This window comes from Pristis pectinata, chromosome 31, assembly GCF_009764475.1.
Source record: "Pristis pectinata isolate sPriPec2 chromosome 31, sPriPec2.1.pri, whole genome shotgun sequence".
NCBI classification, from domain to species: Eukaryota; Metazoa; Chordata; class Chondrichthyes; order Rhinopristiformes; family Pristidae; genus Pristis; species Pristis pectinata.
This window is the reverse complement of record NC_067435.1, coordinates 2,799,529-3,027,289: the sequence shown is the minus strand read 5'-3', so window position 1 is coordinate 3,027,289 and position 227,761 is coordinate 2,799,529. Positions and strand designations below refer to the sequence as shown.

General features: G+C 44.6%; 1 protein-coding gene across 7 annotated transcripts; it reads right to left on the bottom strand.

Annotated features, from left to right (window-relative positions):
- Positions 1–4,137: 4,137 nt before the first annotated feature.
- Positions 4,138–210,738, bottom strand: elavl3 (ELAV like neuron-specific RNA binding protein 3). 7 transcript variants are annotated; one of them, XM_052041814.1, is made up of 8 exons: positions 127,549–127,886; positions 80,504–80,588; positions 74,933–75,176; positions 53,254–53,357; positions 38,891–39,044; positions 36,662–36,887; positions 31,765–31,803; positions 4,138–13,553 (listed from the first exon to the last, which is right to left on the bottom strand). In XM_052041814.1, the coding sequence occupies exons 2-8, from the start codon at positions 80,522–80,524 to the stop codon at positions 13,205–13,207; spliced, it is 1,137 nt and encodes a 378-aa protein (XP_051897774.1). In that variant the 5' UTR covers positions 80,525–80,588; positions 127,549–127,886; the 3' UTR covers positions 4,138–13,204. The 7 variants fall into 7 exon arrangements, with proteins under 7 accessions (XP_051897774.1, XP_051897776.1, XP_051897780.1 ...); XM_052041816.1 differs by having other exon boundaries at positions 74,933–75,173; XM_052041820.1 differs by lacking the exons at positions 80,504–80,588; positions 127,549–127,886 and adding an exon at positions 210,717–210,738 and having other exon boundaries at positions 74,933–75,173.
- Between the last annotated feature and the right edge of the window lie 17,023 nt (positions 210,739–227,761).

Below are 227,761 nucleotides of genomic sequence, written 5' to 3'. Positions count from 1 at the left end.
CAGCATAATCAAAGACCCCAACCACCCGGGACATTCTCCTCTCCTCTCCCATCGGGTAGAAGATACAGGAGCTTGAGGTCATATACCACCAGGCTCAAGGACAGCTTCTATCCTGCTGTTATGACTATTGAACAGTTCCCTTATATGATGAGATGGACTCTTGACCTCACAATCTACCTTGTTATGTCGTTGCACCTTATTGTCTACCTGCACTGCACTTTCTCTGTAGCTGTGACACTTTTCTCTGTACTCTGTTTTTTTTTACCCTGTACTACCTCAATGCACTGTGTAATGAATTAATCTGTATGAATGGTGTGCAAGACAAGTTTTTCACTGTACCTTGGTACAGGTGGCAATAATAAACCAACACCAATACCCTCTTCATCAAGAACTTTCTCTTCATCTCTGTCCTAAATGGCCACCCTTTATTGTGATACCCTGACCCCTTTTTCTAGTCCACTTGTTATTGTTTTCCCCTTGTACTACCTCGATGCACTGATGTGGTGAAATGATCTGTATGGATGGTATACAAAACAAAGTTTTTCACTGTACCTCGGTACACGTGACAATAACAATAAACCAACCAAACCAATGAACTAAGCCAGGTGGAACACTCTCCGTCTCTACCCAGTCGAACAAGTTTCAATGAGATCTTCTCTCACTCTTTTAAACTCCAGGCAGGAGCCCAGTCATCTCAATCTTTCCTCATATGGCAAACCTGACATTCCTAGAATCAGTGTTTATTACAATCACTCAGTGCAAGTTTGGCATGTCCCCTTTGACCCTCACCAATTTTTATCAATGCACCACAGAAAGCATCCAATCCAGATGTATCATGGCTTGGTACGGCAACTGCTCTGCCTGAGACCACAAGAAACTGCAGAGAGTTGTGGACACAGCTCAGCACATCACAGAAACCAGCCTCCCCTCTGTGAACTCTGCACTCCCCGCTGCCTCAGTAAAGCAGCCAGCATAATCAAAGACCCCACCCACCCCGAACATTCTCTCTTCTCCCCTCTCCCATCAAGCAGAAGATACAAAAGCCTCAAAGCACGTACCACCAGGCTCAAGGACAGCTTCTATCCCTCTGTTATAAGACTATTGAATGGTTCCCTTGTACGATACGATTGAATCTTGACCTCACAATCTACCTCGTTATGGCCTTGCACCTTATTGTCTGCCTGCACTGCACTTTCTCTGTAACTAACACGTTGTTCTGCATTCTGTTATTGTTTCCCTCAATGCACTGATGTGATGAAATGATCTGTATGGATGGCATGCAAAACAAGGTTTTTGCTGCACTTCAGTACATGTGACAATAATAACCCAATTTATCAATTTGTGAGTGCTATCACTTCACCACTGACTGTAGAACACAAGCGGTAAGTAGTAGGTGACGGAGGTGATTAAAACAACTGAGTGAAGGGTCAAAGATTTAGAAAACAATGTAATGAGGTCGGACAATTTATGTTTGAAACTTTCCACAGTGGCACAGCGGTCAGTTCTTCACAGCTCCGGTGTGTTAGATTTACCATGCATTCTGCTGATGAATTATAATAATAGACACTTGAAGAGCTCTCTCTCTCTGTGTTTGACAAGATTCAATGTTGCGATGCTGATATGAGTTTAGGGGTTGTTGGTGTGATTTTTAAATAAACCTCACTATAACTATGATGCATGCGGTATGAATTCTTGGTGAGGTAATCACTTTGAGTGGATTTTTAAATTAAAATCACATACCTTAAAAAAATGAAGGGTCTAAAATATTTGAATCTGCCGCAAGTTCCCAGTTGCAGTTTCCAACCTGTCGGACAGCGAGTAGATGAGGCTGGCTTCAGGTGGGATTTTTTGAAAATTTAAGATTGGTCCCAGGTTCCCTGCTACTTTCAGGGTTCTCACACACTTTATTCCACTCCCTCAGTCAAACAGGGCTCTGAAACCAGGGTAGAGAGCGAAGCCTCACATCGGTAGTGACAGTCAACAACTTCACAACAAAGGAAGAACTGATAATTCTCTATTACCTTTCATAACCTTGATGTTCCAAAACAGTCTGTAGCCATTAAAAAAGCTTTGAAAATCAGTCAGTAGAATGTCGTAGAAGTTTACAGCAGAGATTGAGGTCATTCAGCCCAACTTTCCTGGTCATTGAAGAGGATTTTCCCAAACTAATCCCACTTTGCCTGTCTCAAATCCTAGTCTTGTGGATTACAGAACAGCCAGTCTGCATCAGGTACCTGTTAAACGTCAGGGTTTCTGCTTCTCTGGTAACCTTTCACCAAGAATCACTCTACCGCTGTTTTAAAAAGACTTCTGCTTCCACCAGCCTTTGTGGAAGAGAGTTCCAAAGACCCACTATCCTCTGAGAGAAAACATCTCAGAGTTCAAGAGCTGTGAGGTAATGTTACAGCTCTATAAAACTCTGGTTAGACCACACTTGGAGTATTGTGTTCAGTTCTGGTCGCCCCACTATAGGAAGGATGTGGAAACTTTAGAGAGGGTGCAGAGGAGATTTACCAGGATGCTGCCTGGATTGGAGAGCATGTCTTATGAGGATAGGTTGAGCGAGCTAGAGCTTTTCTCTTAGGAGAGAAGGAGGATGAGAGATGACTTGTTAGAAGTGTACAAGATGATAAGAGGCATAGATCGAGTGGACAGTCAGAGACGTTTTCCCAGGGCGACAATGGCTAACACGAGGGGGTATAATTTTAAGGTGATTGGAGGAAGATATCAGGGGGATGTCACAGGTAAGTTTTTTTACACAGAGAGTGGTGGGTGCGTGGAACGCACTGCCGGCAGAGGTTGTAGGGGCAGATACATTAGGGACATTTAAGAAACTCTTAGATAGACACATGAATGATAGAGAAATGGAGGGCTATGTGGGAGGGAAGGGTTAGATAGATCTCAGAGCAGGATAAAATGTCGGCACAACATTGTGGGCCGGAGGGCCTGTACTGTGCTATAGTGTTCTATGTTCATCTCTGTCTTTATTTTTAAAGGGTGACTTTAAAGGTACCTTAAAGGGGTTCCAGATCCCCCCACCACTACTTGGGTGGAAACATTTCTCATCAACTCAGGTCTAGTATTTCCACCAGCTGCCTTAGCTCTAAGACCCCAGTTATCAGACTGTCTGCTGAAGGAAACATGGCATCTGTTCCACCCTGTGTAACCCTCTTGTTACACCTTCAAATGTTCCCTCAACCCTCACTGTTGTACAGAAATGGCTGTAAGAGAGGTGTACAAAATCATGAGGGGCAGAGAAACGGTAAATGCACTCAGTCTTTTCCCCAGGAGGTAGGAACTAAAAACTAGAGGGGACACAAAAGACTGCAGATGCTGGAATCTGGAGCAACACACAAAGTGCTGGAGGAAGTCAGCAGGTCAGGCAGCATCTGTGGAGGGAAATGGACAGTTGACATTTCGGGTCGAGACCCTCCATCTGGACTGAATACTAGAGGGCATAGGCTTCAGGTGAGAGGGGAAGGATTTAAAAGGGAGCTGAGGGGCAACTTCTTCACCCAGAGGGTGGTGGGTATATGGAACGAGCTGCCAGAGAAAGTGGTTGAGGCAGGTACATTAGCAACATTTAAAAAACATTTGGATAAGTACGTGCACAGGAGAAGTTCAGAGGGATATGGGCCAAACATGGACAAATGAGAGCCTGTTATTGTTTTCCCTGCACTGTTGTAATGAATTGATCTGTATGAATGTTGTGCAAGACAAGTTTTTCACTGTACCTCGGTACGTGTGACAATAATAAACCAATTTACCTTAGGTGGGCCTCTTGGCCGGCATGGATGAGTTGGGCCGAAGGGCCTGTTTCCATGCTGTATGATTCTGACTCTATGACATTTAAAAGACAATCTGATAATTACATGGATAGGAAAGGTTAGCGGGATATGGGCCAGACGCAGGCAAATGGATCTAGCTTAGACTGGCACCTTGGCCGGCATGGACAAGTTGGGCTTAAGGGCCTGTTTCCTCCTGTATAACTCTGAGACTATGAGATGACAGAATGGTGCAGAACTGTGAGGAAGTATATTTTTCCAACAGCGTCTCTTCAAAGTATAAAAGAGCATTAAAGCTCACTGACGACCCAGGGACCGGTTGAAAGACACAACGACAGCATGAACTCTGCAATAAGATTCTGAAGTTTATTGTCTGGCATGAAAAGTACAAATAATCAAACAGTTCAATGAAAAATGTTTACAGCTTTCACATTTGTATTCCCAGTAATAAATACTCTAAACTAGCAAGTTTGTTCCAACAAGAAATCAGCCATAATTTACCATCGAAATAAATATTAAGTTAAAGGATCGTGGGAACTTTTACCCTCTCCCCCAACTAAATACACCAAAGAGAAAAAAGATCTGTGCCTCCCCGCTAATGCCTTGTACACTCAGGCCACCAAGTTCAGGGATACATTCTGCTCACTATTTCCGTGAACCCTGAACTTCCCTCCCTTTCCCCCCGACCCCAACTTTATAATCCAGTCAACTGGACTTCTCTCATACGGAAAACATCCACGACTACCTCCGAGACTTGTTATTTTTTTACAGTTTCCCTTTGGTTGTCACCATTCACTCAATGCGCCATTAGAGGATTGGCATAGAGGTCAAATAAAAGTAAAGAAATACCAAGCGATAACATGTTAAAATCCATCGACACTACTATTAGGATAAGACTGAAAATGTTTAACAAGACAAAAGTAATAGCAAAGTTATAACAACTATCACACAAAGTAACTTCCTAATACTCAATATTTTTTGTTCCGTATGAATCACGACATAATCAGTGCACCTAAGGAGAGCCATCCTCAAACTTTAAGTTTGTTCCCTTAAGAATAAATTAAGCTAAACCACTTATTGGTAAAATTAAAGTCGTTTTTTGTTTAAAACTTGCAAATATAAAGGAAACATAAATATACACAGAACGACTTTTACAATGCGATAATATATATTCAACCTCTGAATAAGTTAAGCTACAAGAAGCTATTAATTGCCAAAATATTAACTAGGTCATGGTGCTTTTTTTTACATTTTTTTGTTCTGCAATGTAAGCTACCACAGATTCGTACAATACACTTAACACGGTTTTAAAACAATAGAAAATCTTTTTTTTTAACCTTTTTTTAATCTTAAAAACTATTCTAACAAAATGAGACCCATGTTTTACACATAGAGTTCCAGACACAAAGAAACGTCTGACGTTAAAGAGAGAAAAATAATAGCAAAAAAGTGAGAATGCAAACTAACTGGCAAGTTTGGTAAATAGTCAAGTCTTGGGGGAGAGGAGGGGGAAATCTTAAAAAAGCCCCACCCCCACACACAAAGTCAACATGGGTCAAAGCAAAATTGAAAATCAAAAGCTTTTATTTTAAAGGTAACAGAGCCTTTAGTGCTTTGCTCAGTTTTGAAAAAGATAAGGTAGGGCTTGCGTCAGTAGCTTTCTGAAAACCTTTCCTTAGGAACACACAAAGGGTCAACTAGCACCTACCGTCCCCAAAAAAGGAAGAATAACGTATCTTAAAGAGGTGGTAAAGATAAATAAATATACTGAGGCCCTCAAACGAATGATCAAACTATTTGGATTAAAGAGAATAGTGTCAAAAATAAAAAGCTTGACGTCATCCTTTTATTTTGTCCTTTACGTACAACTTCAGTACCTGGGACCAATTTTTAATCGGGCTCCTTCCCAAAGACCCCCATTTGCTCCCTTTCTGATCCATCGGCAGGTTGCTGAGTGCTTAACATTCAGCAAAGGCAGCTGACGGAGGGTGGCGTGGTGTTCGGTCTTCATAAGCCGCGTTAGTGGTCAGAGGATGCAAAGGCGCAATGTTGAGACCGGGTCTGGTTGAGTCACTGAGACCAGGTCCTCACTGCAGAGACAGCCTGTCTTAGTTGGTCTTCCTTGATTTTAAGAAAAACTCTTTAGGACCACCGACAGCTGATGCTGCTCTCCACCAAAGGGGACTGTGTTGGTGCCAACCAACACTAGATAGTTGTCCACATATTGTACAGATATCTGCTTGACTTTACTAACTGAAGAGATAAGATTTAACTGAAGTCTGACACTTCTCTACAACGGTGTAAATGAACAATAAATTTTGAGGGGGGGGTGAACTTTGTATTATATAAATTGCCATAAACTGTCTTTGGGGCCAGACATCCAAATTGGATAAGAAATACATGTATTTAAATAGCATCTTACTGGGTCTATCAAAAACAACTCAAACCCTTCGTATATAATGAATGACTTTGCAAATGCTGAGAGGGAGAACACCCATGCATGCTTCAGAAGAAGTGTTGAATTCTTTTCCTTTAAAAATAAACTTACACCAACAAAAGGAACAAAATCAGAAAAGGACCTTGTGAACATGACAATTTGCCCATCTTGTTCAAATAAAACAGGTTTCCAAGACCGGCAAAGCCAGGAAGTTGAAAGTCAATTGACTTTTATTTTTTTGGCAATCTTCTCTTTAAAAATGTCGATCTAGTACAGCAACTAAACAGGAAGGCCTCAACGAAATCTTGTCAGCTGTTATGATGTCACTGTGTGGAACCTGTACTGTTGAGAGAGTGCTCCCCATCAAACTATATGCTCTCAGTATCACTGAGTACAAACTTAGTATCAACAATTCTTGCTCGAAAACAATGTGTTTTATGCTCCCTTTTTTGTCTTAAAAAGTTATCAGTCTAGAGCACATGTGACAAAACTGTCCTCCCCTCCCACTAAAAGAACATAGCCTGTCAAAATATTCTCTTTTTTTTCGATCAAGGTTCTGTAAAAATTTTCAATGAGGTCTTTTTCTTTTTTATAAAAATAGATTTTTTTAAACCCATTCACATCAAAGAGATCACCTCTTTGGCAAGATTTATTATAATATGAAAAGTCATCAAATGTTTTGCCAATGTTGTTTTGTTAGAACCCTCCCATCCCACATGGTAATAAGGACTTTTTACAATAATCTATCTATCACAATAGGAAGAGCTCGGAAGGGGGAGACAAACGATTAGAAGTCTGCATCATATTCTTTCAACAGGTCTTCAGGATTTTTAGATACATTGTAAAGGGAATCACTTATGAATTTTATCTTTAAAAAAGCCTATACATTAATACCTTTCATTTCTCTTTTGTCAGTCCTTCCACACTCAAAGGATTGTTAGAGACATTTATGTTGTTCTGAACACAGTAGACCCTCTCTGGAACTATCTGCAAGGCATCCTTCTGTATATAAAGGTTCAATGGACATGATTTATCTCCACCTGTGATGTAATGAGATGCTTGATCCTGATAACACTTCAGAATACATTTGTATCTTGATCTCTACAACTCTCTCTGTATTCTGGATTTGATTTATTTAACTAAATGGTGAAATACATGGTTGAAAGGTGATTTAATGCCAATTGCTACTGAGGGCATTGAGAAATCATTGTTAAGTGGGAGGGGGAGACAATTTGTTTGCTTTTCAAAACAACTCCCAAATATGTTTAGATGGGGAGGGTGGGATCATGTCAATCTGTAGTTGCTTGGAAAACCAATTTTGTCTCCAACTGAAAAGGAAAGTACATAGAGTTGAATCGATAAATGTTTAAAGAAAAATTCTCTACTATCGCTGGCATGCCTGAGCTTCTATTTTGGTGTCTGGATATATTTTGGTAGCAATTTGTACAGCATTCTTCCCTATATGGCACCATTAATAGAAAGAGTCAGATGCACGCAGCCCTCTAGATACACAGCATTGAACCCAGGGTATTGCAGGGATCACTTTACAAAGTGGTTCCTCCCAGGTACCTTCTGGCCAGCTACTTAATGAGAGGCAACGAAAGACCTCAGACAGTGTAAAAGTGTGTGATTGTGGAGCAATTGTGTGCAATGCATACCCTTTCCAATCTTTGATAACCTTCCCACATCTAAACTAACAAGGCTTTCTGATAATGCTTTTCCAACAGCTACCTAACCTCTCAGGCACGTAAATAGCCATACAAGTTTGGTTCTTTTTGCTGTACTGTTTCATGATCAGGTTGCTAACCATTAGAAGTAAATGCTGTAGTGGTAAAATGAACCTCTCATACACTTAGACTAGTTTATTACAGTCTCTTCAATAGTCATGCACAGTAGTAAAACAAGTGTGTTATAGTGAGAGGTGTTGACTTAAATGGCCTTTGTATCAACTAGGGAGGTCTAAGCAGTTCATGTCATGTGTTGAGCAGATTATACCATGATGAGAAACCATTTGTTAGTGGCGTGCATTATATGGTGCCTACTAATAATGGAATTATAAACTGTACATTCCTGATGGTGATGGTATATCACTAACAGATGTATAGAAGAATCTTTGACAAAGGTTACTGAGGTTGTGTATTAGAGCAAGAGAACAGAGTGAGTTATTTGGTTTCCCTATTAGAGGGATCCACAAACTACCTACGAACTAATGGAGGTGAAGACATATCAGAGAATGTTGTAGTGAAAGGCTATTATACAATAATAACAATGGTAAAGTCTGCCATAGGTACGTGTCAGACCAGAATTACCAACGAAAATGAAGCTTCACATAAACTGCAAAATTCATAGCTGGGGAACCCGATATAAATTCAGCTTCCAAGGAGATGACTGCTGTATAAATGCTCTACGTGGAAACACAGCTTCTGCACTTGACTCAAGTGTGGACCTCGTAGCGTCTTTGAAGCAACACCAGAGTGATATCAGCATCTACTCTCACCCCCTGTCTCTTGCAAAAAGGCCATCCCAGTCCCAGCAGATCCCAAAGCCAAAGGTCAGTGCTTGGCTGAATGGTAGAGCAGTAATAAGTCACTTCAGTCATTATGTAGTTTCAGTTGGAAAGGCATCGATTCCAACAAGAAAAGTTCCCAGTGGTTGGGGCATAATATGCCTCAATCCAGGACAAATAAAAATCTCTGAATCACCATGATGAATTAGTGCATCAACAGAGAAACTAAGGTATCTGTTACATGAAAGTTATATACACGTGCAAGGTACATCTCCACACAAGATGTATTCAACCAAAAATTCCCATTCCCACATTGCAATCCTGCCTGCAGATTCATCCCTTAAATACAAAACATTCCCAAGTTGGCAACAAAACTGCCGATTGTCACACATTTCTGCACCCACTCATATTTCCCTGCCTCCTCAAACATCAAAAAATGGCTATCTTGGACTGCTGGGGGGGGAAGAAGGAGATGCCACTCAATTTAATCCCCATGGGTCACTCTATTTTAAATGTACTGTAACCTTAACAATCTTCTACTTACAAAGGGGGTGGGGGGTGGGGAAGTGCAGGGATAGAATCGACACTTTAAGCTCTGTCTGGCGATAGTAGGTGAAGGATAAATGCGATGTGTGAAAGTAGCAGATGATTCCAAAGGGTGTTTTTGGTGGCATCCTTTGCTGCTGGGTGTGTTGTCCCCATTATGGCTGGGAGAATGCTGAATGCTTAAAGAAATTCTGATAACTCTTGTCTTTGAAATGATGAGCTAAGATGTCCTTACACCTCACTGAAAAAAAAGAGGAATATTTGTACCATTGCAGTCTTAAATCATTTTAATTTGCATCATGTGATGAAGGCATGAAGACTACAATGTCAGATGGCAGCATGCCAAGAAATGTGTGAAAGACAAGTTAAAAAGCTGGGGCTTATATTCTAGTTTCTTATAACAGTGCATCACTTGTGGCTTTGCTCATGGTTGTAGAGATCGATATTCTGGGCAAAGGTTACCAACCCATTATATGACCCATACAATATCGTCCTATTGCTTTGAACAGAATGGTGTTGATCAATGAAGGAAGAGGACACTCCACCTGATTTCCAGGCAGGTAGCACAGGTATAACTGGACAGGAGGTAGACTGTGAGGCATTTGTAGAAGGATTACTTTTCTCTGGAAACCCCAGTGACTAGAGGCAAGACTTTCCCCACAGTGCCATTACCTGATGCAGTGGGAGCAGTAATGTAAGAGTGAGCTTTGTTCAGGGTCCTGTACCTGTGATAGTTAATGGCCAGTGCCACAGTGAGGATGAATGTGTGTGCATCTTATAGACATATGTGTATGTACATGTACATGAATATGTGTGTAGAAAGGAAGGTATCAGATTAGCCATGATGTTGAGATTATCTTGCACCTATGTAGTCTACCTGTCATTAACACTGACCTGTGGAGTGGGTGTACATGAGTGAGTGAGCAGTAACAGTGTCTGTCTCATTGATGTTTGTCATTGTTTGCTACAATATTCTTAGGTTGGAAGTTTCTGACTATATGGATGATGTTTAAGCTGTGGGTGTGATTGTTGCACACAGATGTACGCAGTGTAAATAAAACTCTAACCTTTGTACTCTCTTTTGTTGATCAGCTGATACTGAACAGAATAGACGGGGGTTCTGTGGTCGCTCTGCTACAAGGTGGGACTGATCCTTAACCAAGGGCTACAAAATGCACATCGTGAAGTGTGGTCAATGTCTGACCATCCGTGAGTGGGCAGCTCTGATAGTCTCAGCAACACTGGGTACGTGAGCGGGGTCGTAGTGTTGGCTCACAGCTCTTAACCATGTCACCTTGAAGAAGCAGTCCCGCACTCTTTGAACAAAGGGGACTAAGGTGTGAATTTTAACCTTATGCTGGCAACCTGATCAGTGTTCTATCTGAGGGAGAAGTCTCCTACAGGTAACACACAAGGGAAGTCTTTTGCCAGCATTAACGCTATGACTTTTATCACAAAATGATATTTTCTCCTTAAAGCCACAAAAAATGAACATCTCACTGTACGTGGTGTAATGCCTGACAGTTATGGATAGGGCTGTTAGTTGAATCAGTCTTTTAAGTGTCTTAAGTCCTTGGGTCTGAATCTCAATGATGAACACTTGAGCCATTACAACTTCTGGGTGAGTATAATGAGATGGTGTCTTGAAATGAGGAGAGGGGACTGTAGAATGCTGAGGCGTGAAGGTGTTGGGAGTGAGAGGTCACTACAGGGGTGAACATTGCCACGATTTTACGATGTCTTCTGCCTGTTCAGCTTTAAGACCAGGGCTGAACCATCCCACAGAAATGAGCTCCGTAGTTGCCCATGTTCGATATTGCCATTTTGTTCTGTTTGGTTTTGGTTCCTGTGACAAGGTGTTAGGTACATGATGAGGACCTGACTGCAAGTCTGCTCCAACCTTCCTCAGAGTCAATCCCAAACCGGTGAAGTTTTACTAGGAACTGGGAAGTGTGATGAGCAGCATGGAGATGTAAGCTGGAGCTGTGAGATGAGGATGAGCTGTGTCGACACGGAATGGTAAGCAGTCACCCTGTGATGAGGGATGTGAACAGTCCTCCCCACCTCAGCCTTCAAGAGGCACACAATAAACAATGGAATGGCAAGGGGAAGTTGAGAAGTGCAAAGTTTTCCCGCTAAGGCATCCACAGGTTAAGCATTCTCTCCTTATTATACTTCATGAAGCTAGTCGTGTAAACAGCTCATTTTTAAATATGAAAGAATCACATGCTTCAATTTTACTTTATAAATATAGGGGTATCAAAGCACAATTTTACATCATCTGTCCTCCTGAAAGTTCAGGAATCTGTCTGACAGGATGACTCAGCGCCATGAGTTACATGTTAAAGAAGATTGCTTCATGACTGACAAGTTGCAAATGTCCCTTTAAGAACAAATGCTCTGGCATTGCTCCATCCTTGCCTAGTGGAGCTGGTCAGTAATCTACATTCTCTGCTTAAAACAGGTAACCAGAGAGAGCAAGTTTACCCCAACAAAGCAGCCTCTGAATTAATTTGCCTGTATAAAAGATTCCCACACGCAGACACTACACCTGGTACTAACTAGTCAGCCAAAGGTGTCCCAGGGGACACAGACCATGCAACTGGCTACACAACTACTCTGCTTACGTACAAGTTTTTTTGGTGAACGCCATAAACATTGTTTCAGTGTCTTCACGGTTTCTCACAGAGGAGGTCACATAACAGTTAGTAAGAAGCTATAAAAGCATCCCACAAGTATTTTTTAAAACAGGGGCACTGTCACTTTAAGATGAGATTACTCATAGCATTTCATTAAAGGGGAACCTATTTAGAAAATAAATAGTTTAACTCACAGACACAATCCATTACTAAGTGTTCTGAAACCATGCTACTATGCTGCAGGTAAGTCCACTTTGCACTTTTGCAGTCTCTGTTAGACAGGCAATTAAAACCCTTTCTTGCAGTGTGCTTAGAGTCAACACTGGAATAAGCCTCAGTAGGGTCGAGATTCTTTTTTTTTAAGCATCGTTACAAAATACTAATTCTACCAGTAAGATCACAGTACAATAGTTTACACCCAAACTACTCCTTAATCATGATTCCAAACTGTGGCCTATTTTTTGGGTGGGAGACTGGAATTGAAATGGACTTTCTGTGCGAGAACTGCAGGAGGGATGCAAAGTTACGAACTGGATGTGCCTCTCACGGTACAGAACACTTGGCAGAGACCCGTGAGCAAATTAGTAAAGACTTTTTGAAAATTAATTTACAGTAATGCACTTTAGTGTTTGACAGAGCCAAGTCCAATGTTTTAGCTGCTTGGTATTGCACATTTTCTTTTTTTTTTGTTCTTGGTTAATGAAACCGTGGAAGGGACAAGGAAAAAGAGAAAAAAAGGTAAATTAATTACGAGCTGCAATTCATAAATATTCCCCTTTAAAAGATTTTTTTCTCTATGTCAATTGCAACCACACGACACTTCTGAAAACAGGTCTTAGTGAAAATGTTCTAAGTTTCCCAGCTTTCTGTTCTGCCTTTCATTAGAAGAGATAATTACCTTCAAAGAAGGCAGTTCTAAGTACTATTATTAATATTAGGCTGGGTTAAAACCCCCTGCGTAGTATTGTTTTATATGTATTATATTCATATAATAATAGCTATGAAAAAGTATTCAAAGTTGTTTATGAAATAGCTTCCTGGTTATTTGTTGTAAGATGTCCTGTATCAATATAATGCTAACACTGGCTCTTGAAAAAAGTCTGTTTTTGTTTCACTGTAAGCCCAGGTATATTAATGGATATTTTTTTGTTTTTTTTTTGTTTTGTTCTGTTGCTGTGTGTGTTTGGTGACGTATCGATTATTTTGCTTTACTTTTTTTTGTGTTGCGGAGGGGCGCTTCTGTGTTTTGAATTTTGTTTCTCTCTCTCTCTCGCGCGCACGGGAGGCGGCTTCACGACTTGTGTGTCTTGCTCGTCTTGAAGGACACCTGCAGGACCCGGTCGCCGAGGCGGTAGCCGTTCAGGCTGGCGATGGCCATGGCCGCCTCGTCGTAGTTGGTCATGGTGACGAAGCCGAAGCCTTTGCACTTGTTGGTGTTGAAGTCACGGATGACCTTGACATTGGTGACTGCCCCGAAGGGCCCGAACAGCTGCCAGAGGACGCTCTCGTCCGCTTCGGGGGACAGGTTGTACACGAAGATGCACCAGCCAGTGCCCGTGGGGCCCGAGAGGTTGACTCCAGCCAGGCTCGTCATCCCCTCTATTGTGATTGGAGAGAACCTGGTGGACAGAGAGAGAGGGCTGCTTGGGTGTGAATCAGATTTTTAACTACTTCAGACACAAAAATAGAGATCTCAGTATCATCAGCAGACACATTTCCAAGGTTAATCTGGCTAAAGACCTCCTGTGGCATTGCCCAGGGTCACTTCAAACTGTACCCTCTCTACGTTGTGCCTCCTTAAGCCCCATCTGGTGGTCGGTGTGCACAGCTGCAGGAGCGACAGTGCGTGCCCGTTCGAGGAACTCCCACTCAACTTCTTCTCCTGTCTATAAGCCATGGTGACATTTCTCCCAAACACTTTGACTCTAGTATCTACCAGAAACCTTGCTTGCACATCAGCTGCTTAACTGCCTATGCAGTGTTGACATAGCAAGGTCCAAACGCTTAGGAAAGGACGTAGAAGCTTCAGGTCTCACTTTAGAGAAGATAACATGCTGATGTCTGCTGATGAACATGTGAATTGTTTCTTCCGAGAAAAGATACAGGAGCTTGAAAACCTGGATGACCAGACTCAAGGACAGCTTCTTCCCCACTGCTGTCAGACTCCTGAACCATCACCTCTCTCGCATCCCCTTCCCAGTGGTGCTGCCACCTTCTCAGACCTTCCGAGAAGGTGGCAGCACCTTTTCCCTTACTATCACGTCAGCATTTCTTTTTGCACTACCTCAGTCCGCACGACGATACTCTGCACCATTCTGCTGTTTTGCGCGCATTGCTGGATTTATTGCTGTATTCATTACTACGACATAAGCTGTTTACTCTGTGAGGTTCTGTGAGCGAGGAATTCCGTGGTGTATATGACAATAAGCTACTCTGAAGCTGAGCCGATAGAACAGGTTGTGACATTACACAGAAGTCTCACCCATCAGCCCCACGCCCTGCGTTTGTGCCTCACGCTCCCCCTCTTCAGCTTATCTCACCAACATTCCTTCCTGCCTCATGGTCATCGCTTCTGCTTAAATACCTCTTTGCTATTTACTTTGTGATAACACCCTCCATTCTCAGAGCTCTCTGGACAAAGACATACCTCCTGGATTTTTCAGTGGATTTATTAGTGACTATTTTATACTAATTGGTGCTAAATTAACTTGGAGGGTTGGCATCAGGTCAACCTTGTCCAATTCTACAGACGTTGTTGCAGGACCACATTGGTCAATGGACATGCGGATGGCCTTGACCATCAAGGCACTGAGCAATAACAAAGAGGTGCAGAACACCATGTGCCTGGAGTATTGTGGACAGTTTTAGTTGCCCCCTTATAGGAAAAACATGATTAAACTGGAAAGAGTGCAGAGAAGATTTGAGGATGCTGCCAGGACTCGAGGGACTGAGTTATCAGGAGAGGTTAGCTGGGGTAGGTCTCTATTCCTTGGAATGTAGGAGGTTGAGGGGTGACCTTATAGAGGTGGATAAAATCATGAGGGGCATGAATAGGGTGAACGCACACAGCGTTTTTCCCAGGGAAGGGGAACCAAAAAACTAGAGGGCGTAGGTTTAAGGTGAGAGGGGAAAGACTTAAAAGGGACCTGAGGAGCAACATCTTCACGCAGAGGATGGTCGGTATATGGAACGAGCTGCCAGAGGAAGTGGTTGAGGCAGGTACAATAACAACGTTTAAAAAACATTTGGATAAGTACATGAATATGGGCCAAACGTGGGCAAGTAGGACTAGCTTAGTGGTCACCATGGTCGGCATAGACAAGTTGGGCCGAAGGGCCTGTTTCCATGCTGTATGACTCTATGACACTATAGCTCTATGTGTCTTCCAGCAATTGGATCAGAGTGGGAGTGGATCTGAGTGACCAACTGAATGAACAAAATACATGTTATGGACCGATCACGTATAAAGTCAAAGTTGGCAAAATGTCACAGATTAAGACCATAAATTTCTCTAGATGTACGGTGGAGAGCATTCTGATTATTGCATCACCGCCTGGTATGGAGGCTCCAATGCACAGGATCACAAGAGGCTGCAGAGGGTTGTAGACTCAGCCAGCTCCATCACGGGCACAACCCTCCCCACCATCAGGGACATCTTCAAGAGGTGGTGCCTCAAGAAGGCAGCATCCATCACTAAGGACCCTCACCATCCGGGACATGCCCTCTTCTCATTACTACCATCAGGGAGGAGGTACAGGAGCCTGAAGACCCACACGCAACGATTCAGGAACAGCTTCTTCCCCTCCACCATCAAATTTCTGGATGGTCCATGAACCCATGAACACTGCCTCGTTATTCCTTTTTTTTGCACTATTTATTTATTTTTGTAATTTATAGTAATTTTATGCCTTTGCACTGTACTGCTGCTGCAAAACAACAAATTTCACGTCATCTAGGTCAGTGTTAATAAACCTGATTCTGATTCGGAACTCTGCTGCTCCTCAGAGCTAGGTGTGACCCAAGCAACGCACCCTGCCATTGACTTTTTTTGACCTCTGCAACAATCCAGCTAACCACAGGTTGCCCCACAGTAAAGCCCCACCAGCAGTTTCCCAGGGCAGCTGAAATGGACAATCAGTGGGGGGGGGGGGGGGGGTCTGATCACATATTAACCAGCTCCAACTTGCGGCAAGGTATGTGGAGTACTGAGGGGGAGACACTTCATGGCAACCTTTTCCCCAGAAAGGCGATCTCTCAGTGTAACAATGGGCAGAAACTTGGGAATGGATTTGTATTGAATCATGTTCATCATTTCGGATGGAGTGTTTAGGCAGGATGGACAGAGAGAAGTTGTTCCTGTTACCAGATGCCCAAGGCCAAGCCGTGTCCAAATTTTAACAATTGGGCGAGATGCAGAAGGAAGTGAGGATGAAGTTTTTTAGGCAGAGTAGGGTTATGATCTGGAACTCACTCACTTACAGGGGCGGTGAAAATGGAGTCAGTCAGGGCCTACGGAAAGGGAGAAAAGATTGTGCAGAAAAGATTTACCAGGATATCGTCTGGACTTGGGGGCCTGAGTTACAAGGAGAAGTTGCGTAGACCGGACTTTATTCTCTGGAACGTCGGAGATTGAGGGGTGACCTGACACAGGTATACAAGACCATGAGGGGCATAGACAGGGTGAAAGCACAAATTTTTTTACCCAGGGAGGGGGTGCTAAAAAACAAGAGGGCATAGGTTGAAGATCAGAGGTGAGAGATTTAAAAGGGACATCAGGGGCAGCTTCTTCACACAAAGGGTGGTGCGTATTTGGAACGAGCTGCCAGAAATAGTGGTTGAGGCGGGCACATTAGCAATGTTTAAAAGCCATCGTGATAAGTACATGGATAGGAGAGGTTTAGAGGTCTATGGGCCAAACATGGGCAGATGGGACTAGCTCACTGGGCAACACAGCATGGATGAGTTGGGCCAAAGGGCCTGTTCCTGTGCTGTATGGCTCTATGGGAATCAGATGGGCATTTGTGAGAGAATAATTTATCAGGCTTCAGAGACAGAGGAGATCGCTCCACTGGTAACTGGCAGAGACCTGATGGATCCAACAGTTTTTGTCCAATTCAGGACAACTGCACGGCTCTCTGCGTTCTCTGCCAGCAGTGACTGGATTGGCAGCAGGCCTGTGCCTTCTGCAGAAGATTGCAGGTTCATGGCCTGTTTCAGAGACTTGAGTTCAAAGTCCAGTTTGACCTTTCAGTGCCACGTTGAGGGAGTGCTGCTCTGTTGGATGTGCCATCCTGCAAGCAAGGCGTTAAACCACGGTACTTGCTTTCTGAGGTTGGCATAAAATATTCCATTTTACAACACTGAAGAGAGTCATCCAGCAATATCTATCTCTCAATCAATACCACTGAAGCCATCATTTCATGACTATTTATGAGATCTTTCTGTGTGAAAATTGGTCGCCTCACCTCACACATAACCAGTGACTTCGTTTTAAAAGTGAACTTTTGTCTTTGTTTTTAGAGATTTTGCCAAAATCTAAGCCTGTCGCTCTCTCACTCGTTCTCTCTCTTTCTCCCCTCTCTGTTCCATCTTTCTCTCTCTCTCCTCTCTTTTCTTACTCTCACTCGCTCTCTCTCTCTCTTTCTCTTTCCCTCTATCTCTCTCTCTCTCACACACACAGAAATTAGACTATTGCTCTGCTGACTTAAGTTCAAAATCCAACCTAAATCTGGAATTAGAGAGCTGGTCTCAAAAATTCATCAATGCCTCCAAGGAAAGGAAATTTACCATCTTTTAGGTGATTCTTAACTGCCCCCTGAAAAGGTCTGTCCAGCCATGGTCCAAGGGGCAGTTAATGCCCACCTTGCCAGTAACATCTGCACTCCAAACATCAGCTTAAAAAGAACAATCTAATGCACGGCTCCCTGTAACTCTGTTAGTTTCTGAAGAGATACTGAGATGTCACAGGATGAGATTCTGTGGGAGAGTTTATAAAAGAGTTTGGAAAAAAAAGCTGCATAACTGATTTTATGCTGCGGTCGAGAGGGTTGATAGCTTCAAGTTCCTTGGAGTGAACATCACCAATAGCCTGTTCTGGTCCAACCACGTAGATGCCAAGTCCAAGAAAGCTCACCCGAGTCTCTATTTCCTCAGGAGGCTAAAGAAATTTGGCATGTCCCCTTTGACCCTCACCAATTTTTATAGATACACCATAGAAAGCATCCTATCTGGATGCATCACGGCTTGGTACGGCAACTGCTTTGCCCGAGACCACAAGAAACTGCAGGGAGTTGTGGACACAGCTCAGCACATCACGGAAACCAGCCTCCCCTCCATGGACTCTGTCTACACTTCTCGCTGCCTCGGTAAAGCAACCAACATAATCAAAGATCCCACCCACCCCGGACATTCTCTCTTCTCCCCCCTCCCATTGGGCAGAAGATACAAAAGCCTGAACACATGTACCACCAGGCTCAAGGACAGCTTCTATCCCGCTGTTATAAGACTATTGAACGGTTCTCTCGTACGATAAGATGAACTCTTGACCTCACAATCTACCTCGTCATGGCCTTGCACCTTATTGTCTGCCTGCACTGCACTTTCTCTGTAACTGTAACACTTTACTCTGCATTCAGTTATTGTTTTCCCTTGTACTGCCTCAATGCACTGTGTAATGATCTGTATGGCCGGTACGCTAAATAAGTTTTCCACTGTACCTGGGTACATGTGAAAATAATAAATCAATTTACCAATTTAGTGTTTTAAAGGTGCTGCCATTCATGGAGAGCACATGTGCCTTTGCAAACACTTCCCTGTTAACTTCTTGCAACATGTGCCCTCTTCAAACCAAGGCTGCTCCCTGCCCACACTGTTCTTCAGAAGCCTGTGCAAGTACCTCTATCCTTTTACAAGATTAGTTCACCCCTCACATCATTGTGGCATGTACTCATTCCTTGCCAGCACTCCCCAGTAGCTGGAAGATTACTGGATGCAGTGTTCCTTGGCTATGTAAGGTACACACGTGTAAGAATGTGGTTTGATTCTTCCTGAGGTCAGAGCTGTGAGAAAAGGTGTTTACTTTTCCCAAAGCAAGTAGCACTACATGGGGAGCCCACTGGTGTTGTTCTGGAACTAACATTGATGAAGATTCATGTTTTTTAGACCTCTGAATTAGAGTTAGGAAGCTGAAACTCTTGTTTATACAACTCTGGTGAGGCTGCATCTGGAGTATTGCATTCAATTCTGGTTGCCCGTTATGGGAAGGATAAGGAAGCTGAGGAACGGGTGCAAAAGAGGTTCACCAGGATTGTGTCTGTAATAGAGGATATGAGCTATAAGAGTTTGGACAAACTTAGGTTGTTTTCTCTGGAGCAGCAGAGGCTGAGGGGAGACCTGATGGAGGTTTACAAAATTATGAGGGGCACAGGTAGGGTAGACAGCTGGGATCTTTTTCCCAGAGCTGAAATGTCTAGTACTAGAGGGCTTGCATTTAAGGTGAGAGGGGGTAAGTTCAAAGGAGATGTGTGGGGCAAGTTTTTTTACACAGAGAGTGGTGGGTGCCTGGAATGTGCTGCCAGGGGTGGTGGTGGAGGCAGATATGATAGTGGCTTTTAAAAGGTTCTTAGATAGGTAAATGAGTGTGCAGAGGATGAAGGGATATAGACTATATGGACATGGTGCAGGCAGAAGGAATTAGCTGTCATTGGCTTAATTAGTTCAGCACAACATCGTGGGCCGAAGGGCCTGTTCCTGTGCTGTACTGTTCTATGCTCTATGTTCTAAGATTAGTAACACCACTTTAACACTGGAAGAATGGTACAGAGGAATTTCTAAGTCAAGCACACTGAAAATAATTCATTTGTGTCGACCCTTTGGAGCCTTTTAAGGCACCACAATTATACAAATCTTTCAAATTACATGAGATTATATACAAATAACAGTATATAACCTGCAATCTTCTTAAATTATTAATATTAAAAATAAATATTTGCAAAATAGATAATTTTGCCAATTCAACTAGATTTTCTTTGAACCATTTCTTGTAGACATTTAAATAGACATTGACATAGAAATAGATATTTAAAAAATTAATCTTGCTTTTAGATGTGAAATGTCCATGGAACAGTTCTAATATTCGATGAAAAATTAGTTTAAGTCCTAAATAATGCAATGATCAAAATTTTACTTCATCCACTGACCCCAGTCTCACCCCTCCCCTTCTCCTCTTTACACTGGCTACCTCTCTCCACTCTCAGTCCTGATGCAGGGTTTCAACCCAAAACGTCGACAATTCCTTTCCCCCCACAGATGCTGCTCGACCCGCTGAGTTCCTCCAGCAGATTGCTTGTTGCTCCAGATTCCTGCATCTGTGGTCTCTTGTGTCTCCAGGTAAATCTCCCTTCCAGGTCTGAATGCAGACTTCATAACAGCAGAAATACTGAGCACTTCATTGTGTGTGAATGAATTAAGACTTTCACACTCCAGCCGAAACAGGGTTAAAAGGTAACTATTGCATTTGAGGAAGATGGAGTCCAATTCACACATATCCATTGGTCACTTTGTAGAACAATCACTTCCCTGACTGCGATCAGTTCATCAGGGATACTCTCTGTGTTCTCTGGGTTCAGAGTTAATCACTGTATAATACACAGAGCCTCCTATCGGGATGTGTAGGAAGTGCACCTCTACATTATTTAGTGATTTGGACATGGATTAGAGGAACGAGATCAAAGTTCCCGACAGCAACAATCCCAACCAAACTTAACTCTTGAGAATTGTCTCCAGCGAAAATTCTGAGAGTCAAAGCCAAAGTTCTTTTTTGTCATATGCATGAGTACATGTATGTACAGATGCAATGAAAAACTTACTTGCACGCTGGGTTAATTTAGTGGTTTAGAAGATGTCACTTGCAGTTCCAAGCACAGGAGGTGCATAGGAGATAGTGTGATAAAAGAAAAGCAAGAAGAAATATAAGCCCAAAATATTGAGGTTTGTAAATTTGGACTTGGGTACAGTGAGGGTTAACACATCATTCAAGAATGTCATGTCACAGTGAAGCCATGCTCAGACCAGACCTCATGGAACAGAAAGAGTTAAATGTTGGTTTGGCCTCAAAGAGGTTTTCAAGAGGTGAAAGAATGAAGGATTTTTTCCAGAGACACCAGAGATTGCAGATGCTGGAATCTGGAACAAAAAACAAACTGCCAGAGGACAAGAGGGCATGGCTTTAAGGCTCAGTACAAGAGGGCATGGCTTTAAGGTAATGGGTGGGAAGTTCAAGGGAGATATCAGAGGGAGGTTTTTCATCCAGAGTGTGGTTGGTGCATGGAATGCGCTGCCTGGGGCGGTGGTGGGGGCAGGTACATTGGTCAAATTCAAGAGATTGTTAGATAAGCATATGGAGGGATTTAAAATGGGGGATATGTGGGAGGAAGGGGTTAGATAGTCTTAGGCGCAGGCATGCTTTAAGGGTTGGCACAACATTGTGGGCCAAAGGGCCTGTATTGTGCTGTACTGTTTTATGAACTCAGTGGGTCAGGCAGCATCCGTGGAGGGAAATGGACAGTTGACGTTTCAGGTTGAGACCCTTCATCTGGACCGAGAGATTTGTTTCCATTTGTTGGTACTCTATTAATTAGAGGGTAGAATAACTGTTATTGGAATAGATTATTGGGATTATATTCTTATTCTTAAATCCTTGTTACTTCAGTTGAAGAAAACTGGGGTAGAATAGGGCCAAATATCTTCCTTTTGCCCTGGGTGGCCCTATGATCCATGTGAGAGATGTCATGTTCCTCAGCATTCCCGAAAATATGTACATGATGCAATATTCACTGTGGTACCTGCTCTTCCATTGGCCCAGATTATGCTGGGCAATTCCAACATTTTCTGCGTAACTAAAGGGCAACTTTGGGATTTTTGTGTGGAAGGTGGAAATTGTGAAGATGCAATCAGCAACTCTCCACGTTTGTTTAAAGTTCTTCAACGCTGGACCTGAGAAGTAGCAGGAATTCCCGACAATCCAATGGGAATCCAGCCTAACACCCACCAGCAACACTGGAGCTGCTGTGGAGTGAAGACCCCACCCATTCCCAGGGGAAGTAGTTAATTCAGAAACTGTTAAATTCTTTGGTTGGCTTTGTTGGTTTAGGATTTTAATCTTTTTTGTAAACTTTAACATTTTAGAGTCAGAAGTGAGAGCAGGGCCACAGAAATCTACTGTGCACCAAACAAAATCGGTTTACTCAGAAAACAGAAACTGCAGCAACTTGCAGCTGGATAAAATCAGGATGATTTCCCCAGACCCGACACTTTGTGCGGAGGATGGTTACATACAAATCACCTGCAGAAAATCATTTCCGGTCACTCACGGTTCTGTGGGTAACCAGGACGGGGACATGTCCCCAAGGACTCTTCCTTGTGATGTATTGATGTTGTACCCTGCTGACGGGAAATGCCGCAGACAATTGTTGCACAGCAAGATCCCACAAACAGGAATGACCTGGTCATCTGATTTTAGTTTAATTATAACTAATTGTAGGTCAAAGTATTACCCAGGTGGGGAGAACCTATGTCACCATCAACATCCATCTGAAGGAAAAGGTAGGATTTTTGTTTCACAACTAATCTACAAGGCCACCATCCCTCCCTCCACTCCAGAGGGTCAGGCAAGGTTACACAAGGCTCTGCAGAAACTGCAGAGAGTTGTGGACACAGCTCAGCACATCACAGAAACCAGCCTCCCTTCCATGGACTCTTGTCTACACTTCTCGCTGCCTCGGGAAAACAGCCAACATAATCAAAGACCCCACCCACCCCGGACATTCTCTCTTCTCCCCCCTCCCATTGGGCAGAAGGTACAAAAGCCTGAAAGCACGTACCACCAGGCTCATGGACAGCTTCTATCTCACTGTTAAAGACTATTGAACAGACCTCTTGTACGAGAAGACGGGACTCTTGACCTCACAATCTACCTCGTTATGACCTTGCACCTTATTGTCTGCCTGCAATGCACTTTTGCTGTAACTGTAACACTTTATTCTGCATTCTGTTATTGTTTTCCCTTGTACGACCTCAATGCACGGTTGTAATGAAACGATCTGTATGGAGGGCATGCAAAACAAAGTTTGTCATTGTACCTCAGTACATGTGACTATAATAAACCAATTACCAATTACCTCCAGGGCACAACATTTATTATTTTGTTTTTTCACGGTATGTGGCCGACACTGGCAACATTAACGTTTATAGTCCATCCCTAGTTGCCCCGAACCGTAAAGGCAGACAATAATGTAGTGGATCTGGAGTCACAGAGCAGACCAGGTGAGGATGGCTGGATTCCTTCTCTAAGGACGTAGTGAACCAGATTTTTGTTTGATCAATGACTCAGTAGTTTCACGGTTGCCATTACTGAGACTAGCTTTAACCCTAGGTTTATTTAGTAACTTTAATTCCCCAGTTGCCGTGGTGGGATTTGAACTCAAACCTCTGGATCAACAGTCCAAATGTACTTCTGTTGTGGCACTTAAACCTGCAACTCATAACTCAGTGCTACCCACTGTTAGTGCTGGGTTGGAATAAGAATGTGGGTTGATGTGAAAATGTCGCTCATAAAGAGATAGGACAGAGACTTCCTGCACAGCAAGGTGCTGTGAAGAATTAATGATTGATGAGGAGAACTGGTCTGTCCCAAATGGTACAAAAACATTGTTCTCCACAAGGAATAGCATCTTGTCCAACCATACATTTCATCAAATAATTCACAAGGGCATGTTTTTAAGGCCATTACACAACTTGGGTAACAGGTGAGATTGAGGTAATGTCCCACTTTTATTCTTCTGGTTTATGTTCCTGAAACTGCTAATTGTGGCCCAGAGATGTTGATCACATTTCTAGGTTAACTGAACTTTATCAATATCCTGCTTTCTGGTTATCAGGAAGAGGTGAAGGTCACCAAGTTGTTTCTGGGTCCACCATTTGCACAATGAAGCACAGAGGTCTTGACTTTCAAATTCTCATCTTTGTTTTCAGATCCTTCTCATGGTCTCATCCCTCCCTGCCTCACCTTCTTCAGTCCTTTGAGATGGTTGTGCTTCTCCCATGACTGAGAGCTGGCTAAAGATTTCATACACTAAAAGCTTCATACGCTAAGGATGAACTCTTGGTCTCCAATCTACCTTGTTGTAGCCCTTGCACCTTACTGTCTGCCTGCACTGCACCTTCTCTGTAACTGTAGCACTTTATTCTGCATTCTGCTTTTCTTTCTACTACCTCAATGTACGGCATGATCTGTCTGGATGGCATGCAAACAAAAGCTTTTCATTGTATCTTGGTACACGTGACAATAATAAACTAGCTACCATTACCAATAGATCCTAAGATTTGGAATTCCCTCTCAAAACCTCTCCTCACCTCTCTACCTTTAGGGCACTTGTTAAATCGAGTTCTTTGACCTTCCTCTTTATTTGGCTCGGTGTCACTTGTTCCAAAGTTCCTTGGGAATATTTACAATGTTAAAGATGCCATTTTACTGGGCTGGATATTACACAATCCAGTCTGTGAATCACTTCAAACAGAATACATTCCAGTCCATGCATTACTCTGCATGTAACCTACTTTATCATGTGTGTTATTTGTGATCTGTGTCTTATCCTGTGAGTCACACCCTCAGCCAATATGTTATCTCATTGGTATTACACCCTGCCTGTATGTAATCTGTATGTAACTTGTATCTAACATTACCTGCATGTAACCTATTGTACCATGGGTGTTAAATCATGTTACACCCGAGACAGTGTGCTATCCTGTAGGCAAGACATTGTGTTCTATCTTGTGTGTAACACACTGCAGCCTGTGTTTACCCTGCATGTAACACACAGTTATCTGAAGTTAACACAGAAATCTGTGTTTTCCCATGTAGACCACACAACAGCCAGAGCCCTATGACGAATGCTCTGGGGTCATATTGAAAAGATGCAGTGATCTGTCTGTCAGCATATTAAAGAGAAACGTATTTCTCCTTCTGACAGTGAGATGTTCAGGCATCACAAGAAGTGATGAATGTGTTCATCAACTGGGATAGAATCGTCTCCTGGTTCCTCTTTCCATTTAAGAAGACAATAAATTGGATAGATTAGTGGAGAAAGAAATCAATAACAATTTGAATCTTTCTTTTTGAAAAAAACAACTTCCTTCTGTACAATAGCCCAAGCTCCCTAGGAATTGTTTCCCTAGTTTCTGCCCATCCAATTTATTGTGTGTAGTTCTGGTCACCCCATTCCAGGAGGGATGTGGAGGCTCTGGAATGGGTGCAGAAGAGGTTTACCAGGATGCTGCCTGGATTAGAGGGCACGTGCTATAATGAGAGGTTGGACAAACCTGAGCTGTTTGCTCTGGAGTGGCGGAGGCTGAGGGGACACCTGATAGAGTTGTATAAAATTGTGGGAGGCATAGATAGAGTAGACAGCCAGAATTTTTTTCCCAGGGTAGAAATGTCAAATACTAGAGGACATGCATTTAAGGTGAGTGGGGGAAAGTTTAAAGGAGATGTGCTGGGCAAGATTTTTACACAGAGAGTGGTGGGTGCCTGGAATGTGCTGCCAGAGATGGTGGTGGAGGCAGATACGATAGAAGTGTTTAAGAGGCTTTTAGACAGATACAGGAATACGCAGGGAATAGAGGGATATGGATCATGTGCAGGCAGAAGGGATTTAGTTTAATTCGGCATCGTGTTCGGCACAGACATCATGGGCCAAAGGCCCTGTTACTGTGTTGTACTGTTCTATGTTCTATGTTCTATCAATGAAGTTCTTTTGGACTGTAATAAATTTTGTGATATAGGAAACACAGTAGCTAATCTGTACACAGAAAGCTCCCACAAAACAGCAATGTGATAATGACCAGCCAGTCTGATTTATTAAATGTTGATTGAGGGATGCATATTGGACAATACTTGAATGGATAATTCACCCACCCTCTCTGCTGGAAAAACTGCCGAGAGATCTTTTAAGACAACCTGACAGAACAGCCAGAACCTTGGTGTAATATCTCAGCTGAAAGATGACACCTCCGTCCAACAGTGCGGCACTCCCTCGGCGCTGCACTGGAATGTCAACACAGAGCATTCAGCTCAATACTTTCACAATAAAGTCCCCTGAAGTTTGAATGTCACTCCATGATCTGAGCTGAGTTAGATTCTACTTTGGCTCCTGTTTCTGCTTTTAATATCCCATAATTAAAAATACAAATTGCTCTAAATGTACATTTGGTCTGTTGCTGTTTGTTGACAGTGTGTTCAGAGACCTCCAGACTGACTGGGAATTAGGATGGTCTCCCTGTAAGATATCCTGTGGTTTGTTTTGTTTTATATATTGCTTTGAAAACTGAGTAATGAATGAAGACAAATGAATGAGTTTTTAATCATGAAATTTCCCTTAGTGGGGGCAATGAACTCCAGGGACCGACGATAAAAAAATCTTTCCATTTCATCTGTGTCTAAAATCTCCATCACAGATGGTGTTCTGATATAGGCTGTACAAGGGCACATGGTGTCCAAGAAGGGTCACCGGGACACATTTCAATGTATTGTAAAGATAAAGTTTACAGCTCCCAATGAATTACTGGAATCAAAATGTTATACATTTCTGATTACCCCCTGACGTTTGGCCAAAGATAAAACATAGAACAGTCCAGCACTGGACAGGCCATTCGGCCCACAATGTTGTGCCGATCTTGATGCCAATTTATACTAAATGTCCTCCTCCTGTGTATCATCCACATCCCTCCATTCCCTTCATATTCATGTGTCTATCTGAAAGCCTCTTAAACTCCACCGAACTGTCTGCTTCCACTGCTACCCCTGGTAACCCATTCCAGGCACCTAACACTCTCTGCGTAAAATACTTGCCCCTCACATCGCCTTTAAACTTCCCCCATCTAACCTTAAAAGCACGTCCTCTGGTGTTTGACATTTCTACCCTGTGGAAAATATTCTGTCTACCCTATCTATGTCTCTCATAATTTAAAAAACCTCCATCAGGTCTCCCCTCAGCCTCTGATGCTCGAGGGAGAACAACCCAAGTTTGTCCAACCTGCCCTTATAGCTCGTACCCTCTGATCCAGGCAGTGTTCTCTATAGTTGTTGCAGTGGTGCATTCACTCTTGTTTTCCACTGTTCTGTTTGATAAGGCATGCAGAGGGGCTCTGATTTCATCTAGCACTCCCATAGCCTGCTGAAAATGTGCCGAAAGGAATCTTCATCAGAACTTCTTTTACTCAAGTTGCCAGAGAATGAAAATGGATTCAAATTATTAATCACAGTCTCCCGTGATGAGTAGATGGAGAGTTTCTCTTGGCCTTTGATTCTGTCATTGATATTTAGGAGCTAGCCAAATCCTGGACATCAAAAGCAATGGAAGGGAGATCTCTCAGAGAACCAGTGGATTAGCCTCGTCCATTGCTGCAGTTTCAGGGAGGTTCAGTATATTATGTTATGGAGGAGCTTTGGCTTAGCTGGTCTCCCTTGACTATAGAGGTGATCTAAGTGAGGTTTTTAAGAGGATAACAGGATTTGATAGCCCTGTATGAGGAGAAACTCTCTCTTCAGGGCTGGGAAGTCCAGAACAAGAAGACATGACAAAATTATAGATAGGGCTTTTTGAAATGATATCAGGAACCGTTTCTTAACACAAATGGAGTTAGAAGTCGGGAATTCTCTCTCCCCCAAACAATTCACGCTGGGTCACTACTGGACATTTCTCACAATTAGGTTTGAGTTAGAGTAGTGCTTTAAGGGTGGTGGGATCGAATGGAGATCAGTCATGGTCATTGTGAATGGGGCTGTATGACCTTCTCTTCTCCAATATAAAACCACCTCTAAAAAATCACCGCACCACACAGTTGTCAGCTTCCCAACAATGTCTACAATGGCTAACCAGTTAACATAGAAAAGAATAAAATCTTCAGGTAAATCATAAACTAATCTGTTAAACTCAAAGTCACATTTTGACACATTTTTACACTGTTAAAAAACAACTTATTTCTCTTAAGTATGCAGCAACAACAACACAACTAAAATACCGAAACATGCATTAGGAGAAAACTCCAGCAATGGAACTGCAAACGATTAAATTAGAAGAATAAAGCCGTGTGATGCTGGGAATGAGGCATTTAAATAAAAGCAGGGGGTGTTAGAACAATCAGCAGCACAAACAAGCCACTGGGAATCTCAGGGAAGAGGAAAATAAATGTCATGCTACTGAGAGACGAGTCATTGAAAGAGAAATTAAAACATATCCCGTGCTGGGGAAAGAAAATGTTAGTTCAGAAATATAAATGAGGCACTGACTAGAATTTAACAGTAATCCAGTCATCCTTCTAATTACTATAGCACGCAAAGACTGCATTATCTCAGGTAGGCAACTAAAACACCCTGGTCCACAACTTTAAGAGCAGTTAGTGAGGGAACCTTTGGAATATTGTGTACGGTTTTGGTCGCCCTGTTATAGGAAAGATGTCATTAAGCTGGAAAGAGTGCAGAGAAGATTTATGAGGATGCTGCCAGGACTCGAAGGCCTGAGTTATAGGGAGAGGTTGGGCAGGCTAGGACTTTATTCATTGGAGTGCAGGAGACTGAGAGGTGACCTCATAGAGGTGTATAAAATCATGAGGAGTATAGCTAGGGTGAACATACGTGATCTTTTTCCCAGGGAAGGCTAACTTAAAACTAAAGGGCATAGGTTTAAGGTGAAAGATTTAAAAGAGACCTGAGGGGCAACTTCTTCGCCCAGAAAGTGGTGGGAATGACCTGCCAGAAAAAGTGGTTGAGGCAGGTTCGATAACAACATTCAAAAGACACTTGGATAAGTACATGGACAGGAGGGGATATGGACCAAACGCAGGCAAATGGGACTAGCTTGGTGGGCACCCTGGTCGGCATGAACTGGTTGGGCCGAAGGTCCTGTTTCTGTGCTGCATGACTCTATGACGCTAAGTGAAGATTGAGGGAAGATTGAGATGAGATCACATGAAGGCTTATGATGGGTCAGGTCGTTCAGTACCTGCAAGGTTTGAGTTGAAGAGAGTTGGTGGATGAACCAGAGGGGGGATGAGGAACCTGCCTTCCAACAGACCTATTTATGATGTGGAATGTGGTGGACAGATTCACTTTCTAAAGGGAGTTGGAGCCATAATTACTGGAAAGTGCAGGGGAATGGCACTAACATGAGTGTGTCTTTCCAAACAGTCTGCACAGGAATGGTGGGGAGGAGGCCTTCTCTCTGCCTGTTTCGGCGTTAATGCTGGGGTTTGGCTGGGACATCAGTAACTGGAGGGGGGCATAGGATGGGAGGGTGAAGATGGTGGCTATGTTTGACCCTCAGATAACAAGTTCCTAAAAGATTTTTCACCTGTAGCTATGGAAACAGATAGACCATAATATTCTTATTGCTAACAAAATGGTAAGAGGAAGACTCTAGAAGCGGTGAGCTCCAGTAAAGGAGCAAGCCTTGGCATAGATTTACTATCCTTCTGGTGAAGATGCTGCCACAGTGCTGTTGGGGAGGGAGTTCCAGGATTTAGATACGACGGCAATGATGGAATGGTGATATATTTCCGAGTCAGGATTGGATGAGACTTGGAGGGGAACCTGTACATGGTGGGATTCCCACTGCAGCCATGGTGTTGTGTTGGTGGAGAGAACAAATATTTAGGGAGGTGAATGGGGTGCCAATAACATGGGCTGCTTTGTCCTGGATGGTGCTGAGCTTTTTGAGAGTTATTGAAGCTGCACTCATCCACGCAACTGGCAAGTGTTCCATTGTGCTCCTGACTTGCTCTTGTCGATGGTGGAAAGGCTTTGGGGTGTTTGAAGGTGAGTCACTTGTCAAAAGGTACCCAGCTTCTGACCTTTACTTGCAGTCACAGTACTTACATAGCTGGTCCAGTTGAGTTTGTGGCCAATGGTGACTTAAGGATGCTGATGGTGGGGTCTCTGTGATGGCAAGGGGAGAAGGTTAGACTCACCTAGGACATGATCCTCAACTGGGACTTTTGTATTACAAATTTGACTGCACAAGTCATAGGGTGGTAAAGAAGGTATACGGCGTGCTTGCCATTATTATTTGAAGCATTGAGTTCAAGAGTCAGGAAGTTACGTTGCAGCTTTATAAAACTGCAACTGGAGTATTACATTCAGTTCTGGTTGCCCCATTATAGGGAGGATGTGGCGGCTTTGGAGAGGGTGCAGAAGAGGTTCACCAGGACAACTCCTGGATTAGAGGGCATGAGCTGTAAAGAGAAGTTGGACAAACTAAGATTATTTTCCCTGGAGCGGCTGAGGAGAGACCCGATAGAAGTTTATAAGATTATGAGAGGCATGGACAGAGTAGACAGCCGGTATCTTCTACCTAGGGTTAAAATGTCTAATACTAGAGGACATGCATTTAAGGTGAGAGGGGGAAAGTTCAAAGGAGATGTGTGGGGCAAGTTTTTTATACAGAGAGTGGCGGGTGCCTGGAATGTGCTGCCAGGGGTGGTGGTGGAAGCATATCCGATAGACGTGTTTAAGGGGCTCTTGGATAGGCACATGAATTTGTGGAGAATGGAGGGATATGGACCATATGCAGGCAGAAGGGATTAGGTGTGATTAGCTTAATTAGTTTGGCACAGCATCGTGGGCCAAAGGGCCTGTTCCTGTGCTGTACTGTTCTATGTTCTAAACTTTACTTGTGATTTATTGGCCCACGACAGAATGTTGGCTGGGTCTTGCTGCATGGACTGCTTCGTTTATTGAGGAGATCCAAATGGAATTAATGTTGTGCAATCTCCACAAATATCCCCATTCTGACCTTATGACGGAAGGAAAGTCATTGACGAAGCAGCTGAAGATGGTTGGGCCCAGGACACTGCGCTGAAGAACTCCTACAGTGATGGGACGGGATGACTGACCTCCAATAATTCCAACCATCTTTCTTTGTTTGAGGTATAGCTCTAACCACGGGACTGTCCTCCCCTTGATGTCCATTAAATTCAGTTTTACCAAGGCACCTTGCTGCCACACTCAGTCGAATGCTGATTCGATGTTCACACAGTCAGTCTCACCTAACCTCTGGAATTCGTCTCTTTGGTCCATGTTTGGACCAAGGTTCTGATGAGTTCTGGGGCTGAGTTGTTCAGTGAAACTCCAACTGGGCATCAGTGAGAACATATGTAAGTGCTGCTTGGTCATCATATCGATATTTCCTTCCATCATTTCCCTGATGTTTGACAATAAATAGGTTGGGTAGTAACCAGCTGGATTGGATTTGTCTTATTTGTGTGAACAGAGCACATCTGGGCAATTATCCACAGAGTTGTATCTCTGTTGGAACAGCTAGGCTAGAGGTGTAGCAGATTCAGGAATGCAGGTCTCTGGTACGACAACTTTCTTTTATCCTGTGACTGCACTCTTTTGGGAAATTTAGCAAGACTGACTTCACACAAACAAAAGAAAAATCCAGCAAGATGTAACACTCTGGAAAGCAACAAGGGACAATGATTTAAAAAAGATTTGTCCTCTGAGGAGAATTTCAAAAATCATCAGTGAATTGGACACTGAACTGGAGAGGAAGTGAGCAGAGATAAAGCAATGTAAAGCATAAAGCAAATCCATCCAGGTTCAGTTTGGTATGAGATGCTTAAATTAAACAACAATTAAATAGGGTGTGTGTTGCTGACCATTTACCTAAGAGCAGACAACAATTCTAAAGACCAATAGCATCAACATTTACAACCAGGTAAATTTAACTGGATTACTGGGGTGAATGTTAAATTCTAGATCTTTGCCAACTTGATGCCTTTTGGAACATTAATTACCTCTTTACGCCGTAGGCCATGTTAAGTAAATTGTCCAGCCTGTGAAGGAAGGGGAGACGGAAGGAAGGGCGCATGTTAGTACCTATGGAACAGTAGCGTTTTTATTTGAAGATACAGAGAAAGAGAGAGAGATAAAGACATAGAGACCAACAGCAGATACGTGGCATTAAGTATATCAACATACAATCAACACTTGCAATTAACCCTGAAATTAACATGACTGTTGAATTAAAAAGGCACACACTGTCCAAAGATGATTATACAGGTTTGACTCAACTACTGCATTTTGTCGTAGCAATTGTAAAGTCATAGAGTCATACAGCACGGAAACAGGCCCTTCAGCCCAACTGGTCCATGCCAACCAAGAGCCAAGCTAGTCCCATTTGCCTACATTTGGCCTATATTGTTCTAAACCTTGTCCCTATCCATGTAGCTGTCCAACTGTCTTTTATGTGTTGTTATTGTACCTGCCTCAACCACTTCCTCTGGAAGCTCATTCCAAAAATGTACCAATCTCTGCGTAAAAAAAGTTGATCCTCAGGTTCCTGTTACATCTCTCCCCTCTCAGCTTAAACCTGTGCCCTTTAGTTCTTGATTCTCCAACCCTGGGACAAAAGACTGTGCTTTCATCCTATTTTATTCACCTCTATAAATTATCTCTCAGTCTCCTACGCTCCAAGGAAAAAGTCCTAGCCTGTCCAATCTCTCTCTATAACTCAGGCCCTTGACTCCTGGCAACATCCTTGTAACCTTGGAACAGGTCTCAAAAGTTGCTTCCTTGATAATCTGCCAAATTATCTCTTGGCAAAAGCATGTCCAAATGTACACTTGAATCTGTCTTGAGATGAACTGACAATGGGGTTAACATTCTTTAGCTTCAGAATGAGATTGCAGTGAGAGTGTAAAATCTACACTCATATATATCCCACTGTATTCTAGGTCAAGAACTCAGTGTCTAAACCTTTGTTTAAAGTAATGTTGGCTGCAGGTGTGTCCAGGGAAGAAATACGATTGCTGTCCATTGAATTGTAGAATGTGACTGCACTGGAGAGGGTGCAGAGGAAATTTACAAGTATGTTGCTGGATCTGGAAAGTTGTAGCTCTGCAGAAAGATTACGTAGACTGGTGTTGTTTTCTCTGGAACGGAGGAGATTCATTGGGAGAGTAAAACAAAGTATGTAACAGTGCAGGGGGTCAAAGTAAGAAGATGGGAAGGGATCTAATTCCCTTAACAGAGGAGTCAAACACCATAGGGTTATAGATTTTGAGATAACTGGGAGAAGGATTAGAAGAGAGATGAGGATATAGGAATTCACCCTGAGGGTAGTGGGGATCTGGAACTCACTGGCTGAGAGTGTTAGAACACAGTTAAACAATGCTGGGATGTGTCTGTGAAAGGCTGTGGACCCAGTGTTGGGAGGTGGGATAGTTGGGGAGCTAACTATCCCACCTCCCCCACTGCTCCAGGTTCCAGAGCTCACTCTGCTACTGTGCTTTTGCCCAACCAGTCGTTGGAGAGATTGGCCTTTCCGTTTTAGACATTTTGAAGCCACAACAGGGAGCTTATGTTTCAACCAGGAGTTGAGGAGAAAAGGTTGCTGAACCCTTCTCTCTCATTCACCCAGTACTCAGTGAGATCAGATGATGAACTAGCAGATTTTGTCTGAGTAGGTAATTGTGAGCTATATATTTTGTTGAAGGTTAAGCTATTGCTACAGGTTAAAAAGACAATTGGAAGGGTTTGGAGGGCAATATCACCAATGTAATAAAACCTTGGAAGAGATTGAGAGGGCAATGAAGGTTCAGTCTAACAACAGTCAAGGCAGTAAACTGATTAACAGAGACTGGAAGAACTCTATCCCCATTCTTATTTCCTTGTCACTCAGCATGTTTTACTGGGGGCACAGCAAGAATATAGTGATCAAGGGAAAAGAATGCCATAGAAACATAAGTGTCATTTTGTGTGGAAGCATTCAACGGGAATTGTAGGTATGATGCCTCAATAAACCCCTGATCCGACCTTTCAATCTCTTCTGAGGAGTTGGCATGGATGCGAGGTGACAACAGTTCATTTCAAAGTATTTGCCAAGCGACCAATCTGTCTCTACTCTTGTGGAACATCATCATACTTGAACATTTTCTTTAGTAGTATTCAGAAAGGAAGTACTGTCCATCTGGCCTGAAGTTGCCATAAAGTTTCAGGGTAGGTAAGAAGATATATGATTTTCTTTTATTACGTGGAGCACAGAATATAAGAACTGAACGAGTATCCTCAAGCACTGTGAGGATATTGTGAGAACTGCAAATTGGTTTGTCTAGATTAATTTCTTTGGAACAAAGAAAGTTGAGGGGAGACTTAATTGACATGAGACATGGATTGGCTAAAGAAATTCTGCATGTCCTCATTGACCCTCACCAATCTGTGTAGACTAGGATTGGAACGTAGGAGATCATAGGCATAGGGAGACGAGGGGCATAGACAGGGTGAAAGCACATCGTCTTTTTCCCAGGGAGGGGGCGCTAAAAACAAGAAGACTTAGGTTTAAGATCAAAGGTGAGACATTTAAATGGGACATCAGGGGCAGCTTCTTCACACAAAGGGTGGTACGTATTTGGAATGAACTGCCAGAAGTAGTAGTTGAGGCGGACACATTAACGACATTTAAAAGCCATCTAGATAAGTCCATGGATAGGAGAGGTTTAGAGGGTTATGGGACAAACTCAGGTAGATGTAACTAGCTTACTGGACAACACAGTCGGCATGGACAAGTTGGGCCAAAGGGCCTGTTTCCATGCTGTATGATCCTATGACTATGATTTTTATCGATACCCCATAGAAAGCATCCTATACAGATGCATCACGGCTTGGTACGGCAACTGCTCTGCCCAAGACTTCAAGAAACTGCAGAGAATTGTGGACACAGCTCAGCACATATGGAAACCAGCCTCCCCTCCATAGACTCTGTCTACACTTCCCGCTGCCCCAGTAAAGCAGCCAACGTAATCAAAGACCCCACCCACCCCGGACATTCTCTCTTCTCCCCCCCTCCCATTGGGCAGAAGATACAAAAACCTGAAGGCACATACCACCAGGCTCAAGGACAGCTTTTGTCCTGCTGTTGTAAGACTATTGAACGGTCCCCTTGTACAATAAGATGGACTCTTGACCTCACAATCTACCTCGTCATGGCCTTTGCACCTTATTGTCTGCCTGCACTGCACTTTCTCTGTAACTGTAACACTTTATTCTGCATTCTGTTATTATTTTCCCTTGTACTACCTCAATGCACTGATGTGATGAAATGATCTGTATGGATGGCATGCAACATAAAGTTTTTCACTGGACCTCAGTACATGTGACAATAATAAACCAATTTACCAATTACCAATAGGGTGTTTAGGAATATCCTATTTTCCTCAGCTGAGTGATAAATAATAATGGAATTTGGATTTGAAGTAACTGATTGGATTAGAAAGGAGGCGGAGAGAATTTCTTTTTGCCCAGAGAATGGTTGTGTGTCTGAACTTCGCTGATTGACAGGATGCAGGAAGGAGAAACCTTTAGTACAGTTGAACGTACTTGGATATTCGCACAGCGGTGTCATCCACACGTCCATGGACAATGTCGGAACAGGCTGGGTGCTGCTTGTCAGCTAGAATGAACACGGTAGGTTGGAGACCACCCACTTTTTCCCAGGGAAGGGGAACCAAACACTAAAGGGCATGGGCTTAAGGTGAGAGGGGAGAGATTTAAAAGGGACCTGAGGGACAACTTCTTTACACAGAGGGTGGAGGGTATATGGAACGAGCTGATGGAGAAAGTAGTTGAGGCAGGTACAATAACAACATTTAAAGGATGTTTTGATAAGTGCATGGATAGGAGGGGTTTGGAGGGATATAGGCCAAACACAGGCAATGGGACTAGCTTAGATGCGCACCTTGGTCAGCATGGACGAGTTGGGCCGAAGGGCCTGTTGCCGTGCTGTATGACTCTATGACCCTATGACACTGTGCTGTGTAATTTTATGCGGCTGGTTACTGGAAGGAGCCTCTTTGCAATTCTTTACCCTGCTCCTTCATTTATACTGGGATGATCTGCGATTTTCTGTTCTGGTTTGTGTTGATCACAGTTCTTTGGAATCCGATGGACTATGTGCTTCTGTCAATGGGAATTCACCCTCCACCTGGCATGACTAACCTTGTGAATCTGATCTTCAGTTAGCATCAAAAAAGCACCGATTTATTGATCCTGGATTAAACATGGCAGCAGAGTTTTCAGTTGAGTGAATGTGAACCATTAGCACCCAGGGCAATTGGAATGAAGCAACTGGCAGGTACAAATATTGACCAAAATGTAAATGTAATTGTAATGAGTGCTACTGACAAGTCATGATCACTGGGAGTGATCCTAAACTGTTACTGTTTCAAAAGCCCCATTAATCTAACAAAATTCATGATGTTAGATTAGTTATCTCACTTTCCTTCCAAAGGATTGGAAATAAATCATCAAATATTTCATTAATAGATCCTAAGAGTTCAAAATAGCTAGGCTGGAATTAAGTATGGTTATCGATATGTTTTATTCCATCATGTGTTTTGAATCAAACCCATACAAAGCAGTACTCTTGGATTAAGATATTTCAGTCATGTGGTTAAATGCAGAATGTCAGACTCCGAAGCTGTGCACTATTTCAGCAGTCACGTTATATGTGAGGCAGCCCATTCACTGTGCTCAAGTGACACAGTGCATTGCGGGGGTTTGGGTCACTACCCAGGAGGTAGATTTTGGAAGGGTGGGGGGGGTGCGGTATGGGGGTCCCATAATGCACTGGGCCATCTCAGACATACCCAGCAATGACCAAGAGGCACTTCTCGTGACTGGTGATGACTGCCTTACCTGAATCTCTGTGCCTGGTGGTGCAGTGGACCAGGATATCGTCGGCTGCTTGACTGGTACAGTTGGGACAGCAGGGCCTGGCCAGTCTTTTGACTGGGGTTGTTTGCAAACTTCACTGTGATGGGCTCAGTTGCCCCTAGAGGTTTCTGCCCATTCAACCCCTTAATTGCTTCCTCTGCCTCTATCCTCTTGTCGAATCGTATGAAGCCAACTCCTCGGGAAACACCTATTGGAAGAAAGCAAAACAATACGGGGTTCGTATGAACAGAGAATGATCTACGTACACTTGGTGCAGTGTGAACCTATTCCTTTGTAACTTACCCCTTCCTTGACTGTCTCAGTTGGTACCTTATTCACCACTCAGTCAGAGGGTAGTGGGTTCAAGTTCCACTCTAGGAACATTATGGCACAGAGGAGGCCTTTCAGCCCATTGTGTCCGTACTGGCCAAGGAGAAGTTCTTGCTAATAATCTCAGTTCTTGGGTGTGGTTTTACAGGTTAAGGCTCTTGAAGTGCTCACCCAGCTACATTGTAAGCGTGGCTTGTCCCCACCACTCTTAAAGCGAAGAGTTCCAGGTCACCACGTCCTTTGGATATAAAGAATTTTCTTTAATACCCTTCGAATCCTCCAACCAATTACTTTCAATTCTTGAAACCACTATTAAGGGGAATGTGATTTGGGAACAAATTGAGTATAAAATCCAGGCTGATGGTTCTGAGAGAGTGCCAATATATGAGGGAGATGTGACAACCAGGCTCCGCCTGCCTCCTCTGGTGGACGCACATGGACAAAGGAATTGAGAGGCACTCTCCCCAGTAGTCGTGGCTAAAATGTAGCCAGCACCTGGGACACAAATACACAAATAGCCTCCTGCCATAGTTCCTCCATTACAACATGGACTATACTTCAAAAATAACATATTGCTGCAAAACACTTCAGCAAACCCTGAAGGAATGAAAATTATGTGTCTGTTCTTTCTTTCCCCACCCTAACAATGGCTCAGTTTCTCGGTCTTCTTTCTATCTCTTTTCTATCTCTTTCACTCTCTGTCTCTCTCTTTTTGTCTCTCACATTTTCTTCCTTCCCTCCTTCCCTCTTTCCTTCCCTCCTTCCTTCCTTCCCTCCTTCCTTCCTTCCCTCCTTCCTTCCCTCCTTCCTTCCCTCCTTCCCTCCTTCCCTCCTTCCTTCCCTCCTTCCTTCCCTCCTTCCTTCCCTCCTTCCCTCCTTCCTTCCTTCCTTCCTTCCTTCCTTCTCTCCTTCCTTCCTTCCTTCTCTCCTTCCTTCTCTCCTTCCTTCCTTCCTTCTCTCCTTCCTTCCTTCCTTCCCTCCTTCCTTCTCTCCTTCCTTCCTTCCCTCCTTCCTTCTCTCCTTCCTTCTCTCCTTCCTTCCTTCCTTCTCTCCTTCCTTCTCTCCTTCCTTCCTTCCTTCTCTCCTTCCTTCTCTCCTTCCTTCCCTCCTTCCTTCCTTCCTTCCCTCCTTCCTTCCTTCCTTCCTTTTTCTCTCTCCCTTCCTCTCCCCCAGCCCCATTTTTCTCTCTTTTCCCCCCCGTCTCTTCTTCTACCCCTCTCTCATTGGAATATTGTTACACTCTCCCTCTCGTTCTTCTCTCCCAGCTTCCAGTGTGACTGCCACTTGATTGTCACAATTAATTACAATTCTATTGCATCTTAAGGTTGATATTTCTGGTTGCCGGCTGTATCTTTTAACTTTGATTAGACCAAAAACTCCTCATACAGAGGTGAGGACAGTCAAAGTATAGAAAGAATAGGTAGTGAACATGTGCACATGTACCAGGACAGATAAGATGTCAAAAGTTGAATCCAATTAAATTTAATTTTCTTTAAATAAAGAGTGACCAACCCTAAAATAAATCTCAGTGCAGAGGAGGCAAAAACATAGAACAATATATCAACATAAAGGTATATAATAATGATGTGTAATAACTGCATAAAGAAAGATGCAGAAATAACGTTGGTAAACTAAATATTGCACTCTTCCAAAGCTTAATTGTGAAGTTTGACAGCATAATATTGTTAGTCTAAATACAACCAGTTGATCTACAGAGAGGGACAATTCTTTGAACTGTTCTCTAAAGGCACGACAGAATGTGTGTTTTATATCTGAGTAATTATCAATCGTGAATGGGAGCTCTGCATTGAGGATAAACGTTCATCAAGGTCTCTGTCCCCAGTCATGGCTTGACTCACGGAAACCAAACAGGTGTCTTACCTGTAACCTGATCGACAAGGATGCGTGAGGTGATGATTCTGCCATACTGGGAGAAGAGTTGTTCCATCTCCTTTTGGCTCATGGTTTTGGGGAGCCCACTGACGTACAGGTTGGCATCTCTGATGGAAGCAGAGCTGGGTCGAGCATAGGAAACCTGGAAGGAAGAGTTGGGTAGAAATAGTCACGCTCGATATGTGACCAATTCAGGTATGGCGTAATTGAGTCAAGAAAAATGATATCGTTACGGCACAGAAAGAGTCCATTTGGCCCATCAAAGCCATGTAGGGTTCTGGTAAAACCATCCCATCAACGCTATTTCCCCACAGTCCTGCAAGTTATTCTCCCTATCCAATTCCACCACCACAATGCCATCAGCTTTACAGACTGTCAAGCAGAGAATTCCAGGTGCTAACTACACTCGATTAGTGAACGATTTCTTCTCAAATCTTCCTTGTATCATTTGCCTAAAATTTAAAAGGGTGTACTCTGGTCCTTGAACTGTCCACCATTGGGACAGCTTCCCTCCATTGATCTTTCCCAAACCATTCATGATCCTGTCCACTTCTTACAAACTTTCTTTGCTCCCAGAACAACCCCAGCTTCTCTGCTCTAACCCTGGAGCCAAAATGTCTCAATGAAGGTAGAGGAGAGAAGGCAGTATTTTTCTCTCTGTTTTATTGATTTCAATGAGATGCTTTGCCCAGAATTGTGCTGATGACCAGAACTTATTACGCAGTGCGTGTGTTATCTTTTTATTCTCCCCACGTTCCCATCTGTCCACCACTCACTGCAAACTAGGAGCAATTTACAATGGCCAATTAATCTACTGACCTTCACAGTTTTGGAATGTGGATCCGGGGGAAACCCACGTGGTTACAGGGAGAACGTGCAAACTCCACACAGACTGCACTGGGATCAGGACCGAACCCAGGTCACCGGAACAGTGAGATAGCATCACTACCTGATGCATCATTGTGCTGCCCATAAATTTTACACAAAGCCTACTTGGCTCTGATGTATTTGAGTCTCCAAGCTCACAGTCAATGAACTGGCCCAGATTCTCATGCTGTTTTTCATGACTGTTTGTAGAATTAAATTTCATTAATCTGCACTCCCAAACTTTGTCTGTGTCACCATTTTGGGACCGGGATAGTTAGTGTTGAATTAAACTGTTGTGTTGGAAGAAGGACCACTTAAAGTCAGTTATCGTGAACTTCATTCTCAAATGAAGAGTTGCACTTGGCTCCTGTGTAGGTCCCTGAGGGGGCAGCAGCCAATTTTTGATTTCTGTGTGAAGTGAATGGTCATTGGGTGCAGAAGGACTGATGGCAGGGTACTCACCCAACATTTGAGAAGAATCTGGGCGAACACTAGAATCACCAAAGGCATCGAAGGCTACCAACCAAGAGCTGGTAAATATGATTAGTACAGATGGATACTTGATGTTCAGCGTTGATATGCTGGGTTTAAGGGCCTGTTGCTGTGTTGTTTGACTCTGTAACTATTTGCATCTTCCTTAATGCAAGGGGGGTTGTGTATATGACCTGGGATTTCTTGCTACAAATGTACAGGTCATTGGTGAGGCCACTGTGGTACTACATACAGTTCTGGCCTCCTAATTTAAGGGGTATATTCTTGCATTGGGGGTGGGGGGGACAATTCAGAGATGGTTCAGCAGGTTAATTCTTGGGACGAAACGGTTGTTTTTATGAGAAAAGGTTGAGCAGGTTGGACATGCTCTTTGTTGTCGGGAAAACCAAACTGGTGAGCGTCTAGATACATGCAGGATTCTGAGCAGGGCCATACCAGTGGGTGCTGAAAGAATGCTCCCCATTGTGGGGGGATCAGAAGCTAGCAGACAGAGTTTCAAGATATAGGATGATCCACCCAATTCAGAGATGAGGAGAAATTCCTTCCCTCAGGAGGGTTGAGTCCTTGGAGTCCTCTACCCCAGAGACAATTGAATATTCAAGGCCAAGGTAGACCTGTGATGTGTAGGGGAATCAGGAGTTCTGGGGAACTGGCAAGAAAGAGTTGAGGCCTAGGTGTGTTGTTGTTGGCTGGTGGAGCAGGAGAGTGGGGCTGGGCAGTCTAGAGTCATGACAGTCATAGAGCAATACAGCACTGATACAGGCCCTTCAGCCCAACCAGTCCATGCCGACCACGATGCCCACCCAGCTAGTCCCAATTTCCTGCTTCCCGCCCCTCCATGTACCTGTCCAAGTGCTTCTTAACTGATACCATTGTCCCTGCCTCAACCTCTTCCTCCGGCAGCTCGTTCCATATACCCACCACCATCTACATGAGAAAGTTGCCCCTCAGATCCCTTTTAAATCTTTCCCCTCTCATCCTAAAACTATGCCCTCTAGCTTTGGACTCCCCTACCCTGAGGAAAAGACTGCTACCATCCACCTGATCTATGCCTGTCATAATTTTAGAGGTATCTATAAGGTGGCCCCTCATTCTCCTACATTCCAAGGAATAAAACCCAACCTCTCCGTATAACTCAGGCCCTCGAGTCCTGGCAACATCTTTGTAAATCTTCTCTGTGCTCTTTCCAGTTTAACCACGTCTTTCCTATAACAGGGTGACCAGAACTGTACACAGTGCTCCAACTGCGGCCTCACCAACGACTTATAACAACTGCAACATAATGTCCCAACTCCTATACTCAATGCTCTGATTATACTCCTCCTCCTGCTCCTAGTTCTTGTGGTCTTATGGTTGGGACAGGGATTGGACAGTTGCCCCATTAATGCTCTCCCACCCTTTGAGACGACTGTGGCTGTTCTGCACCTCAATGGGGACCTCCATTAATAATTTTTATTTGAAAATGAATCCAATTAAATATCCACCCAAATGAAAGCTGCTGAGGGATAAGGGTTCCAGCAACCTTTCAGTTTTGAAAAGGTTCAACTAAATTGAAATGAAAGGCGACCACTCTGTTAATACATTTTGCAAAAGAAGGTTAGAATCTCTTTTTCAGCTGATGTTGCTGATCCTGTTAAAACAAGCCATTAATTGCCTGCTACATTGAACAGATTGTGTAGTGGAGCCTTACTGTAGTGACCTCTCCATAATCCGTCACATTTCACAACCCAAGCTGCCTCTCCCAGGAGAATTCCCAAGCTAATTTTGCCATGGTAATAATGAAGTCCTTCCATCTGTCACGCAAATTGGCTTTTAAAAAAGTCGCTCATCTAATCCAACACACACAAGGCAAGGAAAGGCCGGCATTATGAACTAAGACACTCATTACAGTGGCATCCCATGGGACAAGGTGCAAAACGTTTCATAAATTAACCCTGAGGGACCCTTGTCTCCATGGCAACTTCCGACACACACACGGCCTTCCTGTCAAAGATTCAGCCTCCCGGTCTTTTAAAAAAAATTAAATGAGGATGAAGCAGGATAATGTTGGAAACAAGTTTTCTTTGTTGGTGTGGGGAGGGAAGGGGAAGGGATCGGGTGCTCATTAAAGGCTAAAGGTCTCTCACAGGAGACTTCTGCTACCTTTGTGAGTTCTTGTGCAGTGCAGTGAGTGGAGTCGGCTGTGTGTGGTCACTCTGGTAACCAGTCCTCAGTCCCCGTGCCCTTTCAGCCAACTTTCAGGGGTCAGGAAATTCGGAGGTCTGTTACTGAAGTTGTATGGGTCTGGTTGACAGCCGTAGGTTCACAGTGTTACTGTGTGGCTCCAGTGCCAAATTAACATGATGAAGAGAAATCGTCCCTTTTCCTTCATCTCAATCTGTGTCGCCCAAAGCTGGTCTCTCAGCCAACTTGACTTAAACAACCTTCTCTAGACTACACTCCAACTACTAGCCAAACACTGGCAAGTGGGACTAGCTTAGATGGGAATCTTGGTCGGCATGGACCAGTTGGGCCGAAGGGCCTGTTTCCATGCTGTGTGACTCAATGAATCTCTACTCCTGTTCTAGAGTATCCAAAATGGGGATTCTGCTACTTCTGCTACTGACCCTTATGACAACAGGAGGCCATTTGGCCCATTGGTTCCATGCAAACTCCAAGCAGAGCAATCCCAATTATTCCATTCCCGCTCCTTATTTCCCTGTATCCCTGCAACTTGTTCTCTCCCACCCATGCCCATCAGCTCCACTTTGATCCTTTGGCCGTCTACCTACCCTAGGGGATCATTTACAGATGCCAGTTACACAACCTGCACGTCTTTGGGATGTGGGAAGGGAACTGGAGCACCCAGGGGAAACCTGTGTGGAGAACGTACAAACTCCACACAGACAGCGCCCAAGATCTGGATCGGACTGAGCTCTGGGGCAGCGGTTAACCAAATTTACTCAAAACGATGGTCTAGAACATTGAACAGTAGAGCACAGGAACAGGCACTATAGCCCACAGTGTTGTGCCAAACTAATTAAATGCCTAACTAAGCTAATCCCTTCTGCCTACACAATGTCCATATCCCTCCATTTCCTGCACATCCATGTGCCCATCTAAGAGCCTCTTAAATGCCTCTATCGTATCTGCCTCCACCACCACACCAGGCAGCACATTCCAGGCACCCACCACTCTCTGTCTGAAAAAACTTGCCCCACACATCTACCTTGAACTTTCCCCACTCACCTTAAACCCATGCCCTCTGGTCTGAAGGGTCATTTCAGCATTATCAACATTGTTGTGTGCCAGCAGTCACACACAGACTAGTGTGGGCAGGGATGGCAGATTTGCTTCCTTGAAGGACATTAGTTTGTGCAACAATCCCGTAATTTTGTGGTCATCATGACTAGTAACAGCTGCTTCTCTCAAAAAGAAACAAATCCAGATAATTAACTGGTGTCGCAGTGGGATTTGAACCTTGGGCTCCAAGACCAATAATTTAACTAGTGCACTGGCACCACTGTGGGGGCGTGAGGAAATGAAGTCACTCTCTGACTCCCAGTATTGGGGGATAGCACAGCTGGTAGAATCGCGGGCTCACAGCACCGGTCACCTGGGTTCAATCCTGACCTTCGGTGCCGTCTGTGTGGAGTTTGCCCAAGAATGATCCCAGGAATGAAAGGGTTAACATATGAGGAGCTTCTGATGTCACTGGGCCTGTACTCGATGGAGTTCAGAAGGATGAGGGGGGAATCTCATTGAAACCCACCGGATACAGAAAGGCCTGGATAGAGTGGCCGTGGAGAGGATGTCTCCATCAGTAGGAGAGTCTAGGATCTGAGGGAACAGCCCTTTAGAATTGAGATGAGGAGGAATTTCTTCAGTTAGAGGGTGATGAATCTGTGGAATTTGTTGCCACAGACGGCGGTGGAGGCCAAGTCATTGGGTGTGTTTAAGGCAGATGTTCTTGATTGGTAAGGGGGTTAAGGATTACAGGGAAAGGCAGGAGAATGGGATTGAGAAAAAAATCAGCCACGATCGAATGGCGGAGAAGACTCAATGGGCTGAATGGCCTAATTCTGCTCCTATAACTTATGGTCCTCCCTGTGACCACATGGGTTCCAGTTTCCTCCCACATCCCAAAGACATGAGGGGTAATGGGTTAACCGGTAACTGTATGCTCCCACTGTGCATGGGTGAGTGGTAGAATTGGTGGGCAGTTAATATGAGGAGATTAAACGAAAGTGGTCTAAGTGGGTGGTTAGTGGTCAGTACAGACTCGATGGGCCGAAGGGCCTGTTTCCACATCGTAGAAGAATAATGCTTTAATTTGAACTTTAAGCTGAGACCCTGTTAAGTGGACCCAGCATCTAATGAAAGAACAAAAGAGTCCCAGCTGGGCACCCCTCCACCGAGAGCTAAAGGCAGATAACCGAGCCATTTTATTCCATTTCTCTTTGTGGGAGCTTGCTGTGCACAGATTGGCTACTGAGATTTCCACGTTGCAACTGTGATTGCACTTGGAGAAGGATTTTGCAGGGCTAGTGGGTTTTTGGATTAGCCTGAAGTTGCCACATAAATTAATACCTCAGTGTTAAAATCAACAGAAGGGAATGGTTCTCCCCTTCCCTCCGACAGCAAGCCAGACAACAACGATATATTGTGTTTTGGACAATATCTCTCAGGTCAAGAGCACAGAATTGTCGACTCCCCTTTTGCACGTGATTGTAATTAAGTGGCAGCCAGAGGTATAGAACAGATTTGATGGGGGTCCCATCTGGTGTTCCAAGAAGCTAATTGCCAGGCTGACACAGTGCGGGGATGACGCCATCACTGGGGAATGAAGAAATGGGATTTGACACGCCTGGGGTGAATGAAATACATACCGGCCATTTAATGCTGCCTTCAACGTTGGGGGATTTGTGCCCCACTTTCTCACATATGGGCACGAACATATGTGAAATGGAGGACACTTAGCAGCTTTTGGGAACAATAGCTGAGTGCTGAAAAGGCCTTCTGTCCCAAATCCTGCCAGCTTTCGGTTAATTTGCCAAATCTGTCCTGATGCTTTACAGGGAAGTAATCCCACCTGAATCGAAGTAGAACCCTAAATATTGTTTAAAAGGTGATGAAGCTTTTTTTTAAACTAATAAAAGAGCTTCCATTTCTAAAGCACTCCATACATGACTCAGGAATACTCAGCAGACTACTTGGGCACAGCAACATCCCACAGACAATAATGAGATAGCTTTGAGTGATGTTGGTTGGCAGATGGACATATTTCCATCCAGTTCCCTTGAGATAAGTCACATGTATTTATTACCCTCTGTCTAAAGTCAAAGGTCTTGCATTTATATTTAACCAAAACTCTGGTTAGGCCGCATCTGGAGTATTGCATTCAATTCTGGTCGCTCCATTACAGGAAGGATGTGGAGGCTTTGGAGAAGGTGCAGAAGATGTTCACCAGGATGCTGCCTGGATTAGAGGGCATGAACTATAAGGAGAGGTTGGACAAACTTGGGTTGTTTTCTCTGGAGTGGCAGAGACTGAGGGGAGACCTGATAGAAATTTCTAAAATTATGAGGGGCATAGATAGACAGCAGGTATCTTTTCCCAGGGTCGAAATATCTAATACTAGAAGGCATGCATTTAAGGTGAGGGGGGGGGGGGGGTTAAATTCAAGGGAGATGTACAGGGCAGGTATTTTTATACAGAGATGTGGTGGGTGCCTGGAATGCGCTGCCAGGGGTGGTGGTGGAGGCAGATGTGATAGAGGCGTTTCAGAGGCTCTAAGATAGGCACATGGATGTGCAGAGAATAGAGGGAGATGGACATTGTGTACACAGAAGGGATTAGGTGTCATCAGCTTAATTAGTTTGGCACAATATTGTGGGCCAAAGGACCTGTTCCTATGCTGTACTGTTCTGTGTTCTATATAGAGCCTTTCAAAATATCTCGAAGAGCTTGGTAGCCAATGAAATAGTCCTCAAGTGGAGTAAACTACCTCAGTCCTGCATGGAGCATCAGTCTAGATTTTTGTGTTAGAGTGAGAATTGAATCCAAAATCAAATGACTCAGTGGCAAGTACTACCCACAGAGCCGTGCACATTTAAACCTATATCAGCCTGCAAGCTGTCCAAGATTTTCCCAAGTGTCTTGTTTCCGTGCACAAGTCTAATGAAACAAACCTTCCTTCAGAACTTGCTCATTCCAAGCACCAAGCCTGGTTCAACCAGCACCTCAAACCTTGCTGACTTACTGCAAGTTGGGCCCTGAATTTAAAATTCTCATTGAAATCCTTCTAACACTTTCCCACGCCTGTTTCTGTAACTTCCTGTAGTTCTATAATCCTCAAAAAACTCTGCCTTCCTTTATTTCTGGTCTCAGGTACATCTGTGATTTCCTTTGCCCCTCTGTCAGTGCCCACACATCCATCGGTCAGAGTGCTTAACACCGGAATTCCCTCCCTGAACTATTCTGCCTCTTCAAGTGATCTCTGAGGTATTGACTAAAACTCATCCCTTTTGACTGAGCTTTGGTTCACTTGCCTTCTGTGCCCACATAACATGATGTCAAATGTTCTTTGTCATGGAGTTATAGAGAGATACAGCATGGAAACAGGCCCTTCGGCCCACCAAGTCCATGCTGACAACCAACCACCCATTTACACCAACCCGTTTTATTCTCCCACATTCCCAAGAAATCCCCACGGATTCTACCACTCAGCTACACACTAGGAGGAATTTACAGTGACCAGTTAACCCTGTTGACTTACTTGTGAATTGCTTAGGAAAGATGGTATATAAACACAAGTTGTTGTTCGTGCAGCCCATTTGCCCTTGGAGGGGAGATTGCAGTGAAGCTTAATTATAGACATTAGTTTGTTTTAGGGGTATTCAGACACTGAGCAAGACCAAGTTGAGGTTCACCACCCATCCTCACCTCGCCTTCAGTTTTACGTTGTGACATTGTGTCTGTGCAGTCCAGAATTGAACTTGGGATCTTCCTTATCCAAGTTCCATGATTCCATGGTGGGTGCGGCCTCCTCCTGGCCACTGCCCACCATACCATCATGGTTATTGGCATTGTTCATCCCTTAGATCCTGAGGGGTCCTGACAGAGTAGAAATGGAGAGCGTTCTTCCTATTGTGGCAGGATCTAGGAATCAGGTTCACAGTTTAATAATAAGGGGTCACCTGTATCAGGCAGAAATGGAGTCACTGAGTCATAGAGTCACACAGCACAGAAACAGGCCCTTTGGCCCAACCTGTCAATGCTGATCAAATTGCCCAAACGAGCTCGTCTCATTTGCCCACATTTGGCCCATATCCCTCCAAACCTTTCCTGACCATCTACCTGCCTGAATGTCTTTTAAATGTCATAATTGTACCCAGCTCTACCACTTCCTCTGGCAGCTCGTTCCATATACTCACTACCCTGTGTGTGAAAAAGTTGCCCCTCAGGTCCCCTTTAAATCTTTCCCCTCTCACTTTAAACCCATGGCCTCTGGTATTGGACTCCCCTACCCTGGGGAAAAGATTGCGTCCATTCACCTTATCTATGCGACTCGTGATTTTATAAACCTCTATAAGGTCACCCCTCAGCCTCCTTCGCTCCAAGGAAAACAGTCCCAGCCTGTCCACTCTCTGCTTATAACTCAAGCCCTCCGGTCCTGGTAACATCCTCCTAAATCTCCATGGCACCCTTTCCAGTGTAATGACATTTTACCTCCCAGGAGATTGTGAGTCTTTGGAACTCTCTTCCTCAAACGATGATGGAAGCAGACTCTTTGAATATTTTTAAGGCAGGAGTGGATGGACTCTCAATATGTGAAAGGGTGAAGGTCACCAGAGGGAGGGGGGAATATAAAATTGAAGTTACAGTTAAATTGGCCGTGATTAATTAAATGGTGGCATAAGCTCGGGGGGTGGGGGGGGGGGAAGGGTCAAGTGATCAATTCTTCATCCTAATTAAAATGTCCCTATGTAATCGGCTTTGCTCTACACGTTTCTGATAATTAGGGTATAATGATTCATGGCACATACTGCTGTAATATCTTGTAGCCACCCCCACCACCCCCGACATTCTCTCTTCTCCCCACCTCCCATTGGGCAGAAGATACAAAAGCCTGAAAACACGTACCACCAGGCTCAAGGACAGCTTCTATCCCGCTGTTATAAAACTATTGAACGGTCCCCTAGTACAATAAGATGGACTCTTGACCTCTCAATCTATCTCCTTATGGCCTTGCACCTTACTGTCTGCCTGCACTGCACTTTCTCTGTAACTGTATCACTGCATTCTGTTATTGTTTTCCCTTGTACTACCTCAATGCACTGTTGCAATGAAATGATCTGTATGGATGGCATGCAAAACAAAGTTTTTCACTGTACCTCGTACATGTGACATTAGTAAACCAATTTACCATCTTGAACAACTTAGGCCAATTTCACTGGTTGGGGTTAACACTGTTTCCTCTTGTAGGATGTGAGTAAACTATTGAGTGCCTCAAATTTGTTCCACAGTTCAGCGGTCATGACTTCTTCTATCCACTCAGGTTTGTAACCCTCGACTTCCCCTACCCAACAAAAAATTATTAACCCCAGGATATATATTTTCAATTGAACACTCAGACTCATCACTACATTCCCACTAATCTTTGTGTGAAGGTGATGCTCCTGAGAACAGCCCTGTACGACCTTGGTCTAATCTTGAAGTTATGCTTCCTTAATTTGGCATACCCTGCAATGTGGAGCAGTTTTTTTTCCATTAGTGCTGGTGCTAAACACCTGCTTCAATCAGAAGGTCAATGGAGATGCTTCCAGTGTGGTACTGAGGGAACTCCACACTGTTGGCAGTGTCATGGACAAGGAGTTAACCTAAGGTTCTATCTGCTTACAAAGGTCAGTGCAAAGGATTCCAAAGCACTCTATATAAGGCCAGGGAGTTCTTCCAGTGTTTTGTTAGGGTTTGCAATGCACAAATTTGCTTGCCTTGTATAATTATTTGTTTTTTTAATGACCTGGCTGTCAGTATAAAAAGTCATCATTTATTCCCACCCTCCTCCCTTAAGTGTGCTTGAACAGGAGGCAGTAAAGAACTGATGAGTCTGGAGTCTAGACCAAGCAAGACAGCTCCCCTGAAGGATATTCATGAATAGGATGGGATATGATGACAATCCAGAAATATTCTGATCATCATTACAAACGACTCGTATTTTTTTCAACATCATTGCAAAAGGATGCCATCACTTAACAAATACTTTGGATCTGTTAAATGGGCTGATATCAATACAAACATTTAATTCTCTAAGAAACCTCTTCAAAATCTCACATAAATCTTACACATCCTTGGACAAAGCTGTTTGGACAATTGTTTGTGAAACTAAATGTAAGGTACTGTACTGTGCTGTACTAAACCCTATGGATTAACGGGTGCTGGTGGACTATTGGGAATGGGGAGCTTATCAGCTCAAGGAGTTAGCTTGAAGTCACAGCAGGTATGAATAAAAGGGAAAGCTGGACAGACACACAAAAGGGAGAGGAACAGAAGGATATGTCAATGGGTTCTGGTACAGGATGTGAGGGGCCCATTAATACTGACCAGAACGGTGAAGTACTCTACTCTAATGTCAATTCTCTGCAGCGGTGATGAAGTGGTTCATTGAATAAACATTTCTTATTTCAGTCTGGATGAAGGGTCTCAATCCAAAACGTCAACTGTCCATTTCCCTCCACAGATGCTGCCTGGCCTGTTGAGTTCCTCCAGCATCTTGTGTGTTGCTCCAGATTCCAGTACCTGCAGTCCCCTTTGTCTCAACTTTTCTTATTTGTACATTTTTTGGGATCCGGGCATCACTGACAAAAAAACAGCATTTACTGCCCATCCCGAGTTGTGTGGGGGTGAGCCTCCTCCTCGAAATGCTGCAATTCTTTCTGGTGAAGAAGCTTCCATGGTGGGAGTTTCAGGATTTGGACCCAGTGATAATGAAGTCACAGCAATATATCTCAGTCAGGACGGTGTGTGACCCGGGGAAACTGCAAGAGGTGGTGTTCCCTTGCATCTGAAGCTCATGTCCTTCTTGGTGGTGGAGGTTGTGGGCTGGGGAGGTGCTGTGGGAGTAGCCTGGAAGAGTAACTGCTGTGGATTTTGTAGACGGTGCACACTGCAGCCACTGTGCGCCGTGGTGGGCGGAATGAATGTCTAGGATGGTGGAGGGGGAACCGATCAAGTGGGCTGCTTTGTCCTGGATGATAAATTGGTGAATTGGTTTATTATTGTCACGTATACCGAGGTACAGTGGAAAACTGTTTTGCATGTCATCCAGACAGATCATTTCATTACGTCAGTGCATTGAGGTAGTACAAGGGAAAACAATAAGGGAACGCAGAATAAAGTGTCACAGCTACAGAGAAAGTGCGGTGCAGGCAGACAATAAGGTGCAAGAGCCATGATGAGGTAGATTGTGAGGTCAAGAGTCCATCTTATCATATTAGGGGACCGTTCAATCGTCTTATAACAGTGGGATAGAAGCTGCCCTTGAGCCTGGTGGTACGTGCTTTCAGGCTTTTGAATCTTCTGCCCAATGGGAGGGGGGAGAATAGAGAATGTCCGGGGTGGGTGGGGTCAATGATTATGCTGGCTGCTTTACTGAGGCAGCATTCAAGGATTCCTGAGGTTGTTGCAGCTGCAGTCATCCAGGCAAGCGGAGAGTGTTTATCATTCTCCTGACTTGTGCCTTGCAGATGGTGGAAAGGCCTTGGGGTGTCAGGAAGTGAGTTAGGATACCCTGCCTCTCAAGGCCACAGTAGTTATGGGCTGGTCCAGCTGAGGTTCCTACGTTACAGCAGCAACATTAAGCCATACACCTTCTGAGCCCTCTCCTCGATGCTGTACAGATGCAGAGTGTGGAAAAATATTGAGCCCAAATAAATAATTGTGCAGCAAATCCTGGAGCTCCTGGCACTGGAATAGAGTTGCTTTGACAGCTCACTGAATATCTGTAGCATTGCTTTAAATCCTCCCGAAATAGCACAACCCAGAATCTTCCATCTCCGTGTTATAAATAGAAGTCAGTGTGACTTATTCATCGGGTCTGTTGTCATAGCTTTTTATGTAATTCTGTTGTGAGTGCACACGCTCCGTGCCTTTGACACGAAAATTGTTGGCTCTTGCCTGCGTTTCTGTTCTGTGGCAACACACAAGATGCTGGAGGAACTCAGCGGGTCAGGCAGCATCTGTGAAGGTTAATGGACAGTCGACGCTTTGGGTCGAGACCCTTCATCTGGACTGGGTTTGACTGACACCCCATTCACCACACTACACAATCACTCCCTCTGCTACTGGGGCTCAGAGGCTGGTGTATGGACTACCTATAATGGACACTGCAGCAACTTGTCAAAGGTCCTTCAACAGAATCATGGCCTTTGATGACTAGAAGTGAAGCAGGAACATGGGAATGCCAACACCTCCTGCTTCCCTCCAACCCTCACACCACAGTAACTTGGACGTATACTGTTGTTGCCTCAACACACAGAGCACTGGAAGAACTCAGCGGGTCAGGCAGCATCTATGGAGGGAAATGGACAGTCGATGTTTCGGGTCAAGACCCTTCATTCAGTCCAGATGAAGGGCCCCAATCCAAAATGTTGACTGTCCAATTCCCTCCACAGATGCCACCTGACCTACTGAGTTCCTCCAGCACTTTGTGTGTTGCTCCAGATTCCAGTGTCTGCAGTCTCTGGTGTCTCTATTGTTGTTGCCTACCTGACGATACTTCACCACGGCCCCACAGAACTGCGAGCCCCTCCTCACTCTGTCTGACCCTGCCTATTGTTCCATCAGAACTATTCAACTTGAGGCTATTGCTGAGGGATTTTGGTGCTGATTTTAACTCTTGCCTCCTCCTGCCGCCCCTCCCTCACTGTCTCGGTACGATGAGAACTTGATAGTGCGTGTTGGAAGTTAAAACTGAGAGAGGAGGGGCTGACTTACCCTCTCCTCTGATTAGTATTCGGGGTGACACCTGGCTTCTAAAGCAGCGAGGATAGGAGTGGTATTAGGGTGAGTGAGGGGGAAATGGGATTTGAGGGGGGGCACACTAGGCGGAGCATTTGGAACTCCCAGAAAGCAGTGGATGCTCAGTCATTGAGGGTGTCCATGACTGAGTTTACTTGGGGTCCAAGACACTTGGAGGCAGGGCACCAAGGTGGAGCTGAGAAGATGTATTGATAATGGTGGAACAGGCTTAAAGTTCTGTATGGCTCCATCCTCCTGGCTGGATGGGCTGACTAGAGACATGGGGGGGGGAAGCAGGGTTTGGGAGGTGGGTGATGAGAATAAGGAGTTGGAGAGATGGGTGGGTGGGGAGGTGGGGATGAGGAGAGATTGGGGTGGCGTATGGAGAGGGGGATGATGGAGGAATGGGGAATGGGGAAATGGTACATGGGGACGATGGGGTTTGGGGTGGGAGTTGAGGAGAGGAGAGATTGAGGAGTTGAGCTGAGGTGAAATGTGAGACTGGGAGGTGGTGGGCCAGATTTTGGAGCTTGAGGGAGTGTGAGGTGGGGAGGTAGGCAATGGGAGGTGAGAAGATGGGTGATAAATAGGCAGGAGGTGCAATGGTGGGGCTTTGGGGGCAGGTGTGGGCTGGGGAGGGAGGGTGGGTTGGGGAAGGGGGAAAGGGGAGAGGAAGGAGGGATACTTAGAAATGGGTCAGACAGGAAGAGGAGAGGTACCAGGATGGGATGAGTCACAACTAAATAACTCCTTCTAACCCCCTGGCCCCCCATGGTGTGGTCTGGAGAGAGAGGAGAGCTGAACATAATGGAGGAATCACAGCAAAATACACGGAACCTTCACCAATTGTACCAGGCCATTCTGCCCATCAAACCCCAGCCAAGAACTTCCAGAGGAAGTTCTTCACCCCACCCTGTCTCTCTGCTCTTCTCCCTCTGTTTACTGCAGCGAGAACACAGATAGAAACAAATCAGCACCGGTTCTGTGTTTACCTTGATAGTTTTAGTCTGTAGCTTGAGTCCGTTTAAGGTGTTGATGGCTTTGTCTGCGTCATTTGGATCCACGTAGTTTACAAAACCGTATCCTAAGCTCTGACCTACAGAGAGAAGGAAGAAGATGCTTATATTCCAATAGGAAGAATAAAGAGAAAGATTTCATTGGTGCAGCAGGTATGACAACATCATAATTCGTCTGTATAAATAGAGGAGTTCCCAGTTCCTTCATAAAACCTTCTTTATGGGTAAGTCCAGCACTTACTGCCACCCCTAATTGCCACTGAGAAAATCTCAGGTAAAGGAAATTCGGCATGTCCCCATTGACCCTCACCAATTTTTACAGATGCTCTACAGAAAGCATCCTCTTGGGATACGTCACGGCTTGTTATGGCAACTGCTCTGCCCAAGGCCTCAAGAAACCGCAGAGAGCTTTGGACACAGCCCAGCACAATACGGAAACCAGCCTCCCCTCCATTGACTCTTGTCTACACTTGCTACTGCCGTGGGAATGCAGCCAACATAATCAAAGACTCCTCCCACCCCTGTCATTCTCTCTTCTCCCCCCTCCCATTAGGCAGAAGATACAAAAACTTGAGAACACATACAGTACCACCAGGCTCAAGGACAGCTTCTAACCCGCTGTTATAAGACTCCTGAATAGACCTCTTATACGATAAAGATGAACTCTTGATCTTCCAATCTACCTGGTCATGGCCCTTGCACTTTATTTATCTGCCTGCACTGCACTTTCTTTGTAACTGTGACAGTATATTCTGCATTCTACTTTCCTTCTGATATCACTATGTACTTTCTGATGGAATGATCTGTCTGGATGGCACACAAACAAAAGCTTTTCACTGTATCTTGGTACATGTGACAATAATAAGCCCATACCAGTACCAAATGGTGGTGAGCCACCTTCTTAAACTGCTGTAACTTGTGTGATGAAGCATTGCCAGGCAGGTAACAACAATACATGTCGAAGTCAGGATGGTAAGACAATAAGACTATTGAATGGTTCCCTAGTACAATAAGATGGACTCTTGACCTCACAATCTACCTCATCAAGGCCTTGCACCTTATTGTCTGCCTGCCCTGCACTGACACTATATTCCGCATTCTGTTATTGTTTTCCCTTGTACTACCTCAATGCACTCTTGTAATGAAATATTCTGTATGGATGGGAAAACAAAGTTTTTCCGTGTATCTCAGTCCATGTGGCAATAATAAACCAATTTACCAATGGTGTGAGCCTTGCAGGGAATGTAGAGGTGCAGGCATTCCCATGTTCCTGCTTCACTTGTCCTCCTAGTCAGCAGAGGACATATGGTTTGGGAGGTGCTTTGATGAGTTACTGCAGGGTTCATTATGGGTGGTCCATACACCAGCCCCCGAGCCCCAGTACTGGAGGGAGTGTGTACGTAGTGTGGTGAATGGTGTGTCAGTCGAGTGGCTGTTGCATTGTTTAGATCCACACTCACAAGCTGCTATTTTCATTGCTTACTGCCATTGGCAGGAGGTCAGCGAGTCCTATCGTGCAGCCCGGGACTCCTTGTCTCCGTCGCTAATTTGCATTAGCTCCTTTGTAAGCAGTGAAAATGGTGCTTTGTGAGTGTGTATCTAAACAACACAATGGCTGCTCGACTGATGTTGGTTTTCTCATGGATTAGAGTCACAAACACTCCAGGATTGTCCAGGCAAATGCTTGGAATAAAATAAGTAATCTCCAGAACACTGCTGTCAGAGAAAAAAACTTCAGGGGCAACTTGAAGGAGCATAGAATCAATAACTGGGATGGATGCGTTTAAAGTAATGAAGGTTTAGAAAGGAGCTGTAACACTTGGGGGATTGGAACTCTGACTGCAAGGGTGGTGGGGGCAGAAAGTGTCCCCACATAGCTGAACACTACATAGCTACTAACAGAGCTGGGGTAGCAAGATTAAACTACATAGCCTCATTTATTGGCTGCCATGGTCATGATGGGCTGATTGGCCTCTTCTATGCCATAAAGTTCAATGTTCCTATCGTAAATTAAAAGTTGTTTACCAATTACAGAAACGTTTGATGTGGTGTCAAAGATGTCGGCTGACGTCAGGTTATCCACTGGTTTGTGAAGAGTAAGGTGAATGCACACAGTCTTTTCCCAGGGTTGGGGAATCAAGAACTAGAGGGCGCAGGTTTAAGATGAGAGGAGAGGGATTTAATATGAACCTGAGGGGCAACCTTTTCACACAGAGGGTGGTTGGTATATGGAACGAGCTGCCAGAGGACGTGGTTGAGGCAGGTACATTAAGAATATTTAAAAGGCACTTGGACAGGTACATGGATAGGAAAGGTTTAGAGGGATATGGGCCAAACGTGGGCAAATTGGACCAGCTTAGATAGGCATCTTGGTTAGCATTTTCCATTTGGGCCAAAGGGCCTGTTTCTGTGCTGTATGACTCTAATTTACTTGAAGATTGGAAGGCGGGATTCTGTTAGGATGGACAGATTGGGTGGCCAATGGCTGGAATGTTGGAGGGAGGGAGCAGGATGGTAAAAGGTGGGAGGTCAAGTGAGGAAAGTGGCAATAATGAGTCCAAAACTGGGGATGTTGTCCAGATCATTCTCATTCCAGATCCTTCTCCATAACAGGAACAGGTAGAGTGAGAATCGGGCATAACTAAATCAATAATGGCGTTTCTAGGTCTGCTTCCAAGGTTGGGGAAAAAAATTAGACTTGGCCTACAGTTATGCAGGATAATAGAAAGTCACAAATCTCCTGAGTTTCTGGATGATGTATTTCAGAAGGAGAGCATGTCGTCGAACACTAGAAACAAAGAATTTCAAAATAAGTTTTTTTTCACCAGTATTCTGCCTCCAGTTGTATTTTAAAAAATATTGTGGAGGTTTTGTGATGCTATTTTTGCTCAGTTTTTTACAGAGTGCTGTGTTGCCGTGGCAATCTCACACAAATTGTTCTGCCATGTGCAGAGATTTAATCCAGTCGGCAGGTACAAATCATTTTCAGTCGGTCAAATTCACCCAGAAAATTGATGTTTTGGCTGCCTCTGCTAATGTCTCCAATTTACCCTGAATGTTTAAACATTTGTTTGATTCACTGAGTCAAATTATATACCCTTTGATCCTCAACATTTGTTTTCGATGCACCATAGAAAGCATGCTATCTGGATGCATCACGGCTTAGTGTGGCAACTGCTCTGCCCGAGACCATGAGAAACTGTAGAGAGTTGTGGACACAGCTCAGCACATCACGGAAACCAGCCTCCCCTCCATGGATTCTGTCTACACTTCTCACTGCCTCCATAAAGCAGCCGGCATAATCAAAGACCCCTCCCACCCCGGACATTCTCTCTTCTCCCCTCTCCCATCATTCAGAAGAAACAAAAGCACGTACCACCAGGCTCAAGGACAGCTTCTATCCTGCTGTTATAAGACTGTTGAATGGTCCCTAGTACGATAAAATGGACTCTTGACCTCACAATCTACCTTGTTATGATCTTGCACCTTATTGTCTGCCTGCACTGCACTTTCTCTGTAACTGTAACACTTTATTCTGCATTGTTATTGTTTTCCCTTGTACTACCTCAATGTACTGTTGTAATGAAATAATCTGCATACAAGACAAGTTTTTCACTGTACCTTGGTACATGTGACAATAATAAATCAATATACCAATTTACCGAGCATTGGTCAAGAGAATGTCTCCAGGTCCCCGATGCAAGCTTTGAACTACGTTGCTTGCTATTTTGTAGACTTTAAATTGAACACTTGGGAAGAAATTGCAATTCAGTAGCACCTTCCCTATCCTCACAAAGCCCCTCATGATTGAAGAATTACTTTTCATAGAGTCATAGAGCCCTACAGTGCAGAAACAGTCTCTTCAGCCAACCACGTCCATGCCAATCTATACTAATCCCATTTACCAGCACTTGGTCCATGGCCTTCTACACCCAGGCAATTCAAGTGCTTGTCCAGCAATGTTGTGAGAGTCTCTGCCTCCACCATTTACTCAGGCAGTGGGTTCCAGTTCGCAACCATTCTCTGGGTGAAAAATTTCTTTCTCAGATCCCCTCCGAACCTTTACTCCTCATCTTAAAACCTACACCTTCTGGTCAGGGGAAAGGTTTCTGACTATTTACCCTATCTCTGTCTCTCATAATTCTGTGTACCTCTATCGAATCTCCTGTCAGCCTCCTTTACTCCAAGGAGGTGTAGTCAGGGTAGTCACAGTGTGTGCCCAGCAAGGTTCTACAAGCTAGGAATAGCTAACAAATCCACGGACTATCGGTCAGGGACAACACAAGGATCAATGATCCTCTCGGCTACTGTAAAATGCCCTTTAATGTAAGTGGGTGCCAGGAGAATTAGGGGTAATTGATGGCATGTGAGAGAGGACAAGGCCCATGCTTGCACTGCCTGAGGCCTAGTTTCTAGTTGTAGACCACTACACAGTGCGGGGAAGCTGAGTCACTGAGGCCTCCAGGACTTTGGGAGCTGCGTGGCTGCAGAAGTTAAGTGTGACCGTGGGCATTGTGTGCGAGGTGAGCTTGAGCCAGGGTCCAGCACGACCTGGCCCAAGGTTTCACGTTGAAAACTGAGCCCAGAACGTACACCCTTCCACACTCAACACTGGGTACAGGCATTTCAGATACACAGCATCACTGGCATTTTGAGATCAGATATGCTACATTTATACCACATTTCTGCGGTAATTCCACACAATCATTCTGTATTTGCCCCCACTCCAGTCTCAGGTTCCATATTCCCACCTTCTTTCACCCTAGCTCCATCAGCCTTTGGCCCTTTGACTTCTCCACCCTGCCAACGGTGTTACCTTCCGCTCCAGCCTTCCCCTCTCTCACTCCATCCTGAAACTTGTTTTATCTCAGCTGTTCTCGGTTCCGATGAGGGAAACACTCACTATTTCTCTCTGCACTGATGCTGCCCGACCTGTTGAATATTTCCAGTGTATCACACTGACTCACTTGTACATCTCACCTTTTAAATTCTATTCCATAGAAGTTAATGTCACTTTTAGATCGATTTGGTCTTCTCTGCCTGAAGCCCAGCTTCTAGTGACCCTGATCAGAGAGTCACAAGGAGACAGAGCATGGAAACAGGCCATTCAGCCCATCGAGTCCATGCTGACCATCAAATACCCATGTACACTAATCATACAGTAATCCTATTTTCTATTCTCCCCACCTTCTTATCAACTCCTCCCAGATTCTACCACTCACCTACACACTAGGGAAAATTTACAAGTGGCCAGTTAACCCACCAACCTGCTCGTCTTTGGGATGTTCCCGCACGCCGCATAGAGAGTGCCCGAGGTCAGGATTGAACCCACACTGGAGGCAGTGGCTCTACTAACTGTGTTACTGTGCTGCCTCAAATCCTCCTGCTTCTTCACATCATCTCCACCAGCCAAGATGAAATGAGAAGGAAAGTATGATTATTTCTTTATTCAAGTGGATGATTCCAACTCAGAGGCAGTTGAAGCATTTCAGCTTTTGAAATGCATGGAAAAAACACAAGAAGTGGTACTGGCAAAACAAAGTAGCACAAACTATTAAACAATAAAAAAAGAGAGATGTTAGCTAGACTGGAAAAACTGGGGTTGTTCTCTGTGAAGGTGGTGAATCTCTGGAATCCTCTATCCTGGAGAGTAGTGGAGGAAGATCACAGGAGGTATTTAAAGATAAATAATTGAAAGATTGGAGAACTGGGAGCTACCAGGAACTGGCTGAGAAGAGCCAGTGCTTCATAGGCCTCAATTCCCCAATCTCAAGATTCCCAACTGACTTTCCAAACAGCCCTCCAAGTATTTCCGAGTACAAGGGTCTGTGGGGGTGGTGGAAACTGAATCACTCAGGGCCTTGGAGAGGGAATTGGATTGGCGCTGGAGAGAGAATAACTGGCAGGGCCACATGGAAAGAGTGGAGGAATGTGATTGTTCTCTGAGGAACCAGCACAGACTTGAAGGCCTAATAACTCTCTTATAGAGCAGTAGAGTCAGGCAGCATGGAAACAGGCCCTTTGGCCCACTCAGTCCATGCTGTCTGTCAGGTACCCATTTACACTAATCCCATTTTATTCCCCTGACATTCCCATCAACTCCCCCCGGATTTTACCACTTAACTACACACCAGAGGCAATTTACAGTGGCCAATTAACCCATCAACTTTCATGTCTTTGGGATTTGGGAGGAATCCGGAGCTCCCGGGGGGAAGTCCACACGGTTACAGGGAGAATGTGCAAACTCCACACAGACAGCACCAGAGGTCAGGATCGAACCTGGGTCGCTGGAGCTGTGAGACAGCAGCACTAACTGCTGCATCACCGCGCTGAATTGTGTGCCAAAACAAGTCCATGATTTCGGCTGAACAACCAGCTGCTTTGCTTTGGTACTTGAACTAGTTGTCTGAACATGAGTGTAGCAGGTAGACCCAGCATTTATTGCGCGCTTTAATCGCCCTTGAGAAGCCGCTTTCTCGAACCACTGCAGTCCTGCTGGTGAAGGCGCTCCCACAGCGCTGTTGGAGAGGGAGTTCCAGGTGACCCAGTGATAAAGAAACACTAATAAACTTCCAAGTCGGAAGAGATTTAGTTCAATGTATTAACCACGGGATTTCAAGGATGTGATTGCACTGGAGAGGGTGCAGAGGAGATTCACCAGGATGTTGCGTAGGTTTTAGAACTTTTAATTACAGGGAGGGATTGGATAGGCTGGGCTTGTTTTTCCTGGACCAAAGAAAGGTAGGGGTTGACTTGGTACATGTATGTAGATTATGGGAGACGTAGAAAAGATAGGTAGTTAAACTCTTTTTCCGATTGTTGGGGTATCAACATCAAGAGGGCAAAGGCTTAAAGTGAGAAGGAGGAGTTTCAAAAGGGGACTTGAGGGGTAAGGACTTTGCAGAGAGAGTGATTGAATTCTGGAAGGGGAGGTGGTGGAACTAGCTACAATTACCACGTTTGAGAGACACTTAGGCAGACACCAATAGGCAAGGCATAGAAGGACATGGTCCTAATGCAGGCAAATGGTAAGTTAAATTGGTAAATTGGTTAATTATTGTACATTTACTGAGGTACAGTGAAAAACCTTGTTTTGCATGCCATCTATACAGAGCATTTCATTACACAGTGCATTGAGGTGCATTGAGGGAAAACAATAACGGAACGCAGAATAAAGTGTCACAGCTACAGAGAAAGTGCAGTGCAGGCAGACAATAAGGTGCAAGGTCATAACGAGGTAGATTGTGAGGTCAAGAGTCCACTTTATAGTACTAGGGGACCGTTCAATAGTCTTATAATAGCGGGATAGAAGCTGTCCTTGAGCCTGATAGTACGTACTTTCAGGCTATGATCCTTATGCAGGCCAATGGGATGAGTGTAGATGGGAAAAAGGGTTGGCATGGACATGATGGGCTGAAGGGCCCATTTCTGTGCTTCTGTGCTGTACAACTCAATGACTTTATAACCCTAATGCAAACTACCATAACACTGGTGTGTCAATTGGACTGGATGGGAATATGCTTGAATGAAATTTGAGCCCACGATCATTTTAAAGACAGAAACAGGGATATAGTGTTCTCGTCTGAGTTTAGAGACAGCAATCTTTTAGAATTGGAAGTAAATTCTCTCTTGAATGAGGGATATTAGTCTCAAAACAAGGGGTAAGCCACTTAGGATTGAAAGGAGTTTCTTTACTCAAAGGGTGGAAAATCTTTGGAACTCTGTGGAGAGTCTGTCACCGAGCTCCTTCAGAATAAAGATTGATAGATTTCTGGATATTACAGGAATCAAGGAATATGGGGAAAGGCCAGGAAAATGGTGTTGAGGTGAATCAGCCATGACCTTGTTGAAGGGTGGATCAGGGTCAAGGGGCTTTACCTATCTATTAAATTCTTCGAGAAACAAAGGACTGCAGATGCTGCAATATCTAGATGAAAAACACAACAATGCTGGATTCTTATGTTAGAACATAGAACAAACAGTACAGCACTGGACAGGCCATTCGGCCCACAATGTTGTGCTGATCTTGATGCCAATTTACACTAAATGTCCTCCTCCTGTGTATCATCCACATCCCTCCATTCCCTTCATATTCATGTGTCTATCTAAAAGCCTCTTAAACTCCACCGAACTGCCTGTTTCCATCTTTACCCCTGGTAACCCACTCCAGGCACCTACCATTCTCTGTGTAAAAAACTTGCCCCTTACATCACTTTTAAACTTCCCTCCTTCTACCCTTAAAAGCGCGTCCTCTGGTGTTTGACATTTCTACCCTGGGGAAAAGATTCTGACTGTCTACCCTATCTATGCCTCTCATAATTTAAAAAACCTCTATCAGGTCTCTCCTCAGCCTTGGATGCCCCAGGGAGAACAACCCAAGTTTGTCCAACCTCCCTTTATAACTCACACCCTTTAATCCAGGCAGCATCCTGGTAAACTTCTTCTGCACCCTTTCCACAGTCTCCACTTCCTTCCTGTAAAGTTCTCTCCTCCACACCCAATACAGCAAAATAATCCTGAATAATTCTGCTCCTCACAAACAGTAGTAATTTTAAAATTCGTCAACCCTCTCTCCCCAATATATAATAGAACTTTGTAAAGGAAATGGAAATAATGTGCTCATTTGTAATAGACAGAAATATATATAAGAAATAATGTTTGCATATTTTATTCCAAAGTGATTTAATACTATTACATTAATTCTGAAATATAAATTACAAAAGTGTAGCGTAATAGAATGTGGGATATAATCTAGTGGGTAACAAAATGATTGAGACATCATTGACTGATGTTGTAATCTCTATATAATCACTTCCAGATAAACCAGCGTTGTTAACTTACTGTTATATTTCTCTGTTACTTAGTTATTCCTTGATTAGAAGCAGGACCAGAAATCTTTGGTTTTAACTAAGTTTTGGTTTTAAATGGGTACAAAAGAAACCAAACAAACATTTGTGAAGGGCCACTCTGAAAGATGTGATTGATTCATTTCACTAATTAAACTCTGTGCTGGCGGTGAGTGGCTACAGCTTAGAATGTACAGCATATCTTGCTTTTAGAACAAAGGTTTAGAAGGTTATGGGCCAAACTCGGCCTTTTCTCCTTGGAGCAACGGAGGATGAGAGGTGACCTGATAGAGGTGTGTAAGATGATAAGAGGCATTGATCGTGTGGATAGTCAACGGCTTTTTCCCAGGGCTGAAATGGTTGCCACATGAGGACACAGGTTTAAGGTGCTGTGGAGTAGGTACAGAGGAGATGTCAGGGGTAAGTTTTTTACTCAGAGAGTGGTGAGTGCGGGGAATGGGCTGCCGGCAACGGTGGTGGAGGTGGATACGACAGGGTCTTTTAAGAGACTTTTGGATAGGTACATGGAGCTTAGAAAAATAGAGGGCTATGGGTAAGCCTAGTAATTTCTAAGGTAGGGACATGTTTGGCACAACTTTGTGGGCTGAAGGGCCTGTATTGTGCCGTAGGTTTTCTATGTTTCTACGTTTCTAAATGCTGGCAAATGGGATTAGCTTGGATAGGCATCTTGGTTGGCATGGAGCAGTTGGGCTGAAGGACCTGTTTCTGCGCTGTATGGATCTGTGACTTCAAAAACTGCACATGGGTGACTGTTCGACCCCGCATGGCTGTGGAACGAACTGGTCAGTGGCCTGGTGGTGCAGAAGTCAGATGAGTGACAATACGGCAGAAATAAGGTGCAAAGCTAAAGGTGTGAGTGAGGAAGTATGCTGGATATTCATTCTCAGGGAATTTGATCCAAAGGCTGAGAGTGTCATCGGGTCCCCTGGCACAGAAACAGGCCCTTCAGCCCATCGTCCACACCGACTACCAACCACCTGTTTTCACTAATTCTACATGAATCCTATTTTATTCTCCCCACAACTCCACCCAGATTCTACCCCTCACCCACACACTGGAGGCAATTTACAGTGGCTGATTAACCCACCGACCCGCACGTCTTTGCAGATGTGGAAGGCAACCAGATCACCCGGGGGAAACCCACATGGTCACAGGGAGAACGTGTAAACTCCACACAGGCAGCACCGGAGGTCAGGATTGAACCCGGGTCGCTGGAACTATGAGGCAGCGGAGCTACCAGCTGCCCCACAGCACCACCCAACCAAGTAGCGAACACCCTCACAAGGACGCAAGAAAATCAGAGCAGGAGGAGTCCACCCGGCCCCTCAAGCCTGTCCCACCATTCAACATGATCATGGCCAATCTATGCTGGCCTCAACTCCTCTTCTGTACCAGTTCCACATAACCTTGCATCACGGCTTGGTACAGCAACTGCTCTGCCCAGGACCGCAAGAAACTGCAGAAAGTTGTGGACACAGCCCAGTGCATCACGGACACCAGCCTCCCCTCCATGGACTCTGTCTATACCTCTCGCTGCCTCGGTAAAGCAGCCAGCATAATCAAAGACCCCACCCACTGGGGTCATTCTCCCTTGTCTCCTCTCCCAACAGGCAGAAGATACAGGAGCCTGAGGGCACGTACCACTAGGCTCAAGGACAGCTTCTATCCCACAGTGATAAGACTATTGAACGGCTCTCTTATACGATGAGGTGGACTCTTGAGCTCACAATCTACCTTGCTGTGATCTTGCACCTTATTGTCTACCTGCACTGCACTTCCCTGTAGCTGTGACACTTTACTCTGTACTCTGTTATTGTTTTTACCTGTACTACCTCAATGCACTCTGTACTAACTCAATGTATCTGCACTGTGTAATGAATTGATCTGTATGAACGGTATGCAAGACAAGTTTTTCACTGTACCTTGGTACAAGTGAAAATAATAAACCAATACAAATACTTTCAATTCCTTGATCTTCCAAATAATTATCCATCTCCACCTTAAATCTATCTAATGATTCAGCCTCAACCACCCTCAGGGACAGAGAATTCCAGAGATCCTCTGCTCTCTGAGAGAAGAACAGTTCTGCAGCTGCAAAAAGCAAACTTTCATGGCATTTATACCCAGGGTATATATGCTGATGACAATAAACTTAAACTTGAAACCTGAAACAAATTTCTACACACCTCAGTTTTAAATGAACAGCCTCTTATTTTTCTATGTCCCCTTGTCTGTTACTCTCCCACCAGTGAAAGCCTCGGTAAATGGTGATTGCTTTGGATGCTAAATCCATTTGCTGAGAGGTTTCAATGTGGGCTTGCCTCCCCTCCTGTGTAAGTTTCAACAAAGCACCAGCATGAATAGTGAAATCTGCTAACCCCTCTAAAGAAACAAAGTGAAGGGCAATCTCTATCACCATGACTAACATGTGGCAGGTCCCTGCATGTGTCTTCGCCTAAGGTCAAGGGAATGAGGTTTCAGATCACGGAAGAGCTTCAATGTGTCGTTCACAAAATCAGTTCAAAGACAGATCCCATCAGCCTGTGACACGGTTGTTCAATTATGCGTATAGAAAATAAAAGTTGATTCATCATATATTGAACAGCCAAAATTAACTGATTTGCAGAACACTGATTAAAAATGCCCCCAAAGTGAACCAAGAATTTCACCCCACATTGCAAAGACGTACAGGTAGGTTAATTTGGGTTTAAAATGGGCGGCGCGGACTCGTTGGGCCGTAAGGGCCTGTAACCACACCGTAAATAAAATTTAATTTAAAAAAAGTTTTACAAAATCCTCTTCCTGATCTCCCGTGCTCCCTGCCATCGTTATTGAGCTCTCTACTATTACAGACTGTTCAGGTGACAGAAATTCGTCCTTACAGAATTCGCAAATCATGACCCAAACATCTGAGATTTGGAGAATAGTTCCCCTCATGGAATTTATGCGAAAAAATTGAATAAATAAGTACAACATTTATTTTTTCCAGCTGGCATTTCTTGACACGTGTAGATGACGCAGCTTCACAAAATGGAAAATCGCGATACGGGCTGTTTTCTAGGAACGGAAGTCCCCGTAAACACGGGGGTCGCCTGTATTCTACAGACTTATCGTGTTGTCACTCCAGTGTGTGTATTATTTCCTATTTCAGTCACTCGGATTTTCCATTATTCCCTCCTCCCCAGTCCTTCCTTCTATTGTCATTCCTAGATCTCCATGCAATTGTTTGTAAGTTTTTTACACAGAGAGTGGTGGGTGCATGGAATGCACTGCCGGCAGAGGTTGTGGAGGCAGATACATTAGGGACATTTAAGAGACTCTTAGATAGACACATGAATGATAGAAAAATGGAGGGCTATGTGGAAGGGAAGGGTTAAGTAGATCTTAGAGCAGGATAAAATGTCCGCACAACATTGTGGGCCGAAGGGCCTGTACTGTGCTGTAGTGTTCTATGTTCTATGTTCTAATTTGTTTCGAGCTCCACACAGAGCAGCAGTGCAGGTCAGGATCGAACCCGGGTCGCTGGAGATGTGAGGCAGCAGCTCTATCAGCTGCACCACCATTCAGCCCAATCAGACAGCTAATAGCCTCATAAGAGCACAGGAAAACTGGAGCAGGAGGAGGCCACTCAGCCCCTCAAGCCAGCCCTACCATTCAATGTGATCAGTGTGGACCTACGCCAACCTCAACTCCTCTTCTGTGCCAGTTCCCTGTAACGCTCAATTCCTCGATCTTCCAAATATTTATCTCTCTCCATCGAATGATCTGGCCTCCAGCACCCCCTGAGAGAATTCCAGAGATTCACCGCTCCCTGAGAGAAAGATTTTCTACACACCTCAGTTTTAAATGATCAGCCCCTTATTTGGGGTTTGTGTCATGTGTTTTGACAATCCTTAATAAAGCTGAGATTCTCCACTGTTCCTTGCCCAGGTACAACTGTGTACATTGCTGATAAATAGCTCACAGGCAGGACATTGGATTTAATATAGAAATTAACTTCTTCTTAATCTGTTCTATTTATTGAACACAACAGGGTTGACATTTCCATCTAAGTTTCACCAACAGTGCCAGCCAAGTCCCACAAAGTTTAAAAACGTAAAGGAAGTAGAATGGTTAACGGAGGTAACAGTAGGGGTCTTGGACAGGGAAACAATTGCGACTGTGTCACAAAGTAAATGAGTGTGAAATGCTCTGATACATTTCGAAGAGGCTTCATGCAGCTGTATAAGAAGTTGCGCACCACATTTGGTATGTTAGATCATCAATAATTAGATTATAAACAGCTATTTTCTTTAAAGAAATACTTCCCTATTGCAAATGACTTTTTAAAAAGTCTTTAGCCATTGTTATGATGATGTGGTGATGTGACTTAGAGAGAGCTGTATACATTTATATTCAATGTGGCAGGAACCTGCTCCTGATGATGTCTGGGCATGATATTAACGTCAGGTACGAGGTTACTCTACAGGTAAGACAGCTGGAATTGTGAAGATTAGAGTCATAGAGTAGTACAGCATGGAAACAGGTCTATTGGTCCAACTCACCCATGCTGACCAACGTACCTTCCTGAGCTAGTCCCACTTGTCTGCATTTGGCCCATATCCCTCTGAACCTTTTCTATCCATGCCCTTATCCAAATGTTTTCTAGATGCTGTAATTGTACCCTCTGGCAGCTTGTTCCACGCACCCACTGCACTCTGTGTGGAAAAATTGCCCCTCAGGTCCCCTTTAAATCTTTCCCCACTCACCTGAAACCTATGCCCTCTAGTTTTAGACCCCCCTACTCTGGGAGGAGGAGTCCATCTTGTCTGTGCCCCTCATGGTTTTATAAACCTCTATAAGGTCACCCCTCAGCCTCCTTCACTCCAGGGAAAACAAGCCCCAGCCTGTCCAATCTCTCCTTGTAACTTCAGCCCTCCAGTCCTGGCAAGATCCTTGTGGATCTTTTCTGCACACTCTCTGGCTTAATCACATCTTTCCTATAGTAGGGTGACCAGAACTGCACACAATACTTCAGGAGTGGCCTCACCAATATCTTGTACAACTGCAACAAGATGTGGCAACTCTTGTACTCAATGCCCCGTCCGATGAAGGCAAGTGTGCCGCACACTTTCCTCACCACCCTGTCTACCTGCGTCACCACTTTCAGGGGAATATGCACTTGTACCCCTCCGTCTCTCTGATCTACAACACTCGCCAGGGCCCTGTCATTCACTGTGCATGTCCTGCTATGGTTTAACTTCTCAAAATGCTTCACTTTGCACTTGAGTTAAATTCCATCTGCCGTTCCTGAGCTCGCTTTCCCAGTTGATCTTCATCCTGTTGTAACCTTAGATGACTTCTTTACGGACCACAACACCTCCAATTTTGGCGTCATCTGCAAACATACTAATCACACCACCTACAATCTCATCCAAAATGTTAATATATATATGACAAACAACAGGGAACCCAGCACCGATCCCTGCGGCACACCACTGGTCACAGGCCTCCAATCTGAAAAGTAACCTTCCACGACCACCCTCTGCCTCCTACCACCAAGCCAATTTTGTATCCAATTGGCTAGCTCACCCTGGACCCCATGTGATCTCATCTTCTGACCAGCCGACCATGTTGGACCTTGTCAAAGGCCTTGATTAAGTCCATGTCGACAACATCTTGTGATGAGACGAAGGAGTGAAGACCAACAGCATCTCAAAGCTGACTTACTTGATGCTGCTGGTTATTAGTTAAGTGACATTGTGTTGGAGGAAAGTACTCTGAACCCCTGATAGGTCAAGAATCTGGGAGAAGCGACAATAAGAAGAAATTTACCCAAACCTTCATGGCTTCCGAAGTATGAAACAACAACAAAATCTTGCATTTTTATATCACCTTGAAGGGAATAAAACATCCCAAGGTGATTCATGGAAGCAAAACCAAGCAAAACTTGACACAGATGGAGATATCACTGGGATCATCCGGGACCCAGACTTGTTCTCTGTAGGGTCTGGAGCACTGAAGGAGCCACTGTGCCCAAGAAACATCCCACACACTGGAGCAAGTCAAAGTGGTGACCCAGCCTCAGGTGTTGGATCCTTGGGCCCCATCCCCGGAATCTTTTCACTGTTCAGATCTGAGCATTGCCGGCATGGCTGGCATTTATTGCCCATCCCTAAGTGCCCTTGAGAAGGTGGTGGTGAACAATACTATCGCAGTCCTTCTGGTGAAGTGCTGTTTGGGATGGTGTTCCAGGAGTTAGACCCAGCAAGAATAAAATGGTATACTTCCAAATTAGGACGATGTGCACCTTAGAGGGGAACCTGCTAGGTTGCCATGAGACCCCTTGAATGGTGCCAGAGTGGTGAATGGTCTATTATTGGTCTAGATTCCAATCTTTCAGCTTTGTATGGTTTCATGAACCAGAAGGGATAAATGTCTCTCCAGTTAACGTCTCTCTCTTATCTCCCAGTGACTGGTTACAGGGCCTTTGTGGTAGAGGACTACACCCTATAACCCCTCCGAGAAACCTCATCAAACTGACACAACAAATGGTAGTTAATTACAAAAGCTGGCCTGTAAGGTCGTAGTGACATTAAGGTGGAGGAGTGGGAGTGATGGGTACAGACATAGAGCTGGGCAGATGGCCCTTGGAGGGTGAACCTTCTCCACCATTCAATAAGATCACAAATGATCCGATTTTGGATTCAGCTCCGTTCCTGCCTGTTCCTCATAACCCTCGACTCCACTGTGGACCAAAGCTGTTGCCACCATTCCTGTCTCGTCACCTGATACTTTTGGTTTAACAAAAGCCTACCAATTCAGAGATTTAAAAATTAACAACTGTCCCTGCATCCATTGCAACTTGTAGGAGGGAGGTTCCAAATTTCTACTATTGTCAGGGGGGAGAGGTGTTTTGAACCTCACTCTCAAAATCTGGCTCCGACTCTCAGTCCAATCTCTCTGGTACTAAGTAATTCCTCTCCATTAATGCGCTCAGATTGTTGCAACACATTGTGCAATCACAAAGAAGGCACGCCAGTGCCTCTACTTCATTAGGAGTTTGAGGAGATTTGGTACATCACCAAAGACTCTTACAAATTTCCATAGATGTGCGGTGGAGAGCATTTCGACTGGTTCCATTGCAGCCTGGTATGGAGCCTCCGATGTGCAAGATCACAAGAGGCTGCAGAGGGTTGTAGACTCAGCCAGTTCCATGATGGACACAACCCTCCCCACTATCGAGGACATCTTCAAGAGGCAATGCCTCAAGAAGATGTCATCTCTCATTAGGGACCCTCACCATCCAGGACATGCCCTCTTCTTGTTACTACCATTGGGGAGGTGGTACAGGAGCCTGAAGACCCACACTCAACGTTTCAGCAACAATTTCTTCCCTTCCGCCATCAGATTTCTGAATGATCCATGAACCCATGAACACTGCCTCATTATTCCTCTCTTGCACTATTTATTTAATTTTGTAATTTATAGTAATTTTATGTCTTTGCACTGCACTGCTGCCTCAAAACAACAAATGCCATGTCATCTAAGTCAGTGATAATAAACCTGATTCTGCTTCAGATTCAGTTCCATTTAATAATCACCCCAATTTTTTAAATTCCAGGATTATTACCCTTGTTTGTTTAATTTCTCATTGATTAACCTGTGGTACAAACATAGAACATAGAACAGTGCAGCACAGGAACAGGCTCTTCAGCCCACGATGTTGTGCTGAACTAATTAAGCTAATGACACCTCATCTCTTCTTCCTGCACATGGTCCATATCCCTCCATTGTCTGCATATCCATGTGCCCATCTAAGAGGCTCTTAAACACCTCTCTTGTATCTGCCTCCACCACCAGCCCTGGCCCCCACCACTCTCTGTGTAAAAAAACTTGCCCCGCACATCTCCTTTGAATTTCCACCCTCTCACTGGCACAGGTGTGATTCTGGGAAACCCACAAGTTTGGTCTCTCCTCCCTGGGGTGTGCTGCCCAGTGCTCCCTCACTGGTCTATCCAGGGCTTTGTTGAGCTGTGGTATAATTCCCACCTGTATGGGTTTCCACTGGATTCTCAGGTTTCTTCCCACATCCTAAAGATGCGTGGGTTGGTAGGTTAATGTAGGTTAATGTGATCATGGTGGGCATACAGGCTTTCTTGAGAGATACAAAGCAGATTGCATTTTAATGGGAAGTTGCAGAACCCTCGCCTTTTGGACGAGCAATTTCTTCAATTTAGGCACCTTGGGTGCTGTCTGCATGGAGTTTTCAGCTTCTCCCTGTGACCGTGTGGATTTCTTCCAGGTACTCTGGTTTTCTTCCACATCCCAAAGGCATGTGGTTGATTGTAGGTGAATTGGCCACTGTAAATTCCCCCTAGAGTGTGAGTGGTAGAATCTGGGGCAAATTGATGGGGATGTGGGGAAAATAAATCGGGATTAGCGTAGGATTAGTGTAAATGGGTGCTTGATGGTCAGCATGGACTCGGTGGGCCGAAGGGCCTGTTTCCATGCTGTGTGACTCTACAACTCAATTCCAATCTTCTGGATTTCATGGTCAGTACACTCATTAGGAACTTGATTATTTTCTGCACCCACCTCTCCTGTTTTAATGACCGTTGTTCAAGTGTCCAAATACTTTGGTGGATTGTCCCTTACTTCTCATCATTGAGAAGTTGAAAGGATATATCTGTAATAACTCCTTCCATCACTCCATATGTCATGATACAGCAGCCTGCAGTGCCAAGGGATCATCCATCATCATTTATATTGAGAGCCAGTAGCTGATTTTGGATCAGGCGTTTACTGAGGCCATTAAAAGCCCAGTTTTAAGTATACACCTGATGTGTTTGGTAACTGGTATTGAGTTTACAATTGTCACATGTACCGAGGTACAGTGAAAAACTTTGTTTTGCATGCGATCCATACAGATCATTTCAAAACATAAGTACATTGAGATAGTACAAAGGGAAAAGAATACCAGAATGCAGAATAAAGTGTTATAGTTACAGAGAAAGTGCAGTGCAGGTGAACAATAAGGTGCAAGGGCCATGACGAGGTAGATTGTGAGATCAAGAATTCATCTTTATCATACATTAGGTCTGTTCAAGTCTTGTAACAGCAGGATAGAAGCTCTCCTTGAGCTTGGTGGTACATATTCTCAAGGCCTTTAAGCTTGCCGATGAATCAACATCCACAATGAGATGTTCATGAGAAATTGTAACATGTTTCAATGTTTCTGTCTGAGTTTTGAGGCTTTGCAAATGTTGGTAATCTTTTTTTATACGTGGGAATACCCTGGGCCCAAAGTTAATGAGGAGAGCTTGAGAAAGGAAAGCCCTGGAATTTGACAGATAAGCAACTGGTCCTTCCTCACTGTTTTCTGAGCCACACAATGTTGGCAGAATCCATCTAGTCATAAGCAATGACAAGTAGAGAAAGTAGTCACCATGGCCAATGTGCTTCGAGGAATGGCAGATGACTCTGTGTGGGATAAGTCAAATACTCCATGCTGTGTTTCCAGTCAATATCTGCACGTGCACATGTTGGTACATAGCAGTGTACAGTTTCAAGCTATTCACTTTGACCACAAGACAGATAACTGTGAGGAGATCTTTTTAAAAATGGCATTTACCCCTGTTTTTTAATCTCAGTCAATTTAATCATCACACTTTTTGCTGCAAACTGTTCTTTTTTGAATTGTCTTTTATTCATAAAATATTGAATAAAATTTTGTGTGGAGATTTTTTTGAAAAGAAATATGGCTGAACTTTCTGTCTGCTGTAGAGAGTGATGAAATAGAACTTCCTGTCTATCACAGGAAGTGATGTAGGATTTTGGTAGTAGGATAGAAGATGGCTTCCTTCTACTATGTGCCAGGTATGTAGTTATGGAAACTAATTTCACAGAATTATGCTTCTTTTAAAAACTTCATCAGTTTACTTGCAGTTAAAGGAAAACAGCAAAGCATTTAATTTAAGTTATTAATGTTGCAAATAAATTAATTTGGCTTGGGGTGCATTTGGAATGCAGATTGAGTTGATGTTGTGGTTTATCCCCAAAAGAATGTAAGATAGTTCTTCTAAGCAATTAATGAAATTATGATGTAAAATGTACAAGTCCTAGGATTGTTGATGGAAGCTCTAAGAGTGAGTAGCGCCGACCATAGCTTAGTCTTGCCTCTGAGTCTGAAAGTTGTGGGTTCAAGATTAACCTCGGGTGCTTCAACAACTCTGGCGTTTCTATTTGCTCTCTCAGGTAGAGACAAAAGACTGGGCAAGTTAGGGTGGCAAAGTGTTGCAGCTGGTAGGGCTGCTGCCTCACAGTGCCAGTGACCTGGGTTCAATCCTGACCTCGAGTGCTGTCTGTGTGGAGTTTGCATGTTCTTGACTGTGTGGGTTTTTCTCCAGGTGCTCCGGTTTCCTCCCACATCCCAAAGACGTGTGGGTTGGTAGGCTGCTGTGAATTGCCCCTAGTGTGCAGGTGAGGGGTGGAATGTGGAGGGAGTTGATGAGAATGTGGGAGCATAAAAATGGGTTATAGTGTAAATGGTTGGTGCGGATACGATGGGCCGAAAGGTTTTTTCTGTGCTGGATTTATATTAGATTTACGATGATGATGCCAGGACTCGAGGGAGTAAGTTTACAGGGAGAGGTTGGGTAGGTTAGGACTTTATTCCTTGGAAATTGAGGGCTAACCTTATAGAGGTGTATAAAATCATGAGGGGTACAGATAGAATGAATACCCACAGTCTTTTTCCCAGGGAAGAGGAACTAAAAACTAGAGGATGAGAGGCGAAAGATTTAAAAGGGACCCGGAGAGCAACTTCCTCACTCAGGTATGTGGAATGAGCTGCCAGAGAAAGTGGTTGAGGCGGGTACAATAACAACATTTAAAAGACATTTGGACAGGTACATGGATAGGAAAGGTTTGGAAGGATATGGGACTGGCTTGATGGGTACCAAGGACAGCATGGATGGACAGAAGGGCCTGTTTCCATGCTGTATTACTCTACGATTGTATAAAACTCTCTGTCTCTACCCTCTTGTGCCCTAGCTAACATTATTTTCCCTCATCTAACATCACTAAAGCCGATTATTTGGTTGTAATCACAGTGGTGTGGTTGGGGCTTGCTGTGTGTAAATGGGATCCAGTGCTACAAAAGTACATCATTGGTGGTACGGTGATTTTTGGTGACTCAAAGATTTGAAGGTCGTTGAATGAATGTAAGACAGTCTGTTTGTGTTAGCTAATGTCGAGTTATGAATAATATGTGGGGCTAGGGTAAGTAGAGAAAGGACTAGGTTAATCCATTGCCAAGGGCAAAGCATTCAAAGTGAGTGAGGTAAAACCTTCAGCAGGGAAAGGCAGGAAGATTGGGACTGGTTGGGTTGTTCTACCAGGAGCCAAGCCAGATTTAGTATCACCAGAAGGAGGCTATTCAGCCCATTTGAGTCCATGCAAGGTCATCGTAGCTAATCCCACTTCCTGCCCTTTCCCCTTATCTCTATAATTTGTTTCCATTCAAACAATTATTAGGCTCCATTTTGAATTTTCATTTTCTACCTTGGCAGTGAATTCTAGACCCCTAAAAAGAAGCTCAATTTTGTTTTCTTTATCCAATAACCTTCATTCCATGTCCCCTGGCTCTTAACCCTTCAACCAATGGGAACAATTTTCTCAGTCTGCACAATCGATATCCCTCATGATTTAAAATACCCCTGTCAGATTCTCTCTCAACCTCCAGGCAGACCTACTCCAGTCTGTCTACATAACTAAAGTCCTTCATCCCTAGAATCATTCAAGTAAACGTTGCCAACATGTATTGTCCATCCCTAATATCCCTCAAACTGAGGAGGCAGATTAAGGGTCAACCTCAATGGAAGATCTGGAGTTACATACAAGTGAGGTGAGGCCAAGTGTGATCAAACGTAAAGGGACAGTATGCAGTTAATGGCAGGACCCTTTACAATGTTGGTATACAAAGGGATCTTGGGGTCCAAGTCCATAGTTTACTGAAAGTGGCCGCACGTATTGATGGGGTGGTAAAGAAGGCGTACTGCATGCTTGCTTTTATCAGTCCAGTCACTGAGTTCAAGAGTCAGGAAGTTATGTTGCAGCTTTATAAAACTCTGGTTAGGCCGCATCTGGAGTGTTGCATTCAGTTCTGGTCACCCCATTACAGGAAGGCTTTAGAGAGGGTGCAGAAGAGGTTCACCAGGATGCTGCCTGGATTAGAGGGCATGAGCTATAAAGAGAGGTTGGACAAACTAAGATTGTTTTCTCTAGAGTGGAGGAGGCTGAGGGGAGACCTGAAAGAGGTTTATAAAATTACGAGAGGCAGGGTTGAAATGTCTAATACCAGAGGGTATGCATTTAAGGTGAGAGGGGGTAAGTTCAAAGGAGATGTTTTTTTACACAGAGAGTGGTGGGTGTCTGGAATGTGCTGCCAGAGATGGTCGTGGAGGCAGATGTGATAGAGGTGTTTGAGAAGATCTTGGGCTAATGAATGTGCAGAGGATGGAGGGACATGGACCATGTGTAGGCATTTAGTTTAATTAGGCGTCATGCTCGACACAGACATTGTGGGCCGAAGGGCCTGTTCCTGTGCTGTACTGTTCCATGTTCTAAATCTCTCCTGCACCCTCTCAAAAGTTCTCACATGTTTCCATCCAAAGCTGGACACAATACTTCAGTTGTGGCCAAAACAATGTTTTATGAAGGTTCATCTCTTGTATTTAATGGATTAAATGGCCTCCTTCTGTGCCCCTAACAATTCCATGATTATACCACACCGTTCTTTGACCTACCTGTGATCTTATCACGAACGAGTTTGCATGATTCAATCTCCCCGATGCTACCGAACAGGCTCTTGAACTCTTCCTGTGTCATGTTCTGTGGTAGATAGTTGACGATGAGGTTAGTCTTGCTGTCGTCGGAAGGCCCAGCCATCATTGGTATGGAGCAGTTTGTGCTGTTGAGGGAAGGGCCATTGGATGTGTTGTTGCTTGTAGGACCATTTGCCACCTGAGTTTCCATAGTGCTAAGTATCTGCTAAAATAGAAAGACAAAGGCCATGAGTTGAAGCAAAAGCCATGAACGTGTTACTTAAAATCATCATCTTTTGAAAACAGCTGGGGGGCTTCCTTGTGAGTATGAAGTTGGAACAGATTTGGTGATTGAAATCAAGAGCGTATGTGGTTTGATGTGAGACTGAATTAACATTTGGGATGGGGTTAGGAGAATAACAGAAAAGGTCTCCCTCGCAGTAAAGGGACTGAGTATCTTCTGGCACTTTGATATCAATTGATCTGCTTCTTACCGAAGGGTTTGGGAGGCAATGGTATAACTGGGGCTGGGAATTAATGACCATAGCTACAAGGTGAGGGACAAGTCCTTTAAAGATGAGGTGTGTAGGAACTTTTTGTCAGAGAAGGTGGTGAATCTCTGGAGTTCTTTCCACCACAGAGTTGCAGAGGGTGGATCACCAGAAATACTTAAAGACGAGGCAGACAATATTTAGAAAGATCAGAGAATGAGGGGTTTGGGGAACTAGGACAGAAAGGGAGTTGATGCTTGGGGCAGATCAGTCATGGTCATAATGAATGATGAGACAGCATTGAAGGGCTGAGTGGCCTACTCCTGCTCCTATTGTCTTGTGCTCTTGTAACCTGTTTATTCCCAGTCTGTGTCACTTGCTGTTGAGGTGGTCAGAGGTGAGACGATCTGGTTGGTGCTCATGATGCAGCTCAGCTGGGAGCCTTGAGAATCAGTGATGAAGGTCCTTGTATGCATGTAGCAAGGACCTTTAAAATATGTCACAAAATACAATCACGTCCTTTCAGAATGCACTGATTGTTCTCTGAGCATCCACGGCAGACATTTTGCAGTTGAATATCACAACAACCAGCAATGAATAATCAATTATTATAGAGTCAGTGAGAGATACAGCAAGGTTATGGCGATTTGGCTCACTAAGCCTGCTCTGACCATCTGTACCCATTTATACTAACCTCTCCCTCAACCATTTTATTCTTCCCACATTCCCATCCCTCACCTACACACTGGGGGAAATTTACAGTGCTCAATTAACCTACCAACTCGCACGTCTTTGGGATGTGGGAGAGAACTGGAGCTCCCCAGGGGAAACGGTCACAGGGAGAACATGCAAACTCCACACAGACGACATCCAAGATCAGGATCGAACCGGGGTCTCTGGTGCTGTGAGGCAGTGGCTCTACTAGCTGCGCACCGTGCATTAACTTTTCATGGTGATGTTGATTGGGATAGTTTATTATTTCCTGGAGCTGGGAGAAAGTTTTAACATTTCTTCAGCACCTAGAGAATGGGTGTCACTGACAATGCAGCCTTCCCCCAGAACCTCACCGGACTGCCAGATGTCCTGTCCAGAGGTGGGAGAGTTGCCAACTAAGCCAAACTCGTATATCACAAGTAATGCTGCAACTGTACAGGGTACTGGTGAGGCTGCACCTGGAGTACAGAGGGAGGTTTTTCACCCAGAGACTGGTTGGGGCATGGAATGCACTGCCTGGGGTGCTGGTGGAGGCTGATACATTGGACAAGTTCAAGAGATTGTTAGATAAGCATATGGAGGAATTTAAGTTAGAGGGATATGTGGGAGGAAGGGGTTAGATAGTCATAGGTGTGGTTTGAAGGGCAGCACAACATGGTGGGCCAAAGGGCCTGTATTGTGCCGTATTGTTCTATGGTTCTATGGTACTGTGTGCAGTTCTGGTCCCCTTACTTGAGAAAAGATGTATGGGTTTTGGAGGCAGTGCAGAGGAAGTTCACCAGGTTGATTCTGGAGACGAGAGGGTTAGCCTACGAGGAGAGATTGAGTCGCCTGGAACTATACTCACTGGACTTCAGAAGAATGAGAGGGGAAACGTAAAAATGATGAAAGGGATAGATATAGAGGCAGGAAGGTTGTTTCCACTGGTAGGTGAGACTAGAACTAGGGGACATAGCCTCAAGGTTCAGGGGAATAGATTTAGGATGGAGATGAGGAGGAACTGCTTTTCCCAGAGAGTAGTGAATCTGTGGAATTCTCTGCCCAGGGAAGCAGTAGAGGCGACCTCATTAAATATATTTAAGACACAGTTAGATAGATATTTGTAAAGTAGGGGAATTGAGGGTTATGGGGAAAAGGCAGGCAGGTGGATCTGAGTCCACGGCCAGATCAGCCGTGATCTTATTGAATGGTGGAGCAGGCTCGATGGGCCAGATGGTCTACTCCTGGCTCATTCTTAATTCATTGCTCAGACTTGTATTTTGGTTAAGGAAGGGTATATAGACAGACACCTAAATGAATGTTGGTTCGTCCTTCTGACAGAAAAATGTGGATCTAACTAGTTGTAGGAACAAACCTGGGCTTGTTGAAGATGGACAACATATACCACGAAAGGTGGAGTTTCACCAGACCAGGGTAACGGTGATACAGAGGTTGCATTTACCATGGTCTATGAAACATACAGAGCTTTCTCGCCACATTAACAGAGTGTAGTCCCTAACAAAGATATTCTTTACTCAGGTACCTCAGCACAAGTAAAAATGAGCGGCCTGCCCTAATAACAGTTAACTCTGACCCACTGAAGCAGGATTTGGGTTTAAGTCTCGCCCATGGGGTTTGAAGATGTGGTCCAGGCTGATATTTCAGTGCAGTACCGAGGGGTGCTGAATTGTCAGAAATACCATAGTTCAGATAATAATTGGGCCTCAGGAGCCTGCTCAGTTATTTAACAAGGTATTGGCTGATCTCCTGCAACACCATTTTCTTGCCCATCCCCACATCCCTCTACAACTCCTTAACTATCCAGAAATCTATTGCCCTCAGCTTTGAATGCATTTAATGACTCTACAACCCTCCAGGATCAAGAAGACCAGAAGTTCACCGCCCTACACATTTCAGTCCTACCTCTTATTTTGTGGCTGTGACCCTGGGTTCTGGACACTTCAGCCAGGAGAAGGATCTTCCCTGCATCTACCCTTTAAAAATTGGACACCTTTCAATACGACCATCACTTGTTCTTATAAATCCTTGAGAATAAGAGTTCTAGACTACTCAATCTCTGCTCATTTAACAGACCTGCTATCCCAGGAACTAATCTGGTGAACCTTTGCTGCACTCCCTCCCAAGGAAATATATTCTTCTTTGAGGTATGTGGACCAAAACAATATACAATACTGGTCCCAGTCTTTTAACTGCCCCAGATACTTGCAGTACCCGAGGATCCTCACCAATTCTTACAGATGCACCAGAGAAAGCATCCTATCAGGATGCATCACAGCTTGGTATGGCGACTGCTCTGCCCAGGACCGCAAGAAATTGCAGAGAGTTGTGGACACAGCTCAGTTGATCACGCAAACCAACCTTCTCTCTGTTGGTTCAGTCTACAGTTCTCACTGCCTCGAGGAAAGCAGCCAACATAATCAAGGACCCCTCCCACCCCGTCATTCTCTCTTCTCCTCCCTTCCATCGGGCAGAAGGTACAAAAGCTTGAGAACACGTACCACCAGGCTCAAGGACAGCTTTTATCCCGTTGTTATAAGACCCTTGAATGGACCTTTTGTACAATAAAGATGAACTCTTGATTTCTCAATCTATCTTGTCGTGGCCCTTGCACCTTATTGTCTACCTGCATCGGACTTTCTCTGTAACTGTAACACTATATTCTGCATCCTGTTATCATTTTCCTTTTATGCTACCTCAATGTACTTGTGTGTGGATTGATCTGTCTGGATGGCATGCAAACCAAATCTTGTCACTGTATCTCGGTACCTGTGACCATAACAAACCAATTACAAATTACCAGTAACATATTGGTACTCCATGACTTTGTACTTGCTTTAAGATGTCCTGAATCGTGGCAACTTAATGCAACATGAAACAATGTTTGACATAAAAACGATGACCATCTGAGCCCAGCATGACTTGTTTATTGAGTGGCACCATTTTACATCGAAAGACCAGTGCCTGTGAGCAGTTGAGAGATGATCGGCTTGTTGAAGGCAGGAACAGGAAGAGTCTACCGTGATATGACATGCAGCATTTCTTTGGTGAAGTGTAACGTGTGTAAAATCTTGGGGTTTCAGAACTGTGAGAAATCAGAGCTAGTAGATTAGTACAGTGTACCCCAATGTGATGGCAGTTCGGGTCATGGAAATTTACCCTTACAAAACATTTGAAATATAGCAAAAAAAAGCCACAGATTTTATGACAGTAAAAGTAACTGAATGAACACAGAACGTGAAGGAAACAAGTTTTGACAAGGGTTTGCATTACAGGAAATCTTGATTGGGTCAGAATGCAACAGCTCCATAATGCGGGGTGTACTGTAGAGATGATTATTTGGGAGGTGAGATGAAGAGTTTGAAGTTTTACAACTACATAGAGGAACTGGTCAATGTAAAAATGTCAAAATCAATTATTGTTGGCCTTCTATTTTATTGTTTTACTATGAATAAATGCATTCTTATCAATTTACGTTGGTAGCAGTGTGTTCAGCAATCACAATCTGACTTTGGCTTCAGATTTTGAAGTTGCTATTTTCCATGTCAAGGTGTTAGTGACTGAATGAGTAGATTTTTACATGGAGTCGGGGATTATCTTCCACGAGTCCATCCGCTTTGTCCATGTAAACCATAGCACAGCGGCACTGGTTATTGCAACCATTCACCCAACTCTTGAGATGTTCGAGATGCAGCAGAATCTGCTTGTGTCTTTGGGAAGTGAGCTGAGGAAAAAGGAATGTCCCTGTAAACGCCATTCCCCAGATTAAGATAAATGATATCTGCGATACATTCTACACATGGAATAGGCACGTTTGGCTGCACGGTCTAAAGAAGATTGAGAGGAAATTTGACTGAAATGCTCCAAGTTATTGATGGTTTTGATAGTTTAAATTGTGAGATGGGTGGGGAACCAGAAGATATGGTTTTCACATAATTGGTGGAAAAACCAGAAGCTACAGGAGAATATATTTCTTGTACAATCGGTTGCAATGGTGTGGAATGTACAAGACTGTGGAAGTCAAATCCAATCATACTGTTGGTGCATCCCTGTTGGATTAATACACGAAAGGTGGCTCCAGGTGAAAGAAGGGGAGATTGACTAATTGGATAGTTTTTTTTCAAAAAGCTGGCACAGGAGTAGAGGGCCAAATGGCCTCTCTCTCTTTGCTGTAAGATTGAATGATTACATGAAAGTTGTCCTGCGGCTGATTAATCCACTAGTGAAGGGAACGACGTTGACCTGAGGTTGGTTCCAGCTGTCTAAAGTACTTAGCTTATCTTTCATTGCATTGTCATCAGACCTGATGGGCTCAGGGAGGTTATGAAATGTGTAGCTGAACCATACTTACCAGGAAAGTTCCAGGTTCCATTCCCGGTCTTTACCTGATCTCAGCCAAGGTGATGGGAAGGGAGGTACAATTGGCCCAAGCGCCCCTGGAATAGGGAGTGGATAATCAGCCAGGGTTCCTGCTGCTGTAACTGCCCAGTGACTCTGGTACATGGGAAGCACAGTGACACAGCCTGTCAAACTCCTGTCTCACAGCTCCAGTGACCCAGGTTCAATCGTGACCTCCGATACTGACTCTGTGGAGTTTGCACGTTCTCCACATGAGTTTCCCCCAGGTGCTCCAGTTTCCTCCCACATCCCAAAGACGTGTGGGCTGGTAGGTTAATTGGCAGCTGTAAATTGACCCTAGGGTGTAGCTGAATGGTGGAATCTAGGGTGGGAAGAATTGATGGGAAGGTGGGGAGAATAAAATGGGGTCAACGCAAATGGGTGCCTAATGGTTGGGAAGAACTTGGTGGCCTGTTTCTGTGCTGTGAGACTCTATATGCATAGAAGTTGAGGTGATTTGGGCCTGGCTGTGTTCCATGGCAATATGAACAGAATCACTCGCTAATATTGGGCAAAGCTATGGAAGGGTATTGTGTGTACCCTGGATCACACAGATGTCAGGTTGTTCTCCATACAGAGAACTGCCTTGGAGGACAAGTCTGGGTGGCAAGCCCATTGTTCACCTTGCCTGAGTGAAGAGATGATTTGGGGAGACCTTGAAGGAAAATACTCAAGGCCATAGCTTTAAGGTGAGAGGGGGAATGTTTAAAGGAGATGTATGGGGGAATTTTTTTTACACAGAGTGGTGGGTCCCTGGAACAGGCTGCCAGGGGTGGTGGTGGAAGCAGATAGAACAGTGGCATTTAAGAGGCTTTTAGATAGACACATGACTATGCAGGGAATGGAGGGATATGGTTCGTGTGCAGGCAGAAGAGAATTAGTTTAATTTGGCATCATGTTCGACGTAGACATTGTGGGCTGAAGGGCCTGTTGCTGTGCTGTACTGTTCAATGAGATTTATTCGAGATGTAGTATATGTGCGTATTAAGTAACATCATAATGTACAGAGTAAATGCAGTTATGGTCTGAGGTGTGTGAAAGAGCAGTATGTTTTGGGTCGCAGCCAATTGGATCCGGAATTATGGAAAATGACAATGTGTGCACCAGTTACAAACAATAGCAACACTGGACCAATCAGGAGCAGGGGAAGACAAGCGCTGACTCAACCAATCAGAGGCATGAGTGACCTTGAGCAAATAGGCATTAAAAAACAAAGAGGAGCTCGGTTTTGAGAACGCAGTTCCCCAGAGTCTTAGTTGGAAATTATTTCTTGATAAATCAGCAGCAAATTATTCGCCTTTTGGCGAAAAGGTATTGGTGCAGGCTGCCCGGGGAAACTGTAGCGAAAGACATCAATCTGAATAATACTCCCACACAAAATTAGAATAGCAGGGTGTAGTAAAGAAGCAGAATACCAGAGAGTGTTTTCAAGGCAGTAATCTAATCATGGGGTTCAGATGACGGTTATGAAAGGTTTCAGCTTTGCAAACAACCTTCCTTTATTTTCTGGTTTCTCAACAATGCTTCCTAAGAAGCCAGCTTTTTTTAAAATCAGTGACGGAAGTACATCTGGGACACCCAGGAGCTTTCCTCGTCATGGCAATGCTGTGTTCAAATGTCAGCCACAGCTTAGTGCCTCCGAGGCAGAAGCTTGTGGGTTCAGAGATTATGGTGGTTAACTTGGGAACCCTGTGCATTGGGTGAGGAGAGTTTCGATGTAGGGATGATGAAGGAGTGGCATTCATCTAGATCTAAGTCAGAATTTCATTAGAACAGGTACAGCACAAAAGGAGGCCATTTGGCCCACTCTATCTGTGTTGCCTCTCTCCATGGGCACCTCAGTAGTTCCATCCCTGGCCAATTCTCTGCAGCCTTGCAAATTCTTCTTATCTTTTTGGTGACATGTTAAACTGTGGCTGTGTGTGAACGGTTCCAAGGTGCTTTTGTTTTGGAAGAGCTGGGAACTTCTTCCCAGTGCCCTGGCCATTATTTCCCCTCAGTCAGCACCAGCCAAGCAGAGAGTCTGGTCAGTATCCCTTTGCTGTCTGTGGGAGCTTGCTGTGTGCAAATTACCTGCTGCAGTGAATACTCCTCAGAAGCTGAAAAATGCTTCAAGACATAGAAAGGCTGTGAATGGTACTATATAAGTGCAGCCACAGAATGTGACTGTGAAATAACAACATAAATTGTTTATTGCTGTGTCAGTGAAGCCCTGCAAAGTCATTGGAGTGCAGTTTTCGCACCTTGTGACAAGTTGTTTTGTGTTCCCAAAGGTAATAAGATCTCATTGAGAGCTCACTCACAGCCACCTGAAGGAGGTAGACACAGCTTTCACCCTAACGCCAGTGTTATCTAACCCTAACCCACTGTGATATTGAGGAGGATGATGAAGGAACGGTGCTCGTGTATGTCCAAGGCAGAATGGTATGCAGTTTCATAGAATGGTTACTGCACAGTCGGCCTACCCTGTCCCTGCTGCCTCTCTATCACTGGTTCCACCCCACCGCCAGCCAGGTCCCTAGTTTTGGAAATATTTCCTTACCTTGTATGGATCAAACTCCCTCTGAAAGGCCACAATGAAACCTATTTCCACTATGTCAAAAATCCAACCACACACTGTGTAAAACAAAATGTCCTGGTGTTGCCCTTCCCTTTTAGTTTATACCTGTCCCCTCTGTGGTCCTCAACCCCGCCATCGACAGGAACGGACTCCCACTCTCCACTCTGTCCTGACCCCTCGTCATTTTACGTACTTCTATCAAATCTCCCTTCTGCCTCGTTGCTCCCAGGAAAATGGATGTGGAGGAGAACTTGTCAGTGTTGTTGCAATGACACTTCTGGTTGTGTCCTTCAGCGGGGAACAGACCATGGCAGGTCACTCTTGCCTTGACTAACCACTGCCCCTCAAGCTCCCTTGCCTTCCTGTCTCACTAGAACTGTCTCCAGGGTGACAGCCCCGACTCCTGACATCCATCTCCTCTTGAGCACTGGGAGTCTATAATAATATTACAGCTTATCTTCATTTGTGAAAAGTCTAGTTCTTGTACCATTACCAGTAATCTGATTAGGAGCAAGAGTGAATGTAATCTATTAATTATTCATCCCAGAACATAAACTTCAAATGTTTTCTCCTCAAGGTACATCTTAGTGGAAGGTCTTTGAAAGGATGCAGTGCATTCATTTTTAAAGAATAATGCCACAAATAAACTCTGGGCATTAAATTAGCCTTGGAAAATTTATTCAGATACCAGGAATAAGGTGCCAACAAATCTGAGACAATTCCAATCAAAGGGGACAGACCATCAGGGAAAAATGTTTATCCAACTTTGGCATCAGGGAATGATGCAGGGTGAATCTTATTTTCCTCACACAATGGGTGATTAAAACCATGACTGAAGTGGGTGCTTGTACAATACAATGGCTCAGAGTCAAGGGATACAGAGCTGAGGCTTGGGATAGCATGAACTCAATGGGCCAAATGGCTTCCTTCAGTGGGACATCTCTCAGCCATTATTGAATGGTAACACATCATTCTTATCTCTATATTCTTCTCATAAGAATTTTTCTCCCCTTCAAAAAAAATTAGAAATAATTGTGTGTAGGATCAGAAACTGTAGATCCAGATCCAATGTACAATACAGATGTTTTCTGAGGCTACTTTAAAAAGAAAGCAAGGAGTCCAGGGAAGCAGCAAGGTTGAAGAAGTGGGAAAGCAGACCAGGGATATCACAAGCTACATGTGGAATCCTTTGCAAGCAGAACAGAGTGATCCACACACTGTTCTGTAAGTGTCATAGACCAGGCTAGAACATCATCTTCTCTCAACTACCTAATATAGATAAATTGCCTTGAACAGTTGCCTGAGGGTGAGCAAAGGTTAAAAAAAAACATTCATATTTTGTAGCATTGTAGAGAGTTCCAGTCTGGTCATTCAACCCACCAAATCTGTGTCAACCATCAAGCACCCATTTTTACACTAATCCTACGCTAATCTATCTTATTCTCCCCACATTTGTATCAATTTCCCCCAATTCTCCTGCCACCCTCCTACACACCAGGGGCAATTCACAGTGGCTAATTAACCTACAGACCTACACATTTTTGGGATGTTGGAGGAAACTAGGGCACTTGGAGGAGTCCCACACGGGTCACGGGGAGAATGTGCCAATTCCACACGGCAGAACCCGAGGTCAGGACTGAACCTTCTTTTGGCTGCACCACTCTGCTGCCTAGTAATTAATTACTTTTCATATAACCTAGGACAGTGTACTCCCACAACTCTTGTAGTCACTAATGGAATACAGGGAACATGGCAACCAATTCACGGCAGGCAACTTTGGTATTGGATTATTATTGTCACTTGTACCGAAAAACTTTGTCTTGCATACTGTTCGTACAGATCAATTCATCACATGGTGCATTGAGGTAGTACAGGGTAAAAACAACAACAGAATACAGAGTAAAGTGTCACAGCTATAGAGGAAGTGCAGTGCAGGTAGACAACAAAGTGCAAGGTCATAACGAGGTAGATTGTGAGGTCAAGAGTCCATACAGGTAATAAGGAGAGGAGGAATAGGACCAAAGGGGATATCATGAACCCAATGGACCAAATGGCTTCCTTCAGCATTATTTGCATATTAGGTAAGTTACAGTGGCGCTATTGGAGCAAGAAAGGAGTCAAAATATTGCTGATGTTGTTCAAGTAGGCAAGTGTTTTCTGGACAAACAAACTGACACAAGTTTATACAGGAGACACGAGACTACAGATGCTGGGATCTGGAGCAACACACGAGATGCCAGGGGAACTCAGCGGGTCAGGCAGCATCTGTGGAGGGAAATTGACAGTCAACGTTTCGGGTCGAGACCCTTCAGCTGGCTGTCCAGTCCAGATGAATGGTGTCGACCCAAAGTGTTGACTGTCCATTTCCCTCCACAGATGCTGCCTGACCCGCTGAGTTCCTTGAACATCTCGTGCGTTGCACAAGTTCATACGGCACCTCATGGAACCCTAAACTGCAATGAATGTTGTCACTGCTGGAAACAGAGCAGATCATTTCTGCACTGCAAGCTCCCAGAAATGGCAAGATGGAAATGATAAGATAGTGTCTCTGGTAACGAGTTAGGAATAAACATTGATCTGGAGGACAACTAACCCCTCCTCACTTCTTCAAACCAAATCTCCTAGGTCCCATATGAAGAGCAGACCCCAGTTTTATTTAGAGTTGTCTGTGCGGGTGGGAAGGGTGAGTGGAGGTGCTACTGAGAGTTTCTTGCAATTTTGACCTTGTGAAACAGAAATAGAATTATTTTATCCCCAAAATAATGCTGAGGTGATATAGCATGGGCCTGAAATGGTGGGGATTACTGTCTGCTTGGTTGATGCGTGTTAGATCCCTAACCACACAAGGAGATAGAATCTGTGCCAAATCTTGTACTGAAGCAAAGATAAATTGTGCTGCACAATAGCTCGTATGGTTATCGGTCTTGCCTGTTTCACTCTGATCAACATTCACAGATCATACCCGTTCTCTCTGTTCTGAACATTCTTTGCTGGGCCCATCACATATAATAAATATCATTTCAAAATCCGCAGAACAAACTTTATAGAACAAAACAATTTATCGGTGATTTTTTACATTTAGATTTGATATTTGTTCCTTGTTTACCCTTTCTTGTATAGAATAATAGATTTTGTGCTGTCTCTAAACTGCAGCAGATATTTGCAGCTATTCCTGTTGAGTTCGATTGCTGCTCGCCGCATCCCCACAAAAACATGTCCTATTTGGAACTGGCCTTTTGACCAGAGATGCAAAATGGGTCCATCTTTCTCACTCGGAGCCTCCATTGTCGGAAGCACTCTTCATTATAAAGAGAAAGAGACTCCAGGATTCATCAATGTACCTCGGGGAGGGAGCACGATGTTCTCAGCTGTCGTCGCTTGAGTGGATTCTACAGCCTGGGGTCTAATTTGCTCAGTGGCAGAAGGGTCAGTGTCCTTGAAAATGAAGTGCCACCATCACTATTCTGTGATAAATGTACCAACGGCCTGGCTGAGCTTGCTGGGGTAATTTAATTGTATATTAGGAATGGCACAATAACAAGCCTCTGGTATATTTTTTACATGGTAACCAGGTTCCATTAATAGATGATTTAATTTTAGCAAGTGCTAGACAATACAAGTCTGGCCATTAACTCATCAAAGACTGAGGGTGGATGTTTCAAGCAGGATAAGAGAAAATTCTCTGGACCAGTACAGAATTGTGTGTTAGGATTGCGCAGAGAGAGATGTTGCAAACATGAAAACACAGCCAAACCATTTGGGGGCTCACACCTTGACTTGGCTTGCCCTAAACTCATTGGTTATTATCAGTCAAACAAAATACATTAGGACAATCAAGTTTATAAAGAACTCCTAACATAATTCAATGAGTTGGGAATGGCAGGTGTACAAATTATCCGTAAGAAAAATGAGGGAGCATCTTAATTCTCCAGCAAGTTGTGGATTGTGGACACTAGCCTTGAATCATGCGGTTAACACCATTTAAAAGGCACTTGGACAGATACATGGATAGGAAAGGTTTAGAGGGATATGGGCCAAATGCAGGCAAATAGGACTAGCTCAGATGGGAATCTTGGTCGACATGGACCAGCTGGGCCGAAGGGCCTGTTTCTGTTCTGTATGACTCTGCTTCACAGAGATCCACTGGTTGTAGATTCATATGTTTGATGATTGTGGTGCTGTGGAATATTTCATACATTTATGGCAAGCCCAGTTGGCAAATGTTCCATGTCTTGATTACAGCAAGTTAATGAAAAAGTGTACTATCGAGACATCATTATGGCACATTACTGATGAAGGATGAAATAACACAGTGTCATATTTTTGATGTGAAGGTTCCATCTCGTCCTTGCTCAAATCCCCAGTAATACTTTTAGCTGATTACAAGCACACATCCAGGCTGTGCATCTCCAACAACGCTCAAGAACCTCGACACTGTCCTGGACAAAGCAACGCACTTCTTTGGCATCCTGTCTACCACCTTTAAGTAGTCATGGCGTTCAGCATGGTTACAACATCCACTCCTGCAACTCACCAGAGCCTCTGTACCTGCATCTCCCAAACCCCCCTCGACCATCACCCACAAGTCAGACCATCCTGACTTGGATATACCTTGTCACTGGGTCCACATCCTGGGATTCCCTCCCCAACAGTGTTGCAGGAACACCTTCACCACACAGATTGCAGCAGTTCCAGAAGACAGCTCATCACCGTCTTCTCAATGGAATTGGGGATGAGCAATAACTGTAGGCCTAGCCAAGGACACAGATGAGAATGAATAAATAAATGGAAAGTAATTGTGTGTAAATGTTTGGATTACAGTCAGTGCTTGGAATGGATTAAGTTACTGATTAATACTTCTATGGGATTTTGGGAGGGAGTCCTCTCTCTGACTTGGCATGGTTGGCAAATCCAGTAACCTGGGATCTAATGTCCAACTGACTGGTCTATGGCCTCGCAAGCTTTCTCCACTGGTCTAAAGTCACATCTTAACTTCTGTATCCACTCCACATCCTCACTGGATCCTCACATCCTTCCTCTCAGTGACCAGAGGCCTATCCCCCATCTAATTTGTACTCAACAATATCCTTTTCTTCGCTCACATAAGTGTCTGCTGGAAGAAATTTCTCCTCACCTCCGTTCACTTGTTGTGAAGCCCAGTTCTTTCCTCAACATTTCCATTGAGAATGTGCTCATGTATTTGGCAGGTTGAGCGAGGCAGGAGTGTGTGCATGCTGGGACAGCTACGGGGGGTGGGGGTTATTACTGGCCATGGGTTTGGGTGTGTCTGGGACTGTTGAGAGCCTGACCTACACCAAGGGAAAGTTGAGACGGTCTTTCACTGAAGCCTGTTAACAATGGAGACCGAACCTGATTAACCCAAGGAACTCAATGGTGCTTGGACTGATTGGACCGGCTGCTCACTGAAACCAAACCTCACTGGTGTCTCTCACACCTAATCTCATAGCATCTTACACCACTGACCTACAGAACTTCTGTCCAACTGAACCAGTTTATTCCAGCTTTGAAGGACCTGACTCTTGCTGTGCCACGGGAATTGGTTGCCGACTCATTGTGGTAGTCACAGCCGCCTTGACCAGTGAGTGAACGTGTCTGGATGTTGAGCTGACCTCACCTGATAAATGCACACTTAGAAATGGAAATGGACGCTGACATGATTGTCCATTTGGCCGTCGATATGTGATTGCTCACTGATGAGCATTCACAAAGCATACAAGTAGTTACATATGTGTACATGCACTCATATACCAACACATACACATGAATGCACACAAATTCATATGCACAGACACACATACATACATACATAATCACATACACAAGAACATTAACATGCACATTCATGCATGGCACTTAAATATCTGCACCAAGAACGTGTGCACTGGTGTTCAAGTGGGTAGATATAACTACACATTATTGCACACACACATACATGCATATGTAAAGTCTAGCTAGCAGTAGCTGTTGGGTAAAGATCAGCAGAACTCTTCCTCCCCACTTCTCCTAAGCCCAGACAAACTAAAGGACAGTTACAGAGCCCTTACTGATACACCACTTACTGGCATCTTTTCAGTTGTGTGATTGGACCAGGCTCAATCATCTGTTTATATCTGGCATTTGAACAACAAACTTCAAGTCACCATTGGGCTGTTCACTGAAGCGCCTGTGAGTATGGGCCATACACTGACCAATGGCAAGACATGGGTCCTCCGCCATCCTGTCCTCATTGCACAACACCAGTTCTACAGTCAGACTTCTGAAAACCAGGAATATTTCCCATACCTCAGAAAAGATGGAGGCAGTTAAGGAATTTCCCCATTGCCCCAGCATGACCTTCAGCTGACCGAGGGACTGAGCAAGCTCATGGTTTACTGAGCAGCAGTGGTGCGCAACCTCCCTAATGTTCAGGAGACCTGAGAAACCTGTGGGACACACCACAAAGCATGGAGAACCATAAGATATAGGAGCAGAATTAGGCTGTTTGGCCCATTGAGTCTGCTCCGCCATTCAATCATGACAGATATTTTTTCAACCCATTCTCCTGCCTTTGGCTGGTAACCTTTAACCCCTTACCATTCAAGAACCTATTGGTCTCTGCCTTAAATACACCCAATAACTTGGCTTTCTCCGCCCTCTGTGGCAAAGAATTCTACCGATTCACCACCCTCTGGCTGAAGAAACTTCTCCTTATCTCAGTTCTAAAGGGACGTCCCTTTATTCTGAGGCTGTGCCCTCAGATCCTAGACTCTCCTACTGATGGAAACATCCTCTCCATGTCCACTCTACGCCCAGAGCCATCAAACACTCTTCATACGTTAAGCCTTTCATTCCTGGTATCATTTCTTGTGAACCTCTTCTGGACCCTCTCTAGAGCCAGCACATCTTTCCTTAGATACAGGGCCCAAAATTGCCCACAATGTTCCAAATGCAGTCTGACCAAGCCTTGAAGAAATAGCACCAACACTGCTGCTGCAAAATCCTCCCAATCTATTGGGCAGGAGAGGTGAACCAATGTCATAGACTTCTCCCAGGGCAACACTCAGGTGCTAAGCAAACTCTGGACTGCAGTCCATATTGTCTTTTCACCTGACCCCAGACTCCTGAACCAAGCACTCTGCTCAAAGAAAGATTACCAGGAGGTTAGAGAAAATACTTCAAGGACAATCTCAAATTATCCTTGAATAAAAAGTAAACTTCACTGACTCGTAGGAATCCCTGGATCATGACCACTCAGAATTGAGAAGGAGCATTCAAGGTGGCACTGATCTCCTCCCGAACCTGTGATGGGTATATACAGAGGCCAAGCACAGAGAGCAAAAGGAGGGCATCCCAAATAAACCACCCTGTCAACCACCTTCTGCCCTCTCCATGGTAGTCTGCATCCTCCTTATTATAGCCAATACACTCCAACCCAGGCAACAGCAAAGGTTCATCAGGATGATGCCTGGATTAGAGGGCATTTGCTCTAAGGAGAGGTTGGACAAACTTGGGTTGTTTTCTCTGGATCATCGGAGGCTGAGGGGCGACCTGATAGAGTCTTTTCCCCAGGGTGGAAATGTCAAATACTAGAGGGCATAGCTTTAAGGTGAGGGGGGGGGGGGGAAGTTTAAAGGAGATGTGCAGGGCAAGTTTTTTTTACACAGGGGGTGGTGGGTGTCTGGAACGGGCTGCTGGGATGGTGGTGGAGGCAGGTATGATGGCAATGTTTAAGAGGCTCTTAGACAGAGACATGAACAGGGAATGGAAGGATAGGGACAATATACAGGCAGATGGGATTAGTTTAGGTTGGCATAATGGTTGGCACAGACGTGGTGGGCCGAAGGGCCTGTTCCTGTGCTGTACGGTTTTATGTTCTCTGTTCTTTTCAGCTACCTCAAGAGTCCACAGAACTCTCATGGAAACAAATCACCCTCGACCCTGAGAGACTTCCTAAGTATAGGAGAAGGGACTAGTAATCAGAGACCTGAGCCAGTGATCTGGGGAGAGTTCAAATCCCACAATGGCCAGCTGGAGCACTTCATTGGAGTTAATTAAATAAATCTGGACTTTTTTTAAAAAAAGCCTGGTATTAGAATTGGTGACTATCAAAGTACTGGATTGTTGAAAGCCCATCTGGTCCAGTGAAGGATTGCAGCTGTAACTTGGTCTGGCATTTCTATGTGACACAGCATTGTGTGGCAGACTCTTTGCCATCTCCTCAAATGGGCCAGTGGAGCACACAGTTCAAGAGCAATTGGGGATGGCCAATGGATATGAGCCTCCTCATCAACACCCACGTCCCATAAATTAATATAAATGAAGCTGCCTTTTTCATTTTATCACAGGAAATGATCCACTAGTTTGGAATGGCAGGACCTGCTTTTCTTTGATTTGTATTTTACTCATTTGTTGTGGGGGATCTGGAAGCATTCATTTGACAGCAAGGCTCCCTAACTTGGACAGTCTGTATAAATTAACATGTTTTAAGATAAAACCGAAACTGCATTCATTCACCATGATCAGCAGCTTTGCTGGGGAAGGGGTTATATCTCTATTTTGCTTCTAACACTGGTATCAAAGGCACTGTGATGTGGGCCAAGTGAAAATTTGGGCTCCCTTAGAGTGCTCCAGAAATGAGCTTGACCCCACTTCAGAGCCAACTCCCCCGCTTGGCACTCTGACTTTCATTCTTCCATGTTCTTTATCCTTGGGGTCTTTCATATCGAGATTACCCAATTAGTGCCAACACTCGTTTCACTAGACTTGTGATGTGACAGTTACAGGTCTACCACTGTCAGTGTTTGTTCTGTACATTTCATATTCACAGTCATGAAGTGCAACTTTACAACTGAATCATGAGGGCCTTTTTCCCCAAATAGAAATATATTTGCATTTAATTGTTTTAAGCACATCAAGACTTCTGTCTGGGATTTTTTGGTTTAACTGAAGCTTTTTTCTGTCTACATCAGTGTGGAAGAAATATAATGGTCACAGCTCTATAAATGTTGTTAATTAGATTCAGTGAGATAGTCAGACCTCAAATAACTACACTTGATGTAATATAATTGAAACTCCTGTATTTGGACCATATGGCTCTCGATTGGTGGCTATCTGGGTCTGCTTCGCATCACTTGGTAGGGTGTGTTACTTGCTGAAATGATGGGACCATTATCTGGGTAACTGCGTAGGGACATGGAGGAGAAAACACCCCATATTAATTTTATTCATAATTAGAGTAAGGGGCCCATAAATGAGATGCGCTTGGATATTAATTTTCACTGCCTTCATGGAAATGAAAGTACACAGGCAAAAAACCCTGCTGGGGACAGTAAACCAGGAATGTTCAGCCTTTGTCACATTGTGCTTAACTAGTTATTCATCATATTAAAGCAGATGGCCACTGAGTCTCAGTTTAAAGAATATTTATGGGGAAATGGTATTGACAGTGTTGGTCCTTTTATTATCTTTGGTTTTCAAACATTAACATAACACAATAACGCCATTGAAATTGATTTCCCGTTATCTACATTAAACTTGGCTTGCAGTCGATTATTTGAACTTCGGATGTAGATTCAATATGGATATGTTACTGCCTCATAAGTTTAGTGCATACAAGATATATTTTGACCTTAATTTGTTTTGATCTGATTGTTAAATTCAGCGTGAAAGCCTACTTGTGCTTGTGAAATGGAGTTGTTCCTGTGACTTACAAATCCCATCTTTAATCAGTGAATTTTATAAAAGCACTGGAAGGCCATTTGGTCCATCAAGCTATTGCCGACTCTTTGAAAGGATGACTCTCACAACTCGAGAGTTTTCCCCATGAACTCCTGGGGCTCCCCAACAGCACTGTGGGGGCATCTTCACCGGATGCAATGCAACGATTCAACACGGTGGAGACACCACCTTCCCAAGGGCAATACTGCATGGGTAATGAATGCTGGCCTTGCTTACCACGCCCAGATCCTGAAAAACGACATCACCCTACCAATTAGTGCCCTTCAAGAACTGGTGCAGTCGCCCTTTGAAAGTTGCAATGCAATCTGATTTGGCCATATGTTTGGGGAATGCATTTGGACCTTGTTCTGCTGAGAACAGCATTAATAACAAATAAAAAGCAAGACTGCAGCATATACCTTAATTGCTTGCTATTGATCCAGGGTGGTGAGTTCGAATCCAATTACAGCAGCTTGGGAAATTTAATTCAAGGAATGGATCTGGAGTATAAAGCTAGTCTCTCTAACGGTAAGCACAACAATTGGATTAGCCTAGAAACCATCTGGTTCCTCAGGAAAGGAAATCTGCCATCCTTGCTCAATCTGACCGAAATAGGACTCTAGACCCACCAATGTGATTGACTCTTACCTGCCCCTTCAATTTAAGGGCAATTACGGATAGGTAATAAATGCTGGCACTGCAGTGATCCAGTGAATGTATAAATTAAAACAAAAGTGTAAAGGCCTGCAGTGTGGAAATTATAAATACTGTAAATGTTGGGATTATAAAGGATTTGGGCTCTGTCATTGAAATACGGATGTTTTTATGGACAAAAATAACAATTTAAAAAAATTAAAGTTCTGAAGTTAGAGGTTCAGCCAGGAACTATAACAGTTTTAGATTTGACATTTTCAATTTTAAAAATTCTGTGGCATTATCTTCAAAAGTAAAAGATTTTTATTTAGCTGTTTTGAGTTGTGCACAGTCCCAACGGAGATGAAATTTCTGTTCCAAACTGTGACTACTGCATCGCCTCTTACACAGCGTGTCAGAACAAACTCCCAACGGTAACACTCAAAGAATTTTCCATGATGCACTTAGAATTGCAAAAAAATAAATAACAAGAAAAAAAATTACCAGCTGGCTGCAAATATGTCAACGTATATTAAATGTGCTGTTTTTCAGTTAGAAAATTAATTCAGTAATGTTGAGTCATCATGCCATTTGCTAACATTTAATTCTGTTTCAAAATGTCTTCCAGTTTAGAATGTGCCCTTCAAATTATCTGCAGCCACTTATTCAACTCTCCCTCTCATTTCCGCCGCTTCTTGGAACCAGACATATCTCTGTTTCTCTTTTTACTATCTGGAGGCAAATTATTGGAAAAGTTGATGTTTTATTGCCCTTACTCTGAGCAGATGCCATAGAGTGATACAACATGGAAACAGGACCTTCGGCCCAACTGGTCATGCTAACCAAAATGCCCATCCAGTTCTTGGTGGTCTTGACAGCTCAGGGGTAGTTTGGTACAACTAAGAATCTCTCTTGGTGTTGATTAAGATTCTCCCATACTGAAGGAGAACTGGAGCCGGGTATAGATTGGACAAAGTAGGGTTAGCAGACCTGGAGGCTTAAGTAACCTATTCATCTTTTTGTGGCAATTGAAAGGTAACGTGATCTTTTTTACTTGTGCTACTTTCAGGTAGTGACGCTGCCTCTCAGCTCCAGTGACCCACGTTTGATCCTGATCTTCACTGTTGTTTGTTGCATGTTTGCACATTCTCCCTGTGACAGTGTGGGTTTCCCCTGGGTGCTCCGGTTTCCTCCCACATCCCTAAGACATACATTGGTAGGTTAACTGGCCTCTGTATATTTCCCTAATGTGTAGGTAAGTGGGAGAATTGGGGCAAATTGGTGTATTATTGTCACATATACTGAGGTCCAGTGAAAAACCTTGTTGTGCCTGCCATCCATACACATCATTTCATCACATCAGTGCATTGAGGTAGTACAAGGGAAATCAACAGAATGCAGAATAAAGTGTTACAGCTACAGAGAAAGTGCAGTGCAGGCAGACAATAAGGTGCAAGGCTATAATGAGGTGGATTGTGAAATCAAGAATTCATCTTATCGTACTAGGGTCAAGAGTCTTATAACAGCGGGATAGAAGCTGTCCTTGAGCCTGGTGGTACGCGCTTTCAGGCTTTTGTGTCTTCTGCCCAATAGGAGGGGGAGAAGAGAGAGAGTCTTGGTGGGTGGGTGGGGTCTTTGATTATGTTGGGGAGTTCATGGAAACGTGAGAGAGAATAAGTTACAGGAAATAACTGAGTAATGGGATTGATGGGAACATTCTGAGAGCTAGCATAGACTGGATGGAGTGAATGGCCTCCTTTATCTGAAGAAAATATGAGAAATAAAAAAGAATTTAAGCTTCTTAATTGCTTGAGTTCTTAAATTGTTAGCCCTGGAGCTAATACATTGAATCTTGTTTCGATATTCCTAACTCTTTTCATGCTGTGCCTTTTGACATCTTTTCTAAGGGGTTTTCATCTACATAGCACCTAATCTGAATTTCAATGTACCAAAGTACTTCACAGGTGGTGAAGTACTTTTGAAGTGTAGTCAATGTTAGAATGTAGAAAACAAAGAACCAACTCAGCACAGCAAGATCCAACAGGGAAGTGATGTGGCAAAGTAGATGTACTTTAGTGATTTTCATGAACATATAAATATTGGTCAGGGTGATCTCCCCTGTCCCTTTTGAGGATGATGTGAGGTCTTCTATGTTTGGAAGAGCCTCAGCTAAAAGTCCCAACTGGAAGATGATGTATCCATCTGTGCAGTGATCCCTTTACCAGGAGGTGGGGGTGGAACTCCTTACCGTTTGATCCTGGGGCATGTGTGATCTGTGCTGCAATAAGGCTAACTCCCCAACAGAAATGTATTGGAGACAGCCATGAGGACAGGTGCCGTATATCTAGGAGGTGTCGTAGACCGTGAAAAGGAGTATTAAGAATTGCAGCGGGATCTTGATCGGCTGGGTAGGTGGGCTGAGGAATGGCAAATGGAGTTTAATTCAGATAAGTGCAAAGTGTTACATCTTGAAAGGACAAATCAAGGTAGGACTTATACATTGAATGGAAGGGCCCTGGGTACTATTGTAGAACAGAGGAACCTTGGAGTACAGGTGCATAGTTCCCTTAAAGTGGAGTCACAGGCAGACAGGGCAGTGAAGAAGGCTCTTGGCAAGTTGGCCTTCGTCAGTCAGGCCACTGAATATAGAAGTTGGGAGGGTATCTTGCGATCGTACGAGATGTTGTTGAGGCTACGCCTGGGGTATTGTGTTCAGTTTTGGTCATCCTGTTACAGGAAGGATGTGATTAAACTGGAAAGAGTGCAAAAAGATTCACATGAATGTTGCCTGCACTCGAGGGACTGGGTTACAGGGAGAGGTTAGACAGGTTGGGCTTTTACTCCTTGGAGCGTAGAAGACTGAGGGGTGATCTCATCGAGGTATATAAAATCATGAAGGACATAGATAGGGTGAGTGGTCTTTATTCCAGGGTTGGGGAATCGAAAACTGGAGGACATGATTTTAAGGTTAGAGGTGAAAGGTTTCATAAGAACCTGAGGGGCAACTTATTCTATCCACTGAGTGGTAGATATATGGAACCAGATGCCAGAGGAAGAGGTTGAGGCAGGCACATTAGACACATTTAAGAAAAATGTGGACAGCTATTTGGATGACAAGGGTTTCGAGGGATATCGGCCAAGTGCTGGGAAATGGGATTAGCTTGAATATACATCTGGGTCGGCATGGACAAGTGTGGGCCTTTTTCCGTGCTGTACAACTCCATGACTCTGACAACAAGGATGATGTTTTCTCAAGATATCTTCACCTCGTCTCTTAAACTTCCAAACACCATCTTGTATAGCACGTGGATTCATAGGTTTATAAAAAAACATGTGGCTCATTGAGATACCAGCTATTTGAGAGACTGATCCAATTTTTCCCACACTTTCTCCATATCTCTGCCAAATATTCATTCTTCTTTCTGTTTGAATGTTACTATTGAATCTGCTTCTCCCACCCATTCAAGCAGTATGTTTCTAGATCATAGCAGCTCACTGCTTCAAAAAAAAGTCCTAATTTTTCTCTTCCTTTTGCCAATTATCTCAAACCGAAAAACCCTTGGCTACTGACTTTGTTGATGAAAATGGCTTCACTTACAGAAGATGTCAAGCGCATTCCTACTGGTATTCCTTCTCCAGTTTTTTTTTTAATCAGGCCACATAGTAATTGGCAAAATTTACTCAAGAACCTTCATAATTTTCAACCACCCTATTAGGCACCTTTGAAAAGCCGTTTATTCTCTAATGTTCATTGTGCTTTCATGTTATTTCCACACATCTAAGACTGGTAGGTGAATACAGTGGCTGGTTTGTATTGTGTTGGGTTAATGAACGCTGCATCAGCTTGTTCTCTTTGCTATGACACATTTAGTTCATTTCTAGATTGGAGATTGCTGTTTCTGTACTCCATAGAGACAGAGATGTTACTCAGCCATTTTCCTCTCTCGGACCACTCTCTGCTCATTAAGCAACAGCAACAACAAAATCTTCCATTCATGTTTGTCCCTTAATGTAGCAAAACAACAGCTTCTCAGGGAATTGTAGAGTCACACAGTGATCTGGTTCTGGGCTGGGTAGAGGAGCAATGGACAGTACCAACCCACATTGTCCAGTGTCAGATTTTACAAACAACACTAGTCATTTCCCAGCCCTCTGCAAACCAACTCTTAGCTCCCCTCTGAAGCAGCCTACCCAGTGAATCTGATGCATCATAGAACAGTACAGCACAGGAACAGGCCCTTCGGCCCACCATGTCTGTGCTGAACACGATGCCAGATTAAACTAATCCCTTCTGCCTGCACATGATCCATATCCCTGCATATTCATTTGTCTGTCTAACAGCCACCTAAACAACACTACCGTATCTGCCTTCACCACCACCCCTGGCAGCCCATTCCGGGCACCCATCACTCTCTATGTAAAAAAAAACTTGCCCTGCACATCTCCTTTAATCTTTCACCCTCTCCCCTTAAACATGTCGGCTAATATCAAACTTCTAGAAAGAATAATAGCAAGCATCCCAGTACCCCATCCACAGGCAACTAGGGAGGGGCATTAAATGTTGACTTAACCTGTGATGCCTCATCCCTAGAATTAACTTTGAACTTGAGTTTGAGTTCCAGCACATTCTACAAGATAAGTTTTACGTCGGTTCCAATTCTGATGATGAACATGCAATTTACTTTGGACAAACTGAAGTGAACTGAGACACCTTTCTCTTGCTGTTGGAAGTTGTAGTTGAGAGCATAGTCATTGTCCAAGAAACAGAGGACAACAAACTATTCGATCACTAGGCCAGTGTCAGCTTCTCCTACAAGGACTGAAATCTCAGATGTTTTCATTGCTTTCAATTCTGGTCGCCCCATTATAGGAAGGAGGTGGAGGCTTTGAAGAGGGTGCAGAAGAGGGTCACCAGGATGCTGCCTGGATTAGAGGGCATGAGCTTAAAGGAGAGGTTGGACAAACTAAGATTGTTTTCTCTGGAGCGGCGGAGGAGAGATCCGATGGAAGCTTATAAGATTTTGAGGCACAGATAGACAGCAAGTATCTTTTTCTCAGGGTTAAAATGTCTAATACCAGAGGGCATGCATTTAAGGTGAGGGGGGAAAGTTCAAAGGAGATGTGCGGGGCAAGTTTTTTTTTACACTGAGAGTGGTGGGTGCCTGGAATGCGCTGCCGGTGGTGGTGGAGACAGGTACGATAGAGGTACTTAAGAGGCTCTTAGATAGGCATATGAATGAGCAGAAAATGGAGGGATATGGACATGGTGTAGGCAGAAGGGATTGGTTTAGTTAGGCATTTAATTAGATAGGCACAATATCGTGGGCCGAAAGGCCTGTTCCTGTGCTGTACTGTTCTGTGTTCTATCTGACTGGACATGTACCTCCAGTGATGTGGCACTCTCTGAGTACGGCACAGGGACTGCACCCACAGCTCAAAACCAGCACTGTATCTCCACAGGGAGCATGGAGCAGAGAGCATTAGAGGTGAGCTTGATGCAGGTAGCATCATTAAGTTAAATTTCTTTTTCTCCTCCTGTTTACTTTTCCTAATCAGGACTGCCAACTTGAAGATTCCAGTATTTAAGGATTATCCACCTAGCTACTGCTTCCAGCAGCTTTTGGGGAGATCTATGTGGCAGTAAAAAAAAATCATTGTGCATTTTCCTTTATTAAATATAAAATGGCTGGTGCTGCGGAGGGACTGGTGAGAAAGGTTTTTTGACTGACTGCTACATGGCTGTCAATCAGTTAAATAGTCTGCACTGATTGGCCATAGGAAGGCTGAGCAGCAGGTTGGTTAAGTTGTGTGACCAATCATTAGAATGGGTTAGAGACGCTCATGTGACAATAGCTCCAGAAATGTCCACCCAGAGTTGGCGAGCATAGCTCCTTGCGTACTTTTGTCAGTGTGATTAGGCTCAGCTCTTTTCATTTGCAACCCCTTCCCCTTTAACCCCCTCTCAATGCAGAGGGTGGGGATTTCCCCACTGAGGAGCCCAAGCCTCAGGCTGAACACCCAATGTATTGTTTGGCCCTTCACTCTCCCTTTGAACAGGTCACATTTTCCAGTTTTAAAGGAATGCCTTTTGCATCTCGCTGCACCTAATTTACTGGCCCTCTGTTTCTTGTTTATATATCTCTACTGGTGAATGAAACAAATCTTAATAAATAATTTATCTAAATTAGTAAATCACTAACAATTGACTTGTGAGTTGCAATTATTATTCCCAAAATTTTCTGGAAGTAGAAGCAGAAATACTAAAGGATGATTAGCATAATCCAGTGAGATTATTGGTGCCTGGAACATTGCAGAGCCACAGTTCACTTTGAGTGAGTACTACATCATTTATAAGTGTCATCGTATAATGAGGTGTTAAATAGAATTTTTAACAGCTTGGATATACTGTGACTTTGACGTATTAAAATGTCCCATGGAGTGGTACAGAATCAATCAACAGACTGAGCTCTGACAGGTAATATTAGGACAGTCAAGCTTGGTCATACATGTAGGTTTGAGGGAACATCTAGAGAAGGTGGGGGCGAAACAGAGACCGGGTAGTTTAGGGAGGGAAGTAGGTCCAGGCAGCTCAAAGAACAACTGGGTCTCCTCTCTGTGCTGCCAAAATTGAATGAACTCAGTACTTATCTTCATGGCTGTGTGAGGGATCTTCACCAAGTGTAATATGAACTCCTTGTCCACCAACACAACCTGTTTCATGATTCACTGCTGGCCGGCATTATCAAGAGAGAGGACAAGATGTAAGAACACAGGTAGGATCGGGAGTTGGCCGTACGATCCCTCAAGGCTGCTACACCATCCAATGGAGTCCCAGATTCATGCAGTAGGGCACAGGCCTCTTGGCCCATTGACTCCGCACCAACAATCAAGTGTCCATTAACACTACTCGAGGAAACGTCAACTATCCCTTTGCCTCCACAGATGCTGCCTGACCCTCTGAGTTCCTGCGGCAGCTTGTTTTTTGCTCCAGGTCCCAGCATCTGCAGTCTCCTGTGTACCCGTTTTATTCTTCCCACACTCTCATCAACTGCCTCCAGGTCTACCCCTCATCCACACACTGGGGACAATCTACGGCGGCCAATTAACCCATCGATCTTCATTTTTGGGATGTGGGAGGAAGTCGGAGCACCCAGGTGAAACGCACACGGTCACAGGGAGAACATGCAAACTCCTCACAGGCAGCAGGTCTACTAGCTGTGCCACTGTGCTGCCCAATCATAGCTGATCTGATCTTGGCGTCAAATGCACCTTCTTGCAGTTCCCCATACCCATTGTCACCCTGTAGTGCAGGTCTCTGCCTTGAATATATTCAAAGCCTCTGCATTCCAGCTTTCTTGGACTGAGAATTCCAAAGATTCACAACACTTTGAGAGAAGAAGTTCCACCTCTTTCTGTCTTAAATGTGAGTCTCCTCCTTCTGAAGATTGTAAATTCCCCCATGAGGCGAAACACCCTCTCAGTATCCGCCTTGTCAACCCTCCTCAACGTCACTTTTGTTTCAGAAGATGACCTCTCCTTCTAAACTTCCTAAGATATAGGAGCAGAATTAGGCCATTCGGACCATCGAGTCTGCTCTGTCATTCAAGCATGGCTGATTTTGTTTTCCCAACCCCCTTCTGCTGCCTTCTCCCCGGAACCCTTAACCCCCTTACCAATCAAGAACCCATCAGTCTCTGCCTTAAATACACCCAATGACTTGGCCTCCACAGCCGTCTGTGGCAACGAATTCCACAGATTCACCACCCTCTGGCTGAAGAAATTCCTCCTCATCTCAGTTCTGAAGGGACGTCCCTTTATTCTGAGGCTGTGCCCTCGGATCCTAGACTCTCCCACGGATGGAAACATCCTCTCCACGTCCACTCTATCCCGACCTTTCAGTCTCCTTTGAATATAGGCTCAGGCTGCTCAACCTTTCCTTGTATGACAACCCCTTCATCCCAGGGATCAACAGAGTGGACCTTCTCTGTTCTATAACGTGTGTCCCTCTTTAAGCAAGACACCATTCAAATGTTTCTGAAACATGGGAACGAGACAGGTGGATATGACTAAGATTACAATCTCATTGAGGCTAAAAGCCAACATGGACCATTTTGTAAATTATGTGAATTTCTATGAATTGCTGAATATGATTCAGGAAACTATAATTTACAGTTGCTGGCAGCTTCCTTTGACGAGAATATGATTATCATGACTAACCTCTGCAGAATCAAATGGAGGGTTGACTTGAAATTGTTTGATGTCGCTGACAACTGGGTCAGTTCTTCAGCTCAGAACTTTATACTGAGGTGAGTTATGTTTACCGGCTCATTCATAGACGCTGAGTTGAGGACACAAAGATAACATGAATTGTATGGAGGCTAAGAGTATAATTGCTGTCCAGAAGATGGGGATTAATAGCACATAAGGTGATTACATGGGTATTTCCAAATGTGCTTCCCGATAACTGTCGCTGGCTTCAAAAATAAAGTTAAGACCACAGTTTAAGGCTATACTGTCTCTGTATTGAGGGGTGCAATCTGTGCAACAACCCTATGGATTGTTTGGTCATGGAGTCAATAGAGTCAAACATCAGAGAAACAGGCCCTTCGGCCCAACACGTTCACATCTAGGACTTGGCCCATCATCTTCAAAGCCTTGGTGATTCAAGTGCTCATCTGTACACTTGTGAGCCTCTGCCTCCACCACCCCTCAGGCAGTGTGTTCCAGCTTCCAGCCACCCTCTTGGTGGGGGGAGAAAAATCTTCTTCCTCAGATCCCCTCTAACTCTCTTCCTACTGATCCTAAACTTCGGTAAAAGAAAAAAATTAATGCCATTCTGTTATGGTGTTAATAGAGTTGTACAGCACGGGAACAGGCCCTTCAGCCCAACTGGTCCATGCCAACCAAGATTCCCATCTAACCTAGTTCCATTTGCCTGCATTTAGCCCATATCCCTCTAAACCTTTCCTATCCATGCACCTGTCCAAGTACCTTTTAAATGTTGTTGATGTACCTGCCTCAACCACTTCCTCTGGCAGCTCGTTCCATATACGGACCACCCTCTGGGTGAAAAAGTTGCCCTTCAGGTTCCTCTTAAATCTCTCCCCCCTCACCTTAAACCTGTGCCCTCCAGTTCTTGATTCCCCAACCCTGGGAAAAAGACCGTGTGCATTCACCCTGTCTACGCCCCTCATGACTTTATAATGAATGGATTATAATGAAAGTAAACAGAGTGACTTATTTTGTGCTGTGAATGGCAATATCTTGTACCACATGTCTGCAAATTTTCTGAGTAAAATGTAGCTTTGGAGGGAAAAAATTAGGCTGTTAAGCAGAAGGAGGAAAACATGAGGGACGTGAGGTGATGGTGTGGGGCAAGACTGTGGCAGAGCATAGACGTGTTGGGCTGAATGGCCTGTTTCTATGCTATAAGATTTGTTTGTGGGAAGGGATAATTTAAAAACTATCACCTAGTAGCTTATAACTGAACCCAAAACATCATCCTTCAAATGACTGTGCCTTTTGGTGGGTGCCAGCTATTAGGTAAACACACAGACTCTCTACCATCTCGTCCACAAGCCCAAAAGTCGCATACTGAGATGGGAGGGAGAACGTCGTAATGTCATGAGCTCTGAACCAGACACAAGGAAAGCTGTTGCTGGCTACAAAAGGGGTGACTCTGATTATCAAGCTTTCGGCAAAATGTATGCAGAAGATTCTGTCAATGTTCCAGCTGATTTTTAACTGGCTCACTTTCAATATTCAATACACCAGACTTCGCTCTCTGACAAATCACCAATAAATTCCCCTTGGGCTTAATCCTATTGTGTTCAGCATCGAAAGCATATGCTACGGGATCCCTTCTGATACCAGGCGCTGTGGGACAATAGCTAAGATTATGCATTAGGGCAAACATCCCACCTGTCCCCTTTTGAGATCTCTTTCCCGAACATCCGACATCTCCGAGCCTGTTTCCTTGGCAACCATTCACTGCCTTTTTTTATTCTAGCTCTTCTCCCCCACCCCCAGCGCCAATTCCACCCCCCACCACACGGCACCTCCATCCCTCCTTTCTTCCTCTCCCACAATTGATTATATTTCATTCAGCTGCTTTGCTTAATCCTATTTGTACAACATGCCTGCGAATAGGCATCAGCAGCCTTAAGCTCTTTGGAAAATCATATCAATAAAAGGATGGGGAAGGGAAAGGAAAGATGGGGTGGGGTGGGGTTGGGGGGGGGAAGGAGGGGCAGTCTGCTACAGAATGACAGAATGAGACTCTGAGTCATCTGCTGGGAAATTTCACCAAGGAACTTGCAGTCTCTTGGGCAGAACACCAGAAATAACTCCTTGCAAAACCTTTTGTTTTATCAGCACCTTTACCAAGGCACATGATTTGGCAGAGAGTTAGCTTTCAGGGTAGAGCTTTCTCTTTTAAAGAATTTTTATTAGGGACTCTTATTGTTGTGTTTAATCATCTTTCTCCTTAATAAAAATATTATAAGTCTTCATTTAGAGATGCACTTTAGAGTCACAGAGAGATACAGCAGGGAAACAGACCCCATAGAGTTTATGCCAACCATCAACCACCAATTTACATTAACCTTACCCTAATCCCATTTTTAAAATTTCCTCCCCTTCTACTCCAGCTTAGTCTGATATGATTTGTGCGTTTCTCACTCTTCTCCGTAGAGCCCCATTCCCCTAAGTGTCCGCTGTGGCTCAGTTGGTAGCGTTCTTGCCTTTGAGTCATGAGTTTGTGGGTTTGAGTCCCACCCCAGAGACTTAACTGCAGGGCAGTGATGAGGGAGTGCTGCACAGTCAGAGGGAGGTCTTTGGATGAGAGGCCCTCCTCTGCTCTCCCATGTGGAGAACACAGAATGGAAACTTTATGGAGTGGTTGTCTAGTTACCACAATACAGTCTGTGGGATGTAGCTATCTACAAGTCAGTTGTGTTAATACTGGCCACTGTCTGGTAGAACACTTACCCTGCAGTCAAGCTCATTGAAACATTACCTCCCTGGTATGTCAAGGTGGGATCTTAGTGTGCCAGAGCGACAAACAATCTGCTGGAGGAACTCAGCAGGTCGAGCAGCATCTGTGGTGGTGGAGACCCTGCATCAGGACTGAGAGCAGAGAGGGGGAATAGCCGGTATAAAGAGGAGAGGGGGGGTGGTGAGATGGGCGAGTGGGTGATTGGCATTTACCTGCAGCAAACCCCCTGAGGATCAGACACCGTTTCAATGTTTCAACACTGACTACATTTCTAAAGTACGTTGCTTTGAGATTTCTTGAGAGGAAATGAAAAATAAGGAATTTACGATCTTAGTCATATGTGTGGCTTCACCTGCTGTGGGGGGAGGGAGGTGGATATGGCCATGACTATTTTGGACCAAACAGGTGATCAACTCCGCACCCTCCCCAGAGTCTCAGCCATCTCGGTGAGGGTTGGGTTGGAACTACTGTGTTCTGCTGGAGGTCCTCAGCCACAGATGCAACTGCCTCTTGGCTTGTAGGTTCTGACTTGAGATGAGAGTGTTCGTCAAAAAAAACCCTGCTCTTGGCTATTTTCTCATTGCAGACAGGAGGAGAAGTGATGGGAAGCTGTTTTCCCCTGTCAATTCCTCAACCCCTCCCCGCTGGTGCCCCTGGACGAACAGGGTTGAGTCTAAACCTTGGATCTGTATGGGTCCAAATTCTGCAACTCTCTCTCCAATGGAGGCTTCACCAGAAGGATGACAGTGGTTCAAGAAGGGGACTCCGCCCCAGCTTCGCAGGGGCAATCAGGGATGGGCAATAAATGCTGGCCTTGCTAGCGATATCTGCATCCCAGTGAACAAATAAAGTGCCCATATTTGGTTAGGACTTCAACCAAATGTTCCAATTTTTGTTCAAGAAGTATAGTTTCTATTCCTTTAGAGGCTCACCTGGTAGCTGATGTCTGCACAGTATAATCCCACAGACAATTTACATGGAATGAATGTAGAGCTGGTACCTCTCAGTGGTAACAGTGAAGGGCAAATACAGATCTGAGCACCAGGGACTTTACCTGTTTCCCTTCAAATGGCACCAAGGAATTGTTTAATTCCTCAAGTCAGCAAACAGGGCCTAGCCCTAATATCTCTCTTGAAGTCCCACACCACCAGGTTCAAGAACAGCTACTTCCCTTCAACCATTTGGTTCTTGAACAATCCTAATCACTACATCAGTACAACAACACTATGGCCACTTTGCACCACAATGGACTTATTTTTGTTCTAATTGTGTTCTTTCTTGTATAATTTTGTATAATTTATGTTTTTCTTGTGAATCTTGTGTCTCTAATGCTATGTGCCTGTGATGCTGTTGCAAGTAAGTTTTTCATTACATCTGTGCACACATGGACTTGTGCAGATGACAATAAACTTGACTTTGACTTGACCTTGAAAGATGACACCTCAGGCAGTGCAGCACTCCCTCGGATCGACAATACCTGACCTTGGATTTGTATTGTCTCAACATTGTTCTCAGCACTGTCTTCTGGCTGTAAGTAATCCTTGGGCAAGAGTCCATAACAGCCCTGATTAAGTCGGATATCCAGCCTTTTAGTTAATAAAGAGGCTTATTTATTTGAAATCTCAAGTAATGGCTTAACGTTGGCTTGGATATAAAGTGTGTGACGTTTGGCCTCTACTGCACCTTTCTATTTGAGCAAGGCTCTCTCCTGGAGCTTTAGGCTTGTCAGTTTGTGCTTGTGATGAGACAGGGCAGCTCTTTCAACAAGGGCAGAAGTTTCCCTGAGTAGGCTGTTCAACACTTCCATTGCCCTTGGATCGCACCTTTGGAAGGTCTTGGGAAACAGAATTTCTTGTGAGGATCAACACATCTGGTTTCTTCTGCAAGAAATCCATAGCTTCCTGTTGTTTATAGAGTCACAGATTGACACAGCATGGAAACAGGCCATTTGGCCCACTGAGACTGCACTGACCATCAAGCGCCCAATCCTACTTTATTCTTCCCACACTCCCATCAACTCTCCCCAGATTCTACCACTCACCTACACACTAGGGGCAACTTACAGTGGTCAACTAACCTACCAACTCTCGTATCTTTGGGATGTGGGAGGAAACCGAAGCGCACGTGATCACCGGGAGAACGTGCAAACTCCACACAGACAGCACCCAAGATCAGGATTAAACTCGCATCGCTGGTGCTGTGAGGCAGTGGCTCCATGAGTGAGTTTATATCTCTCGTCCATTTTGTTCTTTGATGTTGCTTTATTTAAACAAAAATTCATGTGGCCAGAACATTGATACTCATAGTAAAGTTGTTGCCTTGAAGAATCTTGCAACACTGAAGGCTAGTTGGCCCATTGGATCTGTGTCTGCTCTTTGAAAGAGCCCTTCAGTTAATCCCACATTCCTTGCTTTTTCCCCTGAAGTCCTGGAACTGCTCCCTATCTAGTGTTTCTTCAATTCCATCTTTAAAGTTACTATTGAATCTCCTTCCAGATACTTAGGCATAGTGGGTAATCAAAGCATCTGGTCCCAGTTGGTTAATTTTGATAAACTCATTTGGCAGACATGGTAGTGTAGTGGTTAGTGTAACGCTATTACAGTGCCAGTGACCTGGGTTCAATTCCAGCCGCTGTCTGTAAGGAGTTTGTACGTTCTCCCCGTATCTGCGTGGGTTTCCTCCGGGTGCTCTGGTTTCCTCCCACATTCCAAAGACGTATGGGTTAGGAAGTTGTGGGCATGCTATGTTGGTACTGGAAGCGTGGTGACACTTGCAGGCTGTCCCCAGAACACTCCATGCAAAGATGTATTTGACTGTGTGTTTTGATGTAGACGTGACTAATAAAGATATCTTATTTGAGTGGAATGAACTTTGGCTGGACGTGACATTGATGGAATTCTGGTAGGAATGGATAGGTATGATCACTTAAATTAACTCCACTGGCAGAAATCTGGGTGCCTGCAATAATTACATGGGCTTAATGTAAAATATGACCAAATGACACTTGGTTCAAATCGACTCTCAGCAAAGCCCAACGCTCTCTTGTTTGTTGCTGTACCGAGCTCTTGGAAAATTCTGGAAATGCCTGGTCTCCAAACTCAATCCAGCAAAGCTCCAGAAGCCTTGTGCCCTCCTGTGCACTTGGCAGCCCCAGAGCTGTCATTCTCTTAGTCTAGAGGTCTCAGGGGCTCTTGTGTTCAATGGGTTTCTCCCCTATATTCAGGGCTACACAAGAAACGATATGGTGCATGGGTCTGCATTGCTGAAGAGTGGGGTATTTTACCAAGTATATTATCTTATCATGTCATACTAGATACTTATGATAGAGAAGGAGGCCATTTGGCCCTTTGAGTTTATGCTGGCGATCCATCAGTTCCATTCCCCCACATATTTCCCCATCACATCTTCTCTCCCACATGCCCATCAATTCCCCCCCCGATTCCCCATCACTCACCTACACTAGGAGTAGTTTTCGGTGGTAACTAACCTATCAACAAGCATGACTTTGGGGATGGGAGAAGGAAATCGAGGGCCCTGGGGAAATCAGGGAGCCTGATGTTTTACAGGAGTGTTTGTTGCATTCACAGTTTACACAAGGATGCAAGAAATGGGAGACAACGATGTGCATTCAGCTTGTCAAACCCGCCCTGCCTTCCAATAACAGCATAGCTGATCTGATGGAGACACCTGAGGCTGCAGATGCTGGAATCTGGGGAAACAAACAATCTACTGCAGGAACTCAGTGGGTCGAGCAGCGTCTGTGGGAGGAAAGAAATTGTCAACGTTTCGGGTCAAGATCCTGCATCAATTCCTTTCCTCCCACAGATGCCGCCCGACCCATTGAGTTCCTCCAGCAGATTGTTCGTGGCTGATCTGTTCGTGTTCTCAGCTCCACTTTCCAATCCAGCTACCTCAGCCTTGAACATACTCAGTGACTCTGCCTCCACGGCACTCTGGGGTAGAGAATCCCAAAACCTCTCAACCCTCCTCAACCCCACCTTAAGGAGTGACCCTCATTCTGAAATGATACCCCCTGCTTCTAAATAACCCTGTGAAGCAAAACATCACAGTATCAGCTCTTTCCAGGCATGTTAGAAGCTGATGTCTAACAGACTGGAAGTCAAAGTGCTCACTGCTAGGTTTGTGGAACAAATCCCAATATAGAACAATCCCAATGTAGAACAATCCTGGCTTTATCTTAGGTGATTAGTTGCCTTGTTGGCAGAGTTGGTGAGAACACTGCCCCTCATAGTGCAGAACCAAGCCAGGCCTGCCCTGAGCTTAACCGGGTCAACACATGCAGTACAAAGGGACTGCCAGCAAGTGCCCGTCTTGACTATAACTAACAGCGCAAAAACAGACTTGCATTTACGTAGTGCCACTCCCAACCTGTGGGATCCAAAACAGTTTCACGGCTAATGAATTGCTTTACAAGTCGCTGTAATAATATGGGAAAAGGCGGCAGGTCACTTCTACGTGTCAGAGACCACACAGCAATGAGATGATTGTAGAATTATACAGAGGGGTGTTTCATTGGCCAGGCATGTGCTGGTAACTTCCACTCTCCCTGCTTCACCCTGCAGCTCTGCAAAATCAATCTTCTTCAAACTTCTATCCCCTGCCTCCTGAAAATTTATGATTAAATATGTTCCCACTGCACTTTCGATGATTTTTGCTTAAAGGAGAGACATTTACCGGGACACTTTATTCATTTTTTGGGTTCTGAGCTTTGGTGGCAAGGCCAGCATTTATTGCCTGTCCCTAAATGCCCCTGAGAAGGTGGTGGGAGCTGTTATCTTGAACCACGACAATCCCTTTGATGAAGGTCCTTGTTTGGTGTCGTTGGGCAAGGTGGTATTGTCAGAGTGGCCTAGGTGATAACTGTGCGGTGTTATGTTGAGAGCACATACTGCAGCCGTTGTGTACCGGGGGTGGAAGGAATGGATATCTATGGCAGAGGATGGGGTGCCATTCAAGTGGACTCCTTGCTCCTGGATGGCGAACTTCTTGAGAGTTTCATTCACCCAGGCAAGTGGAAAATATCCCATCACATTCCTGCTTTTTGCCTTGTGGATGTTGAAAAGCCCTTGGGTATCAGGAGGTGAGTCACTCACCACAAGATACCCAACCTTTGACCTGATCTTGTAACTAAATTGTTGATGTGGTTGGTCCAGTTGTGTATTTGATCTCCCAGTTCATTGATGGTGGGGTTTCAGAAACATTAATGCCATTGACTGTCAAAGATAGGTGGTTTGACTCTCGCCTGATGGAGATGGTCATTGCTTGGCACGAGTGTTTCCTGCCCACAGACCAGTCCGTGTCTGAAGGTAGTTTATGTCCTGCTGCTTCATTTGCTGAGAAGTTGCAAATGGGATTGAATTCTGTGCAATCGTCAATGAACTTCCCCACTTCTGATCTTTTTATGCTGGAAAAAAGGGTCATTGATGAAGCAGCTGAAGACAATTGGATCTCAGACATTGCCTGAGGAACATCTACAATGATGCCCCAAGACTGGGATGATTGATCTCCCACAACCAACCACCTTCCTTTGTTCTAGGTGTGACCCCAGGCATTTCCTTTACTGCCCATTGATTCCTGTTTTACCAGGGGTTCTTGATGCCTCACTTGGTCATGTGTTGTTCTGACCTCAAGGACAGTGACCCTTTGGTCCATGCTTGGACCAAGGCTGTAATGAAGTCTGGAGCAGAGTTGTCCTGGTGAAGCCCAAAGTGGGCATCAGTGAGTTGGTGACTGGTGAGCATACAGAGTGTTGATAGCACCTTCCTTTGGTTTGCCGGTGATTGATAGTAATCTGATCGGTTACCTGATTAATTAGCCTGATTTGCCATGGTTTTTGTGAACTTGTAGAACTTTCCACACTATTGGGGAGATACTAGTTGTGACTGTACTGGGACAGCCCCTTGGAGGTATAGTGGAGCCTTTGCAGCTTATTTATCTCCACCTCAGCAGGACTTTGCATCTCTGCCTAACCTCCCACCGAGAATGTTACCGCTGATAACGCAGTACTCATTGTGCAGCACAGTGATGTGAAAGAGCAGAGCTGGTGTTCAACCAACCCAACTTCTCATGCCCAAGTATCCAACTGTCACACTGGGGAATCTGCCCAACATGTGGTTTGGGGTTGGTGCCCCTCCCATTAGTTTATCCTGGTACTTAATATGTTGAAGTGGACTAAGGGATTGCCGTTTCTCACCCCCCCCCCCCCCCCCACTTCCCCAGCCAACATTCCTCCCTTTACCAACGCCATCCCAGCAGTCGGAATAAAGACCTGCAGATGCTGGAAGTCTGAAACAAAAACAGGAAATGCTTATAACACTTGGCAGGTCGAGCAGCATCCACGGGGAGGGAAGCATATCACGTTGACCCTGTTTCTCTCCCCACAGATACTACTCGGTCTGCAGAGTCTTTCCAGCATTTTCTGTTTCTATATTTGTTTTGGATCACCCCCTAACACTGCCTGTTTATAGTTTATTTCACTGTTTGTATAAAATGGCTGCCCCATCAACCCAGCTAACAACAGTCACTGTACTTTGAGGTAATTTGTTGTCTGTGATGTGCCATTTCAGTGGGCTGTGACAAGCCTTTCTTTGAAAGTCAAAGGGGAAAATGCACTTAGTAAAAAAATAAATCCAGAATAAAGCACTCTCTGTAATTTTCAGGAACACAAAAGTAACCCTGAAATGACTTAGTGTATCAAGCTATCAAATTATACAGTGGGTCCATCGAATATGTATTATATTCCAATGCTATGAAGGCAAAACAGAAACAATGTAACATTTAAATAACACCTTGTATTCATTTAATCGAATTCCCCAAAGAGGGAATGATTGAACCTTGTCACATTGCAAGTTGACAGTCATTTCAGCAGCAGAATGTTAATTTTGCTGAAATTACTGTGTCCAATATCATAGATTGTTCGGCGACAAAACAAAATCCATTTCATTCCTCCCCCTGAGACAAGAGGCACTCTTTGCTGTGATTACGGTCTCCAGTTACTGAAATACTCAGTGTCCAAGACAATTACACATGCAGACATTTTTCTTCTCTACATACAAAAATTGGTTCTGCAACTTTGATTCTGTTTGCCTCATTCTGCATGGTTGAAGAAAAATATTGGAGGGAATTAATTCACCTCTGGATTATACCATATGTGCTTTGAGTGTGTCACATTGTGTGTTAATCTGGGCCAACTGCGGAGGCTGCAAATGTCTACCGTGCTATTAAACTGTACAGACTATCTGATGGTGCCAAAGTTATGTCTAGGTGAGGAAAGGGCAGTTAAAAATGGAACATGTTTTGATTTTATCCACCATCTTTCCAATTACCTCCGACTTTGGTTAATGGATTGCACTGTGTTACCATTGGACGTGGAGGTTGAGATGGCGGTCCTGCAATCTGAGCACAAAGATCTGGATTGACACGCTTTGTACAAAGACTCATGCCTCCATGGTGCTTTTCATAACATCCTCTGGCACTCCACAGTTAATGCAGCACTGTTGAAATGTGCAGTGCAAGAAACAGCAGCCAATTTGCACACAGCAAGCTCCCACACACAAATTTTATTGAGCGATGGATAAATATTGGCCAGAATTCCAGGGATACTTTTTTGGAAAAACTTTGTGATTTTTAAAAAATTTATTTATGGAAGATGTGGTTTAATATCTCAATCCAAAGGCAGTGCAGCACTCCCTTATTGCTACACTGTCTTTGTGCTCAAGTGTCTGCAGTTAGACCAGGGTCTAGAATCTGCTGGTAGCCACCATGTGGACAAAATGACCACAGTTGACACTCCAGTGTAGCACTGAGGGTGCACAACATCTCACAGGTGGCCTCTTTTAGACACAACCCTGCCCGTTCTTTCAGTCCAATACAAAGGATGCTGTGGCAATATTCAAAGAAGACAGGGAAGTTCTCCCCAAGGTCTGGGACACCATTTAACCATCAATCACCACAACTAAAGGGGTTTCTCTTGTAATTACAACATTGCTGTATGTGGGGCAAAAAACAAACACAATGCTGGAGGAACTCAGCGGGTCAGGCAGCATCGGTGGAGGGAAATGGACAGTCAACGTTTCAGGACTGAGAGATAAATAGGAATACTGGGAGATAACCATTATCATACATCAGTGAATGTGGGATCTTGCTGTGCACACCTTGGCTGGTGTATTTCTCACATTAGACCAGCAGCTGCCTGTCAGAAGTATTCTATTGGCTGCAGAGTTCTCTGGAGTACCTTAAGGCCCTGAAATGCTCTCTAAAAATGCCTGTCTGTTCTCAAAGTGTTGACCTCCATGCACTTTTGCATTTCTTGCATCAAAACGGAATGCCCATTACTATCTCAGATCCCACTGGCCGCTGGGCTGTGGGAACATCAGCCCTCTTGGGTAAGGATGCTGGAACCATGGAAAACTTGGCCAGCAACTTGTGGCAGATTGGGCACTTGGGACGGGGTGGGAGTGATGGGGAGTCCTGCTCCAGGCACAATGAGGGTAAATGAGCCCTTTGACTAAGGAGGTGATAAAATAAGATGCAGTGCTTGGCTTTTCTAACCTGGGTGGGCTTACGGGGAGAAGGGAAGGTGACCTGGGTTAGTGGAGGGAGCTACTTTTGATTGCCAGAGGGTGGTGAATCTGTAGGGATTCATTGCCACGGGGTGCTGTGGAGGCCAAGTCATTAGGTGTATTTAAGGCAGAGATTGACAGGGTCTTGATTGGTGAGGGGGTTAAGGATTATGGGGAGAAGGTGGGAGATTGGGGTCGAAAAGAATCAGCCATGATTGAATGGTGGAGCAGACTCGATGGGCTGAATGGCCTAATTCTGCTCCTATATCTTATGATTGGTTCAACATGGAACCCATCCCAATTTCATTGGTGCAGTTTTAAATGTGACGCCGTAGGTTGTGGTACATCAAGTGGGGCCACCAGCCCCTCCCCTTTCCAATCCCAAGACCCGGCCGTGAACAATGTGCAAGGTTCTGCTCTGTGCTTGAGCAGTCCTAACACAGAGACTCCATGATGGAACATAGAACACTACAGCACAGTACAGGCCCTTCGGCCCACAATGTTGTGCTGACATTTTATCCTGCTCTAGGATCTATCTCGCCCTTCCCTCCCACATTGCCCCCTATTTTTCTGTCATTCGTGATCTCTCTTGTAATTCCTCATCTACCTGAGGTTGAGACTTGATGCCTGGAATTTGCTAAGGACTGTAGTTTGTACGTCAGTGCGGGCTGATTCACCAAACTCATCCAAGTGCCAGTGATGACTTTGCTTGCGGGGTTAAGCCAGAGTGACGATTGACATATCTTTTTGATGCAAACATCCTGCTTCTTATAACCACACTATCTTTCTTTTGGGTTGAATTCACACAGGATGCCGGCAAGAATAGCATTTATTTTCCCTCTAAATTGACCTCGAGAAGATGCCAGCAAGTTAGCTCCTTGAACCATATCACCACAGTGCACAGGAGGAGGCCACTTCATTCATTGAACCTGTGCGAGATCATTGATAGAGCTTTCCTATTAGTCTATAACAATGCACATGGCCCTGCAGACATTTCACGATCAAATGTGTAACCAGTTCGTTTTTTAAGTTCCCGTTGTATCTGCTTGCACTGCCCTTTCAGATCATAACTCACTGCAGAAAACAATATATGCAAACAAACAAAAACAGAAAATGCTGGAAACACTCAGCAGGTCAGGCAGCGTCTGTGGGAAGAGAAACAGAGTTGATGTTCCAGGTGGAAATACCTACATCAGAAGTGCTTCACCTTGAAATGTTAACCCTGTTCTTCTCTCCACAGATGCTGCCTGACCTGCTGAGTATTTTCAGAATTTTCTGTTATTATTTCAGATTTCCAGCCTCTGCAACTTCTTTGATTTTCATTTTCGACTGACCACTTAAGAAATCGTGGCATCTATGGAGGGAAATGGGCAGTCGACATTTCGGGTTGAGAGCCTCCATCTGGACTGGTGAAGGATCAGTCCGGATAAAGGGTCTCGACGTGAAATGTCAGTTGTCCGTTTCCTTGCACAGATGCTGCCTGACCCGCTGAGTTCCTCCAGCACTTTGTGTGTTGCTCCAGGTTCCAGCATCTGTAGTCTCTGGTGTCTCCAGTTAATAAATCATAGTAACCTGTTCCCCTTCTACCTATCTCTATCAAATCCACATTTGTAAAACCTTTCCCTAACTTATCTCTGCATCATGTCTAACAATCCCATCTCCACGTATCTGACAATCCTCATTGCTGGTTGCATTCCAGAGACTCCCCTCTGCACCTTCTGCAAGACTTTGACACGCTCTCTGAGATATGAGACTGCCGTTCATACTGTGGGTTGCGGAGAGGTACGTGCAAGAGCTCGGGTGGGTGGGCGGTGTAGAAATAGAGGTTGTTTTCCTTAGAACAGAGGAAGCCAAAGGGAAACTGAACTGGGGTTAATAAAATTAAAAGGGCCTTGATAAAATAAAGCAGATCTATTTCCCTTAACAGACATATAAACAATGAGGTCTAACAGAAACTCTGCTGGAGGAACTCAGCGGGTCAAGCAGCATCTGTGGGGGTGGGGGGGAAGGAAGCCAACGTTTTGGGTCCAAACCCTGTATCAGGACCCAACCTGAAACGTCAGCAATTCCTTGCCTGCCACAGATGCTGCTCGACCTGCTGAGTTCCTCCAGCAGATTGCTTCTTGCTCCAGGTTCCGGCATCAGCCATCTCTGGTGTCTCCTCTCAACAATGAGGGTAGATGTGGAAAAACCTTTCCTTTCAGTGGATGATTGAGGTGCGGAACTCGCAGGGTGACGGAGACTGAAAATCTCCTTCCTTTCAAGCAGCACTCCGATGGTTACTCAAAGTGTTGTTACCTTCAGGGCTATGACCAAGACCTGGGAAGCCCTTTGTTGACTTGTACAAACATGATGGGCCAAATAGTCTCTTGTGTTGCAAATTGTCTACAATTCTCTGACCCTTGGTCCAAGACGCCAAACCCATGAGAAAGTAGAAGGTGCGGGTTAGTCTCTGCTTTCTCAGTTTGGCTCTAATGAAATCAATGAAGTAAATTTCGGAAGTGACGTCCAATCCCTGTCTGCTGTTATATCAAGCATTTAACAAAAACAATCAGGGACAAATTTTGAAAATGAAAAAAAAACAGCAGACACCAGAAATCTAAACTAGGAACAGAAAGTGCTGGAAACACTCAGCAGGTCAGGCAGCATCTGTGGAAAGAGAAACAGTTAATGTTTTGGGGTGGAGACCATCACATGCTGAGCGTTTCCAGTGTTCTGTTTCAATGACAACTTTCTAAATTGATTCAGAAACGTGTCTGAACTCGGTGCCAATGTGCTGTGCCTACCAAATCAACAATGAGAAAACCCAAATTTGACAAAAATTACATTTTCTTAACTACATACTTGGAACTGACAACTGCAAAAACCCACAGAGCAAATCATTCCTGCCTCTCTGATTGGCCTTTGGGCAGCAAAACTTTGACAGGTGATTTGCACATCAGCAACTTTTTTTTTTATTTTGTGTTGTCGTCAGTTTCAGTTTAATGCTTTGCAGCAACATAAAAATAGCCCAAATGAGTCAACAAATGCTCCATCTGAAGCACTGTTGGTGTCAGAGATGCGCAAGTATGGTTTGGGGAGGGGATTCAGACAGTGGTAAAACTCACGCAAGTTGCCAGCACGGGGATCAGACAACAGAAGTGACAGAGTCAAGAGTGAGGAAAGGTTATCCCAGAGATAGGAGCAGATCATGGGCCATTCAGCACCTTGACCCTGCTCCACCATCCAATAAGATCACAGATGATTTTGGTCTCAGCTCCACTTTCTTGCTTGTTCCCCATAACCTTCAACTCCTTAGAGTTGTAGAATAAAACGGCAAGGAAACAGGCCCTTCGGCCCAACCTGTCCATGGTGCCCACCAAAATGGTCCCATTTGCCTGTGTTTGGCCCATATCCCTCTTAAACCTTTTCTATCTGTGTACTTCTACAAATGTCTTTTAAATGTCGACACAAGAGGCTGCAGGTGCTTGGAGCAACGATCGGCTGGGGGAACCCAGCAGGTCGAGCAGCATCTGTGGGAGGAAAGGAATTGCTGATGTTTCGGGTTGAAACCCTGCATCGGGACTCCCGATGCAGGGATTCGACTCGAAACATCAACATTCCCTTTCCTCCCACAGATGCTGCTCGACCTGTTGAGTTCTTCCAGCTGATTGTTTGTCTTTTAAGTGTTGTATCTGCCTCAACCACTTCCTCTGGCAGCTCATTCCATATACACACCACCCTTTGCATGAAGGAGTTGCCCCTCAGGTCCATTTTAAACCTATCATCTCTCATCTTAAACCTATGCCCTCTAGTTTTTCATTCCCCTTCACTGGGAAGAAGACTGTGCGTTCCCCCAATCTATTACCTCTCATGATTTTATACATCTCTAGAAGGTCACCCCTCAATTTGCTACATTCCAAGGAATAAAGTCCTAGCTTGCCCAACCTCTCCCTATAACTCAGGCCCTCGAATCCTGGCAGGATCCTCAAAAACCAAAAGACTACATATCCTTGTAGACCAAAATCTATCTCAGTCCCGAATATGTTGTGTGATTCCACCTCCACAGCTCTCTGAGGTAAAGAATTCCATAGGTTAAGCACCTTCTCCCAATGTCCTATTCTGTATCTATGCCCCTAGTTGTAGATTTCTCTAATGAGGGAGATATCTTAGCACCCACCCTGTCAATTTCCCTCAGAATCCCGTAAGTTTCAATAAGATCACCTCTCATTCTCTAAACTCTGAAGAGTATGGACCTGAATATAATTCAGACTTATCAACATTCTGACCTCGCACACATTCAGTTGTGAATATTTTCTTTGATGAATTTCATTTGGCTGCATTTTCAGTCTTGGAAGGTAAAAGGATTTCAGTTGACAATTGGATTTTTAATATTGTGAATAAAATACCATGTAATATTGGAATGTTCAAACAAAGCACAGGTGTGAATTTCAATCTCTTGCATGTTGACATTTTGCAAGTAATCCATAGGACACCAACAATTAGTCAAGGAGATGACTTGCATGGGTAGAGGGTGAAATGGAGGTGTATAAAATTAGGAGTGGTTTAGAGAGGTACATGGAGGAAAGCTGTCCCCATTGGTAGATGGTTTGTGGTCACGGGAGTGACGGGGCTGAGATTTAAAGTTTTGGGCAAAAGATATGGGCAGGATGGGGTGTGAGGAAAAAACTTCTCTGTGCAGAGTAGCGATGATCTGGAACCCACCTCCTTTTAGGGATGAAGGTTCTAGAATCAAAAGGGAATTGGGACTGATGGGATTGCTCTACTAGGAGATGGTAAAGATGGGCTGAATGGCTTCCAAGCTTGCCATACCAATATCAATTTCTTGCTGTGTGATTACTTTCCACCCATACTGTTGGAGCAACCCCAAAGTCACACTTCAAGCATTACCCCACTTATTGGCACACCATTGGAGATTATATTGAGGTCATGTCCTTTGACCTGCTCCCACCAGAGGGGGCATCTTCCAACCTCTGACACGATACAACCGGTCCTTAGATATCTGGAATTCCAGCTTCCCTCCACCATTTTATTAGGATATAGGGAAAATCCAAGAAGCCTTTCAATGAACCTAAAGCAGTCACTCTTGTGATGTGAGAAATGTAAGACCAAGTTCACACACAGGAAGCTCTGACTAGGAGCAACGTGCTGATGACCTAGTAAATATTTTTTGTGGAGTGAGGCGTCAGTGTTAAGCAGGGCAACAGGAAGACTCCACAGTGCACTGGGGTCGTTTATCTCCACCTTGAGAGGGCAGAGACACCTCAAGTTAATGCCTCATCGGAGAGATGGCAATGCTCCACGGAAATATCAGCCCAGGTTCTGGTGCTCAAGTTCCTGGAATGGAACCTGAACTCTCAACCTATGGATTCTGAGGGGGTCAGCCATCACGGCTGCAAGGTTAGACAGAGTATGACAGAAGACCAGCAGTACTGGTCAAAATGAGGCTTGGATTTGGAGATGATTGTGTAAGGCATCGGTCACCCTGTTATAGGAAAGCCGGCATTAAGTTGGAAAGAGTGCAAAGAAGATTTTTGAGAATGTTGCCAGGACTTGAGGGCCTGAGTTATAGGGAGAGGTTGGGCAGGATTGGACTTTATTCATTGGAGTGTAGGAGACTGAGGGGTGACCATATGGAGGTGGATAAAATCATGAGGGATGTAGATGGGAATCAAAGCCTAAAGGGCATAGGTTTAAGGTGAGAGGGAAAGATTTAAAAGGGACTCAAGGGGCAAATTCTTCATGCAGAGTGTGGTGGGTAGATGTAATGAGCTACCAGAGGAAGTGGTTGGGGCAGGTACAATAACAACATTCGAAAGGCACTTGGACTGGTACATAGATAGACTGGTACATAGTTTAGAGGGATATGGGCCAAATGTGGGCAAGTGGGACTGGCTTAGATGGACATGTTGGGCCAAAGGGCCTGTTTCCGTGCTGTATGATCTGTGATTTGTCATTAGTGAAGTTTGACCAGTAGAATCATTGATGAGAAAGAATGAGGGATGGAATGAACTATGGGTGAAGTGATACAAAGGGCATTTCTGGGGGTGGAGAGGTGCTGGGGTGGGCAGTAAGTTGGGGAGGCAGTGCAGGGTTGGCGGGGGATGAGGTGCTGCCGTGGGTGGGGTGGGGAGGTTTCAGCTAAATCAGAATTATAGAAGCGGGCAAAGGGGGAAATCTCTCTGGAAAACGCATGTTGGCATGGCACTGGGCGCATTCTCCTGCGCTCGTCTCTCTTTAGATTTCCAACCCCTTTGTACCTTTGTTTTTTAAATCTCCATTAAATCTCCAACCACTTCAGCAGTTGACCCTTGCGTGGTTACTGCACCGCTGGTCTAGGAGTGATCACAGAGGCAGAGTGAGACGTAGTGAGCAAGCGAGCGGGGAGACAAATCACACAGACCTGCGGCAGCGAACCACAACTTGCTAACTGCCTCCGCTAGCACGTAATGGGCCCTGGCTGCGATGGTGCATGCAATTTGTGGCACCATTTTAGATTCCATCAGCACACGGCAGCCATTTTGGAACTGGTAAGGTGTTAAAGAAAAATGGTTAAACACTCTTTAATTTAGAAGCATTGCTGGTTTCATACTGTGGAGACATGCAGGCTCTCTGTGAGATCCCGGGATTGCTGTCAATACACTTCCAAATGATTGTTTATGGAAAATATGATAAATATTGTCATGGCGAAGTAGCTTTTCAATCCTTGCGTACTAGATCAAATGTTTCAGTGAATAAAAATCCCATTTGATTGGATTAGTTTTTGATTTTAGCAGATGCTGGACTGATAGGGTGTCACTAAGCAAGTGGTATGATTTGTATGCAACAGCTCTTAAATTAGTGCATTACAGCTAGCAATGCATTACTTCAAATGCACCTTGCGCATTTCTTCGCAAAGAGTGGAACTGGGAAGCGAAGTTGGGAAATGCTTGGAGTGACTCTGATGTGGTGGAAGGGAGGGTCTGGGATGGGGACCGTGTTAATGGGTGTGCTGCTGGAAGTGAGGTGTGATTCAGGGATGTGGTGGATGCAATGTGTGTCGTTGGGTGTGACAAGGATAGCGAGCCCCTTCTCCACGTGACCACTGGTCCCGCAGTGGGGTAGGGGAAGAGGTACTTTAATGCTCATCGGAGGTTGTTCCACTTCGTTCTGTCACAAGACCAACAAGATGAGGTGAGAGTGGAAACACGCACTAAGGCATGTGCATATTAAACAAGCATTGTCCTTTTGGAACAAGGGAGTGTGAAGAGCAATATGGCTTTCTTAACAGCTACTGTCATTTGTGGAAGTGACTCAACAATTCTTTGCAGCCCTATTTTTGATGCCTGGTGAAGAAGTTATAGAGATCTTACAGAGGTGTATGAAACCATGTGGGGCGTGGATAGGGTGAACGCACACAGTCTTTTCCCCAGCTTTGGGGAATCGAGAACTAGAGGCATAGGTTTAAGGTGAGAGATTAATAGGAACCTGAGGGGCAACTTTTTCACCCAGAGAGTGGTCCATATGTGGAATGAGCTGCCTGAGGAAGTAGTTGAGGCAGGTACATTATTGACATTTAAAAGACACTTGGACTGGTACATGGGTAAGAAAGGTTTAGAGGGACAAACATGGGCAAATGGGACTAGCTTTGATGGGAATCTTGGCTGGCATGGACCAGCTGGGCCGAAGGGCCTTTTACCCATGCTGTATGACTGTATCACTAAGTGTGCTTCTATCTATGGAGGAGGCTGCAGCAACCTGCATGGTATTGCATCATTTTTCTCTCGACTTCCCTTCTGCTCACTCTTCCCCACCTCATTTCTCACCAGGCACTGTTGGGAGTTCTGCCAAATGGTAACCTAGGGCAGGATGGCAAAAAGGGGCAGTGTCAACAAAGGAAAGCCCCGCTGAGGTTTTCACTTCCAACACACCCAGGTTCCCCACCATTCCTGTCCACTTTTGAGGGGGCTTTAGAAGAGGAAAAACCTGGAGCTTGGATGCAGCAGTGAGCTGGGATCACACCAGAACTGGGAGTCTAGACCAATAGACCAATCTTCGGATGATCTGTCCGGACAGCTCCAATTCTCCATTCGGGCTCAATGTACAATAATCCAATCAGATCATAATTAATTGTAGACTGAATAATGGGATTAATGACCAACATTGAAATGCCTGAACTGGAATTCAGAGGGATTTCATTTTTTAAGCAACTCAGGGTTGGGATCCTTTTTACATATTGAAAAAGTGAGGAAACATTCTTGAAATGTTGCTTTCAATCCCATCTCTTCCTGAAGTAAGAAAGGGGAGGGGGAGAGAAGACGTTCCGGTAGCCTTCTCAGCCCAAGTGACCACCTCGACCAGAATTGAGGAGAGTCGGGAGTAATATTAAAAGCAAAATCCATTTATACACATATCTTTTTTTAACAAAGGCAAACGGTACAGTCTCTGAAATAAAACAGGCATCACCTTGTGCTTTCTGAATCAGAAAGGGACCTTTCATTGTTGAGTTTTATATATTTATTTTCTCTTTTGGGGAGGAATAAAATGGAATAAAACATGCACAATGAGTCAGAGGTTCTACAGTTTAACAATGAGGCTTTGACTTGTGCACTGCTCTGAGCTGTTGTCTAATACCAGACACCGATAGATTCTATTATCATTTATCTCTCTGTACACCAGAGCTCAAACAATCCCCATTAGTCACAGCCAGCTAATAAAAGACAGACTTTTTAGGAGATGCTTATATCTTGAATCTTTGCATGTGAATGTACAAGATTAAATCCCATCAAAATATTCCCCACATATTTATACTGTAGCTCGTTGTTCATTTTTTATTGCACAATTTATATATTTTTGTGATTTATAGTAATTTTATATCTTTGCATTGTACTGGGGCTGCAAAACAACAAATTTCATGTCATATAAGTCAGTGCTAATAAATCTGATTCTGTAATATTTTCATTTGGTAAATAAATTCACTTGGTTCCTAAAGACTCCATTTTCTCTTATTCAGAGGGAGGACAAATACTCCAATCCCTGATCAAATTATCAATGAAATATTTGTGTCTCGTTACTGGTTTATTCTACCAGATGTTTGGAAACAAATGTCTCAGAAAATCTGCCACCATTTTGAGCTCACGAATAGCAGTCAATGATATTGTAAGTGTCTGCTATTGGGCGAGCTGGCTGTTCATTTGCAAAGAACGTATTCTTTGCTGTGATTACTCCGAATTCTTTTTACCACCTTAATAGGCTACAGTTGGAGAAAGGAGACAGCTTAATTGCCAGGTGAATATTTCTCATTAACAGACTCTGGGTGAGACTCAGCCTCTCTCCAAGAGCCCAGTTGATTTTTATTTGGATCCCTTTGCTCTTCGTGAATGGGTAGCTGCTCCCACAACAAGGCTGGACCCCACATGCAAGGAGAGTGAGGTTTGAATTTTTGGTTTTAATTGGTAAAACTTCAAAAAAAATGTCCAAAGGCCTACTTCGAGAGAGGTTTCTTTATCACTGATAAAATTCTGCAGTGGGAATAAATCCCAGCCTTGTAAAATTTACATTTTTATTCATTTTGCTTTGAGAATGCCGCACGGGCTTTCAAAAAGCACATAAAGACTGCTAATCAATCTTACTTGAGTGTGGGTTGTTGTGGTGGTTGGTGGTTCCACAGAGGTGACCTGCCGACAGTGGCAAATCTTAACAAGGTTTTGATTGTCCTTGTGTTATTGTGACTGATGTCAATTTAGTTCTGCTTTAGAGAGAGACCAGAAGTTGATGCATCCCCATAACAGCTAAAAAAAAATTATTCAGTTTTGCTGAGCACTATTTAAAGACAATCCCTGAACTGAACCAAAAATTAAAAGAAAAAAAAATTCAACGTGAATATTCAGAGCATATGGTCAGTGTCTGGGATGGGAAGCTGATCAGGGATTTTTAGATAAAGCCCATTCCCAAAATACTGCACCAATGGACACTGTCATGACTGCACTACCTCGACTACCAAGCATCTTCATCAGATTTTTGCTCCAAACTATTTAGAGTACTCGACTGAAGAACAACTCTGCTCATGCATTGATGGTACGGTAGACTGTGATAATAATCACAGCCTATTGTGACTGCAACCACAGATTAGTAATTACAGATTATATTACACTGGTTCCCTACTTTAAAATTCATAAAGCAGTGACTATTAATATACATTACAGTGCTTTGGAAGGAATGTTCTCACTGTCTCTCTTGACAATGTAAGGCTGATGTGAAAAATGAAAAGAATTAACACCTCCACCAGTTCCAGAAAGATGGATGAAGATGTTTCTAGCGTTTTGTTTATCATTCCTCCAAGTACATCAGGATGGCTGGAATGAGCTGTTGGCTGCCAACATCTTGCATTCATTGCAGGATATAACATCTTCTAATGCATTTTTCCCAGCTGTGCTACTGAACATCGATGTGTTGAAACATCGAGGTAGTAGGAAAGGAGGACGAGCATTGAGGAGAGAGGTTGAGGCTCGAGAGGTATGCTGAGGGAATTCCAGAGATTCAGGGCCTTGACAAATCAAGGCGCGGCCACCGCTGATGGTGTGATTAATTCCAAGCATGATCCAGGTCAAAATCAGTTAGGCAGAGAGATCTTGAGGGGTGCAGAACCGGAGGAGGTTTTTGGGGGCAGGAAGGGGGTGAGTTTGTGGCGAGATTCAAGGATTTTAAGACGAGGGAGGGACAGAGGTGGCCGTGTCCAAGGGGTGGGTGTTGTCTCCCTGCCGCTGATGTGCTTTGGGGAGGTAGCGAGAGAGCTGGGCTGTCAGAAGAGGGTCACAGCAGAAAGCTCTCGTGGTGCGCAAGTACCTTACAGAAAATGAGGGAGATGCTTCTCCAAGTTTGACAAACAATAACTTTCCCCTTCAATCGGAGCATCTTAACAAGGACTTAGCTACGTGAGCAGAATGCACCCCTTCATCCATTGTTCCAATTAGCCACAATGGCAGAGAATGTCTGAAGGGTGGGGTGCCAGTTAATTAAACCAAACGGTCCCATTTAAATAGATATCCCCACCATTAAGTGTGCCTTTTAGTAGATTATGTGCAGTGCACATTACTAAATCATGCTTGAGATGCATGAATCTTGAATGATTTAATTTGAATAAATGTTAAGTAAATAGGGAATCAATTTAGATTTGTTATAAATTTTCTCTCATCTCTTTTGGCCCATTTCCTGCCTCTTTGTCTCCTAATGCAACCAAGCCTGCTAATGGCTGATTATTTATTCCATGATTATTCAGAAGAGGTATTTGTCACAAGTAAGCATTAGGCAAATAGCCACAAGAAACCCTCTTTGAATAAATGCCTGCAGTAAAACAGGTGCAGTTTTTGCTCTGTGTGTGTGTTGTGGATTAAAATCTGTTGTATTCTCTTTTATTCTCTATATCTCTCGGTCTCTGTCTGTCTCTTGGTCTCTCTTTCTTTCCCCCTTTCTCTCTCTCTTTCTGTCCCTGTCTCTTTCTCTGTCTGTCTCTCTTTCGCTCTCTCTCTCTCTCTCTCTCTCTCTCTCTCTCTCTCTTTCTCTCGGAGTTAGCAGAAACTGGGCTGTGTATCAAGGCTTCTCCTTGCTGGGTTGCTACTAATTGCTTCTGTGGAGTAAAACTATCAGAGTGCCCCCTTGAACACCACCCCGATTACACAAAACACTGACTGCCGCCTTTGTTACGACTGCACACCGGGTACTGCAGTGATGAGGGGTTCCTACGGACCAAAGGGTACACTCAGAATTTAATGTTGACACCAGCAAGGTTTCAGAAATTTGCCCTCCAATGTGGCCTTTGCCCAAGCAGACACAAGAGGAACAAAGGGCGTTCTGGATGTGGGAGCGGGCATGGGCTGGGTGGTGGAGAGACTAGTGAGCACGCAATCACTGGAGATCTTTTACACAGGTTCCAGCAAAAAAAACCAAAGCTTAATTTTACATGGAAGTGCCATTATTTTCTGCTTATTTCAATCCTACTCTTTTGCAAAACATTTTTTTTTTGGAAAGACATGTTTCCACTTTCTTTACAATTTCTCTGAATAAGCTTCTAAATATTTCTTTCGGCCAAATTCTTTTTTATTCAAAGCAAAGCAAAAATGGGCACATGTAAATGAAAGGCTTGACACAAATAGCCCTGAACATTGAACTACCCTTCCACCCCTCCTCCACCCCCCCCCCCAGACCTCCTCACCCACTGGCTGTGAGTGTGAAGCTCTGGAGCTTTTTCAAGAGACTCTCATTAACAGCTCAAACTGAATTAATTCCTGGTAAATCTGATGCCGAGGAAATGAAACGTTGGGGTATTTTTTTTACCAAGATAACGAGCCCTGATATAAAAAATAAATTGTGAGGCATCACCCTCTGTGTGGGGAACATGAGTAACCTCACTGGGAATGTGCTGGAAAAACCAGCCAGCCGGAGAGATTATTCAACGCTGGTTTTCCAAACTTCAAGTCCAAATCGTTTTTTGGATGAAAGGAATTGCAGCCTAGCTGCTGTGGGAGGGAGGGGACAATCCATTTGTTCCCCTGCTATTTTATACTCGATGGCATTGCAGCATTTAGAGGCTACTTGCCCTGGCTGGGGGTGGTCTCCACCACTGTGTGGGCTTAAAGTGGCAGCACAGCCCAGTGCTTTTGACTCGCTGACCAGCAGCCCTTGTCCAGCTGGCTGTGATTTTAGTGGCCAGTGCACTAATTTTGCAACAGCTGCCCTCCGACCCTATAGACCTGCCCTGCCGTGGTTGTGGCGATGGACGTGGCCTCATCCTTGGCCTAGTCCCGGCTCAGGACGACTCGGTGTGGAGGGGGGAAGCGAGAACAAATGTCTGTATGTGGGGGTGGGGGGGTGTGGTGGTGGTCGGGGCGATGGTCGAGTGTTGACCGATTGACCGCTGGAGCTGGTCTCTTGAGGTATGGCCGGATTAATCCAGAGCCTTCGGGAGATGGAGCAGGGGGTTTAGCCCTCCATTCCCTGCCTTCTGCCACAACCGCATCTGCTGTTCTGTCTCTCACTACAGCCAGGGTTGAAAAGGCAAACACACTTTGCATCAATTAAGAGGCTTTGCACGTAACTACCTCAGCTCCTTCCTAACGAACCTTGCAACAATCAGAACTGCTTATTTTGCATTCCAGCAATTCCTCAGCTATGGTCACGTTTTCTCAGAGGAAGGGGAGGGGTGGGGTGGTGGCGTGAGTGATGTACGGGTGGGGAGTGCCGGGTGGGGAGGGCTAGCGTTGGGGAGAGGAAGGAGGATTATGTGGGCAAACAAATTATGGCTTTGTTATAGAATGCATTGGGTATTAGAGGCAGGGAATAAATCAACCTGATATCTGCGAGATACCAAGCACGGTTGTCCATTTAAAAAGGATTCTGCAGGAAATCATTGCTGAGTGACAATAGTACGACTGCCAGTTTCACGGAGAATTTGTTCCTTTTGTCCATTTTTAAACCACTGTTGTCTGTTGTTTCCCTGAAGAGATGTAAGTCCCACCTGCCCCGGAATGCTAAATCGGATGCTTTGCAATCCCCTGCTCTTGGAAGGATGGTGGGTGTGGCGAGGGATAAGGGAGCAGGTCGTGCTTGATGGAAACTGACCAGATTATTGCACGTGAAGTTGGAACAAGGTTATTGTCATTGAAGTTATTATTTTGCCAAATAGAATGATGATAAATGGCTTAATAGGCAGTCTGAGATGGTTGGGTGTACGGGCTGGGAGGGAGGAAACCCCAACTCCCCCTCGCTGGATATTACTCCCTCACTAAGCAACGCAGAAATTCAATAGAAAGGAAGCTGCTTTCTCCTGGCTCTATGCTGAATCAGAAACATTTAATTCCATCACCCTTGCGGCAGAGAAATCCCATTTTCTTTAAAATAAAAAATTCCCTCCTGCTTTTGTTTCCCGGAATCAGGTGATGGGATTGAACACGCCACATTTGCAAGCGTGGCGTTGCGTCTGTTTGCCTCTATTCAATCCCCCCTTTCCCCTCTGCCGATCCTGTAGGAAGGTTTCACGGGCACTTGGTTAACGGGTGCAGTGTCCCAGTGGGTGGGGACGAGCTCAGGGAAAGGTTACCCCACTCAGCCTTGCTCCCTGCTCCAAAACTCGCACCAAGATACAGCGAGCAGCCAGAAGACAAGAGGCATCTCCGCCGCAAAGCTTCTGTTGATCGGCCGCGCTGAGACTCAATGGGGCTTGACCAAGCCACTTGGGGTGGGTGGATTGGGGGGGGGGTGGTTAGGGGAGGGAGGGGGCAGCAAGCTCACCATAGCCTCCTTGCCCTCTGCCTGTCCTGCGTCCTTGGAGAATAAAGACCCACCCCAGCTGTCTCAGAGGGAGAGAGAGAGCGAGGGAGCGGAGCCATTTTACATAAGAAACACGCACAAAAGCCTGCTTACACAAATCTTAGCAACAGTCCCACTGGAACAAAGGACGACATGAAAGAGAGGGGAGGATGAAGGAGGGGTCAAAGCAGCAAGGAAAGAGAATAAAAAAAACCACAAATACCTACAGTGACCATTCTTAATGTGCAGAGAGGCGATGTCTTAAGTCCGATTCAGCTGTGTTTCTCGTTGAAAATAAAATATCTACAAGAGGAGCACAGTTGTCAAAATCTTATTTTCTCTTCTGTCTTCGAGAGGTGGTTTCCGATGTACATAAAGTATTGCACACAGGCGCGCGTGCACACGGCACACGCGCACGCATACACACACACACACACCGACACTCGCGCGCACACACGCACACACACTCTCTCGCACACGTGCACGCACAATCGCTCAAAATATAAAAAAATTAGTCTGGGATACTGATGGTCTTTGCACACAGTCCTAGTGCTACACTGGCTGCCTTGACTTTATGTAGGATGGTTCTGCAGTGTGCTCAGCACTCTTTATGAGCCCATCTGTTAGGGGAAGCGAGGCGTCTGATTGGTTGCTGCCTTACGGAGGAAGCAGTGACGACACTTGCCTGTAGCATTTACTACCCCTCCCTGCCACCCTCCCTCCCTCCCTCCCTGCCTCTGACTCCAGCTGATTTATGGAGTAGGCAGACACTTCCTTACACCTGCAGTGTGTGACAGCTTAGAGTATTTTTTTTTGTCTCTGCATTTCGATATCTAGGAGTGAAGGGAAGTTACGGAAACCCGCAAACAGCCCGGAGTGAAATGGAGCACGACAAATACTCGAGGGGCAGCTCAACGGGAAGGTTTCCCCCTTCCCCTCCAATGGAGATGCGCTGAAGCACGTCCATAATTGAGGAGGGGGGAGGGGTGGGGGAGACGGCAAGGAGTCAGCCACCCAACACCCGATTCAAGGACTTCGGATGTGTGGATTTGGCATGTTTGACGTCCCCTCTGAACTCTGGAAAAGGCCAAGTGTTAAGAAACACAAAGGGAACCGCCCAGTTTTTGGGTGGCTCGACGCAGGATCCAATATAACACCAGTCAGCCTCAGAGCCATCGCGACTGCCATTATTTTATACATCTATGGGACTTGCGGCCCCGGTAGCATCCGATGCCCATCTTTTATGGGCCTTTGACCCCTGCCTTTCTGGCCGTTTCATTGGGCAATTACGGTGGCATAATGATTAATTTATTGAACGTCACCAGTCCTGGACAGCAGATCCAGAGACACGAGTTCAAGTCCCACCAAGGCAGCTGGAGAATTTAAGTTCAATAAATCTACAGTTCGATGGTGACCATGAAACAAGATTGTGGTAATTTAATTGCAACAGTGTTTTAGAGTTGCATAGAATCCTGCAGCATGGAAACAGGCCATTCGGCCCAACTTGCTTATGACAACCCGTGGGCACTGTTCCATATTCATCCCTTCACCCAGCCTTATTGGCTTCAATAGCTAAGTGATTCATCTGATTTATTAATGTTCTTGAGGGACGGAAATCTGCCGTCCTTTCCTGGTCTGGTCTCTATGTGACTCCAGACCCACTAATCAATCCACCCCATTAAGCTGAGCGTGATTATCTCCAGTTGAGCTGCACACCCTCTGTTATCGCCCAGGAATCAAAAACTAAAAGGCCGCAGATGCTGGAAATACTCAGCAGGTCAGGCAGTATCCGTTCATTGATCTGAAACATTCACCCTGTTTCTTTCTCCGCAGACCTGCTGGGTTTAAAAAATTGAGATGGGATCTGAAAGAAACCCAAAAAGTTTCAACAAGACTTGACAGACTAGATTTGGAGAGAATGTTCACAATGGCAGGGGTGTCCAGAACCAGAGGTAACTGCCTCCGGATATGGCGTGTACCATTTAAGATCGACATTGGGAGAGACTATGAGCTGCCAGAGAAAGTAAAAAAAAGGTAGTTGAGGCAAGTACAATAATGACATTTAAGGGACATTTGGACAGGTACGTGGATAGGAAAGGTTTAGAGAGATACGGGCCAAACACGGACAAATGGGACGAGCTCAGTTGGGCACCTTGGTTGGCATGGATGAGTTGGGCCGAAGGGCCTGTTTCCATGCTGTATTACTCTATGACTCTATAAACTTCCTCACTCAAGGAATGGTGAACTTGTGGAGTTCTCTACCACAGAAGACAGCGGAGGCCAAGTTATTGAATATATTGAGGAAGGAAGGAAGATTTATTTAGTAGTACTAAAGTGCTCAATGAAAATGAAGAAAAAGCAAGATCAGGGTTCTGAAGTAGATGATCAAACTCAATCGTATAGAATGGTGAAGCAGACTGAAGGGCTGAATGGCCTATCTTATTCCTATTTCTGATATCTCTATGTTTTCCTATGTAAATCCAGCATTCCCTAAAATTGTCCTGAGATCCAGTCAGGGATTAAAGATTAATCTGAGAGAAAATGATATAGGAAAGATGCCTTTATACTGCAAAGAGTGCAGAGGAGATTTACGAAGATGTTGCGGGACTCGAGGGACTGAGTTATAGGGAGAGGTTGAGCAGGTTGGGACTTTATTCACTGGATCATTGGAGAATGAGGAGTGATCTTGCAGAGGTGTATAAAATTATGGGGGGGCATCGATAGGTTGAATCAAGAACTAGAGGGCACAGGTTTAAGGTGAGAAGGGGGAAAGGAACCTGATGGGACGAGCTGCCAGAGGGAGGGGGTGAGGCAGGTACATTAACAACATCTAAAAGGCACTTGGACAGGTACATGGATAGGAAAGGTTTAGAAGGATATGGGCCAAACGTGGGCAAATGGGACTAGCTTAGATGGGAATCTTGGTCAGCATGAATCAATTGGGCTGAAGGTCCTGTTTATGTGCTGTATGACTCTATGACTAAGAATCTGTGAGGATTAAAAAATAAACATGTTTTACTCGTTCAGCATCTTTGAAGAATTTATTTATTAGTCATAAGGATACAGGGGCAGGGGACAAAGGGTGTTGGAGGACAGAGGTCATGGAAAGGACTCTCCTGGAATGTTTTTCACCTTGGCTGGCATCTCTAATCCCAGTGTGAATTTAAAAATGTGGATAATTTTGGAGATGATATGTGGGGGACTTTCTTCACCAAGAGAGCAGTAAGAACCAGGAATACACTGCCTGAGAGAGTAGTTGAAGCGGGGTCACTGACAGCATTTAAGAAGTGTCTAGGTAAACATTTGATCATCCAGGCATAGAAGGAGGTGGACCAAGTGCTGGCAATGGGATTAGTATGGTGCCCACTGGTTGACATGGACAAGTTGAGCCGAATGGCCTGTTTGCACGCTGTACGATTCTATACAACTCTAATATGATTCTATACAGTTTAATCATCAGATGTATTTAACGGGGCAGAGTTACTTCAGCACAGGAAACGTTCCCCCTGAATGGCAGGTTGATTCTTGATGCGTTTGAATGACACCACAGCCACTTGCCGTTGCAGTGATGACGTGTGTCTGTGCCAGGCTGCAACAGGCAGTGGACTTTGCAAAGGCAGCTCCTTCCAGCACTCAGAGAGGCCGTCACCTTAGCCCGAAGAGCAGGGTAGTAAAGTCTCGAGTCAGAGTTACAGGTGCAAAAAGAGCCTCAAATCCAGGCTGTGTGTCAACCACACTCTGGAACTGAAGATAACATCTAAATGTGTGATGGAGAACCCTGGGCAAACTAGAGCTGACCTCTGGTTGTCCAGTCCTCAGTCATACAGCACAGGAACAACCCTTCCGCCCATCATCCACCATGTTGACCATCAATTACCCATCTACACTCGTCTCATTTACAGCATTGGAATTGGTTTATTATTGTCACTTGTACTGAGGTCCAGTGAAAAACTTGTCTTGCATACTGTTCATACAGATCAATTCATTGCACAGTGCATTGAGGTAGTACAGGGTAAAACAATAACAGAATGCAGAGTAAAGTGTCACAGTTACAGAGAAAGTGAAGTACAGATAGACAATAAGGTACAAGGGCCACGACAAGAGGTCAAGAGTCCATCTTATCATACTAGGGGACCGCTCAATAGTCTTATAACAGTGGGATAGAAGCTGTCATTGATCCTGGTGATACGTGCTTTCAGGCTTTTGTATCTTCTGCCCGATGGGAGGGGGAAGAAAAGAGAATGTCTGGGGTGGGAGGGGGCTTTGATTATGCTGGCTGCTTTCCTGAGGCAGCGGGAAGGACAGACAGAGTCCGTGGAGCGGAGGCTGGTTCCGTGATGCGCTGGGCTGTGTCCACAACTCCCTGCAGTTTCTTGGGTCACAAGCAGAGCAGTTGCCATACCAAGCTGATACATTCGGATAGAATGCTTTCTGTGGTGCATCGATAAAAATTGGTGAGTGTCAAAAGGGACTTGCCAAATTTCTTTAGCCTCCTGAGGAAGTAGAGGTGCTGGTGAACTTTCTTGGCCGTGGCGTCTACGTGGTTGGACCAGGACAGTATAGAATCTCCTGTAGCCTTCTCTACCTTGGCAATTCATCTGTTCCTCAACATACTTCTTAAACATTCTGAGAGTCTCTGCCTCCACCACCACCTCAGGCAGCACGTTCCAGATGATTTCAACCAACCTCTGAGTGAAAAATTTCTACCTCAGATCCCTCTAAACTTCCTACCCTTACCCTAACCCTACCTACCAAATACAGAAAGGCCTGGATAGAGTGGACATGGAGGGGATGTTTCCAGTAGTGGGAGAGTCTACGGTCCGAGGGCACAGCCTCAGAATAAAGGGATGTCCCTTTAGAACGGAGATAGAGAACATAGAACACTACAGCACAGTACAGGCTGTACGGCCCACAATGTTGTGCCGACATTTTATCCTGCTCTAAGATCTATCTAACCCTTCCCTCCCACATAGCCCCCCATTTCTCTATCATTCATGCATTGATTTCTCTATTATTCAGATGAGGAGGAATTTCTTTAGCCAGAGGGTGGTGAATCTATGGAATTCATTGCCACAGACGGCTGTGATTGGGTATATTTAAAGCAGAGGTTGATAGGTTCTTGATTAGTAAGGGCGTCAAAGGTTACGGGGAGAAGGCAGGAGAATGGGGTTGAGAGGGGAAAATAAATCAGCCATGATCGAATGGCGGAGCTGACTTGATCGGCCGAATGACCTAATTCTGCTCCTATGTCTTATGGTCTAAACCTGTGTCCTTTGGTTTTGACATCTCTGCTACGGGGAAAATTCCTCCACCCTGCTTATGCACCTCATAATCTTCTGTATCTCAGACTGGGGCACCTTGTCCTTCTCCGCTCCGAGGAAAACAGACCCAGTCTCTCCTCATAGCTGAAACACTGCATCCCAGGTGACATCCTGGTGACTCTCCTCTGCACCCTCTCCAGTGTGATCACATCTTTACCATTTTTCATTTTTTTTAACGTTGTGGGAGGCCACCTTGTCCTTTGGCCCATTGAATCCTGACCGGCCATCAACCACCCATTTACACTGATCTTACATTAATCAAATTTTTCATTCTCCCCACATTCCCATCAACTCTCCCCAGATTCCACCCCTCACCTACACACTGGGGGCAATTTACAGCAGCCAATTAACCTAACAACCCGCATGTCTTTGGGATGTGGGAGGGAACTGGAGCTCCCCAGGGGAAACGGTCACAGGGAGAACATGCAAACTCCACACAGACAACATCCAAGGTCAGGATCGAACCGGGGTCTCTGGTGCTGTGAGGCAGTGGCTCTACTAGCTGCGCACCGTGCATTAACTTTTCATGGTGATGTTGATTGGGATAGTTTATTATTTCCTGGAGCTGGGAGAGGGGGCTTTGTTTTAACGTCTCTTCAGAGAATGGGTGTTGCTGACAATGCAGCATTCCCCCAGAACCTCACCAGGTTGCCAGGTGTCCTGTCCAGAGGTGGGAGAGTTGCCAAAGAAGCCAAACTCATATAACACAAGTCATGCTGCTACCAATTACTCTAAAAATCCAAACGTCTTTGGGATGTGGGTGGAAACAGGAGCACCCGGAGGAATCCCATGAAGTCACAGGGAGAACGTGCAAACTCCACACAGACAGCACCATAGGTCAGGATTGAACCCGGGTCACTGGTTCTGTGAGGCAGTGCCTCTATACGCTGCTCCATTGTGCAGCCCCTGTCTTTACGTAACATCAGCTTAGACTTAGAATTCTAGAGAGGGTACAGAGGAGGTTTACTAGGATGCCGCCTGGATTAGAGGGCACGTGCTATCAGGAGAGGCTGGACAAACTTGGGCTCTTTTCTCTGGAGCGGCAGAGGCTGAGGGGTGATCTGTTGGAAGTGTATAAAATTATGGGGCGCATAGATAGGGTGGACAAGCAATATCGTTTCCCCATTGTTCAGCGATCCAATACCAGAGATCATGCATTTAAGGCAGAGGGGGTAGGTTCAGAACAAACGTGAGGGGTACATTTTTCACTCAGAGAGTGGTGGGTGCCTGGAATGCGTTGCCTGAAAGGGTGGTGGAGGCAAATTCACTGGGGACTTTTAAGAGGGGCTTGGATGGGCACCTGAATGAGAGGAAAATGGAGGGATGTGGGCATTCTGTAGGTAGAGGGATTAGCTATGTCGGCACAACGTTGTGGGCCGAAGGGCCTGTTCTGTGCTGTACTGTTCTATGTTGTTCAAGGGGCACAGACATTATCATAAAATTATAGATTTGCCTGGAAATGCCTCACCAACCAGTAATGATGAATGTTTTACAGAGATGTGGTAGCATGTTAGTCTCTGCCTCCAGAATTCACCTTCATTGACTATATTAGATACAGTATTTAGCACTTCTGACCAGAGTGAATTTCTTGTCAATGGTGGCCTACAAATTGTTATCCTGATAAGGAGTAAATATTTAGATGCACATTGACATTAGATGCAGTTATTTCAGATAGTAGTATTTAGTAATAGTAATAGTAGTTAAGTAACAGAAGGCTTGTTATGTGCCTAGTGTGGCAGTGGTTGGGATGTGCAGACCAACACACAAAAAGTGCTGGAGGAACTCAGCAGGTCAGGCAGCATCCATGGAGGGAAATAAACAGTCAACGTTTTGGGCCGAGACCCTTCATCAGGACTGGAAGAGGGCAGAAGCCAGAATAAGAAGGTAGGGGGAGGGGGGCAGGAGTACAAGCAGACAGGTGATAGGCGAGTCCAGGTGAGTCCTGATGAAGGGTCTTGGCCCGAAACATGGACTGTCCATTTCCCTCCATGGATGCTGCCTGACCTGCTGCGTTCCTGCAGCACTTTTTGTGCATTGCTCCAGATTCCAGCATCTGCAGAGTTTCTTGTGTCTCTGGGGTGTGCAGACCACCTGGTTGGTCCCTGAAACTCTCTCCTCTACTGGGGTTCCCTCACCGAATGCCAGGGCCCACTGCTGGCTAATGGAATTGAGATTGATTATTTTGATGAGTCAGCATATGCAACTGATCTTGTATCACAGTGGCAACAGGTTCAATCAAAACTGATGATCTGATCCCCAGCAGTAGGAAGCCTGTGGCGGTTAGTGCGCAAGTATAGCAGTATAATTGGTTAAGTTAGAATTGTTAGTGCCTAGAAGGCCGGTCAAACATACAATGGTTAGTGGATTACCGATCCTGAGGCTTGGATTGGTGACCCGCAGACTCAGATCCAAGCACATCAACTGGGGAACTGGATTCAGTTCATGAAATCAGTTTTGGAATAAGCAGCTGATACTAGATTGGGTGATTGTGACACCACTGGTTTGCATTAAATATCTGGTCCAGTCATGCCGTTCGGAGATGGAATCTGTCGTCTTTGCCCAGCCGGGCTTATTGGTGACTCCAGACCCAGTAAACCAAGGTAAGTTAAGGCATTGTGGATGGGCGTTGACTTCATGCTCATAACAAAGTTGGATGCACCATATTCTTCCCTTGTAATGATATTTGTCAACTCCCATACACAGTGAGTCATTGCTTTGGGTCCACATCTGGAGACATGGATGTCATACAGCACCAAAAACAGGCCACTCTGCCCAACTGGTCCATGCTGACCAAGATTCCCATCTAAGCTAGTCCCATTTGCCCACATTTGGCCCATATTCCTCTAGACCTTTCCTATCCATGGACACTGTCCAAGTATCTTTTAAATATTGTTAATGTACCTGCCTCAACCACTTCCTCTGGCAGCTCATTCTATATACAGACCACCCTCTGGTGAAAAAGTTTGCCCCTCAGGTTCCTGTTAAATCTCTCCCCTCTCACCTTAAGCCTGTGCCCTCTAGTTCTTGACTCCCCAACCCTGGGAAAAGACTGTGCTCATTCACCCTATCCACGCCCCTCAATTTTATACACCTCTGTAAGATCACCTCTCATTCTCCTACCTCCAATGAAAAAAGTCCTAACCTGCTCAACCTCTCTCCATAACTCATTCCTTGAGTCCCGACAACATCCTCATAAATCTCCTCTGTGCTCTTTCCAGTGTAATGGCATCTTCCCTATAGCAGGGTGACCAGAACTGAACACAATATTTCAAATGCTGCCTCACCAGTGCCTTGCACCTTAACACAAATAAACGTTTATGTCACATTTTAAAATAAATATTTTAACACAAAAAACAGACATTTCCTAATCGGTAGGACAAACTACTCAGTAAGAACAAATAGATCTTAACAGAGGAAGAGCATGTTTACCTCAGAATGTGTCTGCCTTGCGGTTCTATTTGTGATACATGAGCTATATTGGACTCTTAATAGCAGAATAATGTGCTCCATTATATGACGGACAATAATGGGTGATGCCAGTTGAGACGTACTAATTCAGAGATTCCAAGTGACGTCCAGGTGAGTCTGTACATGATGCTTTTCTTGTGCTGTAGAGCAGCTGGGGCTGTCAGTCTTGTTCAATGAGCACCAGGTCTGCTGCACATCTGGTTGTCTTGGCTGCGGATGTGATCAGGTTTCTGGCAATAACGCTGGGCCAGTTCAGCCCCTTGAGCATGTCTGCATTCAGCGATGGTGTGGCTGAATCCCAGCGTTGACTTCTCCCATCTGCCTGAACTCACAGTCCATTGTATTGCAAGGATCCATCCATCTCAGATTTCACATGATTAATTGAACTGGCATCTGTTGCTTTTCGTGAGAAAGTTCCATCCTCTTCTGGCCCTCTCCTCAAAGGCATGTTTCCTAACTTCTCTCTGAAAGGACTTAGTTTTTACATCCTTTGGCACCAGGAATAATGTTTCCATATACTCTGATAATTCCTTGTAAAAACCCTGAAATCTCTTCCTGCATTGGAGGGATTTACACATCCAGTTTGTGTAATCCTTCCTCACAGTGAGTCCCAAGGCTCTTAGTAGTCAGCTGATACCCATGTCTTGGCTCACTTTGCATGAATGAGCACATAAATACGTGGAGGTGACAGGATATGTCGAGAGAGTGATTAGTGAAGCATATGGGATGCTGAGATTCATAAATAGAGGAACAGCGAGTGTGCTGTTGAACTGGTTTAAAACACTGGTTAGGCCACAAATAGACTATCCAATTCTGGTGTCCTAGCTTGAGGAAGGATGTGAAGTTGCTGGACGTACTTACAAGAACTTACTGCAGTAACTGTTCCAGAGATGAAGGAGATGTTAAAAGATGAACTACAGAAGTTAGGTTTGTTGTCCTTGGAGTAGGGAAAATTGTGAGGAAATTTGAGAGGTTGGACAAGGTCATGATGTGTTCAGGAAGGGGGGTAGGTGAAAGTTTTCCCCACTAGTGGACAGTTCAAGGGTCAGGAGACACAGCCTCAAACTTTTTGAGAGCAAAAGATACAAGGGGGATGAGAGGAAATTTGAGACACCAGAGACTGCAGACGCTGGAATCCAGAGCAACAAATAACCTGCTGGAGGAACTCAGTGGGTTGAGCAGGGGTGGGGTGGGGTGGGGGGGAGAGGGAAGGAATTGTCGACGTTTCGGATTGAAACCCTGCATCAGGACGTGAGAGGAAAAACGCACTTACGCAGAGGTTAGTTTTGATCTGGAATTCACTGTCTGTAGGGACAGTGGAAACCATGTCTTCTAAAGAGAATTGGATAGACATTCAAGAGAGAATAATTTGCAGGAATGTGGGATAAAAATTGAGGAAAGTGACTGCTGGCATTGCTGTAACATGCACCCAATGGGCTAAATGGCCTTTATTATGCAGTAACAATCTTATTTCATTGGTATATCATTGTATATGTAACACAACATGAGATCATTGACCCAAAATGTTTCTGCCAGGCTTATGCTCCTTATGAACCCTCTCAAGCTCACTTAACTTCATCATATGTTCATCCATCTCTCTGCCCCAAAACACCTTAACTTCTGCTTGTGGTAGCAAGCTCCTTCTTCTGGGTAAAGAGGTTTCTCCTGAATTTATGCTGCAGCTGTATAAAACTTTGGTTAGGCCACCCTTGGAGTATTGTGTGCAGTTCTGGTTGCCCAATTATGGGAAGGATGTGGAGGTTTTGGAAATAGTGCATCAGAGGTTCACCAGGATTCTTCTGGATTAAAGGGTATGAACTATAAGGGGAAATTGGACGTTTTCTCTGGAGCATCGGAGGCTGAGGGGAGTTTATGAAATGATGAGAGGCATAGATAGGGTAGACAGTCACAGTCATTTTCCCAGAGTAGAAATGTCAAATACTAGAGGACATGCATTTAAATTGAGGGGGGGGGGGGGGGGGAAGTCTAAAGGAGATGTGCAGGGTAAGTTTTTTTAAACAGAGGGTGGTAGGTGCCTGGAACTGGCTGCCAGGGGTGGTGGTAGAAGCAGACACAATAGTGGTGTTTAAGAGGTTGTAAGGCAGACTAGATTTAGTTTAACTTGGCATCGTGTTCAGTATAGACGTCGTGGGCCGAAGGGCCTGATCGTGTGCCGTACTGTTCTAGGTTCTATGTTCTGTGCTCTATGTTCTATGTGCTATAAATTCCCTCTTGGTTTGTCAGCGTTTACCTTATATTTACACCCTCTAGTTTAGTTTTCACTCCACGGAAATGATATCAATTTGTTTTGTGGAGACACAAGAGACTGCAGACGCTGGAATCTGGAGCAAAAAACTAGCTCCTGGGGGAACTAAGCAGGTCAGGCAGCATCTGCAGAGGGAAATGGACAGTCGACGTTTCATGTCGAGACCCTTCATCTGGACTGAGAGAGCACAAATTGTTTTCTGCTTTGAAACCTTCTATCAGTCCATAGGAGCTGCAGTGTGCATTAAGCCTACTTTGCCATTCAAAGAGATCATGGCTGATGTTCTGTCTCAACATTATTCCCTGAACTACCTCTTATGTCCCATGGTTGCTCCCATAGCCAGAAATCTATCAGTCTCTGAGATCAATCAGTGACTGAGACATCTTCAAGAGGCCCCTGCCTCACGAAGGCGGCATCCATCACTAAGGACCCTCACCATCCGGGACATGCCCTCATCTTGTTACTACCATCAGAGAGGAGGTGCAGGAGCCTGAAGACCCAAACTCAACGATTCAGGACAGCTTCTTCCTCTCCGCCATCAGATTTCTAAACAATCTATGAACCCATGAATACTACCTCGTTATTCCTTTTTTTTTGCACTATTTATTTATTTTTGTAATTTATAGATTTTTATGTCTTTGCACTGTACTGCTGCTGCAAAACAACAAATTTCACATTATGATATGAAATAAATCTGATTCTGAAGAAACCTCCCCTCATTTCATTCCCAAATGGTCTACCCCTTGTGTTGAGACTGTGAATCTTAGTTTTTGACTCCTTGGCCAGGGAAAACATTCCCTCTCTCTCTGTACCTATCAAGCCTCCTAAGAAGTTTGTCTGTTTCAATAAGGTCACCCCTCATTTATCTAGACTCCAGAGAACAGGGGCTAGCTGACTCAATCTGTGCTTAAGTTACTGGCACGTCATCCCATAAATCAGTTTGCTGAATCTTAAGTAAGGAGACCAAGCCTACACAGTTCCCCAGGTGTGGTCCTGCCAAGGCCTTATATAGTTGTAGTAAGACACACTTGCACTAAAACCCTCTTGAAACAAAAGGTCAATATATCATTTGTCTTCTTAATGGCCCACTGCACCTGCACATCAGCTTTTAGTACCTTCTGCACAAGGACACCCGTGTCCCATTATAAAGACACAGAGTGAGGCCATTTGTTCCATCAGCTCAATGCTAGCTCCCAGGAGAGCAATCCCATTATCCCATTCCCCCCTCCTTAATTCCTTGTAACTTCCCACACATGTGCATCGACTTCCCTTTGATTCTTTTGCAATTTACCTCCACTAAGGGGTAATTTACAATTGCCAATTAGCCTTCCAGGAGATACTTGGGATGTGGGGCAGCTCCAGGAGGTGCTGTGAAGAACAGACAGCACTGGAGGTTGGGATCAAACCTGGGTCCCTGGAGACACCATCTCACAAACTCTCAGCATTTAAAAAATGCACGGCATTTCAATTTTTTCTCTCGGAGTGGATAATGTCACATTTTCCAGCTTTGTATTCCATCTACCATGTTGCTGGTGCCTCATTTTCCTCGACTATATCGCTTCAAAGCTTTGTACTTTTTCCACTTACTTTCACATCATCAACAAACTTGGAAATGTTACATCTGGTCTTCTCAGCTAAATCATCGATCTAAATTCTGATTAGCTGGGACCCAGTCTCCCATCTCTGGGGCCCTACCAGTCACAACCTGCAATCCTAAATAGGAACAATTTATTCCTATTCTTTTGTTATAGAACATAGAACAGCACAACACCGGAACAGACCCTTCAGCCCACGATGTTGTGCAGAACTAATTAATCTAGTAATTAAACATCTGACTAAATTAATCCCTTTTGTTAACACACTGTCCATATCCTTCCATTCTTTGCATATTCATGTGCCCATCTAAGGGCGGCACAGTAGCGTAGCGGTTAGCGCGACGTTATTACAGCGCCAGTGATCGGGGTTTGATTCCCGTCGCTGTCTGTAAGGAGTTTGTACGTTCTCCCGTGACTGTGTGGGTTTCCTCCCACATTGGAAAGACGTACGGGTAGGTTAATTGGGTTTAAAATGGGCTGCGCGGACTCATTGGGCTGGAAGGGCCTGTTACCACGCTGTAAATAAAATTAAAAAAAAAAAATTTAAAAGCCTTTATCATATCTGCCTCCACCACCACCGCTGGCAGCGCATTCCAGGCACCCACCACACTCTGTGTAAAAAATCTTGCCCTGTACATCTCCTTGGAACTTTCCCCCTCTCACCTTAATTGCAGCCCTCTACTATTAGACATTTCAACCCTGGGAAAAAGATACCTCCTGTCCACTCTATCTGTGCCTCTCATAATCTTATAAACTTCTATCAGGTCTCCCCTCAGTGTCTGCCGCTCCAGAGAAAACAATCCAAGTTTTTCCAAACTCTCTTCATAGCTCATACACTCTAATCCAGGCAGCATCCTGGTGAATCTCTTCTGCATCCTCTCCAAAGCCTCCACATCTTTCCTGTAATGGGGCGACCAGAACTGAATGCAATACTCCAGATGTAGCCTAACCAGGGCTGCAACATAACTTCCTGACTCTTGAAATCAATACCTTGACTAATGAAGGCAAGCACACCGTACGCCTTCTTTACCTCCCTATCAACTTGTGCAGCCACTTTCAGGGAGCTATGGACTTGGAGCTTGTTAGCCTGTGGTCAGTCCACTTTAGCATATTACTCCCAATTATACCTGATCTAACCTAGCTTATTTACTGCCAGTGTGAGAATCTATCAAAAGTCTTTGGCAACAATTTCCCTTTACTGTAACAACATTTAAAAGACACTTGGACTAGTACATAGATAGGAAAGATTTAGAGGGATATGGGCCAAACGCAGGCAAATGGGAGCAGCTCAGGTAGGCACCTTGGTTGACATGGATGAGTTGGGCCAAAGGGCCTGTTGCCGTGCTGTTTTGCTTGCTGACTCAATAACTCTCATCTGCTTTACGAGGACATCCTCAAAGAATTCCAACAGGTCAGTCAAACATGGTTTCCCTTTCATAACTCCACACTAACTGAGCTCAATTATATTAGTATTTTCTCAGTGTTTTGGTATCACATCCTTAGTGAGAAATCCCATCACTTTCCCAACCGTTGGTGCCAACCTGGAAGATCAGTTGTTCTCTGTTTTCCTTCTTCCCTCCTTAACCAGTGTACTCACATTTCCTAACACCTAATCTTACAAACTTCTGATCTTCCAAAATTCGATAGATTCTGGGTTGGATCTATTCCAGAATCTATAGAATGCTGGAAGATGATAACCAAAGCATCCATTATCTCCATCGCCACCTCTTGCAAAATTATGGGATGTCGATCATCAGGTCCTTGGGAGTTATCAGTTTTCAGGCTCAGAGGTAGACTGAGATCACCCGTCAGTATTTTACTTTTCCACTGAAAGTCACCCCTCTCTGCTTCACCTTTCTTGATTAGTATAACCTCTCAGTTTTGGTATCATTTGAATAAATCTTTGCCTTTTCACTTATGCCTCCCAATGTATTTTATAATAATTGTGGTTTAATCAGTGAACTGCATGAAGTTAGCATAAATTCTTTGTAATTCTAGGTTTTAAGCGCTTTAAGACAAAATTAACAAACATCACCACTTTTGTGATTTGCACAGCTATAAACCCAGGTCCTCTTGTTCCTCCACTCTATTAAGGTATTTTTCAGAGAATATGTACCTCTTTGCTGTAAACTTCTATAATCTTAAAAGTGCAAAGGAGGCCATTCAGTCCATTATGTCCATGCCGTCTAAAAATAAACTTTAGGCTGTTCCCACTTCCCGGCTCTGGGCTGTAGCCCTGCATGTCGTGGATCGTTCAGCTGCTGTCTAAATGGGGAGAAAATGTCTGCCTCTATCACCCCTCTGACAGTGAGTTCCAGACTCCCACTACCACTAAGTGAAAATGTTTTCCCCAACCCCTCTCTGATTCTTCCACCAATCGATGGAGGAACATTGACCTGAAAGATTAACTTAGATTTTCTCTCCGCAGCTGCTGCCTGACCTGTTGAGTATTTTCAGCATTCTCTGCCTTTCAAATTTTGAGTCTCTGCAGTGTTCTGTTCTTGCGACTGTAATCTCTGTCCCCAAGTTACAGAGCTCTCTGTGAAGGAAGAGGTGACTTCCCAGTTCATTCTGTCAAAGAATCTCATAATTAATACACCTCAATTGGAGTCATAAAGTCGTATAGCACAGAAACAGGCCATTCGGCCCACCACATCTGCGCTGACCATTTTGCCGATCTACACTAATCCCATTTGCCTGCATTAGGTCCCTATCCTTCTTTGCCTTGCCTCTTTGTGTCTCTCTAAATGCCTCTTGATTGTAGCTGATTCCTCCACCTCCTCTGGCAACACCTTCCAGATCTCAACCACTTTTTTAAAAACTTACCCTTTAGAGCTCCTGCGCCTGACCTTAAACCTATGACCTCTTGTTTTCAATACCCCTACCATGGGAAAAAGATTCTAACTATCCACCCTGTCTCTGTCTCCCATAATGTTATACACTTCTACCAGGTTGCCCCTCAGTCTCCTTCACTCCAGGGAAAACAAGCCCAGCCTGTCCAATCTCTCCCCATAACTAAAGGCCTCCAATTCAGGCAATGTTCAGGTAAAATCTCCCCTTAGCTTCCTTGTTCCACAGGATATAACCCCCAGCCTAAATAGTCTCTGATCATAACCACCATTCTGCAGGGGCAGCAAAATCCTGTACATCTCCTCTCCACCTTCTCCTGCTCTGTCACAACCCTCCTGCACTGTGGCACCAAGAACTGTACAGTGTGGTCTTGTGGCCCAATTGGTGTTTTTATAAAGCTCCAGTCAGGCCTCCCTGCTCTTGTATCCCGTGCCTTTGGCCTATAAGGGCAAGTATCTGAAGACCTTCTAACTCCTTATCTATTGCTCTGCTACCTCTGAGATCTCTGGCCATCCCACCCAAACTTCCACTGTCCCTTTACATTTCCAAGCAAGGTGTAGGCAGCATGTGGGTCTCACCCCGAAATGTTGGCTGTCCACTTCCCCCCACAGACGCTGCTCGACCCGCTGAGTTCTACCAGCATTTTGTTTCTTGCTCCAGATTCCAGCACCTGTGGTCTTTTGTGTCTGCCATTTCATCCACATTGATTGAAAAGGTTTAGAGGGATATGGGCCAAATGCAGGCATATGGGACAGGGTCAGATAGACATTTTGGTCGGCATGGATAAGTTGGGCCGAAGGGCCTGTTTCCATGCTGTATAACTCTATGACTCTATGATTTGCCATTTCCATATTATCCTCTGTTTATAAGTGAGTTCCTGTCTCTCTCTATACTAATTATCCCCGCCAAATCAGCGTACTCTGCAAATGTTACATTGACAGCATCGCAAAATTGTTTTGCCATGAAGAGGCCATTTAACCCAACAGGTGTATACTGGCTTCTAGAAGAGCAAAACTGCTAATCCTATTTTCTTTCTCTCTCACCATTTTCCCTCCAATTTCCTTCTGAAAGTCCTGATTAATTCGGCTTCCACCTCATTCAAAGGCAGCGAGTTGCAGTTGATGGCTCCTTGACCCATGTTCAATTTGATTAAGTGGTTTTGCTGGGACATCAGATAAGAGTCAACTCACTGGTGGTGTTCTGGAGTCACCTATGGGTTAGATTAAGTCAAGACAAAGCAGGAACTGCTGGATCAGGTCAGGCAGCATCCGTGGAGAGAGAAACAGAGCTTGCGTTTCAGGTTGATGACTTGGGAGAAGTTAGAAAAGAAACAAGTTTTAAGATGTAGAGCAAAGCTGGGAGGGACAGGTGGAATAATTACAGATAATCAGTGATTCTGGCCTTTGTCTCACACAGCTCCAGTGATCACAGTTTCCTTCCTCCTGGTAACATCAGATTTTATTTGTCTTGTGTTTACACCTCCTCCACATCTCGTTTTGTCACTCTCTAACACCTTTGCCACTCTTCTATCACCTCTTTTTGTCGTTTACCCTCCACTATATCTCCCATCTTCCATTTCTTTATTCTCTACCCGTTCTGTCTTAAAACTTTAATATTTTTTTCTCGGTTCAGATGAAAGGTCAACAACCAGAAACATTACTTCTATTCTGTCTCCACAGGTGATCTGCGGTGTAATTCGAGTGTTCTCTGTTTGGTCCTGACCTCTGTTGTCCCATTGTTGACTGCAGCATGCCTCCTATGGGGTTGACTCTTGACTGAAGTGGCCCATTAAAGCCACTCAATCAAAGAGTTGCTTAGATTAATTGGAATAAAACTGGGCAGAGCATTTGTTGATGAATTAGCCCTTGATATGTATGCACCTGGACCAGTTAGCGCCACAAAGTCCACCTTATCCATCTGGGATGGATGTCAAAATTACGTATGATGTTCTACAGACTTGGGCTGACCTGAAGAATATGGTTTCACATACAGTAAGTGGTAGCTTGTTTAAAATGGGGATGAGGAGGAAGTTCTTCTCTGGAGAGCTGTGACTCTGGAATTCCTCACCTTAGAGAACTGTGAAGATGGAGCCATTGATATATTCAAGGATAGTGGTTAGCGTAACGCTTTACAGCGCCAGCGACCCGGGTTCAATTCCGGCCACTGTCTGTAAGGAGTTTGTACGTTCTCCTCATGTCTGCGTGGGTTTCCTCCGGGTGCTCCGGTTTCCTCCCACATTCCAAAAGACGTATGGGTTAGGAAGTTGTGGGTGTGCTATGTTGGCGCCAGAAGTGTGGTGACACTTGCGGACTGCCCCCAGGGACACTCTATGTAAAGGAGCATTTCACAGTGGATTTCGGTGTACATGTGACTAATAAACATATCTTATCTTACCTCATTTTATCTTATCACTAGTACAATAAAATGGACTCTTGACCTCACAATCTACCTCGTTATGACTTTGCACCTTATTGTCTGCCTGCACTGCACTTTCTCTGCAGCTGTGACACTTTATTCTGCATTCTGTATTGCTTTTCCCTGTACTCCCTCAATGCACTGTGTAATGAATTGATCTATTCGAACAGTATGCAAGACAAGTTTTTCGCTGTACCTCGGTACAAGTGACAATAATAAACCAATTCCAATTCCAAGGTCGAGGTAAGCAGAATTTTGGTCTACAGAGCGTCAGGGCTTATGGGGAACAGGCAGGAAAGTGGAGCACTGACTGAGATCAAAGTCAGTCGTGATCTTATTGAAATGGGCTTGAGGAGCTGTACATCTCACTCTTGTTCTTATTTCATATATTCTTAACAAGCTGATTTCATTGAAACCAAGCTTGTGATCTGTGCCTTAGATCATCAGACCATAAGATAAAGGAGCAGAATTAGGCCACTTGACCCATCGAGTCTTCTCTGATATTCAATCATGGCTGTTTTTTGGTCACCCCTATTTTCCTGCCTTCTCCCCGTATCCTTTAACCTCTTTACCAATCGAGAACCTATCAATCTCTGCCTTAAATATACCCAATGACTTGGCCTCCACAGCCGTCTGTGGCAACGAATTCCACAGATTCACCACCCTCTGGCTAAAGAAATTCCTCCTCATCTCAGTTCTAAAGGGACGTCCTTCTATTCTGAGGCTGTGCCCTCTGGTCCTGGACTCTCCCATTACTGGAAACATCCTCTCCACATCCACTCTATCCAGGTCTTTTAGTATTTGATAAGTTTCAATGAGATTCCCCCCTCATCCTTCTGAACTCCATTGAGTACAGGCCCAGAGATATCAAATGCTCCTTGTAGGTTAAGCCTTTCATTCCTGGGATCATTCTTGTGAAGGATGTTCTCTAAGGACAAGGACTACAGGTGAACAGAAGCACCACCACAACGTTCCCTTCCAAGCCACACTATCATCTTCACTTGGAAATATATCAGTAATGGTTCATCACTGTGTGGACAGGACCCTGGGGAAGGGTATCAGCAGCACGTGAAGTGAATTGGATGAGGTGTGAAAGGGAATTTCTGGCTTTAAGATGTAATCTATATACATTGAAGGAGCACTGATTATATAGAAGCCAAGTTATTTCCCAGAACTGTACAGTGAGCTAACCTCCTATAATCTAGCAGTGATGTCACTTGGATTACAGCCAAACTCAGAATATTTCCATCTGCTTGGGCTGACTGGTTATGTTTGTTTTCAACTCACATATTGTCACTGAAGTAATCACTAATATAACAGTAACAAGCCATCCAAACACTGGGAATAGTTATTGGACCACAGGTCTAAAATAGAATCTAACATGAGAAACTTAACCTGTGATGTTTCTGTCTTCTATTCACTGTGTATCCCATGCATTCGCTGTCTGATTTACTCAGTGCGTATTGGGTGCACAGTGGTGAAGCTGGGGGAGCCGCTGTCTAAGAGCGGCAGAGACCTGGTTTCTAACCAGACCCAGGGTGCTGTCTGTGTGGAGTCTGCAGGTTCTCCCTGTGACTGTGCGAGTTGCCTCTGGATGCTCCAATTTCCTCCCACATCCCAAAAACATGTGGGTCAGTAGGCTAATTGCCCACCATTAATTGCCCCTAGTGTGTAGGTGAGTGGGTAAATCTGGGGGGGAGGGAGTTGATGAGAATGTGGGGTTAATAGAAAAATGGAATTAGTGTAAGATTGGTGTAAATGAGTGGTTGATGGTCAGTACAGACTCGGTGGGCAGAAGGGCCTGTTGCAACACCGTATCTCTCTATGGCTCCATGACTCTCTGATCCTTGTCTCAGTGTATCCTAGTCTCCCTTATGGTCCCCATCTCGATGAGTTCCCCTCCCACTTGATCCCCACCCCATTCTCTTCCTCTGCTTACTGCTGTTCTTCTACCGCTCTGCTGAACCATACATTAGATGTCTTTATTGACCTATAAGGAGATTTAGTGAGAAAATCAGCTCTGAGGATGGAAAGTTTCTCGGATAATGGACTCAGCCATTGACCAGTGCAGGACAGCTGAATGACGGTGAAGTCTACCCCCATTCTTCAATCTGAGTAAGTCCTCCTAACCATTATTTTCCCAGAATCATTCCCCCCAAAAAACCTTATATAGTCTGGAAGATAAGTGTTGCAAGTTGAACTAACAAAGTTGGATGGTGGAGAAGAACTGGGGATTCTGATTGGAGGACAGGTGAAAATGGAAATCTTACTACTAGAATTTTATAAAATAACTAAGCATTTCTTTAATAAAACAAGGACCTTCATGAGGACAATTACAAAGAAATCTGAGAGTCAGCCACATACACGTCTTATTAAGATAGATGACCAAAGCTTAACTGAAGAGATAACTTTGAGGGAACATCTGAAAGAAGGAAAGAGAGACTGGGTGGTTCAGGCAGGGAGTTCCCTTAACCTCATCAGCTGAATGCACAGCTGCCATTGATGTAGCAATCCAAGAGGTCACAGCTGGAGGACCCCAGAGATCTCATTGGGCTGGAGGGGGTTAGAGATAAACTGTGATGGGATCTGAAAACAAGGGCGAGTGTTTATGTAGGACATGGACGAATTTGCCAGCATCAGAGCAGAGAGGATGGATTGACTATTCAGGTCGCACATCAAGCATTAACTGTCCAATCCTCTTATTGGAAGCACAATTTCTTCATCCCCATTGATTTAAATGGCAACCAAAAGATGGTAGAATAATAGGTGATCAATCTGCAATACCATTTCCAAAGCTGGGAAATGTTTGAAATTCTACCTCTCCTCATCCACCTCTCTGAAAGAAGGACTTGTCTACATATTTCATAAAGAGTAACGTAAAATGATTCAGGTATAGGTCAAGAAACTGGTATGAGGAAATAAGGATTTTGCATTTACGTAACATTTTTCACAGCTAAAGGATATCTTTAAGCACCTCGTGCCCATAACTTACAGTGTAGTCACTGTTGTAATGTGGGAAAACAGCAGACATTTTGGACACAGCAAGATCCCACAGGCAGCGGTGAGATAATGACCAGCTCGTCGTTTTTGGTGATATTGGTTGAGGGGTAGACATTGGCCAGGAAGAACGGAACCTGCAGAGAGCAGTAAACACGGCCTGACCATCACAGGGCTGTCACCTCCTTCCATCCAGTCCGTCTTCATCATGCGTTGCGTCAGGAAGGCTGACGGTATCGTCAAGGACACCCGCCCCCCTGGCCGTCCCCTTTTCTCTCTTCCACCTTCTGGGAGAAGACACAGGAGCTTGAAAGCCCAGATGACCAGACTGAAGAACAGCTTCTTCCCCAATCACCTCTCTCACACCCCCTTCCCGATGATGCTGCCAGCTTCTTGGACTCTTAACTCTACCCCTCTCGGTTGTCCTGCTATTGTCACTTTAGCATTTCTTTTTGCACTATCAGATTGCACGGTGATACTTTGCACCATTCTGCTGTTTAGCGCTCATTGTTGTATTTGTTGTTGTATTTATCACTACCACGTACACTGTTTACTCTGTGAGCTTCATGTGAGCAAGGAATTTCACTGCACCCTGGTGTATATGACAATAAACTAATCTAATCTAATCTAACTTCCCTGCCCTTTTTTTAACATAATCAATGAGACATCAGAGAGGATATTCTGGGTTCATTCCACCATCTTGTTGAAAGACCAGAACCAGTCCAAGCTGTGTTGGGCTCAATGGTCTCCTTTGGCATTGCAAGTTGTATGGAAACTCTTCTCAAATATTATTTCCTATCAGTCTAATAACTGACCTCACACTGCCACTGGCACTGAACATAACATTGAAAGAAGCACATGTGAAGCACAGCCTATATTATGGGATGATATCAAGGCCATTGTTCTTGGGGATGGGTCAAGTCAAGTCGAGTTTATTGTCATGTGCACGCACAGCAAGGTACAGCATAATGAAAAACTTGCTTGCAGCAGCATCACAAGTACGTAGGTACAGGCAACATACAGAATATAAATTAACATAAAATTATACTATACATTGAAGAAAAATGACTTTGGAAAAACAAGGCAGTGCAACATAAAAGACACAATCAGAGATGAGTCCACAGTAATGCAAGAGGTGGTCCGTAGTTTTCTGTTGCTGGGGAGGGTGAGGCTGCTTTGGGAGATGCAGGAGGAGTTGCAAGGAGTGTGGGTGGATAATTTTGACCATCGCTGGCAGAATCAAGGACAGTGAAAGGGAGGGTAACCGGGGTGCTGTAAACCAGTCTAGTAGTCCTTTTCTGTTTCTTTAATTGGAACAATAGACGGCCCCAGCTGAGGGAATTCTTGCATTGACTATTTCACTACAGTATAGAAAACTGAAATGTAAAAAGCCATCTATCTGTTATATTTGGAGATGTTAATAGACAAATTTACATGAACATCTGCTATCACTCCCCACTGCATATTTTACCAGAGTGAGCTCAAGGAAAACTGAGTGAAGTAAATCTGAACAGAAATCAGTGAATGGTGGGAACCCAGGGCAGGTGGAGGGGAAAGGGTTCTGCTTTTGTCCATCTGATTGCTCCCTGTCTCTATCACTCTCTGCTTCTCCAGCTCTGTCTGCCTCCTTCTCTCTCTCTGGTTTTTCTTTTTCATATTTGGCCTCCTCTCACTGACACCCTGCCCCCCATGGCTTCCCTTCCATTCCTGCTTCCTCTCTCTCTGTGAGACCTCCAGCTCTCCCCATCACTGCTTTCTCTCTCTCTCTCTTTTTCTCTTTCTCTCTCTCTTTTTCTCTTTCTCTCTTTCTTTTTCTCTTTCTCTCTCTTCATCTCTCTCGGTCTATTTTTCTTTGTCCCCCTCTTGTCCTTCTGTTCTTGCTCACCCCCTCTGGCCACCTTTGAACCTCTCACTGCTTCTCACTGATTCTCCCTCCCTCTCGCTCCCCTTTCCTCGACATGTGTTTCCCAGTCACTCCTCTCTCTTTGTGACTTTTCCCTCGGGCAGTCTCTCTCCTTATTTTTTCACTTCCTTCCTCCCTTCACTGTTCCTGGTATAAACATACATCGGTAGCAGGTATTGAGAAGAGGCAACCGTAGTTGTGAGTCAATGCATTGCTGGTCTGTGTGCAGTCCAGCACTGACCTTCTGAAAATGGCAACTCACCGGCATCATCTAATCTGCATTTTCCCTGTAAATGCAGTGATAGGGCTGCTACTGAACCACATGGCTTTATGGTGAGATTTATGTCTTTGCAATGCCACTTAATCTCACTGATTTGGGAAAAGGACAAATGAAACCATCAGGTCTTTGTTCTGAAAACTGTAAATTCTGCTGGGATATTTTACATAAGATTTGTTCCTCAAGATATATTTTATTTTTGTTTTTCCCCCTTATTTTCTCTTGGTTCAGTCTTTCTTTCCCTCTATTCCACTTCAGTGTCTGAATTTAACTCTAATTGATCCTGATTCCTTCTTGTCCATTCCTCTGATCTCTTAGTAAAGTTAATCGATGAAGGAGATAGAGTGCTGGTTCCAAGATCCCAGCCTCCTCTTGCCTTTGCAGTCAGTTAGATGGTGCTGAAAATCTAGACAATCACTCCAGCTCACTGTGTGTTCTTTTATCTCTGGGGTCGGGCTAATCTGAGCAATGGAATGCATGCACCTTTTTGCTGGATAAAGGCCTGCTTTTTTATTCATTCATGGGATGTAGGTTTGACTGAATAAGAAGGTATCACACTGGTGTAGCTAGTAGACTCACTGCCTCACTGCTCCAGCAACCTGGGTTCAATTGTGACCTCCAGAGCTGTCCGTGTGGAGTTTCATGTGGCTTTCCTCCAGGTACTCCACTTTCTTCCCACACTATTAACAATTGTGTTCAGTTCTGGTCACCTCATTATAGAAAGGATGTGGAAGCTTTAGAGAGGGTGCAGAGATTTACCAGGATGCTGCCTGGATTGGAGGGCATGTCTTATGAGGATAGGTTGAGTGAGCTAGGGCTTTTCTCTTTGCAGAGAAGGATGAGAGGTGACTTGATAGAGGTGCACAAGATGATAAGAGGCATAGATCGAGTGGTCAGTCAGAGACTTTTCCCCAGAACGACAATGGCTAACATGAGGGGATATAATTTTAAGGTGATCGGAGGAAGGTATGGGGGGGGATGTCAGAGGTAAGTTTTTTACACAGAGAGTGGTGGGTGTGTGGAAAGCACTTCCTGCAGAGGTTGTGGGGGCAGATACATTAGGGACATTTAAGAGACTCTTAGATAGACACATGAATGATACAGAAATGGAGGGTTATGTGGGAGGGAAGGGTTAGATAGGTTGTGGACCGAAGGGCCTGTACTGTGCTATAGTGTTCTATGTTCTATGATAAGAAGAGGTTGGACAAACATGGGTTGTTTTCTCTGAAGCGTCGGAGGCTGAGGGGAGACCTGATAGGAGTTTATGAGATTATGAGAGGCACAGATAGAGTAGACAGCCAGTGTCTTTTTCCCAGGGTAGAAATGTAAATACCAGAGAACATAGCTTTAAGGTGAGAGGGGAAGAGTTTAGAGGAGATATGTAGGGCAAGTTTTTTGACACAGAGAGTGGTGGGTGCCTGGAACGCACTGCCAGGGGTGGTGGTGGAGGCAGATACGACAGTGGTGTTTAAGAAGCATTTAGACAGGCACGTGAACATGCAGGGAATGGAGGGACTTGGATCATGTGCAGGTCGATAGGTTTAGTCAGGTCGATAGGTTTAGTTTAATTTGGCATCATAGTTAGCACAGACATGGTGGACCGAAGGGCCTGTTCCTGTGCTGTACTGTTCTAAAGATATGCAGGTTGGTAGATTAATTGCTGACTGCAAATGGCCCCTAGTGTGGAGGCGAGTGGGAGAACCTGAGGGTAATGTGGGGAGAATAAATGCGTATGTGGGTGCCAGATGTTGGCAGAGACTCGGTGGGCTGAAGGGCCTGTTTCCATGTGGTGTGACACCTTGACCTTTACTTGATAGAGGTATATAAGACCATGAGGGGCACAGACAGGGTGAAAGCTCATAGTCTTTTTCCCAGGGAGGGGGAGCTAAAAACAAGAGGGCATAGGTTAAAAATCAGAGGTGAGAGATTTAAAAGGGACATCAGGGGCAGCTTCTTCACACAAAGGCTGGTGCGTATTTAGAATGAACGTCCAGAAATAGTGGCTGAGGCGGGCACATTAGCAACATTTAAAAGCCATCTAGATAAGTACATGGATAGGAGAGGTTTAGAGGGCTGTGGGCCAAACACAGGCAGGTGGGACTAGCTCGCTGGACAACACAGGACCAGTTGGGCTGTAGGGCCTGTTTCCATGCTGTAAGTCTCTATGACTCTATCACATACAAGGTTGGATGTTGCTGGCCAACTCTACTGCACTGGGAAGCTGGTGGTTCACCATCCTTCTTATAAATGCTTTGATTGAACTGAGTGACCAGAGTAGCTAAGGATCCATCACACTGAAAGGTCCGGAGTTACATATAACACAGACCAGGTAAGGGAAGAAAGGATTTTGTACCACAATCTAATAGAGTCATAAATATCATCACTATTTTCAGATTTTTTAAATTTGAAGTTAAATTTCCCAGCTATCAGAAAGGGACTTGAACTCATGGTTTTGGATTGAGGTTCAGGACTCTGGCTATGAGTTTGGAGTTGACCATTGGTTCCCCAGACTGCACCTGTCTATTCTGTACATGCCCCAGGAGTACTTGAGGCCCCATCGTCAAAGCTAAGACCAGCCGTGTGCACTATTCCAGCGTTGTTACTGACGGGTAAAAATGATTACTATGGAGGGTGCTTCACAACATAAAGGAAGCCACACTCATAGGGAAATTGTTGGTCTAGAATTTGTCAAGTGGGTGGATGGATGACAAACTGATACTTGGTTCTCTGTGCAGGCTTCTACTGCAGCTACAGACTTGCTCTGGTGATGCAGAGTCACGTTTAGACATTACAGAAATGAAACTTCTTTATTCCTAGGTGAACAATGAACACTCGGCTGTCCTTTTTATTGACATAAATGTGAGTGTGTATCCTCAAATTTCTATGCCTGGTTAAGGGTTTTCAGAAAGCACTGATCCCAACCTGGGAGGGTAGCAGTACAGGGAGGAATTTGATAGGCTGAATGGACTTACTTACGTTCCTTCTTTTATATTCATTCTAGTATTCATTCTAGTTCAGCTTCAGGGCATTGTTGCCCCTGGGCTACTGACTCTCCTACTGTGTATCACACCGACAGAATGAGCTGATGCTTACGTTTACTGCCTGGCCGTGGAGTTCAGTCTTGCTGCTCTTGTTTTAGTTTTGTCTTCTGTCAAAAGAAACCTGCCTTGTCTGGAAAAGGAAATCACGAGAGATGTTGCACGTCATGCTGGCATCCGTGTTTGAACCTGTGGTTCCTCATGTACTGAGCTCCTCACCGGCTCCTGTTGTTGGGGAGAGTGGGCGAGTGGGAGTTAAATAGCTCAACGCAAAGGAAGTTTGGCAAGAGGCCTCTGCACCCTCTGCCCCTCTAGTCTGTCTTGTAGTGCACTGGGTGAAAAGACATGGTTGTGTAGCTGGACCAGCAGACAAAATTCGGGACTATCGATCCAAAGTCAGGAGTTCAAATCTCACCAAGGCAACTGGGAAATTTAATTATAAAGATTTGGAATTAGTGACGTTGACTTTGAAGCTACTGGATTGTTGTAAAACTCATCCGGTTTCTTAAGATTCTTCATGAATTCAGGATATCCAGATGAATTTTATGTCAATGAAGTACTTAAAATAAAAACAGAAAATGCTGGAAACACTCAGCAGGTCAGGCAGCGTCTGTGGAGGGAGAAACATTCAATATTTCAGGTTGATGACGCTTTGGCAGAATTGGGGAAGAGATACAAGTTAGTTTTCAGTAGGAGAGAAGGTGGGGGAAGGATGTGTAGAAGAAAGGGAATGTCTGTGATAGGATGGGTAGGATGTCTGTGATAGGATAGTCTGTGATAGCTTAATGGGAGCAAATACCAGCACATGAAGCTTCTGGGTCTATGTATTGTGTCGTTAATGATACAGTGGTGGGACCTCAGTGTCCAATGGTGGGATGGTAATGGTACGGTGGTGGGACCTCAAAGGAGTAGGATAAGAAAAATGAAAAACACAGAGAAAACTCAGAGGAGAAAGATCTAAAAGGACCTGAGGGGCAAGTTTTCACTTGGAGGGTGGTGAGTATATGGAACGGGTTGCTAGAGGAAGTGGTAGAGGTGGGGACGGTTATTACACTTAAAAGACATTTAGACTGGTGCATGGATAGGAAAGATTTAGAGGGTTATGGGCCAAACACAGGCAAATGGTTCTGGCTTAGATGGGGATCTTGTTCGACATGGATGAGTTGGGCCGAAGGGCATTTCTATGCTGTATCACTCTATGACTGGATGTCTCTAACTCGTTTGATTCCAGCCTGTGAGGCAGGTCTCACCACTGTACCATTAACTACAGATTACACAGATCCAGAAGCTTCATGTGCTGTAACTGTCCCTGTTAAGCCATTTCAACTCATCCTATCACAGACATCCCCTTTGTTCTACACATCCCTCCCCCACCGTCTCTCCTACTGAAAACCAACTTGTATCTCTCTCTTTCCCAATCCTGTTGAATGGTCACAGACACAAAACATTGATTATTTCTCTCTCCACAAATGCCGCCTGACCTGCTCAGTTTTTCTAGAATTTTCTGTTTTTATTTCAGATTTCCAGAATCTGCGGTCGGGTTTTAAATTTTCAAGTGTTTTCTCAATGTGATCACTGCTGTAGCGTAGACATCTGACTGACAATTTGCACACGGTAAGTTCCTCAAACAGCAAAACGCTGCAGACAGTGCAGTGATAAAACCAGGCATTCATTCACAGGTAAATTATAGGAGGGTATAAATTTGAGGATTTTTGCAAAAAAATACCATGGTAAACTTTCCTCTGCAAAGTAGTTTTGTGTACAATCTTTTTGGATGTGCTCCCTTCAATAACTTCAGCTCCAGATGCACTTCTAGAAATCAAAGTGTACAATGTATTGACAACAGTGCATCTACAAAGGAGATCAGAGTTGGAAGGTGATTTAGCTGCTGGAAACTAGCTGCTTGCAGAGTGTTGAAACACAATGTTCCAGCTGTCAAAGTGGTTCTCTACTTCATAGATCAGAACAAAAATCACATCATCACTTCCTGGATGCTTAGTTAATTCCCTGGTTACCCATTCTACATTCAATCTCTATCCAAACAGGAGAAGGTGCAGGGCTAAATTAATAGACCTGAACCTCTGGAAAGAGTTGAATGATATCTGTACTTAAGCCCTCTCAGTTCCTTGCTCTGATTAAAGATGAAAAGGTCATGCCAAAATCGACCTTTACTGCCTCATGAGTCATTTCAGAAGACTTGAGAGGGAGAACTAGGAACTGAAACATAGTCGGTTGCATCTCAGTCTTGTGTGTGAACCATTATTTCTTGCAAGAACAAGGTCTGTTCTTCTGCACCGTACAGATGGATCTCCAAGCCATATGTTCTGAGCATCCTGGAGACCAACAGTTTGTTCAAAATAACAGTCCACACCTCTCACTTTACCCAAAGGGGCACCTTGCAGAGTTGGAAACAATGACCAGCTGGATTGTCCGTGGTGTGGGCCTTGCTTTTTATCTTGGATTGGCTCCCTCTTCCCCTCCAGGTGACTTAGTCCGAGTTGGGTGGTCTTCTTCTGGGAGGTGAAACGTGATGATTTTTCCCTTTCCAAGTTACATTTAATTCACTCTGTCCTTCAGGAAACCACCCCATCAAATATTCTCACAGACGAAAGAAGGCACCCATTTATTTGTCCTTTAACTGGTGAGAGTGTCATGTCTTCATCAATGCATAAAGACACTATATATACATCAAAAGAGGTATTTACATGTTGAGTCTTAAAGCTTCTGTTACGTTGGGAATGTTCCTGTCAGTGCCATTATTATTTTGTTACAAAGCAAGCACACCACATGAGTCTGCTATGCAGCAGCATTACAGTATGTCAACACATATGGAAACAAGAGAACAAACAGTATGTCCATGCATATAGATACACAATCTGCTCCCTTTTTCCCAAGAAGTATATTTTTGCCTATACCGCCTTTGGAATATCAACGTCTCTCATTAAGATCAGCATTTCAAATAATTCATAATTATAAATGCTTTCCTCTTTTAAATGAACTATAAATTTAGTAATTGGTTTTCAGATGTTACAGGTTTGGGTGTTGAACTGGTTCTTGGACTGTTTGTTCTGAATTTGAAAGGAGATTTGTTCCATCGCTAGGCTTGCTTGGATTTTGCGCTTCATCCCTTGAAATCTGCACTGGATCTCACTCAGACACAAGTGGTCCTTTGGTTGAGCAAACCTCTCCCGTGGATCCCACTCCCACTATTGAGGTTGAGCAAACCTCTCCTGTGGATCCCACCTCCCATTATTGAGCTCACCGTACTGGGGAAGGGCTGAGAATATGAACATGTTCGTTTTGTTTCAAACTACGATCCTTCTGATTCATGTTGTGGTGATGTTTCTGATGGGGTCCAGAATGTAGCTGAACAAGGGGGCAAGGGCATTCTCAATCAAGAATTCAGTGGTGTCTACCCTGTGGTAGCACATGGAAGTGTTCAGTTGGAAATGGAGGGAATGGTGTTTCACGCTGGGCTTTGAATATTGGTATAGGTATTGGTTTATTATTGTCACTTGTACCAAGGTACAGTGAAAAACTTGTCTTGCATACCGTTCGTACAGGTCAATTCATTACGCAGTGCATTGAGGTAGTACAGGGTAAAAGCAATACAGAATACAGAGTAAAGCATCACAGCTACAGAGGAAGTGCAGTGCAGGTAGACACTGCTACATTTCCTTGTTGAAAACTTCTTTAACAATTCGACTGCCCTCACTGTTTCTCCATTCTAAGCCTGATGATGTGAAGGAACAAGAACATGTTTGATCCCATTCTGTTCCATGATGTTTATGAACAGAGCACATTGGAACTAGGGACCATTGTTAGAAGTGAGATCTTCAGGCAAGTGATGACATGTTGATGACCACAATTTCATATTGGTCCATGAACCCTTGTGGTTCACTTCAATCTGCTCCAAGTGACTATTGCTTAACACTGGGATAGTCATTCCCATTTTTTACATAAATCTACATGCACTCTCTGGAAAAGCCTGGAATTGTATGAAGGTCATACTAAAGAGCTTTGGTATGGTATTGGTTTATTGTCATGAGTACCAAGATGCAATTTGTTTGCATGCCATCCAGGCAGATCATTCCATACACGTACATCAAGGCATTGCAAAAGGAAAACAATAATAGAATTCAGAATATAATGTTATGGTTACAAAGAAAGTGTAGTGCAGATAGACAAATAAAATGCAAGGGCCACATGGAGATCGACAGTTCATCTTTAGCATATGAAAGGTCTGTTCAAGAGTCTGATAATACCAGATAGAAGCTGTCCTTGAGCCTGGTGGTACGTGTTCTCAAGCTTTTGTATCTTCTGCCTGATGTGAGAGGGGAGAAGAGAGAATGACCAGGGTGGGAGGGGTCCTTGCTGGCCGCTTTCCCAAGGCAGTGGGAAGTATTTTTGGGGGCTTGTTGCTATAATTTTGGCAAATAATGTATTTACTTACCAATAATTCATGATCATTGGCTAAGCTGAGCCTATAAACAAGGCTTCTTGCAATTGCTTCCATTCTGACCATTTCTGTGTGTTCAGCATGAAGTTCTACCAAAAGCTTTTCTTTCATGCAATAAACATTCTTCTTCTTACTTCTTGGCAGTCCCTTGGGAATGAGAATTGCTTGCACTCTGGTCTTGTGGGTTCTGTGGGAACTGAAGACTCCTCCGTAGACAGGGCACTCCTTCACCTACTTACACAGGGCCTCTGTATTGGAGTATTGTGTGCATTTCTGGTTACCCAGCTATAGGGAGGATGTCATTAAGCTGGAAAGGGTGCAGAATAGATTCACGAGGATGTTACTGGTACTGGAGGGCTTGAGTTATAAGGAAACACTGGATAGGCTGGGACTTTATTCCCTGGAGCGTAGGAGGCTGAGGGATGACTATAAAGGGGTTTATAAAATCATGAGGGGCATCAACAGGGTGACTGGTCATAGCTTTTTTCTCAGGGTAGGGAAGTCTAAAAGTTGATGGCATAGATTTAATGTTAAAAGGAACATGAGGGGCAAGTTTTTCACACAGAGGGTGGTGGGTTTGTGGAACTAGCTGCCAGAGGAAGTGGGTGAGGGGTAAACAATTGCAATGTTTAAAAGGAATTTAGGCAGATACATTAGATGGACATGGGCCAAATGCAGCTAAATGGGACTAGCTTAGATGGGCATCTTGGATGTCATGGACAAGTTGGGCTGAAGGGACTCCATGAAAGTCACTGACCACCATAACTTTCATTTCCAAAGTCATAGTTCTCATCGGCCTTGGTGTCCTCCTTGAAACTCCTGTACTGGATTGTATCATAGTACCAGAGTAGGGTTGTCCATCCTTGATGCCATATGTAGTAGGTATCACCAATTCAAGACTGAAAATCACTTGTAGTGCCTTGTGATGTGTTACTGAGGTAAAGTCCTGCCTTGGCAAAATGCTGATGGAAGTCCTCGAGTCCAGCAGTATTCCAAATGCCTCCTTCTCGAGTTTTGCACTTGTGAGAGTATGAGAAGTGAAAGTGATGATTTCACTGAGATCATCCATCATGCCCGTATATCATGGCCTGCCCACCATAACTTGATGCTACTCACATACAGTATTGTTACAAATAAGAAGAACCTTCAACGGCTGATCTTTTCTTGCATTCATCACATGCGTTTTGTTGTCCTTGCTCCATATCCACTTCACATCCTTCTTCAACACATTTTGCAATGGTCTGAGTAACATTACAAGGTCTGGAATGAATGGCAGGTGCTATTGCACCACTTTTAGGAAACCGCCCAACTCTGCTTTGGCATATGCCTTTGTTTTTTTCTCTTTCACTGGTTGTGGGCTGTTGGCATCAGCCGCCTTGTTCTTCTTGTTGCAAAAAATGTCCATTTGCCTTGCTTCAGCTTCACATTGTGCCCACGCCGTCTCCTGAATCAGAAGGCTTTCTTCTTCTGTGCATGTGGCAATCTTTCATTACACAAGCGATGATTCACTTCTTGCAAGGGCTTATCCGCGGTACCTTGCAAACCTTGGGTGAAGGTGTGACCCCTATCCAGAGGTGTGAACTCTAGGTATGAGTGAAGCCCTCGTGTGTTAGTGGTCAGGTGCCTCTGACCATCTTTGCCAACATTCAATTGTGCTTAGACATGGAAGAAGTCAAATTTCATAGAATCATAGAACAGGACAGCACAATACAGGCCCTTTGGCCCACAATGTTGTGCTGACCTCGCCTAAATCTATCTAAGCCGCTTCCTCCACACATCCCTCTATTTTAAATTCCTCCATATGCTTATCTAGTAATCTCTTGAATTTGACCAAAGTACCTGCCTCCACCACCACCCCAGGCAGCACATTCCATGCCCCAACCACTCTCTGGGTAAAGAACCTTCCTCTGATATCTCCCTTGACCTTCCCACCCATGACTTTAAAGCCATGCCCTCTTGTATTAAGCATTGGTGCCCTGGGAAAGAGGCGCTGGCTGTCCTACTCTATCTATTCCTCTTAATATTTTTGTACACCTCTATCGTCTCCCCTCATCCTCCTTCTCTCCAAAGAGTAAAGCCCTAGCTCTCTTAGTCTCTCCTCATAATGCATTCAAATTTTGTGAATGATTTTGAAGCTACTCTGCCCACGTCTTGCAAAGTAGGTAGTGGATATTGTTCATCATCTATAGCTTGGCTTAGTGTGACTGTGGCTTCCACACAACACATTTTGTCCGTCATGGGCACAACTGCCACTGGTCTGGCCCATGCACTTTGGTCAGTTTTACAAGCATGTTACTTCACCCCTCCCATTACTTCTGAACCTGACTCCTTTAGAGTATCTAGGATTTGGCTGGAATTGCAGTGGATCTTTGGCTTTGGTCTAAAGTAAATGTGCATATTATGCCAGTTTTGTCAGTGTACCTGCCTTTCAACACATGGCTACACCCTTCCAACAGAATGTCAAGTGGAACTTAGAAGGGTCAACACTAAAAATATTCCTCCCGTCTAGTCCAAGCTGCCTCTCCAGTCCATCCTCAGTCCTTTAGCCTGACGTCATGGTTTGCTACAATAATGGGTAGTGCACTTGCTGTTCCTGATTTTCTACCGTGAATAGGAATTCCAGTGTAATGGGATTTAGATGCACTTACTGAGCCATCTTGAGTCATTACCAGGTCACAGTATGTCCACACGTACAGGTACACACAGAACAATGTGTCCTCGCATACCAAAGCATCACATCTGTCAACCTTCTGAAGAACCTTGAAACAGGATTGTGCAAAACCATGGAGTTATATCACCATCTTTCATTGTGGCTGGGTCTAAATCCTGGAATTAACTATTCAACAGTACATGGTCTACAATGGTTCAAGAAGATTCCTGAAGGGAATGAACAGTCCAGCTTCCTAGTTCAATTGAGAGGAATGTTACACCGACACTGTACAGTACATCAGGCAAAGTTAATGAGCCTGGGGAATGTTGACTGTCGATCTGAACACTTGGTATATAAAATGTTCTACTTCCTTCCAACATAATACGTGATAAATCTCTCCCTGATGACTTCAAAAAATCCTTTACATGTTAAAATAACAGGCCATGTCTTGAAATTTGAGGCTTATTTGTGGAGGAACAACACATACATTCATGTTATCCTCCAGAAGAAATTTAATGTATCAGGCAACACTGAAGGAAGCCATTTGGCCCATTGGCTTTGGGACAGCCCTTTAAAAAAGCTTCCAATTAGTTCTCATGCCCTCTGCTATTTCCTCTTAGACCTTCAAGTATACATCCAATTGAAATTTCATACCACATTTAGCATATAAAAGACTCCAATGAAGTTTGATCATTGAACTTAAAGTAATTGTTTAAATGACAGAAGACTGTATGTGCTGGAATCTGGAGCAGAAACAAACTGCTAGAAGAACTCAGCGGGTCAGGCAGCATCCGTAGAGGCAAAGGGATGGTCAACTTTTCAGGTCGAGACCCTGCATCAGGACTATATTATATAGGTAATTTGTTAGTGTAGTGTAGCGGTTAGCGTAACACTATTACAGTACCAGCGACCCAGGTTCAATTCCGGCCGCTGTCTGTAAGGAGTTTGTACATTCTCCCCGTGTCTGTGTGGGTTTCCTCCGGGTGCTCCGGTTTCCTCCCACATTCCAAAGACGTACAGGTTTGGAAGTTGTGGGCATGCTATATTGGCGCCAGAAGAGTGGTGACACTTGTGGGCTGCCCCCAGCACATTCTTAGTAACGCAAAAAGATGCATTTCGCTGTGTGTTTCGATGTACATGTGACTAATAAATAAATATCTATCTATCTATCTATCTATCTATCTATCTATCTATCTATCTATCTATCTATCTATCTATCTATCTATCTAATCTATTTATCTATCTATTATATATTACTCCATTGCCATAATGCTATATTATATAGATAATTTATTCTCTGTTCAGAATTTCAGTTAAATACTGGCTCAAAAAAAGAGGACTGTTGATAAATTATTGTTGTCAGGGTGTTTGTTGGTGACAGTGAAGAAGCCAGTTGGATGTAGTTAGACTGCTGCCTTTGACCAAGTCACATGATGGGAGTCATATCCCATGAAGAAATTGATTGACAATAATTTGACATGATTGTAAAGAAGTATAAAATGAGATTTATCCATTTGGGGGAAAATCTACAGGAGGCGCTGCCTCAGGAAGGCAACATCCGTCACCAAAGATCCCCACCATCCGGGCCATGCCATCTTCTCACGGCTCCCATCGGGCAGGAGGTACAGAAGCCTGAAGTCCCACACCACCAGGTTCAGGAACAGCTACTTCCCGTCAACCATTCGGTCCGTGAACCAACCAGCACAGCCCTAATCACTACAGTTTAGTAACACTATAACCACTTTGATCACTTTGTAGTAAAATGGACTTTGTTTTTTTTTGTTCTACTTGTGTTTTTTCTTGTAAAAATTGTGTATATTTTATGCTTTACTTGTGAATGCTGTGTCTCTAATGCTGTGTGCTTGTGATGTTGCTGCAAGTAAGATTTTCATTGTACGTGCACACATGTATTTGTGCATCTGACAATAAACTCGACTTTGGCTTTGACTGTGCAGGGGCCAATCTCTGTGGGGGTGGGAAGTGGATCATTTTCATCCACCCACCTCACATTATAGATCCCAGAACTGTTGCTTCAGTTTCCTCACTTGATTTCTGTAAAGAACTGGAAAAAGCCAACCAGGATTCTTGTACATTGTTAATCTGAAGAGCCAAGCTTACCAAAAATTATAGTGAAAATTTTAAAAAACTGCAGATGTAAAATAAAAACAGAAAAAGCTGGAAACACGCTGCAGCATCTGTGGAGAGAGAAATAGAACTAATATTTCAGGTACGAGCTTCCGACGTGAAATGTTAACTCTGTTTCTCTTCCCACACACGCTGCCTGACCTGCTGTGTGTTTCCAGCATTTTCGGTTTTTATATGAAAAGACATTATTGTGATTTATGAAAATCTGATTGGACTTGCCTTTGATACTTGTGACCAAATAGTTGGACAGTTCACTCTCCATGAAATATTCCCTCCTGAATGATACTTCACTGTCATATTTCAGCTGAGATGATAAACTGGGAGAGTAAATTCTCTCTCTCCCACTCTCTCTGTCTCCCTCTCCCCCTCTCTCCCTGTCTCCCTCTCTCTCGTCCCTCTCTCCATCTCCCTCTCCCCCTCCCCCTCCCCCTCTCCCCCCTCTCCCTCTATCCCTTCTCTCCCTCTCTCTCTCCCTCTCTCCCCTCTCTCCCCCTCCCTCTCTCTCCCCCTCTCCCTCTCTCTCTCCATCTCTCCCTCCCTGTCTCCCTCTCCCCCTCTCCCCTCTCTCTTTTTCTCTCTTTTTCAGAGCTTAGGGCCTTGGTAGCTGAAGTTTGTCATTGGTGCAGTGATTTAAAATCAAAAATGATCAAAGTTCAGGAATAGAGATCTCAAAGGGAAGAAGGTTACAGAAATATAGAGGGGTAAGGTCACAGAGAGATTCAAAATCAAGGGTAATTCGAATTCAAGGCCTTGCTTAACTGGAAGACAATACAGGTACAGGTACTCGGCTGATGGTTAAATGGCACTGAGTGAGTTATGACGTGAGCTTTGAACATGTTTCCGGTGATCAGAATGGTGCAGAATAGGTATGAGTGCTTGTAACGGACAGATAAGGGGATGGATGAGGATTTCAGCTGCAGAGAAGCTGAGGTATGGAGAGAGCTGGGTGCTACCATGGAACTGGAACTTATTGGTCTTGGAGGTGGTGGGGACAAGATTCAGAACTCACCTTTAACAACAAGCTTTCGAACAATTGGCTCAGCTGCATTACAACCTGGACAATATTTCAAAAGAGCACTTCATGGTTGTAAGGTGCTTTGCAACGTTTAAAAAGCACTGTGTAAATTATTTTATGATTAAGATTACTTCTCAGGAAAGGGAGAAAATTTGTGAAGGAGACAGGATTAGGCAAAGGGGAAAGAATGCAGAAGAAATGTTTGTGATTTCCTGTTGTACTTTGAGGAACACTCAGCTGTAAGCGAGCAGAGAAAGTGTTCATAGGCAAGCAAATGTTCAGATTCCAGTCCCTGCTACCATGGTGTCCCAGATTCTACTTGGCTGCCAGTTTGGACTAATTGGCTATCCTTTCCCACTGGCTGGCTGCTGAGATTCAAGCCAAGAATCTAGGTCAAAAAAAAGGACTTGATGTCTTTTTAGTCAAGTTTACACACATCTGGTCTCAAGACAGAGCAGGAGAAAAAAAGAAAACAGAGCAAGGGTCTTTCCGTGTGATTGTCTGTACTTGTGTGCATTTTGCAGGTTTGTAATCAAATCTTGTAACTGAGAGGAAGTAATTTCAAATTAAGGAATTATCACAAGTGACACACATGGCGGACAGTGGTTAGGGCTGCTTCCTCACGGCTCCAGTTATCAGGATTCACTTCTGACCTCTTGTGGTCAAGGCGAGGGTGAGTTGATTTATGTCATGTGCAGATGTACATCGAGGTGCAGGTACGATGAAAAAACTTGCTTGTAGCAGCATCACAGACATCTCCCTGTGAGCACGTGAATTTACCCCGGTTCCTCCCACATTCCCAAAGACCTGTGGGTTGTAGGTTCGTTAGCTGTTGCAAATTACCCCGGATGCAGATGGGTGGTAGAGTTACAGAGTTATACAGTAGGGAAACAGGCCCTTCGCCCAACTCATCCATGCTGACCAAGGTGCCTACCTGAGCTAGTCCCATTTTGCCTGTATTTGGCCCATTATCCCTCTGAACCTTTGCTCTCCAAGAAGAGCCTTAGGGTTCTGGACAAAGTGTTTACAGGAGATTCAGGAGGTGGAGTTAGAGTTTAAATTGGTAAAACTGGTTTAATTACTGTCACATGTACCCAGGTACTGTGAAAAACTTTGTTTTGCATGCCATCCATACAGATCATTTTCATCGCATCAGTGCATTGAGGTAGTACAAGGGAAAACAATAACAGAATGCAGAATAAAGTGTCCTGCAGGCTCTTTATTCCACCAAGTCCTTACCAGTCATCAAGCACCCACCTTTACACTAATTCTACCCAATCATTTTATTCTGCCAACATCCCATCAACGTCCCCAGATTTTCCACTCACCTACACACTGGGGGCAATTTACAGGCATCAATTAACCTGGGCTTGTGAGAGAGAATGGGTTACAGGGTGAATGGCATTGAATGGATTGCTCTGACAACCAGCATAAACTTGATTGCTGGAATGGTTTCCTCCTGTGTTATAAGAAAATCTGAAATATAACAGAGCTCCAAAATTACATAGAGAAAGTCATGAATTCTGCTAGCTGATGGTTGTGTTCAGTAGTTTGCCGTGCACATACTTTAACTTGGCAACTTATGAAGGACCGTTTACGAGGTGATTGCTTTCTCAGAATAATAGTATGTTTGCCTGACAGTTGTGACTCCATGGACTTCTTCCAATAGATTAACCTCATAATGAAGGAAATATGCATATTGTATCTTTCCTTTCACAACATTTGGATGCTTTGAAGCACGTTGCAATTAACTGGCTGGATTGTGTTTACCCTCAGCTGGTGGTTTCGTAGACAACTGACAGAGGACACAGTGGGTTGGATTCCCCCAGCCTGTGCATCGAAATGGAGGTTGCCTGCAGACTCAGTGCTAGGTACTGTGATGTGATACTGAGGTGATGGGTGCTCCCTGCAGCTTTATATGAGGCAGGGTATTTGCCCCCAGTTGCTTAAGTGGGGTCAATGGCTGTCAAGGCAAGTTGAGTTTATTGTCATATGCACACGTACAGTGAGGTAAATTGGAATTGGTTTATTATTGTCACATGTACCGAGGTTCATTGAAAAACCTTGCTTGCATGCCATCCATACAGATCATTTCATTGCATTAGTGCATCGAGGCAGTACAAGGGAAAACAATAACAGAATGCAGAATAAAGTGTTACAGTTACAGAGAAGGTGCAGTGCAGGCAGACAATAAGGTGCAGGTACGATGACAAACTTGCTTGCAGCAGCATCACAGGGACATAGATTTAGACCTCTCCTGGACGTCTCCTGTGAGCACTTGAGTTTCCCCAGCTTCCTCCCACATCCCAAAGACCCGTGGGTTGGTCGGTTAATTGGTCACAAAATGAGAGTTCGGTCATTTAAAACTGAAGTGTGTAGAAATTTCTTCTCTGGGAGGTGGTGAACGCTGGAATTCTCTGCCTCCGAGGGCGGTGGAGGCCGGATCTTTAAATACATTTACGGTGGAGATCGGTAAATATTTGGAAGAGTGGGGAATTGAGGATTCTAGGGAACTGGTGCAGAAGAGGAGTTGAGGCCAGCATGTATCAGCCGTGAATATGTAGAATGGTGGTACAAATTTGAGGGGCGAGTGGTCTACTCCTGCTCCTACTTTGTCATGTTCTTGTCAAAGATATTACATGTAGGTAAGTGGTTAACTTGCTTTATTTTAGAGTTCTTAATCAAGCATTTTAAAATTGAATTAATTTTCTTTTTTTTAGAATTATTGAAATATATTTGAATGACTTTTGCAGGTCTCTGACTATACTGAGTGGTTTGGCAGGTGGATGTGGAGAGACTGCTTCCTCTTGTGGAGAATGTAGAACAAGGGTTAACTGTTAAAAATAAGGGGCTGCCCATTTAAGAGTTGACGTGAAGTTGTTTCTCTCAGAGTCCCTGGAACTCTCTTCCTCAAAGGGCAGGGGAAGCAGAGGTAGATAGGCTCTTGTTATGAGATAGGCAGGAACAGAGAGCAGAGGATACAGCCACTGAATGTGGAGTGGCCTTAAGGAGAACGTCAATGCTTTTTTACACCATGCCTCAACTTATAGAGCTCAGGAAGAACAATCACTGCTTTCCTACTCTAACCTCACTTATCTTGGAACTGTTTTGATGTCCTTACTTTGTCTGGCCTCTATGTGACTCCAGACCAACCAAAATGGTTGACTCTTAACTCCCTTCTAAAATGGTCGAGCAAGACCTCAGTTCAGGAGAAGTCAGCCTTGTCACTGAAGGAGTAATGAGAAGGAAATAGTTTCTCTGTATCTCCACTTTAAGCAAGTTACACAAAGGCTTGATCAGGGTGAGGGAAGGAAGTACAGACAGCCCGGTTTTCTCTGTGTTCCTTGTGAACTGCTCTGTGACTTCTTCATCTTCGGCAGTCCCTCAGGATAAGAGGATGACTTGCTTCTACCCTGGTTCAGTGAGTGCTGAGGTGTCTGATGAGGTCAATGTTGGAACTGATGAGGTCAATGTTGGAAGCGCAGATGCTCCTGTAAGGCAGGTGGGTGGGTAGTTATAGAGTCATACAGCACGGAAACAGGCCCTTGTGTCCAACTGGTCCATGCTGACCAAGATACCCATCTAAGCCAGTCCCATTTGCCCATGTTTGGCCCATATCCCTCTAAACCTTTCCTATCCATGTACCTGTCCAAGTGCCTTTCAAATGTTGTTAATGTACCTGCCTCACCCACTTCCTCTGGCAGCTCATTCCATACACCAGCCACACTCTGGGTGAAAAAGTTGCCCCTCAGGTTCCTATTAACTCTCTCCCTTCTCAGCTTAAACCTGTGCCCTCTAGTTCTTGATTCCCCAACCCTGGGAAAAAGACTGTGTGCATTCACCCTATCTCTGCCCCTCATGACCTTATGAGGTGGTGCATTCTTTCTACGGTTTTCCCGATGGAACATGAGGGTGCACGGCCTCAAGGTTCTCAATGCCCACCTGAAGGCTCCTTCTCCACTTTCACTGATCATGGGTCAGGGATTCCCAGTTGGGATGAAGTTGGTACTGAACGTTTTATAACACAGCAGCGACTGTCAGAACCACCAACGTGCTCTCCACATCGCACTAAATTTGTTGGCTAGGACTCGTGAATCCGACTTGTCACCCAGGGTGAGTGTTGTCCTTGTTTCTTCTTCTGTGTTTGCTTCAGGCTGACATCTCATCTCACCTTATCATATGCTTATCATGACAGAGGAGAACATTTAGCCCATCAACTTCATGCTGGCTTCCAGGATGCTATCTCATTCGTCCCACTCCCCCTCTCCTTATTCCCCAGTACCCCTGCAATGTATTTTCTCTCTCACATGTTGTTCATCAACTCCCCTTTGATTCCTTTTGCCATTAATGTACACTAAGAGGTAATTTACAGCAGCCAATTATCCCTTCAGCATTCTCTGGGATGTGGGAGGAAACCAGAACACTGGGGAGAGAGTAATTCAGTTATGGAAAGAATGTGTAAACTCTGCACAGATCTCACCAGAGATCAGGATCATACCTGTGTCTCTGGAACATTTAAGGCAACAGACCTAACCGTGATGCCCCCATGTAGTGATATGCCTCAGTAGAGAGCCACAACACAAGTACCAAAGTGGACAAAAAGGAATGTTTTCAATCGTTTATGGAAGCAAGGAAAAACTGGGAGATCCTGAGCTTCCTAAACCACCTTCCGAATGGATCTTTGGAGCAGAAAGTAGTAGACTCAACCTTGGCTACACCAGGAGAAGGTTGCCCAGCAACATCTGCCGGTGGCAAAACTTCCTGAGGCTGATTATGTGGCAGATATTCCTAAAAGATCCACATTTTCCATCATTATTTATTCAAGGATAATTGAAACTTGGTGTCATCTTCCATAAGGGAGGAAACAGCTATTTCCTCCTGAACAAGTCATGAATGAACTGCGGTTCCATCACTTCGTGCTGTGTTCCTTCATATTCCTCCTTCCTTTATAGAGACCTCAATTACGAATGGATCTCTTTTATATGTGCTTCAGGTTCAATGCCTTCCTACTTATCTGACGGATTAAATAGTCGAATTAGATCATTGACTGGAAAGCCTGAAAATAGAGGGCTTTGTAAAACTTCTTCATTCACTGGGAGTTGCTAACAATTTTGACAAGTATTGTCCACCCTTAACTTCTCCCTTAAATGAAGGCCTTGCAGAGCCGTTCCAAAGGGCAGTTGAATAGTTAACCACATCGGCAGGTTTGGAGTCAAGTATAGTCCAGACTGGGTAAGGACGGCAGATTTCCTTCTCTGTCTGGCAGAAGGAAACCAAGTGAGATTTTACAATAATCTGGTAGCTTTCATGGTCACCATTGTTGAGATTAATACTGAATTATTTCATTCCTTCATTCCCCAGCTGCTGTGGTGGGATTCAAACTAGTGTCTCTGGATCATGTCCAGTAACTTAATCAGTAATTTAACTCAATTGTCCAATGACTTGGCCACTCTGTTACTGGACCCATCCAGTGTAAGAGGTTGGCCACTTTAGACTGAGCTGAGGTGAAATTTCTTCACTTGGAGGAACTTCCTTCCACAGAGGGCTATGTGTGCTGAGTTCTTGGCTGTTTGCAAGGCTCACACCATAAATTTTTGGACGTTGAGGAGATTAGGACAGAAAAGAGCAGCTGAGGTGGGAGAACACCCATGATCATATTGACCCACCAGGCAGCTCAATGGTTTGAGTAGTTTACCCCGGCTCCTTTTCGTATGGTCGCACATCCTCCTGTCATTTGCAGGATTGTCTCTTTCTTTGCTGCTGTACAAATCTCTCTGCCTGCCACAGAATGAAACAAGTGAACTTGGAGTGCAATCCTATTGGCCAAGACCTCCAGGCCAAGAGAACACAAGTTAGTGAACAGCAAGTATAAGGAGATACCTTTCGAAGACTTCCACTGCTGTTGGAGATATAGACTGAATGGTGGGATGGGTGGGGGGTGGGGGAATGAAATCTAAAGTTGGGGAGTGCATAATGATACACTTTGGTTGTAAGGATGAGAAAAGGCAATATAAACGGGAGAGTGCAATTCGGAAAAGGTGCAGGGACAAAGACATCTTTAGGATTATGTAGAGTTGATTAAAAGTGGTAGCACAGGTTGAGAAAGTGAGTTAAAGAACATGCAGTATTCTGGTTTTTATCCATCATGGATTCTTTGCTCTTGTATGCAGTATCCAGGTACTGGTTACAATAGCAAGGAGTTCATGACAGATCTTCATAAAACATTGGTTTGGCCACAGCTGGAGCTTTGTGTCCTCTACCGGACCCAACAGGTGAAGACTTTTGGGAGGGTGCATAACTGATTTACCAAAATGATTCCAGAGACAGAGGACTTTTATTACAAGACCATAAGACATAGGAACAGAATTAGGCCATTCGGCCCATCTACCGAATTAGGCTATTCGGCCCATTGTGTGGATAGACTGGAAAGGTTAGAGTTGTTCTCCTTGGAACAGAGGAGACTGCACTGGGAGACGATGGAGAGAAATTGCTCCCATTGGTGGAGGGATCCAGAGGAAAGAGAATGAAGGTGAAGCAAAACTGACACACATGTAGACTTCTTCACACAACAACTGATTAGGGTCTGTAATTCACTGTCAGGGAGAGTGGCTGAGGAAGATTTCAATTGCAGCATTCAACAGGGAGCCAGATAATTATCCGAAAGGTAAAAGAAATTACAGGGCTCCAGCAAGGAATGGGGCTAGCTGTATTACAAGGAGCTAGTATGGACTCAACTGGCTGAACTGCCTCCTCCGTGCTGTAACAACTCTGACTCAGCTGGCATCAGGTTGCCAGGGATAAGGTCAGGTGGAAGCTGTAAAGGACAGATGGAAAAACTGGCATCCTCAACTGAGATGAACACATGGTCCAAGGGTTCAAAGCAAGGCAGCCTCATCATGAGAAATGCAGGGGTGAGCTAACAGACTGGTCTAAATGGATCATGCTGGCTCAGTATCTTATTGTATGTACAGTGTTTTGAGATATTTTTGCTACAGTACTGTACCCTTGCTGTCTTGCTTCATTGGATTATTTTCATGATCTGAATGTACTTCATCTTGGCCCTTCAACTGATCATAAGTTTGCGCAAGACCATTGTATTTGTATATCCAGTTTGTCGTGGACTTTTCATCCACTGTGTGAAATGCATCCTCTGCAATCCCTTAACAACTCCCCCCAGGAAGCAGCCTAGTGTACTTGCCTAATGTACTTGCTTGTTCTTACCAGCTGCCAGTTCAATATAGTGAAGGTCTGATGGCTGCTTTTGCTTAAATGTTTCCTGGCTGGGTATGATATCCTGGCTGGCACCATCAGAGATTATGTCTTTCAGGTGGAACATTAAGCTGAAGCCCCAGCTGTTGTCTCAGGTGAACTTTAAGGATTCTGTTTTGAAGAACAGAAGCAAATTTCTTTCTGGTGTTCGAGCCAATATTTATTGTTTGATCAACATCAAGGCCATTATCCAATCATTACCAAATTGATGCTCAGAGTTAATTGCCACACTTCCATCATTATTACCACATCTTCATTGTCTGCAAGATTCTTCGTGGGGTCTTGGGATGTAGGATGCTCTGTGTAAAACTGTTTTCTTATTTTCAGTGAAGCATTAGCTCCAGAGCTCAGCGTGATTAGCTCTTGTCGAATATAGAAATTAGATCTGACTGTCCCTACAATAAACAACATTTTCTATCAGCAAACAAAGCCTTGAAATCTATCACTTTGAAAATAAGTTCAGAAACTCCAAACCCATGCCGGATGCCACTGTTAAAATGGAGACATGAGACTGCGGACGCTGGAATCTGGAGCAACAACCAATCTGCTGGAGGAGCTCAGCGGGTCGAGCAGCATCTGTATGGGGAAGGGGGGGGGAATGGAGAAATTGTCCCCCCACAGATGCTGCTGAACCTGCTGAGTTCCTCCAGCAGATTGGTTGTTGCCATTGTTAAAATTGTGGGGGAAAGAAATTCCTACATATAAATACTGATGTTCGAAGGGACAAAATTCATAACTCAAGCATTCCCATTATTGTCCTCAATATATAAAAAAACTATAAAAGAATTCTAAAACACTCAACAGGTCAGGCAACATCTGCAGAGATAGAAACAGAGTTAACATTTCGGGTCGAAGACTTTTCATCGGAACTGGAAGACCAAGAAAGATTGAATGACACAAGTGGTGGTGGTGCTAGCTGAGTGAATCTTGTTCATGCCAGCTGATCTGCCTGGAGGAGGTGGAAGTACAAGGAGACAAAGAGGAGAAAGGGAAAGAGAGGAAAAAGGGGAAACATCAGTGCTGGAACTGAGGTACAAATTGGAAAAGCAAAACTCTGCAGATGCTGGAAATCTGAAATAAAAACAGAAATGCTGGAAAAACTCCGCAGGTCAGGCAGCAGTGGAGGAGAGGCGAACAGTTACCTCTAATGGTTGTTGGCCTTTCATTGGAGGTCAGTGCTGATAGATGTTGGGAAGGCTGGTTATTTAACATTGTTGAACTGAATATTCAGGGCTGTAATGTGCATGTCAGAAGAAGAGATCCTTGCTCTGGTATTCTGGGATTCCATGATTCATTTTGAGTCTGGGAAGAGGGCAGAGGTTTAAGATCAGAGGCGAGAGATTTAAAAGGGACATCAGGGGCAGCTTCTTCATGCAAAGGGTGGTGCGTATTTGTACTGAGCTGCCAGAAATAGTGATTGAGGTGGGTACATCAGCAACATTTAAAAGCCATCTAGACAAGTACATGGATAGGAGGGCCTATAGGCCAAGTGCAGGCAGAGGGGACTAGCTCACTGGGCAACACAGCATGGGTGAGTTGGGCCGAAGGGCCTGTTTCCGTGCTGTATGTATCTATGACTCTAAGATGAGAAAGAAAGAGAAAGAATAAGCACTGAGAACTACAGAGAAAGAGAGGGGAAGACAGCGAGATGACAGAAGGGACAACAAACAAGAAAGAACAAAGATAAACAAAATGTCAACTGAGGAGGTGCTGCCTCAGTGGACTTTAGGTCTGGCTCTGTGTTTTGTCCTTTTCGTTAGAGCAATGCTGGGGCAAGGGTCCACAAGATTCAACGTCCACCAATGTATTTTTGGGAGTTTGCTCAAAAACTTAACTTGAAATGGAATTGAAGGTATTCAGGCAAGTAATCGGGGAATAAACTATACGGGAAAAGGCACTGAAAAGGAGAGAAGAGGGTCACATGACCCAGCAGGATCGAGTATTAGACTGAGCATCATTTGTAGGCAAATAGTGATGCTGTTTTGCACTCAGCGTCCAACAAACAGCAACAGAACGAGCATCTGCTTGAGTGGTATGGCTTAGCAGCAGATGGAATCCAAGAGAATTTTGTGATTTCTTCTAAATCCTACCCCAAGGCCTTAAATTTCCACCTCAGCTGTATACCATGTTTGGATTCTAGTCATCGACCTCAAGTGTCAACTCCACAGACGCTGTCTGACCTGCTAAGTACTTCCAGCATTTTCTATTTTAATTTCAGTTTAATATTTTTCCTGAAGAACATCATCTCAGGCAAGATTATGAGCTCAGTTTCTGGAGTAGGACTTAATCCACAACTATAATCAGATAGAGTACTACCAATAGAACCTTGTAGATCAGCCATCCTGACTCTTAATCTCCTGAAGTATATCCTCACTCAAGTGTAAAATGGTTCAGAGGTTGTAATCTAATTAAAAAGTAGGGATGGATGGCATATAAGTAGCGTGACAATGGGGGAGAGAGTTGATGCTGACAATCTAATTGAAAAGTTCAGTAGTTTATATGTTAAATAACAGATACCAGGAATAAACTACAAATAGAATTGAATTGAAATGTTCAAATTGTTTGTTGGTAGGATAATGGATAGATGGAAGTGAGCTATAGATAGAATCCAATTGAGGTATTGGTAATTGGTTTATTATTGTCACATGTACCGAGATACAGTGAAAAGCTTTTGTTTGCGTACCATCCAATCAGATTATGCCATACGTAAGTACATTGATGTAGTAAAAAGAAAAACAGAATGCAGAATATAGTGTTGTGGTTTCAGAGAAAGTGCAGTGCAGGTAAACAAATTAAGTGCAAGGGCCACAATGATGTCGAATGGGAGATCAAGAGTTCATCTTTAGCGTACGAGAGGTCCATTCAAGAGTCTGGTTCACTGTATAGTTCGGCACCAAGCACTCTGGTCACCCTGCAAACAGTGTGAGTCAGTTTCACGCGGGGCAAGAGATCACTGGGTGGATGAGTGGGAAAAGGGTAGTGGGATCCTGGGCTCGACTGGGACTCGGGCTCGAGAGGCCTTGACTGGTTTGTGTGGAAGAGGAGAGGGAATGTGCTTAATGGCTTTGCACGGCGATGAAGTTTTAAAATTTAGACACAGCTGAGGGTCCCACAGCGTTGGGTTAATGAGATCTCTGTGACCCAGGTCAAGATTACAGACAGCAGCACATTTTTGATCATTATATTACTGCAATGGTCGAGTTGGGTATGAAGAAAATTATTGGACTTTGGGCTGATTAAGCCTGGCCATGATGTGGTTGGGTTCAGGTCAGATTTTAAATTTATCCCCAAACTGATCACTAGGTTTAACGGTTTTTAGTTAGAATAATGGATACCTTAGTATGTTACAGATAACGCCTAATTAAGGGGTGCATATGGTTTGGGTAACCGGGGAATGAGTAACAGGTGGAATCTGAATCAAGGATTTGATTAAGATGGGCTGGGAAACCCTCTAATGGTTGAATAAATTGATGGGTTTACAAGTGAGTGATAGCTCCAGTACATGAAAACTGTAAGTAGTCATTGAGCTGAATCTTAGCATGAGTTGGAGATGTCACAGGAGGAGAGGATACAGCGAGTGCAAAAGGGGGAGGTGGGTGATCGTTCAAATAAACGTGACAAGATCACTGATGGTCTCTAAGGGTTGTGGGAGGAACTGATGAAGGTGTCTCTTGTGCGCAAAACCAAAATGGGGACCAGGAATCTGAGATGGTCACTGATAACGTCAGTGGGGAACTGAGGGGAAACTTCTTCTCCGGTGACACTGAGAGTGTGGAACTCATTCCCGCAGGGAATAGTGAAGCAGAGTTATTTATGGGTGGCACAGTGATGCAGTTGGTACAGCTACTGCCTCATAGCTCCAGTGACCCCGGTTTGATCCTGACTGTGGGTGCTGTCTGTGTGGAGCTTGCACGTTCTCCCTGTAATCCCATGGATTCCCGCCACATGCTCTGCTTTCCCCCCCACACCCCAAAGACGTGCAGTTTGGTGGGTTAACTGGCCTCTGTAAATTGCCCCCAGTGTGTAGGTGGGTAGTAGAATCTGGGGGGAGTTGTTGGGAATGTGAGGAGAATAAAATGAGATGAACATAGGATTAGTGTAAATGGGTGGTTGATAGCATGGACTTGTTGGGCTGAAGGACCAGTTTCTATGCTGGATCTCTCTATGATTCCAGGACATTAGATAATCACATGAGGGAGAAAGGAATAAAAAGAAATGTTGATGGGGGTAAGATGAGGAAAGGAGAGAGGGACTTCTAAAGGCCAAACATTTCTCTGCTGCATATTGTGTAATTCACTGACATCCAATGAAAGGTTTAGAATTCAGAGGTTTTGATTAAACAGAGGGTATTGGAAAGACTTGCAGATTGTTCTTCACCTTTCAGTTTGCTGTTCCCAAAAGTCCTTTAATTGGCAATATTCTGGTCCAGATATAACATTGTTTTGGCAGAGGAGAGAGAAGTTTCTGAAAGTTACCAGCATCATTTACGTTGGAACTTGCCCAGTGCGCAGTCCCAGTCTGACTCCTACCTCCGCACAGTGCGACCACATTTCTAAGACGAGTTCTGCGTTGCCCTTGCGCTGAACAGCTGTTCCTTGTGTTGGAGGGATGATTAGCAGTCTCTGGTCACCATCTGATAACTTTGAGACTGCTGACTGATGTACGGTACACGTGCAACTAAAAATATCCCCGTGTATTGGCCAGGTTACCACTCAACAGAAAGGGGAATGAAGAAGATTCTTATTTTTTGCAACCTCGTTCAGGGAGGACAAAATGGAGACACAGGAGACTGCAGATGCTGGAATCTGGAGCAACACACAAAATGCTGGAGGAGCTCAATGGGTCAGGCAGCATCTGCGGAAGGAAATGGTCAGTCGACGTTTTGGGTCGAGACCCTTCATCTGGACTGGAAAGAAAGAGGGGAGGTTGTCAGCATAAAGAGGTGGGGGGAGGGGTGGAGCAAGAGCTGGCGGGTGATAGGTGGATCTAGATGGAGAGGAGGGGTGATAGGAAGGTGAGGTAGGGGAGGGTGTGGGAATGGTGTCAGAAGGTGAGAGGTGGCAAAGGGCTGAAGAAGATGGAATCTGATAGGAGAGGAAGGTGAAGCGTGGAATGAAGGGAAGGAGGTGGCCAGCTCTTGGTCCACCCCTTCCCTCCACCTTTTTATGGTAGCCACGTCCCCTCTTTCTTTCCAGTCCAGGTGAAGGGTCTCGACCTGAAACGTCGACTGTCCATTTCCCTCCACAGATGCTGCCTGACCCCCTGAGTTCCTCCAGCGCCTTTGTGTGTTCTCAAGGAGGGCAAGACTGCTTTGCAAAACCAACTGAATCGTGTTGGTACAGTGAGGAGGCATTCTCCTCTTGTGTCACTGGGCTAAAGGAAAGGGAACCAAAAAGCTAGGGGTCATGGGTTTAAGGTGAGAGGGGAAAGATTTAAAAGGGAGCTGAGAAACAGTTTCTTCACACAGAGGGTGGTGCGTATATGGAACGAGTTGCCGGAGGAAGTGGTTGAGGCAGGTACAATAACAACATTTAAAAGACACTTGGACAGATACATGGATAGAGGGATATGGGCTGAATGCGGGCAAATGAAACTAGCTTAGGCGGGTATCTTGGTCAGCATGGACAGGTTGGGCCGAAGGTCCTCTTTCTGCGCTGTGTGACTCTATGATAAGACAACACAGAACCAGATCCTTCAGCCAACTGAGTCTGTCGACCATCAACAACCCACTTACACCAATCCCATTTTATTCTCCCCATGTTCCCATCTCCCTGCAGATTCCACCACTCACCCACACATCGAAGCAACTTACAGCGGCCAATTAAGCTGCTGATCTTAATCAGCAGGTGGGATGAACCGTAGGATTTGGGGGGAAACCCACATGGTCACAGGGAGAACGTCCAAACTCCTCACAGACAGTGCTGGAGGTCAGGATTGAACCCGGGTTGCTGAAGTAGTGAGGCAGCAGCTGTGCCACTGTGCTGTCCATTTAGTGCTGAGCCTTTATGGGTTAAAGGTGTCCCAAGATATTTGACACAAAGGTTTATCATCAGTCCTGAAAAATTTGCCCTCATGGGCGCTGACCAGTTTAGGCATCCCACACACGTGTGTTAAACCTGAGTTTGTGGACTCAACTCCATCCACAATTTCCCAGCTCCTCTCTTCAAGGACCACTAGATTTCCCAACATTCCCTTCTAATGCATTAACATTCTGCAGTCTTGACAATTGGAAATGTTAATCTCTTAATTGTTCTTTCAGCTCTTTTGTCTGGCCAGCAAGTAAATATAACGCTCTAAGCGCTTTAAGTAATCCTAAACCTTCCCGTCATAAACTAAATTTTCTTTTGCCTAGATTAGTCATTGTGTTGCAGAATGTGGGAACACCAGTTAACCGTTATACCTTAGCAGACTAGGGCACAAATTCTGTTAGGCATTTAATAAGGATGCACTCCATAAGCAGTCTTAACAAATTCTTTATAATCCCTGTTTTGATCGAGATAATTATTATTTTGGAATATGGATCATATCCAAGAAGATTTGCTTGGATTTTTTTATTGTATATAATTATTGTTATAATTGCTACATAAATAACATACACAAGGTAGTGGTGAAACTGGCATATACAACAGGTGTTTTGATCACTCCTGTTGGGTTGAACCAGAAGCACTCAGAAGACTGTGTTGTTTTTTTCCATAATGCTCCTGCTGCAGGTCTGTATTTGCGAGGCAGAGGCTGTGTCAGTGTCAGTGTCAGAGAGGATGTCATTACGCATCACCCACGATTGGCTGCCCTGCGTAGCCCAGCTGGCTCTTGCACCTCCTAGTAAAATGCGCCTCCCCTGAATGAACACCTCCTGTACAGCAACTGTCTCATTTTTCTAGTCAGAATGGAGAATGTTTATTTCATGAACCGGAGCTTCTCGTCACCTGTCACTTTAACTCTCCATCTCGTTCCTACTTCCAGCACTCTGCTCTTGGCCTCTTCCACTGCTCTGACCAAGCTCAACGTAAGATCGGGGAACAGCATCTTATCCTTTGATGACACACCTTGCAAGCGTCAGGACCCAACAACGAGTTCGATAATTTTGGATGATCAATATTCCCACCTTAATTACTTTTGGGTTGCCAGCATTTTGCTGGTGAATTCAAACAATTCTTCTGCGTTGCCACCGCTTGTTCCCCAGTTGTGCCCGATCCCACCGTCCATCCATTTAATCTGTCCAGCCCTTCACCCTGTCACTGCTATCACCGACCTTGGCTTTTGTTCTTTCCTCCCTTCTCTCCTCTACTGCACCTTCAAACCATTTTTTTAATCTCCGCCTGTTCCCAGAAACTCCGTTTCTTTCACCACACACACTGTCTGACCTGCTGAGTATTTCCTGCATTTTCTGTTTTTATTTCAGATTTTGAGCATCCTCAGTATTTTCTGTTTGGATGGCTCTATTTTCTCTTCTGTTATTCTTTCTTTCTAACCTTACCTGCCTATTTTTTTTATTTTTGAAGTCTCCTCTACCCCCTGAAAACCCTTTCTTTCCCTCCTTACATATACCGTGTGCATGTGTGTGAGCGCATGCATCTTGTGTGTGTGTGTGTGTGTGTGTGTGTGTGTGTGTGTGTGTGTGTGTGTGTGTGTTTTCTTGCATGCATCTTGTGTGTATGCACATGTACGCAGGCATCTTTGTGTGAGTGCGTCTGCATGTGTGTGTTTGCGCATGTGTGTGTGTATGTGTGTTTGTGCAGATTTGTGTGCGTGTGTGCGTTTGTGTATGTGTGTTTGTGCACGTGTGCGTGTGTGTGTTGAAGCAAAATACCATGGATGCTAAAAAACCCAAAGTAAAAACAAACCAAGTTCTGCCCAACCATGATCTTATTGAACAGGAGAGCAGTTTGAGGAGCCGAATGGCCAACTCCTGCTCCCAATTCTTATCCTCTTAAATAAATCCCGTGGGACATTTTGCTCTGTTAAGAACTTGATGCCAAGTTGTTGTTGTTATGGATATTCCTTCAGCAAGTGTCAGTGTTTTACAATTTGTAAGTCAGCTCAGTTTCCGTTCTGGATCATTTTGGCTTCTGCATTTTGTGGATGTTAAGAAAACCTTAGAAAGAAAATGACGACCTCTCCAAAGATGTCCTATATGCCTCTGTTTTGAAGCTTTGGATGCCTTAATGGGGCTAAAACCACAAGTTCTACAGGGCAAATAATCACATTCATCAAAGCTTTATTGTAATTGTTCCCCATGTTCAGGAAGCAACAAAGTCCTTGATTTAGCCAACTAACCAAGGCCATTCAGCCCATCACACCCATGCTTTCCAATTGGTTCCAATCCCTTGCCCCTGTAAATTTCTGCTTTTGCAAAGAAAGAGGAACAGGCAATTGGTGTTAGTAACTCAGGACTGAGTTTAAAGAAAGGATAATCTTCTGAAATCTTGGATGAAATCAGTGTGTTGGTAAATTATATATGTCGTATACATACAGACAATTTTTTCCCCCTACTATGAATACTAGTCACATCGGTAACACGGTTATGTGGCACAGCTCTGCTCTCCTGTTTATCTCACTCGACATTCGCTTCACTGCCTCATGCATAATTGATAGCCTGCCTGAGGGACTCTTGCTGTGACAAATGGCCTCCTTCTGATGTTCCAAGCCTTTACACGGTGAAACAAAACAAGGCAAAGAAAAAAAATACCCACCTCTGAAAATACTCCCCGAATTCTTTATCAAACGGCACAACAAAAGATCGAGACAGCCACCTTCCTTTCTAAGTTGATAATCTTATCTTTGGTAGCGCAGCCTCATTTGGGAATTTTCTTTTGCTCACTCTCTGCCTCTCATCTCAAAGTTTATTCCTGCTGAGCATCTCTCTCTCTCCTGTTTCCTGCACCAAGATTCCCCTCCCCACCAGCTAATGAGTAAATGGGCCAATGTTTTGTGTGTGCTGCTCAGGAGAGCTGTGGTAGCTGTCAGGAGAGAGAAGTGCTGGTGATTCGGGTAAGGATTGGGGTGGGTTGGGGGGATTTATAATGAACACAATCATCCACTGAGCAATGAGAATCTCTTTTAGCTCCTTGCAAAGCCTGTTCCCTTGTAGGGCTGATAAAATGAACTCTCAGCAAATTTCTTCAAAGCACTGATGTGCGTAACACTTCCAAAATTGCTGGTGCGTTTACCCAGCCTGAGGAAGCCATCCCCTTTATCTCTGGATTGCTATTTTGTGACTGGGCAAGAACTCCCTTTTGAAAATGCCATCCAATTAATTAGAACTGTCCAAGCTCATCAGGAAGTGGTGTGGGGTTGCCATTAATAAACTGCTTCAAATGTTTTATTTTATTTTCAGCTTCAAAGCTCTGTTTGGTCTGTGAGTTGAAGCTTCAAAGCCGTCAGTTCTGTCTTAAGGGAGCAAGGAGATGGATCGAGTCTGGAAAACCCATATGGATTGGCTACAGAGCTCAATCTGTAAGCATAGCTCGACTGACCTATAGAGGTCACTCACAGGTCTTCTGCTCTGGTGACTGAGCACACTTTGAACTGTAAGTGCTCTGACAGGCAGCTTCCGGGGGCTGGACAGCCCCAGATTTTATGGGTTTCTCATCAAAGAAACCCAGTTTAGATCTCCTCTGTCAACCATGGGTAAAGGCATCATGTGGTTACCAAGCCCCCAGGGTGAACGCAAATCCCAGGAGTAGCTATGGACCACACTGAGAGAGGGGTGAAGGGGAAACGTCAGAGGGATTAAACATGCCAATTAAATAAACCAGCAATTTAGTTTCTGATTGGCTTGGCAAGGTTTGTTGGGAACCAATTGAATATATGGGCAATCAGAGTCATAGAGGCAGAGTTATACAGCACAGAAAAAGGCCCTTCAGCCCATACGTGTCTGTACTGACTCAGAGGTATTTTCAAGCTACTCCCATTTCCCATCACTTGGCCCATCTCCCTCTAATCTCTCGTCATCCATACATCTGTCCACATACTTCTTAAATATTTTAAGATATCTTTATTAGTCACATGTACATCGAAACACACAGTGAAATGCATCTTTTTGCGCAGAGTGTTTTGGGGGCAGCCTGCAAGTGTCGCCACGCTTCCGGCGCCAACATAGCACGCCCACAACTTCCTAACCTGTACGTCTTTGGAATGTGGGAGGAAAACGGAGCACCCGGAGGAAACCCAAGCAGACATGGGGACAATGTACAAACTCCTTACAGACGGTGGCCAGAATTGAACCCGGGTCACTGGTGCTTAATAGCATTATGCTAACCGCTACACTGCCGTGCCTGCCTCACCCACTTCCTCTGGTAGCTGGTTCTATATATCTACCACCCAATGTGTAAAAAAGTTGCCCCTCAGGTTCTTATGAAACCTTTCACCTCTAACCTTAAAACTGTCCTCCAGTTTTCGATTCCCCGACCCTGGAATAAAGACCACTCACCCTATCTATGTCCCTCATGATTTTATATATCTCGATGAGATTACCCCTCAGTCTCCTATGCTCCAAGGAATAAAAGCCCAGGGCCCTTCCGTTCAATGTAAAAGTCCTACCTTGATTTGTCCTTCCAAAATGTAACATTTCGCACTTGTCTGAATTAAAGTGGAGGGGAAAGGAATTAAATTCAGTCCTGATGCAGGGTCTCGACCCGAAAGGTCGACATTTCCTCTCACCCCACAGATGCTGCTTGTTCCTCCAGCAGATTGTTTGTTGCTGAAAACATAGAAGGCAATGAGCTGACACTTCAGGGATCTCCCCAATAGAGTTGGCAACCCACGTCTGATATGGAACCGCTCCTGTCTCAAAAATTCGCAATTGGTTCCTGCATTGTCCAGATTTAGCTCTTCTGTGCAAGAGCACTCTTTATTTATTTGTTTGCAGGAAGTTGAAGTTACTGTCAAGGTAGATATTTATTGAACTGACCCTGATATACCGCTGGACATTAGCTTACTAAGTCATTCTCTTTGCTCTGTGTATATTCACTCTGAGTCATGGAGTTACACAGCATGGAAACAGGCCCTTCAGCCCAACTCGGCCATGCTGACCAAGGTGCCCACCCAAGCTAGTCTCATTTGTCCGCATTGGGCTCATATTCTTCTGAGCCTTTCCTATCCGTGAGCCTGTCCAGATGTCTTTTACCTGTCTCTACCACCATCTCTGGAACCTTGTTCCATATACCCACCACCCTCTGTGCGAAAAAGATGTTCCTCAGGTCCCCTTTAAATCTTTCCCCTCTCACCTTACACTTAATGCCCTCTAGTTTTAGACTCCCCTACCCTGGGAAGAAGACAGTGACTCCATCTATGCCCCTCGTGATTTTATAAACCTCTATAAGGTCACCCCTCAGCCTCCTACACTCCAGGGGAAAGAGTCCCAGCCTATCCAGTCTCTCCTTATAATTCCTCCAGTCCAGGCAACATCAGATGACATCTTTCCTTTCTGAAGGACACCAATGAACCACAGAGTGGACAGGGATTAGGTGAAGAATCCAGCAGGAACAAGCTGAATCCTAGTTGCCTGCCCTCCATCTCCCTTCCTTCACTCATGTGGTCTGAGTGTCAATGAGCGACCTCACTTGCCCTGGGCAAGTCCTCAGCTCCAACTGGCCCTCAGGTGGAGCATTCAGGAACCTTGACCGATTTTTCACCTGTCATCCGCCAGTTTTAACACCACCTGACCAAGAGTTATCATGAATATTGACGAGGCAGATTTTAACAGCGAAAATCAGAGATGTTTAAAATCTTCAGCAATGGAAGTAAATGATTAAAACAAAATTAATAAAATACAAATGCAGAAACATATTTAGAAATACTAAAAGAAAATTAGAAGAGAATTGCTTACTTTCCCCTTTGGCTCCTAATCTATTGGTTAGAAGCCCCGCTAAAATCAACAGGGTCTCTGGTCACCTGCTTGGGATTTGGAGAGTGAATCCCCTGTTGGGAAATCCCAGCAAATCTGTTTCCTCCAGTGGAGTGTGGTGATAGATGAGGTGCAGTTACTCAGTATCAGACCTTGCTGTTTGGCTGAGTATGCATGGACCAAGACTTGCTGATACTTCAACTGAGCTCCAGCAGTTCTGATTGGAGACCAGGAAGATTACACGATATCCATCCACCGTGAACCCAAGCCTTGTGCTCTGCCGATATACGACACCAGATTCACCATGTGGTTAACTCTTAACTGGCCAGTGAAATGTCCCAGAAGGCCGTCAGTTCAAGGGCAATTAAGGAAGGAGGTTAAATACTGGGCTCACCAGCAATGGTCACAGCCCATGAGTGTTCAAATTCAAAAAACGGCTTCAAATTCCTTCAAAGGTTTGATCATACCTCATTTGAGTAGACTGTAGTTTTCCAGCTCAACACTCCTTCTGGGATTTCTTCCAGTTCTGGCTGTTTGGGCTCACCGATGGCAGCCCTACCAAGGCTCCAATTTCTGGAAGTCCCTCCCAAACCTCACTACCCCTGCTCCCTAAAACTGGCCTTCGCAATGAAGCTTTTTGTCAAGTGGTTCAACGTCGCTGTATTGTGGGTAAGCTCTTGTGAAGTGGTCTGGACCATTAACAATGGGATAGGAATGCACGTGGTTCTTCATGACAGACGTGCCTCGATGATGCATTTGATGAATGCTCTATAGAAGGTGTCTTGAGGCAGCAAAACAAAGAATTCTATCCTCAAACAAAGGGTAGCACAGTGGTTCAACAAGTAGAGCTGCTGCCTCACAGGGCAAGAAACCCAGGGTCGATACTGACCTTGGATGCTGTCTGTGTGGAGTTTGCACGTCGTCCCTGTGACTGTGTGGGTTTCCCATGGGTGCTCCGGTTTCCTCCCACATCCCAGAGATGTGTGGGTTGATAGGTTAATTGGCTGCTGTAAATTACCCCTAGTGTAGGTTGGTGATGGGAGATTTGGGGGAAAGTTGACTGGTATGTAGGAGAGTTAAGTCAAAGTCAAGTTTATTGGCATCTGCACAAGTCCATGTGTGCACAGGTGCAATGAAAAACTTACTTGCAGCAGCATCACAGGCACAAAGCATCAGAGACACAACATTCACAAGAAAAACATAAACTAAACATAAATTATACAAAATTATAAAAGAAAAAACATGATTAGAACAAAAAAAAAGGTCCATTGTAGTGCAAAATGATCAAAGTGGTCACAGTGTTGCTATACTGAGGTAGTGATTAGGGTTGTGCCGGTTGGTTCAGGAACCAAATGGCTGAAGTGAAGTAGCTGTTCCTGAACCTGGTGGTGTGGGACTTCAGGCTTCTGTATCTCCTGCCCGATGGTAGCTGCGAGAAGATGGCATGGTCCAGATGGTGGGGATCTTTGATGATAGATGTTGCCTTCTTGAAGCAGCACCTCATGTAGATACTACCAATAGAACATAGAACATAGAAAAACTACAGCACAATTCAGGCACTTCGGCCCACAAAGCTGTGCTGAACATGTCCCTACCCTAGAAATTACTAGGCTTACTCATAGCCCTCTATTTTACTCAGCTCCATATACCTATATAATAGTCTCTTGAAAGACCCTATCGTATCAGCCTCCACCACCGTTTCCGGCAGCCCATTCCACGCACTCACCACTCTCTGAGTAAAAAACGTACCCCTGACATCTCCTCTATATCTACTCCCCAGCACCTTAAACCTATGTCCTCTTGTGGCCACCAATTCAGCCCTGGGGAAAAGCCTCTGTCTATCTACTCTATCAATACCTCTCATCATCTTATACACCTCTATCAGGTCCCCCCTCATCCTCCGTCTCACCAAGGAGAAAAGGCCGAGTTCCCTCAACCTGCTTTCATAAGGCATGCTCCGCATTCCAGGCAGCATCCTTGTAAATCTCCTCTGCACCCTCTCTATGGCTTCCACATCTTTCCTGTAGTGAGGCGACCAGAACTGAGCACAATACTCCAAGTGGGGTCTGACCAGGGACCCATACAGCTGCAACAATACCTCACGGCTCCTAAACTCAATTCCCCGATTGATGAAGGACAATATACCATATGCCTTCTTAGCCACAGAGTCAACCTGCGCAGCCGCTTTGAGCATCCTCTGAACTCGGACCCCAAGATCCCTCTGATCCTCCACACTGCCAAGAGTCCTACCATTAATACTATATTATTGCCAACATATTTGACCTACCAAAGTGAACCACTTCACACTTATCTGGGTTGAACTGCATCTGCCACTTCTCAGCCCAACTCTGCATCCTATCTTTGTCCCTCTGTAACCTCTGACATCCCTCCAAACTATCTGCAACACCCCCAACCTTCGTGTCATCCGCAAACTTACTAACCCACTCCTCCACTTCCTCATCCAGGTCGTTTATAAAAATCACAAAGAGTAAGGGTCCCAGTTCAGATCCCTGAGGTACACCACTGGTCATCGACCTCCACTCAGAATATGACCCTTCAACAAGGGCAGGGATGGGATGTGCCCGTGATGTACTGGGCTGAGTTCACTGCTCTCTGCAGCTTCTTATGTTCCTGAACATTCGAATTGCTGTACCGGACTGTGATGTAACCAGTCAGGATACTTTCAACAATACATCTGTGGAAATTTGTTAAGAGTGTTTGGTGACAGGCCGAACCTCCTAACCTTCTGAGAAAGTAAAGGAGCAGGTGTGCCTCATTGACAGGGAACTAAAGGGGGGAATGGGAATGACCTGAGAGCTGGCATGCAACTGACAGACTGAATGGTGTTCTTCTGTGTAGTATGGACTTATAAATGTGAGTTGCAAACAATTAAGGGACATTGTGGAGCCCTTGACATACCTAGCACTTTACAGCAAAGGCCTTGTAGCAGTAAGCAGATTAGATCTCTTACGTTTATCTATTCATGAGGAAATTGAAAGCAATGTAATTAAGACCGCTTTAGTAAGGACGTTAATGGTGAGGATGTCCTCCTAAAGTCTTCTTGACTAACTACAAAACAACAATAAAATAAAAAAAAACAAACTGTTGGAAGAATTCAGCAGGTCAGGCAGCATTTGCGAAGGCAGAGGAAAGGTCGATGTTTTGGGTCGAGAACCTGCGTCAGGACTCAAAATGTCGACCATCATTTTCCCCCACAGATGCTGCTCGACCCATTGAGTTCCTCCAGCAGATTGTTTTTGTTTGCTCCAGATTCCAGTATCTCCATTCTCTTGTGTCTCCAACAATAAACTAAGATTTACTTGATGGCAGTGTGTTCCTTCACTATCATACACAGTGTAATGCAGGGATACTGGAAATGATTATAGTGAAGAATATGTAACAGGCAATTTCTGTCCTGAGAAAGAATGCATTGGGGTTTGTGACGTACAGATTATGATAGTGAAATGTTGAGTGGGAGGTAGTCTTATTTATACCGTGCTTTCAGAAGACTAAACTATTCCAAGGATTTTTGCAGAGGTGTGGCAAAAAATGAGGGAGGACAACCAAAAGTCAGATGGAAGATATCAATTGGAAGGTGGGCTTCCAAAGAGGAGAAGGAAGTAGAGAGGCAAAGCAGTTCTGGAAGGGAGTTCCTGAATGCAAGGCTGAACAAGCAGCTAAAATGGTAGAGAGGGTGGACATAGGTCATTGGAATGGAAATGGGGAGGGCAGGAGGAGGCTGAGAGATAGGGAGGGGTGAAGGTATTGTAGGCAAGGGTGGAATTTATGAATAAGCATGAGGACGGCAGAACTAGTCACTGTCCCAAAGGACTGGAATTGTTCACACCGGTAGTTATTCAGTACCAAGCAGGTTGTTCCTAATATGCAAAGCATCAAAATACTATTAATTACGAAAAAACAACATTTGTCTTTGGAAGTGTTTGTACCAAACTGCCATAAGTTAAGGTATACATTTGTGAATAAGTGTTATGGGCTATTCAGTTGTCATTTTGTCCAATTTGCTGGTTACCCTGGCAAGCAAAGAGTTTACACGACAAACCAAGTTATGAGGAGACGAGTCCATTTCCCTGCTCTTACGGTCTAATCCACAGTGCCTGACCAGCATATACAATGAGGGAGAACTTGTTCAGCTGTCCTGATGCCACCAGGCCAGGTGCAGGAAAAGGGCACACACGTCCTCAAACCCATTGATCACCCAACAAAAATGAACAACCCATTGTTATGGTATATGCACATACAGTCACTTCATAATGTTGAGGTCAGGTGTACCCTTACAAACACTGATAAACTATAACTGCTGTACATATTGACAGGTCTTCTTGACTCCAGGTTAAAATCAGGCCTGGCTGATCAAATAGAGTCAAATTCAAAGTTGAGTTTATTGTCATCTGCACAAGTCCATGTGTGCACAGGTGCAATGAAAAACTTACTTGCAGCAGCATCACAGGCACATAGCATCAGATAAGCAGCATTCACAAGAAAAAACATAAACATACATTATACACAAATTTTTACAAGAAAGGACACACAGAGAACAAAAAAAAGTCCATTTTAATACAAAAAGGTCAAAGTGGTCATAGTGTTGCTATACTAAGGTAGTGATTCGGGTTGTGCAGGTTGGTTCAAGAACCAAATGGTTGAAGGGAAGTAGCTGTTCCTGAACCTGGTGGTGTGGGACTTCAGGCTTGTGTACCTCCTGCCCGATGGGAGCTGCGAGAAGATGACATGGCCCAGATGGTGGGGATCTTTGATGATAGATGTTGCCTTCTTGAGGCAGCACCTCATGTAGATACTACAGATGGTGGGGAGGGATGTGCCCGTGATGTATTGGGCTGAGTTCACTCCTCTCTGCAGCTTCCTACATTCCTGTAATAGAACGGTTATTATAATGCACCAATTGTCTCCTGTTGCCTTGGACTGATGGAAGCCACTGTAAACTTTTGGGGATGTGCTTCAGTTTTACCCTTGGTGGTTGCAATGATACAACAATGTTAAATGTGCCAAGGCATCTCACAGCGTTGTGAGGAGATAACAAAGCACTTCTGTACACTGGGAGTTATCAAGGCAGATGTTGAAAGGATTGGTCCAAAGAGGGAGACCTGCATGCACCTTAAGTAGGCCAGTGGGGCAGAAAGGTAGAATGGTTTAGGGGAAGAATTCGGGGCAGGACAGTGGTGCAGCTAGTAGGGTAGCTGTCTCACAGCACCAGGGACTGAAGTTCAGGTTCAAAACCGACCCAGGGACCCAGGTTCAAACTCGACCACCAATGCTGTCTGTGTGAAGTTTGCACGTTCTTGGTTTCTTTTGGGTGCTCTGGTTTCCTCCCACATCCCAAAGATTGATAGTGCAGAGAGGTTGGGCAGGCTAGGACCTTATTCCTTGGAACACAGGAGACTGAGGGGTGACCTTAGAATCATGAGGGGCATAGAATGGGTGAGTCTTTTTCCCAGGGAAAAGGAATCAAAAACTAGAGGGCATAGGTTGTTGTAAATTTTTATTGTAAATTGTTTTAATCATAGTCATATAACACAGAAATAGACCTATCAGCCCAACTTGTCCTTGTCAACTAGGGTGGCTTCCTAAGCTAGACCCATTTCCCACATGTGGCCCGTATCCCTCTAAACTTTTCCCATCCATGTACCTGTCCAAGTGCCTTTTAAATATTGTTAATGTACCTGCCTCAACCACTTCCTCTGGCAGCTCGTTCCATATACTGACCACCCTCTGTGTGAAGAAGTTGCCCCTCAGGTCCCTTTTAAAGCTTTCCCCTCTCACCTTAAACCCATGCCCTCTAGTGTTTGATTCCCTTTCGCTGGGAAAAAGGCTGAGTGCATTCACTCTATCTATGCCCCTCATGATTTTATACACTTCTGTAAGGTCAGCCCTCAGTCTCCTATGCTCTAAGGAATAAAGTCCTAGCCTACCCAACCTCTCCCTATAACTCAGGTCCTCAAGTCCTAGTGTGTAGATAAGTGATGGAATCTGTGGGGGAGTTAACGGGAATGTGAGAAGAATAAAATGTAGGGTGCTCAATGGTAGGCATGGATCGATGGGCTGAAGGGCATGTTTCCAAGCTGTGTGGCTGTATGATTCAAATTCCAGAGCTTTAGACTTGGCAGCTGACTTGCTATCAACGGTGGAGCGATTGAATTCAGGGATGGAGGATTCAGGGAAAGCGATCTCTGAGAGTTGTGGGACTGGAGGGCAATCCTGAGGTGAGAAGCACTTGGATAGGTACATGGTGGGGAGGGGCCTGGAGGGATATGGGCCGAACGCAGGAAGTTGGGACTAGCTGAGTGGACAATGTGGTTGGCATGGACTGGATGGGCCGAAGGGCCTATATCCATGCTCTGTGACACAGAAGCAATGAAAACATCTGAAAACAGAGGCATTGGGAACAGTGCCAGTGAGTATGGGGGATGGGAATGGTGTGGGAAAGGCTGCAGGCAGTGGGTGAGCTTAGTGTTTGAAGGAGGCAGGCTCCGCAGTGGTGAAGTCGAGAGGTAGCACAAGGCATGGATGAACAAGCCATCACAGTGAGCTCACTGAATCCAAGGATGCAGCCATCTGTCTCAGACCCACAGGTTGGGAGCTGGCAAATCCAGCAAGCAGCTTGTGCAATGCAGGAACAGCATACATCTCCTTCTTGTTATGTGAGAGTGTTTTAAATGAAGTCAGCCTGGCTGCTTTTCTTCTGATTTCAAGTGGGTGTGATTTCTGGATCGACAGCTCTATAGTTCAGTACTGAGCTGGAGGCCTGAGGGACTATGGTGCAGGAATCTGAAAATGTCACATGCCGCTCTTTAATATATAAAACATCCCGAAAATGTTAAAGTTCAAATAGCAGAGAGTTTTCAATGTGCAGTAAACTAAACCTCGAAAATTATCATTTGACATCTGTGCTATTAGACAATAAATTGTTCAGTTTTGTACAACAGAATAAAACCATTGGTCTGCATGCTGTTTGAAAATGATATCTAATTCTTTCCATTTTCAAACACAGTTCCTCAACCTTCTTAAATATTACATCCACAAATATTGGAAATGCGGTAATATTGAGAGCACTAATAGATTGGAAGGAAGTGCAGATTTCTAGTGAATGGGCAGACAGGTGGCAGATGAGATTTAATACAGAGAAGTGTGAAGTGATACACTTTGGCAGATAATGGTTCTAAAAGAGAGTGCGGGAAGAGAGAGACCTGGGAGTATGTGTGCACAAATCCCTGAAAGTGTCAGAGCTTGTCGAGATGGTGGTTGTCAAGTTACGGAATCTTGAGATTCTTAAATAGAGGCATGGAACATAAAAGCAGGGAGGTCGGATCTGTGTAAAATACTGGAGTGTCGCATCCTATACCAATCGCCTCAGCTCAGCAAAGGCGTGAAGGATTGAGAGAAGGTGCAGGGATTCACTGGAATGATTCCAGGAATGAGGGATTTCAGCTCCAAGGTCAAGATGAAGCTGTTCACCTTGGAGCAGAGAAGGTTGTAAAGAGGGTTGAAGGGGGTGGACAAGAGTTAACATGAAGAGGATTCCTCCGGGATTGTCAGTTTTCATCTGACACACAAGGTCTGGTCTATTGATTTTGGAGAAATCTAATGACTCCCCATGTATCTGAGACAGAAATAGGGAACCTGTTCCCATTGGCGGATGGGTCAAAGATCAGGAGAACCGGTTTAAAATTTTGGTTAATAAGGAGGGTTGGTGGATAGACTTTTTCACACAGAGACTAATTTTATCAACCTTGTAAGGGTGATGGGACTGGACTTAACCATGGCCTTCAAAAGGGAATCAAATTATTTATTAGCCACATATATATCAAAACACACAGTGAAATGCATCATTTTGCTTTAACAATCAACACAGTCCAGGGGGAGGAGTATGGGAACAGAACCATAAAAGATGGTGCTAAGTAAATGCAAACTTATTTCTCTTCCTTTATTCCCTCTCCTCTTCTTTTCCTTTTTTAGATAATCTGAGTTGCATTCCCTGTCCAAGGCTGTCCTGTAGCACGAGTGCGGCTCACTTAGAACAAGTATCATATGGAGATTCCTAAAGTTCTTGAAGTTTTTGTGAGGGAGAGTGAAGGAAGTGGAGAGTTAACATGAAGAGGATTCCTCCGGGATTGTCAGTTTTCATCTGACATGCAAGGTCTGGTCCATTGATTTTGGAGAAATCTAATGACTCCCCATGTGTCTCACAATGGGAAATGGTGGGGACTACAACTTGTGCAAGATTACAGATGAGCCTGTCATGTCCAGCTTGTTGGTCTATTATGTTATATCAATAGGGTTACATATCATGCAAAACCTACGCGCGTTCATAGAGTCACAGAGAGACACAACACGGAAACAGGCCCTTCGGCCCATCAAGACTGGGCCAACCTCACTCATCCGTTTACGCTAATCCTTCACCAATCCCATTTTATTCTCCCCGCATTCCCATCAACTCCCCCCAGATTCTATTACTCACCTACACACTGGGGGCAATTTAGAGTGGCCAATTTACATACCAACTGGCATGTCACTGTTCACACTGACAGAGCCCAAGGTTAGGACTGAATCCATGTCTCTGGTGCTGTGAGGCAGCAGCTCTTCCAGCTGTGTCCCTGCGCCATGTATCAGATCTCATGGATGAGACCGGCCGGATGGAATAGTACCCCAGATCTGTTTGGCATCAGTACCTGTCTGACATTATTAGCAGCAGCTTTGCCTTGTCAATCATGTCCTGTGTGACTTATCTTGTTTGCAACAACTCTGAGCCAGATCCTGCTCCCCGGACCCCATATCCAGCGCACTGGCCCCAAACACCACTACAGCAAGCTGCTTTCTGAAACTATACACAATGGCGTGAACAAGGCAGTAATGAATTGACAGATTTGGCCTTCTGTTACCAACCCTGATGTTTCATGTTTGGCAGTGCTTGGCGTTCAAGATTTATTGCAACTGAATTGACTAAATGTGTTTGCTGCCAGTATCCGATGAGACAGAGTCTTAGAGTCATACAGCATAGAAACAGTCCATTCGGCCCAGCTGGTCCATGCCGACCGAGATTTCCATCTAAGCCAGTCCCATTTGCCCATGTTTGGCCCATATCCCTCTAAACCTTTCCCATCCATGGACCTGTCCAAGTACCTTTTAAATGTTGTTAATGTACCTGCCTCAACCACTTCCTCTGGCAGCTCGTTCCACGTACTGACCACCCTCTGGGTGAAAAGGTTGCCTTTTAAATCTTTCCCCTCTCACCTTAAACCTATGCCCTCTAGTTCTTGATTCCCCAACTCTGGGGAAAAGACTGTGTGCATTCACCCTACCTATCACCATCATAAATTTATACACCTCTATAAGACCACCTCTTAGTCTCCTACGCTCCAATGAATAATGTCCCAGCCTGCTCAACCATAACTCAGTCCCTCGACTCCCGGCATCATTCTCGTAAATCTCCTCTGCACTCTTTCCATCTTAATGGCATCGTTCCTATAGCAGGGTGACCAAAATTGAACACAATATTCCAAATGTAGCCACACCAACATTTTGTACAACAGCAACATAACATTCCTACTTCTATACTCAATACCCTGACTGATGAAGGCCAATGTGCCAAAAGCCTTCTTCACCACCCTGTCTACCTGCGCTGTCACTTTCAGGGAACCATGTACTTGAACTCCTAGGTCTCTCTGTTCTACAACACTCCCTACCATTCACTGTGATTTGGCACAATTTGTCCCAGGACCTGACCTACTGATGGACAGATATACATGCATGTACGGAACTAAAAATGCCGCCACTTCAGCTCTTATTTGGTGCATTTTGTCCCAGTTTCATGTCCATTCTTGGAAGCCTCACCTTCAAATCTCTGAGCACGAAGCTCCAAACCCCATCCATTAACTTCTCTGCTTTCAACCTCTCTCTTCTCCTGAAGACATGTTAACACTTTCCTAACTAAGCCTTTGGTCAGGTCTTTAAGTATTCAGTTGTGGCTGGGCCAAATCCTTGATAACATTACTGGATCTCTTGGGATATTTTACAGTGCTCACAGCTCTATATAATTTCAAGTTGTTGTATGAATCTCCATAAAAAAGTAATGCTAAAAGTTTTACAAGGATGGTGCCAAGTTATAATGACTGGGAAATCAGAACAGACGAAGGCATTTTTCTCTCGGAAAGAAGATTGAGCAGCAATCTAATAAAAGTTTGTAAAATGATAGGGTCTGATAAGGTAGGTGATCAGAAGACACCTTCACTTGGAAAAGTAAGAGACTGCAGATGCTGTAATCTGGAGCAACAAACAAAATACTAAACAAGATTCTCCTGATAAACAAGCAGCTAAACACATTTCTCCTGATTTCCCTTGTGGAATTATCTGTAGCCATCTCACATTTTCATTCCCAAGTTCTGATTTCTCCATCCAAGTGGAGATATATAAACTGCTGGAGGAACTCAGTAGGTCAGGCAACATCTGTAGAATGATCTACATCAGTCCTGATGCAGGGTCTTGACCTGAAACGTCGACTATCCCTCTGCCTCCACAGACCCTGCCTGACCCACTGAGTTCCTCCAGCAGTTTATATATCTCCACTTGGATGGAGAGGTGAGAACTTGGGATGAAAATGTGAGACAGCCACAGATAATCCCACAGGGGAAATCGGGAGAACCTTGTGTACCTAGAGAGTGGTTGGATTGTGGAACTTCCCTTTCCCTGTGATCTCAGCACAGACATCAGCTGACAAGTGCTTCCAAGTATTTGGACCACCACACAAATGAATAAGAATCACCCATCAAAGAAAGAGAGAAACTCCAAATCTGTCTCGTTGAACTCCTACCAGTATTGACGTGATATTGGGCACGATCACATTGACCACATACATCATCTTCTCCTGTGATGTCATGGTGGAAGTGCTTCTGATGGTTAATGATAAAGAGATTCTGTGTTTTGTTCGTACTGAAGCATCAAGTGAATGCAACAAACCGAATGTCAGTGCCGCCACAGAGTTTTATATTGTTCTTCCTTTGCCAGTTAACCAGAAGCTTGCTCCACTCATCGACCCCTAGCCTCACAAGGTTTCATCTGTCTCCATGCACTGATTGAATAATTGATTGCAGACTTTTTAAAAGCCTTTATTCCAGTTTATCCGTCGGAAACGCAGAATGTCAAGAGCTCAGTTATTCGAATCCCAAGTGCAGCTAATTCGGAAACTGAGTACAGACTTCAGGTCTATGACTCTGAGGTGGAATCAGTACATATAAAAGACAGCTGTGACACTACATCGAGTCACACAGTACTGAAAGAGGCTCTTCAGCCCATCAAGACTGTGCCAACCTCACCCATCCATTTACACTAATTCTTCACCAATCCCATTTTATTCTCCCCACATTCCCATCAACTCCTCCCAGATTCTACCACCCACCTACACACTAGGGACAACTTACAGTGGCCAATTAACCCACCAATCTGTATGTCTTTAGGATGTGGGTACAAACCAGAGCACCTGAGGGAAACCCACACAATCATGGAGAACGTGCGAACTCCACACACACAGCGCCTAAGGTCAGGATTGAACCAGGGTCACTGGAACTGTGAGGCAGCAGTTCTACTAGCTGTGCCAATGTGCTGCCCGTGTTAAAAGTCATAAAACTCCTTTATAGTCATATACTGTGTTATTGCATGTGTCCTTATGTTAAGGGGTAGAAATCGTGCATCAGAGGATGTGTCTGCCTCCCTGCACTGACCCTCCAAAGTTAGACTGGAGAAGCCGGGGTTGGCCTTAGAGCAAAGAAGGTTGCGGAAGGTTTGATGAAAATGGGTAGGGTGATGATTGGTTCAGGGAAGGTAGAGAGAAGGAAGCTGTTCCCATAAGCGGCTGGTTTAAGGACTAAAGTTATGGAATATGAGGTCTATCTGTGAGTGACAATTCATTCCCTGAAGGGCTGCTGGAAATAGAATCCATTAGGGCTTTCAAAAGGGAATTGGATGGGATCTTGAGAGAGGACAATACTCAGGGCTGCAGGGAAGGAACAAAGTTTGGGGCTCAATAAAGGGCCAGAATGGACAATGGGCTCAGTGGCATCCTTCTGTGCCACAACAATTCTGTGTTCCAATGGAATGGAGTGTCAGTGGGAGAGTACAACAGGTGACCCACACGATGAATGACAACCAACAACACATTTCTGTGGTCATGTTGGGCCTTTCACAGATTGTTATATGGTACCATGGAATCCATTAGAGTCACAGAGCCACACATCACGGAAACAGGCCCTTTGGCCCAACTCGTCCATGCCGACTGTGTTGCCCAGTGAGATAGTCCTATCTGCCCACATTTGGCCCATAGCCCTCTAAACCTCTCCTATCCATTTACTTAATTTAGATGGCTTTTAAATGTTGCTGATGTGCCCACCTCAACCACTATTTCTGGCAGCTCATTTCAAATACGCACCACCCTTTGCGTGAAGAAGCTGCCCCTGATGTCCCTTTTAAATCTCTCATCTCTGATCTTAAACCTGTGCCCTCTTGTTTTTAGCGCCTCTCTGGGATAAAGACTGTGTGCTTTCACTCTGTCTATGCCCCTCATGGTCTTATATACCTCTATCTGTCTATGCCTCTCAATCTCCTACGTTCCAGAGAATAAAGTCCTCATCTACACAACCTCTCCTGGTAACTCAGGCCCCCAAGTCCAGGCAACATCCTGGTAAATCTTTTCTGCGCTCTTTCTAGTTTAATAACATCTTTCCTACAACAGGGTGACCAAAACTGTGCACAAACTGTGCACTACAGCCACTTCCATGGTTGGGCTGCCTGAGGAGAGTGTGTGGACACTCATCAGGATGAACACCAGGATTTGTCAATGGATGGATGAGATCCCAATGAACCAAAGGCCATCCACACCCAGTGATCTCAGTTAGTTCAGGTTGTGTGATGGTACAACACAGTACCTGCGATCACTACCCAAACCCAACCCCTGTAGAGTCCTCTCCAGTGGATAGGATGGTCAAGGAGATATGTCCCACCAGTCTCCATGTTCCGTGGATTCCCCTCTGTAATTTCTGCCTTTCTTTAACTGTGTCTTCCCTGCTGCCATAGTTAACAGGGCTCTCGGGTCTTCTCTACTTACTACACTTCTGCTTTCACGCCCTGTCCTTCCAGCCACAACAAGAGTAGGGCTCCCATGTCATTTTATAGTTCACTGCCCTCCAGTTCAATGGATCCCTCTCTGTAACTTCCATTACCCCAGACTCTGTTTCACTCTCCATAGTTGCCGTCTGGCCTGTAGAGTGTCTGCAGCAGTTTCTGTTTTTATTGCTCTGCTGTGGATGGGAAGAGCTGACTGGACAGTGAAAGGCATCAAATCGGCATGTCCCCGTCGACCCCTACCAATTTTTATCAATGCGCCATAGAAAGCATCCTATCAGGATGCATCACAGCTTGGTATGGCAACTGCTCTGCCCGAGATCACAAGAAACTGCAGGGAGTTGTGGACACAGCTCAGCACATCACAGAAACCAGCCTCCCCTCCATGGACTCTGTCTATACTTCTCACTGCCTCAGTAAAGCAGCCAGCGTAATCAAAGACCCCACCCACCCTGGACATTCTCTCTTCTCCCCCCCTCGCATCAGCAACAAATACAAAAGCCTGAAAGCACGTACCACCAGGCTCAAGGAGAGTTTCTGTCCCATTGTTATAAGACTATTGAACTCTTGACCTCAAGGTCTACCTTGTCATGGCCCTTGCATCTTATTGTCTGCCTGCGCTGCACTTTCTCTGTAACTGTGACACTTTATTCTGCATTCTGCTATTGTTTTTCCCTTGCGCTACCTCAATGCACTGTGTGATGAAACGATCTGTATGGATGGCATGCAAAATAAAGTTTTTCACTGTACCTTGGTACATGTGACAATAATAAACCAATTTACCGATCAGTTCAAGTGCAGGAGGACTATGGACCATCCATTGCACCAGACCTTTCTCCAGACATCTAGACACTGTTATCACACTGATTTCTGACAGCTTGAACAAGATTGAAGGTGAACCTGTGCACTTCCTGTTGTGCAAGAACTCATTTCTATTAACATCACACTTACAGTAATCACACCTTCATTGCCACACTTTTCTGTCACACCAGGGCTCGGAATAAAACAACTGAAACAAAGGTGTGGGATGATGTTCAGGCCAAATGTGAGGGAAAGCATCTCATGGAGGGCTAATGGAAAACTATGAAGGGTATTAATCCTACAGGTCATCACAGACAGAGGGAAGAGCCCACCTGGTAAAGAAAGGAGATGGTGACCAACTGAACACTTCAGCACGTGCTCATTCACCATTTTTACTCAGTTGTACCACAAAATAAAAGTTGTAACACAAAAAAACCATCCAAGATTTCATACTTCATAAGATATTTGTCAAATGTAACCAAAGTTTTATCAGTGCCTTTCATTGTCGTCGTGGCTATCCCTCGAGGTCAAGGATGATGATCTTCGTTCCGTTGATCTATTTATGGGCTCTCAAGTGGCTTATGAGCCCAATCTTGGCTCTGAAAGTTCTTCCGCATTCAGGACAGGTGGTTCCAGATGGCAGATCGGGCTTTCGTTGTTCCTGCCTCTCTTTCCATTTTCTTCTCTTTTCCTCTAATTCTGCACATCTGTCAGTTTCGAAAGTTGCTGTTCCTTCTCCGATGATGGTTTGCCAGAGTTTCCCGTCCTTGGCATTGGTTTCCCAATTGTTGATGTTGATGTTACATTTCTTCATGTTGGCTTTTAAGACGTCTTTGAATCTCTTCTGTTGTCCACCTCTTTAACGTTTGCCTACTTTAAGCTGGGAGTAGAAGATTTGTTTGGCAGGCATTCGTCTTTCATCCGAACAACATGACCGCTCCATCTTATTTGGTTTTTGATAACGTAGGCTTCAATGCTTGTTGTTTTTGCTTCATTTAGCATGCTGATGTTGGTTCTTCTATCTTCCCAGCTGATATTTAAGATATTTTGAAGACAGCGTTGATGGAACTTTTCAAGTGCCTTCAGATGTCGTCGATATGTTGTCCAAGTTTCTGATGCGTACAGGAGCGTTGGGATCACCACTGCTTTGTACACTAACATTTTAGTGTCTGTTCGAATGTCACGATCATGAAAGACTCTTGTTCTGAGATGTCCAAAAGCTGTTCCAGTGCATTTAAGACGATGTTGGATCTCGTCATTAAGGTCAACATTGGAGGAGAGGTAACTTCCGAGATATAGAAAGTGGCCCACGTTTTCCAGGGTTGTTTCACCAAGTTGGATTGATGGTTCTATCCAATTTGTCTCAGTTGGTGACGGTTGGTAGATGATCTCAGTCTTCTTGGAATTGATGGTAAGTCCAAGTTTCATGTACGCACGGTTGAAGGCAGTCAGAATCTGTTGGTGGTGGTTTTCTGAGAGAGCTGCAACACAGTTGTCATCTGCGTATTGGAATTCGATGAGGGAACTCTTGGACGTCTTGTTTTTGGACTTGAGACGGGCAAGATTGGAAAGTCTGCCATCTGTTCTGTAGACAATTTCGATTCCTGGGGGTAGATCGTCCTTGATGATATGGATGATTGTCGCAGTGGAGATGGTGAACAAAGTTGGGGCAATCGCGCATCCCTGTTTTACTCCTGATTTGATTTGAAAAGGCTCACAGTTACTGGTGCTGACCATAACTGTGGCAAGCATGCCATCGTGGAGGAGTCTCAGGATTCGAATGTATTTTTCAGGGCGTCCATAGGTGGACACCCGATACACTTAAAGGTGTCAAATTCTTGTGTCAGCCTGTTACTGGATCTTCATTAGGAGTGATGATAAGCGGACAAAAGGGAAAACTGTGTGGTCTGAGCAGATAGGTGGGTGACCATTTCCAGAATATGCCCCAGAGATTCTGTCAGCCCATCTGATATCCCCACAAACTGTTTCTTAGTCTCCTGTGAGATGTGGGTAATGTGGTTTAGGCCAGTACTTATTGCCCGTCCCTAATTTTCTTTGAGAAGTTGGGGGTGAGCTGCCTTCTTGAACTGCTGCAGTCCTTCTGGTGAAGATGTTTCCACAGTGATGTTGTTAGGAGTTCCGGGATTTGGACCAAGGGTAAAGGAATGGAGATTCATTACCAAGTCGGGATGGTGTGTGACATGGAGGGGAACCTGCAAAGTGTTGTCCTTGACCTTCTTGGTGGTAGATGTTGCAGATCTGGAAGGAGCTGTTGGAGTAGCCTGGGCGAGTAATTGCAGTATATTTTGGAGGTGGTGCACACTGTGGGCCAGTGGTGGAGGGAATGAATGTTCAGGGTGATGATGGGCTGCTTTGTCCTGGACGGTGTCGAACTTCTTGAGTGTTGTCAGAGCTGCACTCATCCAGACAAGTGGAATGTATTCTATCACACTCCTGACTTGTGCCTTGATGATATGTGTGTGTTTTTAATTTTGTAAAGGGAAGCTTAGGAATAAATTCCAAACTCTTTGTGTAAATATAGTTGTTTTCCTTCAAACAGCAAGGGTCTGTCTGCACAGGGCATGTTTAAAACAATTCCTGTTTATACTTTAAATTCCATTTAATTATTTTAATTTATCTTTCTCAAAGAGTAAATGATTTGAATATAAATTGTCTAGTTGATCAGAATGGGCAGGCTTTCATCTAGATATTTGAATAAAAGCTTTAATTTAAAAAAAATCAGAATGTGTATCAAGCTGAGAGAAAAGAGAATCACTGCTTAGACACATCTACAAATTAAGAAGAAGGAAATGTTTAAATAGGTTTATTTATCCTGTGGCCTTGAGTGAATAAAACACTAATTATGTGCTGGGAAGAACATTCCAGAAACCGTGTGAGGTAATTTTTATTTGGACATTAACCTGTTAGAGCGAACCATTTTTGTTATTGATTTATTTTTAACCCAGTCCCCTAGGACCACCATCCCTTGTGTTAGGATTAGAATAGGAGGGGATTATTCAGCCCATTGAGACAGCTCCTCAGTACTGCTAGCACCTCACACACAATTGGCTATTAAATATCAAGTTGTGGAGCGTCACATACAGTAGAAACTCAGGGTGCATAAAGAAGTAAAGACCGCATAAAGAGTGTGAGTAGGCTAGGCTTCATTGTAGTGTAAATTGGTAAATTGGTTTATTATTGTCACATGTACCGAGGTACAGTGAAAAACTTTGTGTTGCATGCCATCCATACAGATCAGTTCATTACAACAGTGCATTGAGGTAGTACAAGGGGAAACAATAACAAAATGCAGAATAAAATGTTAGTTACAGAGAAAGTGTAGTGCAGGCAGACAATAAGGTGTAAGGCCATAATGAGGTAGATTGTGAGGTCAAGAGTCCATCTCATTGTACTAGGGGACTCTTTAATAGTCTTATAACAGCGGGATTCATTCTATTTCAGGAGAATGAGGGGTGATCTTATAGAGGTGTATAAAATCATGAGGGGATAAGTAGGGTGAACTCATGCAGTCTTTTTCCCAGGGTTGGGGAAATCAAGAACTAGAGGGCATAGGTTTAAGATGTGAGAGATTTAACCTGAGGGGCAACTTTTTCACCCAGAGGGTGGTCAGTATATGGAGTGAGCTGCCAGAGGAAGTGGTTGAGGCAGGTACATTAACAATATATAAAAGGCACTTGGACAGGTACATAGATAGGAAAGGTTTGGAGGGATGTGGGTCAAATGTGGGCAAATGGGACTAGCTTAGATGGGCATCTTGGTTGGCATGGACCTGTTGGGCCGAAGAGCCTGTTTCTGTGCTGTATGACTCTTTATGACTCACTCTGTATGGCTAAGTACAGTTGGTACATGGTTTCCATACCGACCACAAATGGTGGTATGTAGGCCATTCCTATTTCCCATCTCTCAGTCCATGGCCTGGTAGATCATGACTCAGTCAGATACCGTCTAAAAGTGAGGATGGTTTCTTCCTCCACCATTCTCTCGGGCAGTGAGTTCCACACCCTCACCACGAGTTGTGTGAAATAATTTATCTGCAATCCTTGCCTATCCTTCCAGCAATTAGCCTAAAGCTGCAACCCTGTTTCCCCTTGTCCTCGAGGGAAGTAGGTCCTTTTTCCCCATCCTCTCCAAACCTCTCGTACTTTTCTACCTTCGAAAATATAAAGGACGAAAAAGTAATTTGAAGAAGAATTTATCTAAAATTTGGGAACTCTCATTTCATAGGGTGATTGCACAGCACAAAGAGAGTCCATTCAGGCTCTCCTGTCCATTCTATCTCCATGAAAGAATTACTAGCTAGTACCACCCAGTCCTCTGAAGTCCTGCAGACATTCCCTTGCCAGATGGTTTGTGTATAAGAGTCAGGAAGCCATGAGGCAGCTATATAAAACTTTGGTTATGTCGCACTTGGAGTATTGCATGCAATTCTGGTCGCCCCATAGCAGGAAGGATGTAGAGAGGGTGCAGAAGAAGTTCACCAGGATGCTGCCTGAATTAGAGACTATTAGCTATAAGGAGAGGGTGTATTGTTTTCTCTACAGCATCAGAGGCTGAGGGGAGACCTGATAGTTTATTAGATTATGAGAGGCATAGATAGAGTAGAAATGTCAAACACTAGAGAATATGCATTTAAAGTGACAGGGGGAAAGTTTAAAGGAGATATGCAGGGCACGTTCTTTACCCACAGAGTTGTGGGTGCCTGGAAAGGGCTGCCAGGGGTGGTGGTGGAAGCAGATATGCTAGTGGCATTTAAGAGGCATTTAGACAGACACATGAATATGAAGAGAATGGACGGTTGTGGATGATGTGCAGGCAGAAGAGATTTAGTTTAATTCAGCATCGTGTTCAGCACAGACATCGTGGGCTGAAGGGCCTGTTCCTGTGCTGTACTGTTCTATGTTTATCCCATTCCCGTTTGAATGTTATGATTCAATCTGCTTCCACTGCCCTTTCAGGCAGGGCGTCCCAGATCAGAACAACTTGCTGTGTGAAGAAATGTTTTCCCCTTCCTGCTATTGCTGATTATTTTAAGAATGTGACCTACAATTACTAACTGTCTTGCTGGTAAATATTTTTGCTTGGCTGTGCATGCTGTTCATGCGCTAAACTAACCCATGTGTGTCAATCTCAGGTCCATTGACCCTCTGAGTTTCTCCACACACTCCTGCTTCTATTTTAAGTCAGGTCGAGTTTATTGTCATGTGCACAAGTGCGTTGAGGTGCAGGTACAATGAAAAACTTGCTTGCAGAAGCATCACAGGCACGTAGGTTCAAACAACACATAGGACATAAATTGTACCAGACAGTGAAGAAGAAAAAAACGACTGTGCGAAACAAGACATTGGTGCAAGAAACCACAATCAGAGACAAGTCCACGGGAGTGCAAGAGGTGGTCTGTTGTGTTCTGTTGCTAAAGTAGGGTTATTTTGTGCATTTGGCCTATGACGAAAAGGAATTTCCATCTGAACTCAGCTTATTTCTCTCCAGACACTGCCTGATCCGCAGAACATTCTGCTTTTGGTTGCAGATCTCAGCTACTGCTCTGACCTGAGGTTCACTGTACCAGAGATATTCTCTTTGTCCTATCCCTCCCTCCTACCATCTCTGCAACTCATTAGTAAGGGTGTCAAAGGCTATGGGGAGAAGGCCGGAGAATGGGGTTGAGAGGGAAAAATAAATCAGCCATGGTCGAATGGTGGAACAGACTTGATGGGCCAAATGGCCTAATTCTGCTCCTATATGGTCTTAAAATCAACTTGATTTGCCCTCTTTCCTGGCTCTGATGAATTTTCTTTGATCTGAAACACCAACTTTGTTCTCTCTCCACAGATGCTGCCTGACCTCCTGAGAGTTTCCTGCATTTTCTATTTTAGTTATGTATTTTCACCTGTCAGCTTTAAAATTATTCAGTACACTTCTTTTAGGTCTCATAATCTTTGCTGCTCGAAGGAGAACTTTGACAGCTTCTAGGTAACAGTAGCAAACACTTGCATTATTTAGCACCTGTGATGTAGAGAAGCTTCTCCATCTGTGGAGCATGCAGGTTCACCCCAAGCCACATGGGATATTGTACAACGGCCTCAGACTTGGTTGATGAGGTGGGTTTCAGGGAGGAAGTACAAGGAAGGGGGAGGGATAGAGAGATGCAGTGTTGTTATTGCAGAAGCAATGGAGTATAAGGGTAGGGAAGTCTTGTTCCATTTGTACAGAGTGCTGATGAGACCCCACCTGGACTACTACATACAGATTTTGATTAATTTAGAGAGATTGGAGGCAGTTCAGAGAAGGTTTGCAAGGTTAATTTCTGAGATAAAGTCTAGAAACTTTGTCCCATAGCAGCAAATTCGCCACCCAGTAAAATCTTATAGCTTTCAGAAGGCTTTGAGGAAACAGATAGTCATAGAGTAAAATAGCACAGAAACAGACCCTTCGGCCCATTTGGTCCATGCTGACCAAGATCCCCATCTAATCTAGTCTCATTTGCCTGCGTTTGACCATGTTTGGAGGGATATGGGCAAGGTACTTTTTAAATGTCGTTAACGTACCTGCCTCAACCACTTCCTCTGGCAGCTCATTCCATATACCGACCACCCTCTGGGTGAAAAAGTTGCCCCTCAGGTTCCTTTTTAAATCTCTCCCCTCTCACCTTAAACCTGTGCCCTCTAGTTCTTGATTCCCCGACCCTGGGAAAAAGACTGTGTGCATTCACCCTGTCTACGCCCCTCATGATTTTATACTCCTCTATAAGATCGCTCCTCATTCTCTTATGCTCCAATGAAAAAAGTCCCAACCCTCTGTCCATAAACCAAACACCCGAGTCCCGGAACCCCCTCGTTAAATAGATAAAAATGAGGCCGTCCAGTATCGCCACATCGTTGAACACCTTCACCCTGATTACATTCTGGGGATCTTGCTCCATGTCCTTTTCAGGAGCTTTCTAAAGAACAAGACTTGGCATTGATCTCAACACTCTTGTTTTGGATAGAGTTTGACAAATCAATCTCCGAAGGCATTGATTAAACCTTCAGAAGGCTATTCAATAGTAGATGAAATAAATACTTCAGATGCTGGAAAACTGAAATTAAAAACAGAAAATGTTGGAAGAACTCAGCACTTTTCCTGTCAGCTTCATCCTTTCTCCCCTAGTCTAGTCCCTTCCCACCATCATTATTTGGATGTTATTTCAACAGTTTCCAGTTCCCTGGCCCTAACCAAAGTCAAAGTCAAAGTCGAGTTTATTGTCAGATGCACAAGTCCATGTGTGCACAGGTGCAATGAAAAACTTACTTGGAGCAGCATCACGGGCACAGAGCATCAGATAAGCAGCATTCACAAGGAAAACATAAATTAAACATAAATTATACACAGTTTTTACAAGAAAGAACACAATTAGAACAAAAAATAGTCCATTGTAGTGCAAAGTGATCAAAGTGGTCTCAGTGTCGTTATACTGAGGTAGTGATTAGGGTTGTGCTGATTAGTTCAGGAACCGAATAGTTGAAGGGAAGTAGCTGTTCCTGAACCCGGTGGTGTGGGACTTCAGGTTTCCTTCTCGATGGGAGTTGCGAGAAGGTGGCATGGCCCGGATGGTGGGGATCTTTGATGATAGAATCAGTTTACCTTCACCATGGATGAACAAACTCTCTCCAACTCCATCCCACATCAAGAGCCTTTGAGGGTCCTCCCCTTCTTTCTTGAACTGAAGCCCAACCAGTTCCCCTCCACCACATACTCATTCGCCTCACATTAAACAACTTCTCCTTCAACCCCACTTCTATCTCCAGATCAAAGGTGTTGATAAGGGCACTCATATGGACCCAAGCTATGATTGTCTTCTTGTGGGATGTGTGGAATAGCCTTTGTTTCAGTCTTACTTGGGCACACTCCCCCAACTCTTTCTTTGGTACATTGCCTCCTGCACTCAGGCAGAACTCGAAAATATCATCCCTTCAGCATCTAATTTCCATCCTGCTCTCACTTTGCATGGTCCCTCTCTGACTCTTCTCATTCTGGAATCCTCCCTCTCCATCTCAGGGGATAGGCCAGCTCCAACATCCTCTGTAAGTCCACAGACTCCCACAGCTACCTTGATTAAACTTCCCTCCCCCCTGCCTCCTGGAAGGACTCCAATTCCTTTCCCTCAGTTTCTCTGCCCCATACACTCCAATGATGAGACATTCCTCACAGGTGCCTGTGAGATGTCTCCCTCAACTGTGGCTTCCTTTCCATCATCCTGGACAGAGCCCCGACCACGTCTCCTCTACTTTCCATACCTCTCATCCTTTCTCCTTCTGGATAGAACAAGAACAGAGTTCCTCTTGCTCTTAGCTTCCCCCCTCCAGCCTCCATGTTCAATGGATTATCCTTTACAATGTCCACCTGCTCCAACAAGATTCTGCCACGAGTGCAGTACTTTTTGGAGCAGCAGCACAGTACATTACAAGACGAGGACAAAGTATTAACATAAACTTAACATAAATTATATATAACTTATACGTGTGCAAAATAAAGAACAAAATAAACACACCAACACTAGTGCAAGATTGTGAGAGGTGAAAAAAACTATAGTCCGAAGTAGTTTTCAGGTTTTTCAGGTGGGTTCAAGGCCGTGACAGCCGTGGGGAAGAAGCTGTTGTTGAACCTTGAGGTGTGGGTCTTCAGGCTCCTGTACCTCCCGCCTGATGGGAGCATCGAGAAGGAGGCACGGCCTGGGTGGTGGGGGTCCCTGATGATGGATATCACCTTCCCGAGACATCGCCTCTTGTAGATGGAGATGAGGAGGAATTTCTTCTCGAGGGTTGTGACTCTTTGGAACTCACTACCTTGGAAAACTGTAGAGGTTGAGTCACCGAATACATTCAAGGCTGGGATAGATTTTTAGCCTACATGGGAGTCAAGTGTAACAGGAGTTGGACAGGCAAGTGGAAATGACGCCAAGATCAGATCAGCCTTATTCTTGTCGAATGGCGAAGCAAGCTGCTGGAGATGGCAGACTCCTTCTCCTATTCCCGTGTGCTGCGAGATTTTCAGATGTGATTGTTTTTTTTGAAGATGATGGCCATTAGTTCATAAAACAGCAATGAGCAAAGCCCAGGGGTTTGAAATTTCTTCATCTTGCTAAAGGATGTCTTTAATCTTAAAATACTTGACAAGACATCTCTCCTGCTATGATATTAATGAATTACATTCATTATACATTAGATGGAGAGAAGCTGATGGTTGGAAATGACCACAAGGCAGTAATGTTATTGAGGAGTTGACATGAAGTAAGACTAAATATTCAGTAGTTTTAAAAATCAGAACTTCTTTGTGTTTTCACACGAGTGAAGCCTGACTTGTTTAGGGAGGAGTGCAGGGCCATTCTATTGACCATTCACATGAAAGAACCACCCAGAAGAGTTTAAGCCAAAGTGTTAGAATTCAGTAAAGCCTCGATTCTGTTTAGATTGCTTCCAATTGAAGAGACTAACAGTTTGCTTACAAGATGCAGGGAATTGTGAGTTGGCATTCTATGCATATGCAGTGGAATTTGCAGATGCTGGAATCTGGAGCAACAACCAATTTGCTGGAGGAACTCAGCAGGTCGACCAGCATCTGTGGGAGCAAGGGAATTGTTGACGTTTGGGTCGAAACCCTCCATCAGGACTCTGATCCTCTTAATTGCTTATTCCTTGCCTGTCAGCCTTCAGTGCCTCGGTCCCTTTGAACATCAACACAACCCAATCTCTCAGCATTTAACAAATACTTTGCTTTTCTGTTGTGCGCGCTGGAGTGAATAACCTCACATTTTTCCATACTATATTCCATCTACCATACTCCTGTCCGTTCACATAGCTTGCTCATATCCCCATGAAGCCTCTTTACATTCTCTTCCATTGTCTCAATCACTGCAAGATTAGCAATCTCAGAAATTTGATATTTGGCCCTCTCAACAAATAGATGGTGAATAACAGAGGTCCAAGCATCAACCCCTGAGGTGACCCCACTATTCACAACCTGCCAACCTGAGAAAAATCTGTTTATTCCACCACTTGGCTTTCTATCCAATAACAATTCTTAATCCATGTCAGTATATTACCCGCAGTACATGAGATCTAACCTTGTTGATTAACCTTCTGGTGGGGACCTTATCAGATGCCTTCTTAAGATCCCAATGGCCCCAATCCACTGACGGTCCCTTATCTATTCTACTAGTTGCATCCCTGAAGATCTCTAGCATATTCGGCAAACATAATTTTCCTTTCGTAAATCCATACTGACTCTGCTCAATTCTATAGCAACAAAGAAGGTGCTTGTAGACCTCAGCAGGTCAGGCAGCATCTGTGGACGGTGGACGTTTCGGGTCGAGATCCTTCATTTGGACTCTGTTCTCCACAGCCTCATTTTCCCTCCACCATTTTATCAACTTTCAGTTCCCTGGCCCCCGCCACCTCATTTTCCCACTCTGCTGCTCAATTCTATTATTCTTTACAAGATGCCTTCATTGTTAACATTTTGTACTTAGTGTACAGGGAAATGCGGATATCTCAGGATAATTGTAGCCTCTCTCCATTTGCTCAATATCTTGCAATCAATAGATTTTTGGATACTTGGGGGTCAAGGATATGGCACTAGTGTAGGGAAGTGGTGCTGAGGGGGAAGCTCAGTCATGAACCTCAGAACAAGCAGGAGGAACCAAATGGCCTATTCTTGCTTCTGTATGTCATATTCTTTCTTCCAATCAGACTGGCCCCTGAAATGGCTCCACAAGACCCTTTGTTCAAGGACAATAGTTGACTGGCAATAATACTGATCTTTCCAACAATACCTGTGCCCCATGACTGGATTTAAATACTTGTTGATCCCAAATGATTTGAGCTGGTGATTATCAGGCAAACACCCATCAGCTTGACATCAGGACAAGACACAAGTGCTGGTTAGTTTAACTCTCCAGATTGCAGCAAGGTAAAATAAGAAAACTTTCTGCTACAATGTTTACACAGCTCAACCAGAAGATGTCGAATTTGTATGGTGGCTTTCTGAGTGCCCCATGGCACTAATGTGCAGTCACTGCTGTAATGTGGGATATGCAACAAGTAATTTATACAGAGCCAGCTCCACCAAACAGCTCAGTGATCATGAATAGAACAGGGATATTGTCTGAGGGATAAAGTTGGCTCGAGCATCAGGATAACTCTCTGCTCTTCCTTGAAGTCATACGTGAGATTCTGAGAGAATGGAGGGGATAACGCCTCATCCCTACAAGAGCTCCGAGATGGGGTCTCAGTCTTGAATTTTATACACAAATCTTCTTCCTCCAAAGTCTTCCCACACAGAGGTGTGTGTGTGTGTGTGTGTGTGTGCTCGCCACTGAGACAGCTCTGTAGGAGTGGCCTGGCCCTGTTGAGGTGTTCAGCTCTGTAGTACTGAGGGAGTGCTGCATTGTCAACACTTTATGTCTTCAGAAGCTGAAGCCCCAGCCATGCTCTCAGAAGATGTAAAACATCTCATGATGCAATTGGAAGAAGAGGAATGTGGTTTTAATTGCTGCCCAGTATTTAGCCCATTAAAATAATCTAAAGAGAGTAAAGAGGTAAATAAAGGGTTTGTTTTACCTGCTGCTCAATTGTTATCTCACAACCATAGTAGATAACGTTTTATCTCAGTATTATCTGTGGGATTGTGTGGTGTCAGATCATCTACTATACTTCATTTTATCAACAATGAAAAGGGCTTTATTGGTTATCTTGTGGTTGTGAAAAATGCTGATCTTTCTGTTCACAACTGGGAACAAATATCTTTAAATAAGGTTTTTTTTCTGGCATGTGGTGTCAAGATCAGGACTCCCAGGTGAGGGTATGTAACCAGGTGTGGAGTGTAGTCCCCACTCTCCTGTACTGACAATGTGACTCCCACCCCACTGTGTGGCTTTCCCCAGTTTCCTCGTCAACTACCCTTGGGCCTGTCGAAAGGACATTACCAAACAGCCCCATGCCGTCCTGCTCTATCACAGGTCACAGGACACAACGGCCATCCGACTTCTTGAGGAAAAAGTGGGTGAACATTTAAGGTGGGAAAAGGGCTCTGGCAAGACAACGGCCATTGGGGATTACTGTAGGAAAAGGCTAGCGTGGGAATTGTGGGCAAGAGCCGCAGAGTTCGTGCTGCTTCTCACGGGTCGGAAGGAATGGGACTGATAGGATTACCATGCTGGGAGTTGGAATAGATACAATGGGCTGAATGGCCTCTTCTGTACTGTGATAAGTAACTAAGGTTCCTCCTCTGCTCTTTGTATTCATGGTGTTATTCCTCCCCCCCTCTAAGATACTGGGATTTCATAAGAAACCCTCGATCATTTTGGTCTGCATTGATGCCACAGAAATGAAAGCCTCACTCGCTGTGTCACAGAGAGACCAAAAGGGGAGACTACAGAGAACGAAAATGGCAGTATAAATTTGCCGTATGTTGTACGTGCTGTATGTTGGATGTAGTATTTTACACGTGTTGAACTCTGATTATGAAATTCGGTTCCATTGAGATTAATAGAAGTGCAGTTCACAGCTCATGTGTTAGTGGATTCTGCGTTTAGTGCGGACAATAGAGGGTGAATTTCCACCCAAGTCTGCATTAAACTGCTGAGTAACATTGATTTATTTTTGGATGGTTGAATTGTCGAGAGGGGATCAAAGTTTGCCGTGAAGCACAGCACCTGAGGTAGCAACCGACTCCCCGTTACCGAGAGATTTTACAGAATGCCATTCACTTTCCCATGAAATTGAAATTCTTGAATAATTCATACTGAGAAAAGACCTTATTAAAAGAGAAAGGTTACTGCAGAAGACATTGATGTTGCCAAGTAAGGCATCTGCGTCTGCATCGAGAATTTCTGCTGGCAAGCCAGAAATTCCTAACGGCAAGAACTCTGTTAAAGCAACTGTATAAAATGATAGTGACATCCCTGGTGATTTCAAAAGCCGAGTGAAGAGCGCAGGCAGCAGAAGGGTTAAAGGAATGAACTAATAAAGGAAATGGTACAAAACAGGATTACTGATTTCTGACAATTTATTAGCACAAGATAAAACACTGCGGTGATTTCACCAGCATCTGTTGAGAGCTATCAAACCACTCCTCACTCTGAACCTCTCTCCCCTCCCCCACCATATCACCACCAATCGCATCTCTCTCATCATTTTGACAAAGCCTCCAGTTTATTAAACATTGCAAAAGCTCAAATATAAATATATGTTAGCAAGCAAGCAAAGGAGCAAAAGCAACTCGCTCGACTTAAAGCGAGGTTGATTTTTTTTAATCAAAAATCCTGGACCCTCTCAGGGACCCAGCATTGAAATCTTGCTCTGGGCACAGTACAGGAAACCAGATCAAAGCCTTTTTTTTACCATTGTTACTGTAACAACGTCCATCCTTAAGGTTTCTGTCCACATATACATATTAAAAACAAAAGCAACTCGCCTGTTATCCACCAATGAGACAAAAATCACAATTTCCTAACCAACGATAGCAAACAAAATTTACCACCCCACACCCACCCGATTATATATTAAAAAAAAGCTCATTGCCGTTCACCTACCAGAGCCTTCTTCCTCCGATCGAACTGCACCAACGTCATACCTTGGATAGCAGTGAGTGCAGTACTCACAGGGCACCTTGGTTGAGTTTCAAATCCCAAGTTGCCAATTTATCAGCATTCGCAACTGTCAGCAGGTTTGATGTGCATCATGTGGAACCTCAACTATCCCCCGATCCTCCCCTTAAACCCCCCACACCACCCCCCTCCTTCCTATACATATAATTATGTAAAATGTGGTCCTGGAAAGAAATCACGTCCCGGTCCTATATATTTTTGGGAGGAGTGGGGGAACATTATCAAATATTCATACGTCGAACTTCAAAAACAAAACAGCAATCAAATTGTACCTTGTATGCACAGAGAGGAGAGTCTTCTCTCGTATGTGAGCATCTGTTCATTTTTGTGGCATGCGCCATTCTGGTTGAGGGAGAGAAAATTGCAGCTATCCCACAGGGGACGGGAGTTTGAGAGAGAGAGAGAGAGAGAGAGAGAGAAGAAAGGGGAGAGACAGGAAGAAAATAGATGAGAGAGAACAGATAAGACAAAAATGCAGAGGGAAAGGGTTGTGGTGGGTGTTCAGAGAGAAAGGAACCGCTGCAGATTTCTTTCACCAGCTGAGTTAACCGTTAAGTGTTCAGAGTGAGGGTATCAATATTTTCCAATGTTGTTATTCAGGATTGTAGTTTAACAGCGTGTGGCTTTGAAGAGAACTGGTACCTTTCAACCGAGCAAGGCTGCTGCCTCTACAAGTAATACAAAGCGGCAGAATTTTCGTAAGGTGCCAGTGAGAATTATCTTCTCCTCACCTTTTTTTAAAGCACACTGCAATGCACAAAGCCAATGACACTCAAAGCTCAACAGTCAGGTTATGTTTTTCAGCTGTTGGAATGAATAGATAGAATGGCTCATGTGACCAGACGCACACCCAGAGCATTTTGAAGGCAGATGGCATCATTTTTGGTTCAAACTACGAGTGGTTTGCAAGCCAATCTTTGTTGAAAAAGGGACACTTTTGTAACATAGAAAAGGTGAGGGTAATGTTGGTTTCAGTGATGATATTACTAATATGTTTTCGTTGGATACAACAGTTGGAGAAGTTGAGTCGTCTTTGTTGAAGGACTTTGCTTTTGGCCAAGTCTGCCCAACGCACGGCGGTAATCTCCTCTTGGAGATATGTCAAGTCAAATTTATTATCAGATGCACAAGCAGAAGTATGTAAAGATGCAATGAAAAACCTACTTAGAGTCATGGAGTCATACAGCACAGAAACAGGTTCTTTGGCCCAACTGGTCCATGCCGACCAAGATGCCCCATCCAAGCTAGTCCCATTTGCCAGCGTTTGGCCCATAACTTTCTAAACCTTTCCTATCCATGTACCTGTCCAACTGTCTTGCAGCAACAGGCGCATAGCATTGGAAACACAGCATTCAAAAGAAAAACATAAATTATACAACATTATACAAGAAAGAACATAATTAGAACAAAAGAAACAAAGTCCATTGTAGTGCAAAGTGGTCACAGTGTTGCTGTGCTGAGGTAGTGATTGGGGTTGTGCCGGTTGGTTCAAGAACTGAATGGTTGAAGGGAAGTAGCTGTTCCTGAACCTGGTGGTGTGGGACTTCAGGCTCCCGTACCTCCTGCCTGATGGTAGCTGCGAGAAGACAGCATGACCCGGATGGTGGGGGTGTTTGATGATGGATGATATAGAAATTTCTTCTCGTAGAGGATGGTGATATTTTGGAATTCCCTGCACCTGACAGTTGTGGAGACTGGACATTAGAAGTACTTAAAGTGGAAGTGGATACACTTTTTGGAAGTTCAGGGGATTGAAGACTATGAGGATCTGACGAAGAGGAAGAATTGAGACCTCGGGGTAGATCAGTCATGATCATATTGAATGGCAGGGCAGGTTGTCTACTCCTGCTCCTGTTTTCTTGTTCCAAGGCAAATACAAGGTTGACATAAAGGACAGACTGGTGATGCTGGTCATCTGTGTCAGGGAAACTTTCAGTCCTCAGGTGCCAGGAAATGTCACACCCATCAACTTTGCCTTTTTACATTTTCTTTCAAAAGCCAGGCTGACTCACCAACATTTGGTGTGAAGCTGAACCAACGCCCCAGCTAAAAGATCCTTGGACACTGTACGAAACATGGGAATTAATCCTGGTGCCCATAATCACTGTGATGAAAGGAGTGAAGTCATCTTCATTCTAGTGCTGTCTGTGGGAGTGGACTGTGCACAAAATTAGTCGCCACCTTTCCTATGTCACAAGGGTGACTGCACTTCAGCAAGGATCCCATTGTGAAAGACACAATACTTTCTCATTCAAAAGAAGAGATTCTAAGCCAAACAGTTGTGCAGGAAGGGAAAATCTGCCATTAATTTGAGGTGATTATTGGTGTGTTTGTCAGCAAGCTGAACAACATGATTGATTAAGAGGCATCTCCAGCAGGAAGCATGAGGAGCTATGAGGTGATGGAGAGGGGAGCATTGCTCCTCACGCTTCGTGCTGGAGACGTCACTCTTGGACTCAGACATACTGTTCAGTGGAATAAGAGGTGCATAGCCTTATATTAATTTGTACAGTGGGAAGCTGTCGGTTCGATCGTCTTCGATCTGGGTTTAGGTGAGCACAGCCAGGTTCCAGAGTTCAATGGGGGAGAAAGAGGTCTTTACATTGGGCAGGGTCCTGGACGCCTTTGAGACATAAGTGACTGCAGATGCTGGAATCTGGACCAAAAAATAAACTGTTGGAAGAACTCAGTGGGTCGAACATCATCTGTGGAGGCAAAGGGATGGTCGACATTTCAGGTTGAGACCCTGCATTAGGACTGAGAGTGTAGAGGGAAGGTATCTGGTATAAAGGGGTGAGAGGGAGGGGTGAGGCAGGAGCTGGGAAGTGGTAGGTAGGACCAGATGGGGAGCAGAGGGGATGATGGGGAAGGGGAGAGGGGAGGGGGAGAGGATGATGAGGAGCGGAGGGGGTGAGGGGAGAGGGGGTGGGGAGACAGAGGATGGTGGGTGATAGGTGGAGCCAGATAAGGGAGACATGATGGGCAGATGGAGCCAGGTGGGAAGGAGATAGGAAAGGTGAACCAAGGAGAAGAAGCCGGCGTTGACAGGTTTCTGGGTAATGGACAAATGGGGGAGGGTGATGAGTGCTGGTAACGAGGAGGGGGAGAGATGGAAAAGGTGAACAAAGGGAGAGAAAACCTGGGTGGACTGATGGCAGTGGGAAAGGAACATAGAGGGCACGGGGAGAGGGGTTGGCAGGATCAGCAGTTCCTGGTGACTCCCTGCCAGGTGAGTAGCAGGGTGTTGTTGGATCCCCCAGTGGCTAGGAACCTCCACAGAAGATGTTCCACAGAAGTCACTCGAGCTCAGGAATGACTTGGTTCCACCCAGTCCTGAGATGACGGATGAGAGCTCTGGGTGACCTGCAGACTTTACCACATGGGGCAGGTGGGTGGGCTGTTTGAGATCAAAAGCAAACAAAAGAGGTTCACCGGGATGCTGCCTAGATTAGAGGGTATGAGCTATAAGGAGAGGTTAGACAAACCTGGGTTGACTTCTCTGGAGCATCGGAGACTAAGGGGAGACCTGATAGAGGTTTATAAGATTACGAGAGGCGTAGATAGGGAAGACAGTCAGAATCTTTCTCCTGGAGATGTCAAATACTGGAGGGCATAGCTCTGTGGTGAGAGTGGGGAATGTTAAAGGGGATTTACATAGCAAATTTTTATTACACAGAGGGTGGCGGGTGCCTGGAACGGGCTGCCAGGAGTGGTGGTTGAAGCAGGTATGATGGTGGTGTTCAAGAGCCTTTTAATTAGACACGTGAATCCGCAGGGAGTGGAGGGATACGGATCAGGTGCAGGCAGAAAAGATTTAGCTTAAAGTGAGATTGTGTTCGGCACAGACATTGTGGGTCGAAGGTCCTGCTCCCGTGCTGTATTGTTCTATGTTCTGTGTTCTTCTGGAGCTCAGCAGGTCAAGCAGCTTCTGAGGAGGCAAAGGGATTGTTGATGTTTTGGGTCGAAACCCTGCATCAGGACTGTTTGAGTATGACAGGGCTGTTTGAGAGGTCTGTGTTCCTTTGGCTGTCTTACTTGGTCTCCACTTGCTCCCATCGAGGATCCTCAAGGACGTCTGTGCCTTCCTGGAAAATCTTTCTCCATTTTGATTACTCGGGCCCGGGGATTCCATTGCATTGGTGAGGAGGTTACATTTTCTGAAGGAGGGGTTGAGAACATCCTTGAACCATTTCTTCTGTCCTCTCAGAATCTCTTGTGGACTGCCCGGTGGCTCTGACATCCACCATTATGAAGTGCTTCGCGAGGCTGGTCATGGCACATATTAACTCCAGCCTCCCAGACAACCTCGACCCACTGCAATTCACCTACCTCTGAAACAGGTCTACAGCGGATGCCGGTTCCCTGGCCCTACACACATCTCTGGAGCATCTGGACAGTAAAGGCACCTACGCTAGACTATTGTTTATTGACCACAGCTCCACCTTCAATACTATAATTCCAAGCAAACTAATCACCAAACTCTGAAATCTGGGACTCAACACCTCCCTTTGCAACTGGATCCTTGACTTTCTGACCAGCAGACTGTAATCAGTGAGGATAGGCAGCAATGCCTTCGGCACGATTATTCTCAGCACTGGTGCCCCACAAGGCTGCGTCCTCAGCCCTCTACTCTATTCACTATACACTCGTGACTGCATGGCCAGATTCTGCTCTAACTCCATCTACAAGTTTGCAGATGATACCACCATGGTGGGATGAGTCGGAGTACTGGAAGGAGATAGAGAGCTTAGTGACATGGTGTCATGACAACAACCTTTCCCTCAATATCAGCAAGACAAAAAGAGCTGGTCATTGACTTCAGGAAAGGGGGCGGTGTACATACACCCGTCTACATCAATGGTGCTGAGGTTGAGAGGGTCGAGAGCTTCAAGTTCCTGGGAGTGAACATCACCAGTAGCCTGTCCTGGTCCAACCACGTAGATGCCATGGCCAAGAAAGCTCACCAGCACCTCTACTTCCTCAGGAGGCTAAAGAAATTTGACATGTCCCCTCTGACACTCACCAACTTTTATTGATGCACCATAGAAAGCATCCTATTTGGATGCATCATGACTTGGTATGGCAACTGCTCTGTCTGTGACTGCAAGAAACTGCAGAGAGTTGTGGACACAGTTCAGCACATCACGGAAACCAGCCTCCCCTTGATGGACTACACTTCTCGCTGCCTCGGTAAAGCAGCTAGTATAATCAAAGGCCCCACCCACCTGGGACATTCTCTTCTTCCCCCTCCCGTCAGGCAGAAGATACAAAAGCCTGAAAGCACATACCACCAGACTCAAGGACAGCTTCTATCCCACTGTTATAAAACTATTGAACGGTTTCCTCATATGATAAGATGGACTCTTGACCTCACAATCAACCTCGTTATGACCTTGCAGCTTATTGTCTACCTGAAATTTCTCTGAATCTGTGACACTTTATTCTGTATTCTGTTATTGTTTTCCCCTGTACTACCTCAATGCACTGATGTGATGAAATGATCTGTATGGATGGTATGCAAGACAGGTTTTTCACTGTACCTCAGTACATGTGACAATAATAAACCAATTCCAACTCCAAGCTTGGAGTAGAATGCTTGTTTTGGGAGTCTGGCGTCTGACATATGATCAGTGCGGCCTGATCAGTGCGGCCTGACCAGTGACTCTGTCTGAGGTGATTAAAGCCTCAATTCTAGGGATGTTGACCTGCTGGAGGACAATGATGGGTTGATTGGCTGCTGTAAATTGTCCCTGGTGTGGAAGTGAGTGATAGAATCTATGGTAGGGTGAATTGGTAAATTGGTTTATTATTGTCACATGTACTGAGGTACAGTGAAAAACTTTGTTTTGCGTGCCATCCATACAGATCATTTCATCACATCAGTGCATTGAGGTAGTACAAGGGAAAACAATAACAGAATGCAGAATAAGGTGTTACAGTTACAGAGAAAGTGCAGTGCAGGCAGACAATAAGGTGCAAGGTCATAATGGTGGAAGTTGATGTGAATGTGGAATAAGTTGCAGGAAAAATTAATAAGAAAAGGGCTGGCATAGACTCAGTGGTCTGAGTGGCCTTCTACATTGTAAGGAAGTATGGAAATACAACGTGGTTTCATTATTATAGATGTACACAAGAGAAAATCATATTAGGAAGAAATAGAAGGATATGTAGATGGGGTTAGATGCAAATCAGTGAGGACATTAAAGCACTGGTGTGGCCCAGTTGTCCTGTTTCTGTTGTGTAAACACTTTGTGAAGCTGCGTGACAGTGTGACCAATTAACATTTATTTGAGGTTATGGTGGAGGGCTGAAATTGCCCAAGATGTTGGAAGATGTGTTTGAAGATGTGCTCAGCAACCTGAGTGAGTAGATGGGGCCTCAGCCTAACAGATCATTTCAAAGGTGCACCTTTGGCAGTGTAGCACTCCCTCAGTCCTGCACTGGTACATTAGCCTGGGCCTGCCCTCGTGTCAGTGGAGTGGGCAAAAAAAATCAAAGACGTGACAAACTCAGACATTCACAAAATCCCTTTTAAGTTCAATAGTGGATGATGACAGAGCGTGTTATGGCAAAACTAACATTTGTGCATAAAACCCTTACAAGAAAAAATGCTGGAAACACTCAGCAGGTCAGGCAGCATCTGTGGAGAGAGAAACAGTCTGGCTGAAGAGCCCTGAAACTGAAACTTTAACTCAGTTTCTCCCTCCACAGATGCTGCCTGACCAGCTGACTGTTTTCAGCATTCTTTGTTGTTATTCAGATTTTCAGCATCTGCAGTATTTTTTTTATTTCCATCCTATTAACAGAGGACACTCTCCTCTTCCCACAGATCTTACCCTCCTGATTAGTGCCACTGCCTGGACATCCTGCTGGCTGGAGAACAAGATGCTCCTGTTCCTGATCTCTATCCAAGGAGCCATGCTGGTAAATAGTGTTTGTAGGGGAAAGAAGATTCAGCCTGATCAAACAGGTCCTGCTCACTGACAGAACATAGAACACAGAACAATACAGGAACAGGCCCTTCTGCCCACAATGTTCTGCCAAACTAATGAAGCTAATGACACCTAATTAAATTAATCCCTTCTGCCTGCACAAGGTCCACATCCCTCCATTCTCTGCACATTCATGTGCCTATCTAAGAGCTTTTTTAACGCCTCTATCGTATCTGCCTCCACCACCACCCCTGGCAGCACATTCCAGGCACCCACCACTCTCTGTGTAAAAAAACTTGCCCTGCACATCTCCTTTAAATTTTCTCCTTCTCTCCTTAAATGCATGTCCTCTAGCATTAGGTATGTCAACCCTGGGAAAAAGATACCAGCTGTCTACTCTATCTATGCCTCTCATAATTTTACTAACTTTCATCAGGTCTCCCCTCAGCCACCACTGCTCCAGAGAAAACAACCCAAGTTTATCCAATCTCTCCTTATAGCAGATGCCCTCTAATCCAGGCAGTATCTGGTGAACCTCTTCTGCACTCTCTCCAAAGCCTCCACATCCTTTCCATAATGGGGCAACCAGAACTGAATGCAATACTCCAGATGCGGCCTAACCAGAGTTTTATAAAACTGCAACATAACTGCCTGACTCTTGAACTCAATGCCCCAACTAATAAAGGCCAGTATTTTTTTTTGTTAGTAAGTCACTAGGATGATGTAGGAAATATAATGCCTAATTTCCTACAACAAACTCTCAGAAAGAGCCAAGTAATGTTGGGAGAGGAGGAAGGATCCTTTTACTCCTCTGCAAGTCAGTGAGATAGAATCTTCTACCTTCACCTTGTAGAACATTCAGTATCAAGGTTTAGCATCCAATCCAAAAGAGGATATCTCTGACCCTGCAGCATTCCTTCACTACACCTCAGATCACCTGGATTTTTTTTGCTCAGACGCTTAGAGTTAAATTTGAACCCACAAACTTCCAATACCTGAGGTAAGAGTCATACTGAGAGAGCCGTGGTTGTGTTTTCAACACTACAGGACAATGTTGGCATTTGTAATCAGGTCAGAGCCCTCAACTGCATAAACTCAAGAGAACTGAAGGTAGTGAGCAATCTGCTGGAGGAGCTTAGTGGTTGATCAGCATCTGTTGCGGGGAAAGGAATTGTTGACGTTATGGGGTTGAAACCTTGCATCAGGACTGAGAGCGGGGAGGGGAGATGACCAGAAGGGGAATGCTGAGGCAGGAGCCGGTAGGAGACTGGCGGACTGAGTGGGTGGGAGAAGGATGATGGGCAGATCGAGCCAGGTAGGGAAGGAGGAGGGGTGGAATTGGGGGAGAGAGGCAGGTGGATGATAGATGGAGGCAGACAGAACGAGGAGGGAGCCAGAAGGGGTGAGGGGAGGGTGAAGGTGAAGACAGCTGCAGGAGGGAACAGGAGGGAAGTTTATGCACCCAGTGCTCAGAAGTTAATGCTGTAAGCACTGCTGTAATTGTGGTGTGTTTGCAAGTGGATTATAAGGGAAAGAGGTTGGACTGTTCCTGTTGTCACTGTATGTCTTTCTTGAGATGTGGTGTAAAATGCCCCAGGAAGGTTTTGACCCAATGCAGAATGTAACTGAAGCATCAGTTCCTTCCCTTTCTGTGTGGCCACATAGCTCTTCCATCAGAGAGAGACACAAGAGACTGCAGATGCTGGAATCTGAAGCAAAAAACAAACTGTTAGAGGAACTCAGTGGGACAGGCAGCATCTGTAGAGACAAAGGGATGGTCAAAAGTCAAAGTCAAGTTTCTTGTCATATGCACAAGTAATTTGGTAAATTGGTTTATGATTTTTATATGTTTTCCCTTGTACTACCTTGTACTACACACGAGTTTCAGTGAAAAACTTGTCTTGCATACCGTCCATACAGATCATTTCAATACAATTCTGCACTGAGGTAGTACAAGGGAAAACAATAACAGGACGCAGAAATAAAGAGCAGTACAGGTACACGATAAAGTGCAAGACCATAATGAGGTAAATTGTGAGGTCAAGAGTCCATCTTATTGTACAAGGGGACCATTCAATAGTCATTAGTTCAACAGCTGGATAGAAGCTGTCCTTGAGTTTGGTGGCAATGAAAAACTTACTTGCAGCAGCATCACAGGCACATAGCATTAGAGACGCAACATTCACAAGAAAAGTCTTAAATTATATAAGAAAGGACACAATTAGAACAAAAAAAAAACAAAGTCCATTGTAGTGTAAAGTGGTCATAGTGATGCTATGCTGAGGTAATGATTAGGGTTGTGCAGGTCGGTTCAAGAACCAAATGGTTGGAGGGAAGTAGCTGTTCCTGAACCTGGTGGTGTGGGACTTCAGGCTTCTGTACCTCCTGCCCGATGGGAGCTGTGACAAGGTTTGGATGGTGGGTCAACGCTTCAGTCCTGAAGCAAGGTCTCAACCGGAAACATTAACCACCTCCTTGCCTCCACAGATGCTGCCTGACCTGCTGAGTTCCTCCAGCAGCTTGTTTTCAGTTGGGTAGAGGGTGAAGAAGGAAGACAGGAAGGGACAAAGAAAGGAGGATAAAGCAGGTAAAAGCCCACGTGCCACCAATCCTAGCCCACCTGACCAATGCAAATTGCTGGCGTTTGCCGCGGTTGGGATCAATTGGAAAGCCATGCCATGCAGCTCAAAGCCTGCTGCCAACAACTGCAGCAGGTCCCCATGGGTCGAATATATTATAAAGGGATTAAGTGTTGTGGAATGTAGAGGGATCATTATGTTTATGCTGGTGATTTCACTGACCACTGACTCGATAATTCTCTGCGGCGATACTGAGACTGGTAACTCAGGCAGCTGAGTTCCGACTGAAGCCCGTGCTCTGTGTACTGAGTTGCAGAGTGACAATGAAGAATGGCCGGAGGTGTCTTTAAAATGAATAGAATCTCACTGCAGTGACAGTACATTACAAACGATCTCTCTCTCGTGAGCAGGACCTTTACAACTCACACAAGCCTGTGAATTATGGATCTTTTACGTTACTGGAAGCTCGTGTTACCATGGGAATTTGCAAAAAGCAGCTAGCCCACACCTTGGCCTCCCCTGTTAGGTTTTAGAAGGAATGGATAACATTTTCTTTTTGTCTCAGCTTTGATTTATTAATATTTTTTGTTTCCTATGATGGCTAGACGCACTCAGAGCTCGGTCCGCATGCAGAGATTTTCCACCCAGCTTACAGTTCCACACAGGCAGTGTGGAACAACCACAGTGCTAAGTGCTTCCTGATACCAACACCAAGCCTTGGGCATGAGGGTTGACTTCCAGCGGAGAAGTGCTGCCCTTGACATCAAGGGAACTTCATTGGGTGTGACATCCAGGAGATTTGGAGAAAGCATCACAGAGTCATAGAGTTGTACAGCATGCAAACGGGCCCTTGGCCCAACTCATACATGCCAACCATGGTGCCCACCAAGCTAGTCCCACCTGCCCACGTTTGGCCCATATCCCTCTAAACCCCTCCTATCCATGTACTTATCCAAATGTCTTTTAAATGTTGTTAATGTACCTGCCTCAACCACTTCCACTGGCAGCTCATCATTATACACACCACCTCCTGTGTGAAGAAGTTACCCCTCAGGTCCCTTTCAAATCTTTCACCTCTCATCTGAAACTCACAACCTCTAGTTTTTAGTTCCCCTTCCCTTGGACTATGTGCGTACCCCCTTTCTATGCCCCTCATGATTTTATACACCTCTATGATGTCTCCTACATTCTAAGGAATAAAGTCCTAGCCTGCCCAGCCTCGAACCTTGTTGGCATCCTCATAAATCTTTGCTGCACTCTTTCCAGTTTAATAATAGAAACTATATAGGTCCCTGGTCAGACCCCACTTGGAGTACTGTGCTCAGTTCTGGTCACCTCACTACAGGAAAGATGTGGAAGCCATAGAGAGGGTGCAGAGGAGATTTACAGGGACGCTGCCTGGAATGCGGAGCATGTCTTATGAAAGCAGGTTGAGGGAACTCGACCTTTTCTCCTTGGAGAGACGGAGGATGAGGGGGGACCTGATTGAGGTATATAAGATGATGAGAGGTATTGATAGGGTAGATAGTCAGAGGCTTTTCCCCAGGGCTGAATTGGTGGCCACAAGAGGACATAGGTTTAAAGTGCTGGGGAGTAGATATAGAGAAGATGTCAGGGGTAAGTTTTTTACTCAGAGAGTGGTGAGTGTGTGGAACGGGCTGCTGGAAACGGTGGTGGAGGCAGATACGATAGGGTCTTTCAAGAGACTGTTAGATAGGTATATGGAGCTGAGTAAAATAGAGGGCTATGAGTAAGCCTTGTAATTTCTAGGGTAGGGACATGTTCGGCACAGCTTTGTGGGCCAAAGGGCCTGAATTGTGCTGTAATTGTTCTATGTTCTATGTTCTATGAGCATAGAACAGTACAGCACAGGAACAGGCCCTTTGGCCCATGATGTCTGTGCTGAACACAATGCTAAATTAAACTAAATCTCTTCTGCCTGCACATGATCCACATCCCTCCATTCCCCACACATTCATGTGTCTGTCTAACAGCCTCTTAAACACCACTATTGTATCTGCTTCCACCACTACCCTTGGCATAGTTTAAGAAATAATTGCAAGAAGTGCAGGTTTCTTAACTTGGATAATTGTTTTAACACAACTCCTCATCTGATTAAACAACTTTTTAACTTGTCCAGATGAATGTCTCCAGCATTTTAGGTGTAAATCCCAGAATGAGATTCTTCTGGCTGGCATGAATGGTCCATGGTTTTCTTGAATTTGTGGATGTGCATTTAATTCTCTCTAGAACAGTGCAGCAATGGTGAAGATGGAAAGTAACTAAACACTACTATTATAAAATCGCATGCCACTATTTTGTCTTTCCTATAACAAGGCGACCAAAGTTGCACGCAATACTCACGGTGCAGTCTCACCAATTTCATGTATGAGGAAAGGAGGGAGGTCCCTAATGCTGAGGCTCAGACTTGGCAGAAGAGAGGATGGTTGTGACTGTTGGAAGTCAACCTCTAGCACAGGAGGTGGCTACAGGTGTTCCTCAGGGTTGTTTCCTGGACCCAATGATCTTCAGTCCTTTCATCAGAGATAAGGCTATAGCAATGACTGAGCCTGTCTGATTCTTTATCAGGCCACTCCTGCAGTTCTGGCCATCCCATTACAGGAAGGATGCGGAGGCTTTGGAAAGGGTACAGTTTACCAGGGTGCTGCCTGGATTAGAGGGCATGAGCTCTAAGGATAGGTTGGACAAACTTGAGTTGTTTTCTCTGGAGTGTCGGAGGCTGAGGTGAGACCTGATAGAAGTTTATAGGGGCAGGCACGGTAGTGTAGTGGTTAGCATAATGTTATTACAGCGCCAGTGACTCGGGTTCAATTCCGGCTACTGTCTGCAAGGAGTTTGTATGTTCTCCCCGTGACTGTGTAGGTTTCCTCCAGGTGCTCCGGTTTCCTCCCACATTCCAAAGATGTACGGGTTAGGAAGTTGTGGCCATTCTATGTTGGCACTGGAAGCGTGGCGACACTTGTGGGCTGTCCCCAGAACACTCTATGCAAAAAGATGCATTTCACCGTGTGTTTTGATGTATGTCTGACGAATAAAAATTATCTTATCTTAAAATTATCAGAGGCATAGATAGAGTAGACAGTCAGTATCTTATCCCCAGGGTAGAAACGTTGAATACTTGAGGACATAGCTTTAAGGTGAGAGGGGGGAAGTTTAAAGGAGATGTGCAGGGCAAGTTTTTACGCAGAGAGTGGTGGGTGCCTGGAGCGGGCTGCCAGGGGTGGTGGTGGAGGCAGATACGATAGAGGTGTTTAAGAGGCTGTTAGATAGACACATGAAAATGGAGGGATATGGATTGTGTGCAGAAGGGATTGGTTTAATTTGGCATCATGCTCAGCACAGACATCGTGGGCTGAAGGGCCTGTTCCTGTGCTGTACCATTCCATGTCCTATGTTCCATTCCAGCTGAGGATCCCACTCCACTGATTCAGGCTCTGACAGGGAGAGTCTATGTCCACCTACAAACAACCTTAGACCAGGGTGGGCAAGTGGCAAATTACTGTTGTGTCCCACAAGGACCTGTGCCAATGACCATCCCCAACAAGGTTCATACAACTATTGGACTTTATCAATTACCACTGTCCACTCCCTCACCCTCAACATTCTAGGCACCGACACTGAACAGAAACTGAACCTCGAGATTTGTGTGTCTGCAAGAGCCCATGTCCTGAAGTTCCATCATTTATGAGACACAAGTCAGGGCTGTTAGGGAAAACTTTCTCCACTCTGCAGATGGGGATCCAAACACAATGAAGATCCTCAACTTAATTCACGTGGCTGAAGATTCCCTCTCTACTCCCCTGAACACTCACTGCTGGCACAGTGGGGCTGCAGGGTGCACCGACCAATACGCGGATGGGAGTAACCTGTCCAGGTTTCCTACACAACAGAAGGAAAGCCTCAGTTTCTACCCCACCCACCCGGGTCATTCTCTCTTCTCTCCTCTTCCGTCAGGCAGAAGGTACAGGAGCCTGAGGGTACACACCACCAGGCTCAAGGACAGCTTCTACCCCATTGTGATAAGACTATTGAATGGTTCCCCTATACGATGAGATGGACTCTGACCTCATGATCTACCTTGTTGTGACCTTGCACCTTATTGCACTGCACTTTCTCTATAGCTGTGACACTTTACTCTGTACTGTTATTGTTTTTACCTGTATTACTTCAATGCACTCTGTACAAATCCAATATAACTGCACTGTGTAATGAATTGACCTGTATGATCGGTATGCAAGGCAAGTTTTTCACTGTACCTCGGTACAAGTGACAATAATAAGCCAATACCAATACCAGCTAGCAGAACATGGGCAGCAACCAATTGGACACTGTGATATCTGCACAGAGCCTCACACGTCACACACCATCCTGACTTGGAGATACCTGCCACGATGTGGACACTGAGTCACAGTGATGGAACCTCCTGCCCAGCAACACTGAGGAAGTTCCTTCACCACAAACACAACACAGGGCGAGGAAGGTGACTGTTCACCAGCTGGGAATGATCCTCACCTGCTGACCCCCCAGAGATGCTTGCATCCCATTAATAATTCTGATAAAGTAGAATTGGAGGATCCATAGTAGCATCAATTCCAAAGTGCCATCCTTTTATTGCTGATCAGCTCAAGGTTGTGAACAAGGAGAGCATGTAGAGCAACACACTGAGCAGCTTCATACATCTAATCAGTGGCAAACCCATCAGACTCACGTAGGTCCTTGTCCCTGCCTCCTGCATGATGCTCATGGTATAATGTCCACTCAATGATGCCCCAATGGTCGTAGACAATGGGTTGCAGACCAGCCCCTTGCAATGGAGGAGGCTGCAGATGCTGGTGACAGATGGTCGTGGGTAGCACTGGACCTAGGTAGCTCAGCTTTGCTCTGAACCACCTTGCTATGAGTGGCAGCAGTCTACTCCAACTAGTTGATTGGTGGCAGATAAGGTGCCATGTTGGGGCTACCTGAATCCAGCACATGAGGTGAGTGGGTGTGACAACAAATGTGAGCCCAGCAGCATCCGTGAAGATCTCCAAGTGGTTTCTGTGGTGGTTGACCTCATTCTTACCCCCAGCTTCTCCTCCATGACCTGCCGCTGCTGGCAAGAGACGTGTGCTACCTTCTCTGGCACAAGAAGACTGGAAGAAAGTTAATGAGTACATAGAAAGAGCGGTGGAGGTAGAAACCCTCACCACATCTAAAATGTACCTGGACAGGCAATTGTAGATCAGGTGATGGATGCTGGGAAGGTCTACGTGGCAGGTGATGGGCGTTGGGAAGTAGGAATAACAAATTGTTTCATTTTTGGCCAGAGTAGATATCTTGTGCATGTTTTTGTACCATATATTTCTTGGATTCTCCGACCGATGTCTTCATTTCACAATGGAGTTATGATGAGGAACAATTACACATCTCCCACAGGATGTCTCCTAGATCCTTCCGCAGTGGACCCCACAATATAATCCTGGTCACCTCTTCCTCTCCATTCTTGCATCTTTGAGTATCTTTTTTTTCTCTTCAGATGTCAATACATTTAAAGATTATCCATTACTTTCACAGAGCTTGGGTGGGGCAGAGTCATTTAGTGGGTTAAAGTTTAAATTCTGCTCCTCATGGTGAGGGAGAGGTTCGTGCGGAGAAAGGGCGTGTTCTAATGCAGACGTGGTCACACATCAGGGCGGCCAACCCTCCTCCTCTGAGTCTCCAGTACTGTAGTGCAGTCTGCCAGAAAATGCCTTCAGCAGTGCTGGTGGAGAAATCAGAGGGCGGTCAAAAAATGCTTTGGCTTCACTTTACTAACTCATTTGTAGTTCAAGAGAGCACTGGAGGTGAAGTAAGACTGTGTGATTATTCCTCATTTAGAGAACAGAGAGGCTGCCAGCTTTCCAACTGGCTGCGGGCAGGTAGGACATGGTAACGATAGGTGGGTTGCCCAACTATTATTGGAACCTGTGAGTGGGTTAATTCAAGGTGGGTGGGTCATGTGCCAGAAAAGCAGAGATACTTCCAGTGCTGGCAACCTCATTTCCCAGGTGAGTTACATCACAGTTGTACAGAGAGTGAAGACCTCCCTTAGCTCAGTCTACAGTGGAGCTATTAAAGGTGATGTCTCAGGTTCGATTCTGACCTCTGGCACTGTCTGTGTGGAGTCTGCACGTTCTCCCTGTGGCCACCTGGGTTTCCCCCACGTGCTCTGGTTTCCTCCCACATCCCAAAGACGTGCAGGTTACTGGGTTAATTGACCGCTGTAAATTGCCCCTAGTATGTGAGCGAGAATCCAGGTGGAGTTGACGGGAAGGTGGGGAGAATAAAATGGGATTAGTGTAGATGAGTGCCTAGAGGACCTGGTTCTGTGCTGAATGAACCCATACCTTTATATAGGAGGCATTCTGTGCTTTCTTAATTTAAGATTACTTTAATAAACCATATATGTCCTATCACATGGAGAAGTATTGCCAAAGAGGACAGCAGGAAGTAAAAGTCCCCAACAACCCCTTCCTGAACACTGTCCAGTGCCAATCTTTCCTTGGAGAAGGTCACTAACAGGTAGCAAGCTGCAACCCTGGAGTGACTCCCTTCCTTTCCTTCCATTCCAAGAAGGGGAAGGTCTGGGGCAATGTAACATTCTGCTTCAGACCAACACTCCTGACCTGCTCCTGGGTGGGATCACTGGAAATCGTAATCTGGAGAAGGTCAGAGCTCTATCAAACCTGATGCCTGGAATGGTGGGATTTTCCCAGGAAGAGTTGTTAAGCAGAATGGGCCGATATTCCAGAAGAATGAGAGCTGATCTCAATTAAATGTTCAAAGATTCTGACAGGACTTGACAGAGTGGATGTAATGTTGATATTTTCCTTCATTGGAGTGGCAAAAATTTGGGGTCATAGTCTCAAAATAAGTGAAAAGTAAATTGCTGGAGGAGCTCATTGGGTCGGGCAGCAGCTGAGGAGGCAGAGGGATGGTCAATGTTTCAGGACCAAGACTCTGCACCAGTCCTGACGTGGTGTCTCGACCCGAAACATCAACTATTGCTTTGCCTCCACAGATGCTGCCTGACCTGTTGAATTCCTCCAGCACTTTGATTTTTGCTCCACATCCCAGCATCTGCAGTCTCTTGTATCTCACTAAATAAAAAGCTGGTGTCGACGACAGAGGTGAGAATCAGTTTCTTTAGACTTCTCTCCCTAAGAGGCCTGTGGAGACTCAGTTGCTGAACACGTTCAAGGCGGCAAGGGATAGATTTTTAGATATGTAGTGAATTAAGGGATATGGGGTTAGTGCAGGAAAGTGACACTGAGGTACAAGATCAGCCATGATCTTATTGAATGTTGGAGCAGATGCAAAATGTGCATGGACAATCAAAACTCAGATACCTGCTCAGGAAGGAGAATGGGAAAACATCCAGAAGGAGAAAAAGTCTTAAACCCATTCAGGAGAAGATTCCTCTTGTGGAAGGGAAAGAGATCTCAGGTATTGAATGTCCTTCTGAATATGATGAATATGATTAGATCCCCACAACTACCTCCTTCTTAGAGGAATTCAACAAGTCAGGCAGCATCTCTGCAGGGATATGGACAGTCAACGTTTCAGGTCAAGACACTTCATCTGGGTGGAGAGCAGTGTGTTCAGAGGGGGTGAGGTTGGAGTGGGTGAGGGGAGTGATGAAGTCGAGACGGTTGGTGTCCTGTCTGCAGTTGGAAATGGAAAGATCCAAAGAGGGCAGAAGGCCAGAGGGGGTGTCCAAGAGGAGAAGGGGGCTTGAGGTGGGAGAAAGGGTCATCAGTGGGG

Bases quoted from the DNA above. Each gene is read 5' to 3' on its own strand.
- elavl3 (XM_052041813.1), bottom strand. From the start codon at position 210,408: ATGACGTTGGTGCAGTTCGATCGGAGGAAGAAGGCTCTG. The intron at 75,177-210,369 runs GTAGGTGAACGG...TTTCTATTTTAG, and splicing joins ATCGGAGGAAGAAGGCTCTG to CAGATACTTAGCACTATGGA. The intron at 36,888-38,890 runs GTAAGACACCTG...TTCTTCCAATAG, and splicing joins CCTTGTCGATCAGGTTACAG to GTGTTTCCCGAGGAGTTGGC.